The sequence below is a fragment of the Muscardinus avellanarius genome (genome assembly GCF_963383645.1).
Source record: "Muscardinus avellanarius genome assembly, chromosome: 9".
Taxonomy (NCBI): Eukaryota; Metazoa; Chordata; class Mammalia; order Rodentia; family Gliridae; genus Muscardinus; species Muscardinus avellanarius.
Genome location: NC_137795.1, coordinates 97,886,100 through 98,161,078, shown reverse-complemented (window position 1 = coordinate 98,161,078; position 274,979 = coordinate 97,886,100). Strand labels below are relative to the sequence as shown.

The 274,979-nt window shown below is 45.9% G+C and overlaps 3 protein-coding genes across 4 annotated transcripts; 2 read left to right on the top strand and 1 right to left on the bottom strand.

Annotated features, from left to right (window-relative positions):
* Positions 1-45,161: 45,161 nt before the first annotated feature.
* Positions 45,162-93,337, top strand: ATP6V0A4 (ATPase H+ transporting V0 subunit a4; the record flags this gene model as incomplete). Its single annotated transcript, XM_080701564.1, has 20 exons — positions 45,162-45,278; positions 46,974-47,052; positions 47,323-47,417; positions 51,706-51,831; positions 52,692-52,786; positions 54,665-54,791; positions 55,266-55,348; positions 56,009-56,102; positions 61,941-62,153; positions 65,522-65,672; positions 66,921-67,060; positions 69,765-69,922; positions 74,321-74,414; positions 77,706-77,824; positions 80,284-80,497; positions 85,028-85,129; positions 88,731-88,856; positions 90,342-90,459; positions 91,141-91,312; positions 93,244-93,337. 20 exons carry the CDS (start codon positions 45,162-45,164, stop codon positions 93,335-93,337), a joined length of 2,517 nt encoding a protein of 838 aa, XP_080557690.1.
* Positions 93,338-103,124: 9,787 nt separating this feature from the next.
* On the top strand, positions 103,125-158,953 carry SVOPL (SVOP like; the record flags this gene model as incomplete). Its single annotated transcript, XM_080701239.1, has 16 exons — positions 103,125-103,302; positions 103,436-103,527; positions 108,244-108,342; positions 112,183-112,254; positions 117,132-117,256; positions 119,561-119,624; positions 125,216-125,341; positions 126,648-126,776; positions 128,184-128,257; positions 132,958-133,169; positions 134,185-134,296; positions 136,188-136,269; positions 136,705-136,794; positions 147,054-147,167; positions 154,561-154,636; positions 158,880-158,953. The coding sequence occupies exons 1-16, from the start codon at positions 103,221-103,223 to the stop codon at positions 158,951-158,953; spliced, it is 1,623 nt and encodes a 540-aa protein (XP_080557365.1). The 5' UTR covers positions 103,125-103,220.
* A 12,061-nt stretch (positions 158,954-171,014) lies between these two features.
* Positions 171,015-260,597, bottom strand: TRIM24 (tripartite motif containing 24; the record flags this gene model as incomplete). 2 transcript variants are annotated; one of them, XM_080701919.1, is made up of 19 exons in its annotated part: positions 171,015-171,224; positions 171,926-172,075; positions 174,720-174,794; positions 176,309-176,441; positions 177,533-177,861; positions 180,000-180,168; positions 181,516-181,588; positions 184,143-184,278; positions 186,499-186,672; positions 187,003-187,176; positions 192,668-192,936; positions 197,299-197,416; positions 201,249-201,395; positions 204,059-204,173; positions 217,405-217,521; positions 223,588-223,720; positions 228,854-229,001; positions 232,818-232,936; positions 260,234-260,597. In XM_080701919.1, 19 exons carry the CDS (start codon positions 260,595-260,597, stop codon positions 171,015-171,017), a joined length of 3,153 nt encoding a protein of 1,050 aa, XP_080558045.1. The 2 variants fall into 2 exon arrangements, with proteins under 2 accessions (XP_080558045.1, XP_080558046.1); XM_080701920.1 differs by having other exon boundaries at positions 192,770-192,936.
* Positions 260,598-274,979: the final 14,382 nt, after the last annotated feature.

Here is a 274,979-nt window from a genome sequence, read left to right as displayed (position 1 = left end):
GCAGAGGGCCTAAGTAGTTGAGGCTGGCTGCAAACCTGCGATCCTCCTGTCTCAGCCTCCCGAGTACTGGGATTACAAGTGTGCACCGCCACATCCAGCGAAAGCTTTACATTTCATAAAAATAAATAACATTTTGTTGCTATTTTGGCGCTGTATTTTAACCTGTCGATCTCATCTTTCCACCCACCATAGTAACTAAAATCTTTAGGCATCTGAAATTCAGGAAGCCACTCTGAACTGACTGATGTGAAGAACAAACAAATATGTGCAACTTTGGGGGGTCACACCTGATGACCGCAACTTAGAGGAAGGAGAATTTATCTGCTCATCGTTCTGGAGATTTCAGAGAATTCGGTCCATGTTATTCTGGGTCACATAGGCAGTGCTCAAGGCATGGCAGCAGGAAGGAGAGAGAGAGAGAGGGACAGACAGACAGACAGACAGACAGACAGACAGACAGACAAGGGACATATATGGTCCTCGAGGCCACACTCCTAGTGGCCTAACTCCTTCAGCTACACCTCATCTGCCTATGTTATCACCCAATAAATCCCTTCAAATTATTAACCCATCATTTATCCACCGATGGCATTAGAACCCTTATGATTCAATTATTTCACCTCTGAACATTTTTGCGTTGCCAGTACATGGGCTTTGCCAGGGGACATTCTGTCTTCACACCTACATGGGGCAGAAGACAGACAAAGCTCCTGCTCCAACAGGAGGCTGTAAACTAAACATCGCTGGGCTCAGCAGTGCCCTCGACGAGGGCAGACCCCATGGAGTCCTTTAGAAGGAGCAGCATGGAGGGGGCGAGAAGGGCAAGATGAGGATGGAGAGAACAGCTGACTTGCGAAACTCAGAAGCCAGGCGCGGTGGCGCACGCTCGTAACCCCAGTACTTGGGAGGCTGAAACAGGAGGATCACAGGTTCGTGGCCAGCCTCAGCTACTTAGGCCCTTTACTACTTGGTGAGACCCTGTCTCAAAATAAAGAATAAAAAATAGGGCTGGGGGTATAGCTCGGACGTAAAATGTCCCTGAGTTCAATCCCCAGTGCTTCAAAAAATAAAAATAAAAATAAAAAACTCAGAAGTTTTCCTGAGAAGGGAACGAGAGAAAAGGGGCAGTGATCAGAAGGTAGGGTAAAAAGCCTAGCATGGCCATAGAAGATAGAGAACACCTCATTAAATCCGAATTTCAGATACACAAGAGATTTTGAGTATGTTCCAAATAGCGCATAGAACATATATAAAAATGTTTGTGTATCTGAAATTCATACTTGCCTAGGTGTCTGTACCTTTGTTTGCTCAATCTGGCAGCCTTAACATGGCAGCTGCTGGGGGTGATCCATGGGGCGGGGAGGGCATGGGCAATAGAGAAGACAGAACAGAAAGTGATAGGGGCTGGGATTCCGAGCATAATGGGGGACACTGGCCCTGTCAGGGCCAGGGATGTTTTCCCACTGTGCAAAGGAGGGAAAACAGAACGCCGCTAAGATTTGGATACGTCTGCACACGTTCAAAAACAGCCCTTTCTATCCTGGAAAAACAAGACATTCCTACTGAACATGTCACCATTGCTTTCGATTTGTGAACTCGGATTCTTAGACAGCAAAGGCACTGTCTCACAGTAAGGTGTCGCATCTTGTGCTGAGAAGATGAACTCCGCGTCACGTTCCATGGCTGCTGAGTTGTATTCCGGGTTAATGGTGTCTGTTATTTAGTGTGGCCTGGTGACTGACTACCTGGTAAGATTGGTTCTTTTAATTGCGTTCAGGTGTGTTTTGTGGCCCAGAAGGTGTCTGTTGTGAAATTTCTGTGTGAGCGTGAGGACGGGGATTCTGTTGCCGCTGGACCAGCCGTTCCGTGGCATTCCAGCCGGCTGACTGATGGTGCCCTTAGCGCCACCTGTCCTCAGTGACTTTCTGCCCACGGGCGCTCTTGTGGATTTGTCTGTTTCTCCTTCCAACTCTATGAGGATTCAACTCACGCATTTTGATGCTCTGTTGTGGGTACATGCACAGGACAGACTTTTAGATCTTGGAAAACCGACCTCTTTCTCATCAAATAATGCCCCTATATCCCTGATAAGTTTGTTTGCTCTAAAGTCGGCTTTATCTGAAATTACTATAGTCTGTCTTTCTTTCTTTCTTTCTTTCTTTCTTTCTTTCTTTCTTTCTTTCTTTCTTTCTTTCTTTCTTTCTTTCTTTCTTTCCTTGCTGGTACTGGGTTCTGGAAGCCCTTCTACCTCCGGGCGACACTCCCAGACCTATTTTATATTTTTGAAACAGGGTCTCTTACGCCAGCGCAGCTGGCTTCGAACCTGCGCGATCCTCCTGTCTCCGCCTCCCAAGCGAGGGGGTTACAAGCGTGCGCCACCACGCCCGGCTCAAGCTTTCTTTTGAGTAGTGTTATCATTGTATATTTCTCTCTGTGTTTTCTTTTAATTTATCTGTATCTTTTTTTTTTTTTTGGTACAGAGGATTGAATCCATAGGCATTCTACCTTCGAGTTACACTCCCAGTTTTATTTTATTTTTTATTTTGAAACAGGGTTTCGCTAGCTTGCTGAGGCTGGCCTCAAACCTGTGATCCTCCTGTCTCAGACTCCCAAGTACTAGGATTACAAGCATGTGCCACCATGCATGGCTGTATTTTCATATTTAAAGTGAATTTCCTGAAGACAGCATAGAGTTGGGTCTTGTTTTTATCCACTCTGATAGTCACTATCTTTTACTTTGTGTAATTAGACCATTTCATTTAAAGTGATTATTTTTTAGGAGTCTTTTACTTTTCTGCTTTCTTTGGTTTATGAGCATTTCATATCATTCCATCTTGCTCCCTCTTAGTATATTGATTATATTTCTTCTTTACTTGTTTTTTAGTAGTTACCTTAGAGTTTGCAATATATATATTTATGAGTAATCTAAGTCTACTTGCAGATATGACACTCTGATGCTTTACAAAGCCCTATATATTGTCAGGCTGAGATCCAGGAGACATGGTGATATTTAAGTCACAGCTACACACACTCATGCACATGTGCTCACCCACACACACACACTCACACCCACACACGTTTCCTTATTGAGCTGCCCAAGGTTGCTATGTCACTGACTCAAACTAATGGTTATATTCTCTAAGTATCTTTTAACTAAAAATATCCACTACCACCTTCTAGGGTCAAAGCTCGAGTCAATTAAAAATAAAAAACTTAAGAGTGTAATAAAATTGACTTGTGTGAGCTGGGCGTGGTGGTGCACGCCTATAATTCCAGTGTCTTGGGAGGCCGAGGCAGGAGGATTATAAACTCAAGGCCAGCCTAAGATTTAGTGAGAACTTGACTCAAAATGAAAATAAAAGGGACCGGGGATATAGCTCAGCGGTAAAGTGTTCCTGGACTCAATCCCCTGTATCAGGAAAAGAAAAAAAAAAGTCTGATTGCAGCAAGGTGGGTTGAAAGAGGTTAAGTAACTGTCAAGGCTGTGTGTATAAGAAGCAAAGGTTCCTTGAAGCTCGGGTTTTATTATGAGTTCATGATTTTTTAGGGACTTGGAAAGTAAACTCATCGTATAGAAAAACAGTTCCTAGACTGGACATTTTAAGCGTCCTGGTGAAATTCCTTCTGCATTTCATTTTCCCTCTTCGAAAGACATGTTATCATACAATTTTCTATCCTGCTTTCAGTTCTCTAGAATTGTTATACACGTTTTCTCACACCATGAAAGGCTGTTTGTATTCAACGTTTCATACCTACACGGACATAGACACGGGTACAGTTCTTTGTCTGCAAAACTTTCCTCTCTATGGATCTACCGTGTGTGTGTGTGTGTGTGTGTGTGTGTGTGTGTGTGGGAGAGAGAGAGAGAGAGAGAGAGAGAGAGAGAGAGAGAGAGAGAGAGAGAGAATTGAACCCAGGAGTGCCCTACCACTGAGCTTATATACCCCAAGACCTCCCCTTTTTGTGTGTGTGGTACTGGGGTTCCTGGAAGCCCTTCTACTTCCGGGCTACACTCCCAGACCTATTTTTATATTTTTTATTTGGAAACAGGGTCTCTTAAGCCAGCGAGGCTGGCTCTGAACCAGCGCGATCCTCCTGTCTCTACCTCCCAAGCCCGGGGATTACAAGCGTGCGCCACCACGCCCAGCAAGACCTCCCTTTTTTTGGTACTTGTAATTTTCAAGTACACTCCGGGAGTGTAGCCCGGAGGTAGAAGGCCCCTGGATTCCATCCCAAGTCCCCCTCAAAAAATAAATAAAATAAAATAAAATTCAGGGATTCCGATGCAGTTTGGACAACACATTTACAAGTAAAGCCTGTAATTAAACCAAGTGTTAGCTCCGATGTGTAGTTTAGCTTTGCCTTGGGTTTTATTTATTTATTTATTTATTTGGTGGTACTGAGGATGGAACCCTTCTCCGGGCTACACTCCCAGACCTATTTTATATTTTTATTTGGAAACAGGGTCTCTTAAGCCAGCGAGGGTGCTTCACATCGAACCTGCGCGATCCTCCTGTCTCCGCCTCCCAAGCGCGGGGATTACAAGCGTGCGCCACCACGTCCAGCACCATAATCTTTTTTGTTTGTTTGTTTGGTGGTACTGGGGTTCCTGGAAACCCTTCTCTGGGCTACACTCCCAGACCTATTTTTGAAAATATTTTTATTTGGAAACAGGGTCTCTTAAAGAAGCGAGGGGCTTTGAACCTGCGCGATCCTCCTGTCTCCGCCTCCCAAGCTCAGGGATTACAAGCGTGCGCCACCACACCCAGCAAATTTTAAGAGGTGCTCATCCCTCTAGACATTTTCTGAGCAAGTAGAACAACACAGGAGGCCATAGAAGGGCTCCCTGAGTCCCAGCAGGACGCCACACACCCTGTGTTTCCTCCTTCTCCTACCCTGGGCCCACCTGCCCAGCACTGTGGCCACCTGCTGACATCAGAGCCAGGCAGGGGGCTTGGCTGCTAAGCAGGATGGTCTCAGGCCAAAGGGGGAGGGCAGGGAGGAAAGTGAGCTCCGGCCCCCAAGACAGGGTTGGGATGAAACATCAAGGTGTGTGAGAGCTCAGGCTGTGTATGCAGTGTGGGCTTATTAGAGGCTTCATTAGAAGGGGACTTCCTGCTGCCCCAGGGCCTGGATGAGAGGCCTGAGCCCCCACCCCACCCCACCCGCCACTGTCCCCAGCTCTCCAATAGCTTGGATGCGTCTGGGTCATCCTAGGCATGTAGTCTTGAGCTGTTAGAAATGATGTTAGAGCCAGGAATGAGGGTACACGCCTGCGATCCCCGTAATTGAGAGGCTGATACAGGAGGATTGGAGGTTTGTTATCAGCCTCAGGAATTTAGTAAGACCGTCTCAAAAAATAAAATAAAATAAAATAATAAAATAGGGCTGGGGGTAGAGCTCAGAGGTAGAAAGCCTCTGGGTTCAGTCTTCAGTACTGTGCGTGCGCGTGTGAGCATGTGTGTGTTTGCACACTCGCACGCAGAAAGAAGAAGAAAGAAAAAAAACCATGTATTTCTTGAAGTGTTAAAGTCTTTTTTTTTTTTTTTTTTGGTATTAGAGGTTGAACCTAGAGGCATTCTACCACCAGGTTCAACCTCCAATATCAAACCCAGCCCTATTTTATTTTATTTGAAACAGTCTTGCTAAGTTGCCGTGGCTGGCTTTGAACCTGTGATCCTCCCGTCTCATCCTCCTAAGTACGGAGATTACAGGTGCATGCCACCATACCTGGCTTTTGTTGAAGCCTTGTGAGAGAGGAGGGGGTTTGCATAAAATCGACTGTTCTGAGACCCTGTAGTTTGTTTTTTTTTTTTTTTTTTGGTGTTACTGGGGTTCCTGGAAGCCCTTCTACCTCCGGGTTACACTCCCAGACCTATTTTACATTTTTATTTGCAAACAGGGTCTCCTAAGCCAGCGTGTGCGGCTGGCTTCGAACCTGTGCCATCCTCCTGTCTCTGCCTCCCAAGCGCGGGATTACAAGTGTGCACCACCGCGCCCGGCGACCCTGTAGTTTTTATAGGCCAAGGTGAAGGCCTCGTGGAGAAGATGTTCAGAGGAGGCTGGCTGGAGTTTGGGCAAGAGGGGAGCGTTGGGCACGGTACTGCCGAGGAGAAGCGCACAGGCCATCGGGACAGGCATGCGTGTGTGTCCATCCGCCCAGGGAGGGACAGCTGGGCCTGGTAGGCGTGCTGGGCTGAGGAGGAGAAGGAAGAGCCCTGCCATGTACAGTCTTCTGGGACCTCCAGTGTGGTCACTCAGAGGGCCCCCTTTAAACACACACACGTGTAAAATCAGGAATACATGATCAAGTCGAGGGCTTCGGAGACCAGTAAAGGGCGCAAAAGTTTGAACTTCTCTGGGTTCAGTGCAAATCTGCCTCTCAGGAGAGGAGCACTCCAGCGTGGGGTGGGAGGGCGAGGAGGCAGGCAGAGGGGCTGGAGAGGGCCTGGGGGTTCAGGCAGCTGAGATCAGAGCTGGGTTTGCTCTAAGGATATGTAGTGGTAAAGCTAGAGAAATGTCAGGGTCCAGGTCATCCAAAGGGAGAGGTTTCACACAAGGATTTGAGGCAGGGGATAACTTGATCGCAGACTTAAGTATTGGAAGGAGTGTTCTGGAAGAGGCGGGGGTGGAAGCTGTCCCTAATCTCTCGATGACAAAGACCCCTGGAGTCACATCACCTGGGTATGGATGGCTTCAGGACAGAGACCAGGGCTCAGAGAAAGAACATTTCTTACCCGGGCATGGTGGTGCACACTTGTAATCCCAGCATTTGGGAGGTGGAGACAGGAGGGTCGCAGTTGGCAGACAGGCTCAGCTACTTAGGGAGGCTCTTTGAAACTCAGTGAGACCCTGTTTGAAAATAAAGAATTTTAAAAAATAGGGCTGGGGGTGTAGTTCGGAGGTAAAATGCCCCTAGGTTCCATTCCCAGTACTGAAAAAAAAAAGAAAAAGAAAGAAAGAAAATCATTTCTTTACAAAAAAATATGGTCACATGTATTTTTGTGGAATGAGACTCACTAGAAACTAAAGTTGTATCCGCCCCAAATTCTTGTTAAACCCTGTTGCCCTGTGTGATATCTTAGAGGAGGCCTTTGGAAGGTGATTAGGTCATGAGGGTGCGGCCATCACGAGTGGGACTATGCCCTATAATTTTTTGTGTGTTGTGTGTGATACTGGAGGTTGTACCCAGAGGCAATTTTACCTCCGAGTTACACTCCCAGGTCTATTTTTTATTTTTATTTTGAAACAGGGTCTCAGTGAGTTGCAGAGGGAGGGCCTCACTATGTAGCTGAGGCTGGCCGAGATCCTCCTGTCTCAGCCTCTCAGTGCTGGGATTACAGGCGTGCACCACCACAGCTGGCTAGCTAACATTTAGTTTTTAATAGAAATTATATATGGTTTACTTGTCCTTGGGCATCATGTACACACAAAAAGGATTAATGATGATTTTTAAAAGTCAGATAATGCCGGGCGTGGTGGTGCATGCTTAGAATCCCAGTACTTGGGAGACTGAGGCAGGAGGATCGCAGGTTCCCAGACAGCCTCAGCAACTTGTGAGGTCCTCTGCAAGTTAGTGAGACCCTATTTCAAAATAAAGAATACAAAAGAGGGCTGGGGGTGTAGCTTGGAGGTAGAATGTCCCTGGGTTCAATTTCCAGTACTACAGAAAGAAAAAAAAGTCAGGTCATTGAGCCCCTCCTTAATGTCTTTTTTTTTTGTTTGTTTCTTTTTTCTTTTTTTGGTACTGGGGTTCCTAGAAACCCTTCTGCCTTTGGGCTACACTCCCAGACCTATTTTTTTTTTTTAAATTTGGAAACAGGGTCTCTTAAGCCAGCAAGGTTGGCTTCGAACCAGCGCGATCGCCCTGTCTCCGCCTCCCAAGCGCGGGGATGACAAGCGTGCGCCACCACGCTCGGCTATATTTTTTCTACATAGACTGTCACAGGGTCTGCTGCTGTGTGGCGGGCGGGGCTGACTACTGACGGCAGAGGTTTAAAATGAAACTCCATGCACCCCCAGGTGTGTCCTGTTGTTTTCTGCCTGGACACTTTCAGATCCCATCAAATTACAGAACCCTATTTCCAGCCTTGAATAAGGGGGCACCCTTCCTCTTCTGCAGATGCCAGGGAAGCAACTCACAAAGTGCCTGCATTCACAGAACAGGCTGTGCTTCGTCATCATCATTATTACTGGCGGGAGCGTTCATTATTTTGCCCAGGCTGGACTGAACTCCTGGCCTCAACCAATCCTCCTGCCTCAGCCTCCTGAGTAGCTGGGACTACAGGTGTGTACCGCCTGCCTGGCTCAAGGTAATATAAGGTGTGTGTGTGTGTGTGTGTGTGTGTGTGTGTGTGTGTGTGTGTGTGTGGTTTTTCTAATGGTTCTAGGATCAAATCCAGAGCCTTTTATATGCTAGGCAAGTGTTCTACTCTGAATTACATACTTTGTCCTTATTTATTTATTTATTTTGGTAGTACTAAGGATGGAACCCAGGGGCTTTCTACCTTCGGGCTATACCCCCAGACCTATTTTATACTTTATTTGGAAACAGGGTCTCACTGAGTTGCTGAGAGCCTCACTAAGTAGCTGAGGCTGGCTTTGAACCTGTGCGATCCTCCGGTCTCAGCCTCCCAAGCGCGGGGATTACAAGTGTGCGCCACCACGCCTGGCTTATTAATTGTACATATTTATGTGATATATGATATGATGATTCAGTGCATGTATATAATATATGATGATCAAATTAGTATAATTAGCATTTTATCACCTTGAATCTTTTTTTTTTGGTGGTGGTGGTACTGGGGATGGAACCCAGGGGCATACTACCTCCAATTTATTTTGACAGGATCTCACTAAGTTGTTGAGGTTACAGGCATGTACCACCACACCTGGCTCTGTGTGTGCTGATGTAGTGTTCATCCCATCTGAACGTTTTCTCCCAGAGAGCAGAACTTGTCCCTAAAGAGTCATTTTGTCTCTTCTTCCTTCTAACAAAGCTACCCTTCCAGCTACCAGGTGCAGTGACATGTTTGTAATCCTAGAACACGGGAGGCTGAGACAGAGGGATTGCATGAGGCCAGTCAGTGCTTAGTAACTTAGTGAGGCCCCATTTTTCTTTTTTTAATGTGGTACTGGGAATTGAGCCCAGAGGCATTCTACCTCTGACCTACACCTCCAGCCCCATTTTATTTTTATTTTGAAACAGGGTCTTGATAGGTTGATCAGTCTCACTACTTGCTGAGGCTGTCCTTGAACCTGTGATCCTCTTGTCTCAGCCTCCCAAGTACTGGGATTATAGTTATGTGCCACCATGTCTTGCTTCTGTGAGACCCCATTTCTTTCTTTCTCTTTTTTTGGTGGTACTGGGGTTCCTGGAAGCCCTTCTACCTCCGGGCTACACTCCCAGACCTATTTTATATTTTTATTTATTTGGAAACAGGGTCTCTTAAGCCAGCACGGCTGGCTTCAAACCTGCGCTATCCTCCTGTCTCTGCCTCCCAAGCGCGGGGATCGCAGGCGTGCGCCACCACGCCCGGCGTGAGACCCCATTTCTAAGTAAGAGGTAAAGCAGGAGCCAGGATGTTGGTGCCTCGTACTTGGGAGGCTGAGGCAGGAGGATCGCAGGTCGGAGCCTCAGCCATGTAGGAAGACCCTCAGCAGCCTGGGGAGACCCTTTTTCAAAACAAAAACAGAAAAAGGGGTAGAGATACAGCTCAAAGGTAGAGTGCCCCTGGGATCAATCCCCAGTAACACAAAAATAAATAAGTAAAAAATAAAATAGGACTTGGGTGTAGCTCAGGGGTAGAGCCTCCCTCCTTGGGTTCAATCCCGAGGACCACACACACACACAAGAAAACCCTCCTCCCCTCCCCTCCCCTCCCCTTCTCGCAACCTCCTCTGGGAGAGTCACAGTGACCTGCGATGTTTACGCTCCATGATACGTGTTGATGACGGTCATTTACTGAGTGACCGAACCATTGACTTCTTCAGAGATTGGCTATTTCAACTCTCTGGAGAAAAATGGAGGCTTGAATGCAGAGAGGTGATCATAAGCTATCCAAGGGAAGGGCCTGCCCATCCACCCATCCACCCATCCACCCACCCATCCACCCACCCATCTACCCATCCATCCACCCATCTACCCATCCATCCACCCACCCACCCATCCATCCATCCACCCATCCATCCACCCATCCACCCACCCATCTACCCATCCATCCATCCATCCACCCACCCACCCACCTATCCATCCACCCATCCACCCATTTATCCACCCATCCACCCACCTATCCATCCATCCATCCATCCATCCATCCATCCATCCATCCATCTGCCCATCCATCCATCCACCCACCCATCTACCCACCTATCCATCCACCCATCCACCCATCCATCCACCCATCCACCCACCCATCCATCCACCCATCCACCCACCCATCCATCCATCCACCCACCCATCTACCCATCCATCCACCCATCCACCCACCTACCCACCTATCCATCCATCCATCCATCCATCCGTCCATCCATCCATCCATCCGCCCATCCATCCATCCACCCACCCATCCATCCATCCATTCATCCATCCACCCACCCATCCACCCATCCACCCACCTACCCATCCATCCATCCATCCATCCATCCACCCACCCACCCATCCACCCACCTATCCACCCACCCATCCACCCATCCATCCATCCATCCATCCATCATACATCAGACAAACAGGAAGAGCTTGCTCTGCCCCAGGACTTCAAGGAAGTATAACCAGGTGGAGACGAAGCCCGAGCACAGCGGCTGCACCCAGGGCGGAGTGGACACCTCCCGGAGCCACAGCCTCAGGAAAGCCAAGGCTGACCGGGGCTCCAGGGAGGTCAGCCTAGGGACTGGACACTGAGGAGTGGCCTTCATTCTTGAGGTGGCATTGGAAGGCAGCCACCCCGGCAGGGGAAATGACCGCAGAACAACTGCAGGCCCCAGGATGAGGAGTGGACGGGGCAGAGCGTGCTGGGGACAGACCAGGCTGGAATGCCCCAGGTGGTGGGGAAGAACAAAGCATCCGGACAGAGACCCAGGACAAGGGTGCTAAAGGACTGGGAGCTGGAGAAGGACAAGGTGCAGGTGAGGGAGGAAGGCATGCAAGGGGCACCTCTCACAGCTGGCAATGAAGAGACAGGAGCCAACCACCTGTTTTCAAATGCGTTGACTGCAAGCCTAAGCCTTAGGTTTCTTGTGCACCCCCACGATGCCCAGAAGAAAGTCCTGGCTAAAAAGAGGAGAAATTTGCCAGGTGTGGTGGTGCGCACCTATGATCCTGGTACTTGGGAGGCTGAGACAGGAGGATTGCAGGTTTGAGGCCAGCCTCAGCAAATAGCAAGACTCTCGGCAACCTAGGGAGATCCTGTTTCAAAACAGAAAATAATAATAATAAAAGGGGCTGGGGATGAAAATCAGAGATAGAATGCCCCTGGGTTCAATCTTCAGTCACACACACACACACGCACACACAATCCCACAGGGGCTCTCTTGACAGTGGGTTCATGAGGGCGCAGAAGGCCCCCTTTCTTTCGTCCTTCCCTTTTAAAGGGGGCTGGAGGGGCTAGGCTATCGCTCACTGAGCCCGTGCCAGGCCCTGGGGTCCATCCGAGCACCGAATAAATAAAGAAGTAAGAGCAGCCGAGCTTGGGGTTGAAAGCGACTTTAGCATGACCGCAGCCCCCCTCCAGCAGCGCCATGACCGCAGCCCCCCTCCAGCACCACACCGCCGGGCTCACGCGCGCAGGTCCTTGGGCTCCTCGGGCGCGAGCTTCATGAGCCTGTCCACGCAGAGCAGGATGAGGGTGAGGAACCAGAGGCTCCAGCCCACGGCCGCCGCCACCCAGCCGTACTCGTCCACGCTGGCCCGGCAGCAGCGCGCGGCGTGCAGGCAGAGGTCGGCATCTGCAGGGGGAGGACGGTGAGCAGGGCAGCGCCGGCCGCCCGGCCCCCTCCCCGTCCACCGCATGGTGGCCGAGGTGCATCGCTCTGCTAAGCGAGAGGTGTGTGTGTGTGTGTGTGTACGTGTGTATATATGTATATACATGTATATATATAATATATGTGTGTGTATATATATATATCCTGATGTATTTCTCAAAAGATGACAGGTTGACTTACTATTTTTTCAGTGCTAGAGATTGAACCAAAGGCCTCCAGTGTGCCTGAGTGACCTCAGTCCTGTCATACGTACGGTTATTATTCCTATTATTATTATTATTATTATTTTTTTTTTTTCTGGTACTAGGGATGGAACCCAGTGGTATTCTACCTCTGAGCCATATGCCCAGACCCCTTTCTTTCTTTCTTTCTTTCTTTCTTTCTTTCTTTCTTTCTTTCTTTCTTTCTTTCTTTCTTTTCTTTTCTTTTCTTTTCTTTTCTTTTCTTTTTTTGGTGGTACTGGGAATGGAACCCAGGGGCCTTCTACCTCCGGGCTATAATCCCAGACCTATTCTATATTTTATTTGGAGACAGGGTCTCTTAAATCAGCTGAGGCTGGCTTCGAACCTGCGCGATCCTCCTGTCTCGGCCTCCCAAGCGCAGTGATTACAAGCGTGCACCGCCGCCCGGCGACCTTTTTCTTTTTGAAACAGGTTCTCGCTAAGTTGCTGGGAGTGTCACTCAGTTGCCGAGGCTGGCCTGCGACCCTCCCGAGTACTAGGATTACAGGCACGCACCACCGTGCCGGGATACTATTACCCTTCTTTGTAAGTGCCCAGAAGCAAATGTATTTGGTCATTCAGTGAGGGCCAGACTTAAAGAACATTTTCTCTTAATTAGACATGTGTCCCAGTGGTTGCTTTGTGAACTACTGAGCTCCTTGCTGCTGGAGATGTCCAGGTAGAGGACGAATAGATGTAGAAGGGAACCGAGGCCGAGCTCCTGACGTGGGCGCAGGGAGGGGTGCTGATGTTTCTGGGCTTCCCACCCCCCAACTTCCAGGAGCATGCGCACTCGGGGCATCCTTGGCTGCTGACCAGCAGAGAGCCACCTGCGGCTCAGATCAGGAGCCTGCATTAGGATCAGACCCAAGTCAGCCTTTAGACCTGCTCTGCAGACAGTACTGGGATCAACCACCCGTGTCCAGGAAGGCTGGGCAGGCGCTTTGCCACCGGACACCAGTCGGCCGAAAGCTAGGGGGCTCAGGTTTCCCTCCCAGCTCCCAGGCCAGCTAGGGGAGGGGGCTTGGCAGAAGCTTACTGGGACACTGCTCCCAGGACCCCGCCGCGTCTGGGTGGTGGGTGTTGGGGGTTGAGTTGCTGCTGCTGGCTTCTGCAAGAAAAGACAGGAGGAGATGGTCTCAGCCAAAAGGAAACACCATTCCCAGACACAAAGTTCTAAATCTTTTTGGTAAATCAGTAGTAAGTATTACGAAGGTGTCGGAATTTCCGGTGCGGGTGTCTCGCCGCTCTGTGCGACAAAGCTATCTTCCTCTTGTTGACTCAACTGTCTCCCTCAAGTTCCTGTGTCAAACGTCTAACCTCAGCGTGATGTATTTGTGTGTGTATGTGCTACTGAGGACGGAACACAGGGGCGTTCTACCTCTGAGCTACATCCCCAGCCCTATTTTACATTTATTTATTTATTTATTTATTTATTTATTTATTTATTTATTTATGTGGTACTGGGGGTGGAACCCAGGGGCTTTCTACCTCTGGGCTATACTCCCACACCTATTTTATACTTTATTTAGAAACAGGGTTTCACTAAGTTGCTGAGAGCCTCACTAAGTAGCTGAGGCTGGCTTCGAACCTGCGCGATCCTCCTGTCTCAGCCTCCCAAGTGCTGGGATTACAAGTGTGCACCATCACACCCAGCTTTACTTTTTATTTGGAAACAGGGTCTCGCTAAGTTACCACATGCTGGCCTTTAACCTGCAGTCCTCGAGTTTAGCCTCCCAGACTCTGGGATTGTTGGCACGAGCCACCACTCCCTGCTCATATTTGAAAATAGGGCCTTTAAAAAAGTAATTAAGGTTAAAGAGGTTGTATGGGCGGGTCCCAGTCCAAGGTGACCAGTGTCCCTATAAGAAGAGGAAGGGATGGCTGCGGTGCGTGGCACAGAAGGCCGTGTGAGGACACGGGAGGACACTGCAGTGTCCTCTGCAGTACACCGAGGAGCCCAGGAGAGAGCAGACCCGCTGACCTCGACCCCGGGGGTTTCTCTGTGTAAGTCCCCTTCCCCATGTGTTTGTCTCAGCAAGCTGAAAGAGGACTACACTCCCCTTCACTGACCTTCTGTGCCAAAGCCCTGCTATGTAAATAACTTTCTAAATGCTCTGTTAGCCATTTTCTTTTTTTGGTACTGGGGATTAAACCCAAGGGCGTTCTACCTCTGAGCTATGGCCCAACTCCTATTTATGTACCTACAGGGGATGGAGCCCAGGGAATTCTACCTCCGAGCTACACTCCCAACCCTATTTTTTAGTCTTTTATTTAATTAATTAATTTATTTTTGGTGGTACTGGGGGTGGAACCCAGAGGCCTTCTACCTCCGGGCTATACTCCCAGATATATTTTCTATTTTATTGGAAACAGGGTCTCACTAAGTTGCTGAGAGCCTCACCAAGTAGCTGAGGCTGGCTTCGAACCTGTGCGATCCTCCTGTCTCAGCCTCCCAAGCGCGGGGATCACAAGCGTGCGCCACCACGCCCGGCTTTCTGTTAGCCAGTTTCTATGCAGATAGATACAGCTATAAAATGGCCTTTCCAGTCTAGATTGAAGCAATCACTGAGAAACCTAGAATGTCTTCTCATAACTAGCTTTAATTCCTTTCCTAAACCTGAACTTGCCCGTAATCCTAGCAGTTGGGAGGCTCCCAGGACAGGAGGATCACAGGCTTGAGGCCAGCCTCAGCAACTCAGCAAGAGCCTGTTTCAAAATACAACATAAGAAGGGCTGGGAGCATAGCTTGGAGGTACAGTGCCCCTGGGTTCAGTCCCTAGTACCCAAACCAAAGAGCCGTGAACAAGTAAACATTGGAATCCGACCTTGGTTCATTTCTTGTGGTTTTGAAGTCGCTACTCAGGCACATGGTCATCAACAAACATTGAACACCATACAAGCGAGTCTAGGGGCTGCCAGAGTACACGGAGCTTAGACCTGTCCCTTAACTTATAATCAAGGAGCAGAAAGATACAAGGAACTTGAGGAGAAATTCTGGCAGGTCTATGGAAGATGGCGCACACAGGATTCAAGGCAGCCACGCCCTGTGTCTCCTCCGTAATCCAGAAAGAGAGGACCGATGGTCCGTACTGTGCAATAAAGCAGCTCCTCGCCGCTTAATTTGTTAAAAAACTTAACTTTTAAAAAAGCTAAATGTGTTAAAATTAACTCAGAGTTCATTTCTGGTCACATTAACCCTGTGTCAAGTACATAATCACCCCTGGTGAACACTGGCCTTCCTAGTGGAAGCCCGATGGGGAAATGGGACATGCCCACCAGCAAAGGACGTTCTCTTAGCACGCACCCTAATCTAGCTAGAGTAAACCCAAAAGATTGGCTTTGAAGACGCCTTCTGGAAACTCTGTTGCTGTTCGACTGGCTCCGTTGGGAATGTAAAACAAAAGTGTTTGAAAGCTCTCGACACCCGACTAAACGTGGGTCAGCCTGCCCCGCCAGCGCGCTTGCTGTCAGCAAGGAAGAGGGCTGTTGTTAGCCAACAGCATGAAATTGCCGCTCAGACTAATTTTATGCCACCCAACCCCCAGCCACGCCAGAGGCCGGCTTAAATACTGTGGTGATTACCTTGATGCAATCTAATTGTTACTGTAAATTATTTACAACCCAGGGCTCGGGCCTTGATTTAGTTTTGGAGAAACCGACTCCTCAACATTGAAGTTTTCTTTCTAAACCACATAACTCCCTTGACCCTGACTTTCACCTCCCCTCTACGTCTAGAGAAGCCATGTTCCTTGTCCAAAGCGAGTTAGAAAAAACAAACAAACAAAAAAAAAACTTGGTTGAGTGAGAATATGAGGTCAAACCGTATGAAATTACCATTTTTATAGGTTAATTTTTTTTCCAGAACAGTGGTTTTATATGATTCAAATAAATAGCCCAGGTGAAAATTCCTAAGCATTCAGACATCGCCCTCCTCTTCCTTTGTAAGCAGAGGCGGCCAGGGAACCCACGTTCCTGGCTCACAAAGATGGGCAGCCCAGTGCAGTCCCATTTATCAATTTCTGTGAGCCCCTACCACAAGCAAAGAATTGTAAGGACAGAAAAACAAACAAATAAACATAAACACCTTTATTTGGAGAGGGGCATAGTTGGAAAAAGGGGCAAACCTGCTAACCGTAATTGCGGACATTCCTTGTGTGTTTACCAGGTGCTGTTTTATTCTTTACAAGTGGTCACCTCATTTCCTCTTTACAAACAACTCCATAAATCAAGACAATATTGACCCTGGAGTTGTAAACAGGAAACCAGCCGGGGAGGGGGGCACAGAGACGTGAAGTCATCTGCTCAAGGTCACACAGCTGGCACCCTGCGGAAGGCTGGGTGCAGCTGAGGCTCTGTGGCGCGCTGAGCTGCCCCTCGGAGCCTCCTGGCTGGAGACTGTGACTGAGACAGGTGCTCAGACTTAAGGGCTGGCAGGGGAGGGGAGGTGGCTTTGAAACCCCGGGATCTATCAGGGACCTGGGGTTTGAGAGAGCTGAGGACCCAATCAGAGCCAGAACCCGGAGTAGGTAAGTCAGGTCCCCCTGCCATGAGGCGTGGTGGCAGCTGGGAAGACCAAGCCTCAGACAGTGGGACCACACTAACATCGGGTGCCAGGGGTCAGGAGGGACCAGAGCCTTCCCCAAGGGAAAGCGAGGCTCATACAGAGGGAGGCTTGCAGGTGGCACCAGCTCAGGGCTGCTGGGAGGAGCTCTGAGGGAACAGCCCGCCAAAATTTGTCCAGTTAGACCAACTTGGTCCCCTGACGGGCCACATTCTGGCAAATCCCCTTGTTCTGTGGCCCCGGGGAGGTGGCGGCTCCCGTCCCAGCTGAGGAGTTGGGTAGTTGATCTTGGACTTGGGCAAACCCAAGACACCCCGCCCCGCCTGCACGGTGCTGAATCCTCTCCAGGAGAAAGTCCCGGTTCCTCTTAGCTCCGTGCAGGACCCACCCCGGCCGGCCAGGGAATCCTGGCCCTCCCTGTTCCTCCCCTCGCATCCTCCCTCCCTCCTGCCCTCCCTCTTCCCGGTGTGACTAAGAATAAAGCTCACGATTCTACCTGCCCCGCAAGCCGGGTGGAAGGAGGCGCAGGCCAGGCCGAGGAGCAGGAGCAGGAGCCCGGGCCGGGCCGAGGTGAGGCGCTGCGGATGGCGGGCCGCACCTGTCGGGGCCATGGGCGCAGGTGTGCGGCTGCCGGCTGCAGGAGCTGCCGACTTGGGCTGTGTTGGGGGAACCAAGACGGGGTGGAGCCAAGGAAACTTCACCGGGCACACCTGCCCTCCGCTCTCTAGAAGGGAAACCGAACTACGTTGGCCGGGGGAGAAGGGGAGGGGCAGTGCATGTCCTTTTTCCATGGAACAAAATTTGTCCCATCAAGAAAAAAAAAAAAAATGGGAGGGCGGGAGAGGAGGCGAGGGTCCCGCGGGGACCTCTTCCACATGCAGGCAGCTCGGATGCCCTGTGTCATTCAGTCCAGGATTTGCTGAGCACCTACTGTGTGTTCTGCACTGTGCTGGACTGCAGACTCAGTCAGAGCGGTGCTTGAGGGGTGACTCGGGAAGGACAAGGTATTCAGGGGCCACACTCTCACACAGGATGTTTCTTGAAAATGGCATTTGAAGCCGGGCGTGGTGGCGCATGCTGGTAATACCCGTGCTTGGGAGGCAGAGATAGGAGGATCGAAGCCAGCTGTGCGTGCTGGTTTAGAAGACCCTGTTTCCAAATAAAAATGTAAAAATAGGTCTGGGAGTGTAGCCCGGAGGAAGAAGGGCTTCCAGGAACCCCAGTACCACCCGCCCCCACCCAAAAAAAGAAAATGGCATTTGAAAGTGGGGCATGGCGGCTCATGCCTGTAATCCCAGTTCTTAGGAGATTGAGACAGGAGGATGTCAGGTTCAAGATCAGTCGCAGCAACTCAGCAAGACCCTGTTTCAACAAAAAAGAAAAAAGGCTGGGGGTGTCATCTGGTGGTAGAAGATCCCTAGTACCCCTCCCCAAAATGGAAGTTGAATTGGGCTTTGAAGACTGGGTAGATTTGACAGGTGGAGAGTCGTAGAGAGGCAGGCACTGTAGGCACCGCCAGAGGTGAGGTGTGCACAGAGGTCCACTGGGGCCGCGAAACAGGTAAGTGTGTGAGCGCCCTGGAGAACAGGAGGCTGAGCCTCTGTGTGTGTCCGAGCAAAGTCAGGAAGCGAAAGGGAGGCTCTGTGGCAACCGAGTTACTTGAGGAGAGCTCTGCTTCTGTTGAAAACATTCACAGCAGTCTTCTCTATGGGGATACATCCCAAACCCACAGTGGATGTCCGAAAACCACAGGTGGCACTGAACCCTGTATGTATAATAAAGTTTCATTCATAAATTAGTTACAATAAACTATTAATCATATAGCTAATAATAAAGCAAAGCAATTATAATAATATACTGTAGTGAGGGCTACTTAAAATGTTTTTTGTCTTGGTTCTGGAGCCTGAATGCAGGGGCATTCTACCTCTGAACTACACTCCTCAGCCCTTTTTACTTTTTATTTCCTCAAACCTGTGATCCTGCTATCTCAGCCTCCCACATACAGGGATTATAGGTGTGCACCACCACACTGGGCTTATTTGAAACTTCTAAACTGTTTATTTCTGGGATTTTGCATTCAGTATTTTCAGACTACAGTTGATTGCAGGTAACAAACTGTGGATAAAGGGGGATCCCAGCAATAGATGGGATACTCACCACAAGTATGAGAGGCATCAGTCTAGGCTTGGGAGCTGCAGGATGAGATGTGGTCCCTGCCCTTGAGGAGAGCACAGTCCAGTGACACCAGACCAGGAAGAAGGACTTTTGATGCAATATGCCAAGACTCAGATATGGGTCTCTCCCACAGATACAGGAATATGAAAGAGGGAGATTGTGAGGAGCGCAGGAGGAGCCTCACCGAGGTGACATTTGGGCTGGGTATTAAAGTTGGCCCAGGTGGGAGGTAATGGGACTTGGGTAGAAGGAAAAGTGTAAAAGGTGAGAGAATTGTCCGTGTGCAGGTAGGCCTGCCATGTGTGGATGTGTGTTGTGTTCCTGCCCAAGATGGGCCCGGTAGGAGTGAGGGGTGAAATCCAGCTCCTTCAGAGCTCCAGGGAAGGACATGTGAGTCAGGTTTAAGCCTGGAGGAAGGAGGTCTCATTGTAGCACAGCTGCTTTGGAGGCACTTTACAGTTTCTCCAGAGGTACAAATTAATGTTGGCCCTCTGTGCCAACATTAATAACCCTCAATTAATTAATAATTAATAATAATTAATAACCCTTAATTAATTAATAATTAATAATAATTAATAACCCTCTGTGGGTTTGGAGCTTTCGGAAGGTTCGTCTGCAGGTAGTATGCAGCAGTCCAGTGTAGGCCTGTGACTGGTTGGGCACTCCCCAGTGACTGAGGAGCTGTTGCATGCCGGGCCCTTGGCGTGGGGACTCTGAGGGGAGGCAGATCACACACACAGTCCCCATCCCCAAGGTGCCTGTGATCCAGAAAGGAGAGAGGGATAAATACAGAGTGCAATGCAGTGTGTTGAGGGGGTCTCCACAAAGAACGGGGAGATCGTGGAAGAGGGTTGGGGACTAGAGGCTTCAGAGAGCACTTCACAATAGAGATGGTGTTTTTGAAATTTAATATGTATTTTTATTGGCGCATGGTAGTCTCACATCATATACAGTTCAGAGTGATAGGGATCGCCGTGCACACGGCCCTCGGTGCCCCCTCCCTCCCCGCTCCCTCCCTTTTCCCATACATGATATTGAGATCGGCACCGATGATTTCACATTTGTGAATAACGTCTGTGCAAGTATTTCCGTCATTACTCCCCTCCCCCACGCCGCCCTCCCTACACCTTCTCCATCATTCCGATGGGGTATATCCTTCATCCTCTAACTCCCTCTTATATCCCAGTTACCCCCTAGCTTCTGCATAGAGAATGGAGATAGTATTTTTGACCCCAAACTGAAAAGATGTGTCGTTTACCAGGCACAAGGGACAGCACGTGGAGGGTCTCTGAGGTCTGAGCATGTGCCCTGTCTGTGTCTGAGCAGTCTGCTGTCCTGGGTCACATTTGTCCTGTTCAGACTAAGAACAGGTTATAAATGGTTCTGAAAGTCAGACAAAGGAAGCTGCTTTATCTAGTGACGGGGGCCCCATCTGCAAAGAACTTACAGATGGGGCCACACTTGTGTTTCAGTAGCACAGGGACTGGGTCTGGGAAGGACTGGCCGGCATGCAGGGAGGCCATGGAGGGGCTGTCACCAGAGTCCTGCAGGGATCACAAGGGCCTGGAGGAGCCCTGGGCTGAAGAGCGGGAAGACAGAGCAGTCAAGAGGCATGTAGGGGCCCTAGAAGGGAGTCCAGGAAAGGCCATCCAGAAGGGAACAGGGTTTCTGGGGTTGTCATGGGACCATCTGGGGTCAGATTCCAGCCCAGGCCAAGATGGTGGTGCACACCTGTAACCCCAGTACTTGGAAGGCTGAGACAGGAGGATCACAGGTTCTAGGACAGCCTCAGCAACTTAGTGAGACTTTCAGCAATCTAGGAAGGCCTAGATTAAAAATTGGGCTGGAGTGTAGCTCAGAAGTAGAACGTTCCTGTGTTCAATCCCCAGTCAGTGTCTGTCTGTCTGTCTGTCTGTCTCTGTCTCTGTCTCTGTCTCTGTCTCTCTCTCTCTCTCTCACACACACACACACACACACACACACACACACACACACACACACTCCAGTCTGGCTTTTCATTGATCAGGTGGCCCCTAGAAAGTTACTCAATTCATCCAAGCCCAGTTTCCTTATCTGAAAAAGGATAGCACCTGTCTCAAGAAGTGGTGATGACTTAGTGAAGTAATCCTTGTGGTGATGACTTAATAAAGTAATCATCGTGGTGATGACTTAATGAAGTAATCCCTGGGAAGCACTTGGCTTGGGGCGAGAAGGCGGCGAGTAACCTGGAAACCTTAACCACCATCTTGGTGGAAGGGCCATCATAAATCTGAAGTACCAACCGGGCGTGGTGGGCACGCTTGTAATCCCAGGACTTGGGAGGCTGAGACAGGAGGATCGCAGGTTCACAGCCAGCCTCGGCTACTTCATGAGGCCCTCTGCAACTTAGACCCTGTTTCAAAATAAATAAGTAAATAGTTTAAAAAATAAAATAGGACTTGGGGTATAACTTGGAGGTAGAATGCCCCTGGGTTCAACCCCAGCATATCACACACACACACACACACACACACACACACACACACACACACACACACACCACAAATAAATAAATAAATAGAAGCTAGGCATGGTGTTGTACACTTGTGATCCCAGTACTTGTGAGGCTGAGACAGGAGGATCGTGGTTCGTGGCCAGCCTCAGCTTCTTAATGAGGCCCTCCGCAACTTAGAACCCATTTTAAAATAAATAATAAAAAATAGGGGTAGGGGTGTAGCTTGGAGGTAGAATACTCTTGGGTTACATCCCCAGTTCTTCTAAATTAATTAATTAATTAATTAAAATAAGTAAATAAAATAAATAAATAAATAAATAGAAAACACCAGAAAATGGGAGAAAGGTTTTAGGGAGTAGTAATGCAGTTTATGTATCGTTTTTTCTTTTCTTTTTTTTAGTACTGGGAATTGAACCCAGAGACATTCTACCTCTGAGCTACACCCCAACTCTATTTTTTATTCTTTATTTTGAAACAGGTATCACCGAGTGGCAGATGGCCTCACTAAGTAGCTGAGGCTGCTCACAAACCTGCAATCCTCCTGTCTCAGCCTCCCAAGTACTGGGATTACAAGCGTGCGCCACCATGCCCGGTGTATTGAGTTATATGTACTCTGGTTTGAGCCACCAGTGGTTTAAGGAAGCTTATCAACTGGGCATGGTGGCACACTCCTGTAATCCAGTACTTGGGAGGGAGAGACAGGAGGATCACAGGTTCAAGACCAACCTCATCATTGTCAACGTGATTTACATGTGAGACTATAATATACCAATGAAAGCACATTAAAAAAAAGACCTAGCCGGGCGTGGTGGCCGGCCTCGGACAGCCTCAGCTACTTAGTGAGGCCCTCTGCAACTCAGTGAGACCCAGTTTCAAAATAAAGAATAAAGAATAAAGAATAGGGCAGGGGTGTAGCTTGGAGGGTGAATGCCCCTGGGTTCCATCCCCAGACCCCCGCCCCCCAAAAAAGCCTGCCTTAGCAACATAGTGAGATCCTATTTTTTTTTTTATTTATTTATTTATTTATTTATTTATTTATTTATTTATTTATATTTTTTTGGTGGTACTGGGGTTCCTGGAAACCCTTATACCTCCAGGCAACACTCCCAGACCTATTTTTATATTTTTTTATTTGGAAACAGGGTCTCTTAAGCCAGCGAGGCTGGCTTTGAACCTGCACGATCCTCCTGTCTCTGTCTCCCAAGTGTGGGAATTACAAGCGTGCGCCACCATGCCCAACCTGTGAGATCCTATTTTAAAATAAATAATAAGCCGGGCGTGGTGGCACACGCTTATAATCCCTGCGCTTGGGAGGCGGAGACAGGAGGATCGCACAGGTTCGAAGCAAGCCTCGCTGGTTTGAGACCCTGTTTCCAAAAAAAAAGAAAAAGTATAAAAATAGGTCTGGTAGTGTAGCCTGGAGGTAGAAGGGCTTCCAGGAACCTCAGAACCACTAAAAAACAAAAAATAAAAATAAATAAATAAATAATAAAAAGACGCTGGGGGTGTAACTTGGAGATATAATGCTCCTGGGCTCAATCCTCAGTAACACAAAAAGAGTTTATCCGTAATTAATTGAACTACATAAAATATATTTAAAACAAATGAGAAGAAATGATGCAAAGAGAAATCTAGGAGAGGAACTAGAAGGTGGGTCTACGAGGCAGTTTAGAGCACAACACGCCAGGCCTGTGTCCTGAGAGCTCCAGCAGCCAGTGTGAAGAGACAAATGCGCCCATGCGATTTGTGGGCTCAGAGGATGGGAACAACAGCCCTTGATGCGGTCCAGAATGGGATATGACGGACGTGACGTGTGATTACAGGATCCTGACCTGAGTGAGGTAAGTCCTTCCATAATGATGAGAGCCAGGGTCACCCAGGGATTTTTCATGCCCCTGCGTTTAGGTGTTGTGCGGGCCATTTTCATAGCAGCCGTGACCTAGGCCGATGGTATCCACACATCCTAGCAGGGCGGCCGTCCGTGGTGCAGGATAGCCTTCCGTCTCCTCCCTTTGCTTTGTTGGATTGGAGAGTTGGAGATTCCTGCCGGTGGGACGGTGGATTTGCTGGCCCCTGATAAGTCCTCATCCCCAGAGGGGGAACTGTAAGGCAGCTACTTTGCGACTGTCACCAGGATGAGCTGTTGTTGGCAGGTCAGTCCCTGGCCCTCTCCTACATTCGGTGTTGGATTACTCCGGAGGGTGGACCAGGAAGTTGTATTGCTCAAAGCTAGACATTCTACGGGAACATTCTCAAATGTTCTTCTTTTTTTTGATGATTGAGATTGGTATTTGGTTACACATGCTTAAAAAAAAAAAAAAAAAGTCCAGGCAGCTGATGTTAGTGGCCAGGCTCCAGGCCGTGGTTGGATTGGGGTGGACAGGAGGATGGGGCCCTGAGGCCCTCACTATCTCCAGTTTCATCTGTGGTTCCTGATTAGATTTCACTTGAAAAATAAAAGGAATTCCTAGTGCCATGGTGGCGCACACCTGTGATCCCGGTGCTTAAAGGTGGAGACAGGAGGATCACAGGCTCAAGGCCAGCCTCAGCAACTTAGCAATGCCCTGATTCAGTGTAACTCAGAAGTAGAATGCCTCTGGGCATTAAATTTCCGGTACCGAATGCTAATAATGCTACTAACAAATAAAAATAAATTTAAAAGATGGCAGAGTGTTTCCTGCCCTAAAAGATCGAAAACCAGCATTCAGTGGCCCGGAATGGCCGGTGCCTAGGGGAAGGATCTTCTATGTTGAAGGCACTTCACGGAAATTCTGATAGCGCCTTTACCCCCTGACCATCTCTGTCCTTGAATTTGGGGCTTTCATCTTCCGTGTACCCCAAATCCATTCCGAGGATGACCACGGTCCTAGACATGACAGTGCTTGCCATCTCCTGATGGAGGGTTCTCCCCTCGCGTGGCTTTGTCAGGTCTGTTTTCACAAAATAATGTCAGGCCCTGCATGCCTGTGGGCTGAATCACTAGGCCTGGACCCGGGCAGCGCTTGGTATGAGCTTAACCTCAGCCGCTGCCGCTCTGTGACGTGGGCGCGACTTGGAGAGCATGAGGAACGCGTTTAGAAGAAAAACAGAGAACCGCAGAGTCCGGCCCTGTCATTAGGCCACCGAGCTGCTACAGGAAACACAGCCAGTGGGGCTGGGAGCCTACCACTTGGAACCGTTCCCAGGGTGACGGATCCAGCTTGTTTTCCATAATTGCAGCGGGAGGTGGTGGGACCACGGCCCAGACAGAGACAGGGATTAGCCAAAGAGATGGAGCCTCCTCCTGGCTGAGGTCATCTTCCACTGGGGTCCTGGATCTCCCTCCTGCCGATCTCTGAAGTATAGTTCTTAATTTCCACACACAGGGAGGTTTTCTGGTTTATCTTTTTGAGTGTGGTGTCTAGCTGAATTGCATTGCCGTCCGCAAACACACTCTGATGATTTTATTTTTTGTTATTTGTTAAGAACCATCATATGGCCGGTGTTTGTTTGTTTAGCGATGCTTGAAAGAAATGTGTCATACAGTTTTGGGGTTCAGTGTTCTGCGTAAGTCGATTAGATCAAGAGGGCAGTTGAATTGTGTGTGGTTTAGAATGCCTACATTTTTCTTGTTTTTAAAATATTTGATCTGCTATGCTGGGAATGTGGCCCAGTGGTAAGAGCATTTGCCTAGCATGTGCAAGGCCCTGGGTTCATTCGTTCCCTCTCTCTCTCTCTCTCTCTCTCTCTCGCACACGCACACGCACACGCACACGCACACGCACACACCCTCCTGGTTCAATCTCTAATCTCTCCCTCTCTCTCACACATGCACAAAAATAACACTTGTTTATTTAACTTTATGTTTGTGGTACACACCCAATGGCATTCTAATTCCAGCCTCTTATTTTTTGTTTTGAAATAGGGTCTCGCTCGGTTGTTGAGTCTCGCCATATTGCCGTGGTTATCCTCCAATCTGTAATCTTCCTGTCTCAGCTTCTCAAGTACTAGGATTACAAGTGTGTGTCACCATGCCCTGTTTATTTTATTAAAAACCAAAACACATAATTGCGACTTTCTTTCTTCCCTATGGTATTGTCAATTTTTGCATTAGATATATGTAGATATAGATATATATAGCTGTCATTAAGGTACATACCAATATAGAATTGTGACATCTTCCTGGTGAATAGAACCTTCCATAAAAATCATTTTGTAATACCCCTCTTTCCCTCTAGTGATGTTTCTTTTAATAAAGTTGAGTTTGTTATAGCTGCAGCTATGCCAGCTTTCTAAGTTGCTTTGTTTCGCATGTTAAAACATTCTCTGTCGCCGGGCGTGGTGGCGCATGCTTGTAATCCCCGCGCTTGGGAGGCAGAGACAGGAGGATCGCGCAGGTTCGAAGCCAGCCGCGCGCTGGCTTAGGAGACCCTGTTTCCAAATAAAAATGTAAAAATAGGTCTGGGAGTGTAGCCCGGAGGTAGAAGGGCTTCCAGGAACCCCAGTACCACCAAAAAACAACAAACAAACAAACAAACAAAAAAACAAACAAAACAACAAAAAAACATTTTCTGTCCAACTTTCCTAAATTCTTGTGTTTATACATGCATGTATATTTAAAAAATAGTAAAACAGTGTTGAATTTTTAAAAAACACAGTCTGAGGATTTTTGTCTTTAATTTAGACAATTTTTGTATCAAATGTATTTACTGAAATGTTTAGGTTTAAATCTTTTTATGGTGATGGGACTGGGGATTGAAACCAGGGGCCTTCTACCTCTAAGTTATACTCCCAACCCTTTTTATTGGAACAGGATTTTTTTTTTTTTTTTTTTTTTGGTGATACTGGGGTTCCTGGAAACCCTTCTACCTCCAAGTTACACTCCAAGACACCTATTTTTTATGTTTTTATTTGGAAACAGGGTCTCTTAAGCCAGCGAGGCTGGCTTCGAACCTGCACGATCCTCCTGTCTCCGCCTCCCAAGCGCGGGGATTACAGTGTGCACCACCATGCCTGGCACAGCATACATTCTTGACAGATCAAAGTCTAACTTTTTTTGTGTGTGGTACTAGGGATTGAACCCAGGGGGGCATTCTACCTCTGAGCTACATCCCTAGCCCTATTTTTAATTTTTTTTTAAATTTTGGAACAGGGTCTTGCTAAGTTGCAGGGGCAAAGTCTAATTTTAATTGATATTTTTACTCTCTTTGGGAGTTTAATTTTGTTTACTCACTCCTGATTCTTATACCATGATTACCATTATGTTAGTTATATGGCTGTTCCTCCAGAGGTACATCCTATTAAGAGATGTTTTCTGTTATAAGTAGAAAACATCATAATTTCACCGGGTGTGGTGGCGCACGCTTGTAAATCCCCGCGCTTGGGAGGCGGAGACAGGAGGATCGTGCTGGTTCGGAGCCAGCCTCGCTGGCTTAAGAAAGCCTATTTCCAAATAAAAAAAATATAAAATAGGTCTGGGAGTGTAGCCCAGAGGTAGAAGGGCTTCCAGGAACCCCAGTACCACCAAAAAAAAATCATAATTTGAAAATGTATTAATGTACCCAACCCATAGAACTCCATAGCTTAGCCATACTGTAGAGTATGAGTTGTTTCTCCTCAGGACCAGAGGCCTTGCTGCTGCCATCTGGCTCGCTGAGAAAGCACCTCACAGCTTATTAGTCCAGGAAGAGCTCCAGATCCTAATTTGAAGGACAGTTCCGACAGAATGTGCACTGCTTACCTACCATCATAAAGTACGAAAGAAAAAACAAACCGTGAGCCGCGCCATTGTGAGTCCGAGGCTGTTTATATACATATTGTTTGACTTAGTAAGTCACTGTTATTTTATAAAGAAATAGGGAGCGTTCCAGTTAATCCACCTATTTACCGATTTATTGTTCTCGATTTCTTTCTGCATGTGTGGTCTTCCAGCTGTGATCCTTTCCCTTCCCGGCAAAGCGTGTACTTTTATTGTTCCCTGGGTGAAATAATTAGTGCGCTTGGTCATTATCTGTATATGTTTTTATTCTTCATTCTTGAAAAATATTTTCATTGGGTAAAGAACTCAAGGTTGGCAGATATTTTCTTTTAGGGCTTTAGATATATATCATCCTCTTTCTTTTGACTTCCATTGTTTCTGCTGAGAACCGTCTGCCTAATTGGCGTTGGCTTGCAGGTAATGTGTTTCTGGTTTTCTTTGGTTGGCGTTAAGATTCCTTTTGCTTTGTCTTTGGTTTTCAGGAGTTTTGCTCAACTGTGCTCAAGTGTGGATTTCTTTTTTGTTGTGTTTGGGAGTGGATGGCAACTGAATATGAGGCTTGATTCCTTTCATGAGTTTTACAAAGATCTCGGCCATCAAACGCCACCCATTCTCTTCTCCTTTTGTGACTCTATGTATACATGAGTAGATCTTTTAGATACAGCCTCTAATTCTTTATTCTCCATCCTTTTGTCTTCCTGTGCTTTATTCTGGATATTTTTCTGCCTTTTATTAAATCTCTTGTCATCTGTATTTAGCCCACTTTTTTTTTTTTGTTTTGGTGGTTCTGGGGTTCCTGGAAGCCCTTCTACCTCCGGGCTACACTCCCAGACCTATTTTTACATTTTTATTTGGAAACAGGGTCTCCTAAGCCAGCGCGCGCGGCTGGCTTCGAACCTGCGCGATCCTCCTGTCTCCGCCTCCCGAGCGCAGGGATGACAAGCGTGCGCCACCACGCCCGGCTCAGCCCACTTTTGTAACTATTCATTGTATTCTTAATTTCAGTTAAGAACTAAATAATGGTATTCAGTTTTCAGTCTCAGTTCCAGAATCTCCACTTTGTTCTTCTAAGTACATTTTTTGACGGCCAAAATATTTAATCTCTATTTTTCATCTTCATGAACAGAATGAACATAATTATTTTAAATATTTGTGTCCAATAATTTCCATATTTGCCACCCTTTGGCTCATTGGTCTGCTCCCCTTGTCTCTTATTTGGGCTTTCATTCATGCGGTCATGTTTCCGTGTATACCTTGTTAATTTTAATTGTGTGTAAAATTATAACTATAAGCAAATTGTTTACAAAAAATAACTTGACACCCAAGATGCTATTTTCTTCCTGTAGACCTAATTTTTGTTTTTGTTTGTTTGTCTTTTGGCCCGCTAATTAAGTGCTGGGGGCAACACAAATCTGCCATCAGGTCAGGCCAGTCTCACTAACTGAGATGATTTATAGCTAAGCTATATACCTTTCATTCTATGATACAGCCCTTTGAAAATTTTCTTCCCAAATCACCAGAGATGAGCATAAAAATGCATACCCAAGGTTCTTCATTTCAACATTTTATTGTTTATAAAAGTGAAAGCTTGGAGCCTGGCATGGTGGTACATGCCTGTAATTCTACCTACTCAGGAGGCAAAGGCAGGAGGATCACAGATTTGAGGCCAGCCTAGGCAAGTTAATGAGACACTGTCTCAAAGTAAAAAGGGCTGAGGGTGTAGCTCCGGAGTAGAGTGCTGATGTAACATGTGTACGGCCCGAGTTTAATCCACAGTTAAAAAAAAAAAAAGACAGAAAGTAGGAAAGTTCAGGAGAAAGCAGCTTATGATAGAGTCAATAATAGCTATTAAAAACACTGTGTGAGTTAAGGTGTAGCTTAGTGGCAGAATGTATGCTTCTATGTGCAAGGCCCTTAGTTCAATCCCCAGCCAAAAATAAAGACAAAAGACGTTTTAAAATAACATTGAATTATTTGAGAAAACACTAGCTGTATTATACAAAGCAGAAAAATGGTATTAATCTACGTATTCAGTATAATTCCATTTTTGTAATACACACATAAAAGAAGAAAGTTTGGAAAGCCTCCTATCAAAATGTGATCAGGGGCCAATATAATTTGGTATTGTTTTAGAATTTCTTCTCTACACTTTTTTACCTCTTAAATTTTCTTTAATATCTAATATTCTTATAATGAAGAAATAAGAATTAAGTTAGCACACTTTTTTGTGGTCTTTGGGGATTGAATCCAGGGACATTCCACCTCTGAGCTATATTCTACCTCCCAGCTATATTTTTAATTTTTATTTTGAAACAGATATATCTTGCTATTTGTTGAGGCTGCCTTTGAATCTGGAATCCTCCTGTCTCGGCCTCCTAAGTACTGGGATTACAAGTGTGCGTCACTATGCCTGGCTTCAATTAGCACACTGTGTGTGTGTGTTTGGGGGGGGGGTCGTGCTGGGGATTGAACTAAGGGCCAATCTACTTCTGAGCTGCTTTTTATTTTTAGTTTTGAAAAAGGGTTTCCCTAGGTTGCTCAGGGTCTCCCTACATTGCTGAGGCTGGCCTTGAACCAGCAATCCTCTGTCTCAGCTTGGCAAGTAGCACACTTTTTATTTTTTATTTCTGCAGTACTGAGGATGGAGCCCAGGAACATTCTACCCCTGGGCTACACCCGCAGACCTATGTTTTATTCTTTATTTTGAAACAGGGTCTCACTGAGTTGCAAAGGGCCTCACTAAGAGGCCGAGTAGCGGGATCCTCCTGTTTCAGCCTCCCGAATGCTGGGATTACAAGCGTGCGACACCACGCCCAGCTCATGGTAGGGCACTTTTTAAAAGAGCATTACACAGGAATGCTATCTGACCATAATGGAGCAGATAGACTATATTTTTCAGTATTTGTTCAGTTGCCTGGAAAAGAATTTGTCAATGTCAGGGAATCTTCTTGATCATTTACAAAACAAAACAAAACACTGACGTTTCAAGTTGCATATGGTGCAGAAAATCCCTTAGCAACAGTCTCTGCTCTTGGTGCTCAGGGTCCTCAACAGAATGTACGGAGACCTGCAGGAATACTTGAGACGTGAAGACTGGAGACGGGGGATACAGCATGCGTTTTCAATCAGCATCTCACGCTGGGAAGCAACCTGAGAGGTCCTTTGGCTTAATCCTTAACCTGCTAAGAACGTCGCCCCTCCCCAAAGAGAGTTTGCAATAGCTGCATTGAACTGGTCCCGCCTCTTAGGCTGTTACCTGTGCTCTGATGCCTCAAGTGACTGGTTTTTTGCTCATTTTAAAGGCAGCCAGACAGTTCCTCTGTGGGATCATTCTATCTGTTGGAAAAGTCAGCGGGCTACAAGTTATTAAACCAGTAACGCATTTTAAGACGAACTTCATAGACAATTAGAGAGGAGGGTCTTTTCAGCTCCCCGACTCTCCGATTGGTAATTCGAGGCCACTAAAGCTCCCGGTTTAATCATCTGTGCAAACCATTTCTGTTGGCACAACGAAACTTGTGGTCAGATTTGGGGTTTTGTTTAATAAACAGAGGTGTGTGTTCTCAGAGAGTAACTTTAAGCTAAGGTTTTGGGGAAATAAGGAACATGTTTATGATAAACATTCAGCCAGGTTTTTCTTTCCAGTTTTGTCCACATGAAACTGCAAGGGCCTAGACAGCCAGACAGATATTCTTGGCCCTGTCTTCTCAACACCTGATACTCCATTCTACCGTGTCCTTCTGGCCTCTCGTCCATCTTTCCTTCACCCTCTGTGTCCCTTTCTGCCGTCTTGTCTTGTTTGGGGTGTCCACAGCCCCCAGGGGAGCACGGTCAAATCTGGGTGCTGGTTTTCATGTTGGCGCCGGGTGGCTCTGGAGAAGTCATGTAACCTTGGTGATACTTCAGCCCAAGCGGTATGGTGGGGTGGACATCCCCGGAGGGTCCCTGAACTCTTTGGAAAGACCTTTGTCTGGGTCCTCAGGACCCACTGGAGGTGATAAGTCACCCCGAGGGGCTCTGCTGTGTACGGTGCCTGGCACAGAGGGTGGGAAGTCGCAGGAGAAACCAGCTGGAAAGCCGCAGGGGGGGGAGTGAAAGACTGACAGGCAGGAGTTCTAGGTCCTGCTTCTATCTCTGCCATCAATTAGCCGTGTGGCGTTAGGCAAATTGCTGTACCTCTCTGGACTTCTGTTTCTCATCTCCACAGAAAGGGGATTGAATTAGATGGCCTCCGGCTTTTCTTCCAACAACATGCTTCTATGACTCTGCACCCAATATAGGATATTAAATAGAAAAAAAAATAAGCTAATAAACTTAATTTTTTGTGGTATTTGGGATTGAACCCAGAGGCATTATACTTTGAGCTATATCCCCAGCCTGATTTTATTTTTATTTTGAAACTGGATTTCACTAGATTGATGAGAGTCTCATGACTTGCGGATGCTGGCCTCGAACCTGTGATCCTCCTGTCTCAGCCTCCCAAATACTGAAATTACAGGTGTGTGCCACCATGTGTTAGTAAACTTAATAAAAAAAAAAAAAGAAAGAAAGCAGAAAGCTAGGTGTTCTGTCACACACCTGTCATCCCAGATACTTTGGAGCCTGAAGCAGAAGAATTGCAATTTTGAGGCTAGCCTATCTAAAAAAAAATAAAAATAAAAATAAAGGTGTTTTTTTTTTTTCCAGTACTGGGGCTGGAACCCAGGGGCATTCTACCTCCCAGCTACAGTCCCCAGAATAAAAAAATTAAGGATTTGGGGATATAGTTCAATGGTAACACACTCCTGGCTTCAATCCCTAGTACTCAGTAAATAAATAAAAATAGAGGCGGAACTCATGAGAAGCAACTCACTAGTGTAGTTTGCAGTGAATATTAAAATATAAAAGGCAAATCACCAGAAAGGTGTCCTCAAAAAAAGTTGAGAGAGGCGGAGGGTGGAAACCCATCCAGGACAAACTCCAGGGCGCCGCGTCTCTGTGGTGGGATGCTCTTCTCCCGCGTCTCATTTCCAGTTGGTCTGTGAGGAAGGAAGGGAAGGAGGTAAAGAAGAGAAACAGACACAGCCACGGACGCGGAGGTGGAGGGGAGCTGAAGGGCTTCTCGATGCAGGATCTTCTGGCTGTGGCTGAGGGGAGGGGGTGGCGACTGTGAGGGCCCCGGGACGCAGGACGCAGGACGCAGCTCGCAGGACGCAGGACGCAGGGATGCGGAGGTGGCTGGAGGGAGAGGGATTCTGCGGGTAGGGCTGATTCTGGCTCCAGCCTTCCTCAGCAGAGGTGCTGATACATGAACTCAGCGACAGCGTTACTGATGGTGACTGGCAGCGTGGTGTGTGTGTGTGTGTGTGTGTGTGTGTGTGTGTGTGTGTGTGTATGTGTATAGGGGGTCAGTTCCTGATCAGTGGTGCAGAAGTGTTAGGCTTAAGTGCGTGACAAAATTGATTTTGGGAGCTGGGGATGTGGCTCAATGGTAGGGCATTTGCCTGGCCCTGGGTTCCATCCCCAGTATACATATAAAAAAATCAGGGTTTTGTATGCAGAACTAGGCATGGAACCCAGGGGCATTCTAACTCTGCGCTCTATCCCTAGCCCTATTTTTTATTTTGAAACAGGATCTTGCTAAGTTACTGAGGCTAGCCTCAAACTGTGATCCACCTGTCTCAGCCTCCTGAGATTACAGGCGTGGGTCACCACGCCGGGCTAAAACATTTGCTTATATAAATGAAGGTGATCCGGCTGGAACTCTTCAGAAAATTTAGATGCTAAAGTTGGATTATTGCTTTTCCAGTTAGATTATTATTTTGAGATTAAATTCCTTGCATGCATGGCAGCTTGCACTCTTCTTACCCCTTTTCATTTCTAAGTGATGACGATCTCCTGTAAACTGATCTGTGCAGCTGAGCCTGTGGCAGGCCCGTCTTTCTAATCCTGGGTGCAGCCTGTGGGCACACTTGGGCCCTCTGTGGGAAGGAATGCCGACTTTTAAGGGGAGCAAATGGGGCACCCCTCCTTTAGTTCCTCAGCATCCATTTTACACAAAGTCCTCGGGTGCGAAAGGGCCTCCCCAGACCTTAGGGGACAAGTGTGAAGTGACTGGCCGTGACTGGCAGGGCGCCCAGGCTGCCCAGAGAAGGAGCGGCGCTATTAGCGCTAAATGTCAAAAACAGCTTCGGAGAACAGAGGATTGTTTCGGCTCTGTGGCGGTTGTTTCTTATAAGACCTGTTGACAAGTTCAACTGTTCTTTTCTCCAAGGTACTGATTGAGTTGGAGATTTTGAGAGTGTAACAAATATATATGTAATGACTAACAGGAGAATAATTTGCTTTGTTTTGTTTTGTTTTGGTATTGGGGTTTGAACCAAAGAGGTGTTCTGCCTCTGAATCATACCCCAAACCCTTTTAATTTTAACTCTCATCTATTTATCTATCATCTATCTTCTATCTACTATTTTCTTCTATCCAGTTTGGTACTGGAGATTGAACCTCAGGGCATTCTACCTCCAAGCTATAACCCAGGCCCTTTTATTTTGAAATAGAAGCCTCAAACTGGGCATGGTGACGCACGCTCGTAATCCTGGCATTTGGGAGGCTGAGATAGGAGGATCTAGGTTTGTGGCCAGCCTCAACTACTTAATGAGGCCCTTTGCAACTCAGTGAGACCCTGTTTCAAAACAAAGAATAAAAATAGGACTGGGGGTGTAGCTCGGAGGTAGAATGTTCTGGGTTCAATTCCTGTTAACACACACACACACACACACACACACACACACACACACACAGTCTCGCTAAGTTGCTGAGCGTCTGAGCCTCATCGTGTCCCACTTTTTTGCACTAGAGTGGCTGGGTTACACCTTTATTTTCCAGCAATCACAGGAAACACTTTTTTTTGTGTGTGTGGTACTGGGGATGGAATCCTTCTACCTTCTCTGGGCTACACTCCCAGACCTATTTTATATTTTTATTTCGAAACAGGGTCTCTTAAGCCAGCGAGGAGCTTCAAACCTGCGCGATCCTCCTGTCTCCGCCTCCTAAGCGCAGGGATGACAAGCGTGCCCACCACGCCCGGCAACACACGAAACGCTTTTGGAGGCAAAAGTCATTTTTCTTTCTCCCCCTTTTGTTTGTTCATGAGATGTACAGGGCAGGAGGGCCTAGGAAATACTGCACGGTGGTTGCTAACACTTCAGCTGTTCCAACTTTCTGGGTATCAGCAATACTAGGAAATCTTGCACATGCAAAATTGAACTCAGAGAGGTCCAGAGAAACGTAAGATCCCTCTGTATGATTCAGAGGGATGACCTAGATGTCCATAATGGGTAAGGAAAAGCAGGAGTTTTCTATTTTCTTTTCTTTTCTTCTTCTTCTTTCTTTTTTTTTTTCAGTACTGGGGATGGAACCCAGGGGTGTTCTACCTCGGAGCTATACCCTCAGGCCTATTTTTTATTCTTTATTTTGAAACAAGGTCTCACAAAGTTGCAGAGAATAAGTAGCTGAGGCTGGCTGTGAACTCACGATCCTCTTGTCTCAGCCTCCCAAGTACTGGGGTTACCAGTCTGAGCCACCACACCCGGCTTTCTTTTTTAAAATTTTGTTGTTGCATTACAATTATACGTAATAGTGGTTCCCATTCCTCCCCCTCCCCCTCCCCCTTCTTTTTCTCCTCCTCCTCCTCCTCCTCCTCCTCCTCCTCCTCCTCCTCCTCCTCCTCCTCCTTCCTGGTGCTGGGGATTGAACCCAGGGGCATTCATGCATTCATTCTACCTGTGAACTATATCCCAGCCCAATTTTTTTTGTTTTTTTCGGTACTGGGGATGGATCCCAGGGGCATTCTACCTCCAAGCAACACCCCCTGCCCTAATTTTGATTCTTTATTTTGAAATAGGGTCTCACTAAGTTGCAAAGGGCCTCACTAAGTAGTAGTTAAAACTGTCCGCGAACTGTGATCCTCTTGTCTCAGCCTCCCAAATGCTGGGATTACAAGCGTGCGCCATCACGCCCGGCCATTTTTTTTTTTTTTTTTTTTTTAATTTTGAAACAGGGTCTCACTAAATTGTGGAGGGCCTCACTGAGTAGCTGAGGCTGGCTGCGAACCCGGATCCTCCCGTCTCAGCCTCATTTTCTTCTTTTTAATTTTTGTTGGTGCATTAAATGGCACACAGCAGTGGGGTGCAGTGTGACCTCCTCGCGAGTGCGTCTAACATAACTTGGTTGATCCCCTTTCCCTTCCCAGAGTTCCCATTTTCTAGCTGTGCTGTGAACCTAGAATGCACAGAATCTTTGGGGATTGTCTCTTCCCTTGAAAAAGCAACATCAACCCCACCCAACCCCACCAAGATACACCCTTTGCTCTCCAGGGACAGTCCTATCCTGCCCTTCTTCTTCAGGGCTGGCTGTTTTGAAAGTGTCGTCTGCACTTGACTTCTGCATTGCTTTCCCTCTCCAGCCACTGACGCCTGACCCCTCTGACCTTGAGTTCTGCAGCCTTCACTCCACCGTGGGCCGGGGTCTCCGGTGACCTCCGGGTGCTGCTCAGCACCGCTGCTGACCTCCCCATGATTATTACTGTTACCATTTTCTGGCTCTGGGGATTGAACTCTGGGGCGCTCAATCTGCACCCTGAGCTATGCCCCAAGCCCTTTTTAAAAATTTTTTTACTTTGAAACAGGGTCTTGCTAAGTTGCTGAGGCTGGCTTTGAACCTGTGATCCTCCTGTCTCAGCCTCCCAAGTACTGGGATTACAGGTGCGTGCCACGAGACCTGGCTTTTGTTTGTTTGTGTAAGTTTTTGCAGTTTGGGAGTGGACTCCAGGACTTTGTGGATGCTAGACAAGGGTTGTACCCTGAGCTACACTCTAACCCCACGTGTGTTATCTAGAGTCTCTCCTATCCTCGAGTCTCATTTTTCTGACCATCCTCCTGCCTCTGCTTCTTGTCTCTCTTCTGGGTCCATCCCAGAACTTCTGGGTCCATCATTGAACTCCTCTCTGGTCACGCTGGACTTCCATTTCTTCCCCTTTTGTGGAATTCTGCTTCACCCCAAACCCAACGTGCTGAGTTCTTGCCTCAGCACCTCAGAATGCGACTTCATCTGGGAACAGGGTCTTTGCATAGGACACCCGGGAGGAGGAGTTCGTGCCGGAGTAGCGCGGGGCCCTCTTCCACCATGACTGCGTCCTGGCAGAGGGGAGATGTGGACACAAACTCTCCTGTGAACGCTGAGGCAGAGACTGGAGTGGTTTCCGCTGGCAAGGAGTGCCAGAGATTGCCGCAAACCACCAGGGGTCAGGCAGGGAACGGGCTCTGCCTCTTAGTCCTTCCGGGGAGCCGACACCCACCGACTCTTTGACTTCAGACTGCCTGCCCGGAACTACCTGTCCTCCGCGCTACAAACTACTGCACCTCTCCTCTCTCCTCGGGCTACGATTTCTCCAGTGGTTTTTGCTTTGTCTCAGGGTGTGTATGTGTGTGTGTGTGTGTGTGTGTGTGTGTGTGTTACTGGGGATTGAACCCAATTCTACCTGTGAACTACACCTTCAGCCTCTTTAATTTTTTTGTTTTGAAACCCGGTATTGCTAGATTGCCAAGACAGGAGGATTGTGGATCGTGGACAGCCTCAGCTACTTCGTGAGGCCCTTTGCAACTCAGGGAGACCCTGTTTCAAAATAAAGAATCAAAAATAGGGCTGGGGGTGTTGCTCAGAGATAGAAAGCCCCTGGTGTTCCACCCCCAGTACTGCAAAAAATTTTTAAAAAGGGTGGGGATGTGGCTCAGAGGTAGAATACCTCTGGGTCCAATCCCCAGTACCACAATAAAAAATAATAATAAAATATAAAATGTGAACTAGCTGGGCGTGGTGGTGTACACCTGTAATCCCAGTACTTAGGAGGCTGAGAGAGGAGGTTTGCAGGTTCAAGGACAGCCTCAGCTACACAGAAAGACTCAGCAACCTAGCAAGACCCTGTTTCCAAAAATAGGGGGGCAAGTTGGGAGTATAACTCAAAGATAGAATGCACCGGGGTTTTACACACACACACACACACACACACACACACACACACACACACACACACACACGGCATTATGGCCTTCAAAATGCCCAAGAGCTTCCTGATGCTTTTGGAATTAAACCCAATTTTCATTTCCTTCCTTCCTTCCTTTCTTTCTTCCTTCCTTCCTTCCTTCCTTCCTCCCTCCCTCCCTCCCTCCCTCCCTCCCTCCCTCCCTCTTTCTTTCTTTCTTTCTTTCTTTCTTTCTTTCTTTCTTTCTTTCTTTCTTTCTTTCTTTCTTTCTTTCTTGGTGGTACTGGGGTTCTTGGAAACCCTTTTACCTCTGGGCTACACTCCCAGACCCATTTTTTAAATATTTTTATTTGGAAACAGGGTCTCTTAAGCCATCGCGGCTGGCTTCAAACCTGCACAATCTCCTGTCTCTGCCTCCCAAGCGCGGGGATTACAAACGTGCGCCACCAAGCCTGGCTTTTTTTTTTTTTTGTAGTGGAGATTGCTAAATTACATCAGTTCAAATGTAATTTAGTAAAAAACTAAAAGGGGGGGAGGATGCTTCTCATATCTTCCTGGTAAGTCCTGCTTATCCACATGTTGTGAGCAGATCGGAACCTTTAAACTCTTTATACCTCATCTGTGAGAGACTAAGTCGTCCCATGATCCAATGGGCTTTCCCCATCCGGAACTATCCCTACCTCAGAGAGGAGGGACTGGTCATCCTTTGTGAGGTAGAAGGTGAAGACGCAGTGTCCATGAGTGAGGCGTGGCGCTGGCAGAGGACCTCAGCTGCTTTCTCCAGGGGCTGCGCCTCCATCAGGACACGACGCGCTGTTGCATCTCCTCCATTTTCTGCTTCGCGAGCAGATGATTTGTGCTCAAAGCATAGACTCCGCATGTTCCCTCAGCCATTCCCCCAGCGCACTTATCCAATACACGTGCTGTTTTTTACTTATTTATTTTATTTGATTCTGCCAAGTTGCCCAGGCTGGTCTTGAACCTGTGATCTTCCTGTCTCAGCCTTAAGTATGGGGATCGCAGGCATGCACCAGAGCGCCCAACTACAAACCCACATTTTTTTTATGGGCCCATCGGCCCCGCTCGGCTTGGCCTCTGCCCCCACTCTGGCGCACCTCGCCGGTAGCCCCCACTTCAGCCTCTCTGGCTCCTTCTGCTCCTGGAACACATGAAGCCTTTTCAGGCAACCAGACGATGCTGTACGATGGCGTCAAGACATATGCGTTGCTAGAAGTGGCCGGGGGACCTTGGGCGAGTCACGCAGCTTCTTTGTGCCTCTGTTTCCTCGTCTGTAACAGGAGAGTCAAAAACATTGTACCTGACCTTATGCAGGTGCTGAGAAGAGGACGTAGATTAACACCTGGAAGGTGGGTAAAAGTGTTCTAAGTTGCTGCGAGCAAAGCCCAGCGCCCTATAGACACACCAGCTATTGCAGTGGCTTCACCACACGCATGTGCACCCCCCCCTCCATTGCTGTTCCTGCTGCCTGGAGTATCCTGATCCCACCTTATTTTTGTTACTTTTAATTTTCCAAACCCCCACCTAAGTGCTACTTTCCAAAAAAGGCCTTCCCTGTGCGCTTATCCCAACTAGCCCGCCCCGTTTCTCTGAAGCCTGCCGTCACTCTTTTCATAATCTGCCATAGCCTGCTAATTTATTTACCTGTTCACTCTTTCTCCTCTACTTGGACATAAACATCATGAGAGTCAGGGCTGTGTCTCTTATTTACCGCTCTCGTCTCAGAGTCCAGGGCACAAAGTTAGGAGCTCAGGAATGGTTGAAGCCGAGCGCGGAGGTGCTCGCCGTAATCTCAGACCTTCAGAGGCTGAGATAGGAGGATCGCAGGTTCAAGACCAGCCTCAGCAATTTAGCCAGACTTGCAGCAACTAGCAAGACCCTGTTTCAAAACCGGAAATAACAAAACAATAAAAAGAACTGGGTGTGTAATTTAGAGGGAGAATGCCCCTGAGTTCAATCCCTAGTAACCTGCGTGCATGCACACACAAACACACACACACACACACACACACACACACACACACACACACACACCACTACCACCACTACAAACCCCAAAGAATAGCTCTGGAGCTGGACACGGGGGTCCACACCTGTAATACCACCTGTCCCGAAACAGCAACATCCCAGGTTCCAGCCTGAAGGTAGAAAACCTCTGAGTTCAATCCCTAGTTTAAAAAAAATAAAGAGTGGTTTAGAAGAATTTAGCTGCTTTTCCATCATGCGTGGATTACAAACGATGCTGCAGAAGACATTACTGTGGTTACGTTTATATCCTTAATTCTTTCTTGAGGGGAGACTCCCTACGTAAGATTATTGGGCCTTCTTCATCTAGACTTGGGGCTTCAGAAGTTTAAAAGAAAACTTAAAATATTCTCCCCTCCTAAACTTTCACTTTTTTTTTTTTTTTTTTTTTTTTTTGCGGTACTGGGATGGAACCCAGGGGCATTCTACCTCCAGGCTATATCCCCAGCCCTTCTTTTTATTCTTTATTTTGAAACAAGGTCTCACCGAGTTGTGGAGGGCCTCACTAAGTAGATCCGAGAACTGCGATCCTCCAGTCTCAGCCTCCCGAATGCTGAGATTACAATCGTGCACCATCACACCTGGATTTTTATTCTGTAATTTGAAACAGGGTCTCACTGAGTTGCAAAGGACCTCACTAAGTAGCTGAGGCTGTCCTCAAACTGCGATCCTCCTGTCAGCTGGTATTACAAGGTGCGCCACCACGCCTGGCTTTTGCTTTAGTTTTAATTTAATTTTATTGGGACTAGGGATTGAGCCCAGGGGCGTTCAACCTCTAAATTATACTCCCAGCCTTTTTTTATTCTGAAACAAGTTCTTGCTAAATTGCCGAGGCTGACCTCAAACCTTTGACCCTCCTTTCTCAGTCTCCCCAGTACTGGGATTACGGGTGTGCACCCCACACCCTGCTGCCTATTCTATTTTGTGGGTAAAGGCACGGAGGCCACGGGGTTAATTAGTGTCTCCAGGGCCACAGCAGGTAAACGGCAGTTTCATTCCAAACCTCTGCTTTTAGCCTTTAAGGTGTGCTCCTGTTGGTGATGCGGGTTCAAGGCCAGCGTGGTCAACTTAGTGAGACCCTATCTCAAAAAGGGAGGGCTCGCTAGGGGTGTAGTAGCCCAGTGGCAGGGTACCTCTGCATTCCATCCCTACACACACACACACTCACACACTCACACACTCACACACTCACACACACACACACTCACACACACACGCACACACACACCATCAGGAGGAGCTGACTGGTCCTTTTGCCTCTACTAGCTCCTCAGTGGCTCCGGAGCACGGGGACCTTTGGAAACTGCCCCACGCAGGCCAGGCCAGGAGGAGACAGGGGCAAAGGAGGCGGGGGAGGGAGAGGCACGAGGTGCGCAGGGCTCAGAGTTCACCAGGGAGGAGGGCCGGCTTCAGCCCTAGTGGTTCCTGCAGCCCTCGGCGCTCCCTGGCCCATCTCCTCTGCGGATCTTTAATTCAGACCGGGCCTTTGTCCAGTTAGGTGTGGACTCTTGGACGGATCTGCCCTGGTAGGACAGGTGAGTGTGGCCAGGCTCTGCCCCCGCCCCAAGCCCCCAAGCTGTTCCTTCCTTGGGTAGAAGGATAGAGCCCTCTCTCTCAGACACCAGCCTGCCCTGCACCGGGCTCCCCTTTCCACCCTCTCCTCCCTCCCACAACCACTCCACAGTTCAGATTTCCCAGGGCTCTCCAAAGCAGTAGTGTAGGTCTCATTAGAAATGCAAATCTCAGCCAGGCAAGGTGGCACACACCTGTAGTCCCAGCATTTGGGAGGCTGAGACTGGAGGATGGCAGGTTCGTGGCCAGCCTCAGCTACTTAGTGAGAGCCTGTTTCAAAATAAAGAATAAAAAATAGGGCCAGGGGTGGAGTTTGAGGTAGAATCCCCCTGGGTTCCACCCCCAGTACAGCCAAAATAAATAAATAAATAAAAATAAATGCAAATTTCAATCCTCATGGATATTGGATTTTATTTATGTATTTTTATTTTTTGCAATACTGGGGATGGAACTCAGGACCTCGAGCATGCTAGGCAAGTACTGTTAGATAAGATAGGGCTAAAAGAAAAAAAAAAAATAAAATAAACACAGTTCTACAGACCAGAACAGGCTTGTTTATTGGAGGGAAGCCTAGAAGGAGGAGCTGGCTGGGAAGAGCCCATGAGAGTTAAAAAAAAAAAAGCCCCTACCTTACAGACCGGGGGCTTGTTATGGGGCATTAGGGGAGGGGTATCTAGGCAGTCGCGGCTTTTCCCTATTGGTGGACTTGACAGGGGCCAGGGCAGGTAGATGCAGGAGTCTGGGGCGGGGGAGGGAGGTGGATTCCCGCCACTGCTGGAGTTCTGTTCCTCATCCCCCTCAGCTAGACCTCACAGGCCCACAGTGCTCTGCCCTGAGCCCCACCCAGCCCTCAGTCTTAGAATTTAAAGGAGCGTTTTGCTTGGCTCGGTAGATACACTAGAATGCCATCTATTGGGCTCTCCCAAGGCCCCTGGAAACCTGGTCCCCACTCCTCAGTTCACGGTGGGCAAGTTACCGGCATTAAGAAGCCAGGTTCTCCTTCCTGGAGGGGACTCAAGGTCACCCTGGAGGGCGCAGGTGGGGCGGGGGCTGAGCAGGGCTGCCTGTGGGACAGGTTCCTCCTCCTCCCCAGGCTGCGGTGTTGATACAACAGAGCCGGCCTGCCTCGGGGAGCCTCCCAGAGGGCTGCTGTGGGAGGCTGAGGCCTCCCTCCCACTGGGGCTCTGGGCCACTCACCAGCCACACCAACAGAGAGGCTGGCTGCTGCTCCCGGGCTCCCTGCGCCCTGCACTGCGCACACCCCACCCAGAAACTAGGGTAAGAAGGGTCTTTTTGTGGTGCTTTTTGGTCTGCAGGAAGCTAAGGTCTTATGTCTCTTTTCTGTGAACATGTTGTCTTATTTAGCAGAAAGAACAGTATAAGCACTTGTGTCTTGGTATCAAAAGGCAAAAATATGGGGCGGACTATGTTCTTCTAGAGGGAGGGATGGTGGTCATTGTGTGGTCAGCGAGCCAGGAGGCCGTCAGGAGCACCTGCTCTGATCCGGGCCGAGCTAGACCCGTGCTGGAGCCCAACACTCCGTAGTCCCGACCTCGTGGCTTTTCTGGTGAGCGGGGTATTCAGAAGGGCACTCGCAGGCAACTGCAAATGGCCAGCGGCATCCAGGAGGCGGCTCAGGTCCCCGGGGCCAGGTGGCCCTCAGGGAAGCCCTGTGGGAGGGAGGAAGAGGGTCCTGGCATTAAACTGCAAGAATGGCAGGGCTGAGTGGGATGTGGGGATGGAGGTGAAGAGGAAGAGCTAGAGGGTCCAACTCCAGGGGAAAGCATGAGCAAAGGCCCCGGGGTAGGCGAGGGCCCAGGGGAAATAACAGCAGGTGTCCGGACACCCAGGTGCGGACAGGCACAGCTGGAGAGGCCAGAGGCCGGGTCCACAGCTCCAGTGGGCCAGTGCAAGGGCCCTAGACTTCACCCTGCCAGACAGCTAGTGTCTGCACGGGGGTCGATCTGTGATATGTTCTAAAGTGAAATCTGCTTTGGAGGCTCCATGGTTCTTCCAGAAAGACGACTTGGAGGAAGACGCCGCCGCTGGCAGCTGTAGGGCCCCCTGGAAGGTCCTCCACGGGAAGGCGACTGTGCCCGCTGCCTCGCTCTCCGTGGACCTCACTTAGTCCCTTTCTGCTGTCTTCCCCCTAAGGGGAGCCCTGCCCTCCCTTCTGGTTTTAGCCAAGGGGGGCAGGCAGTCTCTCTGGCGCTGAGGCTTGGCGGGTCTGTTGGGGATGGGGATGCACTCCGTCACTGCCAGCCACGCCCAGCGTTGGGACCCATTTTGTCTGAGTGGCCAGGAGCCTCAGATCGCAGCGGGGCTCGGATGCCTTCCGGTGTGTACGCCCAGTGCTGTGCTGACGCAGGGCTGCTCCCCGTTTCCCGTGAGACTTTGCTGTTCAAGGTCTCCTTATATGGGCGTAGCACTCCTCATCCAAGAGCCTGGAGTGCAGTCTGTAGTATTTGCACCTATGTAATGAGCTGTCTTGGGGCCGGGGCCCCGGTCCACATACAGAATTCACCTGTGTTTCATTTACACCTTACATATAGGGCCCCAAGGAAATCACGTAAGATGTTCTCGGAGCGCCTGGGGTTGTGGCTGGCTCATGGCGGAGGTCGGTGTGACTTTTCTGCTGGTGGCCTTATGTGGATGCTCCCAAAGTTTCAGGCTTCAGAGCTGTTTGGCGTTGGACTCGTGGGTGAGGGGTGCTCCTCGTGGGTGAGGGGCGCTCCTCGTGAGCGAGGGGTGCTCCTTGTGGGCGAGGGGTGCTCCTTGTGGGTGAGGGCAAGGGGTGCTCCTCGTGGGCGAGGGGCGCTCCTCGTGGGCGAGGGATGCTCCTTGTGGGCGAGGGGTGCTCCTTGTGGGTGAGGGCAAGGGGCGCTCCTCGTGGGCGAGGGGTGCTCCTTGTGGGTGAGGGGTGCTCCTCGTGGGTGAGGGGCGCTCCATCTGCGTTCAGGTCGCCGTGACTGTGGTCCCTCCCACGAGCGTGCGCCTCAGTCCGTGTTTAAGTCAGTGGTGTCTCCGCACTTACTTGTGACTGATGGTAGAGCTGTAACTTACAGGCAGGCTGAGTGAACTACGTTCTTATTTTTAATTTTTGTAATACTGGGGATGAAACCCAGGGCATTCTAGCTCTGAGCTATACCCCCCAGCCCTATTTTATTTATTTATTTTTTTGGTTTGAAACAGGGTCCTATTAAGTTGTGAAGGGACTCACTAAGGGTTTTATTAAGCTGAGGCTGGCCTCAAACCTGCGGCCTCCTGTCTCAGCCTCCCAAGTCCTGGATTACAGGTATGTGACGCCCGGCCTGGCTCGGTGTGAACTGTCTTCCACCTGCAGGACAGGACGCCGTTCCTGCTCACGGCACAGGCCTCAGCTCTTCTCAGTCTATTTTCTCCTTTCCTGTGATGCGTATCTAGGCGACGGCTGTGGATTAGGGTTGTTATTTATAATTTCATATTTTGCATACATATCCAGGGTTGTCTGGCTAAATAGCAGTGGAACTCTGGGGTCGTGGGTATGAATAATACCAAATTCAATACATACAATACATACAAATGACTCTCTGAAAAAGCTGTAAGGAATTTACACTTCAACTACTAATGTCTGGAAGGGTCTGTTTCCTCACACACTTAGAACTTGAGTCTTTAATCATACGTATGATTAATGTATGTGTGCGCGTGCACGCGCGCGCGCGCGCGCGTGTGTGTGTGTGTGTGTGTGTGTGTGTGGTGCTGGGGGTCAAACCTAGGGTGTGCACATACTAGGCAAGTCCTTTACCACTGAGCGACACCCTTAGCTCTTTGTTTTGTAGTGCTGGGGATTGAACTCGGGACCTTGTGCATGCTGGGTAAATGGTCTACCAGTTGAGCTAATCTCTAGCCACACCCTCCATCCTTCTATCAGATTTTAAAATCTTTGACCAATCCGATACAGAGGGTGAAAAGTGTTAACTTGCTCTTGTTTATATTCTTTAGATCAGGAGTGATTCTCTCTCTTGTTGGATTTTAATTTATTTTATATATTTTGGTGCTGGAAATTGAACTCAGGGGTATTCTACTTCTGAGCTACACCCCAGCCCTTTTATTTTATTTTGAAACAGGATCTCGGTAAATTGCTGAGGGTGTTGTTACTTTGCTGAGGCTGGCCTTGAATCTGCGACCCTCCTAGCTCAGCCTCCTAAGGACCGGGATTATAGGCATGTGGCACTGTTTCTAACTGGATTTTAATATTTAACAACAAAAACAACACTAAGACTTCACTTGTTTATAATCCAGGATTACAGGCTGCACCACCACGCCCACCATTCCCTTCAACATCTCTCCCTTCTTCCTGAAGGCTGAGGCCGGCCGAGATGGCGTCTGTGTTCCGCAGTGAGGAGATGTGTCTGTCGCAGGTGTTTCTCCAGGTGGAGGCTGCGTACTGCTGTGTGGCGGAGCTGGGAGAGCTGGGATTGGTTCAGTTCAAAGATGTAGGTACTGCATTCTTTGGCGATAAGAGGCAGGTGGGGTGGGAGTAGATAAGTCTTTCACAATGATCTAGCAGAGCACAGGCAGGAGCCGGGGCTGGAGCGGATGGAATTCCGTGGCTCGCTCCTTCCTCAGCAAGGTCCTCCCTCCAAGCCTGGCTCCTCCGGAGGAGTGTTTCCAACTCTAATCACAATTCCTGCTCACGTGTGTCACGGCGTAGCATCTTCAAACGCTGGATATAGATCATGGGCACGTAGATTACCAAACCTTTTTTTTTTTTTTTTTGGTACTGGGAATTGAATTCAGGGGTATTCTACCCTGTAAGCTTTACCCCAGCCCTAGATTTTATTTTTTGCTTTGAAACAGGGTCTCATTAGGTTGCTGAGAGTCTCAATAAATTGCTGTGGGTGGTTTTAAACCTGTGATTCCCCTGTCTCAGCCTCCCAAGTATTGGGATTAGAGGTGTGTGCCATCACACCTGGATTACCAAACCTTTTTTTTTTTTTTTTTGGTACTGGGGATGAAACCCAGGAACACTCTACCTCCGAGCTATACCCTCAGCTCTACTTTTTATTGTTTTATTATTATTATTATTATTATTATTATTATTACTATCATTATCATTATCATTATTTTGGTGGTACTGGGGTTCCTGGAAGCCCTTCTACATCCTGGCTACACTCCCTGACATATTTTTACATTTTTATTTTGAAACAGGGTCTCCTAAGCCAGCGCGTGCGGCTGGCTTCGAACCTGCGCGATCCTCCTGTCTCTGCCTCCCAAGCGCGGGGATTAAAAGCGTGCGCCACCACGCCCGGCTTATTGTTTATTTTGAAACCGGGTCTCACTGAGTTGCAAAGGGCCTCACTAAGTAGCTGAGGCTGTCTGTGAACCGTGATCCTCCTGTCTCAGCCTCCCAAATGCTGGGATTACAAGCGTGCGCCACCACACTACGCCAGGCTTCTAGGGATCGTAAGTGTCTGGGATGTCCTACCCCACAAACAATTTATACCCTTATCAAGCTCCTATTGAGCTCAGTTTCAAAAATTAGCCCTTCTTTATTTCCTTGCCAATGTCAAAGCTAAGGATCATACCTGCAGCCGGGGTCATATCTTGTTCTTTGTCCCCCTGCTTGGCGGCACAGGACCAGACGTGAGGCAGGTCCGCAGAAACATTTATCGGGCAAAGGCTGAGGTTTGCCAACACGAGGGTTGGATTTTAGTTGAGGACCACTATGCTGACATAAAGCCGTGTGCTTTCCCAGGCCATTGGTATTCCTGGCTCCACTGAGGAGTTCCAGCGCATCTGGATAGCAAGCATATTTAGAAAACCTCAGCAACGTAGTGAGATCCGGTTTCCAAAAAAAAAAAAAAAAAAAAAGGCTGGGGATGTAGCTTGGGAATAAAATTCTCCTGGGTTCAATACCCAGTACCGATAAAAACTAAATAAGAAAAACTTAGATGTGGGAGGACCTTGTTTCTCTTGGAAACAGGAGGGCCAGCATGAGTCATGTCAGGGGCAGAGTGTAAGAACGCCATGGCCTGTGTTACCTGTTACTCACCTGCCTTTTACATGGAAATATCAATTCCTAAGACAACTCTGGCTACATCCTCCAGCCTTAAAAAGCTGCTGCAGTATCAAAGGACACATGTCATCAGCGTTCACGGCCTCACACATGCCTGTGGTTCCCCTCCTAGTTAAACGCAAACGTGAACAGCTTCCAAAGAAAATTCGTGAATGAAGTCCGCCGGTGCGAGTCCCTAGAAAGAATCCTCCGTAAGCCGCTTTTCCCTTACTGTCTAAATATAAACCGCAAGGGGGTAAATATTTGCCTGGCTTAATTAACACATGTGCCCCGTGTGTAATACTTTCCCAGGTGGTCGGGGAGGCGGGGGGTGGAGAGGTCGGAGGAGGTTCCCAGGCGCCGTGGCAGGTCCCGGGCAGTTCAGGCCGCCGAGCTGGCCCCATGGCACCTGTCGCGGGAGCCCACTGCTGACTCGTGAGAGCCCTGGTCACCGTGTCCTCTCTGGTGGTGTTGTCCGTCAGGTTTTCTAGAAGATGAGATGCAGAATGAGATTACGATCCAGTTGCCCGAGAAGTACCCAGAGTCTCCTCTCCCGAGGGAAATGATTACCCTGGAGGTAAGTTCTCCGCTTTCCAGTGGTCCCCAAGGAAGGACCCACGGAGCCTGTGCCCTCAGAGCCCTGAGGTGCTCGGGAGGCCTTTCCTTGGTGGTGGGAGGTGAGAGAGCAGATGGACCTGGCTGTCACTTTCAGGATTATTGGACTAGAAAGATCCCAGTGTGCAATTATTGGGGTCACTCCAGCTGCTCCAGAGAGGGCCGCTTTCCTTTCTCAAAGCAGCCACGGGAGTGATTCATTCATCCTCATTCTCTCTCCCTTTCTCTCTCTCTCTCTTTCCTCTTGAATTTCCCTAGATTATTGTTCTACCTCTGAGCTACACCTCCAGCCCTATTTTATTTTTTGAAACAGGGTCTTGTTACGTTGCATGGGTCTTGAACCTATGATCCTCCTGTTTTAGTCTCCCAAGCACTGGGATCACAGTGCATACCATCGCGCCCGGGTCTTTTGTAAGATTCTTACAGGCAGGGAAGTCCTGTCTACATGGTGCCACTGAACAGGCCAAAACATGGGCATTCCACATATGTTTTACTTACCTGCCTGTCATAAAGCAGATGACAAATTGACTCTTTCGATTAGTAATTTCTCTTTTGTCCCACCTGGCGGAACCCCGGGCCTCAGGCATGCTGGGTAATTGCTCTACCACGGTGCCACACCCAACCCAGGAGGAAGCTTTCAAGCAAGGAAAGGACTCCCCTGCTCCCCCATCCCCTCCCGGTTCAGCTTTATGCCCAGTCTCCTAATTCCAGTTTCAATAATGCAGCAGTCCCAGCCGGGCGTGGTGGCGCACGCTTGTAATCCCTGCGCTTGGGAGGCGGAGACAGGAGGATCGCGCAGGTTCAAAGCCAGCCCCACTGGCTTAAGAGACCCTGTTTCCAAAAATAAAAATAGGTCTGGGAGTGTAGCCCGGAGGTAGAAGGGCTTCCAGGAACCCCAGTACCACCACCACTAATAATAATAATAATAATAATAATAATAATAATAATGCAGTCTCTCCCTTCCCCCGCCAGCTCTCGCCTGTCACCCTCGACCTTACCCACCCGTCCTCCTTGCCTTACTTTCCGTCTTTCTCCTCTTGTTGCTGCACCGTAGTTACACTTCATAGTGGGGGTAAATGTCATCCAAACACAGCCCTCCCACACGCCAAGCGAGCTCGGTGGTGATGCCTGCGCTCAGGGCCGCGCTCCGTTCCAGCTGTTTCTTTCCTTGCTTCTGCCCTTTCCCCTTCCCACCTACCTCCCCACCGCCGCCCACAATTCTGCTGGGCTCTGTCCTCAACTGTCTAAAGCCCCTTTGGTTTTCCATTTTCTCTCTACCCATGAGAGAAAACATTTGGCCCTTGACTTTCTGAGCCCAGCTGATCTCATATAATCTCTAATTCTACCCATTTTCCTGCAAATAAGAAAAAAGTACAAGGTTCTTTATGGATGAGTAAAATTCCATTGCGTGTAGATACCACATTCACGTTATCCATTCGTCTGTTGATGGACATCTAGGTTGGTTTTATAATTTGACTCTAGGTTTTATGATTTGGCGATTGTGAATTGTGCTGCTCTAGACATGGACGCACGTGTATCACTAGAGGATTCTGACTTTGATTCTTTTGGAAAGATACCCAGGAGTGGCATGGCTGGTTCCATCCCTAGTCCTCGGAGGAACCTCCGTGCTGGCCTCTGTAGTGATTGCACTCATTTACAATCCCACCAACGTGAGCAGGAGTTCAATTCCCCACATCCTTGCCAGCCTCGACTACTGTTTTCATTCTCCATGATTATCACCAGCCTAACTGAAGTTGGATGACATCTCAGTGTAGCTGTGTGTGTGTGTGTGTGTGTGTGTGTGTGTGTGTGTGTGTGTGGTGTTGGGGATTGAACCCAGGGACGTTCTACCTCTGAGCTACACCCCTAGCCCTTTTTTATTTTATTTTATCTTTGGAAACTCGGTCTCCCTAGGTTTCTGCGAGTTTTACTACATTGCCGAGGCTGGTCTTGAACCTGTGATCCTCTCGTCTCAGCCTCCCAAGTCCTGGGATTCTAGGTGTGCACCGTCACACCCGCCTCAGTGTAGCTGTGATTTGCACGTCCCCGATTGCTAATGATGTTGACCATTCTTTTCACCTCTTTACCCTTATTTCTGAGTAATAGCAGGAGTCTTCTAGGTTTTCCAGTTTTCTTATCCGCTCCAATCTCTTCTGCCTGCGCCACCAGGCTAACTCCTGGCCTGGAACTGCTTCCTCTCCTCACAGGTCCCTTCTCCTGGGGGCCATGTGTGCTTCCCTGACCGTCCAAGCCGCCGTCCTGGCCCGTCCTGACCTCGCCACCCCCACCCCGGGAGCTTGTCCCTGGCTGGTCTCTGCCTTCCCAGTCACCCCCCATTCTAGAAGCCTTCCATACTCTGTGTAACCCCCTATTCTAGAAGCCCCCTCTGGCTTTGCGAAAGCATGAAAATTCCTCCTGCTTAGAGCTTCTGCTGGGCTTCCGATCAACATTACGTTTTCATATTCAATCCTCTAGCTCAGCAGCTCAAACTTCTTGACCTAAGCCATCTTTACATTCTTCCCTATTATCAAGGGTTCCAGAGAGCCCGATTTATGTGGATTATAGCTACCGATATTGATGTGTTAGGACCCAAAATGGAAAACAGTATAGGAGAGGCATTAATTCATCTGAAAACAATATCTCGTCATACGTTAATATGTTTAAGTTGAAAAATAACTATTTCCCAACACAAAAAATCTTTAGTGAGAAGAGTGGTGGTGTTTGCAAACTCCTCAAGGGCTCAGACTGATGGAAGACAGCTGGGTTCTTCCGCTTGGACTCTGTCCTGATAAGCTGTTTTCATTGATGTACATAGAGATAATCTCACCTCACTTAGATACATAGTGCCGAAAGCAGGGAGATCTTAAAGTCTGGGTGTTCTTCTGTGATATGTTGGAACTTGACAGGCAAGGAGACATTTTTTTGGCAAACAAATAACAGATATTTCCACTTCTATCTTGAAATGATTTGGCCGCTTTAAAAAAGTTCGTCCCATTGAAGTTAGTGTGAGATGATTGGTTTTATTCTCTTTTCTAAAGCCTATTATGCCCAAGCATACAAGTTCCAAGTTTCACCATTTTAAGCTTAGAATATTCAGTTTTGTTTGATATAAATAAGCTTTATTTGGGAAGGAGAGAAGCTAACATGGATTATTTATTTATTTTTTTCCATAGATTATACAGATAACTTTTTCTCTTGCTTATTTTTAATCTCTTTGGAGAGGGTGTCCCTTAAATAGACTTGAAAAAAAATCTGAGCCGGGCGTGGGGGCGCACGCTTGTAATCCCAGTACCTGGGAGGCTGAGACAGAAAGATGGCAGGTTCGCAGCCAGCCTCAGCTACGTACTGAGGTCCTCCATAACTCAGTGAGACCGGTTCAAAATAAAGAATAAAAAAATAGGGCTGGGGGTGCAGCTCAGAGATAGAATGCCCCTGGGTTCCATCCCCAGTACCGCCAGAAAAAAAGAAAAAGGAAAAAAGAAAGAAAAAGAAAAAGAGAGAAGAAGTCCTCATGCCATGTGAGTTTGCTCTCGGATTGCTGGCGGTTTTTCTTATCATTAGACCTCCTCACGGACCCATTCTTTAAACGTTTCTGTCTTCTTGTCTTTGGTGTCCGTCTTCTCTGTGTAGCCTCTTTCTGTCACCTGTCCTGGCTCTCCAGGTCCCCACATGGAACAGTGGAGGTTTGGAGGTGAAAAGAAATTTCTCTTTTTATATTTTCCTGATCATTACATTACAATTTTCCTGGTCATGACATCCCTTTCTAATGTTTTATTTTTTTGTGGTACTGGGCTTGAACCCAGGGACATTCTACCCCCAAGAGCTACACCCTCAGCCCTTTTTATTTATTTTTTATTTGAAACATGATCTTGCTAGGTTGCTAAGAGTTTCACTAAATTGCTGAGGCTGGCCTCGAACCTGCGACCCTCCTGACTCAGCCTCTTGAGTACTGAGATCACAGGTATGCACCACCACGTCCAGCTATTTTCTAGTAGTTTAATTGGGAGGAAAGATTCTGTGGCTTCCTCCACGAAGCTGCCTCCCTCCCCCCAGTGTCTCCCCATTTGATGATGGGGCTCTGCAGAGCGGGCAGCGGCCCTGGCTCGCTGTGGCTGGGCGGCCACTCCACCTGTGGCTATGTTCTGAGGCACTGACTGTCTCTTAGATGTGTGGGCACCGGGGTGGGTGATGCATGGTACAGATGTCGGTGCTTTCTGCCTGGCTTACCGTCTTTTTTCCCTCCTGCATAGACTATTCTAGAAAAATTGGAAGGAGAGTTACAGGAAGCCAACCAGAACCAACAGGCTCTGAAGAAAAGCTTCCTGGAACTGACAGAACTCAAATACCTCCTGAGGAAAACCGAGGACTTCTTTGAGGTTTTTGGGGTTTTGGGGGGCAGGGTGCTGTTTATTAAAAGCCCCTCTCCCCAGAGCCTCAGATTTTCATTTTGCACACTGTCTGGTTTAGAATATAAATGAAACACTCAGTGTCCCTTGGCCAGGACCTTGGGGGAAGGGGAGAGGATTTCAGATGGAATCGGAGGCAAAATATGGTGTGCATTAAAAAATACATGCTCAAAATGCTTCCATTACAGAAGCCGGATATGGTGGTGCACGCCTGCAATCCTAGTACTCTGAAGGCTGAGATAGGAGGATCCTAGGTTTGAGGCTAGCCTCATCAACGTAAGGGGACTCTCAGCAATCTAGTGAGACCCTGTTTCAAAACAAAAAATTAAAAGGGCCAGGGTAGAACTCAGAGGTAGAATACCCCTGGGTCCAATTAAAAAAAAAAAAAATTAACAGAAGGGAAAGTCAGAAGCAAGAAGGACGATGAGTTTGAGCAGGTTTAGGGTTCTAATAGAAGAGACCAGGGAAGCCCTTCAGTCTGGCAAGGAGCGCTCTGCCTGTTCAGTTAGAGCTTCATTAAAGACAGGCAAAGTGCCGGGCGTGGTGGCGCACGCTTGTCATCCCCGCGCTTGGGAGGCTGAGACAGGAGGATCGCGCAGGTTCGAGCCAGCCTCAGCTGGCTTAGGAGACCCTGTTACCAAATAGAATATAAGAGAGGTCTGGGAGTGTAGCCCTGTAGAAGGCCCCTGGCTTCCACCCCCAGTACCACCCAAAAAAAAAAAAAAAAAAAGATAGCAAGACCCGGGGTGCGGGTGATTCTAGGGTGCCCGTGTGGGTGATTCTAGGGTGCCCGTGCGTTTAAGTGACGGTAGTAGTGCTTTGGCTTTCAGACGGAAACCAATATAGCTGAAGATTTCCTCACTGAAGACACATCTGGTCTCCTGGAGTTGAGAGCCGTACCTGCGTTCATGGCCGGGAAGTTGGGGTTAGTGTGACCTGTGTCTTGAGGGCTACTTATGTATAGAGGGGCCTTTGGTTCTTAGCTCAATGCCCAGCTCAGTGCCCGGGCTTCCCTGAGGGTTTGAATGAATGAACGAACTCATAGCCCCGGGACGGGAGCTTTGGCCTAGGAGCAGCAGTCTCCCACGCAGTAGCGACCCGAGGCGGTCTGGGTAGGCTGGCGGGTGGAGGCGGTGCGTACCCCGTCCTGTCAGTGGCGACGCACCTGTTCTTCAGCCCAGAGAGTGCCATGTGTGTATTGCTTCTACAGAGAAAATGTGGGGACCGTTATTTCATTTTCTCAACTGTCCTCTAGCTTTGGAAGACAGCTAAAGATATATGTTTTTTTTTTCCCCTTACCTTTAAAATACCACCATGATAGAATGCATTTGGAGTTTGGGTTTTAAATATAATTAGAAGTAATATAGTTCTTCAATCAGGGCATCCTAAGTAGCCATAATATGATGTGTAATGCTCACAAAAATATGGCCGTTCAAATGATGGGGTTTAATTCAGCATTCAATGAAATTGGTAAATTTTAAAGCATTTCTGAGCACTGTAGACTTGGAATTTCTAATTTTTTATTCAATACATACTTGAGGACCTAGGCATTGGATTTTAAATGGAAGAAGAATATTTATTGAAAGTATATAAGCCAGGTTTGGTGCCGCACACCTCAAATCTCAGAACATGGAAAGCTGAGACAGGAGGATTGCAGGTTTGAGACCAGCCTCAGCAATTTAGTGAAACTCTTGGTAACCCAGTAAGGTGGCGCACGCTTGTAATCCCAGCCTTTGGGAATCTGAGACCGGAGAATAGTGGTTCACGGACAGCCTCTGCTACTTAGTGAGGCTCTTTGCAACTCAGTGAGACCCTGTTTCAAAATAAAGTATAAAAATTGGGGCTGGGGATATAACTCGGAGGTAGAATGCCCCTGGGTTCCATCCCCAGTACCAGAAAAAAACAAAAGGCTCTGGGAGTATAGCTCAGTAGACTGCCCCTGAGTTCAATTTCCAGTGCCTCGCATATGCACACAAAAGAAAATATTTGTGTCTATAGATGTAGCTCAGTGGTAGAGGGCTTGGGTTTGATCCCCAATCCCCCCCCAAAAAAAGGGGGAAAAAGAAAAAGAAAAAGAAAAAAATTTTGATCCAAAGGAAATATAAAGTCAAGGTACATTTGAAGTAATAATAATAATGAAGGCAATGAAAGTTACCACTTCAAAGATCATATGGGAAGTTTAGATCAACAATTATCTAAGTACCTGGATAATGGGGGGAATCAATATGTGTTTCCTTCTTAATATATTAAAATGTTTTATAGAAGAGACCCTTGTTGAACATGTGTTTCCATGAGCTACAATGATATAATAAGTGGTTTATCATATCTTTAATGACAATAAGTAAATATTGTCATATATTGGGATGATAAAGAAACCTCAAAGTATCAAAGAAAACAAGCCGGGCACGGTGGTGCGCCTTGTAATCCTAGTGCTTGGGAGGCTGGGTCAGGAGGACTGCAGGTTGGTGGCCGGCCTCAGCAACTTGTGAGGCTCTCTGTAACCTAGTAAGACTCTGTTTCAAAATGAAGAACAGAAGATAGGGCTGGGAGTGGAGCTCAGAGGTAGAATGCCCCTGGGCTCTATTCCTCTTACCACAAACAAACAAACAAACAAAATCAAAGAAAATAGAAGGTCCAAAGAGGCTTGGAGTTGGGCTGGGATGTAAAGTGGCCTTGGACCCCCATCCCAGCCCTGTGGGAAGACGCCTCTGGCTCAGAGCAGAGGTCCCTCCTCCCACGGCTGCCCATCTCCCGGCCCCACGGGCCCTGTGCCTCGGCCATGTGTCCTCTTCCGACTGCACAGGTTCACGACAGGCGTGATCAGCAGGGAGAGGATGGCCTCCTTCGAGAGACTGCTGTGGCGAGTTTGCCGGGGAAACATCTACCTGAAGTTCAGTGAGATGGACACGGTCCTGGAGGATCCTGTCACGGTAGGGGACTCAGGCCGCGGGGCGTATTCTCAGAAATTCCCGGAGCCCATCCCACGAGAGTCTCCCTTTCTCAAAACATGGAGTCTCAAGTTCTAGAAAGCTATTATCTTTTTCCTTTTTCTCTTTCTCCCTCTCTGTTTTTTTTTTCTTCTACCTCCGGGCTACACTCCCAGACCTATTTTTTTTTTATATACTTTTTATTTGGAAACAGGGGCTCTTAAGCCAGCGCGGCTGGCATCGAACTGCGCGATCCTCCTGTCTCCGCCTCCCAAGCGCGGGGATTACAAGCGTGCGCCACCATGCCCGGCTCCCTCTCCCTTTTAAAAGTAGATTTGAAAAGCCAATTCAAGGACTCTTTTTTAATTTTAATTCTCCTAGGCAGAGAGGTAACGTCAAAGCCCAGATGTGGTCCCCTTGGTGTAACAGACAGGCTATTACTTTAAGGCTTTAAAAAAAATTGTTCTAATTTTCCAGAAAGAAGAAATTAAGAAGAATGTATTCATCATATTTTACCAAGGAGAGCAGCTCAGACAGAAAGTCAAGAAGATCTGTGAAGGGTAAGGGAGAGGGTTAGTGGCTCTGCGATCGGTGACCGGCGTCAGAATTAGGGTAAGAGATACCCGGTGCAAAAAAATACGTGGCTGGGGATTCTTCCAGGTCATCAGGGTTTTAGAATAACCCTCATCTTTGACGAGGTGGTGCTAAAAATACAACTGGCTTTTAGAGTTGTGGGAATATGAACAGATAGAACTTGGAAAACCCAAACTGAAAGGTGACTAGAAGTAGACATGTTCATTCCCGTTTCTTTCTTGGAATTCTCCATATTCTCTGGAAAGGGACGGGCAAACTGTAGGCTCAGATTTTGCAGAATCATCTTCTGCGCAGTCCCTTGGGGCAGGAATTAGTGCGAAAGGGCATTGGCACAGGGGAAATCTGGGAGGGAGAAGACCGCGGAGCCTGCAGTCTTGTTTCCAAAACACCTTGCAGGCCCTGTGGTTTGAATGAGGCTCATTCATGGGACCTCAATGCAGTTTCAGTGTCTGGTGCGAGGGACGTGTCGTGGATCCCCGGGGCGTAACTCGTTTTCTGACTGCCGAAGGGGAAACTGTCTTAGGGAAGGCTGGACATCTGAGCCAAGCAGCTAATGGTGGCCTGGCGGAGAAAGGACTGCAGAACCCTTTTCAGCAGTGACCCAGTGTGTCCTTTGGAATGTACAGGTTTCGAGCGACCATCTACCCCTGCCCAGAGCACGCGGCGGAGCGCAGAGAGATGCTGGAAGGTGTCAACGTGAGGCTGGAGGATCTGATCACCGTGAGTGAGGGGTCCCCAGGTCTGGTGGGACCGCCTGGGCCTTCTCCACCTGAGCCCTGGCCCCCTGGCTGGGATGTTTGCGCTAGTCTCTGCCTGTGGCTGCAAAGTATTGCACAATTAGAAAGCTGTTCCTCGGGGCTGATGACTCTGCCTGTTCGTAATGCTCCGCCCAGGCTAGGATCGCAGCAGCCCTGTCCGCCTTCAGGAGGACACCCTGGTCGGATCAAAGGGGCCCTTTATTGCCGGCCTCAGCCTGGAGGGAACCCAGGATCCTGCTAACCAGCCACTAAGTTGATCAACCAGTTTGACCAGTACTGAATGAAGCCGACCAACTAATTCTGAAAAATAGAGAGTCCAGTTTCACTGTGTGAACTCTTGCACGTCTCCAACCCATTTCCTTGGTAAAGCCTGTCATCCAGGGTGACACCGGGCGCTTCGGTGATTAGAACCCGCACCGGTCACAGCAGCTTTGAGGGTGACCACTGAAGTCAGCTGGGCTGACCTCGGATGGTGTCTCCTGGACCAATGCGGTCCAGAGAACTTCCTGAATGGTGGAAATGTTCTGCAGGCTACAACGTCTAACCCTGGAGCCACAAGCCATGCATAGCTATTGAACACTTGAAATATGTTTAGTGCCACAAAGGAACTAAATTTTAAGTTAAATTAAAAAAATTGTTTTGGGGGTGCTGAGTTTTGGTCCTAGGGGTGTTCCACCTCTGAGCTATACCCCCAGCCATTTCTTCTTCTTGTTATTTGAAACAAGGTCTCACTAAGTTGCTGAGGCTGGTCTTGAACCTGTGATCCTTCTGTCTCAGCCTCCCGAGTACTGGGATTACATGTGTGCGCCACTACACCTGGCTTATTTTAATTTAGTTTAAACTTTGGTAGTTGTATGTGGATACTGTATAAACCAGCACAATTTTAGATCCTCAGTGAGGAGGTTTAGAAATTAGGGGTGTGTGTGCTGGGGTGTAGTGGCTCACACTTGTAATCTCAGCACTTGGGAGGCTGAGACAGAAGAATTTTGGTTTGAGGACAGCCTCAGCAATTTAGTGAAACCCTAAGCAACCTAGTGAGATTTTGTTTCAAAATAAAAAAAGGGCTGAGGGTATAGCTCAGAGGTAGAACTCCCCTGAGCTCAATACCCAGTAAAACACACACACACACACACACACACACACACACACACACACACACGGAAGAAAGAAAAGAAGAAAGATATTAGGGTGTGTATGTTTTAAAACCTTTAAAACCCTTAGGCTAGGCTAAGACAGGAGAATTGTAGGTTTGAAGCCAGCCTTAGCAATTTAGTGAGGCTGTCAGAAACGTAGCAAGACACTGCTTCCAAATAAAAAATAAAAAAAGAAGGCTGGGGGTGTAGCTTGGAATTAGAATGTACTTGGGTTCTATCCCCAGCACCACACAAAAAGTAAAAGCCTTAGGCTAGCCAAGTGTGGTGGTCCATACCTATAATCCCAGCCACGTGGTAGGCTGAGGCGAGAGGATTAGACATTCAAGACCAGCCTCAGCAATTTCACGAGCCCCTGTCTCAAAACAAAATAGAAAGGTTTGGGATATGGCTCAGTGGTGCGGTGCTTTCCTAGGATATACACATACTCAGCTTCAACCCCCAGGTTCAAGCCCTCCGGCTCGCAGGCGCCTTTCTACTCCTAGAAAATCTATGCTCAGTCTCGTTCCTCCCTCTATGTCTTCGACACTGTCTTCACGGTTGTGCCTCCTCAAGTGGTCCCTTGAAGTTCTCCGTGATGGCCTCTGGAAGACTTCCCGAGGGGCAGGGCGGGGAAAGGACGCTCGTCGTGCTCACATTTGCAGTAACGCGGCAGCTGTCCTGCTTATGATTTTGAGCGGTCCTGAGTGACCAACTTCCCCATCGTCGGCTTCTCTCCCGAGTGCCGGGCATGAGGGTGCACACCTGTAATCCCAGCACTTGGAAGGCTGACACAGGAGGATCACAGGTTTGAGGCCAGCCTTAGCGACTTACCAAGACTATCAGCAACCTAGTGAGACTGATTCTTTTTTTCTTTTTTTTTCTTTTTTTTTTTTTTTACTTTCTCTTTTATCTTTATTTTATTTTTTATTTTTTATTTTTTTATTGGTACACTGTATTCATACATCATAGTGGGATACATACTTTTGTAGACATACATGCACACATCGCCCAGTCAGCCCCCACCCGATCCCCACCCCATTCTCTCCCCATCCCTCCCTCCCATGCTTGGCTTAGTGGTTGACATCTAGTATTATAGCAATTTATCCAAAATTAACAATGATAATCTCACATAACAGTTTTATTTGTCTGATACCAACCTTTTGATGACTTAAAGATAACATTTCAATATTTCTTTTTACTTTCTTTCTTACCAGAGAATATTTTTTTTCTATTTTTTTAGGTGAAACTATCATATATTTATATATTTATTTTTCAGAAAAAAAATCTATCCTAATATGGAATATGGACTCTAGATACCCAAAATGATCTCGAAAAAGAACAAAGCTAGAAGATATATATTTTCTGATTTCAAACCATATAAAGCTACAATAATTGAAACAGTGTAGTACTATTCTAAAGGCAGATATATAAACCATTGGAGTTAAATAAAAGCCTAGAGCTAAATTCTTCCCTATATTGTCAAGTTATTTTTGACAAGGTTTCCACGAACATTTGGTGGTAGAAATAATAATCTTTTATCTAAATGTTGTTGAAAAATAATAATTACATGGAAAAGAATAAAATTGGACCCTTACCTAATCCCATATACAAGTATTAACTCAAAATAGATAAAAGACCTAAATATAAATCTTAAGACTATAAACTTTTAGGAGAAAATCTGGGTCATAAAACCTCACAACATTGAAATTGGCAGTGATTTCTTGGTTATGATTTCAATGGCACAGGCAACAGAAGAGTATACAAACTCCCTAAAAAATAAAAAAAAAAATTGTATATCCAAAGACAATGTAAACAGATTAACAGTTACTAATAGAATGGGATAAAATATTTCCAAATGCTATATCTGAAGGTATATTAATATTCCAACTAGAAATCCTAAAAATTAACAACAATAAAGGCAAACAATACCCTTTAGAGATAGGTAAAAGACAACATAAATAATGAATCTCCACAGATAACCAATCTTAGTTGTCTGTTGGATGGAAACTCTTGTTTTTCTGGTTCTGGTGTGTGTTACCTATTTCTTCTTTATAGTTAATCTCTTTGAGTATTTTCTCTAGCGCTGGTTTTGAAGACATAAATTCCTTCAGTTTCTGTTTGTCATGGAAGCTTCTTATTTCTCCATCTAATTTGATAGAAAGTTTTGCTGGGTAGGAAATTTTTGGCTGGAAGTTGTTTTCTTTCAAAATTGGGAATATGTTACTCCAAGCCCTTCTGGCTCTCATGACTTGGTTTGAGAAGTCTGGAGTGATTCTAATTGGTTTGCCTCTGAATATCACTTGGCCCTTTGCTTTTGTTGCCTTTAAGATTCTCTGCTTGGCTTCCACATTGGTCATTTTGACAATTATGTGGCGTGGGGATCCTCTTCTCCGATCCTGTCTAAAGGGAGTTCTGTAAGTTTCCAGGACCTGTGTATCAACCTCTTGTTCTATGTTTGGAAAATTTTCTGCTATTACTTCCTTGAAGAGATTGTTGATCCCTTTGGTTTCACTTTCTTTTCCCTCCTCTATTCCAATTATTCTTAGGTTAGCTCTTTTAAAATGGGCCCATATTTCTTCAATATCAGATTCCTGCTGTCGGATATTTTTTCCTAGATTAGAAACTATGCGTTCATTTTTGGAATGATCATCTTCTAAGAGCGAGATTCTGTTCTCCATGTGTTCTAATCAGTTGTTTGTGCTTTGAATTGAGGCCTTTACTTCATTAATTGCATCCTTTATCTCTTTTTGGCTCTCTCTGAGTTCTTTTCGAAGCACCTCTATTATTTCTACAGTTATTTTCCTGATTTGATCTTCTAGAAATCTCTGATTTTCTGTTTTATCAGGTTCTGATGTTGTGGGGTTGTGGGTATTCATTGCTCCAGTATTATTCCTCTTTCCCATGATTTCAGAAGTTTGTGCCTTCTCTGGGTTCTTCCCTTGGGTCACTATGACTTCACTTAAGGTGTTCTGGATCTCGAGTCAGTAGTATCTCAGACCCCACTACTCCTTTACTGGGTTGTATCACAGAGTCTCCGACCCAGAGAGTTGATAGAGGCTGCTTTAGACTGTGGGGGGTGCCAGGTTGCACGTTCTCCTATGGTGTGATATCTCTGCCACCGCCCCTCCCCACTGGGTTGAGTCCCAGGGAGTACAGTACTGGGATTTCTCCTCTGTTGCCCGCAATTTGACTTACTGTTCTTGAGTACGCAGATGTAGCTGTACTGAACTTGGTGAATATGCTGCTGCTGCCGCCGGTGGCAATATGGCGCCGCTGCTACGCCCTCGGATGTGGGGCTGGCGTTTTTCTTCTTGGTTTTGATTTCTACTCTGAATCCCTGCAGCATGTGCTGAGCTCGGCCACTGGGAGCTTTAGATGCTCTCTGCACCGAGAAATCCCGCCTGGCTGTGCTGCAGTGGCTCACCTCGGCTTGCTGTGGCCGTCCCGTGAATTCGCCGGTGCCGCTGGCAGTATGGCACTGCTGCCGCGTCCTCGGGCTTGAGGCCGCGTCCTCGGGCGTGAGGATCTCCTCTGTGGCTCTGTTCTCAGTCCGCTTTCTCTCTGGAGCCTGGTGATTTTTTTGTTTCTCTGGTGATGGTGTTTTCTGGCTATGAAAGGCGCTGATTTTGTGGTAATGGAGATTTGTTGTTAGTGTGGCTCTTAAGCCCCGCTTTTCTCGGTCGCCATCTTCCCGGAAGTCTCTTTTTTTTTTTTTTTTTTCTTCTTCTTCTTCTTCTTCTTCTTCTTCTTCTTCTTCTTCTTCTTCTTCTTCTTCTTCTTCTCCTTCTCCTCCTTCTCCTCCTTCTCCTTCTCCTTCTTCTTCTCCTCCTTCTCCTTCTTCTTCTTCTTCTTTTCCACCACCACCATCACCAACACCACCACCATCATCATCATCATCATAGAGCTGGGGAAGAAGCTGGGAGGTAGAATGCCCCTGGGTTCAACCCCCAGTAACACACACACACACACACACACACACACACACACACACGCATACACACACACACGCACACACGCATGCACACACACACATGCACACACGTGCACACACGCATGCACACACTCACACGCACACACTCACACACAGTGAGTTTTACAGTTTGGGAGGTTAGAAGTCCAAAAATCAAGGTGTCCCAGTACTGCATCCTGGGGCAGACCCAAGGAGGGAGGCTTCCTCGTCTCTTCCAGCTGCTGGCGGCGGCGGCTGTCCTTGGCTTGCAGACACGTCACTCTGGTCTCTGTCTCCAGAGTCATGTAGGTTCTTCCCGATTGGCCTAGGTCTCTGGAAGTCCTAGATTTCTCGTAAGGACACGAGTCATCGGCTTAGGGTCCACCCTCATCTGCTGTGACCTCGTCTTCTCTTGATCACATGGGTACAGACCCTCTTTCCAAGTCACAAGTGCCAGAGCTTAGGACTTCAACAGAATCTTTTTATTGGGGAGGGGGCACCATTCAGCCTATAACGAGAGACGTGTGAGGAGTTGAGAAGGAGAGGCGTTCTTCGCCGAAGGCTCTGATCCTCCAGTGGAGGGTAAGCTGGCGGCGGCAGGTGAGGTCCAGGTGGGCTCTTTCCAATCAGGGGAAGGAGCCCGGGCAGGAGAAACCTCCATGGCCGATGAGCCTCCGTGTCTGTCCCCACGTTGACGTGCCTTGTTTCCCTTCTCTAGGTCATCACACAGACGGAGTCGCACCGCCAGCGCCTGCTGCAGGAGGCGGCTGCCAACTGGCACGCCTGGTTCACCAAGGTGCAGAAGATGAAGGCCGTCTACCACGTGCTGAACATGTGCAACATCGACGTCACCCAGCAGTGCGTCATCGCCGAGCTCTGGTTCCCCGTGGCGGACGCCGGGCGCATCAAGAGGGCCTTGGAGCAAGGCATGGTGAGTGGCGGGCGGCGCCGGCCAGGGAGGGGCGAGCCCCCAGCCTCGGCAGCCCCTCCCGGGGCTCTCGGAGCCCGCCAGCCTTCTGAGCTTCTCGGGCGACTCGGTGGTTGGTATGTCTCCTGCATCTTTGTACTTCAGTTCTTGGCCGCATCCTGTAATCCTGAAGGTCAAACAAAAGGCTGCCATGACCAGTTGTGGTCTGTAACCCCCGTACTTGGGAGGCTGAGACAGGAGGATCAAAGGTTGGAGGCCGGCCTCAGCAACTTAGGCTCTCAGCAACTTAGCAAGACCTTGTTTCCGAATAAAAAATAAAATAGGACTGGAGATGTAGCTTGGAGGTAGAATGCCCCTGGATATAATTCTCAGTGTCACAAAAAACAAACACACAAAACCCCACTGCCATTGGGCAGATCCTGAAGAATGTTACAGCAGCGTTAGAGACCCGATTTTATTCCCATGCTGGAGGGACATGTATTTACTTATTTATTATTTTTTGGTAACAGGGACTGCACGCAGGGGCCTTCTACCTCTGAGCTGCTCCCGAGCCCTATTTGATCTTTTATTTTGAACTAGGGTCTTGTTAAGTTGCTGAGGGCCTCACTAAGTTGCTGAGGCTGGCCTCTAACCTTTGATCCTCCTGTCTCAGCCTCCCAAGTACTTGGATTACAGGCATGCGGGCTCACCTTGTACCTTAGAAACGCTTCACTGCGGTGTGAGACACCTGGGTCACTGGGAGGTCGTGTCCTAATGCTAGAATCTGAGTTGAACACAAAGACATCCTCTAATTACGAAAGGGTCAAACTTTCCACCAAGCTACTTGGGCCTGGTTTGGGGGTGTTTTGTGCGAGGTGGGGTCTTGTCATAGTGCCCAGACTGGTCTTGGTTTCCTGAGCTTGCACGATCCTCCTGCCTCAGGCTCTCTGGGTCCTGGGACTACAGGTGTGCGCCACCACGCCCAGCCTCGGGCTGGATTCGCGGTTTCTTCAGCCCTCTGAAATAACAAAAGTATTTCTCCAGACAGGAGGAGAAGGCCCGTGTGGGTAGGGGGTGGGAAGGACGGCACAGGGAGAGCCTGAGGCCGGCGCTGTCGCCATCATCACCTCCGCCAGGTGTTGTGGCAGCTGCCAGAGGGCGTGTGCAGGAGAGAAAAGAGAAAGAGAAAGCCGCAGCTCAGACCGCCAAGGAGGCCTTGGCCAGGCCGTGCCGGGATCGTGGCCGTGCGGCAGGAATCTCCCCCTTGCTCTGTGACCCGGGGCAGTCACGGCACCTCTGCGCCTTGGCAGCTTCGTCTGTAGAGGAGATCTGTCCCGCAGCCTGCCTCAGAGCACTGCTGGGAGACTGAGGCCGAGCGCAGCGAGCACTCACGGGGCTGCTGTCAGGCGCACTGGGTTCTCATGGCGCAGGTGCTTCGGGATTTGGAGTGGCTAGACGGCTCCCCGGGCGGGGAAGATGGTGCCGACTTGGCTAGGTGGACAAGAGCAGGGAAGAGGAGCAGAGAGGAGAAAGGCATAGATTTACTTCTTTGTAAGTCAGTCTTGCAAAAAAGTCTTGTTTCTAAGGACTAAAGAGTTAAAGGTTCCCCAAAATTTAAAACAATAAAGTATGGAGAATAAAGTAGTGCTTTTGTGTAATTAATGAAATGACTAAGCCAGGTGTGGTGGTATGCTGCCTGTGATCCTAGTACTTGGGAGGCTGAGATAAGAGGATCACGGGTTTGAGGCCAGCCTCAGTAACTGAGCAAGGCCCTCTGCAACCTAACCAGACCCTGGTTCAAAGTAAAAAATAAAATAGGGTTGGGGTGGGGCTCAGAGGTAGAACACCCCTGGTTTCAATCCCTGTTGAGGCCCACACACACACACACATATGATGAATGGAATGCCTGTGTGATCTGTGGTGTTTGACAACGGGAAGGGTGCGGGCTGGAGAAGGTGATGGGGCTGAGCTCCTGGCCATGGGGACGGGAGGAAGAGGGACGTGGGTAGGAGAACTAGCGAGCTGTGATGGCGGGCCGGCTGATGGCAGCAGAAGGGACGGGTGGGATGACTCCAGAGTTTCTGGACCCTGGGAGAGTGGAGGCGCTGCAGATGGGGCAGCGGGCAGGGAGGCCGTGGCTGGGGCAAGTTGAAAGATTTGGTTTTAGGCTCTTGGATTTTATGGGGTTGGTGAACCATCCCATTTGCAAGCCTGGCCAGGAGGTTAGAAAAGAAGTGAGATTTGGGAGAGGATTAGGGCCATTTGGGCCATTTGAAAACAGGGACCACCAGGCGTGGTGGTGCATACTTATAATCTCAGCACTTGGGAGGCTGAGACAGGAGGATTGCTCGAGTTCGAAGCCAGCCTCAGCTACTTAGTGAGGCCCTGCTTCCAAATAAAACAGAAACAGGGATGTGAGTATAGCCTGGAGGTAGAAAGCACCTGGCTGGTTTCCAACCCTAGTACTACAAAAAAAAAAAAAAAAAAAAAAGAAAGAAAGAAAGAAAGGAAGAAAGAAAGAAAGAAAGAAAGAAAGAAGAAAGAAAGATTAGGAAAGTGGGTAAGCTCTTGAGGGAGGAAAGAGTATAGATTCTAGAACTGGGGCCTCAGCTGGACAGTTGCAGCAGCAAGAGAACGGATTCCGCCGAGCACGAGGGGCCCTGTTCTCTCCGCTGCAGTCCTGGAGAACGAATCCAGTGTCGGAAGTGGTGCGCATCCTGTGATCCCAGTACTTGGGAGGCTGAGGCAGGGGGATCGCATGTTCCAAGCCAGCCTCAGCAATGTAGAGAGGCTCTTAGCAACTTAATGACACCCTGTCTCCAAATAAAAAATAAAATTGGGCTGGGGTTGTAGCTCAGAGGTAGAATGTTCCTGGGTTCAGTTCCTAGTACCACCAACCAACCAACCAGCCAACCAACAAAAAGAAAAAACAAAACAAAACAAAACCCCCAAGCGAATCAGGTAAGTATTTGGAAGATACTAACTTCTTACAGATGAGCTAATGATTCTCAGAGAGGTCAAGAGAAGTTCTAGCTGGGCGTGGTGCACACTTGTAATCCCAGCACTTGGGAGACTGAGACAGGAGGATCGTAGGTTCACAGCCAGCCTCAGTTACTTAGTGAGGCCTTGTTTCAAAATAAAAAATAAAAAAGTAGGGCTGAGGGTGTAACTTGGGGGTAGAATGTCCCTGGGTTCTCCCAGTACCACACACACACACACACACACATGTGCACACACACACACACATGTACACACACATACAATACACACACACACACACACACACACACACACACATAAAAAGAGACGTCCTGAGTTCATGCAGAGGTCGGTGCGCTGACCCCAGCCCAAGGCTCTCTTGTTTACATCCCTGTCTCCTGTTCTTTTTGCAGGAACTAAGCGGTTCCTCTATGGCCCCCATCATGACAGAAGTACAATCTAAAACAGCCCCTCCCACCTTCAACAGGACCAATAAATTCACAGCTGGCTTCCAGAACATTGTGGATGCCTATGGCGTAGGCAATTACCGGGAGATGAACCCAGGTAAAGATCTGATGTGTTGTACAGCAGAACAGATCGAAGAGAAAACTGGGTAAGCTGCGCCTCCCAGGGGGCCTGGGAGGTGGCCCTGTTAAACATTCCTGAGTGCTCATTTGGTTGGTGGAAGATTTGCTCTTGGCCTTCACCTGTCTCCTTTAGACTGCAGCCTCTGCGGGCAGCTAATCCACTTCTTGTTTCCATCCCCCCTTCAGACAGTGTCATCTCTAGGCATCCACAGTCAGTCCTGTAGTTATCTAGTGGGAAAGACAAGAACATTCAGTGGGTTGGATTCTTAGTGCTCTGTGCTGGCAGAGCTGGGTAGACCAGATGTCCTTTAGCCAAGCGGGACACGCTACTGCTCTTCTGTAGCCAAAACCCCAGTCTAACTTGAGACCCATAACACAGGGTCTCAGGGACTGAGAGTTCCTATGTTAACTGCTGGTGATGTGCTGTGAGTGTCCATGGTAGAGAAACAGACAAAAGATGGTGGTGGAGAGAATGTAGAAGCGAGAGATAAAGCTTGGTATGGCGGCACAAATCTGTAATCTGGGTACCTGGGAGGCTGAGATGGGAGAACTGTATGCAGGTTCAAGGCCAGCCTCAGCAATTTAACAACTTAATGAAACTTTCTTTCAAAATAAAAAATAAGAGCCGGGCGTGGTGGTGCACGATTGTAATCCCCGTGCTTGGGAGGCGGAGACAGGAGGATCGCGCAGGTTCGAAGCCAGCCGCGCGTGCTGGCTTAAGAGACCCTGTTTCCAAAATAAAAAAGTATAAAATAGGTCTGGGAGTGTAGCCCCGAGGTAGAAGGGCTTCCAGGAACCTTAGTACCACCAATAAATAAATAAATAAATACATACATACATACATACATACATACATACATATAAGAAGGGGTAGACTCTAGTGTGGAGGTAGAAGGCCCCTGGGTGCAATCCCAGCATCAAAATTTAAAAAAAAGACAGAGATAAAAACAGGGATAAATCTCACCAAACTTGTGGTCTCGGATCGGTCGCAGAGTCTCTCTAAAACAGTGCACCTTAAAATTGGGGAATTTTTAGCAACCTCTACTCCTGGATGAGCCAGTGCATATGGGAGCCAAGCAAGGTCTGGGGTATGGATGGAGCGGGAAGGCCAGAAAGACAAGCAGCCCGGGACGCAGAGTGTGGGGCTGTGGCAGGAGGACGCTTGCTGGGGTTGCGGTCAGAAGACGGCTGGAGGCCTCAGGTGTCGCGGGTCTCCCCTCTGCAGCCCCCTACACCATCATCACGTTCCCCTTCCTGTTCGCCGTGATGTTCGGAGACTGTGGTCATGGGACCGTGATGCTGCTGGCCGCCCTCTGGATGGTCCTGAACGAGCAGCGCCTGCTCTCCCAGAAGAACAGCAACGAGGTGGGTGGCTCTCAGCTGTTCAAGCGCGGGCATGGTTCTCGGCTTAGGAAGACCACAGACATGTTTATAAAAAAAATAAGGGAGCGATGCGAGGTTAAACGGAACCAAAATGCGACCCAGATCTCCCGAACCAAGGGGACCTGCATCTGGGAGGCTGAGACGGGAGGATCTCCGTTCGAGGACAGCCTCAGCTACTACTTAGTGAGGCCCTTTGCAACTCACTGAAACCCTGGTTCAAAATAAAGAATAAAAAATAGGGCCAGTTGGCCGGGCGTGGTGGCGCACGCTTGTAATCCCCACACTTGGGAGGCTGAGACAGGAGGATCGCACAGGTTTGAAGCCAGGCTCAGCTACTTAGTGAGGCTCTCGGCAACCTAGTGAGACCCTGTTTCCAAATAAAATATAAAAAAGGTCTGGGAGTATAGCCCGGAGGTAGAAAGCCTCTGGGTTCCACTCCCAGTACCACCAAAAAAAAAAAAAAAAAAAAAAAAAAAAAAAAAAAAAAAAAAAAAATTAGGGCCGAGGGCGGGGGTGTAGCTAAGATGGTTTTGTGCAACTCTTTCAGTAGTTTGGTGTTTGTCCAGGGATTGACAGGACATTAGGTTGTTTGTTTCTTTTTCCTTCCTCTTTCTCCTCCTCTTCCTCTTTTATTTGCTCCTGAGTTTTGAGCCCAGGGTGTTGGCATGCTAATCAAGTGCTCTACCACTGATCTACAGACCCGCACCCTTAATTTTTAAGACTCTCAGTAACCTAGCGAAGCCCTGTTTCAAAATAAAAAATAAAAAGGGATTGAGATGTATCTCAGAGGTAGATTCAATCCCCTGGATTCAATCCCCAGTACCAGAAAGAAGAAAGCAAAAAGAAAAAAAGTAGCATCAAGAGGTACACATAATTTGTAGCTTCCTTTTTTTTTTAACATAAAATATCATGCATATTTGTTGATGGAAAAGCCCTAAAAGCTTGTGACCAGCGTTCTGAGAAACCCTGAGGAATCTTGAAAAAAAAAAATGTTTTCATTCACAATGAGAGTTTTTCTGACTCCCACAGTGTTTGTTTTTGTTTTGTGATTTGTTTTTAGTTTTGGTAATGGGAATTGAATCCAGGGATGCTCCCTCTGAGCTATACCCTGGCCTTTTTTATCTTTTTTTTTTTTTATTATTTTGAAACAGGGTCTTACTAAGTTGCCGAGAGTCTCGCCACATTGCCTAGGCTGGCCTCAAACCCCTGATCCTCCCGTTTCAGCTTCCCAAGTACTGGACTCCAGGCGGACATGCGGTACCACCCCACCTGGCTCCTTCGCAATGTTTTGAAGGTTGAATCAACTCAGGAGTCTGCTTTGGTTAAAAGTTTATCAATTAATCAGAGTTAAGCACTCTATGTTCATGGTAATCCATTTGACAAAGCGGAAACATGCCTTCAGCTGCGTCCTGGATTGTAAGAACAGCCACAATCTTTAATCACAGGCGCAGTTAATTAGCGCGAGCTCGGTGATGCCCTTGCCGGTTAATCATGAGCAAGGTCCGTGGGCAAAACCCACCTGCGCGCCACAGTTTTCCATGACAACCTTAATAGATGTCATTTCTATGGTAATCAAGTCAAGTTGCAAATTTGCATGGCAGGAGTTCTTGGAATGGACCACACACATCATCTGGTATTACGGGAAAGCGCATTCCTCCTCTTAGCAAATGGAGTTAGACAGACACACACCTTTACAACAAGACCCAGGATGAGTGTAGCTCTGACTCAGCTGGGCGTGGTGGCACACACCTGTAATCCCCGTATGCGGGAGGCTGAGACAGGAGGATCGCAGGCTTCTAGCCTCAGCAATTTAGCAAGATGTCACCCATCTAGTGAGACTATGGATCAAAATAAAACACAGAGAGGGCTGAGGTGTAGTTTGGAGGTAGGATGCCCCTGGGTTCAACTCCTAGGACTGAACAGAACAATTGATTTGCCATGAATGTGTAGCCAGCCACACGAGCCTAGTTCAGTGTTGTCTTCTGACATCCTGTTTCTAGCCCCTCCCTTAGCAGGCAAGGCCTCGGCCTGTGCTTTCATTCATTTTTTAACTACTGGGGGCTGAAATAAAGAATACGAGGCAATCCAGGTGTGATGGTGTCCACCTGTAATCCCAGTCCTTGGGAGGCTGAGACAGGAGGATTGCAGGTTCGAGGACAGCCTCAGCTACTTAGCAAGTCCTTCCACAGCTGTGTGAGACCCTCTTTCAAAAAAGAAAGAAAAAAGAAAGAAAAAAGAAAGGAAAGAAGGAAAGAAAGAAAGAAAGTAAAAGTCTGAGGGTGTAGCTCAGAAGTAGAATGTCCCTGGGTTCAATCCCTAGTACCACAGGAAAAAAATAAGTATGAAGCTTATATATTTTGTTTCTATAAAACAAGCACTTGTCTAGGATGAGGCAGCCTCCCTTCCACCCTCCCTCGCTCCCTTCCTCCCCTCCCCCGCCCCGTTTCATGCCGGGGACCAAATCCAGGGTTGGCGAGCACTCTACCGCGAGCTACACCCCAGCCCTGGGACTCCCTGGCCTGCCGAGGCCCTGGGAGATCACGGCGTGTGTCTTTCCGCCTTGGGTTGCGGGGTCCGCGTGGTCATGCGGTCCCTCCACAGAGGCCCACATCAGCAGAGCGGGGCTCCGTGACCCGCTCCCCGCCTGGCCTCCGAGCCCGTGACGCCGGTCCTCTGTCTCCCGCAGATCTGGAACACGTTCTTCAGCGGACGCTACCTGATCCTGCTCATGGGCATCTTCTCCATCTACACCGGCTTGATCTACAACGACTGCTTCTCCAAGTCCCTCAATATCTTCGGCTCCTCCTGGAGCGTCCGGCCCATGTTCACTAATGACACGTGGAAGTAAGTTGCGGACTCGGCCTCCCTCCCGGGCCGGCCGTGTGGCCCTAGCGACGTCTTCATGGTCCAGAGTCCACACCTGGCCCCGCTCAGGGGTACACCCGCAAATCCACCCAAGAATTCAGTTTTACCTACTAGGTACAAGCCCCGCATCGTTTCTAAATCACTGTGCTGAGAACTAATGCATGGAAGTAGCTTTTAAGATTTTAGCTTAGCCGGGTGCGGTGGCGCATGCTTGTAAACCCGGCATTCGGGAGGCTGAGACAGGAGGATCGCAGTTCGCGGACAGCCTCAGCTACTTAGTGAGACCCTTTGCAACTCAGTGAGACCCGGTTTCACAATAAAGAATAAAATATATGGCTAAGGGTATATCTTGGAGGTAGAATGCCCCTGGGTTCCATCCCTAGTACTGAAAAAAAAAATCAGCTTGCAAGGTATGATCATGTATCCTGTAATCCTAGTATTCGGGAGGCTGAGACAGGAGGATCGCGGTTCGCGGACAGCCTCGGCTACTTAGTGAGACCCTTTGCAACTCAGTGAGACCCTGTTTCAAAATAAAGAATAAAAAATAGGGCAAGGGGTGTAGTTCAGAGATAGAATGTCCCTGGGTTCAATCCGTAATACAATAAAGAACGAAAGAAAGAAAGAGAGAGAGAGAGAGAGAGAGAGAGAGAGAGAGAGAGAGAAAGAGAAAAGTTCAGCAGTTCAGCTCAGGGGAGCATCTCCAAGCATGTCCTGGGGATTGCCCTATTTATTTATTTTAATTTTTTTGTATTGGAGATTGAATCCAGGGGCATTCTATCTCTGAACTACATCCCCAGCCCCCCCCCCCTTTTAAATTTGAAACAAGGTCTCACTAAGTTAACCACACATTAGCCTTCAACCTGGAATCCTCCTGTCTCAGCCTCCCAAGTACTGGGATTACAGGTGCACACCACCATGCCTGGCTTTTTGCAGGCAGTTTAAGGGCTTGATGTCAGTGGGAGTACCAGGTAGGCTCTGAGGGTTGGTAACAGTTATTTAGTGTGGATTGTGGAGGTTCTAATGCACCCCTTTGAGTTTCTCTGGTGGGCCTAACGTCCTGTAGTAGAGAATGGGAATAAAGGGAAATGGAGGATAAAGTTGAGTATAGATGGTTATATATCAGTCTGGTTCTTTGGGGCTGGCTTATTTCTTTCTTCTTTCTTTCTTTCTTTCTTCCTTCCTTCCTTCCTTCCTTCCTTTCCTTCTCTTTCTTTCTTTCCTCTCTTTCTTTCCTTTCTTTCTTTCTTCCTTCCTTCCTTCCTTTCCTTCTCTTTCCTTTCTTCCTTTCTTTCCTTCTCTTTTCTTTCTTTCTTTCTTTTTCTTTCTTTCTTTCTTTCCCTTTCTTTCTTTCCTTCTCTTTCTTTCTTTTTTCTTTCTTTTCTTCCTTCCTTCCTTTCTTTCCTTCTTCTTTCTTTCCCTCCCTCCCTTCCTTCCTTCCTTCCTTCCTTCCTTCCTTCCTTCCTTCCTTTCTTTCTTTCTTTCTCACATTCTGAAGAGATGGCCTAGAAGAACCCATGAGCATCAGTGAACTCTGAAACATTTCAGACCATGTCACTTCTCCAACTACCCACGGGAAATACTTGTCTCCCCAGAGTGCTTGTGAAGGCCCCGTTTAGCTGTCTCGCTGCCCTCTGCAGGGGTGGGTAGGAATGTGCCTCCCTTGGGCCTGTGAAATCGACCCCTCTCCTGCTCAGGACCCACACGCCCCCACGTGGCCCGCTGTGTACACAAAGCCTAGTCACCCGAGAGGCAGAACCAGCCAGCGCCAGAGCTCGCGTGCACAGCCGGCCGATCTTGGTCCCCAGCCCCAGCCTGGGCCGTGGGCTGCTGTGCCTGGCACTTACCAGCGTTGCCTGTGGTCACCCAAGTTGGGTGTATTGACTCAACGAGGGAGGGGGTGCTCCACCAGGAGCCGGGGGCTTCTCAGTAAGAGGGGGTTAGAAAGGAACTGGGAAGATCCAGGCGTGGTGGCGCGCGCTTGTAACCCCAGCGCTTGGGAGGTGGAGACAGGAGAATCGCACAGGTTCGAAGCCAGCCTCAGCTACTTAGTGAGGCTCTCAGCAACTTAGTGAGACCCTGTTTCCAAATAAAAATAAAGTATAAAATAGGTCTGAGAGTATAGCCCAGAGGTAGAAAAGCCCCTGGGTTCCACCCCCAGTACCACCAAAAAGAGAGAGAGAGAGAGAGAGAGAGAGAGAGAGAAGAAGAGAAGAGGAGAGGAGAGGAGAGGAGAGGAGAGGAGAGGAGAGGAGAGGAGAGGAGAAGAGAAGAAAGGGACTGGGAAGATCCGAGTGTGGTGGCGCATGCCTGTAAGCCAGTACTTGGGAGGCTGAAACAGGAGAATTACAGGTTTGAGACTCGCTTCAACAAATTAACAAGACCCTATTTCCAAATAAGAAATAATAAAAGTGCTAAGAGTGTAGCTGGGAGGTAGAATGCCTCTGGGTTCAATCCCAGACCCCTCCCCCCCAAACACACACAGGAGGGGGAACTTGGAGGATTTGGCCTGGGATAGGATAATAGGAAGGGGAAATGTTCACCATTTGGGGCTGTGGACAGTGTTCTTTTTGCCTGTGCGGGGTCTGGCTGTGGGGTGGTCTTGTTTTTGCCCTACTCCATCATGGTCACCAGATGGCCTGGTATGACGTTGGTGTGAAGTGTTTTGTTTATGTTCTGGAGGAGACTGTGGCTTAGCTGCGGATGCCAGGCCAGCGTCCTCCTGCCAGGGAAGGCTGTACCCTTTGTAGGCGCACACACACGCCTCTGCTAGCGAAGTTCGGCATGCTGGGGCGGAGAGGGCCCAGGGCGGTCCAGTGGGGCCGGCTCTCTCCACTGTCCCTGGAAAAAGAAGACTGTTGGCCATGGTGGCACACCATGGAGTCTCAGTACTTGGGAGTCTGAGACAGACAGGAGAATCAAAACCAAGCTTAGCTACTTAGGAAGCCCTTTTCCACTTAGTGACACCCTGTTTCAAAATAAAAATTAAGCTGGCATGGTGGCTCATGCTTGTAATCCCAGCATTTAGGAGGCTGAGACTGGAGGATCACGGTTTGTGGACAGCCTCAGGTAATTAGTGAGGCCTTCCATAACTTAGTGAGACCCTGTTTCAAAATAAAAAATAGGGCAGGAGGTATAGCTCAAAGGTTGAATGCTCCTGGGTTCCATCCCCAGACCTGAAAAAAAAAAATTAAAACAGGAACTGGGCATGGTGGTACAGACTCAAAATCCCAGTACTTGGGAGGCTGGGAGGATGGCAGGTTCATGGCCAGCCTCAGCAACTTTTAGGAGGCCCTCTGCCACTTAGTGAGACCCTGTTTTAAGATAAAAAAATCAAGTAGGAGCCAAGTGTGGTGGTACACGCTCATAATCCCAATACTTGGGAGGCTGAGACAGGAGGATTGCAGGTTTGAGGACATCTTTAGCAAGTAGTGAGACACTCATCAACCTAATGAGACCCTGTTTCCAAATAAAAATAAAAAGTAGGGCTGGGGGTATAGCTCAGAGATAGAATGCCTCTAGGCTCAATCCGCAGTAACGCGTGCACACACACACACACACACACACACACACACACACACTATAGGGCCGAGGGTATTGCTTAGAGGTAGAACACCCCTGGGTTCAATTTCCAGTTCCAAAAATAAATAAATAAATAAATAAATAAATAAATAAATAAATAAATAGAGAGAAAGCTGGGCATGGTGGCACACACTTGTAATCCCAGCATTCGGGAGGCTGAGACAGGAGAATCGTCATTCGCAGCCAGCCTCAGCTACTTAGTGAGGCCCTTTGCAACTCAGTGTGAGAACCTGTTTCAAAATAAAGAATAAAAAATAGGGCTGAGGGTGTAGCTCGGAGGAAGAATGCCCCTGAGTTCCATCCCCAGTACTGCAAAAACAACAACAACAACAACAAAAAACCTTTCTAATCCGTAACAGTCAGGAGCAATTCGCTCCCATTGGCATCTGTGCGCTGGGTGGAAATGGCCGTGGACTTAGAGATGTTGAGCAGCTATAATCATCGAAGCTTCCCAGAGAGGAGAGAGGGAGGTGTGTGCAAAAGGCCACCAGCCTTCCGCCCGCCCGCCCTCCAGCTGCTCCGGAGCCCGGGCTCGCTCTTTTCTTATCCCCTGCCGCCCTTCGCTGCGCCTCCACTCCTGATTCCTTACTCCACCCCGGTCAGGCCGACAGCTCTTTGCAAAGTTGGCATGTGACCTCGCATGCGGCCGATACCCAGCACCGGTGCCGGGGAACAGGCGGTGCGGGGAACAGCAGCCCGACGTGGGTCCCCGGGGCTCCCGACCGATGGGGCTGCGGTGTTTCTCGGTGTTTTTCTGCCTCTGGTTGATGGTTCTTGTTTGCTTTTCTCTCTCCCTAGTGATCAAGTGATGGAGACCACTTCAACTTTACAGCTGAATCCAGCCGTGCTAGGAGTGTATTCTGGAAACCCGTACCCATTTGGGATTGATCCGGTAAGAGTGTTGCCTTAGGTATAATATTTATTCTATAAAACGTGTTGGTGGGGAGATCTCTAAAGGGAGAGGAGGAAAGTACCAGAACCCATCAAATCAACAAGCTCAGGTATAGATAGGCTGGCTTGCACTGGAGCTTGCTGTTTTATTTTACTTTTTATCCTGGGGATTGAACCCAGAGACATTCAGCCTCTCAGCTACCCTTCCCCCAGCCCTATTTTATTTTTTATTTGGAAACAGGGCCTCGCTGAGTTGCTGAGGCTAGCCTCAAATCTGCGATCCCCCTGTCTCAGAGTCCCGAGTACTGGGATTGCAGGTGTGCATCGCCAAGCCCAGCTTTACTGTTTTGTTTTTGCGGGGGGTGTGTGTGTGTGGGGGTATCAGACTCAGGGTCTTACACATTCTAGGTAAGTGCTGTAGCCGTGAGCCGCTCTCAGCCTGCATTCTGGGGGGTTCCGTGACCAAGAGAGCTGAATTCAAGTAACCGTGGTAGCTGGACCCTCTGCTCAGCCCCTGCCATTTCCCATATAGTCACCCAGTATCTTCTTTCTCCATCAGTTACTCCACCGGGGGTTGCCTGGAAAGTCTGCTTGTCGGAGAAGCTATTTAGCATCCTAATCCAGTTCTCCCTACTTCCTAGAAAAATTTTGATATGTTTTCTTTAACTGCACTGAATTGATACAAGTTTTTTTTTTTTTAAAAAAGGCATGTGCTTCCTTTTATTTATTTGTTTGCCATGTCTATCTCACTCAACTAGATGTGAGCCACACAAAATAAAGGCGCTCCTTTGCACAGCGTTGAGCTCGAGTCCTGAGCAGCCGGTTCATAAAGCCAAGTACGTGGTGGCCCAACATCTCGCCACCAGGGGGCAGCCTTGTGCCCCAGATGAATAAGAGCCTTCTAGTTCCCGCGCTGGCGAAGGCTGCACATAAGTACATTTTCTCAGCTCTCTCTGGGTGGGAGAGAACCCGAGGTCAGGGTGTGGGTTTGCCGGTGTTGAGAGTAAACACACTGGCCCTAAAAGTGGTCCTCGGACTGACCCTTTCACTGTGGTCGTCTCGTCTTCAGTGTTCTTCCACTAACTTAACATCTTTCTGCCCCTGGAGAAACAGAAAACATTATATTTCCCACTCAGGCCAGGTATAGTGGCACACATCTGTAATCCCAGTACTTGGGAGGTCAAGACAGGAGGACCTCAGGTTTGAGGACAGCCTCAGTAAGTGTGAGACTGTCATCAACCTAGCAAGACCCTGTTTCAAAATAAAGAAAAAAAAATAGGGCTAGGGGTGTAGCTTGGGGGTACAATACCTCTGGGTTCCACCCCCAGCACCACATAAATAAATAAATAAATAAATAAATAAATAAATAAAAATAGGGCTTGGAGGTTGAGTGCCCCTGGGTTCAATTTCCAGTACCACCAAATAAATAAATAAACAAACAAACAAACAAACAAACCCACTTAAGAGCATTTGCATTATACGTTTTATCAAAAGGGGTAAAATCTTTGAAAACTACTTGTTGTTGTCGTGTGTGTGGTACTAGGACTGAACCCCTAGCCCTAAAGTATTTTTTATTTGGAAACAGGGCCTCCCTGAGTTGCCGAGCCCCTCGGGAGGTTGCTGAGGCTGGCTGTGAGCCCGAGATCTTCCTGTCTCAGCCTCTCAAGTACTGAGATTACAAGCGTCATGCCTGGCTTTTTTTTTTTTTTAACGACAAAGTATTAAAAACAAATGTGGGTTATTATTTTCATAGATCAGAAGGCTTTATCCCTGGTCAGAGGAATGCCTGATCAGTGGGCGGGCTGCGCAGGAGCACAGAGGACGATGACATTGGGGTCTGATCCATCGCCTTGGCGGGGAAGTGTGTCATTCCTACCATCCTGTCTTCCTTCACAGCCCACGCCTAACATTTAGAATTTTGAAAATTTAGGGTGTCAGGCTGAGACTGTGGGGGGTCCTGAGTTTTATTTCCAGCATCACAAAAAGAAAGAAAGAAAGAAAGAAAGATAGATCAGAGAAAAGAAAGTGCCTGGCATTTTTAACCATAAAATAATACATACATATGAGAGCTGGGCATGGTGGCACACACCTGTAATCCCAATACTTGGGAGGCTGAGACAGGAGAATCACAGTTTTGAAGCCAGCCTCAGCTATTTAGTGAGGCCCTCCTCAACTTAGCAAAACCCTGCTTCAAAATTAAAAATAAAATAAATAGAGCCGGGCATGGTGGTACACACCTGTAATTCCAGTACTGCGGAGGCTGAGACAAAGGCTTGCAGGTTCGCAGACAGCCTCAGCTACTTAGTGAGGCCCTCTGCAACTTACTGAGACCCTGTTTTAAATGAAAAATAAAAAATAGGACTGGGGGTATAGTTCAGAAGTAGAATGCCCCTGGGTTCAAACCTCAGTACTTCCCCCTAAATAGGACTGACGGTGTCACTCAGAGGTAGAAGGCCCCTGGGTTTTATCCCTAGTAACGCAACACACACACACACACACACACACACACACACACACACACACAATCTGTATATAGACATATGATAAAACATGCATAGTACAAATTATCATCAGGAAAAGCAGGAGTTGCTTCCTTGTCCCCTGTTCCCATGACCGTTTCTCAGAGGTGGTTACAAGTTAGTCCTTGTGTCATAGGTATTAATGAAGGGTTTTGCTTTTGCATGAAGTAAATTTCCTCAGTGTATTTACTGTGTTCAGCATCTCTTTGCGAATCAAATCACAAAATGTTTGTCCTTCATTCCAGCTGAGAGGCCTTCCGACATTTGTAAGTCGTGGGTCGTCCGTGGACACACTGTGGTTATGAGCCATGTCCTGGGATGCCCAGACCGCCTGGGCTTCAGTGTGGACTTCTCTATTTACTTGCTCTGTGATTTCCAGCGAGTTCCCGTCTTGGCGTCTGCTTCCTTCCCTGTAGAGTAGAGGTACTAATGGCCCTAGCGCTCAGAGCCCTCAGCAGATGGAAGCCTCTGTGGGTGAACTGCCCCTGCATTATTTCTTTAAGGTATATAAATGACTTCATCTTCCTGAGACCATGAGAAATTCACCATCTCTAAAACAGGAGGTTTTACAGCTACCCCGGAGAGTGCTTGTTCGGACCAAATGAGATAAAGGAGCTTGGTGGACGCCTGGTTCTTAACTGGAAACATTTTTCGTGTTGGCTGGGCCTTCGGGATGCTAGATTCCCAGAGTGCATGCCTCGCAGACTGTGGGGCCCGGCCCCAGAAGAACGCCTGGGCTCCCTCATGTGATTCGCGTCCTGTTTCTTACCCAGATTTGGAACCTGGCCTCAAACAAACTCACGTTCCTGAACTCGTATAAAATGAAGATGTCCGTGATCCTGGGGATCGTCCAGATGGTTTTCGGTGTGGTCCTCAGCCTCTTCAATCACATGTGAGTTTCCCGTGAGACCCCATTTCAAAATAAAGGAAAAAAATAGGGCTGGAGTTGTAGCTCAGAAGTAGAACACCCTAGGATTCAGTCTCCAGTATCACAGAAAGGGAAGGAAAGGGAGGGGAATTGGAGCTGGGTGGGATGGTGCATGTCTAGAATTCCAGCTACTCAGGAGTCTGAGGCAGGAGGATGACAAGACAGGGAAAAGTCAGGCAGGAGGACCCTCCCTCCATTTCTTCTGGCAACTTGATATTTGACCAGGCAGTGCTTCCTGTGCACCTTGGCTTGAGCCGGGACAAGCTGGTTGGCTGGGCACAGGCACCCGCCCCTGTTCTGCTGAGTAGAATCTGTCAAAAGGAAGTGTGCACTGAGACAGGAGGAGCTCAGGTTCAAGGCCAGCCTCAGCAACTTAGTGAGACTATTTCAAAATAAAAAGTAGAAAGGGCTGGGGTGGGGCGAGGTGGTGCATGCGTGTAATCCCAGTACTTGAGAGGCTAATACAGGAGGATCGCAGGTTCAGAGCTAGCCTCAGCAACTTAGTGGGGCCCTCTGCAATTTGATGAGATCCTGATTCCAAATAAAATAGGGCTGGGGGCATAGCTCAGAGGTAGAATGCTCCTGGGCTTGGTCTCCAGAAACACACACACACACACACACACACACACACACACACACACACATACACACACACACACACACACACACACACACACACACACACACACGAAGTGGGACGATGCTTATTGGGAACAGACAACTTTCAAGTCTCAGTGGTTTAAGACCACAACACGTGTCCATCTTGGGCACGCCAGGTCTCCACTCCTATTTTCCTAGTACTAGGGGCTGGGCCGATGGGCAGCTGCCACCTGGGGCCTGCCAGTTGCCGGGCAGGAGAGTGGCTGGCCACTCATTGATTGAAAGCTCCTGCCCAGCTGGGTGTAGTGGTGCACACTTGTAATCCCAGTACTTGGGAGGCTAAGACAGGAGGATCTAGGTTCACAGCCCACCTGAGCTACTTAGTGAGGCCCTCTGCAACTTAGTGAGACCCTGTTTTAAAATAAAGAATAAAAAATAGGGCTGGGGGTGTAGCTCGGATGTAGAATGCCCCTGGGTTCAATTCCTAGTACTGCAAAAAAAAAAAAGAAAAAGAAAAAATGAATTTTAAAAACTTGGGTTGGGGATGTAGATCAGAGATAGAATCCCCAGGACAAAAAAATAAATAAATAAATAAATAAATAAAAGAATAAAAGGAAAGAAAGAAAGAAATCCTTCCCACAAGTGACAAATGCCGTGTCTGTCCCATTTTGTCGGCAAGAGCCAGTCTCGTGGCGACCTCGACTGGAGAGGCCAGAGAGGTTCCCTAGGAGCACCAGAGTATTGAGTGACAGGCTAGAAGCACCTGCTTCTGTTGCCTCCTTGAAAGAGCCACGTGCTTGGCATGAAGGAAGGTGCTGGGCCAGCCATCCCGGCTGAGCGGCCGTCTCACACTCTCCCGGGAGCCTCCTCCTGGCCCTGTCACGCTCTGCATCTGAGAGCAGGAACGCACACCCCTTCTTGGAAACAGGTCAGAGAGTGAACATCCCAGCCTGCCCTTTCCAGCGTCACGGTTAAGAGAGCAGCCGTGGACAGTACGGAAAGGGACAACATGCCTGTGTTCTAAACTCACGTGCGCGGAGGTCTCAGTTTCATGTAATTATTGTCATCATGAAGAAGAGTTAGTCTTTTGTCTTCCCTTACCACCTTTAAAAAATGTTAACATTATTCTTAACTTTCAGGCAGTCTAAAAACGAGTGATAAAGCTCACAATGTACTTAAACATATCGAAGTCAATCACTAAGCCAAGCAAGGGAGGGAGGGACGGGGAGGGAATGGGGTGGGATTTGGGTAGGGGTTAAATCAGCGATGAGTACATGTTTGTACACACAAGTTTTTTACCCCAATAAGTTGTGTGAATATAATGCACCAAAAAAAAAAAAAAAAAAAAAAAAAAAACGAGTGATAGGCTTGAATTGGCCTGTGGTCCAGTAATTGCTGAGCCCCCGTCGTGCCCTTGGACTTTGCCTGTGCGCACGGAGGCACGGCCTGCAGCGCACAGCTGGGCCACATCGCCCCCTCTCTTCATGACTGGGACGTTTGATTTAACTATTACCTTCTGGAACCAGGTTCTCTCTGAAGTTTCGTGCAAAACACTTTCCAGTATCTCCTTTTTCTACTTTATTTAATTTTTTGATACTGGGGGTTGAACTTAGGAGGCATTCTACCCCTGAGCTCCATCCCCAGCCCCTTTTATTTTTTAAATTTTGAAACAGGGTCTCCCTAAGTTGCTGCAAATCTCACTCAGTTGCTGAGACCGGTCCCTTCTCTTCTGTCCCATCCCTCTGTGTGTCAGGAAAAAAAAGTGTCGTGCTTTGGGGAGAACACTGAAGCCTGAAGGTTCCTTTGGTGTTTTCCACTCTCAGATACTTCAGGAGAACTCTCAACATTGTCCTGCAGTTCATTCCGGAGATGATCTTTATCCTGTGCCTGTTCGGGTACCTGGTTTTCATGATCATTTTCAAGTGGTGCAAGTACGATGCCAGCTCGTCCCAGGAGGCCCCGAGCATCCTCATCCACTTCATCAACATGTTCCTGTTCTCCAGCGACTCTTCCAACGCCCCCCTGTACGATCACCAGGTATTCCTGCTTCAGAAAATTCTTTCATCCACTCGATCGTGCCAAATCTCTCTCTCTTCTATCCTGTTGCAGGGAATGGTTATTTATAAGACGGAGTCATCTCAGTACCCAGGGAAGGGTGTTAAGTTCTTCAGCTTTAAAAGGTTCTTATTAAGCTGGGCGTGGTGGTGCATACCTGTAATCCTAGTACTTGGGAGGCTGAGATGGGAGGATCGCGGGTTTGAGGTCAGCCTTAGCAGCTTGGTAAAATCCTTCTTCAAAAATAAAATAGGGCAGCCGGGTGTGGTGGCGCATGCTTGTAATGCCAGTACTTGGGAGGCTGAGACAGGAGGATCGCAGGTTCATGGCTAGCCTCGGGTACTTAGTGAGACCCTGGTTCAAACTAAAAAATAAAAATTAGGCCTGGGGTATAGCTTGGAGGTAGAATGCCCTTGGGTTCCATCCCCAGTTTCACACACACAAAAAATAAAGAAGGCTGAGGGTGTAGCTTGGAGGTAAAACGCCTCTGGGTTAACACACACACACACACACACACACACACACACACACACACACACGGTGGCAGAGAGAGAGAGAGAGAGAGAGAGAGAGAGAGAGAGAGAGAGAGAGAGATGAACAATCTTTTGTTCGCAAAGCCAACTCTAGCTAAGGTCCACAAGAAAGAAAACTGAAATGGCGCCCGGAGGCACGGCTCTGCTCACACGGGGAGTGGGCTTCTGGAAAGGATCTCCGGGCTTGTGCTGTCCTGGGAGTCCCAGGGCCGGCCTGAGATTTCCCCCTTCACTTTCTCCCCTTCTTTCGTGGACAGGATGTCCCAATGGTAGAGCTTTTTTTGCCACTCTGATCTCTCCCACTTCTTTCAGCTTAACGCAGTGTCCTTCTGTATCCATGGGGGTGAGTACCAGGCCCCCTGATGCCCGAACCATGCCTGGTGCCAGAACCATGGATGCTCAAGTCCCTTCCGCAGAATGCTGTGAAATCTGCTTGTAACCTACGCACATCCTCCTGTGTGCTTTAAGTCATCTCTAGTTACTTACCATACTGAAAATATAAATGCTACATAAGCAGTCTTATCTTCTTTCTTCAATTTTTTATTATTTTATTATTTTCTTTTTTTTGTGGTGCTGGGGATGAAACCCAGAGGCTTTCTGCCTCTGGGCTACACTCCCAGACCTATTTTATATTTTTTATTTGGAAACAGGGTCTCACTAAGTTGCTGAGAGCCTCACTAAGTAGCTGAGGCTGGCTTCGAACCTGTGCGATCCTCCTGTCTCAGCCTTCCAAGTCCTGGGGTTAGAAGCATGCGCCACCATGCCTGGCTTTTCTTCAAATTTTTTTTTTAAACTGAGGATTGAGCCCAGGGGCATTCTTCCTCTGAACCACACTCCCAGCCCTATTTTACTTTTCATTTGGAAGCAAGATCTCACTAAGTTGCTGAGGCTGGCCTTGAACTTGTGATCCTCTTTCTCAGCTTCCCAAGTCCCAGGTTGTAGGTGTGTACCACCATGCCTGGTTTCTTTTTTCAAATATTTTTGATCTGTGGTTGGTTGAATCCACAGGTGTAGAACTTGGCAAATGCAGAGGGCGGAATGTATTTTATTTTGAAAAAACACAAATGCCCCATCAGAATTGGATATAAGAAAAAAGGACGCAGTGAGGAATCCTTTGGTTACACACATCACTCTATTCCTCTGGCCCCTCCCAACAATAATCAGGTTGAAGGGCAGGTCTACCTGAGGAGGACCCGCTGCTCTTCCAAGTTCCCGGAGGCGGCTCCATCTGAGTTTCACGGTGCCAGGCGGCCCTGCAGTGTGCCCGCCCTCTGCCAGCAACCGCTCAGGCTGGCGGGCCCAGCTCACAGGACGCTCCTCCTCGGGTCACGGGCTCGTTCCTGACAGCCTTGCTTGGTGTCCTGCCTGACTGTGCTAAACATAGACACGACCCCGAGTCACCCCCAGAACGCTGGCCCGACGGGAATGTATTTCGAGGTTCATTTATGAAAGCCTATTTGCGTTTCCCAAACAAGCCTATTCTTTCAGGCGGGGGACTCAGGCCCACCAAATATTTCATGTGTTAAACCACTTTGTAAAGACCGAATTCTCCCTTAATCTGAAAAATGCACTGAGATTTACTTTTCCAACCTTTTATTTCTTAATTCAAAAATGCTACTGGTTGCTGGCTGTTTCCCCCACACCCTCGTATGAAGATTAATTATCTGGACAGTTAGAAGTTTCCATAACCTCATCGCGGGGTCATGCAGCTGGAGGAGGCGATGTGAGTTGCTAAGGTCCCTGCCCAGCTCTGCCCGGCTTTGAATATTAAGCAAGGCCAGCAACTCGTGTGCACGCATGCGCACACCCTTCTGGCGCTTTGTACATCATCAGAGGAAAAGCCTTGTTATAAAAACAGACCGATGGCAGGCAGGTCACCGGGTGGGCAGAGGCGAGGACGGCCGGTTCGGCACAGGTCACGGGACCCTCCTTCCCTCTCTGGAGCAAGATGGAACAGATAAAGCGTTCCCGCTGCTATCGGGGTAAATCTTGTTTCCACTATGGTAATAAATTGTCCGAGTGGTTTCAGAAGTACACGGCTGAAGAGATGCAAAGCTCGAGGACCGCTTTTTCTCTTCCTCTGAGCACCTTTCCAGGCCAGGACCCGGCGTGGGAGGTGGCCTGGTTCTTCTGACCATGGCGGCGACACAGCTGTCCTCAGAATTGGGGGCCGGGGCGGGGGAGGTGGGGCCTGAGGGCAGCAGAGGAAGCACAGAGCGGGTGGTGGACGGACCTCGCCAGGCCTCAGCAGAGGCCGGAGGACCACGCTGCCTGGCTGCGGAGGGGACCTTCAGAACCATGGCAGCTGCAGCGGACGCCGCATGTGAAGTCAGTGCGGGTGCTGGGAACTCTAGTTCTCTTCTCTCCCTCCCTCCCTCCCTCCCTCCCTCCCTCTCTCTCTTGTGTCTGGGTATGTTTCTAGGGATTGACCCCAAGGGCATTCTACCTCCAGGCTACACTCCTAGCCCTTTTTAGATTTTTTATTGTGTAGCAGGGTCTCACTGAGTTGCTGGGGCTTGCCGGGAACCTGCATCCCTCTTGTCCCAGGCGCCATGTTCTGGGGTTACAAGGTGCTGTAGAGCACCATGCCCGGCCTCGCTTGCTCCCTTTCTTGCTTTTTTTGCATTTATTTTTTTATCTTTCATTTTGTGGCGCTAGGGATTGAACCCAGGGGTGTTCTACCTCCACGCTACATCCATTCCCAGCCCTTTTTATTTTTGTTTTGAAATGAGGTCTCACTAGGCTCTTGAGGGTCTCGCTAGGTTGCTGAGGCTGGCCTCGAACCTGTGAGCCTCCTGTCTCAGCCTCACAAGTACTGGGATTTCAGGAGTGCATCATCACACCTAGCTTGCTTGCTTTTCTCTTTCTTTTTCTTTCTTTCTGGTACTGGAGATTTAACCCAGAGACATTCTACCTCCGAGCCACACCCCCAGCCTTATTTTATTTTTATTTGGAAACAGGGCCTTGCTAGGTTGATGAGCGTCTCACTACTTGCTGAGGCTGTCTTCAAACCTGCAATCCTCCTGTCTCAGCTTGGAAGCCCAGCATGTACTTGGGAGGCTGAGACTGGAGAATAGCAGGCTTGAGGCCAGCCTTACGAATTTAGTGAGACACTGTTTCAAAAAAAAAAAAATTAAAAATTCTGGGGGTGTAGCTCAGTGGTAAAGCATCCCTGGGTTCAGTCCCCAGTACCACATAGGAAAGAAAAGAAAAGAAAAAGCTCAGATACTTTCTAGCACTGGAAATAAGAAATCACTGATGGAACCATGTGACTTCAAGTGACCCAGGACTTTTGCTGACCACCAAGTGGCTCTGGTAGTGAGATGTTCGTCCGGAGCCAGGGTGACTGCCGGTGGAGCAGGGTTAAGGCGGTGAGGGAGAAGGACACCGCCTCTTCGGCGTCTCCCTCCAGGGCTTCTGGTTGTAAGGGATGCTCGCATGCAGTATGAGTGTATCAAAGGGCTGGAAAATAAGAAGGAAAGAGATAGAATTCCCCCTGTACTGGGCAGTGGGTACCTCGGGGCTGACCTTTCTCTATCAGTGGTAGCAGTCTTCCAGCCGTGAAGGTGGACAGGCCCCGAATACCTTAGATCTTCATAGAAGACGTTCAGTGGATCTTAGATCTACTAAAACAACCCATGCACCATTTTGGTCATGGACGAATGACTCGTGGCTCCTTCATCCTGACGGCTTTCATCCTTTTTGTTGGGGAAAACGGGGGCAAAGGAAACACGGCCCGACAGCAGGGAGCAAATTTTGTTTGGGAATAAAACCTGGAAGGAGGCGTCTGACCGGGGAGAGCGTCCACGAGAGTCAAGAGCTGGTCTCCTTCAGGCCAGGGGCTTTTTATGGGGCGAGGAGCTGGGGGTGTGGGAGCCGTCGTGTAAGTGCTGCTTGGTGTGTGAGTGGCCAGGTCACCCCGGGGCGGGGCAAGGGTCAGGGGTCAGAACTCACAGTGCCCACACTTTTGCTCTTGCAGGAAGAAGTCCAGATGTTCCTCGTTATTCTGGCTTTGATTTCTGTGCCGTGGATGCTTCTGATCAAGCCGTTCATTCTTAGAGCCCAGCATCGGAGGTCCCAGGTAAGGCCGAGTTTCGGCTCACTCGCTTTCCTGGGAAGGGGAGTCTGGGGTTCAGAGGGAACCTGAAGAGCGTGGGGGCGTTGGGAACTGACCTGTCTTAAGTGTTTCCTTCCTTTCACACCTGGGCCTTCCTTTTTCCAGTATAAAAATCCTCTTATTTCCAAACACATTAAACCTTAGCTGCCCCCCAAAAAATAACTACTCAGGGAGCGTGTGTGCTGTCTAGTTCTAGTTGATGGTTTATAAGAGACTGAACACGTGTGTTTCCTTAGTTGAGTATAGGGGTATATTACTATCGTTTTTAATTTTTAAATGAATATTAAGTGTCCCTAGGGGGTACCGTGGTACCTGCCTATAATCCCAGCAATTTGGGAGGCTGAGGCAGGAGGATCCTAAGTTTGAGGACAACCCTGGCAATTTAGAGACCATCTCTGTAATAACAACAATATATTTTTTAAAATGTTGGTTTGATCAGTGTTCCAAACTTGTAAGAAAGACTACTACATTCTGTTGCAGATCGCGTCAGGGAACTAGACGGTAAACAAATTAAAATAAGTCTGTTCTTATTCGTTGGTGATTTCCTCCTGTTGCCAAATGCCTTTTAAGCCCAGGTCCCCCTTTTGTCTAACCCGCTCTTTTGAGCCTCCCATTTCCCCAGGGAGTGAAAAAGAGTCCAACATCTCAGCCTGAAGCGAATGGGGATTTCGGCAGGTTAACCCCTCGCCGGGGGCGTGGGGGGCTAGCTGTGGCTCCCAGACGGTGGGAGATTACCCTCTGCTTTCGCCATTAGTGAGAAGGATTAAGTGTCATGCCCTGCGATCACGTATGTTCAAGTGGTTTTAGGTATTTTCAGATTAAATTCTCCGCTTCTCACGTCTGTGTTGGATACTGACCTCCAAGAGAATTCATGTGGGATCTGAACGAGAAAGACAAAGCAAAGACAAGTTGCTTAATCGATGGGGACAGACTGGGCTGGTGAACGGGGGTTGTGGCCACCTCATAAGAACACGAAGGCAAGACTCAGATCCACAGCGCCGCACAGGCCCTCCAAGTTCTTGTGAGGTGTTTTGTTTTTATTTTTTTTTTATCAAACCAGGAGGATGGAACATATTTTATTTAAGAGTTAGTTGATTTAATTTTTACGTTTTAAATATTTAAACACATGGCGTGCGGACTTCCAATTCTACCCTTGCTCAGAGCTCTGTGAGTATTAGTTGTAGATCTGCTGAGGAAAGAAAGGTAAAGATATTTTAATGCCTATGAAATCATGCTAGGAAAAGTCGGGCTGTGAAACACTAAGCGGTTTCATAGTGACTTGCAAGAAAGACAGGTTGAGCATCCCTACTCTGAAAATCCCAAATCAGAAACGCTCCAGGACTTATCCCGCTCCAACGTGAACCACAGGTGGAGGAAGCCACGCCCGACCTCACGGGGTCACGGGGTCACGGGGTACACGCAAAGCAAAGACACGGTAAAAATCTCATGAAATTACCATCCAGCTACAAGAATCAGGTGTATATTGGTGAATATATTGGTGAAACAGATGAATTTTGTCTTTGGACTTGGGTCTCATCCCTGAGACATTTCCTTGTGTTCATGCAAATATCTCAAAATAAAAAAAAAGAAGAAGAAATAAAAAAAGAAAGAAATCTGAACTATTTCCAGTGGCAAGCATTTTAGATAAGGCACACTCAATGCATGTTGCATCCAAACTTCAGGCTGAAACCAGACCGACCTGCACAGTGACAGAACCGAGAGTTTATTTTCCCTTGAATTTTTCGAAGCTATTTTTCTAAAGTGATTTTTTTTTTTTTAAAAAAAACCGGGTCTCACTGAGTTGCAAAGGGCCTCACTCAGTAGCTGAGGCTGTCCGCGAACCGCGATCCTCCTGTCTCAGCCTCCCGAATGCTGGGATGACAAGCGTGCGCCACCACGCCCGGCCTAAAGTGATGTTTTTAATGCTACACACAGTGTTTGTGCTGGAAAACTTACTAATCCCTCATTGTTAACGTTGCCCATACAAGTCTGGCTGTTCAAATCACAGGCTTTTCAAAGTGACCACTGATGACCTCTGGCGGCATGTGTTCCTTTCAACAGTAGGAAGGCCCTTGGCACGTGTGTAGCTCTCTGTGAAGGCCGTTCTGGAGCCTCAGGAGAACATGACCTGATCTGGGATCAGATGACCTGGGTTTAAATCCTGACTCCATCCCTTACTAGCCCTACTAGCTGTGTGATCATGGATACAGTTCACTTTCTTTTCTTTTCCTTTCTTTCTTTTCTTTTTTAAAATGATATTGCTGATTAAACCCAGGACCTTCTATCTCCAAGCTATAGCCCCGGTCCTATTTATTTGTTTATTTGTTTGTTTGTTTGATTGTTTGTTTATTGGTGGTACTGGGGGTGGAACCCAGGGGCTTTCTACCTCCGGGCTATACTCCCATCCCTATTTTATATTTTATTTGGAAACAGAGTCTCACTAAGTTGCTGAGAGCCTCACTAAGTAGCTGAGGCTGGCTTCGAACCTGCGCGATCCTCCTGTCTCAGCCTTCCAAGTGCGGGGATCACAAGCGTGCGCCACCACGCCTGGTTATTTTTTTGTTCTGAAACGGGATCTTGCTAGGTTGACGAGAGTTTCACTCCTTGCTGAGGTTATTCTCGAACTCTTGTCTCAGCTCCCAAGTACTGGAATTGCAGGCCTGTGTCACCACACCCAGCCGGACATATCTCCCAGTGCTAGTTTGCTTCTCTGTAAAATAATGCTTATATAAGTTGTCATTTTGGTTTTTGCAGTACTAGGGATTGAACTCAGGGGTGTTCTACCTCCGAGCTATACTCCTAGCCCTATTTTTTATTCTTGATTTTGAAACAAGGTCTCACTAAATGGAGGAGGACCTCACTAAGTAGCTGAGACTGACCATGAACCTGCGATCCTCTTACCTCAGCCTCCCAAGTGCTGGAATTACAAGCACAGCGGGTGCCATTACACTCAGCTGAGATGGCCATTTTTTTTTCTTTCTTTCTTTTTTTTTTTTTTTTGGTGGTACTGGGGGTGGAACCCAGAGGCTTTCTACCTCCGGGCTACACTCCCACACCTATTTTATATTTTATTTGGAAACAGGGTCTCACTGAGTTGCTGAGAGCCTCACTAAGTAGCTGAGGCTGGCTTCGAACCTGTGCGATCCTGCTGTCTCAGCCTCCCGAACACTGGGATTACAAGCGCGCGCCACCACGCCCGGCTTGAGATGGCCATTTTGAAAGCTGAGATAGAATTTAAATGAATAGCTGGAGCCGGGCGTGGTGGCGCGCGCTTGTAATCCCAGTGTTCGGGAGGCAGAGACCGGAGGTTCGCGGACAGCCTCGGCTTCTGAGTGAGGCCCTCTGCGACTCAGTGAGACCCTGTTTCAAAATCTAAAACAAACAGAAATGGTCCTTCGGAGGTAGAATGCACCTGGGTTCCATCCCCAGTACCGCAAAAATAAATAAATAAATAAATAAATAAAAATTAGTAGCTGGCGTTTGTTGAGTGCCTTTATTTTAAAAAGTATTGTTGCACTTCCAAGGGTGGCTTTAGTCCTCTCTTTGTTTCCTTATTTTCTGACAGCTGCAGTCACACAGGATCCAAGAAAATGCCACAGGGGACATCGAAGATGGTGGCCACAGCCCTTCTGGCCAGAGGAGTCCTGCAGGTGGCCACGGTGCTCAGGGTGACCATGACGAGGAGGAGGAGGTATCTTGGAAACCTTTCCCAGTTTGTATAGATTCTGCGAGGGGTGTGGTCTCAACAGTCACTGAGCGTGGGTGCCCGATCTGAGTGGACGTAGCCAGTGGACGTAGCCGTGGAGCTGGGAGGGTCTCGGAGCCCTGCTGGCCTCCGCCTGTGGCTCCCGAGTCCCAAGAGGCTGGGAAGTCCCACGCACAGAGTATCCGAGAGGATGAGGGCAGCTATTTGCCAGCCAGGCTGGGGGTGTTTCAGCCAAGTCCCACTGCACTCGTAAGAGCGGGTGGGTAGCATCCCCAGTCTGGAGGATCCTACGCTGCTGAGGCCCCCGGCTCAGACCACAGCCCTCAGAGTCGGCCGCATTTACTGCCCTTTGTCCCAGCAGTGCCCCTCAAGGACGGCGGGCGGAGCCGTATTTACCTGAGATAACTAAAGTAAACGTGAATTCTTGACTGCCAGTCCTCTTCCCCGACTTTAATACCAATGACTGCCGAAGCCTCCTTCTTCTGCCTGCACCGCCCCGTCTGGACTTGGGGCCCCTGTCTTTGGCCCTTCCCGGACTCCCGTGTGAACCCGTGCACGGTTCTCTTCCTGTCCCGCCCCACGTGGCCGCCTCAGGACCGTGGCCGCCTGTCTGGGGTGATGAAAGTCAGCCGTGGTCCTGGCTGGTGCCTGTTCTGGATTGGGGCACAGGCCCACAGGGGCCGGGGAGGCTGCAAATGGCTCCATTTGTGCTATTAATTTAGTCTCTACTTAAGAGAATGGATAGCCACTTGGACTTAATGAAGAATGTGACTCATAGCAAATTCCCCCCACAAGACTCGAGGAACCGAGAGTGACCCATGATAGAGAGTGGCTACCGCATTAGCGCCTCTGTGGAACCTGATGGAATTTTCTAGATGCCTAGCCAACCCATCCAACTTTTTCTGCGGGGGTGGGGGGATTGAACCCAGAGATATTCTACTTCTGAGACAGATATACCTCCAGCCCTTTTTTATTTTTATTTTTGAAATAGAGTCTTGCTAAGTTGAAGCCTGCAATCCAACCTGGCTTCTTCTCTTAGCTTTTTCCCCAGCTATTGTTGGGAAATGTCACCACACACACACCACATCCTACTGTGTGCTGTGAATTATTTTTCCTCAAGCATATTCATATTTCTTTCCCTGGGTTTCTCTGGAAGTTTCTTAACAGCAAAGCCATATCTTATTCGCCTGCGTATCATTCGTAACACCTTTCACGTGGACGGGTGATAGAGAGGGGCTTAAAGGCTCCAAAGAAGGAAATTGTAAGGAGATGGAAGACCTGATTACCCTGACTTGATCAGTACCTATCGTATGCACCTGCTGACGTATCATACTCACCCATACATGTGGACAATGATTCCATCAGGCAAAACATCTAAAAAGTGAAAAAAGGATTTTTAATGTCCCAAATAGAAAAAATAAAAAAGAAGAAAGTACGTAGTGAAATAAGATTTTAAAAATTCCCTTTCAGTTCAACTTCGGAGACGTCTTCGTCCACCAGGCCATCCACACCATCGAGTATTGCCTGGGCTGCATTTCCAACACGGCCTCGTACCTCCGGCTCTGGGCCCTCAGCCTGGCCCACGCACGTGAGTGAGCAGCCCGTCCCGGGCACAGCCCCGTCTCCCTGGGGAACAGATGCTATGTCCTTGTCGACAGAAGCACCGCCTCTGGGTTATTTGTGGTGCCTTTGCTGGAAAAATGGCTGTTTTGATATATCTGACCGTGTTCTTATGATTCCTGAAGCGATTTAGCGTAGTTTTCTATGTGTTTGAGTTTATGTGAATAGAATCACGTCTTAGCTTCACTGCCATAACACAGTGTCGTAGACTAGAGGCTCGAGCCGCTGAGATGTGTTTTCTTCTAGTTCTGGAGCTCGAAGTACAAGATGAGTGTGGTCGGGCTTCAGGGAGGGCCCTCTTCCTACCTCACATCTGGCCACTTAATCGATACGGCTGCACAAGGCAGGGAGAGAGAGACCGCAAGCTCGCGGGTGCCTCTTCTCAGGAGGCCACTGAGCCCATCATGGGGGCTTCTCATGAGCTCGTCTAACTCTAATCACCTCCAAAGGCCCGATGTCCAAATACGATCACACTGGGTGTGAGGGTTTCCGCATCTGAACATGGGGGGCGCACATATTCAGTCCGCCACACACCACGCCGACGCCTCCATCTTGGGGAGGAGTTGGCGGACTTCAGACGATGGTATAAAATAGCCTGCGCTCGCAAGGTAGACGGCGGGGTTGAGACGGTTTCTCCTGCGTCTCGCAGAACTGTCCGAGGTGCTCTGGAGCATGGTGATGAACATGGGCCTCAGCCAGCAGGGCTGGGTCGGAATCGCCGGGGTCTTCATCATTTTCGCCGCGTTCGCTGTCCTGACGGTGGCCATCCTCCTGATCATGGAGGGCCTCTCTGCTTTCCTGCACGCCCTGCGGCTGCACTGGTAAGAGCTCGTCCAGCACCAGCCGGGGCGAGAGGGCAGGCTGTGGGCTAGCTGACGGGGCTCACTGCTTTGCAGTGTCAGCAGCTTATGTTACCTTTTTCTAACCTGGATTGAACCCAGAGGCATTCTACCTCGGACCTACACCCCCAACCACATTTTATTTTTCATTTTCAAATAGGATCTCACTAAGTTGTTTGGGGCCTTGTTAAATTGCTGAGGCCAGCCTCCAGCCTATGATCCTTCTGTCTCAGCCTCCCAGGTAGTGGGAATGCAGGCCTGTGCCACCACACCCAGCTCGGTGGTATAATATTAAATGATATATGTTTACATATATACATATACATTGGATACATAAATACATACATGAAGTGGAAACAGAAAGAGGGCCCCCCCCAAGGCAGGTGCCCACAGGAAGCCCTTGACATTCGCAGATACAGCCAGAGACTACTGGCTGGCCTGCGGAGGGTGCTGGGCATGCCCTCAGGCCACTCAGATCCTCAGCTTAGACATGAGGGCCCGCCCTCCCGCCCTTCCTTCATGGTTGCTGCCCTGAGTCTCTAGACGTACACCTTGAGTGGGGATCTTTTCTGTACCTTCTGCCTGCATGACAGAATCATCTCCCTCCAGGCCACTAAGGGTGTGAGTCCTGCAACATTATACAACATAAGTGACCTCACGCGATATTTAGAATGTAAGTTATAAGCCGGGCGTGGCGCACGCTTGTAATCCCCGCATTCGGGAGGCTGAGACAGGAGGATCGCAGTTTGCGGACAGCCTCAGCTACTTAGTGAGGCCCTTTGCAACTCAGTGAGATGCTGTTTCAAAATAAAGAATAAAAAATAGAGCTGGGGGGGATGTAGCTTGGAGGTAGAATGCTCCTGGGTTCCATCCCCAGGACCGCAAAAAAAGAAAAAAGAATATAAGTCATAAAAATAGAGATCCAAGCCGGGCATGGTGCACGCTTGTAATCCCGGCATTTGGGAGGCTGAGACAGGAGGATCGCGGTTCACGGACAGCCTCAGCTACTTAGGCCCTCTGCAACTCAGTGAGACCCTGTTTTAAAATAAAGAATAAAAAAATAGGGCAGGGGGTGTAGCTTGGAGGCCGAGTGCCCCTGGGTTCCATCCCCAGACCCACACACACACAAAAATAGAGATCCAGCTGGGCATGGTGGTGCACACCTGTAATCCCAGTACTTAGGAGGCTGAGGCAGGAGGATGGCAGGTTTCAGGACAGCCTCAACACAGGGAAACTCTTGCTAGTTTTCTGAGAAAGTCTCCCTACTTATTGAGGCTCTCCTGAAACCTACCATCCTCCTGCCTCAGCCTCCCAAGTATTGGAATAAAATAAAATAAAGTAAGGCTGGGAGTGTAGCTTAGAGGTATAATGGCTCTGGGTTCAATCCCCAGTACCACAAAAATAAATAAATAAATAAATAAATATTTAAATATTTAAATATTTAAAATATTTAAAATATTTAAACATTTAAAAAATAGAAAGGCTGAGATGTAGCTCAGGGTAGAATGCCTTCAGTTCCCAGCACCCACCGCCACCATCACAACAAAAAGAGATCAAGGCTACTTATTCCGTAGTAGCGTGGCCCCACCGTTGAGGGGCAGGTGGGGCTGGCACAGTGTGTGTGACCCTGAGCATCTTTGCTTGTGATGGAGACCGGGGCAGTTCATGATCAGGGCAGAGTTGCTGTGCTGTGTCCGTGAGGCCTGGAGGAGGTGCGGAGGGCAGGGGAGGGTGGTAAGGAGGCTGGAGAAGGGCCTGATCAGCCGTCAGGGTTCCCCTGGTGGCTCTCAGGGGCCTGCGCTCTCCCTGGCAGGCCTTTCTGACCTCACGCTTGATTCTCGACACGTTCTACCTGCCGGCCACCAGCCTGTGGCTCTGATCCCCTGTCTTCTTTCCCTTCCTCCCAATGACAGGGTGGAGTTCCAGAACAAGTTCTACGTCGGGGCCGGGTACAAGTTTTCTCCCTTCTCCTTTAAGCACATCCTGGATGGGACGGCGGAGGAGTAGCCACAGCCTCGCCTCTGGGAGCAGCATCTGTGCCGAGATACCGGCCCCCGCAGGGCGGTCAACGGACGACTGTTCTTGGCTAGCCAGAAGCATGAGGCTATGTCTAGTTTGGATATAAGCCTTGGGATTTGATATTACTTAACCACATCAGAGAGGAACTACTGTGGTGAATTATTTCAACTTCATGTGGGGCCTGAACTGTCAAATAATAAAATGAATGGGAAATGAGTGGGAACGCTAAAACCGTATCTTCTTTTTTTTTCTGGGCCTGGGGGTGGAACCCAGGGGATTTTCTGCCTCCGGGCTATACTCCCAGACCTATTTTATATTTTATTTGGAAACAGGGTCTCACTAAGTTGCTAAGAGCCTAAGTAGCTGAGGCTGGCTTTGAACCTGTGTGATCCTCCTGTGTCAGCCTCCCAAGCGCAGGGATTACAAACGTGTGCCACCACGTGGGCTAAAACTGTATCTTCTTGTAACATTTTAAATATATTCAAGAAAACAAACATCCAGGCCATTCACCTTTGCTTTTCTTTTCCTTTTCTCTTTTCTTTTCTGTTCTTCTCTCTCTCCTCTCCCTCTCCCTCTCCCCCTCCCTCCCTCTCTCTCTCTCTCTCTCTCTCTCTCTCTCTCTCTCTCTCTCTCTCTCTCTCTTCCCTCCCTCCTTCCCTCCTCTTATTGTGGTACTGGAGATTGAACCTACACCAGCAGCCCTATTTTTAGTTTTGAAACAGGGTCTCATTAAGTTGCTGAGGGCCTTGTTAAATTACAGAGACTGACTGCGAACCTCTGATCCTTCTGTCTCCACCTCCCAAGTACTGGGATTACAGCTGTGCGCCATCACATCTGGCTTAATTTTTAAAGTTTTTGAAAGGAGATCTCAATGAGTTACCCCTCACTGGCCTCAAACCTGTGGTCCTCCTGTCTCAGCCTCCCGAGTCCTGGGGTTACAGGTGTGCGCCACCACGCCCGGCTTCGCTTTTCCCTTAAGATGTCTTTATTCAAAATCATTCCATAACATTTAGCACCGGCCATTCGCAGCCAGCGCTGAGCGATGGGGTTACACCACTAAGCCCAGAGAAGCATCATGTTTATTTTGTTCTCTCATTTTCTTTTCCTCAAACATCTCTCCCCTTGTCTAAGGCTTAGCATTACAGGCTTAGGGGCTTTCTCATGCAGTCTCGCTCCTGATGCGGAAGAACTGATATGTTTCTGTGGGGAGGGAGGGCCACCTCGAGGTGTGATTTTCTGCATTGCTGAATCCTGTGAAATGAGGGACAACATAAAATCATTGTTCGCGATCAATGCGCCGTGCAGTGGAGTAACTGGAGAAGGTGGTGAGGCGGCTCCGGAAAGTTCTGGAGAGTGCTGCACCCGGAAGGAGAGCTTTGGGTAGTCCTACCCATGAACCCCCAGATTCTTGGGCCCAGAAGGGATTTCTCTGAGCACCTGGACTGGCAAAAGCCCAAGAGCCTGTTAAGATTCATTCTACTGACAGCATTGTTTGAATGACCTTAATGCAGGTGAATTATAATCTCCATGGTAACTATACTGGTAGAATTAGGTGTAAATAACATTTTTGGAATGCTATACAATTTATAAAGTACTTTCCCACAGGATATTTTTATTTTTATTTTATTTTTGTAGTACTGGGGATTGAACCCTGGGGTATTTTACCACCAATGTATAGCCCCGGCCTTTTTTTTAAAATCTTTGAAACAGGGTCTCGTTAAGTTGCTAAGAGTCTCCCTAAATCTCTGGTGCTGGCCTCGAACCTGTGATCCTCTCTTCTCAGCCTCCCAAGTACACACTTATTTTGTTCTAAATTTTCATTATCAGAAAATAAAAGTCCTGGAAGAGCTGACTAAATTCAAAAGCAGCTCTCAGGCAGGATGCTGTGTGTCAGCTCTCACTGGGATTGACAGGGGCTCAGGGAAGTGGCCATGCTCCCACCACGAGGAAGCTTCTGGGCCCCTTCTATCTCAGTGTTGTGACTTGTGCAGCCCAGCTTAAGGCACACAGTAGGTGTTTAATAAATATTCGTTTGGCCCCGGCACCGGCCTAACCCCTCAGCAGGCTCTGATTCCGGCCTCGCTGGCCCCGGCACCAGCCTCACCCCTCAGCAGGCTCCGATCCCAGCCTTGGAGGCCCCAGCACCGGCCTTGCCTCATGGCAGGCTCCAATCCCAGCCTCAGTGGCCATGACACCAGCCTAACCCCTTGGCAGGTTCCAATCCTGGCCTAGGAGGCCCCAGCACTGGCCTTGCCTCACGGCAGGCTCTGATCCCGGCCTCACTGGCCCCAGCACCGGCCTCACCCCTTGGCAGGCTCCAATCCCAGTCTCGGAGACCCCAGCTGGGATTGGAGCCTGCTGTGAGGCAAGGCCAGTGCTGGGGCCTCTGAGGCCAGGATCAGAGCCTGCTGAGGGGTGAGGCCGGTGCCAGGGCCAGTGAGGCCGGGATCGGGGCCTGCCATGAGGCAAGGCCAGTGCTGGAGCCAGCGAGGCCGGGATCAGAGTCTGCCAGGTGGCCATGCCAGTACCGGGGCCGTCAAGAGTGGGATCAGAACTTGCAATGCGGCATACACAGAGAAATATCACAGAAAATAAAAAACCTGATGTTTCCCTAATATGCAAAAACTAGGAAGAAATAGGTAATAGGAGGAGATCTAGTTGAAATAAGGACCCTATAGAGGAGCAATTAAGGTGACCAAAGAGGGGATGGGATGGGGGAGGATGAAATCTCTTTAAAACTCATGATGTATATAAACAAATGTATGAACGTTAATCACCAATCAAGCATGCGATCGAGGGAGGGGGAGGGAATGGGATGAGAATAGGATAAAGGCTAATTGGATGATGTGTGCTTGTATATCCTCACAAGTCTTGTATTCCATTGTGATGTTTGACTACAATGCACCAATAAAAAACATATATATATTAAAAAAAATAAATATTTTTTGATGAGGTTGAGCAAAAGAATGGGAGCTGGAGATTACATTTGAGTTCCAGCTCTGACAGTTTATCCTCTGTATTGTTAGGCGAGACAAGAAGTTGTTCCCCTCATTGCCAAAGGGGGGATGATGCTCTCCTCTCTGGGTGGGAGAAAGGGAGGTGCACAGCCGGGCAAGGAGGAGATGCGCAGCCAATGGCTGGCTGGAAGGAGCAGTCAGCACGTATGTGGCTGTGTGTGCCGCCATGGGAAGACCATGACCTCTGCCGCCATGCTTAGATGGTCTCTAACCGCTCGCCTGTCAATCCTAAACAGTGATGGCCAGGGTAAAGGCTGGCAAGGGCCGAGCTCCCCTCTGTCCCTTGCCTGGATCTTTTTCTCTCTCTCTCTTTCTTTCTTTCTTTCTTTCTTTCTTTCTTTCTTTCTTTCTTTCTTTCTTTCTTTCTTTTCTTTCTTTCTTCTTTCCTTTCCTTCCCTCCCCTTTCCTTCCTTCCTTCTTTCTTTCATTCTTTTTTTTTTTAAGGTCTGGGGATGGAACCCAGGGGCATTCTACCTCCCAGCTACACCCCTTGCCCTATTTTTTATTCTTTATTTTGAAACAGGGTCTCACTGAGTTGCAAAGGGCCTCACTAAGTAGCTGAGGCTGGCTGCGAGCCGCAATCCTCCTGTCTCAGCCTCCTGAATGCTGGGTTTACACGCCTGGCCTGGATCTCTTTCAGAAATCCCCCAGTGACCCTGAGAACAGCATGTTAATTCTCTCCAGTGCGCAGGCTTGTGATCCCAGTACTTGGGAGACTGAGACAGGAGGATCAAAGGTTCGAGGCCAGCGCCAGCAACTTAACATGACCCTCAGCTACTTACACCCTGTTTTAAAAAAAGAGAGTTAGGGTGTATCTCCCAGGTAGAATGCCCCTGGGTTCAATCCCCAGCACACCCTTCCAAAAAGAAAGAAAAAAGAAAGAAAGAAGAAAGAAAGAAAGAAAGAAAGAAAGAAAGAAAGAAAGAAAGAAAATTCCCTCCAGTGTTCGGCAGCTTGGTTCTGCTCCAGAAGCAAGGTAATGTCTCCTTTAAAAAGGGCCCAGGTGAGGCTGCTGAGAAGAGGGTGTGCCCGGGGTGTCACTCACTTGCCTGGGATGCCTCCCAATGGGCTCCTTGGGAAGGCAGGTCTGTAAGCCCTGGGGCCTCCGTGGTCTACCTCCCCTGGAAGACGCTACAGTGAGGTGGAGCCAGAGGCCCCAGAATCCGAGAGCTTTCCAAGGACACTGAGGTAAGAAATTCGGGCACACAGATGGGCAGGCATTTATTTCTCTGCGCCTTTGGGGCAGGGGCGGGGAGTTGACTGTTAACAACCTTCAACACACGCTGCTTCTTCATTAGGGAGGCTGAAGGCAGATGGAGCAGGACGCTTCGTTCTGTTTGTGTGTGTATGTGTGGGAGGGTGTTACTGGGGATGGAACCCAGTGGCATTCGACCTCTCAGCTTTTTTTTTTTTTTAATTTTGAAACAGGTTCTCACAAAGTTTGGAGAGCCTCACTAAGTTGCTGAGGCTAGCCTTGAACCTTCATTCCTCCTATCTCAGCCTCCCAAGTACTGGGATTACAGGTATACACCACCACAACTGGCTCATTTCACCCGTTTTAATTGATGATATTGTAAAGCAAATTGAAACACACACACACACACACACACACACACACACACACACACCAGTTAAAAAAGTCGACAGAGACCCAATTTTTTTCTGGCTAAAAAATTCAGCACATCAAATAGTCAACTTTAGAATTTATATTAATAATGCTTGAATTTCATCTGCGCCTTTGAGTTTCAGAGTAAATTCCTAATCTATCATACATTACTTTCCTGTTGTTGGTTTTTGTTTGCGGTGCTGGGAATGAAACCCAGAGCTTTGTGCATGCTAGGCAAGAGCCCTATCTCAGCTACACTCCCAGCTCCACATGTGGTGCCGTTTTTTTAATATGCTTTTATTGGTGCATCTAGTTTCACATCATAATGTAAATCACGTTGACAGTGACATAGGTGCACACAGCACTTGCCCCCCCCACCGCGTCCCTCTCTCCCCCTCCCCAGACAGAGCGCTGAGTGATGTTGGTGTATTCACATATATATACACAGTTGATGGTAGTATTTTCATGAATGAAATGCTCTTCACCTCCCCTTCCCTTAGGCCTCCTCCCTGGCTCCTCTGAGGTTTCTCCTCCATTATCTGGAGTTGCTCTGGTCCCCTTTACTCCCTAGCTGTGCTTATCAGAGAAGACACGAACCTTCGCACAGTGTAGTTTTTTAGAAAATGATGGTAACGTATAGGAAGCATTTCCCCCCTAACCCTTCCTTCCTTCCTTCCTTCCTTCCTTCCTTCCTTCCTTCCTTCCTTCCTTCCTCCCTTTCTTCCTTCCTTCCTTTGGATTTAGAGTGACTTGTGAAACTAAAGAACAGACGTCACCTCAGCCTTTGCAGTGTTTCAGGGTTAAGATCGCATGGTCTGTCTCTTGATCATGTTTCTTCTCTCCATCTCTGAGATATTTTGTGTTCTTCTTTATGAAACTTTTGGCTGAAGACTCAAGAAGATACTAAGAAAATACTTCCTAGCAGGCCTACCAACTTTGGGCTCGTGTTGGAGTGTCCTCTCCATCCCTTGGCCTGCAGGTGTGACGCGCAAGTCCTGACCGTCAGGCAGCACCCAGCCCTCCAGGCGCCCCACTGAAGGCTCTCCTTGGAGACCCCGTAGAACCTAACAGGCAGGAACAGGCCGTTCCCTGCTGTGGGGATTTGTACATCGGCCTCTTCCACTTCCATCCCATGGCACTTCCCTGGACGCCGGGCCTTGACCATCTTTAAGGATGGTACGGGGGCCAGCGCTGAACCAAGCGGGGCTGGCAGGGCTCACGCTTGCTGCTTGAGCTGGAGCGAGTCGCCCGGTACTATCTCCACACCAGCAAGGCCTTTGGAAGAACTGAAGTTTGGAAGCTCATTTCTTCCTCTGAGTTAGAGTGATTTTGAGGTGTAAAGGAACGTCGAGGAGCAGGGGCGTTTCTAGTGAAAAGCCTCCGTTTGCTGGACCCCTCCTGAGCAGAGAAGAGACCGGTTTGGGTAACTCTGTGTGAGACCCCTGGATGGTGAGGGCTTGTGGTCTTATTCCCGATAGCAACGGAGCACGCAGAAGGTTTCCAACACCACTTAAGGCGACCCTTAAAATAAAATTGGCCTTAGCAGGGGGTGGTGGCGCACGCTTGTAATCCCCGCGCTTGGGAGGCGGAGACAGGAGGATCGCGCAGGTCCGAAGCCAGCCGCGCGCGCTGGCTTAGGAGACCCTGTTTCCAAATAAAAATATAAAATAGATCTGGGAGTGTAGCCTGGAGGTAGAAGGGCTTCCAGGAACCCCAGTACCACCAAAATAAATAAATAAATAAATAAATAAATAAACAAATAAATAATAAAATAAAATGAAATCGGCCTCTTTTAGAAAATAAGTAACATTCACCACCCCCCTTTGGGGTAGTTGTATCAGTTGAGCCCAGTATGTTCTAATGTTAGTGGGATATTAGCAGGAAAGGCCTTGAGGAGACACAGACTTTGGTGGGGATGGGGGGGTGCTGGGCAAGCCCTCCCCTGAGCTGCATCCCACCCCCTTTTTCTCTTCCTTCAGGATGTAGGTATTTGTTAATTCTGTGGATGCTTAATGCTTACCTCGAGTAAGTGGTGGGTCGTTATGGTGAAATTGTAGCCATTTATTTTTCTTTCCTTTTCTTTTTTTTTTTTTTTAATTGGGGATTGAACCCAGGGGCATTCTACCTCTGAGCTACACCCTCGGTCCTTTTTATTTTTTGTTTTGAAGTAGAGTCTCGCTAGTTTTGCGGAGGGTCTCACTACGTTGCTGAGGCTAGCCTCAGACCGTGATGCTCCCATCTCAGCCTCCCAGGTCCTGGGATCACAGGCATGAACCACCACGACCAGACTGACATCACATTTTGCAGAGATAACAACACTACGCGTGTTTGCGGTGCAGTGGCATGGTGCCACGTTACACAAACTTCATCTCATTTCATCTTCAAGACATATGTAAGAGGAAGTTTATCAGCTCAGAACTGCGTAAAACTGTCAAGGATCAGAGACCAGGAATAACAGCGGCTTCAAACAGAGAGACCTTTGCTTTATTTTAGTTCCTCTTGTGCGAAAGAAGCCGAGAGGTGAGTCATCCAGCGCTGAAGGCGACCACCAGTCGTGATGCAAAGCCACCCACTCTCTGATCTAGGGAGGAGGTAGGAGGAAAAGAAAAACATAAATAAATAAGAGCTTTCTCAGAAGCCTTCCTACAACCCGCCTGCATCTCTGTGGCCCCCACCATCAGCAAGGTACACAGAAAGCCTGTAGTTTCTCCCACAGGGAGCTGGGAATATTTTTTATTTCCAGAAAAGAAAACAGAATGGTTAAAATTAGTTCAATCTTTCTTTTTCTTTTTTTTGTGGCACTGGGGATGGAACCCAGGGGCATTCCTTTTTCATCTATTTACCCATCTTCTTCCTATACACACTGTTCCTACCCTACCATTTAGTTATTTTATTTATTTATTTGGTACTGGGAATTGAACCCACTGGTATTCTACCTACGAACTATACTCCCAGCTCTATTTTACTTAATTTTGGAACAGGATCTCCCTAAGTTGCTGAGGCTGGCCTTGAACCTGTGATCCTCCTGTCTCTACCTCCCCAATACAGGAATTATAGGTATGCATCCCCAGGCCCAGCTTCCATCAGCCTTTCACCTAACAGTCTATCAGCCATTGGTGACTATTGCCTAGATCCATGACTTTGTTAGGAATCACCAAGTCATAATTTAGTTTTAGCCTTCTTTCTGCAAGTGTTAGCTGAAATTCAAGAATAATTTTCTTCCATCAACTGTTAGGTTGCCCTGATGTATATAGAATGTAGTCAAGAAATTCAGATATTTGCTAGTTTTCAGAATAATGCATTTCTTTATTAGCATTCTCCTTGGGTAACTAATGAGGTCTTCCTTTTAGAGTTACTGTGAACACATGCATTTTAATATCTTGGTGAGTTTCAATTCCTTGCAGTCATTATTATTGTTGTTGTTATTATTTTATGGTATTGGGGATTGAATCCAAAAGCGTTCTACCTCTGAGCTACACCCCGAGCCCTATTTTACTTTTTATTTGGAAACAGGGTCTCCCTAAGTTGCTGAGAGCCTCGCTAGGTAACTGAGGCTGGCTTCGAACCTGAGATCCTGCTGCCTCAGCCTCCCACTACTGCGAGTATTGGTGTGCGCCACATCACCTGGCTTCGTTATCTTTTTGATGGACACCTAGTAAACAGCAATAATAATGGTAATCAAGGGAATCACTGGCTCGCATTTATTGAGCACTCCAGCATATACCTAGATCCAGGATTTTGTCCGGAGTTGCAAAGTAATAATTTAGTTTCATCTTTAGGCTCAGGTTCAGTTTATTTCCAGGAGAATTCTTCACAGGTGATGTATACTTTCCATTGCATAATGTCAGAAGGCAACACAGTCACCCGCCGTCTGTCATGGACGTGAGCCCTGGGGGTTGTGCCAGGTTAGCCCTTTCTGTGAACAAGCTCGTTTAGTCCTGGCAACAACCGAAAAGTCAGGTGCAATTATTGTATCATCCCCATTTTAGAGAGAGGTGTACCACAGACACATTCCTCAAACTACATGCCTAGAGCTGGGCGTGGTGGCACACACTTGTAGTCCCCGCGCTTGGGAGGCTGAGACAGGAGGATCGCACAGGTTCAAAGCCAGCCTCAGCTACTTAGTGAGGCTCTCAGCAATTTAGCAAGACCTTGTTTCCAAATAAAATAGAAAATAGGTCTGGGACAGTGCTGGGGCCTCTGAGGCTGGGACTGGAGCCTGCCCAGGGGTTAGGCTGGTGCCAGGGATAGCAGGACCAGGATCGGAGCCTACCGTGTGGCAAGGCCGGTTCTGGGGCCTCCAAGGCAAGGATGGGAGCCTGCTGAGGGGTGAGGCCGGCGCCGGGGCCAGCGAGACTGGGATCGGAGCCTGCCATGAGGCAAGGCCAACGCAGGGGCCTCCGAGGCCGGGATCAGAGCCTGCCGAGGGGTTAGGCCGGAGCCGGGATGAGTGAGGCCAGGATAGGGGCCTGCCACGAGGCAAGGCTGGTGCTTGAACCAGCGAGGCCGGATCAGAGTCGGCCCGGGCGCCAGGCCGGCGCAGGGGCGTTCAGGAGCGGGATCGAAACTTGCAATGTGGCATACATAGAGAAACATAGAAAACAGAAATTCAGGTGCTTTCCCTAATATGCAAAAACTAGGAAGAAATGGGTAATGGGAGGAGATCTAGTTGAAGAAAGGGCCCCATGGAAGAGCAATTAAGGTGACCAATCAGAGGGGATGGGATGGGGGAAGATGGAATCTCTTCAAAACGCAGGATACACGTATACAAATGAATCAGTGTTAATCACCAAACCAAGCATGGGATGGAGGGAGGGGAGGGAATGGGACAGGGAGGGGATGGGGGCTAATTGGATGACGCGTGCTTGCATACCCTCACAAGTCATGCATCTATTGTGATGTTTGGCTACAATGCACCAATAAAAATATATAAAAATAAGAAAAGAAAATAGGTCTGGGAGTGTAGCCCGGAGGTAGAGAGCCTCTAGCTTCCATACCCAGAACCAAAAAAACCAAAACCAACCAAACAAACAAAAAAACAAATTGCATGCCTAGTAAGTTGTAGGAAAATAATTAAAACAGCTGCCCAGTTCCAGAAGGAATGAAGGAACGAAGATAAAAATACTTCATAAGATTTTTGTGAGGGCCATGGTGTGCCTGGCCGGAATCACATGCTCAGCGAACATTGTATCTCTTTTTCCCTCCCTGGCTGCCATCAGGGAGCTGTGGGGGAATCCACACGGCGGAGATGGCGGCCAAGCCGGCCGAGCCCGTCACCATCATCAGCCTGCGGAAGCTGAGCCCGGAGCCCCCGGAGCCGCAGCAGAAAGGTGAGACCCGCAGGGACTCCCGGCTCTCAAGCTGCACCCAAGGCACCCTTAATGAATCTGCTTCCCACACCCTAAGCCGAGGACTGGTCCCTGCGCCGGTCCCGCAGCTCCCCGCTCTCCCCTCTCCCCGCAGAGGCCAAGACGTTCACGGTGGAGGATGCGGTGGAGACCATCGGCTTCGGCCGTTTCCACATCGCCCTGTTCCTCATCATGGGCAGCACCGGGGTGAGTGTTTCCTGGAGGCTCCGAGGCTCCGGCTGCCCTGGCCTGGGCTGTGCGTGCCAGGGGCGGGAGGTGTGAACGGGAGCAGGCCCCGTGAAGCGGTTAACCCACAACTCACGTGACCCACAAATGTGCGGCAGGTATTTGGTTGGGAGCAAATGGATACTGGTGTCTCTGTGTTCAGGAAATTCAAAATTCACTTAAAATGTGTGTGTGTGTGTGTGTGTGTGTGTGTGTGTGTGTGTGTGTGTGTGCGCGTGTGTGTTTCTAGAGACTGAGTTCAAGCACAGTTTACCTCTGAGCTGAAGCCCCAGCACTATTTTAGTTTTTATTTTGAAACAGGGTCTTGCTGAATTGCCGAGGAGCTTGTTAAGTTGCCGAGGCTGGCCTCAAGCCTGCAATTCTTCTGTCTCAGCCTCCCAAGTACTAGGATTACAGGAATGTGTCACCAGGCCTGGTCTCAAAACTGTTTTTGTTTTTTTTCTTTTGGGTACTGGGGATTAAACCCAGGGGTCTTGCACCTTCAAGCTATACCCTCAGTTCTATTTTATTTTGAAGCAGGGTCTCACTGAGTTGCTGAGGCTAGCCTTGAGCCGGCAGCTCTCCTGTCTCAGCTGGGGTTACAGGAGTATACCACTACACCCGGCTTCAAAACATTTTTTGTGTGTGGTACTGGGGACTGAACACAGAGAGGTATTCTACCCCCGAGCTACGCACCCAGCTCTACTTACTTTTTATTGTGAATCAGGGTCTAAGTTGCTGAGGCTAACCCGTGTTTCAGCCTCCTAAGTACTCAGATTATAGGTATGTACCACCACGCCCAGCTCAAAGCTTTTTTTTTTTTTTTTTTTTTTTTTTTTTTTTTTCCGGTACTGGGGATTGAATTCAGGGGTGTTCTACCTCTGAGCTACACTCCCAGTCCTATTTTTATTTTTTTTTTTTGAAACAGTCTCCCTAAGATGCTGTGAGCCTCACTAAGTTGCTGAGGCTGGCTGAAAACCTGCAATCCTCCCGTCTCAGCCTCCCAAGTACTAGGATTACAAGTGTGCTCCACCACGCCCATCTTAAACTCAATTTAAAAAGGACTGCAGCAGCGGAAAGAAGGTAGAGCCGTGGTATTGTTTTATGTAGAATTAGATCTCAAACACTTTTGTATCAGCATAACCTGGGACACAACTCATTACAGATTCCAGAATCTTCAAGAGGCACGCATGGAGGCTCGTCGTTTGTGATATTTATTGCTATGAGTTGAAGTGTTCCTCCAAAACTCAGGTCCCCCCATGTGACATGTTAGGAGGTGAGGCCTCAGAGTCGACTAGGCCTGGAGCGAGCGCAGTGGCTTCGCTGTGCGCCCTGTGAGTGCGAGGTGCCCTTACCCCCACCCCCAGGGGATAAACCTCTGCAAGCAGCAGGACCTGCCGGTGTCTTGTTCTCAGACTTCTCAGGCTCAGACCTGTGAAAACCACAATTCCCGATCCCTTTCTCTTTGTTTTGAAATGGGAGTCTCTCTCATGATGCTGCGCAGGCTGGACTCACACTCCTGGGCTCCGTGATCCTTCCGCCTCAGCCTCCCACGTAGCTGGGATGACAGGCGTGTGAATTTCCGTTCTTTGGAGATCACCCAGTCTTGGGTATTTTGTTATCGCAGCACAAAGGGACTGAGACATTCACCGCGTGCTGTTTTGAAGAAGGAAGAAGGACAGTTCGACCCCGGGGCTTTAACAAGAGAGGTGATGCTTGTGATAGCACAAAACAGCAGCTGCTTCCTTCTCTGGCAGGAGAATGTGTTAAGAACCCCAGGCTGGGAGCCTGCCTTCAAGGAAGGGCCCTCTGCCAGCCACCCCGTCCTGCCTCATACAGGAAAAGGAGAGGTGTCCATTTGACTGCAGCAACAGGACCCTCTCATCAGAATGGACGCGTTGACAGCGCTGAGCTGTGGCCCTACACACCCTTCTTATGCTCTTGCTTGGAGGTCGTTGGAGAGGAGCTGGGGTCGGGCCTCCTGTGCTGGGGTATCTGGGGTCACATCCACAGCTGCTGAGCAGCCTCGGCCGGTCACCTGGACTCCCAGGCCCCGCTTTTCTCTGTGCTCTTCTGTGAATTTTCCCACAACTTTCTATACAGAGGAGCTCATCTGCGAGCTCCAGCCCGGTTCCTGGTGGGTGCCGCTCCCCGAGGGTGTCAGGGACAGCGCCTTTCCCTTATGGGTTTATTTCCTTCTAGGACCTGTTGGAGGCATAAAGTCCCAAGTAACATTGACCCAGCTGCTCTGTATTAACGAGGGAGCTAACTTTGGTAAATCAGAAATTTCCTGAAATAGTCATGCTTTTGATTATTATTGTTATTTTTGCTTTGTTTTTGTTTTGTTTTATGATGGTGCTAGGGATGGAACCCAGGGCCTGGCACATACGGGGGAAGTGCTCTACCACTGAGGTATAGCCCCAGCCCTTTGGGAGAAGCAAATTTTTTTTTTTCATTTTGAGACAAGGTTCTCCTCTATTTCCCATTATAAATAGATTAGGCTGACTTCAAACTTGTGATCCTCTTGCCTCAGGCTTCCAAGTATCTAGGATTGCAAGCATGCACCAACACACCTGGCTTTTTGATACTTTCTGAGCTAAAACATGCCAGCCATCTAAGCTCTGAGCATGACCATCATCCTTTATGGGAGATGAGCCACTGGGTACGCTTGATTGACAGCCCCGCACGTTGGCGAGGACCACGCCACCTTTTCACCCCAAACCTCCAACCTACACAAATACAAGTGAAACTGGAATAAATAACTCATCAGCATCCTAGCAAGGTTATCAAGAGGACACGCCCCAAATAACTCCACCATTTCTTCCTTCTATTCCCCTCCTGAGACCCCGGGCCCCGTTGTCCTTGTGAGTGTTCACCTCGGCTCCGGCACAAGACTTCAGGATAAGCGGGGTGTGGTGGTGTGTGACTGTGGTCCCCGCGGCTTGGGAGGCTGAGGCAGGACGCTCCCTGGCAGCTGGAGTCGAGCTGGGTAGCAGACAAACCCTGGCTCAAAAACAAGCGTCGGAGTCAACTTTGACTTGTCCTTCCTCATTATCCGGCCCCTAATTTCCACATTTCTATTTATTCTTTTAAATCATTTCTTGTATCTACTTCCTTTTATCAGGAGAGAAACCTACCATGTATGGATTGAGGGATGTGAATAGCGGGTAGACTCAATCTTTTTTTTTTTTTTTTTTTGGCGGTAGTGGGGATTGAACCCAGGGCGTTCTATATCCCTAGCCCTACTTTTTTATCCCTTCTTCCTCCTCCTCCTCCTCCTCCTCCTCCTCCTCCTCCTCCTCCTCCTCTTCTTCTTCTTCTTCTTCTTCTTCTTCTTCTTCTTCTTATTATTATTATTATTATTATTATTTTACAGTACTGATGATGGAGCCCAGGGGCATTCTACCTCCGAGCTACATCCCCAGCCCTAATTTTTTTTATTATTTATTTTGAAACAGGATCTCACTGAGTTGCAAAAAGCCTAAGTAGCTGAGGCTAGCCAAGAACCAGTCCTCCTGTCTTAGCCTCCCAAATGCTGAGATTACAAGCGTGCACCACCACATCTGGCTAGTATTTATTTATTTATTTATTTTGGTGGTGGTACTGGGGTTCCTGGAAACCCTTCTACCTCCGGGCTACCTATTTTTGTACTTTTTTATTTGGAAACAGGGTCTCTTAAACCAGCATGGCCGGCTTCGAACCTGCGCGATCCTCCTGTCTCCGCCTTCCAAGCGCGGGATTGCAAGCGTGCGCCACCGCGCCCGGCTTTAGTCTTTATTTTTGAAACAGGGTCTCACCAAATTGTGGAGGACCTCACTAAGTAGCTGAGGCTGGCCGCAAACCTGCGATCCTCCTGTCTCAGCCTCCCAAGTACTGAGATTACAAGTGTGTGCCACCACGCCTGGCCAACATTCAACCTTTGTTGAACAAAATACTCAAGCCGGGCATGGTGGCGCACGCTTGTCATCCCCGCGCTTGGGAGGCGGAGACAGGGCCGCGCTGGCTTAAGAGACCCTGTTTCCAAATAAAAAAGTATAAAATAGGTCTGGGAGTGTAGCCCGGAAGTAGAAGGGTTTCCAGGAACCCCAGTACCAAAAAAAAAAAAAAAAAAAAAAAAAAAAATTCAGTAGCACATCCTGCACTCCGTTTGCTAAGCAGATAATCTTTCCTGTTGATGAACTCGTGTTATTTTTTTTTACTAGTTGCTCTGTGGCTCTCCAGCTTTTATGAATCTTTTACCCATCTAGCTTTTACCCATCCCAGCTTCTTGAGATCAGAGACTCTTCCAAAAACCCCTCTGCAAGGGGTCCACCCTGCGGGGCTCACAGTGACGAGGGCACTCGATACGGTGGTTGACGCAGCTGCTGGGGGTTGGCTAGATTCACCCTCTGCTGAGTCCTGACCCCATGTGGCACCATCATGGCGTCACCATGTGCATGCAGAGGTCAGCAAAGCCGCGGGGAGACGTGTCACAGAACACTGGGGACCCTCCCAAGTTGGTCAAACCAGACCTGTTACATCCTTGAGAGCCAAAGTCCAGTGGTTTTTTGTTTGACTGGCTTTGCCGAGGCCGTCCACAGAAGCTCCGGCGATGGGGCAGGAGGGAGAAGCGTCGAGGACCAGGGAGGGCCACGGAAGGCGGCCTGGGAGGCGGCGAGGACACGCAGCGCTTGGACGTGGGTCTCTTCCTTCTTTAAGGTCGCCGAGGCCATGGAGATCATGTTAATAGCCGTCGTGTCTCCTGTCATCCGCTGTGAGTGGCAGCTGGAGAACTGGCAGGTGGCATTTGTGACCACGGTGAGTATGAGCCGCCTGCGGGCCGGGGTCCCTTCCTGCCTCCCTCGGGGCTGAGAGCCCAGGGGCGCCTCAGCGCGAGAGCGTTGGCTTCCAGCGCACGTGGGGTTTTAGGCCAAAGCCAGCTTCAGCGCCTCTCTCCCCTCCCTCCACTGCACAGGGGTGTGCGACCTTGAACGGCTCACTTTCCAGCTGAGCGCCAGAGCCCAAAGGACAGGAGTGCAGGTCACAGACCGTGACCCTCATGCCATGGGCTAGTCAGCCGACCAAGGAGCTGATCAGCTGAGCAGGGGGACTGGCCTGGCCCCACGCTGAAATGCACTGCGGCTCATTCAACAACTCCTCCTCCTCCTCCTCCTCCTCCTCCTCCTCCTCCTCCTCCTCCTCCTCCTCCTCCTCCTCCTCCTCCTTGTTCTTCTTTTTCTTAGTACTGGGGATGGAACCCAGGGTCATTGTGCCTCCAAGCTATACCCCCAGCCCTATATTTTAGTCTTTCTTATTTTTGAAACAGGGTCTCACTGAGTAGCGAAGGGCCTCGCTATGTAGCTGAGGCTGTCCGCAAACCGCCATCCTCCATTCTCCGCCTCCCGAATGCTGGGATTACAAGTGCGCGTCACCACACTCGGCTCATTCAACTCCTCTGAAAGACCATTATGAATAGCTTATCAATCGCACAACCAATTTTGGCTATGAAATGGAATGAAATGTATTAACGACCATCATTTCAAAAAACATTTTTTTGGTCCTCGGGACTGAACCCAGGGGCATTCTACCTCTGAACTAAACTCCTGGCCCTTTCTATTTTTATTTTATTTTTTATTTCTATTGAAATGAAGTCTCACTAAGTTGCTGAAGCTAGCCTTGAATCTGCAATCCTCCTGTCTCCGCCTCCCAAGTTCTGGGATTTTATAGGTGTGCACCACTCACAAATCTTGTTATTTGCCAGTGGACGGTGTGTGCACAACGTACACGTATGCCTGTTGGGAAGGGGACACAAACTTCCAAGTTGCTTAAGGAGAAAGTGAAAGGGGAGGGACGGGAGCCGAGGTTTCTGCGCGCCAGGTGCTCTGAGCGCCTTCCGTCTCTGCACAGACTCCATTCTCTCCGCGGCTGCTCCCCGACACTGGGCCAAAGTACTGAGGCCTTCCCGGCAAAGACTATGGGACACAGGTGGGCAGAGCAGATTTCATATTACCATTTCGTAAAACAAAAATCAATTGCATGTAAAAGCATTATTGACCTCATAGTTATGCTTCTCATTAAAGGGATATTAAAGTGTCCTTTATGTCACAGAGCTCAGCTGAATCTTTTTTTTTAATCTCAAAAGAGGCTCCTGGAGCCGGGCGTGGTGGCGCACGCTTGTCATCCCAGCATTTGGGAGGCTGGGACAGGAGGATCATGGTTCAAGGACAGGCTCAGCTACTTAGGGAGGCCCTTTGCAACCCAGTGAGACCCTGTTTCAAAATAAAGAATAGAAAATAGGGCTGGGGGTGTAGCACCTGGGTTCCATTCTCCAGTAACACACACACACACACACACACACACACACACACACACACACACACACACACTAAAAGAGGCTCCTGAGACATGAAAATGTTGGAAGCTGTGCTAGAGATGGTGAGTTTTAAAGAAAGACATGGTCATGGGCCTGGAAGCACACATCTGTAATCACAATACTTTGGAGACCACGACAGTAGGATCACAGGTTTGAGGACAACTTCAGCAGTTTAGGGGTGGTGTAGCTCAGTGGTAAAATCTTACTGGGTTCAATTCTCAATACAAAAGAAGGAGGAGGAGGAGCAGAAGGAGGAGCAGGAGGAGAGGAAGGAGGAGGAAAAGGGCACGGTCAGTTTTCTAGAACTCTGAAGAGTTAAGGCTGGACAGAATGCAAGGGAGGTGAGACTGTGTTCTGAAATTATTTAGGAGTTAACATCAGCCAGAGAGGTCCAATAGCCACGAAATGAGGAGAGACAGATTGATTGACATGGGTATCAAAGCTTGTTTTCACAAAGCCAGACTTAATAGAAAGAAACAGGGCTAGGTGCACTGGTATACGCCTGTCATCCCAGAACTTGGGAGGCTGAGACAGGAGGATCACAGGTTTGAGGCCAGCCTCAGCAATTTATCAAGAACCTCAGTAACGGAGTGAGAGCCTGTTCAAAATATAACGTCAAAAGGGCTGGGGTTGTGCTCAGGGGTAGAATACCCCTGGATTAAGTCCCTAGTACCAAAAGAAAAAAAATCCTCTGTTATTCACTGTTACTCATTCTGTTACACTGGCGCCTCTTTTTTTTTTAATTTTATTTTAAGCTCTCTTTAATCCTTTTAGAAAAAGTATTAGAAGATGAGTGTGGTGGTGCATGCTTGTAATTCCAGTACTTGGGAGGCTAAAACAGGAAGTTTGCGGGTTCAGGGCCGGCCTCGGCAACTTAGAGGGCGCTTAGCTTAGAGTCTTGAAGTCACAGAAGCTCCTCAAACCTGCCTCTCAAGTACTGGGGTGGCAGGCGTGTGCCACCACTCTCGGAGAGATTTCTTTTTAATTACAGTGGAAATTCACAATTACAGTCTGCGTCCAGTTGAGACCATCACCCTCCGAGATCCCAGGGAAAATAGTTCCCTGCTCTGTGGCCATGTTTCCCCCTGGACTGTCTCCCCAGGATGCGAGATTGTTACCATGACCCTCATCAGAGAGAAGCCTCGCGGTGGGTCATCCCCTTATACCAGGTCTGCCATTTGCCCCAAATATCAGATGGGAAAGTAATGGTGAAATAGAAAAGGAATTTAATATCCAGGAGCACTGTACTGGGAAGTCAGGGGACCAGTACCCTCAGCCCTGGCTTCTGGGGATTGACAGGAGCCCACGGTTTGAAGAGAGAAAGGAAACGAGTTGGGGGTGAGAAGCCAGCATGGCCTTGGTCGTCTGTCTCAAGGTGCGCACTGGGGAGGAAGTCCTTGTCTCCTACGGCGCAGTCTCCAGTCTTGCCACAGAATGTTTATCCATCACACTTTTTTCCTGGAATCCGAGGTGGACTGCAGGAAAAAATAAATCAGAGAAGGCACAAGTTAGAAAGGCAAGCCAGTCGCTGGGCATGGTGGCGCACGCCTGTAATCCCAGTACTTGGGAGGCTGAGACAGAAGGATCGCAGGGTCGAGGACAGCCTCAGCAAGTAGTGAGACTCTCATCAACCTAGCAAGACCCTGTTTGAAAATAAAAATAAAATAGGGCTGGGGGTGTAGTTCGAAGGTCGACTTCCCCTGGGCCAAATAACTAAATAGATAAAATAAAAAGAGTAAGACAGTATTAATCCCTTCACGCTCAGGGCAATGACCGGGGCCTTCTAGGCGCTGCCCCTCCGGGGGTCTGGGACGGGACAGTGTACCAGCGGGCGTTTGACGCTCCATTGGTTGAGATGCTCCTGAAAACCTTGAAAAGACCATACTGACTCTTACCCGGGCACCTTCAGCTCTGCAAGGGGAGGATTAGCAGCTTCAACCAAGCCTTAAAGGAGCAAAGAAAACAGATGCCACAGGAAGGCAGAGATGTCTGACGTTTGTCCCGCCTCTAGTTACTCTGAGTTGAAGAGTCAGTGCTTTCAGCCCAAGAGCCCGTGAGTCTTGTCACAGGATCCGCCAACACGAAGCACGAGCGTTGCCTCTGAGGCTCCGGGTGTCGCACCTGGAGGCAGGAGAGAGCGCTGGGAAACCCCATTCCTCGTGAGCTCAAACCTCTCGTGTTTTCCGTCTACCTGTGGTTAGAATGGGTGAGTGCTTATAATGCAGTAAACGGGAATCTTATAAAAACTCCACTGAGAGCATCGTTCTTCCTCCTCCCGCCCCCAGATGGTGTTTTTTGGCTACATGGTGTCCAGCATTCTCTTTGGGCTCTTGGCTGACAGATATGGTCGCTGGAAGGTAGGTCGGGCTTTTCAGGATTTGAAGTTTCCTTGGGGGAATTCTTTGTGGCAGTATCACTACGCTTTCTCTTTGGTGGACATTTTTCCCAGCAACACCCAAGATAGTAAAATGAAGACATTTCTCTCTTTGATAGCACATCCTGGAACCACTGCCTTGTCTTCTTGGTTCCTCTTCTTTTTCTGAGGTGACTGGCCCCACTCTTGGTGTCCTGTGGTCCAGGTGTGGAGTGAGGGATGTTCATAGTTAAAACATTAGCATGTGGGGAGTTAAAAGATTAAACATTGGCAGTCTTGTGTTAGTTAGCATTGCAGCTTTGAAATTAAGCTGAAGATCACATACCGATGCAGATTGAACACCAAGAAATAAGCCATATCTTCTGATTCCAAGCCCAGGTCTCGTTGTTTGGCTTCTGATAGAGAAGGTCACGCTAAGCACAAACGCAAAGGGAGAAAGCTTAGAGGAAAACATGAATAGAATTGGCTATAGGTCTTGAAGTAGCTAAACTCTCAAAGACTTATAAACTAATGTAAAATCACAAGTATCTCAAAAAAAGAGAAAAGTCACAAAAAGGTGTTTTAGGAAAAAAGAAATACAACTTGTCAAAAAACCTTTAAAACTGCTCAATCCCGGGAGTAACTAAAGGCAAAATGGGCACAGCAAGGTATCATTTTTTTCTTATCAAATTGATATTAAAGTCAAGTCCAACTGGGCATGGTGGTACACGCCTATAATCCTGTACTCGGGAGACTGAGATAAGAGGACCGCAGGTTCGAGGCCGGCCTCAGCAACGTAATGAGACTCTCAGTAACCTAACGGGACTCTGTTTTGAAAGAAAACATAATAAGAACAGAATATGTAGTCAGAAGAAGAGTGAATGCCTTTGGGTCTAATCCCCTGAAACACACACACATACTCAAGTTCATAAGTAATTTTTCTTAAGGAATCTTGCTAAGTATATAGGCACTCTTATTGGTTTTGAAGGAGACTTGTAGATTTGTACATGTCATCCTGAAATATGCCTCTTTGACATAAAAAATGTTTTTGAGGTAGAGGCAGTTAAGAAACAGCCAGCGAAGGAAAAACTTTCTGCGTTCACTTTTCTGCCGAGAAACAAGATTTCAGTTCTCCTTTAACTCTAGACAACTCTAGACTCCTATCAGCCCATAGATGGCGCCAGAGCAATTTCAAACCTACTCCATTAATTTCCTCACACCTTGTCTTTTTTTTTTTTTTTTTAATCACTGTCACCCAAATACCTAACAATAACAACTTATAGGGAGAAAGGGGTTCTTTTGGCTGATGGTTTCTGGGGTTCAGTCCATGGATGTCCAGCTCCAAGGAAGAGGCATCCTGGCGCCAGGGCATGACAGAAGACAGCAGCCAGCTCATGGCAGGGCATGGGGTGAAGAGGGCCCGTGACAGTATAGTCCTGAAGGCCATGTCCCCAGGTCCTGACCCGCCTCACCTGCCTAAGTTACGACCCAGTAAATACACCCCTATCATCAACCCCTCAGCGGACTCATCCACGGATGAGGTGAGAGCCCATGCTCAGTTACTGACCTCTGAACGTCTCCGCATGGGCAAAACCTGAGCTTTTCTGGGGAATGCTCCGCATCCGGGTCACTGCACCTGTTTTCCCTCCCACCTCTGGAAGCCTGGAATGTCTTTCCCTTGTCTTGTCACCTCTCAAAGCTGGAATGTTCTTCCCTGAAGATGCTGCATGGGCCAGGACGCTGGGCCTCGCTCCGAGAGGCTCCTCACCGGGGTTTCTTCATTGCGCGCTCTCCAGGAGAAACAACTTGTCCTCCCCCACCTTGTTAATTGATCTTTTGGTGCAGGGATACATCACAACTAAGAACTCATAGAGACTGAGGGGGAAAAATGGTTTCCTCCCTGACAGTATCACTTTTCTGACCATCACTTGACAGTGTGAGTCAAGAATCTTAAAAAAAATCCGTTCTCCTAGCCTGATAATTGGCCTTCTAGTAATCTAGCTTACTGAGATTATTAGAACACAAAGATGTATGCACAGACATCGACCCAACTTATCTTAATAGTAAGAAAATCTGAACTGACCTCAGCACTTAGCACTTAACAATAGGGTTTATGTACTATGTTGTGTATTATACATTTTGGAATTTTAAAAGCCATTAAAGAGCCGGGCGTGGCAGCGTACGCTTGTAATCCTTGCACTTGGGAGGCTGAGACAGGAGGATCACGCAGGTTCGAAGCCAGCCTCAGCTGGTTTAAGAGACCCTGTTTCCAAATAAAATATAAAATAGGTCTGGGAGTGTAGCCTAGAGGTAGAAGGCCCCTGGGTTCCATCCCCAGTACCATCAAATAAATAAATAAATAAATAAATAAATAAATAAATGCCATTAAAATTTGTTTTCCTTTACATACAAGGAAAATAAGCTAAACATTATTAACAGTGTTTTCTCTGGATGGGAGAATCAAGGATAATTTTAATTTAATTTTATTTATTTACTTTTGTGTGTGGTACTATGTATTAATATGTAAATCCAGGGGCATTTTACCTCTAAACTACACTACCAGTCCCTTTTGATTTTTGAATAAGGGTCTCACTAAGTTGAAGGGGGCCTTGCTAAGTTGCTGAGACTGGTCTTGAACCTATGATCCTCCTGTCTCAGCCTCTCAAGTACTGGGATTGCTGGAGCATGCCACCAGGCCCGGCAACTTCAAACTTTTGATTCACCTTTTCTTCCTTATTCTCTTCTAGAACTTGATTATTATTATTATTATTATTATTATTATTATTATCATCATCATCATCATCATTATCATTATTGAAAAGCAAATACTTTAAATTTATAGTCATTCCAACATTTTTTTATTATGCTTTTAATAGCCCTATTAGTAGGAAAGACCTAATTTACTTACTGAGATTTGAGCCTGGGGGTATTCTACCTCTGAGCTACACCCCGAGCCCCCCCCCCCTCTTTAATTTTGAAAAGAATCTTTCTAGGTTGCTGAGAATATCACTAAGTTACTGGGAATGGCAGAAACCTGCGATCCTTCTGTTTCAGCCCCCTGAGTACTGGGACTACAGGCCTGCATCACCACACCCAGCTTGCCTTATTTGTTTTCTGATGTACAAATTAGATTCCTGCCCCCTTGAGAGTGGATACATTAGGATACGTGAAGAAGAGTCTGGGCTTTCTGACAAACGAGGGGCTTGGATTCTATGTCAGTGACTGGGAGAAACCCGGGAGCTGCTGGAGATCAGCTTCTCAGAGAAGCAAACATCTGGGTGGGTGGGAAAAAACACCTTCAGAATATAGATGCCCTTAGCCGGGCGTGTGGATCACGCTTGTAATCCCAGTACTTGGGAGGCTGAATCAGGAAGAATCGCAGGATCGTGGCCAGACTCAGCTACTTAGTGAGGCCCTCCACAACTTAGTAAGACCCTGCTTCAAAATAAAAGAATAAAAAATAGAAAGCCGGGCATGGTGGCACACACTTGTAATCCCAGCATTTGGGAGACTGAGTCAGGAGGATTGTGGTTCGCGGACAGCCTCAGCTACGTAGGCCCTTTGCAACTCAGTGAGACCCAGTTTCCAAATAAAGAATAAAAAATAGGGCTGGACAAGGCTGGGATCGGAGCCTGTCGAGGGGTTAGGCCGGTGCTGGGGCCAGTGAGGCCTGGATCGGAGCCTGCCGTGAGGCAAGGCCAGTGCTGGGGCCTCCGAGGCCGGGATCAGAGTCTGCCGAGGGGTCAGGCCGGTGCCAGGGCCAGCGTGGCCGGGATCGGAGCCTGCCGTGAGGCAAGGCCGGTGCTGGGGCCTCCGAGGCCGGGATCAGAGCCTGCTGAGGGGTTAGGCCGGTGCGGGGGCCAGCGGCTGGCATCGGAGCCTTCCGTGAGGTAAGGCCGCTATTGAGGCCTCTGAGGCCGGGATTGGAACCTGCCAAGGGGTTAGGCCGGTGCTGGGGCCAGCGAGGCTGGGATCGGCGCCAGCCGCAAGGCAAGGCCGGTGCCGGGGTCTCGGAGGCTGGGATTGGAGCCTGCTGAGGGGTTAGGCCAGTGCCGGGGCCAGCGGCCAGCATCGGAGCCTTCCATGAAGCAAGGCCAGTACTGAGGCCTCCGAGGCCTGGATTGGAGCCTGCCGAGGGGTTAGGCTGGTGCCGGGGCCAATGGCCGGCATCAGAGCCTGCCATGAGGCAAGGCCACTATTGCGGCATCCGAGGCCGGGATCGGAGCCAGCTGAGGGGTTAGTCCAGTGTCGGGGCCAGCAAGACCAGAACCGGGGCCTCCCATGAGGCAAGGCCGCTGCTTGAGCCAGGGAGTTCTGGATCAGTCCACCAGGTAGCCAGGCCACAACTGGGGCTGTCAAGAGTGGGATCGGTACTTGCAACGCAGCATGCATAGAGAAATATCGCAGAAAATTAAAACCAGATGCTTCCCCTAATCAGCAATAACTAGGAGGAAAGGGGCAACAGGAAGAGGTCGAGCTATAGAAAGGGCCCCATAGTGAAGCAACTAAGGTGACTAATCAGAGGGTATGGAATAGGGGAGGATGGAGCCTCTTTAAAAAGCAGGACATATATAAACAAATGTGTCAAAGTTAATCACCAAACAAGCATGGGATCGAGGGAGGGGGAGGGAATGGGATGGGGACTGGATGAGGGCTAATTGGATGATGTGTGCTTGTATATCCTCTCAAGTCTTGTACTCCAATGTGATGTATGATTACAATGCACCAATAAAAATAAATTAAAAATAAATAAATAAAAAAACATAGGGCTGGGGGTGCAGCTCGGAGGTAGAATGCCCCTGGGTTCCATCGTCAGTACCACAAAAAGAAAAGAAAAAGTTAGATGTCCCCTCCATTAACCAGTTCTTTTTTTTTGTTCAGATCTTGTTCATCTCGTTCCTGTGGGGCGCCTATTTCTCCTTGCTGACTTCCTTCTCTCCCTCGTACATCTGGTTTGTGTTTCTGCGGACCATGGTGGGCTGCGGCGTGTCGGGCCACGCACAAGGGTAAAGACTCCTCCCAGAGGATCCCTGAGAGAGAAATGTGTGCGCCCACGGGCATTCACGCACGCGTGCGCACAGAGACACGCGCATGTGTGCACCGTGCTCAGCGGCCCAACAGCGCGGGCAACCCGCAAATAGATGGCTTCGCTTGTGCTCATTAGTTCTGAGGCTGTACGCGATGGCTGCTTATTCCAGGAGCGGCAGTTTGCGTATCCGAATGATACTCAGTAGCGACGTCAGCACAGCGCTAGATTGAGCATCGCTAGCTTTTTTTTGTTGTTGTTGTTCCAAAGGCTAATCACTATTTTTCAGACTGGGACTGAATACTGACAAAAAGTACCATATTAGGTACATTAATCCAGAGCTCGGGATGTTGTTCAGTGGTAGAGTGCTTGCCTAGCGTGCGTGAGGCCCTGGGTTCCATCCTCAGTACCAGGGGCATTCGAACTCCGAGCTACACCCCCTGCCCAATTTTTTATTCTTTATTTTGAAACCGGGTCTCACTGAGTTGCAGAGGGCCTCACTAAGTAGCTGAGGCTGTCTGCGAACCGCGATCCTCCAGGTCTCAGCCTCCCCAGTGCTGGGATTACAAGCGTGCACCACCACACTCGGCTCCATTTTTTTTTTAACGTGTGTGTGTGTGTGTGTGTGTGTGTGTGTGTGTGTGTGTGTGTGTTACCGGGGTTAAACCCAGAGGCAGTCTACTTGTGAGCTACACTTCCAGCCCTATTTTTAATTCTATTTTTTTATTTATTTTTATTTTTTATTTTTTGCAGCAATGAGGGTGGAATCCAGGGGGCATTTCACCTCTGGGCTACACCCCTCTCCAGCCCTATTTTTATTCTTTATTTTAAAATAGGGTCTCACTAAGTTGCAGAAGGCCTCACTAAATAGCTGAGGCTGGCTGGGAACCTGCAATCCTCCTGTCTCAGCCTCCCAGGCACTGGGGTTACAAGCGTGCGCCACCACGCCTGGCTTTTTATTCTTTATTTTGAAACAGGGTCTCACTAAGTAGCTGAGGCTGGCTGCGGGCCTACTAACCTCCTGTCCCAGCCTCCCAAATACTGGGATTACAAGAATCTGCCACTATGCCTGACTGGAATAATCATTTTAAAGAGCCATTGCCTGCGACCTGAGACTGTGCCAGGATGCGTTTGCAATGCTGGCTGAGACATATTGAAACTGCTGTAATGTCTCTGGTCTGTTCTCTGCCCTTATAAGTATACAGGGTCTTATGTGCGCAGGCATGCAAGTTGTTAGCGCTAAGTACAGTGGTTTGGGGCGCCTCCGTGGAATTTACGGGACCCCTCAGGGTATTTTGTTCTGGGATCCTTGGAGCAAATTATCCTTAAAATATATTAGCAGATGTCAAAGTGCCTTATTATTGCCTTAATGAGTTGGGGGGGAATTGTTCTTCCCTGGGGCATAAGTTAAGGTCTCTGAGCTTTGGAGCCCTGAAGGAATAGAAGCTAAGTCGAATTTTAAAACATCCCTGTGGAAACAGCCTAATAAACACGTTGGAAAACCCAACCCTGGCTACAAGTGGCAAAGAAGAGCAATTAGAAAACGGATGGGATATGATTCTATGTCTTCTGTTCAGAAAATGAATACGTGATTAATTAGAAACCTGTGCTCTGACACTCATTAGTTGGGACATTATTGGCCTGCTCTTGGGTCTATTTTAATCGCCCGGGTATGTTTAGAAAAGGGAATCAGAAGTCGGGCGTGGTGGCACGGTACTTGGGAGGCTGACGCAGGAGGATTGTGAGTTCAAAGCCAGCCTCCGTGACCTAGCGAGGCTCTCGACAACCTGGTGAGACCCTGACCGGGCTGGGGCAGCAGTCTGTCAGTGCTCTTCTTGGCAAAGCGGTGCCGCTAATATCTCTCAGGTGGTAGGGATTAAAATATCTTTCAGAGTAAGAATGGCAACGGAGAAGCGGGTGTAAATTCACTTCTTGCTGTTGTCTTATGTGGATACAGACAGAAAGACAGATACCCACATACACAGACACACACTCACACACACACAAACACATGCACACAGACACAGACACATACATGTATATATAAAACGTATTATTTTTGTGGTGCTGGGGCTTGAACCCAGGGCCTGGCATGTACTTGGCACGCCAACGCTCCACCACTGAGTTGCACCCGTGGTCCTGTAACAAATATATTTTGGTGTGCGGTGAATTTGTTGTGCTCTTCAATTCTTTATCTCTGAGACTAGAAAATGGATGATTTTTTAAAGAAGAACAATTTGGTTTTATAAAAACAAAATAACTCTGTTTCTCTTTTCTTGTTTAGGTTAATCATAAAGACTGAATTTTTGCCCACAAAATATCGAGGTTACATGCTACCCTTGTCTCAGGTGAGGCCAAAGCGGAATTCTACTCAGTCTCCTGCATCCAAAAGGATATGATGACCTTTCCTTTCCTCCCCCCTTCCTTCCTTCCTTCCTTCCTTCCTTCCTTCCTTCCTTCCTTCCTTCCTTTTCCTTTGCTCCTTTTCTTGAGCTACATTCCAGTTCTTCAATTGATTATTTATTTTTTGAGTCAGGGTCTCACTAAGTTACCCATCACCCTCCTGTCTCAGCCTCCCAAGTGCTGGGATTTTAGGTGTGTTTCACCACACCTGGTTTTAGTTTTTGAGTCAGGGTCTTACTAAATTGCCCAGACCGCCTTGAATTGGCAATCCTCCTGCCTCAGCCTCCCAAGTATCTAGGATTACAGGCATGGTGCCTGGCTTCTTCTAGCTGCCTGAGCTTTGGTTAGCACACTGGCTTTTATCTGGCACAGACTAAAAAGCTTCAAGAAGCCGGGCCTGTTGGTGCACGCTTGTAATCCCAGCATTCGGGAGGCGGAGACCAGAGGATGGCAATTCGCAGACAGCCTCAGCTATTTAGTGAGGCCCTTTGCAACTCAGTGAGACCCTGTTTCAAAATAAAGAATAAAAAAAAATAGGGCTGGGGGTTTATCTCAGAGTTAGAATGCCCCCCCTGGGTTCCATCCCCAGTACCGCAAAACAAACAAACAAACAAACAAACAAATAAATAAAATGCTTCATGAATGCCTGAAACAGCATCTAATTCCACAGTTTTCTGAGCCCTGGACTTGTATTGTCAAACATGTTTAGAACAGAGTACCATCTTTCTCAATAACCAGAAAGGGTCCAATGGCTGCTTTCACAGCAATGGCAGACTCCAGGGAGAAGCTGGGACGACCTGTCTCCCTCACCAAGTCTTCAGAGAAGGAAGTAGCCGCCATCCCTTTGGGGTGTCCCACCTCCCTTCCAGGAGTCGCAGGTCTATCACTGGCCCAGCCAGAGGGAGCACCCAGCGGCTGAGTATTTCTGGGGCTGGGGGCGGCAGAATGTTCCTGATCCTTCCTCACATCCCGACTGGCCATCGACAAGAGGCTGAGCATCCCGGGAGCCGTCAGTCTAGCTGCACTCTACCACTGTTTATGACCTCGGTATCCCAAAGCTGTCACCGTTTGGAGGATCTCAGAGAGAGACGCCCCTCCCCACTGAGCATGATATATTTGGCGATGAGCAAAGCCGTAGGAAAATGCTTTAGAAAAGTTTTTGACACAGGCCGGGTGTGATGGCGCATGCTTGTAATCCCAGAATTTGGGAGGCTAAGCCAGGAGGCTCACAGTTCGCGGACAGCCTCAGCTACTACTTAGTGAGGCCCTTTGCAACTCAGTGAGACCCTGTTTCAAAAGAAAAGAATAAAAAATAGGGCCGAGGGTGTAGCTTGGAGGTAGAATGCCCCTGGGTTCCATCCCCAGTCTGAAAAAAGAAAAAAGAGAAAAAATTGACACTGAATTTATAACAACAAAACAACTAAAAGGAACTCAAAAGTCGGGCATGGTATCACACACCTGTAATCCCAGTACTTGGGAGGCTGAGACAGGAGGATCACAGGTTCAAGGCCAGCCTTAGCAACTTAGTGAGGCCCTCAGCAATTTAGTGAGATCCTGTTTCAAAATATATAAAAAAGGAGGGTTGGTGGGTGTAGCTCAGAAGTAGAATGCGTCTGGGTCCTACCTCTAGTACCTAAAGACAAAAAAAAAAAAAAAAAAAAAAAAAGAAAAGAAAAGAAAAAGAAAAGAATAAAAACACCAAATAGTAATGGCACATTTCTCTCTGCTTTCTCCTCCTCCTCCTCCTCCTCCTCCTCCTCCTCCTCCTCCTCCTCCTCCTCCTCCTCCTCCTCCTTTTTTTGTTAAGATAGTTGCACACAAGCAATCCCAGTACTGAAAGGCTGAGACAGGAGCATCACAAGTTCGAGGCCAGCCTCAGCAAATAATGAGACTCTCATCAACCTAGTGAGACCCTGTTTCCAAATAAAGATAAAATAGAGCTCGGGGGTATAGCTCGGAGAGAGAACACCCCTGGGCTCAATCTCCAGTACCCCTCCCACAAGGACGGTTGCATGCAGTTTGAATACCTGAGGTCTGATTTTGCAGTTAGTACTACATCGTGAGCAAACCTTATCTACGGATGGTTTCTCTCCCCTCTGCCTGATACCTTGGCCTGCTTCCTGGCTCTGTCCCCTCCCCACTAGTCTTAGGGCACACGTCTTCTTGGGCCGTCCAACCTACCCCGTGGATTTAGGGAGCTGTACGCAGTCTTCCTGTGTTAGCCACGGGAGGCTAGTGCCAGGACCCAGAGGACACCCAAATCTATGGCTGCTCTGGATCTTTATAAAGAAGGGGGCAGTATATCCAAACAGCCTATGCAAACCATCTCTAAATAACTTTAAATACCTAACACATGCTACGCAAATGGTCGTTCGCTGCATTGCTTAGGGAACAATAAGAAAAAGTCCGTACAGACAATTTTTTCTAAATGTTTCCCGTGTGGGTGGTTGAAGCAGGGGTGCAGGTCTCACGAATCTGGAGCCCGTGGCTGGCGGCTGCTCTGCTGCTGGCTTCTCTTCATCTCTGACGGTCTGTACCAGCAACCGAGAACGCTTTCTTTTTCTTTCTTCTTTCTTTTTTCCTTTCTTTCCTTCTTCCTTTCTCCTTTCTCCTTTTTTCTTCTTTCTTTCTTTTTTTGTGGCACTAGGGATAGAACCCAGGGGCTTTCTACCTTCAGGCTACACTCCCAGACCTATTTTATACTTTTTTTGGAAACAGGGTCTCACTAAGTTGCTGAGAGCCTCACTAAGTAGCTGAGGCTGGCTTCGAACCTGCGCGATCCTCCTGTCTCAGCCTCCCAAGCGCGGGGATTACAAGCGTGCGCCACCACGCCCGGCAAGAACCCTTTCTTGAACATCAGATCAAGGTGGCCAACAACCTGAGTCACTGGAATGTCTTATTGGTTCCTCAAATACAAACCGTTCTCAACCGGTCTCTCTGACTTCCCTGAAACCTGTTATTTCTGTGTTTCTGTTTTCCAGGTAAGAGCCAACAGGCCTCCTGACATCTGCGTCACAAACGTGGGATCCATCGTGGGCCCGCCCTCTCTCTCGCTCCCACTCAATCACTGAACCCTGCTAATTTGTCCTCTGTTGATGGACTCGTGACCCAAGTGTCCATCAACAAACCTGCTCACCTCTACCTCAAATAATATGTGCCAGTGCTAGGCAGGATGGTGCATGCTTATAATCCCAGTACTTGGGAGGCTGAGACAGGGGGATCGCAGGTTTGGGGACAGCCTCAGCTACTTAGTGAGGCGCTCTGCAATTTAGTGATACCCTGTTTCAAAGTAATGAATAAAAAATCAGGCTGGGGTTGTAGCTTGGAGGTAGAATATCCCTGGATCCAATCCCCAAAACCACACACACACACACACACACACACACACACACACACACACACAATGGTGGCGGCGCATGCTGATAATCCCAGTACTTGGAAGACTGAGATAGGAGGAGCGCAGATTCAGGACCAGCCTCAGCAATTTAGCAAGACGCTTAGCAACTTATTGAGAACTTGTTTGAAAATAAAAAATAAAAAGGGTTGGAGTTTTAGCTCAGAGGTAGAATGCTCCTGGGTTCAATCTCCAGTACCCACCTGCCAAAATCACCAGTTAAAAAATGTTTTGCCAAGCCCGGGCGTGGTGACACATGCTTGTAATCCCCGCATTTGGGAGGCCGAGACGGGAGGATTGTGGTTTGAGGACAGCCTCAGCTATTACATAGTGAGGCCCTTTGCAATTCAGTGAGAGCCTGTTTCAAAATAAAGAATAAAAAATAGGGCTGATGATGTAGGTCGGAAGTAGAATGCCCCTGGGTTCCATCCCCAGACCCGCAAAAAAAAAAAAAAAAAAAAAAAAAGTTTGGCCATGCGCTACTGAAATCCTATCCAGTGCCATTACTTGCTCTATTGCAATGGCTTTATTTGTTACTTCTTCGGAAAACTTGTCCCTTGTCATCCAAGTCTCTCTCTCTCTCTCTCTCTCTCTCTCTCTCTCTCTCTCTCTCTCTGTCTCTCCCTCTTTCTCTCTCTGGTGTTGGGGATTGAACACAGGTGTGGTCCCCTGCTGACCTACATCCCCAGCCATTTGTATTTTGTGAAACAGATTCTCAATAAGTTCCCCCGGCCGGTCTCCAATGTGCGGTCCTCCTGCCTCAGCCTCCTGAGTATTTAGGATTCAGAGCCATCCCGCCTGGCCCAAGCCACTCTCTCTCACAGTATTCTACTTTCTTTATAACTTTAATCACCTTATATTTTGGTAGTAGAATTTTTTAAATGAAATAGCCAGCCCTTAAGTGGTTCCCTAAGGAACCTTCTAATGTGGCACCTGTTCCCCATCTCTGACACAGTGACCTTTCACTCCTCATCCTCAGATGGGGACAGATGCCCAGGCCAGTGCTGGGAGCTGTTCTGATTCCCGGCAGCAGGGCCCAGCCATACTGGGCTCTGTGTTGTTTCTTCATATAAGAGTATCTCCAAGACACACTTGTCAGTACGAAAGCAAAGTGTGGAGTGATATGTATGCTATGGTAACATGACTGAAAAAAAGAACTAAATTCATCCTTATTAACTTCTTTATGTCTAGAACAGCTTTGCAAGGGGATGGCAGAGACTGGTAATATGGGCTCCTTCTGGGAAGAGACGAGATGGCAGAGAACTAGAGGCAGAAAGCATTCTCACAAGAGTGTGGGGGTACTGGGGATTGAACCCAGGGACATTCTACCTCAGACCTTACACCCTCAGCCCTATTTTATATATTTTTTATTTTTATAGTTGGCGGTACTGGAGCAGACAACCCAGAAACATTTTACATCTGAGCTATGTCCCAAGACTTGTTTTATATTTTATTAATTTTTATTTTTGGTGGTGCTGGGGCATTGAATCCTGAGCATTCTACCTCTGAGCTAAACCCCAGCTCTATTTTATTTTTATGTATTTATTTTATTTATTTATTTATTTGTTTGTTTGTTTGTTTATTGGTGGTACTGGGGTTCCTGGAAGCCTGTCTACTTCCGGGCTACACTCCCAGACCTATTTTATAGGTTTTATTTGAAAACAGGGTCTCTTAAGCCAGCGCGGCTGGCTTCGAGCCTGCGCGATCCTCCTGTCTCCGCCTCCCAAGCGCGGGGATTAAAAGCGTGCGCCACCACGCCCGGCTATTTTATTTTTATTTTGAAACAGGGTCTTGCTAAATTGCAGAAGGCCTTGATAAATTGCTGAGGCTGGCCTTGAACCTGCAATCCTCCTATTTCAGCCTCACAAGTACTGGGATTACAGGTACACACCACCATGTGGTACCCGATTTTAAAACTTCATTGATATCACTGACTCTCTCTCTAGCTAAGGCTCCAGGTTACAGAAAAATAAGAGCCCAGGAGGAGTGGAGCGAGTTGTCCATTTCCTCCGGTCAGTGGAGCAAGTGCGGGGAACACAACCAGAAAGATGCCGTCTCACCTGGATGCAGAACGCTGGCCGCAGCAGCAGGTGGAGTGGAGTGGCCGCCGGCGGGAGCCTCAGGCCCTGTGTGTCTCCGCAGGTGTTCTGGCTGGCTGGCTCCCTGCTCATCATCGGCCTGGCCTCTGTCCTGGTCCCCACCATCGGGTGGCGCTGGCTCATCCGGATAGCCTCCATCCCTGGCATCATCCTCATCATGGCCTTCAAGGTGAGGAAGCGCGGCTGCTGCGGGGCTGCCCGCCCGGCGACCCACTGGCCGTGGTGACCCGCACGCTGCGCTCCCCGCTTCTTTTTCTTTTGTCAGAGACTGTCTCAACCGACCGGCCTCCCTCCCTGCCTCTACAGCTGTAATGGTGCTGTGGTCCTTTTCCTCGATTCAAATAAAATCTGTTGAATCGGGAGATTAAAACTAATAGGCAGCTCGGTTGCAGCTTCAACAAATCTCTATTACAAAGTCAGGGGGACAGAAAGGGAAGAGAAGAAAAGCAGCCCCAGACTGGAACTCTGCCCCCTCTCTGACCCCGGTCCTTAAAACAGTTTTTTTTCCCCTTTATTGGTATGTTCTTGTCAGTGTTACCAAGACAACGGGCTAGCAATTTATCTCTTAGGCAGGTGGTGCCTTCTTGTCTCTGGATAGGACAGTGCACTGACTAAGTGCAGGGGTTCACGATCTGCTTTTTTCTACCTCTGCTGTATCAATTGTCCGTCAACTATGGGTGCTTTGAAGTAACACCTGAAGGTTGCATTGCTCATACCCAGGCTGGGTCACAGAGAAGAGGAGGGAAACAGGTGCTGATTGCCTCTACATTATACATACACATATACATATACATACACATACACATACACACACATACACATATACATACACATATACACATATATGTGTGTGTGTATATATATATGTATATGTATATATACATATATATATATATATATTTTTTTTTTTTTGGTACTGGGGTTCCTGGAAGCCCTTCTACTTCCGGGCTGCACTCCCAGACCTATTTTATATTTTTATTTGGAAACAGGGTCTCTTAAGCCAGCGCGGCTGACTTCGAACCTGCGCCATCCTCCTGTCTCAGCCTCCCGAATGCTCCACCACTCCCGGCTTGCTTCCTTGCTTATTTATTTATTTATTTTGCAGTCCTGGGGATGGAACCCTGGTGCATTCTACCTGCAACCTACACCCCCAGCCCTATTTTTTATTCTTTATTTTGAAACTGAGTCTCACTGAGTCGCAGAGGGCCTCACTAAGCAGCTGAGCAGGGCCCGAACCCGGATCCTCCCGAATCCGGGATTACAAGCCGTGCGCCCTTCCCGGCTGTGCTCTGGTTCTGATCCAGCCTCACCTCCGCCCTGCGCTCCCCTCCCTGGAGGCAGATGGCCGTGCCTGAGCGCAGGATTTCCAGCTTGCCAGCTTCTTCCCTGCGGAGGGGGACAGGCGCGGAGCCAGGGCGGCAGCACCTGGGGGTCTGCAGGGCGCCCCCGCGATGTTCTCCGTGATCTGTGCGCAGTTCATCCCCGAGTCCGCCCGGTTCAACGTCTCCACCGGGAACACGCAGGCCGCGCTGGCCACGCTGGAGCGCATCGCCAGGACCAACCGCGCCGTCATGCCCGAGGGCAGGCTGGTGGAGCCCATCCTGGTGAGCGAGGCCCGTCCCTGCCCGGCCTCGGCCTCGGTGTCCCAGCCTGTTAGCTCTCAACCCGGCCCTGGTGAAAGGGGAGGGTGGGGCGCTGCTGGCGACCCTGGGAAGTTCCCAGCCTCTACCCGGGGCCTGCTGCGAGTGCCTGGAGTCCCAGTACTGGGAGGCTGAGGCGGGAGGATGGCAGGTTAGAAGCCAGCCTCAGCCATGTAGCAAGACCCTGTTTTGCAATAAAAAATAAAAAGGATTGGGGTGTAGTTCAGATGTAGAATGCTCCTGGATTCAATCCCCATACTACCCAAAATAATAATAAAATTTAAACAAAGGCTGGGTTGTAGTTTGGAGACAGAATGCCCCTGGGGTCATTCACCAGTGTAAGTACGTAAGTAAATGGCTGCGGGCGTCGGGTGTAGTTCAATGGTAGAGTGCTCCTAGGTTCCATTCCCAGCACCACAAAAGTAAAAAAAAATAATAATAAATAAAAGAAGGCAGCTTGGCCTGATATCTACTTGGGGTGTGTGTAGGGGAAAGAGGTGGTAGGAGAATAGAGGTTCTTCCTTGAGCCAGGAGTTGTTTAATTTTTATTTTTAATTTTAATTTTTTTTTTTTTACCATCTTAACTATTTAAGTTACAGTTTAGTTAAGTAGATCCACACTGTTGTGCAGCCATCAGCACTAGGCATCCCCAGAAATCTTCATTCCCTAAGCCTGGAATTAGGTACCCAGTAAACCGTATCCCTCCATTGCTCCCCCCCGACCAGATTCAACTTTTTTGACTCTATGAAAGTGGAACTGTACAGCGACTGGCTTATTTCACTTAACACGAGGCCATCAAGCCTCATCCCTGTGGCATGTCAGATAGTTTTACCCTTCTTATTCTTTTTTTTTTTTTTTTTGCGGTACTGGGGATGGATCCCAGGGTCATTCTACCTCCGAGCTGCACCCCCAGCCCTATTTTTTATTTTTTATTTGGAAGCAGGGTCTCACTGGGTTGCAAAGGGCCTCACTAAGTAGCTGAAGCTGGCCTTGAACCTGTGCAATCCTCCTGTCTCAGCCTCCCAAATGCTGAGATTATGAGCTTGCGCCATCATGCGCCACCATTCCTGCCTTTTTTTTTTTTTTTTTCGATACTGGGGATGGAAGCCAGGGGCACTGTAACTCCAAGCTACATCCCCAGCCCTAGTTTTTAATCTTTTTATTTTTGAAACAGGGTCTCGCTGAGTTGCGAAGGGCAGTAGCTGAGGCTGTCTATGAACCTCGATCCTCAGTCTCCGCCTCCCCAGTGCTGGGATGACAAACACGCGCCACCACGCTTGGCCATCCTTTTCTGTTATCTGGAATACCGAAGAAATATTTGTTCATCCTTAACCTGACGAATGTATTGTCTCCCCCCTTTTCTTACCCTAGGAAAAAAGAGGAAGATTTGCAGACCTACTGGATGCTAAGTACTTACGGACCACGCTGCAGATCTGGGTCATATGGTGAGCGCTCTGTGATTTCAAAACAAGTAGAAAACAAATGGGCATTTGGAGGAAACGCACTCACATGCAGCCGTCCTTTCTTATGTGGGGCTTCGCTGCCAGGATTTCAGCTGCCCAGGTCAACTATGGTCTGAAAACAGTAATAGTTGTCTTCTTTCAAGAGAGAGAGAGAGAGCACAGTCAAGTGCTTCTTATCATAATACAGTGTTAAAATTGTCCTTTCTATTTATTTATTTATTTATTTATTTATTTATTTATTTATTTTGCGGCTCTGGGGATGGAACCCAGGGGTATTCGACTTCCGAGCTACACCCCCTGCCCTATTTTTTATTCTTTATTTTGCAACAGGGTCTCACTGAGTTGCAGAGGGCCTCACTAAGTAGTAGCTGAGGCTGTCCGCGAACCACGATCCTCCCGTCTCAGCCTCCCGGATGTTGGGATTACAAGCGTGCGCCACCACGCCCGGCTTAAAACTGTTCTTTTTTTTTTTTTTTTTAATCTTTGGTTGTTAATCTCTTCCTGTGCCTAATTTTTAAATTAAACTTTGCCATATGTAATCCCAGTCCTTGGGAGGCTGAGACAGGAGGATTGCAGGTTTGAGGACAGACTCAGCAAACAGTGAGACTCTCATCAACCTAACAAGACCCTGTTTCAAAGTAGAAATAAAATAGGGTTGGGGGTGTAACTTGGAGGTAGACTACCCCTGGTTCAATTCCTAGTACCTCAAAACAAAAACAAAACAAAAGGACAACAACCTAAACCCCAACTTTTTCATAGGTAAGTGTTAGGTCCATACACGTGTGGTGTCAGGCGTCCTCCGCGGGTAAGGGTGCTACTCTATGTCCACTGTCAGTGCTCTGCGGAGAAAAACACTAGACAGAATCCAGGTATTTCCCTTATCAACATCTTATCTTTCTACTCATACCACATCACCACTACCAACAACAACAGAAATAGATTAAAAAAAATTGTATACCTTCATTGGTGTATCCTAGTCACATATCATAATAAAAATTTTAAAACAGAAAGGAACCCCTAAAGGTGTGCAACCAGTTCTTAAGTGTTTCTTATGAGCACACAGGCTCGTTCCCTGCCTTTCGTGGCCCGGTCTCCTTCGTCCCTCCAAGGCGCCAATGACAGATGCGGGGGACGGCCTCCTGCGGGGCTCCCTCTGCTCACTCCCCGGCAGCCCTGGCCTTGGTAAAGAGGACACACAGCATGCCAAGTAGAAGGGAAAGAACTGAGCTGGGCGTGGTGGTGCCCGCTGCTGAGTCCAGTACTTGGGAGTCTGAGACAGTAGGATCGCAGATTCAAAGTCAGCCTCAGCAATTTAGTGAGGCCCTGTTTTATAATAAAAAAATAAAAATGAAAATAGGGCTGGGGTATAGCCTGGATATAGAAGGATGCTGGGTTCCACCCCAGTACCCCCCCACACACACACGCACACACGCACACACACGCACACACACAGAAAAATACTGATCACTTGCTACATTAAATTAGTAACTTTGGCTGGGCACAGTGGCATGTACCTGTAATGCAGTATTTGGGAGGCGGAGACAGGAGGATGGAAGGTTCAAGGCCAGCCTCAGCAACTCAGTGAGGCCCTCTGCAATTTAGACCCTGAGAATCCTCAGAAGAATGGGAACACACCTACCATTTGATCCAGCAATACCACTACTGGGTATCTACCCAAAAGAAAAGAAAACAAACTACCAAACTAATGCATGTGTATCTATGTTCATAGCTGCACAATTCACCATAGCCAAACTATGGGACCAGCCAAGATGTCCATCAGTAGATGAATGGATTACAAAACTGTGGGATATGTACACAATGGAATTTTACTCAGCCATTTTAAAAAAAAACTCAATTACATCATTTTCAGGGAAATGGATGGAACTGGAGGACATTATGGTAAGTGAGATTAGCCAGCCACAAAAAATAAGAAATCAGATGCTTTCCCCTAATATGTGAGAGCTAGGGAGAAATGGGTCATAGGAGGAACTCTAGATGAAAAAGGAAATCCTACAGAGGAGCAAATGCAACCTACATGAGGAGAAAGGAGGGGGGAAGAGGAAAATCTCTGAAACACACAATGTACTTAAACATATCGAAGTCAACCACTAAGCCAAGCAAGGGAAGGAGGGACGGGGAGGGAATGGGGTGGGAATTAGGCAGGGGTTAAATCAGTGATGTGTACATGTCTGTACACACAAGTTTTATTACCCCAATATGATGTTTGAATATAATGCACCAATAAAAAAAATGGGTTCAGCAAAAAATAAATAAATAAATAATAAAAAATTTAAAAGTAGGGCTGAGGGTGTAGCTCACAGGTAGAATGCCTCTGGGTTCAATCCCCAGTGCCAAAAAAAAAAAAAAAGAAAAATTAGTGACTCTGTGTCATGAGACTCCTAAAAGGCAAGTTACCAACTGGGAGAAGAAATTTACAGTATATATTGAGGGGTCCAAGAGTCGCCCCCTTACCCAAATAACAAAGGACACACCAAGCTTGCAAATCGCAAGCGGAGTTTATGGTCTGCGGCTCTTACTGGCACGCCAGTGGTCAAAACGCCTTCACTAGCTTGAATGTCAGTAGAGGGATTGCCCAGCAGCTACCAGAGGAAGCCTCTGGCCGAGCTAGCGTTCAGCCTCAGTAGACAGCAAGGAAAGCGGTCGGAGCTCGACCCAGAGCCCACTTCAGGGTCCATATTTATAGCCTCAGAAGGGAGTGGTCACACATGTCATGGCCCGCCAAAATTAGGATACGACCAATCAAATAAGAAGGTAAACAAGTACAACCAATAATTTCAAAGGAAGCACACTACACACTTGAATCACAGCAAATAGCTTTAAAAGACAGCCTGTCCACGTCACCGCCCGCCAAGGAGTGACTATCTCCCTCACGCAGGGTGTGTGCTTGGTTACCATGGTAACCTCCAGCCCGGGCTATGGACCGCCAGATGTTTGCTTGCAGATAAGACTGTGGCAGGCTCAGAACTCATTTCCAAGAAAAGTAGCTTTACGTTCTAAAACATGTTTAAAATACTTCAGAAATATTTCAAACTTTAAAGAAACGGCTCCTTAGCAGCAAGACAAGAATCTTAAAAGACAGGTTTAACCCTAAAACAATTCTTAACAGCAAACCAGGCTCTTAGATTAAAACAACTTTTAACATTAAGGTAAATGGGGCATAAGCAAGCAGTTTTACAGAAGCCAGAACTTGAGCAGGCAGTTATCAGAAGCAGGAACTTGCAAGTTTATACTAACTAAATTCTAAATCCAAACATCTTAATTCTCAAAAACAACTTTTAACATCACTAACATTACTCCAACTTAATTCTATATCTTAACTCTATATCCTAATATCTTAATTCTATAAGGGGAGAGGGATTTCCCTAACTTAATTCTATAGAGGGAGGGGGACGTCTTTCACAGCACTCTTACAATATATGCAAAAAATATTTTGGAGACATATACATCACAAAGATATATATACACAAAGCACATATATATGTTATACATTTAATATTTTTCAACAGTATAAAGATAGACAATCAAGTGTGAAAACAGGCAAAAGAAGGCCAGGCGTGGTGGCGCAAGCTTGTAATCCCAGCACTTGGGAGGCTGAGACGGGAAGATCACGCAGGTTCAAAGCCAGCCTCAGCTACTTAGCGAGGTCCTTTGCAACTCAGTGTGACTGTTTCAAAATAAGGAATAAAAAATAGGGCAGGAGGTGTTGCTCGAAGGTCGAATGCCCCTGGGTTCCATCCCCAGTACCGAAGGGGGAAAAAAAAAAGAAAATAGGCACAAATGATTTGGACAAGTATGTCACCAAAAATATTAATACGTTTGAGCCTGGTGTGGTGGCAGATTCCTGTAATCTCAGTACTCGGGGACTGACATAATAGGATCATAGGTTCATGGGAGGGCGGCAGATTCAGTAGTTTAGTGAGGCTCTCAGCAACTTAGTGAGATCCTGTTTCAAAATAAAAAATAAAGTAAGGCTGGGGTGTAGCTCAGAGGTAGAATAACCCTGAGTTCAGTCCTATTTTATTTTTACTTTGAAACAGGGTCTCCCTAGGTTGACAGGTGTCTTAATGCTTGCTGAGGCTGTCCTTGAACCCGTGATCCTCTTGTCTCAGCCTCCCAAATACTGGGATTACAGGCGTGTGCCACTATGCTCGGCTTAAGCAATTCAATTTAGTATAAATACCTCGGAAAAGTGTTTGGAGGTCTCAGTTACAGTTGAAAATGTGTATATCTTTTGACCCAGTAATTTCACTCCAAAATTTGTTTTGTGGTACTGGGGATTGAACCTCAGAGCTATATCCCCAGCCCTATTTTATTATTTGGAAACAGGGTCTCACTAAGTTGCAGAGGGCCTCACTATTAATGCTGAGTCTGGCCACTAACTTGTGATCTTCCTGCCTCAGCTTCCCAAGTCCTAGAATTACCAGTGTGCACTGTCACACCCAAATACTCCTAAATTTATACTTAACAGAAATATTTGCATATAATCTCCAAAAGGCAATTGCACGGACATTGTATGCGCCGGGCTTTCTGTCCCTGCCTTTCCTGTCCTGGGCCTCGGCCTGGGCTGCCCTCCCCTCTCCTCCTGCCTCTGCCTCTGTGGTTCTTCCTGTCCTTTGGGTCCAGCGTGAGCTTTGCTAAGGACTGTCTTTTCTCACTCGCAGGCTGGGAATCTCCTTTGCCTACTACGGGGTGATCCTGGCCAGCGCCGAGCTGCTGGAGCGGGACCTGGTCTGCGGCTCCAAGTCAGAGTCGGCGTCGGAGGTGGTGGTGTCCGGGGGCCACTCGGAGGAGAGTCAGAGCCCCTGCCACTGCCACCTGTTCGCGCCCTCTGACTACAGGACCATGATCATCAGCACCGTCGGGGAAATTGCTCGTAAGGGGCCTCTCTGTTTGGGGACGCGTGACTCAGGCTCAGGAAACAAAGGCCACCCCGTGATGTGCTCCTGCCCAGCGCGTCCCCCTACGGCGGCAAGTGCACATCTCGGGTTGGTGTGGGGGAGGAAAGTTTGGAATGACTGTATTAGTCAATTCCAGGGGCCAGTATTTTCCACATGTTGACATTACTGACATCAGGGCGTGTCTTACAATGACTTGTTAGATTTCGGATGGCAGCATTATTTCTGACTTGGTTGATATAAAAGGACAGAACTTAAATCGAAGGAGGGAATAAATCAAAGGACGGAGGCTGAGACAGAAGGATCGCAGTTCGCGGCCAGCCTCAGCTGCTTAGTGAGGTCCTTTGCAACTCAGTAAGACCCTGTTTCAAAAATAAAGAATAAAAAAGCCTGAGGGTATAGCTCAGAGGTAGAATGCCCCCGGGTTCCATCTCCAGCACCACACACACACACACAAATAAATAAATAAATTAAAGGAATCAAACAGGCGCATGCCTGTAAAACCAGTACTTGGGAGGCTGAGACAGGAGGATTGCAGGTTGGAGAGCAGCCTCAGCAATTTAGTGAGACACTCAGCAACTTAATGAGACCCTGTTTCAAAGTTAAAAAAAAAATGCTGAGGGTGCAGCTTGGAGGTCTAATGTCCCTGAGCTCAATCCTCAGTGGAAAAAAAAAAAATCAGCGATACCTTGAATTCGATGAAAAATAGTATGAAACCCTTAAAATATAGGTCTCACAAACTGGCGGTTTGTAGTCGCGGATAAAGTAAGTATCATGTGCATAAAACATTCTTTATGCGCAGCAGTGCCTGTCATCCTCGGATCCACGTGGGAAGGCATATGGGGCGTCATGATCTGAGTTTGAATTTGAGGGCAACGTGACAGGGTTTACTCAAGGGCTGGGGTGAAATGACACGATGCGTCTGCGCCAGGGTTGACTGATGCCATTTTTGTCGCAAGCCCCCAGTAACTGCCGTTTCCGTTTGCCTTCTAGTGAACCCCTTGAATATCCTGGGCATCAATCTCCTGGGGCGACGGCTGAGCCTGTCCATCACCATGGGGTGCACGGCTCTGTTTTTCCTTCTCCTCAATATTTGTACTTCAAGGTACTTTCTCTTGGGCTGTTTCAAAACAAACAAGTTGCCGGGCACTATGGTACATGCCTGTAATTCCAGTATTTGGAAGGCTGAAACAGGAGGATCACAGGTTGGAGGCCAGCCTCAGCACCTTAGCGAGGGCTTGTTTTGAAATAAAAAATAGCCGGGCGTGGTGGCGCACGCTTGTGATCCCAGCATTTGGGAGGCTGAGACAGGAGGACCGCGGTTCACGGCCAGCCTCAGCTATGTAGTGAGGCCCTCTGCAACTCGGTGAGACCCTGTTTCAAAATAAAAAATAAAAATAGGGCCAGGGGTGTAGCTCAGAGGTAGAATGCCCCTGGGTTCTGTCTTCGGTACTGCAAAATAAAAATAAATAAATAAATAAATAAATAAATAAATAAATAAATAGGGCTGGGGTATAGCTCAGAGGTAGAATGCCCTTGAGTTCAATCCCCAGTACCCAAAACAAAACAACAAAAACAAAAACAGAGACTGCGCGGTGGCTTTCAGAGGCGGTCTCCTGGCCCCTGATGTTCCATGGGCCTGGGCTGCGTCCCTTCCCGAGTTGAGAATCGGCTGCTTGTTTGACTAGAAGCTCACGCCTGGTACCCACCACGCCCACTTCTCTCTGTTGCCTTCTCCAACTATCAGGGGGCATGGGGCAGTGTTGGGTACTCATCTTTTCCACCAAAATATTTAGATTGGTGTGAGGAAGAGAAGGTGTGCTGTCTACAGACATTAAAAAATACGTTCTCTATGTTTCTGCAAAGCTCCCTGGATCACAACGATCATACTTGTTTACGAAATCATCTGGATCCGTGCCAGGGCAGTTTAACAATACAGCAAAACTGTGGTGCAAAATTCTTTTCACTCTTCATTTTCAGTTCTAGAATGGCTTGAGCTGTAATGTACACTTTCTCCTCTATACCTGTGGGTCCTACACCCACACATGCAGCCACAGCTCGAAAATATTCTTTACAATTTCGGACTGAGCCGGTGGTAGTGGCAGCGGCACACACTTGTAATCCTAGTACTTGGGAGGCTGAGACAAGAGAATTGCAGGTTTGTGGCCAGCCTCAGCTACGCAGTGAGGCCCTCCACTACTTAGTGAGACCGGGTTTCAAACTGAAGAATGAAAAATAGGGCTGGGGGTGTAGCTCAGAAGTCGATGCCCCGGGGACGCTGGGCATGGTGGCGACACTTGTAATCCCCGCGCTTGGGAGGCTGAGACAGGAGGATCGCGCAGGTTCGAAGCCAGCCTCAGCTACCTAGTGAGGCTCTCAGCAACTTAGTGAGACCCTGTTTCCAAATAAAGTATAAAATAGGTCTGGGAGTATAGCCCGGAGGTAGAAAAGTCCCTGGTTTCCATCCCCAGTACCACACACACACACACACACACACACCTGGGTTCCATCCCCAGTACTGCAAAAAACAAACAAAACACGCATCTGTACCGAGCATGTTTAGACGTCCCCCTCGCCCCCTTGTCAGTATTCCTTAATACTGCATAAGCTTTTACATCGTATAGATACTGTAAGTCATCTAGAGATGATCTGAAGTCTACGGAAGGACGTGCGGGCTCCATGCACGCACTGCCTCTGGGAGCAGGGACTTGGGCATCCTTGGGCTTGGGCGCCCTTGGGTGCTGAGCATCCTGGATCCAGTCTCTCATGAACACCGAGGATGAACGTGTGTCGCATTCTGCAAGCCGTACCATTTTTCAGGGCAGGTGCTCGGCTGGAATGGTCCACCTGGGGGGAGGTTTGGGTGGAAGCTGACTTTGGGACCCCACAATTAAGCCAGCGAGAGGTTCTGAGTCCCGCGCGGCCCCATCTCAGGGGCCTCTCTAGGCCCGGGAGCGCTCCGTGATCCACAGCTCCCTCTGTGTCCTCCTCTCCAGCGCTGGCCTCATCGGCTTCCTCTTCATGCTCAGGGCCCTGGTGGCGGCAAACTTTAACACCATCTATATTTACACTGCGGAGGTGAGTTTCTGGGAAGAGATGGATTTTTTTCTGGGCGTGTGAGGTGAGATACTTAGTGTCCTAAGATTACAGTGCTTGAGACAGCTGAAAGATTACCTCCTAAGCCCCAACCAGACATGCCTGTAATCCCAGCGGCTTGGGAGGCTGATGCAGGAAGGTCCCAGGATGGAGGCCAGCCCCGGCAACTTAGTACGACCCTTTTCGAAAAAAGGGGCCGGAGGTGTAGCTTACTGGTAAAATGCTTGCCTCGCATGTTCAAGCCCCAGAAGCATTTTAAAAAAAAAAAATCAAAGGCTTGTCCCAGAGAAAACCGGCATTGCTCTGTTCGGAATTGATTTGATGTCCTATGTGTCCTAAAGCCGGGGCTGAGGAGAGACGGGCAGAAGACTCAGGAGAAGACATCACTGAGCGGCGCCTCCGCATCTCTTCCTGCAGGTCTACCCCACCACCATGCGCGCTCTGGGGATGGGCACCAGCGGCTCCCTGTGCCGCATCGGTGCGATGGTGGCACCCTTCATCTCCCAGGTACGGCCGTGGAGTGAGCTTGAGGAAGTGGTGGGGGGGGACCCCTGGATTTCCTGACCTCACAGGGCCCCGCTATTTGGAAAGAGGCTACAGTAATGCCACCAGGCTCCGGGTCAGTTCATGGCAGGTGTTGTATCACATCAGGGATTTTCTCAGCTGAACGGGGATGCTCTGAGTTAGAGCTGTTGCTGGATCTGTGGTCTGATGGGCCGTCCAGGCGGGCAGTGCAGGACAGCGGCGCCGGGCAGGAGCTCAGCGTGCAGGCAGAGCTGGCGCAGGCGGGAATAAAATCCAGGGAACGCGGAACTATGGGTGAAACCTTGCTCTGAGAGAAGACAGGTAGATCCGGTGGGCTGCGTGTCAGGACCCTGGGGTGCACCGCTGGTCCTCTGCACAGTCATTCTCCTCTAGCCACAAGAAGCAAAAATCCAGGTGGCTGGAGCAAAAAACTGAGTGCGGGGCGTGGCGGCGCACCTCGTAATCCCCGCACGTGGGAGGCCGAGACTGGAGGACCGTGGTTCGCGGCCGGCCTCAGCTACCTGGCCGGCCTTCGCCACTCAGTGGGCCTGGCCCATCCCCTCCAGCGCCCCGGCTCCTGTGGGCACCCGGTCACATCTGGGCCACAGGCTTCCCTCTCTCCCTGAAGACCAGGTGCTGCGCGCGCCTGGGGACGTGGCATCGCTGTAGCTCCCAGACGCTCTCCACTCTGGCCGCCAGAGCACAAGGATCTGTTCTGAATCCCTCGGAGGCGCCTAGGTCTGGTGGCTTGTCCCTGTTTAAGCCACATTGTGGCGGCCCAGAGCCAGAGCTGTGCATGACTGTGGCTATTAACAGAGAAAGTCGGTTTTCTGAGTGAGGTGATGCCAATGTACATACTATTTTCTCCTCTTCCTCCTCTTCTTCCTCCTCTCTTCTCCTCTTCCTCCTCCTCTTCCTCATCCTCTTCCTCCTCCTCCTTTCTTCTTCCTCCTCCTCGTCCTCCTCCCCCTCGTCCTCCTCTTCCTCTTCTTCCTCTGCCTCCTCTTCCTCCTCCTCCTCTTCCTCCTTCTCGTTCTCCTCTTCTTCCTCCTCTTCCTCCTCCCTCTCTTCCTCCTCTTCCGCCATTACCTTTTTAATTGAGAATTGATCCCAGGGGCTTTATTTATTTTCATGGCACTGGGGACTAGACCTAGGGATATTCTACCTGTGAGCTATACTCCCAGCCCTTTTTAATTTTCACTTTGAAACAGGGTCTTGCTAAGCTGTGGAGGGCCTCACTGCTTGTGGAGGCTGATCACAGTCCTCTGATCCTCCTGTCACAGTCTCCCAAGTACTGGGCTGGCAGGCATGTGCCACCACGCCCAGCCCTTTCCTATAATTTAATAGAGAAATTTGTGACTGCAAAGTTTTTTCACTCCTTGGAGAATGTCTTCAACTCTTTGGGGAATGTTTTCCCATCTGTTTTAAGAAAAAATGGTGGCTGCCTTTGTCTTGTGCTTTTGTTTTCCGAAATTCTTTTGTGTTTTTGTTATTTTTGTCATCTTCGGAGAGCCTACTTGTGAAAGAAAAGCGTGAAATACTCTCTCTGGATGAGATGGTTCAATTCCCGGCTCTCGTGAGGAATTGAGCCTCTGGGTTCTCAGCTGCCCGGAGGATTCTCCTTGGGGACTTGGGGTATTTAAGCCAGGGGACGCTCTGCTTTGGGGTGGGTTTGTGGAGTAGGAACTGGGGCCAGGCGGCCAGGGCCGTGGGGCTCTGCTCTGCCGCGCACTCCAGGCTGGGTGGGCTCTCGGCGCTTTGTGCTTGACTCTCCCCTTTTGGGACAAACTCCTTTGTAAAATGAAGATGAATAACAGCATACTACATAGGTCTGTTCTGAGCATTAAATGCCATTAAGAAACTGGGCCCACACCGTAATCCCAGTATTTGGAGGCTGAGACAGGAGCATCGAAAGTTCTCGGCTAGCGTCAGAAATTTAGCGAGGCCCTCAACAACTTAGTGAGAGCCTGCTTAAAATTAAGAAATAAAATAGGGCTGGGGGTATAGCTCAGAGGTAGAATACCTCTGGGTTCAATCCCTAGCAAAGAAGGAGGAGGAAGAGGAAATAGGAGGAGGAGGAGGAGGAATATTCATTAAGCTGAACATGGTTGTACATGCCTGTAATTCCAGTAATGGAGAGGCTGAGACAGGAAGATTGCAGGTTCTAGGCCAGCCTCAGCAACTTAATGAGGCCCTGTGCAACTTAGCAAGATCATGTTTTTAAACAAAAAATAAAATGGGGCTAGGGTGTAGCTCAGTGATAGAAAGCCCCTGGGTACAATCTACACACATATATACACAGAATTTTTTTTGGGGGGGAGGGGGGGTTGCTGAGGCAGGAGGATTGTAAGTCCCAGGCCAGCCTGGATAACTTAGCAAGACCCTGTCTCAAAATAAAGTAAGAAGAAGATGAAGCTCAGAGGTAGAAGATCCCTGAATCTGATCCCCAGCACCATCAACACATACCAGAAGAGAATGTTTTGAGAAATCTCGTCGAAACCAATAGTAATAGAAATAAAAAGCGTATATAGTCTTAGAAAACAAAACAAAAAAAGCAGAATTTTGTTACAAAAGTATTAAAGACTCACTTAAATACAGAAGTGATCAGCACAAGGCCTCTGATGACAGGTCCGAGACTGTGCCTCCATCCCTTATTCTAGGAAACTTCCAGAAGTCAGGCACCTTAACCCCAGCCAGGTCTTAGTTCAGTCTACCATAACTAAATACCACAGAGTGACTTTTATTTTTTATTTTTTTATTTTTTGGTGGTACTGGGGTTCGTGGAAGCCCTTCTACCTCCGGGCTCCACTCCCAGACCTATTTTATATTTTTATTTGGAAACAGGGTCTCGTAAGCCAGCTCGGCTGGCTTCAAACCTGCGCGATCCTCCTGTCTCCACCTCCCAAGTGTGGGGATTACAAGCGTGCGCCACCACGCCCGGCCACAGAGTGACTTTTAAATAACAGAAAATGCTTTCTCACGGCACTGGAGGCTGAAAGTCCAAGAGAAGGTGCCCACATGGTGGGGTCTGGTGAGGGCCCTCTTCTTGACTTGCAAATGGCTGCCTTCACGTTTGGAAAAAGGGGGCGAGTGCTCCTGTGGCCTCCTTTGTAAGGGCATAGATCCCCTTCACGAGGGCTCCACCCTTAGGGCCTAATTATTTCCAAGGCCCCACTTTTATGTATGATGTCATCACACTGGGGGTTAGGATTTCACTGGACTTTGGAGAGGCATAGACATCTGGTCTGCGACTCCAGCGCTCCCTCGGTTCAGGGATGAGCAGATCGCCGGTACCTGCATGGATGATCAAGTCCTAGCACAGGTGCATCTTTGGGCTTCACCAAGCTGGCAGTGCAGGTCCTTACAGGGCGGGGCGCTGGGGAGAGTGGGGGTGTGCCAGTGCAAGACTGCCCCCTTTGGAAGTGAGGCGGTCTAGCATGTGATGGGCGCATTGAAGCGTATCCTGTCTTTACAAAAGCTTTGTAGAGGGCTGTCAGTGGAGTCCATTCATTAGGAAAACAAACTATCATGCAAACATCTTTTTTAAAGAAAAACTAGGGGTTGAACCCAAGGGCATTCTACCTCTGAGCTACACCCTCAGCCTTATTTTGTCTTTTATTTGGAAGCAGGGCCCCACTAAGTTGCTGAGGCTGGCCTTGAACCTGTGATTCTCCTGTCTCAGCCTCTGAAGTGCTGGGATTGCAGGTGTGAGCCACCATGCCTGGCTCAATTTGGTCTTTAAGGCATTGATTTGCGATAATTCTTTGTTATATGTATGGAATTTTAACCATTTTTCTGGCATTCTAAATAATCTGTAAACAATTCCCCCAATTTCCCATTTGTCTTTCATTCATGTTTATACTCTCCTTTTTCTGCCTAAGAACATTCAGTTTATAGACTCAACTTTACCAGTGTCTCTTTCCTGTGTTTGCCCACGTCCTATTAAGACTTTGTTAATTCATTAAATGCACCAGTTAGTTTAGGAAAATTAACTCTTCCTCAGACTGTGGTCTACCTGCCTCAGGCTCATCTCATCTCTTCCATTTCCTTCCTATCCCCCTTGCTGGGATTGTATTGTTTTCTTCAAATAGATCCTGTATGTCTTAAGCTTATTCTTAGGCATTTTATGACTTTTTGTTGTTATTTTGAGTAAATTATTTGCTTTCATTATAACTTTTTTGGGGGTCTGTTTCCTAAATAGTTACCTTACTGTTCTGGGTTTTCAGGTTCCAAATTGTATCCTTTCTGTGATTTATTTCTCCTCCTCCTCCTCCTCCTCCTTCTCCTCCTCCTCCTCCTCCTCCTCCTCCTCCTCCTCCTCCTCCTCCTCCTCCTCCTCCTCCTCTTATTAGCTGTTGAAGCCAGGGATGTTCTACTTCCAAGCTACACCTTCAGCCCCTTTTTGAATTAATTAATTAATTAATTAATTCACTTATTTATTGGAGCTGGGGATTGAACTAAGAGGGATTCTACCTCAGAGTTTTGCCGCAAACCCCTGTGATTCTCCTGTCTCATCCTCCCAAGCACAGGGATTACAAGCGTGTGCCACCACGCCTGGCTTTTATTCTTTATTTTGAAATAGGGTTTCACTAAGTTGTGGAGGGCTTCATTACGTAGCTGAGTCTGGCTGCGAACCTGCAATCCTCCTGTCTCAGCCTCCCAAGCACTGGGATTACCGGTGTGTACCCCCATGCTGGCTTCTTGTGCCTTTGTGATAATGGCCAACCAAGGAGATGCTTCTTCTTGTGGTTTTGATTTGCACTTACCTAATGATTCATTAGATTGAGTACCTTTATGTGTACCTCTTGGTCATTGGTATGCCTTCTTGAAAAAATATCTATTCATGTCAATAAACAACATGTTTTTTTTTTTCATCAACAAAGAGATGGTAAGATTTTAAGCTTTTATTCAAATTAGTGGACAAAAATTACATATTACCTTAATTTGTATACTGTTCAGTAGTAATAAGGTTACATATTTTTCATTTATGATCTGCTTGTATTTCTTTTTTTAAAAACGTGCTCACTTAGCCAAGCATGGTAGCATACTCTTGTAATCCCGGTACTGAAGAGGCTGAAACAGGAGGATTACCGATGCAAAGCCAGCCTCAAACACTTAGCACGGCTCTCAGCATCTTAGTGAAACTCTGTTTCCAGTAAGAAATAGAACTTGGCTAGGGGTGTAGCTCAGAGGTAGAATGCCGCTGTGTTCAATCCTCAGTACCAAAAAAAAAAAAAAAAAGAAGAAGTATAAGAAATTGCTCACTTACGTGATTAGCGTTCTTTCTACAGGCCATTAGCCATTTTGCAATCGCGCTATATTTTTGTGCTGTTTGCCTTTTTACTACCAAGTGCTTGGCCTAGAAAGTTTTACGTTTTTGTAGTCAGAACAAACATACCAAGAACTGGGTAAGTTCTTTAGAATCACTCTTTTCTCCAAATTGATTTCCAAAATCCTAATGAGGTTCCATGAGAATTGTAGATGTTTTGGAGAATTGTATTTTTTATATATTTTATTTTACTTTATTTTATTTTATTTGGTGGTACTGCAGTTCCTGGAAGCCCTTCTACCTCCGGGCTACACTCCCAAACCTGTTTTATACTTTTTTTTTTTTTTTAATTTGGAAACAGGGTCTCCTAAGCCAGCGCGGCTGGCTTCCAACCTGCGCGATCCTCCTGTCTCCGCCTCCCAAGCGCGGGGATTACAAGCGTGCGCCACCACGCCCGGTGAGAATTGTATTTTTTAAAGACTGCCTCTTTATAAGAACCAAACAACATCTAATTTTATATACTTATAACTTTCATGTTTCTTCCCAGTTCTTAGTATGTTTGGCTGTGTTTGCTGCTGGTGACTGTGTCCTGTGTCAGGCTTCAAGGGTCTTCATTGTTTGTTCTTCCATGTTTCTGAAATTATTTATGAAACCCTGAAAGTTCAAAAGCTTTCAGGGTTTCCTATGAAACATTAAATTCTTTAACGTGTTCACAACTTATGTATTCATAAGGCCCGAATAAAGATCTAGCTCTCAAAAACCATTAGTCATTCTTTCTTGGCCTCCCCTCGACTGATTTAATATGCTTGTTATAATAAAACCAAGTTTCCATAGATACTTGGATGTATTTTGTAGCCCATCGCCTTACTGATCTGTTCTGGCACCAGCACTCTACTGCTAATGACTGCAATTTCATGTTTAATGCCTCGTAGGCTAATAACTGCCCTCAGGCTCCCCCATCCCCATGTTTTCAGTTTCTCTGGTTTTTGTTACATATTTATTCTTTCAAATTGACTCTGGACCCACTATTTTCTCCAAATTGATTTCCAAGAACCTAATGAGATTTTAATTTTCATTAAAATTACAGATATTTATAAGAATTATATTTTTATCAGGCTGCATCTTTATAAGAACTAAAGTACATTTAATTTTATATACCTGTACTTTTCATGTTTCTTACCCAGTTCTTGTTATGTTTATTTTGAAGTGTTTTTATTTCTGTTCCTGTAGCCCATAAATTTAATGTATTTCTCATCCATTCAATGTATTTATTTTTTCAAAGTATATTTCTTTATATGAGTATCTATCTGTATCAGTGCATTTAAAAAATATATTCTTAAACTGGGCGTGGTGGCCCATGTGTGTAATCCCAGCATTTGGGAGGCTGAGACAGGAGGGTCACGGTTCAAGGACAGCCTCAGCTACTTAGTGAAGCCCTCTGCAACTCAGTGAGACCCTGTTTCAAAATAAAGAATAAAAAATAGGGATGGGGGTGTAGCTCAGAGGTCGAATAACCCGGGTTCCATCCCCAGTACCAAGAAAAAAAATTATATCTATGTCTATATCTATCTATATCTATATATCTATATCTATATCTATAGATATTCATTCTGGACTTTGACTAATGGATTATTTAGAAATGTCTGGAGATTTTGCTGTTATTTCTAGTTTGATACCACTTTTTGGAAAGTGGGAATTGGACCCAGGGTCATTTCACCTCTGAGCCACACTCCCAGCCCTATTTTATTTTTTTAATTTAATTTAATTTATTTTATTTATTTTTTGTGGTACTGGGGGTTCTTGGAAATCAATTTGGAGAAAATAGTGGTTCCAAAGTCAATTTGTTTTATTTGGAAAAAGGGTCTCACTGAGTTGCTGGGAGCCTCACTAAGTAGCTGAGGCTGGCTTCGAACCCGTGCGATCCTGTCTCAGCCTCCCAAGCGCTAGGATCACAAGCGTGTGCCACCAGGCCCGACTTTACTTTTTATTTTGAAACAGGGTCTCACTACATTGCCGAGGCTGTTCTCAAACGTGCGATCCTCCTGGCTCAGCCTCCCAAGTATTGGGATTAGACATGTGCGCCACCGTGCCCAGCTTGTTTAACACCATTTGAGTCAGAGAACACATTATGATTTCAGTTATTTTTAATCTGCTGAGGTCCACTCTGTGGTCTAGTTTCTGCATTATCTTGGCGAAAGTTCCATGAGCACCTGTGGACCTCAGATGAGCTCCCACAGTCATCAATTAAATCCTGTTGGCAGATGGCATCACAAAGTTATTCTGCATCCCTGATGTGCTACCTAGTAGCTCCATTAGTTGAGAAGGGATAGTAAAGTCTCCAACTAAGCTGGGCGTGCTGGTGCACGCTTGTAATCCCAGCACTTGGGAGGCTGAGCCAGGAGGATCCGGGTTTGTGGCCAGCCTCAGCTACTTAGTGAGGTCCTCCACAACTTAGTGAGAACTTGTTTCCAAACAAAGAATAAAAAATTGGGCTGGGGATATAGCTCATAGGTAGAATGTCCCTGGGTTCCATCCTCAGTTACACACACACACACACACACACACACACACACACAAGCCTTCAACTATATGTGGATTTTCGCTTTCTTTCTGTTCCACTGGTTTGTGCTGAATTTATTTTGGAGCTCTGTGTGTGTGTGTGTGTGTGTGTGTGTGTGTGTGTGTGTGTGTGTACACATGTGTGTGCTACTATGGATTGAATCCAGTGTATTCTACCTGTGAGATATCCCCCCCCAGTCCTATTTGTTTTTTTATTTTGAAACAAGGTCTCAATAGGTTGATGAGAATCTCACTACTTGCTGAGGCTGTCCTGGAACCTGTGATCCTCCTGTCTCAGCCTCCCAAGTACTGGGATGACAGGGTTGTACCACTGCGCCCAGCCTTGGAGCTCTCTTGCTGGGTGCAGAGGTTCCAGGATTGGTGGACTGATTCTTCTGTTATTATGTAATCTTCCTTTTTGCCCCAGCCTCATCTCTTTCTTTTTGATACAGTAAATTTAGAGTGGTCTCTAGAAATATGCATTTTAACAAAGCTCCCAGATTCTTTTTTTTTTTTTTTTTTTTTTTGTGGTGCTAGGGGTTGAACGCAGGGCATTCTAAAGCATTTGTGCATGCTTTAGAATGGGCTCTACCACTTATACCCCCAGCCTTCTAGATGATTTTTCGCCTTGTATGGGTGCTCAGTGCTACACCCCCAGCTCCTTTTAAAAATTTAAAACAGGGTCTTGCTAAGTCACTGAGGCTGGCCTCCAACCCACAATCCTCCCATCTCAGCCTTCCGCATACTGAGATCACAGTTGTGCACCACCATGTGAGTTTCCTAGAGTATTTTTATAATCAGGTATTACTCAAAGTTCTTGCTTGCAAATAATAGAAGTTAACTTTGGTAAGTTTAGGCAGAATCTATTGGAAGAATATCCAGTAACAAGTCGATACCGGATTGCTAAAGCCTTGCTCTGAATTCCAATCTATACCTCTAGGGAAGCCAGGAAGTGCAGGCAGTTGCTCTGACGGCTGGCAGAGCCGCGGCACGACCTAGACTCAGCCCATCCGGGTCTCGTGCTGCCCAGGACTAGTACAAAGGATGCCAAGTGGGGATGGTCTGGAACTCATTCTGGTAGGATTTTGGTTTCTATAACACAAATGACAGCGATGAGATCGCCAGTTCTTTCCTAAGCCTGGTTTTCTAGCCGTGTGGCAACATACAACACAAACTCCTTTGGTAAAAACTATAATTTATTTTGGGAAACAAACTCAGAGAATAGCACCTTTCACTTGCTAGGTCAACTCCAGATAATTAGTGAGGTTAATATCATGGCCTTTGTTTGAGTAAGTGGAATTACTTAGCATTCTGGAAGGTCGCAGGCCTGACTTACAGGAGATGGGCTTCCCACGTGGGCGTCTGACGGGAGCTTACCCAATGGTACTGACACTCGCTGGCTGTCAGGCCTGTGACTTGGGGCAGAAGTTACCAGCACTCGTCACTTAGTGAAGACTCATCTGAGAAGTTAGCAGGTTGGACTAGGTCTTTGCAAACTGCAGTATTCTGACTCTTGAAAGCCTCGCAGTTCCTCAATCCCTTGCCAGTCAATTATCTTTGTTAAGATTAGTTGAGCTATGCAGTGCTCAGCTGTTTGCCAATAATTGAACACAGTCCCAGAGAAATTGCAGTGTGAGTTGTGGCCTCTGACCCGGCCAGGACCAGAGTGGAAAGGTCTAGTTTAAAAGATGTATACAGGTGGGCAGAGGTCCATTCTTACTGTGGGAACATGGACGTGAATAGAAATTGGGTCTTTGCTGGGCGTGGTGGCGCACACTTGTAATCCCAGCATTCGTGAGGCTGAGACTGGAGGATCGCAGTTTGTGGACAGCCTCAGCTACTTAATGAGGCCCTCTGCAACTCAGTGAGACCCTGTTTCAAAATAAAAAATAAAAAATAGGAAGGGGGGGTGTAGCTCACAGGTTGAATGTCCCTGGGTTCCACCCTTAGGCCCGCTCCCCCCACAAAATAGTGGGGTCGTCACATGAGGTGTTTTGAACAGAGTGGAGGCACAGTAGTAATTTTTCAAAGACCCTGCGAGTCCTTCTGAAAAACTTTCTGTGGTCTTGTCAGATCAGAAGTCAAGGAGGGGAAAAGGACCTTCGGCAGAGGGGTATGCTATGGAGTGAGAAGGTTGGAAGTTCCACAACCTGAATTGGTACCAGAGAGGTGGGAGTGTGGGCAGCTGTTCTATCTTCTCGGGGGTACGGCTCTAGCGATGCCCGACAGGGAGAAGCCCAGGCTGCCAGTGCGTGTGAATGCCAGGCACACAAAACGCCCACACCAGGCTGGCCCCAGTAAATCAGTGTCGGGAACGCACATTAGAGTTGGCTGCTAATGACCGTCTGTGTGTGGGCCACGGGGATCCTGGTTTTACCTTTGACACAAAGGACCACTCTCTTGTGACCTGCAGGTTCTCATGAGCGCATCCTTCCTGGGAGCCTTGTGTCTCTTCTCGTCTGTCTGCGTCGTGTGCGCCATCTCCGCGTTCACTCTCCCCATTGAGACCAAAGGGCGAGCCCTGCAGGTGCGTGGTGCAGGGAGCTCCTACGTCTCAACTGCCACTTCTGCGTCAAAGCAAGTAAACCGGGTAGCGGGCATCCTTCGTTAAGCAGGGGTGATGTGTTATAACTCAGCGTTTGGGCCTCTGATCTTTCCCATATATGGCTTTGAGTAGAAGTGACGTCAGCATAAGAATTCACTTCAGAACTCCGCCTGAAAAGTTGTAGTTTGACTAGTACATTCTACCCTCCCCCTTTTTTGTCTGGACTAAAGTGTTGCGGCAGAGCTGAAGGTGGCCAGGGAAGCAGAGGCGGTCCTTATACATTGGTTGGTCCAGCTTCTTCTCCCCTAGTGCCTGTGGTAAGCGTGGAGCCAAAGCTTCCGCAGGGCACCAGTCGCCATCCACTAACAACCACAGACACTGCTCACGTAAGACAGGTTGCCCCAAGAGCATAGGGTGTGGCGAGCTGTGGAGGAGAGGATCTTCCCAGCCCTCTGCACGGCGGCTGCACCGAGTGAAGATGGTTACAGCAGAGCACAGGGGGTGGTTCTGCCATTTTCCTGCCTGAGAGCTTGTTGCTGGTACGGATGGGCACGGATGTATATGGGGAGTGGGGGGATCGTTAGGATGCTGGTTGGCTAAGTGGCCAGGGCTAGTCTTGAACTTGTGATCCTCCTGTCTCTGGCTCCCGAGCATTAGGATCACAGGGATGTGCTAGCAGGAGGCCGTCCTGAGGCTCCAGTGGCTCAAAGTGCTTTGCACTCTTCCTCTGTCCTCCTCATGGCAAGCTGGAGACAGATGTGTTTTGTTGTGGGTCGATGCAAGGTTTGCTTATTTGGTACTGGGGATTAAATGGAGGGGTTTCTACCATTGAGCAAAATCTCCAGGCTTTTATTTGACACAGAGTCTCACTAAATTGCCAGATTGGTCTTGAACTTTTAACCTCCCTGCCTCTTGAGCTGCTGGGATTATAGGCGTGCACCACCACATCTGGAAGGCACTACCAAATAAATAAAAAAGGCCTAAACCAGGCGTGGCGGTGCACGCTTGTAACCCCAGCATTTAGGAGGCTGAGACTGGAGGATCGTGGTTCATGTAGTGAGGCCCTTTGGGGTTTTTTTGTTGTTGTTTTTGTTGTTGTTTTTGTTGTTGTTTTTGTTTGTGGTACCGGGGTTCCTGGAAGCCCTTCTACCTCCGGGCTATACTCCCAGACCTATTTTATATTTTTAAATTTAGAAACAGGGTCTCTTAAGCCAGCAAGGCTGGCTCCGAACCAGTGTGATCCTCCTGTCTCCGCCTCCCAAGGGGGGAGATTACAAGTGTGCGCCACCACACCCAGCTAGTGAGGCCCTTTGTAACTCAGTGAGACCCTGTTTCAAAATAAAAAACAAAAAATAGGGCTGGGGGTGTAGCTTGGAGATAGAATGCCCCTGGTTTCCATTCCCAGTACCGGGGCGGGGGGTGGGGGGTGGGGGAGAAAAGGAAAAAGAAAGAAAAGAAAAAGAAAAAAGGTCTATATCAGTATTTGTGTGTGTGTGTGTGTGTGTGTGTGTGTGTGTGTGTGTGTGTGTGTGTGTAACTGAGGGTTGAACTCAGGGACATTCTACCTTGAAGTTATGCCCCCAGCCCTTTTTAAAATCTTTTGCTTTGAATCAGGGCCTTGCTGGGTTGCGGAGAGTGTTGCTAAGTTGTCGACTCAGGCCTTGTACACGTGATTCTCCTGTCTCAGCCTCCAAAGTACTGGGATTACAGGTATGGATCACCACACTCAGCTGTAATTTACATTTTAATCATAGGTGAGGTGACCTATCATACAATTATGAAATTAAGGGTTTGTTTGGGTTCCTTCATTGAAAAGTGGATTTTCTAAGTGAATTAGAGGACTTGTATGCTCCTTCGAGTCTTTAAAAATGAAGGACCAGCCGGGCGTGGTGGCGCACACTTGTAATCCCCGTGCTTGGGAGGCGGAGACAGGAGGATCGCACAGGTTCGAAGCCAGCCTCAGCTACTTAGTGAGGCTTTCAGCAACTTAGTGAGACCCTGTTTCCAAATAAAAAAATGTAAAAATAGGTCTGCGAGTATAGCCCAGAGGTAGAAAGCCTCTGGATTCCACTCCCAGTACCACCAAAAAATAAAAAATAAATAAAAATGAAGGACCGTAATATCATATCCCTTATATAAACGAGTAAACTAGGGCACACGGAATACAAGTGCCTTGTGTAAAGGAACATTCTAGTATTTCTAAAAGGCTGGAATATTAAGATGCTAAATCTTATGCTGATATTTCATTCCCTTCCAATTTTTCATAGTGACACAAATGTATATATGAGCCTAGTTTACCACTTAATGTGCTCAAGAGATTTTCCATTCAAGTCACGTCCGCCGTCCAAGGACTGGGACTTGGTTTTAGCATAGTAGTGAAATTATTTTTGCCTGTTCACAGCCTTTTAAGTGTTGTCTTCTTAGAACTTTAATATGTAGGTTCAATACATTCATATGAGCAGAGCCCATGATAACTCCGCCACTAAAATGGCCACATGTTTTAGGGCAGATCCTAGTATGCACACACACACACACACACACACACACACACGCACACACACTCACACACACACACTCACTCACACGTGCACACACACACTCTCTCTCTCTCTCTCTCACACACACACACACACACACACACACTCACTTCTCACTGTTGCAAGTGCTCACCACGCACAGCTCCTAGAAATGTTTATCCAAAGATGCCCAAAATTTTAACTTCCTCTCAACACAGACACAGACAGCATTCTAGTAATTCACTGGATGAATTAAACTAGCTTAAAAGTGGTACTGATTATACTTTATTTCTTGTGGTACTGGGTATTGAACCCAAGAGCATTCTACCTCTGAGCTATAACTCCAGCGCTTTTAAATTTTTTATTTGGAAATAGGGTCTTACTATGTTACTGATCTTGTCTCAGCCTCCCAAACTGGGATTAGAGGCATGTGCCACCACGTCTGGCTTTGATTATACTTTAGAATTACTCTCATTAAAAAAACAAAACAAGCTGGGCGTGGTGGCGCACGCTTGTAATCCCCGCGCTTGGGAGGCGGAGACAGGAGGATCGCGCAGGTTCGAAGCCAGCCGCGCGCGCTGGTTTAGGAGACCCTGTTTCCAATATGAAAATGTAAAAATAGGTCTGGGAGTGTAGCCCCGAGGTAGAAGGGCTTCCAGGAACCCCAGTACCACCAAAAAACAAAAAAAGAACCCTGGGTGTAGGGGTGTGGCCTGTGCCTTAGCTAAGAGGGAAGCTGAGGCAGGATGACGGCAAGCTTCAGGCCAGCCTGGGCAAATTGAGATATTCTATCTCGAAAGTAGAAAAAATTGTTAAAAACTAATACACTAAGCTGGGCATGGTGGTGCATGCTTGTAATCCCAGGACTTGGGGCACTGCTACAGAGGATCACGGCTTTGTGACCAGCCTGCAATTCTTGTGAGACTCTCCACAACTCAGTGAGACCTTGTTTCAAAATAAAGAATAAAATAGGGATGGGGGTATAGCTTAGAGTTAGAATGCCCTGGGTTCAATCCCCAGTACTGTAGAAACAAAACAAAAAATCCAATACACTAAAAACTCCCCAAAAACATGAATTTTTCTGAATGACAGTAGTATACTAAAATAACAAACTTATAAAGGTAGCATTGGGTTATTATTGATCTAGTAAATCATTTCCTATTTCCCCCCAGCAAATTAAATGAAGACCTGCAAAGCTATGCCTACCAGAGGAGAAAAATGCATTTTATCTTCAGAGCTGTGGCACATTTTTTCTTAAAACCTCATTTCTCTATGCTCGTCAGTAATAAACAAACTCAGTATGTATCTAAAACACGAGGTACACACGGGAATAAAGCTGGGTAGCTGCATGTTGGTCTCCCGAGGAGACCTTGTATAAAACAGAACCAAGCTTGTAAAGGCACGTCAACAGGAGCCGGTGAAGGAAGATGACTTTTTCTTGACATCGATGAATTAAATGTCTATTAAATCTTAGAACACATTCCTGAATATTCTCCCGTGAGGTCTGTAGCTTAAGCTGGACAGAAACCATGTAGCTAGAGCAAGAACTGGACCGCTGTAACTAAACCTTTCAAAACCACTAGACAGTCATCAATTTCAAATTAAAATTAGTAGATTTGTTTAAATTACAGTCTCTGTCGTTTATTCATAAAATATGCTGATATTAGTTTGGCCTCTATATAATTACCAAAAAGCTGGGAATGAAGTCATTTTCCCCCATTTCTACATTCATGCCACTATTTTAGACGGGCAGAATCTCAATTCTGCGATGTGACAAGGATTAAAGTGTGCAGCTTTCCGATATCATGTAATGACTTCGCTTCTGCTGCAGGGAAACTGCTGTGTGCACAGCAACACCTAAAACTACATTTATATTTTACCTTTTATTGCTATTTTGGCTTGTTATTGAGGCCCACTGAATCTGGGGACCCCTGAGGCTGGCTCACTCCCATTTTTAAAGTGGAAAGAGTCCAGCTATGTACCTGTGTAAAAACAAAAGTAACTCATTTTTTTAACTAACAGCTGGGTCATTTTATACCCATTCTCTCTCTGCAATTTTGTAACCAAGTTGAAACATTAGGCTAACCCCAAGTTCTTGCTTCTGTAACATTGGTGCTGGGCTACCTGTTTGTGGGTTTTCCCTTTTTAAACCCCTAACCATGTCTGGTAGGTGTGCCCCTCCAGCCAGACTTCTGGACTGAGGGTACCACGCTGGGCAGCTAATAAAGGCTTCTATTGGCACAGACACCTGGACTCCTGAGTCTCTCATTTCTTGCTTAACCTGCGTAGAACATTTGGAGGCCCCAGCTAGACATTTGAGAGATAATTGGAAATCCCAGTGGGGACCAAATTTCTGCCTCCCTTTGTGGTCCTTCAGGCTGGCAGAGAGGGTGGAGGGGAGCTCCTGAGAAGACGTTCCTCAGCCTCACTCTCTGCCACTGCCCTGAGTCCACAATTGGACACCCTCTGGTTTAGCCGCCTGGATTTCTGGTAGGCTGACCATCTGGGGAGTTCAGACAGGCTGGACGCAGCCACTCACTCTGACTCCAGTGATTGGACAAAATGTCGTCCCGGCCCCCTGTCACATCTTCTGTTTTTCCCAAATATTTCCTTGATCATTTTCAAGATTTCCAGAAATGAAACCTCAGTTGGTCCTTTTGTTTTCTGCAGACTGTGTGAGATTGACAGCCGACTTGTTATGTCGGCTGGCCAACAGAGGGCACCACCGACATTCCCACCACCCTCCGCGTCCAACGGGTCATTTTTGGTAGACCTGGGCACCCAGACCAGGCCGCCTGTATTCAAATCTGGATAGACACCCACTTTGATAAACCCGAATGGCTTGAAGTTTGTCTTTCAGGTTGCCCGCGTGACCCCCGCCTTCACATTTTTATGGCCGCAGAGAAAGAAATCTATTCTTGTCACCTGTCCCCAAATTCCCAATTCCTCTTCTTCCTCCTCCCCGACCCCTTGTCCTCCAGAGATTCCTCAGACTCCCAACGATTCCTCGGACCCCCTCCAACATTCACTTTGCCCTCTGCTTCCTCCTCGGCATCCCCCATCTGCCCCACCAACTCTCAGACACCCTTCCCCTCTCCTCACCTTCGCATACTCGGGCTGGCTCTGCCTATGGGTCAGAAGGAGAACCCATTCCTCCCCTGCACCGTGCCCCATTGGCCTCTGGCCCTTTCGTGGCCTGTGTCCCATTCACTACTAGTGATCTCTACAAGTGGAGAAATCAAAATCCCTCCTTCCCTGAGGTCCCCCGGGGCCTCATCTCTCTCCTCGAGTCAGTCCTTTTTACCCACCAGTCCACTTGGGATGACTGCCAGTAGCTCCTTCAGACCCTTTTTACTTCTGAAGAGAGGGAGTGTGTTCATCACGGGGTGTGGCGGGCTGGGCCCTGATGGGCACCCCACCTCAGATCCTGCCCACCTCCCGACTGTCTTCCCGAGTACATGCCCAAATTGGGACCCCAGTGAAGACAGAGGTAAGGAGTTTCTAAACTTCTACAGGGGGAACGAGCAGCTGCTTTCGCAAGCCCACGGATGTGCCTAAGGTGAGTGAGACTGCGCAGGGCCCCGCGGAGGCACCAAGAGCCTTCTTGGATCATCTTCTAGAAGCCTACTGTTTTATACTTCCATAGACCCTGAGGCCCCTGAAAATAGGCAGGCCATAAATTTGGCCTTTGTCTCCAATCGGCCACCCCCAGATGTTAGGAAGAAATTGTAATAATTAGAAGGTTTTGAAGGAAAAGTACAGTCTGAACTAGTAGAAATAGCCCATTGGGTCTTCGATAATCGAGACCTCGTAGAGGATAGACTAGCCAAACGCCTGGCTAAGATCCTCCTGGCCGCCCTCTTGTTTTTCTCTAAGCAGAAAAGGCCTCCATTAAGGGGGACATGACGACATCAGGACCAACCCCCATTAGGAAAAATCAGTGTATATTGTAAGGAAGAAGGCCATTGGAAAAATGAGTGCCTCAATAGAAAAAAAGCCAGGTGCGGTGGCACACGCTTGTGATCCCAGCATTTGGGAGGCTGAGACTGGAGGATCGCGGTTCGCGGACAGCCTCAGCTACTTAGTGAGGCCCTTTGCAACTCAGTGAGACCCGGTTTCAAACTAAAGAATAAAAAATAGGGCAGGGGGTGTAGATCGGCGATCTAATGCCCCTGGGTTCTATTCCCAGACCCGGAAAAATAAATAAATAAATAAATAAATAAAATAGAAAAGGCATTTTTCTATTGAAAAACTCATTTACCCTTGGACAAAGGCCAGGATTATTAATTTGGAAAAAGGAATTATTATTCATTTCTAGTCATGCCAGAATGCCCCTATCCCCTCCTGGGGCATGACCTACCACAATAACTTCAGGTAACTATCTCTTTTCATGGTGATAGTGCCTCCTTGAGCTGGCAAGCCCCCTCTTGCATCTTTGCAACCTGTCCACTGGGGGAAGAGTACTTGTTAACCAACAGGACAGATGATGACCAGGATGTAGAAGAACAGACTGAATTATTAGCCCAGTTGCAAGCTCAGGTCCCCAGAGTTTGGGCAGAAGTCAACCACTGGGGTAGCAGAACACCGAGCTCCAGTCCTGGTACAGCTAGCCAGCAATGCTTCCCCAGTGAGGGTCAAGCAGTCCCCAATTAACCTGAAGGCACGATGGGGAATAACAAACATATTAAGAGACATGAGTTTGGTATCCTGACCCTATACAAATCCCCTGGAACACCCCCTTTGCTACCTGTCCAGAAGCCAGGCACCGATGACTTCTGGCCAGTCCTGGACCTGAGAGAGGTAAACAAGAGAGTTGAAACTCTCCACCCTACCAAGCTAAATCCTTACACTCTCCTTAGCCTTCTGCCGCCCAGCCAGCCTGTCTGCTCTGTCTTGGATTTAAAGGATGTATTTTTCAGCCTACCTTTGGCCAAGGTGAGTTAACCTCTATTTGCTTTTGAATGGACAGACCTAGAAGGGGGTTCTCAGGCCAACTCACCTGGACCAGGTTGCCCCAAGAGTTCAAAAACTCGCCAAGACTTACAGGCATTTTGGCACGCCCACCCAGAGACTGTGTTGTTATAATAGGTAGATGCTTTAGTTTTAGTGGCTCGAACCGTGTCTGAATGCTATAAAGCCAGCTTCAGCCTGTTAAGGACCTTACAAGAACTGAGTTATAGAGTATCAGCAAAAAAGCCACAGATATACCACCCCCAAGTTATATACTTGGGTTACTGCTTGGAAAAAGGGAGCAGGAGCCTCTCAGTTGACCATGTGCAGATTCTACAGCCCACTACCAACCTATAAGTCCAAGAGTTCTTGGGGGCAGCAGGATACTGCTGTCTCTGGGTTCCTGGGTTTGCAGAAATAGCCAAGCCACTGTATGAGGACACACGGGGAAATGGGGAGGAAGTAAAATAGTCAGAGGAAGAGGACTTTAACACTCTTAAGAGAGCCATGACCCAGGTGCCGGCTCTAATTCTCCCCAACCTCGACAAGCCCTTCCAACTCCATGTCGATAGAAAGGGGGGAGTCGCCAAAGGGGTTTGCACACAGAGCCTAGGGCCTTGGAAGAGACCAGTTGCTTATCTCTCTGAACAACTGGACTATGAGGCTTCTGGATGGCCATATTGCCTAAGGGCTGTGGCAGCTACAGCCCTATTGGCCAAAGAAGCCTCTAAGCTGGTTATGGGTCAAGAATTCCAAATAGTGGCCCCGCATGCAGTAGAGACTGTCATCACATCTCACCTGGACCAGTGGATTTCCAATGCTCGGCCCACTCACTACCAGACTCTGCTCATTGATACCCAAACGGTAAAATTCCTTTCCACATCAGCCTTAAACCCAGCCACTCTGCTGCCAGATGGTAAGACTGCTGCACCAGAGCATAACTGCTAAGAGATTCTGAATGAGTTCCAGGGGACAAGACCTGACCCGAAGGACTCACCTTGGAAGCCACCAGATGAGGGAGGTCCTCTTCACGGATGGTAGCAGCTTCATCTTGAACAGTGTTCAGTATGCTGGGGCAGCTGTGTGATGGTCGACAAGGTAACATGGGGCAGCTGTGTGATGGTCGACACGGTAACATGGGGCAGCTGTGTGATGGTTGACACGGTAACATGGGGCAGCTGTGTGATGGTAGACAAGGTAACATGGGCATAAGCCCTGGCACATGGGACCTTGGCACAAAAAGTGGAGCTGGTTGCTTGGATGCAGGCCCTTTGGTATGGAAAGGGAAAGGTCATTAATATCTATGCGGACATTCATTATGCTTTTGCCATTGCCCGTGGACAAGGAGCTATATATAAAGAGAGGGGCCTCCTGACTTCAGGAGGATGGGAAATCAAGAATATCCCTGAAATCCTAGCCCTCCTGGGAGCTATCTGGCTCCCCCAAGAGGTGGCCATTATCCACTGTTGAGCCCACCAAAAGGGAGACTCCACTGAGACCCGAGGAAACAACTTGGCCAAACAGACAGCAAAAGAAGGGGTCCTAGAACCAGCGGGGCCTCTACACATTTTGCCCACTATTCCTGACTGGTTCCTCCCCCTCAGCCAAATTACTCAGACCAACATGTCAGAAAATTAAGGGGAGCTGTGACAAAAATAGACTCTAGCGGCTGTGCCATATGCCCTTGCAGGGAAATTCTCATTCCTGAGGGGATAGAAAAAAACCATTGTTAACCAGGTGCATAGTTCCAACCACCTGGGAGAAACCAAGCTGTATGAGCTCCTTAAACAGGACTACTGCATTAAGGGGCTACATAAAGTAATCCAGGACAAAGTAACCAAATGTTTGGCATGTGCACGAGTCAACCCCTGGCGACACACACCAACCTCAGAGCCTCACTGGCTGAGAGGAACCTCACCTGGAGAACACTGGGAAGTGGACTTCACAGAGGTAAAATCTAGCAGGTATCGCTACAGGTATCTCCTCATCTTCATGGACAATCAGGCTGGGTGGAGGTATGTCCTACCCAGAGACCGCACAGGTTAAGAAAATACTGTTAGAAACCATTCCTCAGGTTAGCTTACCCTTAACTATGGGGTTCAGTAATGGCCCAGCTTTTGCAGCCAAAGTCACTCAAAAATTTTCAAAGCTGTTAAGAGATCAATTGGAAATTACATTGTGCTTACAGACCACAGAGTTCAGGGCAGGTAGAAAGAATGAACAGGATGCTAAAAGAAGTCCTAACTAAACTAACTTTAGAGACTCCGAATGCTGGACAGAACTCCGTGCTTTTGCCCTTTTCTGTGTGAGATGTGCACCGTATGTGCGGGAGAATCACCCCGTTGGAGATCCTCTTTGGGAGGCCCCTCCTATCCTCCCTAAACTTTGGCAAAACATTATTTATGGTATTAATCATGATCTAATTCCTTACAGGCCCTGCAGGAGATCCGGTTTGAAATAAAGACATCAGTCGCCACTAGCTGAGCTCCTACCGGGGTCCAAACAACTTTATACCTGTTCCAACTGGGAGACCAGATGTACATCTAGAAGCTGCCCTCATCCCCCCTGGAGCCTAAGTGGACTGGTCCATGGATCGTGGTACTGACTATGCCAACCTCAGTAAAGGTAGCAGGAAAGTCAACCTGGATCCACTGGAGCATTAAGCCCACTCCAGGCCAAGACTCAAAGGATAAGCAGACAGTTCAGCAGACCGCTCGACCAACTAAGATGAGACTTGTAAAAAACCCCCTGTACCCTGATGTGACATGTCTCTCCTATTTTTTCTAATACTTGTTTCTTCTCTATTGAAACTGTCTGGGACCAAATCTCCACCTTCCTTGCAAAACCACAGGAGGCAGTTGAGACAGACTGGGGTGGAAGAATAATCCAAACTGTCTTTATAATGGGACAGCTTATCTTTAATGTAGATCTGTGTGACATTTTTCAGGGATTCTCAACTACAGAAGGAGGTCTTTGTAAGGGCTGTGGGGATCGCTACCCAGGCCAGAAGTAAAACCCCCAGTCTGTATAATATTTTGCCCGCCCTGCAGTTGGAAACCCTGGCTGTGAGGGACAATCCCAATATCACTGTCTGGAATGGGGCTGTGAGACCACAGCATCCTGGGCCAGGAGGATTCATATCTGGAGATAATCCACGGAGCAACTCCTACCTGTCAGATGTAATCCCCGCATAATCAAGGTAAAACAGTGGAACTGGCAATACACCATATGGGAGTCAGGAAAAACCTGGGGATTTCTCCTCTACCTATTAGAACTGGATTCTGGCACTGAAATTACTACCCAGCACCACAAGCCTGAGCCACCGAAGAATCCTACAGGCCCAAACCAGCAATTACGGCCTCACTTACCTCCCATCACAAGAGGCTCCAGCCCTGGTCCCCAGTACTAGACCACTCTCCCCAACTTGGGCCCTGGCTCCTGCAGGCAAAATCCTTCCTAATCTTGTCCTCGCCCATCCAGAACAGAGGCCCTTTAAATACCTTAGACGCTATTTTCAGGTTCTTAAACTCCACCAAGCCAAATAATATCAAGGACTGTTGGCTATGTCTAAATCTGGAACCTCTGTACTATACTGGATGGGGGCAAATCCTTCAAAGGCTAACATAAGAAATACCACAACAAGGGGAGGCTTTCCATAGTAGCCAGTGTCACTGGGGATCAGACTCTAAATGAACGCTCGGGGATCGCCAAGGACAAAGGGTTTGTTATAAGACAAAAACTTGCAGGACTCCCCTTATAGCCAGTCCTACCATAGATATCTCACCCAATAGGCCCAGATGAAAGTTTTCTCGTGGCTCCCGATGGAGTATGGTTTGCTGGTCAGGTGTAACTCCCTGCATCTCACTCCAAATGTTCAAGGTAGAGGCTCATGAGGAATTCTGTATAACTGTTCATGTTACTCCCCAGGTGTATTATCCCAGCGGGGAGGCAAGGAGAGTATTTGGGACTTCTTAAACGTAGGTGGAAAAATACTCCAAACATAAGAGAGGGCTTGACCTTTTGTTCCTAACACAAGGGGGTCTCTGCATGGCTTGAGGACAAACCACTCTGGGGTCATAAAAGACAGCTTAGCCATGGTCAGAAAGAGGCTTAAAGAGGGAGAAAAGGCTTGGAAAAACAATGGAAGTTGGTATGAGAGGATGTTTGCGTGGTCCCCTTGGATCACACGTTAGCCAGCGCCATAACCCGCCATTCCTGCTGTTTTTAGCCCTGCTCATTGCCCCCAGCCTGATCAACTGTATTAGCAAATTGTACAACAGCGCATACAGGATGTCAAGTTAACGATGTTACAGACCCAATGTACAAATCTGACTGCTTCAGAAGATAAAGAAGATGAAGATACCATATAAAGATTTATTTATAAGTAACTCAAACCAGTGAGGAATGTAAAAACTAAAGTGCCTCATTTTGTCATTAACAGCCATGCTGTTCTATATCATTCTCCAGCAGGTGTGTAACTAAGTTGAAAGTTAGGCTAACCACAAGTTCTTGCTTCTGTAACATTGTGGCTGGGCCACCTGTTTGTGGGTTTTCCCTTTATAAACCCCTCCCCATGGCTGATAGGTGCACCTCTCCAGCCAGACTTCTGGACTGAGGGCACTGCACTGGCCAGCTAATAAAGGCTTCTATTGGCACATACCAAACTCCTCGGAGCTCAAGTCGCTTATATAGGATGGCAGTTTATGACATAACACATGTATGTCTTTCCATATACTTTAAGCTAGACCATTTGTAATACCTAATACAATATGAATGCTATGTAGCAAATAATGACAAGGAAGTTGGTATGGGTCTAGGACAGACTTTTTCTTCAAGTATTTTTTTTTTTAATCTGGAATTGGTTGAATCCACAGATGCAGAAGTCATGGATATAGTGAGCCAATTGTATTTTAGGCTTTGTGAGCTACAGGTGGGGCTATCACACATCTAAAACACTCTTAGATTTCAGTGTAAACAAAAGCAGGCCATGTGTTGAATTTGGTCAATAGGCAAACAACAAACTTAAAGTCCAGTTAGAATTAAGAGCCAGGTGTGATGGTACACATCTGTAATCCCAGTAGTTGGAAGGCTGAGACCAGAGGATCACAGATTTGAGGCCAGCCAAGACTATTTCAAAATTAAAAAGTTCTGAGGTATTTCTTGGAGGCAGAATGCCTCTAGGTTCAATTTCCAGCACCAAAAAACAGTAACAACCCCAAACAAAAGACAACTGATAGGTCAGGTCCCTCCCCCTCCCATCACAGGATCCTACAGCTGAGACAGGAGGCAGAACCCCGGAAGCCAGCAGCAGAGATGGGGCAGACTCCAGATGTTGCCAGAGGACCAGATGTCGCCGGGCAGACTCCAGATGTCATGAGAGGATCGGCGTTCTCCCACCGGGCTAGCCCCACCCAAGAGCCCAGATAAACAAATACCCTCACTTCCTCTCTGCAGTGTGACTCTGCTGACCAATTCCCCCTCCCCCATATCGGTCTACAGACCTCACCTGGGGATGACAGACAATTTAATACAAAAGAGCCTGGTATCACACTACTTTGCTGGATTTTGCCTCCTTTGCGACCCCTGACTCCAGTTCAATGTTACATCTGGTGCCAAAATCCAGGAGGGTTTATTATTTTTTAACCCCTCCCTGGGACCCTGTGACTCCTCAGTGGTTCCACCGGGCCTCTGAGGGAAGTTCCTCTCTAGTCCCAGGAACCTGGTCTCTCCAACCCTTAATTTGACAACTACTCTTGGACAGGGTGAGCTCCCTTCCCTTCCTCTGGTCAGCAGGCCATCACCTCCAGCTTCTCGCCTCTGGCTTCTGTTTGTCTAAATGTATGGCCACATCAGAGTTGCTTCTGGACAACCAGGATGTCCTCTGGCCTTGAGAAGGCAGTGGAGAAATCCCTACCATCCTCTTGGTTCCTACGGCCCTGAGAAGGGAGAGTAAACATCCCTCCCATCCTCTTGGCCCCGTTCCTGGACGTTATCAGGATAACGGGGACAGCTGTCTCCTGTTCTTTGTTCTCGCCCACGGACCAGACATGGGAAGCCAAAATTCCAGAACAGATTCCCAGTCCCCACTGTGTTGTTTCCTCGCTAGTCTCCAGACTCTGGGCTATTGGAAGGTTTATGCCTTGGGTGCCTTTGTTTCTATTACAATACAGCAAGGCCTCAGTACGAATTGGATAATGGTTCTCAGTGGCCCCCAAAACAGAACTCTGGATTTTAACATCCTGACTGATCTCAGCCACCCGTGTAAGTGGTCTAGTGAACGGCCAGAAGTCCTTGATGTCCAGGCCTTCTTTTTCCTGCTCTCCTGTCCCCCTCTTTGTTCCCACTGTTCCACTGCTCAAGTCCTACTGGCTCGGGACACCTCCCAAACTCCAACCCCTCACCCCCGTCAGCCGCCATTTTCTAATTCTGCTGAGTAACAGTTGCCATCTTGTGACTTTGCCAAGTTACAGGAGCTATCTTCTGATTCCATTACTGACTCCAGGATCTCTTACCGCCCTGACCACCTCCCACCCTGAGCTGGCCTCTCACCCTAAGCCACTCCTCCCCCACCAACCTCCCCTAAGGGACCAACCTTACCTCCCCATTGCCTTCCCCTTTGTCACCATACCCGCTCCAAGGACCCCCCCTTCTCTCTTGGCCCTGCTCTGCGAGGTGACCAGTGTGGAGGGCGTAGACCATGGCCCTGTCTCCCTCCTGGACCTTGCTCAAATTGAAAGAAAACTGGGTTCTTTTCCTGCCAATCCATCCAGTTTTATTAAGAAATTTAAATATATTATTCAAGGATGCGATCTCACATGGTAAGATCTTCCATGTTGTTTTCATCTCTGCTTCAACTCCTGATGCATGGGATCGTATCTTCAAGGCCGCCTAAGAATGGGCGACCAGGCCCATTTGACTAACCCTGCCCTCCCTCCCTTCTGAAGATCCCCACTGGGATAACCAGCGAGCCCCAAATGGTGGGGGTGAGGGATTAAAAAATAGACCATATGCCTCCTTGATGATATGTGGGCTGCTTCCAATATTGGCAGTTAACTACGATAAACATAAGGAAATCACCCAAGGCTGAGATGAAAACCCAGCCGTTTTTTAAATTGGCTTCTGAGGCTTTCACCCTCTATACTCACTTAATCTACTGAGGTGGGTTCTGCGGTGTTGGCAACCCATTTTATTGGGCAATTGGCCCTTGACATTTGGAAAAAATTAAAAGAGGACAGCCCTCAGACCCCTATTCAAGATTTGGTGACATGACATTTAAAGTTTTTAATTCCCAAGAGGAACAGGCTTGAAATGGAGCATGCAATCCAGCTTTGCCAAAAGGCAGATCTGCAAGCCCAAGCCTTGGTAGCAGTCCTGTGGCCAGTGGTGGAAGCTCAGCCCTCTGGACAAGCGCCACCAAGGGGTGGAGGACAGAAACAACAACTACCTCCAGGAGCCTGCCTCAAATGCGGCAAGGAAGGACACTGGGCTAAGCACTAACCTCAACCACACACACCATGCAGCCAGGAGGCCCACTGGAACAGTGATTGCCCTTGGAAAAGTGGTGAGCCCCAGGTGCCTCAACACAGGGGACCACCCTTCCAGACCAGACCCCACCGCTGGCCCTACTTGGCCTGGCCTAAGACTGATGGCTCCCAGACTCATCAATCCCGATCATCCTTGCAGAGCCCAGGGTCACTCTAAGGTAGTGGGTAAGCCAATATCTTTTTTGGTTGATACGAAAGCTACCTATTAAGTCCTTCCATCCTTTTTCGGTAACAGTTTTCCTTCTCTAGTACAGGGGATCAATGGTAAGCCCTCCTGCCCATGGCTTATGACAAAATTGCCCTGGCCGAGGCTCAGGCTGAACCGGTCATTAACCTAAAACATAATTCCCTACACATTGGGCCTACGGCACTTAAACATTTCCTAAACTGTTCTATTCTCCCCTCTTGCAACAGCTAATTTAGTAAAGTCAGTGCCTCCTGTTCTACTTGTGATGCCGTTTTTCTCTAAGGAGGCCTTCGTCCCTTTTTTTTTCTACCCACCAAATGAGAGGACATTTGCCAGGGCAGGACTGGCAAACTGATTTCACTCATATGCCCCCTCACAAAAAACTAAAATATCTTCTTACCATGGTTGACACGACACCCTAACAGGTTGGGTAGAGGCTTTCCCCTCAAAGGACAAGACAGCCAGCACAGTGGCCAATGCTCTATGCTCAGACATCATCCCTCGGTTTGGACTCCATAATTCCTTACAGTCTGATAGTGGACCAGCTTTTATTTCTAAGATTACTCAACAGGTGGCACAGGCCCTTAGCATTTCTTGGAAGCTCCACATCCCATATTGACCGCAGTTGTCAGGAAAGGCACCTCCTTCGGGAACACGCTGACTGGTATCTTTCCCAGTGTGGGACTGAAGAAGTGGCTTCACACCCAGCAGCCGAGGCCCTTAAGCCGGGAGACCAAGTCCTCCTCAAGTTGCTTCAACCAAGACATCACCCAACATGGTGGACTGGGCCTTTACAGTGGTCCTCACAACATCGAATGCAGCCAAACTCCTGGGGGACCCTAAAGGGCATCACTTTACTTGGCTAAGAAGGGCTTCATTACAACAGCCTCATGACAAATTCTGTACAGTGTTGGGGCCCACTAATCTGTTTTTCTCAGCATAATTCTCTTTAATATTTTTATTTTATCAGGCCCACCTGTTTATGTCTGGAAATTCATGGCACAGGGGACCTATTTACTGCCCTCCACAAAACACTGGACTGACCATAAGGTGTGATCAGCGCAGTTCGTTCTTCTCTCTCTTCTCTCCCCTCTCCCTCTCCCTCTCTCTGGATGTCAGATACGGATGTTCCTGACCCAATAGCATGTTTTCCATTTGACCAGACTGACCCATACTGCCTAACACAAGTAGAAGCGACTTAAAGTGGCTCTCATATCTACAACCTCCTCTTTGGCCTCCCTTCAGCGACAAATTACCTCCCTTGGTAGGGTAGACCTCCCAAATACATGGGCTTTGGATTTACTCACTGCTGAAAAAGGGTGGTGTTTGTCTCTTCCTCAGGGAAAAATGCTATTACATTAATAAAACTGGCCTAGCAGAGGCCCAAACTCTGACCAGTTAAATGAGGATCTAAGAACCCAGTATGGACAGTCTACCTCATATCTAGAATGGTCCTAGGGCCGGGAGCTGCTGGGCTACTTCCCCTCCTGGGACCAATTATCATGATTTGCCTTTCCTTTTCTTTTTTTTTTTTTTTTTTAAGTGGTGCTGGGGTTCCTGGAAGCCCTTCTACCTCCGGGCTACACTCCCAGACCTATTTTATATTTTTTTATTTGGAAACAGGGTCTCTTAAGCCAGCGAGGCTGGCTCTGAACCAGCATGATCCTGTCTCCGCCTCCCAAGCACACGGATTACAAGCGTGTGCCACCATGCCCGGCTGCCTTTTCTTTTTGATAGCCTCTTCTGCTAAAGTTCATTCAAATGTGCATTATCAAACTGTCCAGGGTAACCTTTAATCAACTCCTGCTTCAGCCATACTCCCACCTGCCCACTTTCGAACGACCCGACCTCTCCTGGACAAGGGGCCCCATCACAACATCCCCTCTGACAGCAGGAACTCGTTATTGACTCGGTCATCGACAAGTATCACCAAAAGTTAGGGATGATAGGTTGGGTGGGTCCCTCTGTGCGTCCCTCCCCCTCCCATCATGGGATCCTGCAGTTGAGACAGGAGGCAGAACCCTGGAAGCCAGAAACAGAGATGGGGCAGACTCCAGATGTCACAAGAGGACCAGATACCGTGGAGCAGACTCCAGAAGTCACGAGAGGACTGGCGTTCTCCCACCGTGCAAGCCCCACCTCGAGACCCAGGCTACGTAAATAACCTCACTTTCTTTGTGGGGTGACTCAGCTGACCGATAGACCCCAGGCCATGCCCCTCAATATCTGTCTGCAGACTTCGACCGGTAGTGACAGACAATAAAAGGGGGCCTGGGATCACACTCCTTTGCTGGATTTTGCCTGCTTTGCGACCCCTGACTGAATTTCAATGTTACAAGCCCCCAAAACAAAAACAAAAAGGCCAAAATATATTGATGCAAAGGAGTCTTGGTTGTATTTTTGAGTTAGCTAGATGACACATTATAAATTATAACTGAAAATCCCAAAGCTGAAGACAGCACCAATCTCTACTTAAATCACAGGCTATCAGGAACTGAACACTTCAACCAACACAAAACGGATACAAATCTCCCAAGGATTTGAGATCACAGCAAACTCTATTAACATAGATTTTGACTGAATACCCAATCTGAAAATCCTTGGTAACTCATGTAGGCTGCTTAGCATACATACTTACCAGAATTAGCCTAGTAGAAATGAGAGCCAACACATTTCAAGTCATTCACCTGTAAAAACTTTTCTGTATTAGTTTCACAGGCTCCCGAAAAGACCGACAGTACTGATTGGGTACTAAAATTAGCTGGGTGTGGTGGTAGTTCATGTCTGTAAGTCCTTCTCCCATGAGAGGTTGAGACAGGAGAAACACAGGCCAGCCTCAGCAATTTAGCAAAACTTGCAACAACCTAGCAAGTCCCTGTTTAGAAACAAAAAGATAAAGAGGCTGGAGTGTAGCTAGGAGGTATAGGTGTGGTAGGGTCAGTCACTACTACCACACACACACACACCAATATTAGAATCTCTTTAGTCATGTTGCTGTATATACTAGGATATAGAGATTAATTTTGTTTTATATATAGAAGACAATTTGACTTCTTTAAATAACAGTTTACAATGGCAAAAACCCCTTCAGTAGGGCAAACCTTTTACTTTGAACTTTTTTCATGACGGGCTTTTTAAACACTCTCATTAATAAATTTTTTTGAGGTAATTCTACCTCTGAGCTACACCCTCAGCCCTATTTTTTATTCTTTATTTTGAAACAGGGTCTCACTGAGTTGCAAAGGGCCTAAGTAGCTGAGGCTGGCCTTGAACTTTGATCCTGTCTCAGCCTCCCAAATGCTAGGATTAGAGGCATGTGCTACCATGCCCAGCTCTGATTTTTTTTTTTTTTTTTTTTTTTTTTTTTTTTTTGGTGGTACTGGCAATGGAACCCTTCTACCTCCGGGCTACACTCCCAGACCTATTTTATATTTTATTTGGAAATAGGATCTCTTAAGCCAGCAAGGCTGGCTTTGAACCTGTGTGATCCTCCTGTGTCTGCCTCCCAAGCGCAGGGAGGGATTACAAGCGTGTGCCACCACGCCCGGTTGAAAGTGACTTTTTAAAAATTGGTTATAAACTGGGCGTGGTGGCACATGCTTGAAATCCCAGAGCTTGGGAGGCTGGGACAGGAGGATGACAGTTTCGAAGCCAGCCTCAGCTACTGAGTGAGGCTCTCAGCAACTTAGTAAAACCCTGTTTCCAAATAAAGTATAAAATAAACTGGGCGTATGGGAGTATAGCCCAGAGGTAGAAAAGCCCTTGGGTTCCACCACTAGTAAAACACACACACACACACACACACACACACACACACACACACACACACACACACTGGTTATAATCCTTAAGTACTAAAGCTTCTCAAGCTTTATGGGTGAAATTAATTTAGATAAATGTTCAAAGTGGCTCATGAAAGTATCCACTCCACCTCCTCCCCCAACCTGTCCCCGGCATGTTTCAGATGAGTGGAATTATTGGTAGCACAGTGGGTTCTCCTACTTTCAGGGAGGATAACACTGACCAAAGGTATTAATCACTCACTCTACTTCTTATGTTCCAAATAAAAATATAAAATAGGTCTGGAAGTGTAGCCTGGAGAAGGGTTCCATCCCCAGCACCACAAAAAAAAAAAAAAAAAAAGAGCGACCATATGACCATATGATACTCTGCCTTCTTGATGGCATGTGGGCTGTTTCCCATTAAGTGGCTAATTATGATAAACTTAGGAAAATCACCCAAGGTCAAGATGTAAACCCAGCCATTTTTCTTTTTCTTTTTTTTTTTTTTTGTGGTACTAGGGATGGAACCCAGGGGGTTTTTACCTTTGGGCTACACTCCCAGACCCATTATATATATTATTTGGAAACAGGGTCTCACTAAGTTGCTGAGAGCCTCACTAAGTAGCTGAGGTCGACTTTGAACCTGTGTGATCCTCCTGTCTCAGCCTCCCAAGCGCGGGGATTACAAGCGTGCGCCACCATGCCCAACTCTTGCTTATCTTTTAAGGCTGATAAAATGCATGTGTTAGAATTAAAAACCTGTTCTCTCATTATTTCTGGACGAGAAGATCATACCCTCTACGTGTTAATGGTGGAACTGGAGCAGCACAAAAGGCGGCAATTCATCAACTGTTCCATTGAGGCTTTTCTGTGGTGGTGAAATATTCACAGCAAAAATCCATCAAAGTTAATTTTTATTAAAATCAAAGCACCAGTCTGCCCCCAAAATAATAATAATAAAAAATCTGAGGACTATCGCCTCAGATACCCTTCATGGAGAAGTCTGTGATCTGACTGGCTGGATCCCAGAAGCATGAATCACCTGCATGTAAATTCCCACCCAAGAGGAAGGCGCAGTAAGTGTTGGTAAGCCATCAACTATTAATTTACATGAGTATATGAAATACTTTGAAAAATATGTACATGGTTACGTGGGAGGAGGCGCTCCACAGGAAATTAGAAGGCAGAATTCAGGCTCATGTATACCGCTTCTGTGGCCCATCAGATCACTTGATTTCTCTCCTTCATAACAAATACAAACAGAAAACGAGTGTATCTTCAAACCTTAAAATCTTTCTTTCACATGCAGAATTACTTCCTTTTGGGATTCACAGTAATTTGGAATATGCTTCCGGAAAAGGAGGCGCTCCCCCTTTCCTTTCATGGTCTCTTCAAGGAAGTCAGATTTAAAAGTTTAAGCACTGCACAGCAGAGAGCACTGAAATGCGGATTCATAAATGGAGCAATTAGCTATATACTCACCCTCTGACTGTGGAGTTAACCGTGTGTGTGTGTGTGTGTGTGTGTGTGTGTGTGTGTGTGTGTTACTAGGGATTGAACCCAGGAGCCTTCTACCACTGAGCTACACCTCCAGCCCTATTTTTATTTCTTACTAAGTGGCCAAGGGCCTAAGTTGCTGATGCTGGCCGTGAATCTGCAATCCTCCCATCTCAGCCTCCCAAATGTTGAGACCACAGGTGTGAACCACCACACCTGGTTTAGTTAACTTTTTTTTTTTTTTGCCATATGAGGATTGAACCCAAGGACATTTTACCTCTGAACTACACACCCCAGCCCTATTTTTTATTCTTTATTCCTGAAACAGGGTCTCACTAAGTTGTAAAGGGCCTCACAAGTTGCCAAGTCTGGCCACAAACCTGCAATCCTCGTGTCTCAGCCTCCTGAGTACTGAAATGACAAGCATGTACCACCATGCCTGGCTTAGTTAACCTTCTGAAAGCATCACTAAACTACATCTATACTGTTGTGTGGCAGTAACAAGGCTTAGAAAAGCACAGCTACCATAAGGGGAAGACAGTTTCCTTTTCTTCTAGCACATTCCACTCTCCTACACTGCCGTTTGGAAAAGATGCATCAAGCCTGTTAATTCATTTGACAAGAGCCTGGTGTAAAGAGACACTCCGCATTTCTTACGGCATACTGCAGTCCGTTTATGCTCATACCATGGCCATATAAGCCATCGGGTCCTTCGGTTTCCTCACTGCCAGAAAGACAAGGCCTGGATGAGGAAGCCATTGTTGAGTTAAAATTTAATAAATCCTGGCTTTTATATGGACTGCCCATTCATCGGCCATGCCAAAGGTACGATCACACTCAGCCAGGTGGGTTCTGCTACTATAGTCCAGGGTCAGGTGCAAATCCAGAGGGATGTCTCCCAGTTCTTAGTCAGATACCCACGTGTGTAAATTTAGGCTGTTGCCTGGCATCACACTGCCCTTCCGTAGGGGGCGGGGAGTGCTTTCACAATGAGTATGGGACACAATGAGGCTGGTTTCCTAGCTTCTATTAAAATAGAATTTCAGGACTATTTAGTTGGGATCCAGCTGGGCACACAGGCACTTGTTAATAAGGTCACAGGACTTAGAGACCGTTACAAAAGGGCTCTGGGAAGAGAGAAACTAAAGCCGTTTGCCTTTAATATGATAACTTATATCAGGACACAAAATTACAGGATGGTGGCTCTCAAGTGCCTTTCACTCCGCAAAAGACGGCAAGAGAAACACCATTCTAAAGGGTAAAGTGGCAGCTGAGTGTGACGCCGCCGCCGTGGGTTCATTAACAGAAATTCTGGCTCAGATACATTTAGGAAATCGTATTTCTCTCTCTTAAGCCCTACCTCGCTTACTGATGATTCTCAAAATAATTTACCTGTGTCGTTATGTTTTAGCTAAGGAGACAAGTATGGGAGAACAAACCATGAGAAAAGCAGTATTCTAAGATGCCAACAATACGCTTATTAACAAACGCTCCAGAGCTGCTGGGCAAAAGATGCTGGAGCAAAAACAGACATAAAGGCATTTATATTGGTATCAAAATTTGTTCAAATAGTCTTTGGAGAACAAATGTCAAATGTATATTCAAACCAACACAACAACAAACATCACCATGTATCACATACTTAGAAAAGTGATTTTTAACAATACATAATTGACATATTATGGACAAGACCTAAGTCTACAGAGGAAATGGGAAGCTATTGCTAATAAGTCATTTTCTCCTTCCATCTTTAGCAATACCCCAAAATCCAGCGAATTTTCCACAGAATATTTTCAAATTGTCCATATTAGGAAGTAATGCCACACAGAGTTAACCAAGTCCTCTACATTTAATTCATGGACAGCAATACAACCAAGGAATTCTTCAACTTAGCTGTATTTTTTATTCTATCATCCTAAAAAGAAAAACTCCCTCCAGTCAAACATTAATTTTAGTGTTTTATTAATAGAGGTTTACTTTGGCAAACTAAAGATATTCCTGTGTATTTTGTCAAATGTTGGGTTGGTATATGGCACAACAATTTTCTGCTCTACCTGAACACTGCTGCCTTCTTTGACAGTTCACCCAATGCTAAAACACTGAGCATGTAAGAATAAATGGATCTAAATTAGCTGAGATTGGCCCATTAAGAATACGCCTGTCCTCAGAAGAAAGATCTTTTGTATCTCTGTCAGAATGAAAATAAGATTCTGAATTAAGACATATTAAGACATATCAAGAATGAAATCTGAGGCTCTGATTCTTAAAGAACAAAAAACAGTAGATACATGTTTCAGGTAAAAAAAAATCATTATAATTTCCTTCAACTGCCTGCTCCAAGTCTCCTAACACATTTTCATTCTAAATTACAAAGACAGATGAAAGCCACAGAAACAAGCCCCTTCTAGGGGAACTTATACCTAGTGCCCAATAGGGGACACACATGTTGGAGAAAGCTCACATCAAATATGGTATATCTGCTGTATTTTGTATAGTTCCACTAAAAGCCATACTGCAAACAATGAGGCTTATTATTGAAGGATCACCTGCACAGTTACAAAAAAACAAACAAACAACAAGCCACACAGACACACAGCAAAACCAAACATGTGCACGCTGACTTCCCTCAGGAGCAGCTGGAGAAAATCTAGGTCTAGAAATGGAGGAAACAAGGCCTCAAACACCTACCACACCAAACACTTCTACAGACATGAGAAAAACAAAATCCAAACCAAACATTTGTTTTCCTGGTTTTTCTTTAATAGTCACCACCTTACAATGAGCCCTGGGTGCCTCTGTAACATCATCTAATCTACTTCTGTTGCACAGTGGGCTCCTGACAGGGGCTCCTGCCATTCAAGTTTGGGGTGGACTGCGTTAAGTTCAGTAAACCACCTTCTACTGTTGGACGAGATGAGACGTAACGGGAAGTGGCATTAATTTCTAAAATGGATTCACACACACATTCAAACCACATTAAAATTTTAACTTAGAGTTCGTACAAGGTCTATTTCCTTTTTAGAGTAGCTATCTATCACTCCAAATTGTGGTTTTGAACCCAGGAAGTGGGAGGAACATTTGCTGATTTCACTGTGAAACTGCCTCCTTCCTTTTCTTCTGCCATCTTTTCTTCCTCCCCTGCTTCCTTTCATTTTCTCTCTTCCTTTTCCTTCCTTCCTCTTTTTCACTCTTCTTCATAGGAAGTTAAAAGAAATGGGTTATTAAAGAAATCAAATTCTAGTAAACATCAAGAACAGATCCGAGAGTTCACAATCTCTTCTTTGTATTGATGGTAAGTTACAAGTGTTTTTGAAAACGGAAAGTCAGAACGAGCGCCAGGCCCACCAGCCGGCCTATTTGAGCAGCTGCCGCTCCTCACCGCTCTTGAGGCGTTTCTTGCGGGGCTGAACAAAGTCATCGTCTGAATCATCGCTAAATTTATTATCTTCTGATTCATCCCTGAATTCTAGTTTAGGAAACCTTTTTTCTGGATAAAGGTTCTTTAGAAGTTCTTCAAAATAGTTTTCAAGTTTTATACCAGCATTGGCTACTTCTGAATCAGGCTGTTGGAGAGAAATAAAAATACAAATTGAAAGTAAAGACTTAACATTTTAGCAGCACATTTTGGTTCACTTTGACTCTCTGAGATTGTGAATATCAAAACTATCTGGACAGTGCTTACGCAGAGTCATTAATATAAAAGTCTGGGCTAGACAGTCTAGAGAAGGCTTGCTAAGCACTGAGGAAGACTTCGACTCATTTGGATTGTTCGAAAAGGAAGCAGGACTGGATTACTACAGACAGAGCTATGAGAGGCGATCACCTCAGGACCATGAAACAAGTACTTCTAGAACAATTTTGTTATAAAAATGTGAGACTCTAGAACGAGCACCACGTGGGACAAAGTACCCAGAGCCAGAGTGTCTGATGGGTGTTAAGATGAGCTGAGGATGAAAACATCCTAAGTGAGAACTCTCTGAACACATCCTTAATATTTCCAGATAAACATTAAAAAGACCAGCGGAGTTTGGAAGTGCCATATCAAAAAACACAGGTGGGAATCAAACAATACTCTGGATTGGACCCTGAATATTTTCTAAATCCGCCTTCAAATTATTGCTCTAATTTTCATCTGTGCTAAATGTGAACAGGTGTTCCAGGGGCCTGGTTCACACCCGCTGCGGCATGCTGCAGGCTGCTCTGGCCCAGGTCCACAGGGAGGGCTCAGCCCTCCCCACACCACTCTCGCCTCTGGGCACCTCACCTCGTTGAACTCAGCACAGTTCTGAAAGATCAATCTGAAATCAGCTACAAAATCTTCAGGCTTTGTGTACACAGGCCAATCTTCTTGTAGCCTTTTCTTGATGGTTGACAAGTCCATTGGGTTTTTAATTATTTTGTAATAATCAGGCACCTTTTAAAATAAATAAAATGTGATACAGTAATTACCTGGTTCTAAGTCAGTTCTCTAAGAACCCATATAAAACTTGGACTAATCTCACCACTTTTTCTCTATACTATTTTGTTCGTGGTAATAAAGGCTATTCAGCCGGGCATGGTGGCACACGCTTGTAATCCCAGCATTTGGGAGGCTGAAACCAGAGGATCACAGTTCGCGAACAGCCTCAGCAACTTAGTGAGACCCTGTTTCAAAATACAGAATAAAAAGCTGGGTGTGGTGGCGCATGCTTGTAATCCCAGCATTTGGGAGGCTGAGACTGGAGGATCCCGGGTCACGGACAGCTTCAGCTCCTTAGTGAGGCCCTCCACAACACAGTGAGACCCGGTTTCAAAATAACGAATAAAAAATAGGGCAGGGGGTGTGGCTCAGAGGTCAAACACCTCTGGGTTCCATCCTCAGGCGCGCGCGCGCGCACACACACACACACACAAATAAAAATTTAAAAAAAGAATAAAAAAAGAGGGCAGAGGATGTAGCTCGGAGGTCAAGTGCCCCTGGGTTCCATCCCCAGACACACACACACACACAGTATTCAACAATATTTCTAAGTGTCAGCTGCCTTCCACACATTGGTAATTTTCAAAATAAATAATAAATAATAAATGTTTCAAAATAAAATTTTTTAGGTTATTGGGGATTAAACCCATGGGTATTCTCCCTCTGAGCTATACCCCCCTACCCTTTTTACTTTGTAATAGGGTATTGCTAAATTACTGACACTGTCCTCAAATCTGTGATTTTTTTCAGCCGCTCAAGTACTGAGATTACAGGCATGCATCACTGTAGCCATCTCATTTTTTTTTTTTTTTTTTGGTGGTACTGGGGTGGAACCCAGAGGTTTTCTACCTCCGGGCTATACTCCCAGACCTTTTTTACTTTTTATTTGGAAACAGGGTCTCACTAAGTTGCTGAGAGCCTCACTAAGTAGCTGAGGCTGACTTCAAACCCATGCTATCCTCCTGTCTCAGCCTTCCAAGCGCAGGGATTATAAGTGTGCGCCACCACGCTCAGCTTAGCCATCTCATTTTTAATGAAAAAACTATCTTCACATATTCCTTATTGTCTCTCTTCATTGTTTAAAAAAAATGCTAGGAAAAAGATTATTACTTCTAGTAGGATCTGACATATTTTTGTTGTATGCAATATAGCTAGTGGTAAGGAAGGGCTAACCCCCAGCTCTGCTGCTCAACAGCACATTGCTGGGCAAGTTATGTAAATTTAATTAATTATTTTCTTCATATTCCAAATAGGAATAATCCTGGCAGACTCACAGGACTGACATGGTATATATGTGATGATACGTATCAAAAAAAGGGGCTGCTTTATTGTTGCTATATTAACAATGTGCAAAAAAAAATGTAGCTAACACCAAGACATTTTAAAAAGCACTGGTGTAGGGTTAAATGTTTCAGTCTGTACTGGCATGGCAAGTCATGCTTACTTGACTTCTTTACTTTGCATCTTTCCTTTTCCCTGAAAGTATTCATTTCCTTTTTCTTTTTTCTATTTCCTTTTTCTATCTCAAGTTAAGGCTTGTTTTAGTTGGGCGTGGTGGCGCATGCTTGTAATCCCAGCATTCGCAGCCTCAGCTACGTAGTGAGGCCCTCTGCAACTCAGTGAGACCCTGGTTCAAAATAAAAATAAAGAATAAAAAATAGGGCAGGGGTGTAGTTTCGAGGTAGAATGCCCCTGGGTTCCATCCCAGACCAGCCAAAAAAAAAAAAAAAAAAAAAAAAAAAAAGAAAAGAAAACAAAAGACTTGTTTTTAAGAAGTTGATTGTTGTCAGCTGAATGTATTCACTGAACTAATTTTCTTTTTCAAGTAATGCATTAACTTTTAAAATTTGTCAAACAATAAATTTATTACATTTTTAAAGGAATTTCAGACATCACAGGATAAAAGACATTTGTGCAGTAGACCCTTCTAGTAGTCTAAAATCACACATCAAAGTCACGTCAGACTTTCATGTGAATCTGTCTGAAGCCAACAACTAACATCCTTCCCCAGCCTTTCTGTGCTGGCTGAAGTCCACTTGTTAATTCCTAGGCCTGTACATCGAAATAAATACAGAGAATTTGTGGGGGCTTTAAAATGGGAAGGTTTTCCCCAAGAGTTTAGGACATATGTCTACACACAAAAAAATCACTTGAAAGTAGTTGATAAACTAGATGAAATGAGATCTTAGCCCACTAGTTAATGTTAAAATATACATATTTAGGATTAAAGCATTCTGTATGTATTTATAGCTTTAAGATGTGTGTGTGTGTGTGTGTGTGTGTGTGTGTGTGTGTTGTGTGTTGCGTGTTGCTAAGGGTTGAGCTCAGGGACATTTTACCTCTGAGCTACAGCCCCAGCCCTACGCTGTGGAGGGGCTCGCTCTGCTGCTGAGGCTGCGAACAAACCTAGGATCCTCCTGTCTCAGCCTTCCAAGTACTGGAATTACAAGCAGGCACCACAGTGCCTGGCTCTAAGCTTTAAGATTTGGCTTAGATATAAGAATGTATTGCAAAATGGTAAAGATACTAGATTCTCATAGATAAAATTTCAAAGAAAATCATCCCACTCTGTAGACATGTAGATGACACCGATACTTACAGTTAGAGGAACGGGATCTTGAAAAGCCAGGCTCATTTCATGGCAGTAAAGAAATAAAAGGAGGCGTTCACATTTCTAAGCAAAATAAGAAAACAGCAAAGTCCCAGCTTATTTTCATTAAAAAAATTCACAGGTCTCAAAATATCGGACTAATAAAACTAGATGAATATGTGGAAGAATATTAAAACTTCGAGTTTTACTTTCCTTCTGAATCATTAATTCTAGTGCTTGACAATTTAATATGTATGTGATATTTGAGGAAGTCCCTGAAATTAAGTGAACAAAAGCAGTTTCACTGAAATCCCTTACACGGAATTTCTGCGTATCATTCTACTTTGTGTACTAGGGAGTAAGTTAATGAAGGAAGACCACATGTCTCCTAGGAGGTCCAGAGGTCGAGCCTTTCCTGTGTGTCCACTCCCTGGGCCGCCCTCAGCCTGCAGACTCTCCCCATCACTCGCTGTGCCCCTTCCCTGTGGGTTTATCCTAGTCAGTGCTGTGCAGAACCGGCAAAGAGTCTGTCTCTATCTGTCCATTTTCATACTGTTTTCTACTTCACAATTTAGCAATGGAAGTTCTGTAGCAATTAAGTGTTAACCTAGTAGCTTTAAATATTAATTACAGCTAAATATAAAAGCTGGCTTTGATAAATAAACCTAGCACCACTTGGAAAAAAAGAATAGTCTCTAGGAGGATGAATAAAGACCATCTAATTGGTGCCAGTTTTCATCAAAATCTGCAGAAGAAATTTATCTGTGACAAAAGAAAAAAAAATAAAAACCCAGGGTCCATAAAGATTATGCTGAGCGAGATTAGCCAAGTCAAAAAAAAGCGAAAGGATGGATGTTCTCCTCTTTATGTGGAAGCTAGGGAGAAACTGGGACACAGGAGGGACCAGACAGAGGAGAAGCCTTAGTGGAGGGAAGGAGGGAAACACCTCCATGGAGGTGACGCACACGCACAAACTTAGCACAGCCAATCACTGTGCTGAGCAGGGGAAGCAGGGGAGGGAGAGGGGTTGAACAGGAACTGGGGGAGGGCCCAAGGATGCTGTGCGCATGTGTGCCTCTAGCACCCTGACCTGCACCGAGATGTGTGACCACAGGGCATCAATAAAAGGATATATATTCCATCCTGTTCAGGTACTGTATTTTAAGCGTCCAATAAATATGTAGTTCGTGTGTGTGTGTGTGTGTGTGTGTGTGTGTGTGTGTGTGTGTGTGACTGGGGATTGAACCCAGGGGCATTCCACCTCTGAGCTGCACTCCCAGCCCTTTCTTTGTTGTTTTGAAACAGGATCTTGCTAGGCTGCTCAGAGTCCTGCTACATTGCTGAGGCTGTCCTCAAACCTGTGATCCTCCTGTCCCAGCTGCCCAAGTACTGGGATTTCAAGTGTGAGCCACCATGACTGAATGATATAGTACTTTTTAAATTAAAAAAATTAGCCTGCCTTTAATTATTTACACTCTCTATTCCTTTGTAAATTAAAAAAAGAATACTCCTACAAGAAAAAGACATCTGTATAAAATTTAATGCAGTTAGTTGGAAATTTACCTAGCACTCTAAGGTAGAAATGCTCAAAGACTTACCCTTTTATCTATTGGTGTTAACTTAACAAGGCCTTCACTTTTCCTTTTCTCTGAGTTGTGACTGGGAGTGTCGCAATCATATTCAACTTCTGGTTTAGACAAGTCTCGGCAGAAAGTACAGATCCACTCCCCACTGCAGGGATAATGGCAGCGGGTGAGTCTCCGCGACCTTCCCTTCCCACATCCTATCTACACAAACATCAGGCAGCAGTCATTTTCTTTTTGTGGTACTGGGGCTTGAACCCAAGGACATTCTACCTCTTAGCTACACCCTTAACACTCTTTTTTAAAATTCTGCAACAAGGTCTCACTAAGTTGTTAAGGCTGGCCATGAATCTGAGATCCTCCAGTCTCAGCCTCCCAGGTCCTAGGATTACAGACATGCTCTACCAAGCCCAGCTTTTGGCATGACTTATCACGCATTAATTATTATATTCCTACTAGGTACAGAGCACAATGTAGAGAGGGGATACAGCAGAAGTGTACTGCAAGGATCTAAGTGGTAAATAATAAAGTCTAGTTAACGAAGCACAGACTGCATACATGAAAGGGACACCTTAAGTAAAAACCCACACACATTAATCTAGGGCTGCTATGAGGCATAATTAGCATTTCCCCCCACAGGATTTGAAACTAAATTTGTGTTATTCTTGAAATGTGAAATTTGAAACTAAATTTAATCTTTATTTTTAAATTTTGGTACTAGAGATTGTACCTCTGAGCTACATCCCAAGCCTTATTTTATTTTTTATTTGGAAACAAAGTTTTGCTCATTTGCTGAAAGCCTAACTTGATGAAACAAGGTTAGAGCTCCTCTTGTTGCAGTATCCCAAGTACTGGGTTTACAGGCGTACACCACCGCACCCAGCTTATTGTTTTGTTTGCCTTAAAAAATTATCATAACAAAGGAGATTTTATTTTATTTATTTATTTATTTTTTTGAGAGAGAAGCACAAGAATAGGAAACTGGTATGGAAATCCTAGATTACCTTTAGAAATTTTGGAGTATGCATTTGGAACAGGTGAAATTTCTTTTAAGTTTTTATACAGGTTTTATGTTAGGATCAAAAGCTTGTTGTTCTTAGTATGACTATTTGTTCTTTTGCAGTACTGGGGATCAATCCAGGGCCTTGAGCATGCTAGCCAAGCACTCTACCACTGAGCCACACCTAGTCCTGCTGTGATTTATAGTGAAGGAATGTGGGAATGGAGTCACTATCTTACCTTGGAAAATTTGTCAACGTGGGCACATGGCAAGAGAGATGGAATACTTTGGGACACTTCTCACAACATAGGAGTTCCCCTCCATTTTGACAAACTGCACACCAGTCCTCATTGGGGTCCTCTTCCTTTCTTGTCTCTCCACCATGAAGAGGGGACTTCTGGGAGGCATCCAGCCACTCAGACTTTCCATTGGAGGAACTGTCCTGGTGAAGTCCAGGTTGATCGCCTGTGCTGTCCGGGGCATCGGATCTAGGCACAGCCTCCTCAGAAGCAGAGCTTTGAGTGCTATTCAAGAGCAGAGAGGTGAGTATGCTTCTTGGATAGCTGGTCTGCAATAAAAAAGAATAGTGTGTGTGTATATGTGTATATATACTGGTATTTTTTGCTCTGCAAGGGTGTGGGCTTATAATCTAAGTGACTCAGAAAGCTGAGGCAGGAGGATTGCAAGTTTGAGGCCAGCCTCTACAATTTAGGGTGACTCTGTCATAAAATATAAAAATAAAAAGGCCTAGGGATGGGGGTTGGTAGAGGAGTGCAAATGGGCTTAAGCCCCAGCGCACCCCAAACTGTCTTTTTTTTTTATTAGCACTGTTGCAATTTTAGACTATGAATCCTCTCTCCTTAAAGTTACCTGGTTACTTTAGAGGAGCCTGTGAGTATGTGTTGAGAACAGGTTCATTTTGTTTGCCACTAATTATATTAGTGTGTCTAATACTACAGAAGACACAGACCTCTACTGAAATATATCAAAACAGGTGACGGCTACACTCCCAGACCTATTTTATATTTTTATTTGGAAACAGGGTCTCTTAAGCCAGTGCGGCTGACTTCGAACCTGCGCGATCCTCCTGTCTCCGCCTCCCAAGCGCGGGGATTACAAGTGTGCGCCACCACGCCTGGCAACAGTGAAAATTTTTAATCAATGTTCTCTCCTTTAGACACTTTCTTCAATTTCAAAGTAATACAGATATCGTTAAAAGCAATCGTTTCTTGAATGTTACAATTTTCACATTCAGCTTTTATTTCTGCTGTTTACATCTATTATTTATTTGCTGCTTTTAGAGTTGTGTCTTACTATGTTGCCCAGGCTGGCCCTGACCTCATAATCCTCCTGTATCAGCCTCCCACGAAGCTGGGATTATAGGTGCCGCCACTGGGCCAAGCTTACCACATTTCTAAATGAAATGCTTATACTGGAGTATTCTGGACTTTCATGTTTTCCCCCTGTAGTGCTGGGGGTTGAAGCCAGCACAGGGCACTCTACCCCTGCACTAAAGTCAAGCCCAATCTATTTTATCCTATCTGTGGTGCTGGGGATTGAACCAGGCGCTCTACCACTAAGCTATCTATCCACCAGCCTTTTTGAGACAGGGTTTCATTAAGTTGCTGAGCCTGGACTCAAACAGGACTTGGTCACCACACCCTGCTAAATTTTTCTTCATGAAGTATCTAAAAGTAAGTTTTTGCAATCTGACTCTCCACCTCCTCCTTCACCTTACACACTCCTACCACCGCCACCATCCTGTCCCGTCCTCTTAACACAGTTTATACTAAACACTGAGTTTTAGCCGGGCGTGGTGGCGCACGCTTCTAATCCCAGAGCTTGGGAGGCTGAGACAGGAGGATCGCACGGGTTCGAAGCCAGCCTCAGCTACTTAGTGAGGCTCTCAGCAACTTAGTGAGACCCTGTTTCCAAATAAAGTATAAAATAGGTCTGGGAGCATTGCCTGGAGGTGGAAAGCCTCTGGGTGCCAGCCCCAGTACCACAAAACAAAAACAAAAAAACACTGATTTTTTAAGTTGGTAGGAGTCAGTGTGACTGTGTGTGGCATCTACTCCAACTGATTATTATCTGTCAGCATTGTCAAGAATTATAAAATTCACAATATTTGGTTACATGCATATTCAGGTTATACCCTGATTATATCATAGGTTTTTGTTACATCTACATTTGGGTGTTTATTGTTTACTGTAGAATCACAAAATGTACTATGACTACATTTCCTTTCTTGTTCAACATACTGTTTTTACTAAGAGTTGTTCATTTATTAATCTTGTTTTTCAGGGTTTCCATCATTATGCCAGTGTCCACAGGGTTATTAGATGCTTCTCGATCATCTCTGAACAGCTTTCTCCCCTTTCCAGCTCCGTGTGGCCTTCTGTCCCTCTGCTATAGATTGTTCTGCAAGAGCTGTTGTACTGGGGAAACCCTTTTGGTACTCCCTAAGTAGGAATACTATTGCAAGTGCTTTTTTTTGGGGGGGGGGGTCTGGAGATGGAACCCAGGGGCATCTGACCTCTGATCTACACCCCCTGCTCTATTTTGTATTTTTATTTTGAAACAGGGTCTCACTGAGTTGCAGAGGTTGTCTGTGAACCGCGACCCTCCAGTATCATCCTCCTGAATGCTGGGATTACAAGCGTGTGCCACCACGCATGGCTTTATTGCAAGCACTTATATAATTACATTTTGAGGCCTAGTTTCTTCATCTGATTCTTGTTTCACTATAACAACAGGAAAATCATAATTTTCGGGTGGTCCACTATTTTCTTGTTTTATTCGAATTGGCTCTAACATGACCACTGGGACTTTGTGTGTAGAATCCGCTCCTGCTGGTTTGCTGGAAGAGCCAGAGCTATATGTGGAAAAAGGAAGAATAAGAGAAAGAGATAAACAAAAGATAACTTAAAAATGCTACACTAAAATCTCACAGCAAAGTATACTAAGAGCACTCAGAATGATGAAATGACAGCATATCTTCACAATAATAACTATGTTATGTCAACAATAAAAAATGCAAAACAAATATAATTGTTACATGCACAAGCTTCATTTAAAATAAAAATGTTTTACATATTACCTATCAAAATAAATTTATCGTATATTTGGAAGGGTGACTAAAACATGAATTAAAATAAAACTGACTTCAACTGGGGCAACTTGACTTCACACTGTACAAGTAGCATCTTCGTAGGCGTTCCTATTACCTCTATGGTCTTGACAATGAGAATGCTTAGGCACTCGTTAACAATTTGTTGTCAGAGTGTGAAGCAGATTAGGTCATTTATTGGTATTTTGCTATTTAAAGAAAGTACTGGAACAACTATAATCACTATGTTCTTATGAAATTACAAGCAAAGTTTTCCCATCAGAGAATGTGTCTTTAAGGAAGTAAGAACTAGGTCCACTATCTAGGAGCAATTTCCAGGCTTAATGAGGAAAAGAGCAGAAACTAAAAATAGAACCTGAGTAACTGGTCATTTCTTTTAAAGTAGAATATTTGATCACTAAAAGTCAGAGAAAACAGGAATCAGTGTTATGTTATTGTTTCTTTCATAAATGTGTTTCTACATAGTGCTGTTTTACACATATTTATTTTGTCTTTGTTATTATGCTAATATCACTTTATTATAAGCACTTTTCCATTACAAAGATTTTTATATATTTAAAGACATATTTCTACCTAACCATTTTACTAATTTATTAAGATTAAAATATAATGACCAAAAGTTCAATTAGAAACCTGAAGATAAAGGAAGATTTTCGCAGTTTATTGAGTATTGCAACATGTTGAGCACTGGTAAGAGAAATCTGACAGGGGAGTTTAGATACAGTTACTCTCTGTGTCTGTGGGTTCCACATCTGTGGATTCAACCAACTGTGCATGGAAAATATTTAGGGAAAAAACCCTGCATCTATGCCAAACATGTACAGACTTCCTGCGTGTTATTCCCTAAACAAACACAAGGCGATAGCAATTTACATTAGGCAACAGCATTTACATCTTATTAGGGATTATCAGTAATCTAGAGAAGATTTAAAATACATGGGAGGATAGGTGTAGTACATATATTACAACATTTTATATAAGCGACTTAACACGTGCAGATTTTAGTATACTGAAGAGGGTTCTGAAGCCAGCTACTGAGGTAATGGGTTCTGAGGAATAATTGTACTAGAAATCGTAGTCAAGGTCATTTACCTTCCTCGGCTTCCAACGCTGGAGGCACTAGGTGAACGTATTGGGGGGTGGACGCTAGTCATAGTAACTGGTCCTGAGGGAGGAGGGGAAACCATACACAATTGTAAATAAATCAACAGTCATGTGTTAATGCACTACTAAAGGTGCTCACTTAGCACTGCGATGAAACTGGGAACACACAATAAACTTCTACGAAACAGTATGTAGTTGCCTCTGACCAAGCACAGCTGTTATGTCGTGGTAGACTAGCAGGGGTTCCAACTGTGACACTCCTCACTTGGGATTAAAGAATGCCTTGCTGTGGGGGAGTGTTTGTGCATGACTGGGTATTTTGAAGTATACCTGGCCTATACTTGTTATAAATTGCCAGTAGCATGCATGGCAACAAAAAATATACTCAAGGTCAATGGAACAATACGCTCCAGAAATCTCAACACTCAAGAAGCTGCGGCAGAAAGATCCCAAGTTCCAGAGCAGCCCTGGCAACTTAGCAAAACTCTGTCTCAAAATGTAAGACACAGGCCGGGCGTGGTGGCACACACTTGTAATCCCCGTGCTTGGGAGGCGGAGACAGGAGTTTCGAAGCCAGCCGCGCGTGCTGGCTTAGGAGACCCTGTTTCCAAATAAAAATGTAAAAATAGGTCTGGGAGTGTAGCTCGGAGATAGAAGGGCTTCCAGGAACCCCAGTACCACCAAAAAAAAAAAAAAAAAAAAAGTAAGACACAGAAAGTGTGGTGGTACAAGCCATAATCTGAATCCTTGGGAGGCTGAGATAACAGAATCACAGGTTCAGAATGAACAATTTAGCAAGACCCTGTCTCAAAATTAAAAAAATAAAAAAGAGCTGAAGGTATTGTTTCTGACTTTAAACCCCAGTACCAAAGTAAATAAATGAATAAAATAAATAAGCAAGAAAGCTTAAAGAACATTAGAAACTTCAGGTGTATAGCCCAGAGGTGGAGCACTTTCTTAGCATTCACAAAACCCTGGGCTTAATCCCCAGTATTGGGAAAAAAAATCTTCAAGTCCTTCCTGTGTTGGCGTAAGCAAGGTAGGATCTTGGTGAGGACCCCAGTACCATGGTAAGCTACAGAAAACAATAAAATATGGTAGGAATTATATAAAAAGAACAAAACAGCACCATCAAAAGAAACCAAAAAAGACCAATGAACTGAAGACAATGCACATCTGACTGAGAGGTTCTGACTTGGGGCAATAAACAAAAGGTTCTGAAGTCCTGCCATAAAAATGGTGATTCAGAATCTATGCTCTCTGTCTGCGATGGTAGATGATTAAGTACTTTCTCCAGAACCTGGCACTCAGAGGAAATAAATGTTAGCTTTAGGAATATTGCTAAAATGGCTTCCAGAAATATTTTGCCAAATTACACTCCCACAAGCTATGTATGAGAGAAGAGTACCTCTCTCATCAATGAAGATTAATCATTATTTAAAAATCTTGGCTAATGAAATAATTTACAAGTTTTATCTTGTTTTTTTCATATGGCTGATAAACTTTTTTGTTTAGTGTTTTGTTAGATGTATTTCCTCTTTAGGGAATTATCTACTGTGTGTGTGTGTGTGCGTGTGGATGTGTGTGTGTGTTAGTTACTAGAAATTGATCTTGGGGCATTCTACCTATGAGCTACACCCCAGCCCTATTTTATTTTTTGTATTGAAAAAGACTCTTCCTAGGTTGCTGAGGTTGTCCTTGAACCTGCAATCCTCCTGTCTCAGCCTCTCAAGTACTAGGATTACAAGTGTGCGCCCCACGGCCAGCTTTTTACGTCCTTTGGCAATATCAAGTGCCTTCTTCATTCATTTGTACAAAGTTGTAATGTCATAAACAGTTATCTGCCCCCGTTTTCTTACAGGATTATGCTTACAGTAGGTGTCTCCATTAAATTCTGTGACTGCCTGATGTTGTGCTCATGTGGCTGGTGAAGACCACACAAGCTCTCTTCTTCCCTCACTTCAGCTCCAGACACATATTATGCCAAGGGCTCCAGGAATTATATTAAAGTATTTTTCTTCAGAGGAAATGAGCATATTAAAAATTCTTCAATACAATTAATCATAAACTACCAAAAGACTGGTATCTCCGTGTATTAGTAATAATACATTTTTACTCTAAGAAAATTGCATCCTAAGAGACCATACCACAGGCAACTTAATTTATTAGTAGAAGTTTAAGGCTAATTTTCTCCTAGGAGTTCTGTAATACATATAAATTCTATTGCACTTGAGAAGAAAAGCTGGGTAAGGTGTTGCACACCTGTGATCCCAGTACTTGAGAGGCTGAGAGAGAATTGCAGGTTCGAGGACTGTTTCAGCAAATAGTGAGATTCTCATCAACCTACAAGACCATTTCCAAATAAATATAAAATAAGGTCAGGGGTGTGGCTCAGAGGAAAAATGCCCCTGGGTTCCATCCCAAGTGCCACCAAAAAAAAAAAAAAAATGTATTGAGAAGGAAGTTTTTCTTTGTATGTATACTTATTTCACACAGTACAAGAATCTCAGGTACACCTTAATCATCCAACAGAAACAGGGTGAGGGGAGAGGCATTTTCAACCATTAGAGTAAAAACTATAAAAATGTATATAAAACCAAAAGTAGACAATGTACCTGCCAGGCCTGGAGACGGCACTGATGAGTTTGGTGACTGCACCGTTCTGTTTGAGGGTGGTCTCGGCTGGCCATGATCTGTGCTAGCATCTTTCCTTACAATATTGTCCAGCATAATAGTACTTGAACAATCAATCTTAGGAAAAAAGAAACTACTTCAGGACAAACTGTTCTTGTAAGTCAAAAACAACCACTATAAATAGTAAGTCATACAGATATAAAACTGGAGAAGTTCTGACAGATTTACCCCATAAACAATACTGAAAAAAAGGTTTCACTCTTATTAGTAATATTCCACTTTGGTTAATATACTGAGGACATACTATTATAGAAGTCAGTTATCAGCAAGAAAAAGTACCAAGTATCATTCATACTCTTAAAAAAAATTGGGGGGGGTATTGGGGATGTAACCCAGGGACATTCTACCTCCTAGCAACACCCCCAGCCCTATTTTTTATTCTTTATTTTTTTGAAATAGGGTCTCACTAAGTAGCTGAGGCTGGCTATGAACCTGCACGATCCTCCTGTCGCAGCCTCCCAAATGCTGGGATTACAAGCGTGCACCACCACGCCCGGCTTCCATACTCTTAAAAAATTTAAACAAAAAATTTAAAATTTTTAAAAAATTAACTTAAATTTAACGATGGTTAAATAAGATGATGTTTATCCTGTCTCCAACTCCTATACTGGGGACTGAACCCAGGGGAATTCTACCACTGAGCTACACCCCCAATGCTTTTTATTTTAAAATAGGGCCAGCCAGGCATAGAGGCACACACCTATAATCCAAGTATTTGAGAGGCTGAGGCAGGAGGATGGCAGATATCCAGCCAGCCTCAGCAACTTAGGGAGAACCTACTTCAAAATAAAAAATAAGAGCCGGGTGTGGTGGCACACGCTTGTAATCCCAGCATTCAGGAGGCTGAGACAGGAGGATTACGGTTAGTGGACAACCTCAGCTACTTAGTGAGGTCCTTTACAACTCAGTGAGTTTCAAAATAAAGAATAGAAAATAGAGCTGGAGGGTGTAGCTAGGAGGCAGAATGCCCCTGGGTTCCATCCCCAGTACTGCTAAAAAATAAATAAAATAAAATAAAATAGGGATCAGGGTGTAGCCCAGAGGTAGAACTCCCCTGGGTTCAATCCCCAGGACCCTAAAAAAAAAAAAAATTGGTCTAGCTTAAAGACAGAACTCCCCTGGGTTCAATCCCCAGCACCACCCCACCATATATGAGGCATACTGACCATGTTAAGAGCTTGGAGAATGAATATATTATCTTAGTGTACATCCGACTGGCAGTATGATCTGACAGAACACGTTCTGATGTCTATTACTGGATTTGTCTTTGTCTCTTCTGTCTTACTTAGCATCCCTCCATCACCTGTTCCTAATATACTGCACAAGAGCCATTCAACTTCCCAGCTACCTTCTCTTGTATTTATTTTATTTTTTTAATTTTTTTGTGGTGCTGAGGACGGGACCCAGGGGGCATTCTAACACTGAGCTACATTCCAACCCCATTTTTAAAATTCTTTATTTGGAAACAGGGTCTTAGTGAGTTGCAGAGGGCCTCACTAAGTAGCTGAGGCTGTCCGTGAACCGCGACCTTCTGGTCTCAGCCTCCCAAATGCTGGGATTCCAAGCGCGCGCCACCCCGCCCGGCTTATTTTGTCTTTATTTCCCTCCCTTCTCAGCTTTGATTTCACAATCAGTCATTTACAAACATCTTTCACTCTACTACTATGGAAGATGCTCTGTTGTATGTCCAGGTGTTTATAATGTATGTATTTACTGCTGTTCTATCTAATATATCAAAATAACTTTTTTGTGTGTGGTACTGGGGCTGGACCACAGGGACATTCTACCTCTGGGCCACACAACCAGCCCTAGTTTTATTCTTTATTTTGAAACAGGGTCCAAGTTGCGGAGGGCCTCACTAAATAGCTGAGGCTGTCCACGAACATGATCCTCCTGTCTCAGCCTCCCAAATGCTGGGATTACAAGCGTGTGCCACCCTGCCTGGCTATCAAAATAATTTATAAAGCCGGGCGTGGTGACACACGCTTGTAATCCCAGCATTTGGGAGGCTGAGACTGGAGGATCGCGGTTTATGGACAGCCTCAGCTATTTAGTGAGGCCCTCCGCAACTCACTGAGACCCTGTTTCAAAATAAAAAATAAAAAAATAAATTGGGCAGGGGGTGGAGCTTGGAGGTCAAATGCCTCTGGTTCCATCCCAGACCCACAAAAAAACACTTATAAACCTCTAACCTGATAAACTTATGCCTTGGACTAGATCCAATTTTACTGACAATTTCCAAAAGAAGTTGTAAGCATAAATTCCGTGTACACTTACATCAGGAAGAGAAGGAAGATTGTAAGAACCTGCCACTGATGAATTCAAATCGATCATGGGCGAGCTGAAAGCCTTCCCGTCGTACCCGGCCGCACTGGTGATGGTGGGGCTGGAGGGAGTGGAGGACGTGCTGCTGGCAGTTGGCGCGACAGCCTGTCCACTGCTGATCTGCCACTGCAGGAGCAGGGAAAGAGAAGGCATCGGTCAACAGGCTCAGACCCAGCACCTACCTAATCGCCCTGGCAGAGAAGATGAAAAAAGACATTCTGTGTGACTTCAATGCTAACTGGAGTAAAATGAAGATGAAAAGGCACATAATTTTCAATAATCTTGTCCAAAAAAATTATTACTATTTTTTTTTTTAACTGGAAGGTAACAGTACCTCCATGCATCTGTCTTCAACGCCTTTCATAATTTAAATGCATCAGGGGAAACAAACCGAGGCTGCTTTTGCTCGTCCCAGCTGCCGCGGGAATGTGCACCCGAGGAGAGGGGCTGCGGTACCTGCTTTATGGCTTGCTGGGCCAGGAATGCCATCTGCAGGGGGTTGGGCTTCATCGCTTGTCGTGGGATATTCTGGTTGGCTGGGTATCTCAGCTGTTGAGGATGAGGAGGAAGAACGGGTCCATTGGTTTTAGGGCTGTGATTCTGAAAGTTTATCAAACGTGGAGGGGGTTGCTAGAAAAAAAAAGAAATCACTTCAGTAACGTTTACCTCCATAAAGACAAGGTAGAGAGAAGCTTATCTCATAAAACTCTAAAGTATGACAGAAACCCTGCCACAGATGAACCACGTATTAAAATTACAAACAGAGGGTAGGGGTCAGCAGACTTCCAAATTCGTACAAGCCATTTTAAGAAAGAGTTTTATTAGAAAAAACCTTAGGACAGGGGTTTCCAACTAGGATTTGCAAGTAGATTGTACCTAGATTGGGTCTAGGCCATGTTGGGAAGTAGATAAAAGCTTTTTGTGTGTGTGTGTGTGGGGGGGAGAAGACGGGGATTGAACCCACCCAGGGGCTACACCCCCATCCCAAATTTTATTTTTATTTTGAAACAGGATCTCATTAAGTTGATCTTACTTTCTGAGGCTGACCTCAAACCTGTGATCCTCCTGTCTCAGCCTCCCAAGTTCTGAGATTACAGGCTTGTCCCACCACGCCTGGCTCTTGGTACTCTATTTTTTATTCTTTTTTTTTTTTTTTTTTTTTTTTGTGTGTGTGTGTGTGTGTGTGTGTGTTTGTGGCACTGGGGTTCCTGGAAACCCTTCTACCTCTGGGCTCACTTCCAGACCTATTTTATATATATGTTTTTGGAAACAGGGTCTCTCTTTAAGTTTCTGATTATCTTTTTTAAGGAACTACCCTCTTCCAACTTCCTAGAATAGTAACTGTTAGCATTTTACTTAACAGTTACTAAATGTCAGGTATTGCTTTAAGTGCGCCACACACACTCATTTCCTCTTAACAACCCTATAAGGTGGGCATTATCTTTATTCTACTATACATTAAGGTAACTTGCCAATAAGTAACAAGAAAGTAGGGACAGGGCTAGGATTTGGCTCCAAGGTCTGAACTGTTAACCAACAAATCATTAATGATGAAAAAGTTGGTACTGATAACATTTAAAACTTTACAAGTTTTTAGCCAGACATGTTGATGCACTCGTGTAATCCCAGTACTTGGGAGTTAGGACAGGAGGATCACTGGTTCGAGGCCAGACATGACAACTCGGTGAGACCCTAGCCAGCCTAGCATGACCCTGCTTAAAAACACCGTAAATGCTGTCCCTTCGCTGGATGCTGAGACAACAGACCTAAGAAAGAGTAACTTTATATGCCAGTCTCGTGGACCATCTGATTCTGCAGTTGAGAATTTACTGCAAAGTGAATACTTCTTTTCAAGATATCTTAAGTATGTCCGGACAAACTTCTTAGAGAGGAGACTTTCCACATTCAAAGGACAAATAAACCAGGAGCCTTTAAGGTGAAAGCACAGCACCCCAAACCTTGGCCCTTTAAAGGCATACAGCTATAAAATACAGCCAGGCCTCAACTTCTTTTTCTTCCATTTTTGAATTTACTCTCCTATCTGGGGTTGTCTCCTTCTTCCCTCTTATAAATTAGCGGGTGCTGGGTTGACCCTATTTCATGAGCAGTCAGTAACTACAAACCCAGTGAGAAATAGACTTAGATACAATTTCTGGACCAAGTCAAACTCTACAGGTGAAGACTAGAAAAACAGCATTCAAAAAAAGAGAATTTCATCGCTGGGCGTGGCGGCGCACACTTGTAATCCCGCGCTTGGGAGGCGGAGACAGGAGGATCGCACAGGTCCGAAGCCAGCTGCGCTGGCTTAAGAGACCCTGTTTCCAAATTAAAAAGTATAAAATAGGTCTGGGAGTGTAGCCCGGAGGTAGAAGGGCTTCCAGGAACTCCAGTACCACCAAAAAATAAATAAATAAATAAATAAGTAAATAAATAGAAAGAAAAAAGAGAATTTCAAAACCTTCCAGAAGCGTAAGCCTGAGACCACAGCAACACTTTGTAATTTTTCTATAAAAGTTTTCTGACTTGAAGGATTTTATACCAATAGAAACACAGAAAGGGAGCAGTTAGAAAATCCTTGTGACGAGAGTAAAAAAACTTCTATATTTACTCAAAGAACCTTTTTTCTTTCTTTCTTTCTTTCTTTCTTTCTTTCTTTCTCCTTCCTTCTTTCTTTCTTTCTTTTTCTTTTTTTCTTTCTTTTTTGCAGGTCTGGGGATGGAACCCAGGGGCATTCGACCTCCGAGCTACACCCCCTGCCCTATTTTTATTCTTTATTTTGAAGAAGGGTCTCACTGAGTTGCAAAGGACCTCACTAAGTAGCTGAGGCTGTCCACGAACCGCGATCCTCTGGTCTCAGCCTCCCAAATGCTGGGATTACAAGCATGTGCCACCATGCCCAGCTAGAACTTTTCTTTTAAGTAGAAAAGCACCCAAAATAACCTTTAACAGAGAATAAGGGCAGATAACAAAAGTTTTCCCATTCAGTCTCAGCCTCTCCCCAACTGATGTTTGCATCACGATGGGCAATGACAGGATGCCAGAGTGGTATGCTACAGGTTCAAGGCCTGCCTCCGCAGCCTGGAGGGACCCTGTGTTCAAGTCAAAAATTTAAAAGGGCCAGGGGTCCACCCAGAATAGAGGGCCCCTGGTTTCAACCAAGAGAGAGGGAGCAGGAGAGGGAAAGGGAATCAGTAGAATTAGATGTTGATCCTGTCGCCCAAAAGTTTACAGGTATATAACTTTAAGGGGATATTTTGTATGTGTGTGTGTGGTACTCGGGATGCAACCCAGGAGGCTTTTATCTCCAAGTTAGAGCCCCATCCCTATTTTACTCTTTAGTTGGAAACAGAGTCTCGTAAAGTTGTTGAAAGCCTCACCAAGTTGCTGAGGCTGGCTCTGAAACTTTGATCCTCCTGTCTCAGCCTCCCAAATACTGGGATTACAAACATGCACTGTCAGACCTGGCTCTATAAGGCAATATTTTGTAATATTTTTCTCCCTCTCCTAAGTTGTTAATAGCTGGTTAGGCTAATATACCTGTGATGGAGGAAGCAATTTAAAAGAACACTAGCAACAAGTTGTGATCTTAAAATAATGATCCCAGGGCATTTCTGGTCAAATGGAATAATAAAATTTTCAAGATACAGAAGGAAAATAATTGATAATAATAATAAAAAATAGAGAAATAACTGAGAGCTTAACCAGACAGACATAATCACAAAGGAAACTGTTGCTGTGAATTATGTACAAAATGTTGTGTTCTGTAACAGGCAGACCTGTCCTTTGGGGCTTAATGGATTATACTGTATAGTGCTAGATGAATGCAGTTTATCAAGTTTGCACCACTTGGGCCATTGAACTATTGTACTTCTGTTACCATCCAACTCGTGAAGCATGCAAACGACATGACTAAGGGGAAGAGGAACTAGGGAACTAGTGATTGTGAGATGCAATCCTTTCAATTCACCGGCACGAGTGGGCAAATACCTAGCTGGATCTGCACATCATGGAGACAGGAACACAGACACACCTGCTACAGACAGGGACTGCCAAAATACATACATGATAGAAACTACGAATGTCGAGAGCCACTGGAATACACAAGTTTATAGGAGTGAGCAAACTACTAAGTGAAAGACGTAGGAGTGGATATTTTGCAGAGGGTAGATAAGAAAAGATGAGAGTGGAGAAAGGTCTACAAGTCATAGAGAACAAATAGAAAAAGACCACAAGGTACGGTAAGGACAATAGGCGAAAAGTATTCCTAAGTGGAAAAATTAGACAGTATGAGAGACTGCACTTTACATAATTAGTAGCACTGAATTCCAGAGACTGAAAACAAAATCAAAAGCAAATTTCTCAGGAAAGAAGGCTTGCTTCTGTTTTCTTACTGGTGATAGGAGCACCTCTTTTCAAATGCTATCTAATAACTGCTGCATTCCTTACTTCTTAGTGAAAAGACAATTAATTGAAATGATAAATTCATCCCTTTTCTGGTTAATAAGCTATTAAATGAAAATCATACCATTTCTCAGAAACTTAAATATTAATACATATAAATGCTTAGCACAGACACTCAATAAATATTATTTTCTCTCTCCACAGTTCACCTCAGAAAAATTGTAGTACTCTTTGTAGTCTACTTTTAACATGTCACTCTGTTCTCCATTTGTTAAATAAAATTTCAATGCTGCCAGGTACATTCCTAGGATTTAAAGAATTCAATTCTCCTCCCATGGAACACTCATCAGAGATCTTTTAAATTGCATGACATTTACTTTGTATAAAAACTTGGGTTAAAATAAAATCTAAAACGGGCATGCTACCATTCCCCTAGATTTGACCCCTTTTAGAAACAAGGTCTCGCCAAGCTGCCATACCATGAACGCCATGCCCAGCCTCACATGCCTTCTTAATCAAATGACAAAGTCAGAAACTCCTGGCGCAGTACTCTATTCCTTCATAGGAAGGACAGTAAGTCAGCGCCGAGCTGTTCAACGAGCTCAGCAGCAGGGCCTGTGCGAGGTCCCGGGTCCCACCCGAGGCGGCTTGCATGCATCTAGCAGGAGTTACAAAGGCCATGGCGTTTTGTAAGGGCTTGAGTCCTACAGAAACCGTTTCAATGTTTTCTAAGATTGCTACCAAAAAAAAGGCCTCTAAGTTGCTTTTTTCTTAAAAGAATCATACTATAGTAAAAATGTTAGTATAAAAATTTCTCCCCTAGTAAACTGGCATGTTTCCTTTTTATTAAATAGCCAATACTCACGTTATTCCCATTTCCTTTTTGCTTTGGGTGTCAAAAGGACAACCACTTTTTGTTCTGAACATAATGAAAATTCTTAGCCTAGGTCTGTATACTCTGACTCTTTGATTAAACTCCACTCTATTTAACATGTATCATTTACCAAAATCACTTCAAATTCTCTTCTGAATCAGAAAGAATATATACATCAATTTTAATAAGTATCTGAAAAGAACAACTTATACGAATTAGACTTTAACTCTAGTAAGCCTTTACAATCTATGTATGCCCACATCTAGACTGAACAGAACTTTTTAAACTACCTAACAAAAATATTTCAACCTTTTATATTCAAAAAATTGGGTTCAAAATTAACAGAATACTTCATACCTAGTGAAGATAAGAGTGGTGGATAGAGTATTTGCTCATGGAAAAGTATGAAAAAGGTTCATATTTTGATGAACTGCAGCTCTGCTCTTTTCTATTTCATAATGCCCTAGTTTTTAAGATACAATGTGAATTTCTAAACACTGCATTCCTGTACAGAACAGACTCTTTAAAAAGCACTCATCACTCTGAAGCACTAATACAGGAATTTAGGTACCCAGCTTTTTCCATCAGTCACAGGCATGGGTTATTTATCCCTTACTATAATTTGAAGACAACAAACAGATGATAAAAGAGATGTACTAAACAAATAAATCATATTTTTTAAGTAGAGCTAAAAGCTAGGTGTTCAATCAGGGATCTTTAAGATGATATATTTTTTAGTTCAAATATTTGAATCAAGGACAAGGGATGTCTTGGTTATTTTAAGAGCTGCTGAACACAGTTATACTACAATTGTCTTAGTTAGGATAAGCCTGCTTCCAAATTTACCTGATGAGAGATGGAAGGCTGCTGGATGGGCCCCTGCATTCTAGGGCTTGGTAAACCCACAGGTGCTGGCCTCCGTTGCACCTGTTGCCTCTGAGCCATTACCTGTTGCTGCATATGCTGGAGCCGTAACTGAGCTAGGCTGATCTGTGTTGGAAACTTGGATAACTGGTTTGAAGATAAACCACCTGGTGACTGTGAATTCTGTTCCACGACAGGATTCTGCTTAGGCGTTTGTTGTTGGCTCTCTTTATCTTCGATTACTAAAGAACCTAATGAAAGAAAAAGAGTAAGACATAAAGTTGTGTTAACTGGTGAGTCCTACTCATATTCTGAATGGCTATTTTTGCTGAACTTCAATTGCTAAGAAATCTTTTGGTCTCAGAATCCCTTTACATTTTTTTTTTTTTTTTTTTTTGGTGGGGGAGATACTGGGGATTGAATCCAGAGGCATCATTCCACTTATAAGCTACATTCTTGGCCCTTTAAGAAAAAAGGTTTTTTTTTTTTTTTTTAAATTGAAATAGGGTCTTGCGAAGTTGCTGAGGCTGTCCTCAAACCCATAATTCCACTGTCTTAAGTCTTCCAAGTACTGAGATTATTAGGTGTGTGCCATCACACTCAGCTCTATTTCACTCTTAAAAACAGAGGACTCCAGCCAAGAATGGTGGCCCACTATAATCCCAGCACTTGGGAGGATGAGACAGGAGGATTACAGGTTTGAAGACAGCCTCAGCAGTGAAAGATTCATCAACCTAGGAATATCCTATTTCAAGGTAAAAATAAAATAAGATTGGGAGTACAGCTCAGAAGTAGAATGATCCTGGGCTCAATCCTCAATACCACAATAAATAAATAATATATGCCTTCAAGCCAGATGGGGTGGTACACGGTTTTAATCCCAGTACATGGGAGGCTGAGACAGGAAGACTGCGGTTTGTGGCCAGCCTCAGCTAAGTGAGGCCTTCTACAATTTAGTGAGACCCTGTTTCAAAATAAAGAATAAAAAACAGGGCTGGGGGTGTAGCTCAGAGGTAGAATGCCCCAGATTCAATCTCCAGTACTGAAAAAAAAAAAAAAAAAGTTCAGTGTGTATGTATGCCTCTATCACCTTGTGCTCCATTAGATGTATGACACTACAATGCACCAGTAACAATGCCTTCAAAAATGCCTTCAAAGAACTTTTATGTTGATTTTCTCTATCAAAATTTATCAGCCAGGCATGGTGAGGCACGTTTGTAATCCCACTACTTAAGAGGCTGAAACAGGAGGATTACAGATTCGTAGCCAGCCTCAGCTACTTAGAGAGGGCCTCTGCAACAGTAAAGAATAAAATAGGGCTGGGGGTGTAGCTCAGAGGCAGACTGCCCCTGGCTCTGGGTTCAATCCCCAGTACTGCAAAGAAAGAAAGAAAGAAAGAAAGATTACCCCCCCCATCCGCCTTAATAGCCAGGTGTTGTAACACATGCCTATAATCCTAGTACTTAGGAGGCTGAGGCAGGAGATTCACAGGTTTTAGGACAGCCTCAGCAAGTAGTGAGATTCTTATCAACAAGTGAGAACTTGTTTTTAAATATGAAATAAAATCAGGCTGAGCAGTGTAGCTCGAAGGTAGAGTGTCTGAGTTCAATCCCCAGCACCCCAAAAATACCCCACAAAAGAAAAAAAGTAACATGGGAGCTGGGAGTGGTGGTATACACTTGTGATCCCAGTACTTGGGAGGCTGAAACAGGAGTGTTTGTGGACAGTCTCGGCAAGTACTAAGATTCTCATTAATCTAGTGAGACCTCATTTGTTGTGTGAGATACTGGGGGTTCAACCAGGGGCATTCTACCTTGGAGCGACACCCTCAGCCATATTTTTTACTTTTTTTTTTTTTATTGCGTATGTGTGTGTGTGTAGGGGGGTACTGGGGGTGGAACCCAGGGGCTTTTCTACCTCGGGGCTATACTCCCAGACCTATTTTTTTATACTTTAATTGGAAACAGGGTCTCACTAAGTTGCAGAGTGCCTTACTAAGTAGCTGAGGCTGGCGGCAAACCCAAATCCTCCTGTCTTGGCTACCCAAGTACTGGAATTACAAGTGTGAGCCACCACACTGAGATTGTTAGACTCTATTTCAACATTTAAAATAAAATAAAATATGTCTGAGGTAGAATGTCCCTGGATTCAATCCCCAGCGCACACATACACATGTTGGTTAGCAAAGCATAAGATTGTTTTACATTGTAAGAAAACTAAATCCCCTAATTAATAGCTAAATTCATATGTGTTTCTGCACTGTCTGTAATAATAGTCTTTTCTCACACTGTTTCAAAACAAAAACAGAAAGGGCAGGAGGTGTAACTAATAAAGTAAATGCCCCTGGGACCTATCCCAGTATAACACCAAAACAAAACCCTAGGACTCTTCTCTAAAATGTTTCACAGAAGACATGGATAAACAGGTTTGGAACACTTGTCTCTTTCTTGGCAGATTTACAATGTAAATATCACTGTAGATTTATCTACCAAGCTAAAAATGATAGCTCTGATAATATCTAAGTTAAAGGATACTGTTTAACTTTATTCATAAACTTTATTCTATCAGAGTTTCACAAACTCATTTAACTAGGAGATCTTATTTTTGCTCTTGCTATGCAGATTTATCTAAAACTACCCATTTGTGTGGTCAATTTTAAACATAATTCTTAAATACACTTATATTTACATGTGAGTGTATTTGCATATTGTAAGTTGTGTATGTGAGTGTGTGTGTGTGTGTGTGTGTGTGTGTGTGTGTGTGTTGCACTGGGGACTGAATCTAGAACCTAGGAGCATTCTACCTATGAGCCATACCCCAGACTGATTTTATTTTATTTTATTTATTTATTTTTGGTGGTGGTACTGGGGTTTCTGGAAGCCCTTCTACCTCTGGGCTACACTCCCAGACCTATTTTATATTTTTATTTGGAAACAGGGCCTCTTAAGCCAGCGCGGCTGGCTTCAAACCTGCGCGATCCTCCTGTCTCCACCTCCCAAGCTCAGGGATTACAAGCGTGCGCCACCACGCCCGGCTGATTTTATTTTTTACTTGGAAAGAGGGTCTTACTAAGTTGCAGAGGCTGGCTTCAAACCCGCAATCCTCCTGTTTCAGCCTCCCAAGTACCGGGATTACAGGCATGTACCAATACACTCAGGTCAAGTTATATGTTTTAAGTATATGTATGTATGTGTGCTTTTATATATCTACCTTTGTGGATTTTTAACTTATGATTAATTTTTACTATATGGAGATGTGTGATAGTAGAGCAGGATGTGTTAAGGAAGAGAGCTACTTATATGCACTCTTTGTCTTTCCAAAGCTGCTTCTTTTTAGTAGTGCAGGAGAAAAATACGTATGATTCCAGTTGCCTCTGAACTGGCCTGCAGTGGTCTCTTTCAACCTCGGCTTCGAGGATTCCCTTTGTTCTTCACTTGTCTGGATGAGACCTGTGTAGGCCTGTTTTTCTTGCCTGTGTGTTCTAAGAGCACTGGCTCTTTCTTCTGTTATTCTCCTTTCCTACCAGAATCTAACCTTGGGGATAAGAAGAGCAACTGTTTTTGATGATTCAGAAATAAAGTCAATGAAACAGAAAACAACAACAACAACAAAAAATCAAAGGGAATACTGATTGTTGATGAACAATGTATCTAGAATTATTAAATTTTTGTCTAGTCTCCCTATGAGAAATTAATGTGACAAGACTTTACTCAGCAAAAGAGCTGCTGAGCTGCTTGCAAGGATCGTCTAGCTCCTAATGTTACCCAATGATGGTCTTTCTGTGATAATTCAGTTGGCTCTAATACATACGATCTGGGTACTTTGCTGTCTATGTGTTATAGTTCAGTTAGTAAATAAGCATCCGTGTAAAATTATAACCTGACCAGGCAGAAGAATAACAACAACAGAAATCTTCCAAAAAAGATAAAGCATCTGAACTACGGGGACTTGATGAAGGGTCTCAAGGACAGTAAGCTGGTAACAATATGATAAGAGGTATGCTGCCAGGATGGTAGGGCATGCTTGGGAGGCTGAGACAGGAGGATCACAGATTGGAGGATAGCCTCAATGATTTAGTGAAACTCTCGGCAACCCCCATTTCAAAACCAGAAAATAAAAAAGGCCGGGAGAATAGTTTAGAGGTAGAATGCCTCTGGATTCAATACTCAGAGCCATATTATAAACATCAAATTTTGGGAGGGCTGGGGACATAGCTGAGGTAGAGTGCTTGCCTCGCATGCACTAGACCCTGGGACCAATCCCGTATGAACAGTGAGAGGCAACACATTCTGATAATTCTAGCACTAACCACGCAAACAAAACTCTTTGGGGAATAAAAACCTCCAAATCCCTACATACCTAGATAGCCTACAACTCAACATAAAGATTATTTTTTTCTCATGCAAACAGAAACATACATGTTTATATTCATACATAGGTGTTACCATAAACATACATTATTAATAAGATCAGGAAAAAGAACTTGCCTGTAAAACAAGATATGGGAAAAACGCTTAGGGAGTAGACAGGAATTATGTTCCATAACATGTTCTGATCACAGAGTTCCACAAACAAATGGCACTTAGACAAAGTGGATCTACATAATGGCTTACCTAAGTTGATAATATTTTGGGCCCAGAAGCTAGGATCACAGTGAAACTGGATGGTGTTGTTGGTCACTGGGGAAGCATCGCACCTTGCGCGAAGAAGGTACCGTAACCGGTATGTAATCTGGAAAGCAGAGAAAGAACTAAACACCGATATCTATCTGAGCAAAGAATTTATTACAGGCCCATTGAATAACTGGTCTCTAGTATGATTGCTAACACACAATAATCTTACATATGGATTATCAAAGTAGTCATGCACAGTAAATTTTCTTTTTAAAAATGTTACAGTCTGTGAGGTATAACTCAGCTGTACAGCTACACAGAATTAAAGGGCATCTTAAAGTGATGACTTAAAGTCAGCTTTTTAAATTAGGAATAGGCCGGGCGTGGTGGTGCACGCTTGTAATCCCATCAATCCGGAGGCTGAGACCAGAAGATCGTGGTTCCCAGACAGCCTCAGCTACTTAGTGAGGCCCTTTGCAACTTAGTGAGACCCTGTTTCAAAATAAAGACTAAAAAATAGGGTCGGGGGTGTAGCTCAGAGGTTGAATTCCCCTGGGTTCCACCCTAGACCCGAAAAAAAAAAAAAAAAAAAAAAAAAAAAAAAAAAAAAAGGAATAAAGCTGGGCACAGTGGAGAACTTGTAATCCTAGTACTCGGGAGGCTGAGACAGGAGAATGACCGGTTCATGGCTCTCCTCAGCAACTTAGGCCTTCTGCGACTTAATGAGACCCTCTTTCAAAATGAAAAATAAAAGAGGGCTGGGAGTATAGGTCAGAGGTAGAATACTCTCAGGGTTCAATTCCTAGCTCCACCAAAATAGATAACAAAATAAATTAAAGTGGTGATAAAACTTCACAGAAATATCTCCATTTGTAAAATGAAAATTTTTAATGTACCTTGCTCATTTATTTTAAGCCACCCCACCCGAGACTAACGATTGATTCCCAGAACTACTGAACTGTAGTTTTATTTTTTGATAGGTCTTGCCGAGTTGCTAAAAACTTACTTTTTAAAAGAAAGTTTCAGAATGTAGACATAAGGGGCTAATGCGATATAGACAATACAAATTGATCTGCACTTTGGAAATGGAGCAAGGTCTGCTAGTGAGGAAAAACTAGATGACAAGATCCAAGAACCTGTCACACAGCCAGGCGTAGAGGCACACGCTGCGGTCGCTGCCATCCCAGGACGTGGGAGGCGAGAGAGAAGGACTGAAGGTTTAAAGACAGGCTCAGCAACTCAGAGGCAATATGGTGAGACCCTATTTCCAAATAAAAATTAAAATAGGTCTGGGGGTATAGCCCGGAGGTAGAATGACCCAGGGTTCTATCCCTAATACCACCCCCCGCAAAAACACTTGTTATATGTTATTCTGTGGGATGCTGATAATCATTTAAAAGTAAAGGCATTGCCACACATTTTCAAAGAAATAAAACTAAAGGAGAAGCCAGACATAATGGCACATGCTTATAATCCCAGTACTTGGGAGGCTGAGATAGGAGGATTTGCAGGTTCGAGGACAGCCTCAGCAACTTAGTGAGGCCATCAGCAACCTAGCGAGACCCTGTTTCCAAATAAAAAATAAAATCCATCTGGAAGTGTAGCTCAGAAATAGAATGCCTCTGGGTCCAATTCCCAGTACCACAAAGACAAAAAAACCAACTAAAGGAGGATTTTATTTTTTATTTTATTTTTTGGTGGTATTAGATTGAACTAGTGGCATCTATCTCTGAGCTATAACAGCAGACTTATTTTTTAAATTTTCAAACAGGGTTTCACTAAGTTGTAGAGGCCTTCGCTAAGTTGCTGAGGCTGGATGTGAATTGCAATCATCCTGTCTCAGTCTCCCAAGTACTGGGATTAGGTGTGTGCCAGCACGCCTGGCTAATGGGGGAATTTTTAAGAACATTCGTATGACTTGACATCTAGTGGTAAATGTTTTCCAGATTCTTGCTATTCAAAACATGGTCCGCAGACCAGTAGCATCAGCAACCTCTATTTCACAGAGTAGCAGCACTGTCAGAAATGCACCGTCTGTCTGTCCAGATCTACAGGCATCTTCTAACAGGTTTTTGACCCTTTTTAAAATAGTTCATCAAGGTCCTTGGGTTTGATCTCCAGAACTTTTTTTTTTTTTTTTTTAAAGTTCACCAGCCAGGTGTAGTGGCGCACGCTTGCAATCCCGGCATTTGGGAGGCTGAGACCAGAAGATCGTGGTTCGCGGGCAGCCTCAGCAACTTAGTGAGGCCCTCTGCAACTTACTGCCCTCTGCAACTTACTGAGACCCTGTTTCAAAATTAAAATACAAGGCCAGGCATGGTTGCCCACGCTTGTCATCCCCGCGCTTGGGAGGCGGAGACAGGAGGATCGCGCAGGTTCAAAGCCAGCCGTACTGGCTTAAGAGATCCTGTTTCCAAATTTAAAAAATATAAAAAATAGGTCTGGGAGTGTAGCCCGGAGGTAGAAGGGCATCCAGGAATCCCAGTACCACCAAAAAAAAAAAAGAAAGAAAGAAAGAAAGAAAATTAAAATACAAAATAGGGCATGGGGTATAGCTCAAAGGTCAAATGCCCCTGGGTTCCATTCCCAGACCCACAAAAACAGGAAAAAAAAAGTTCACCAAACCAGTACCCACACATGGGGTTGAACTATCCAGCATTCTATTTCACAGAGTGGTAAGGGTAAGAACACTAACTCTAGGGTCAGGTCTGAGACAATAGTTTGAATCTTAATTATACCTGATGTTCACTGAATGATATGAGACATATCACTTAACATTCTGTCCTGGTTCCATCATTTGTTAAACGGGAATGGATAGGTATAATCTACCTCCTAAGAGTTATTTAAGCTTAACTATTACATGAAACATGGTTAAAAGGTCCTAGCAGGCCACAGTTGATCAGTAAATGTTGGCTATAATTATTTATCAACAATATTGTTTGAATTAAGTTCAAATGCTACGAAGACCATGAAATTTTTGGGAAAAACAAAACAGGAATGACAATAGTAGATTAAAACTGAAGTTAGGCTGGGCATGGTGGTGCACCCCTATAATTCCAGTGCTTGGGAGGCTGAGACAGGAGGACTGTGGTGCACAGCCAACCTCAGCTACTTAGTGAGACCATGTTTCAAAATAAAGAATTAAAAATAGGGCTGCCTGTGTAGCTCAGAGATAAAATGTCCCTGGGTTCGATCCCCAGTAAAATACACACACACACACACACACACACACACACACACACACACAATAACTAAAGTTATGTGTGAATTGTGCCAGTTTAAGTATAAGCCGGGCATGGTGGTACACGCTTGTAACCCCCCACCCCGCCTTGGGAGGCGGAGACAGGAGGATTGCACAGGTTCTAAGCCAGCCTTGCTGGCTTAAGAGACCCTGTTTCCAAATAAAAAATATAAAAAAATAGGTCTGGGAGTGTAGCCCGGAGGTAGAATAGAAGGGTTCAATCCCTAGTACCACCAAAAAAAAAAAAAGTATTTTTAAAACCCAAATATTATGGTCAATTAAAATTAGAAGCCAGGTGTGGTGGTACAAGTTTGTAATGCCAGTACTCGAGAGGCTAAAACAGAAGGATCACAGGTTCAAAGCCAGCCTCAGCAATTGAATGAAGCCTTCCTTTCCAAATAAGAAATAAAAATGGGTTGGGGGCATGACTCGGAAGTACAATGCCTCTTGAGTTTAATACTCAGTATCCCCCTCCCAAAATCTCATTTTGGGTTTTCTTTACTTTCTTTTAAATCCGAGACAGCGTCTTGCTAAGTTGCTTGGGCTGGTGTCAAACTCCTGAGCTCAAGTGCTCCTCCGGCTGGAGCTGCCCAAACAGCGTGGACTACAGTTGAACCCCACGCCTAGCACATCTGTACATCTCGAGCTTCTCACAGTTTAGTCTGTCGCTGTAGTTTTAAGGAATGTTAAATACCACACGTTATCTTACCAGCCGCTTGCTATAGAGTAAGGCTGTACTGCTGCCACTGGAAACTGCCCATTTAGAGAAATGCATGACATGTTCCAACTGCTTGGAAAGTCCAGCCACTTCCTGCTGCTGTTGCATAAGTTTTGTGCGATGATCCTTTGCAAGGCTCTGAAAAGAAAATGATTTTGTAATTATTTTCTGCACTTAACATTTATTTCAATGGTCATTTTCAGATAACCTTCTCTATAAATTCAGTTAGCAGAATTAAAAACATTCTTGGGCCAGGGATAGTGGCACAGGCCTATCATCCCAGGAGGCAGCAACTTAATGTGACCCTGGCTCAAAAATAATAAATAAATAAATAAGTAACACACACAGAGTAATCAAAAGTGGACAGTACTGAAATTTGGGTTATTTTAAGGTCCCATCCAAACACTTCATCCTTGACATGATAAAGGGAAAGAAAATAGGGATTTCTACTGTCTCACGGAAAACTGTTATACTCCTACATGAACCTATATTTGCAATAAAGACTGAACCTAGGTACCTGCCCTAATCAGTTTAAATTTGGAAAATACACATGAACAGTCAAGGCCTTGTCATCCCTAATCTAAGCTCAGAGAGAAGCAACCGCTGATTTCTGTAAGATGTTTCCTTAGAAACATTCTAGTCGGAACAGAAATGCTGACTTTTGAGGAGGTTCCAAACTGAGGAGTAGAAAGAAGCTCAGGTGTGTCTTCTATGGTGACAACTATTGGGCGTGAGCATGTAAAACTGTTACGTTTGTCTTAAAGGAGAGCTCTAGAATAGGACAATGGGTATGAGAAATAAAGGTGGAAAACTATAAGTGAAAGTTACTTAAAACTGCTATTGAAGCCGGGCGTGGTGGCGCACGCTTGTCATCCCAGCATTTGGGAGGCTGAGAGAGGAGGATCGTGGTTCGCGAACAGCCTCAGCTACTTAGTGAGGCTCTTTGCAACTCAGTGAGACCCTGTTTCAAAATAAAGAATAAAAAGTAGGACAGAGGGTGTAGCTTGGAGGTCGAATGCCCCTGGGTTCCATCCCCAGACCCGCAAAAAAAAAAAAAAAAAAAACAACAACAACAACAACAAAAACCTACTAATGATGACCATGTTCATTTTTATAGATTCAAAGGTCTGGTTATTTTTATTTTTTGAAGCTCAACTGATTTTGAGGTACGTTATGGTTCTCTTGGAAAGCAAGTCATGATGTTTGTTAAGCAGAATTTTGAAATTTTCAGTTAAAAAAAATATTTTTGTGGTACTAGGGTGGGGTGGAGCCCAGGGGCTTTCTACCTCTGGGCTACACCCCCAACCCTATTTTAATATTTTATTTGGAAACGGGATCTAAGCTGCCGAGAGCCTTACTCAGTAGCTGGGGCTGGCTCAAACCTGTGATCCTCCTGTCTCAGCCTCCCAAGTGCTGGGATTACAAGCGTGCGCCACCATGCCCGGCTGAACTAAATTATTTCTAGGAATCGTATTCTCCTTAACTGTGCAAAATATTTGGATTCTTATTCTCTTCTCAATCTAAATTGCTATCTATGCCTCCATAAAGTAAAGAGAATTCATTCTGCATCAACATATTAAAAGAATACCTAAATATCCTGCAACTCATGTTATCTACTAATCTACCATGTACAAGCTGTAACCTCATATGGCTTGAGGTCGTACCCTCACTTTGGGTATTGATCTTTATGAGTTAAGAAAGTTTGTGCGGGCAGTAATCTTTTTCTGACCTGAAGTATCCTAGTTAGGTGCCTTGGACATCACTCACTACATGTTGGTTTCACAGTTGAGACTGAATGCTGAGGCAGACACGCCTGCTTAACAAGGGGGCACGTTGTAAGAAACACCACACAGGCATCTCCTTGCTGTGCCAGGTCAGCGTGTTTCTGGCTCTAGCATCGCCACCACCTCGCAGGGCCACGGCGAGGCGCGCTGGCCCTCTGCTTTAGTCTGGATCTGGAATGACCCCGCGGAGCACGTGAGGCGCAAGTGGGAAGTGGAAGCCGTCTTCCTCAGCACAGCCCTACCTCAGCCCAGGCCCGCAGAACAGGCCAGGCAACCGGAGTGCCTCTGAGAGCAGGCTACAGCAGACTTCCCTGCCTTACGCTGCTAACCTCGGCTGCATAGGAACACGGAAGGCTCTTCTTTTACTTCTTACTTTAAAGTTCTTTTTACATGGAGGATGGAAAGCTGATTGGCACATCCTTGTTGACGGCAGCATCACTCTGTGCAGCATGAGTGTACACTGTGAGGGCTAAATATAACTAACTGTATTTTTCTGTAACATTTTGCTAAACTCCATCTCTTTGGTGATGCAACATTATCACTTTAATGAATCTGCAAAATGGCTCATCTTGTCATCATTCACAAAGCCTTGTGCCTTGTACAATGAAAGAACAAGGAGGAGTTAACTTTTTAGTGTATTATAAAACTATAAGCAGTTGGCTACAATGTAGAGCCTAGCAAAGGGAAACAGATTGGAAAGAAACATCATTAAATTATAAGGAGAAAGAATGTGAAATAGAACATGATTTCAAATTCATAAGCACATTAGAAATACTGCAGGAGCTGGGTGTGGTGGCAAACACCAATAATCCCAGTACTTTGAGGCTGAGGGGGGAGGATAGCAGGTTCGAGGACAGCCTCAGAAAGTAGTGAGACTCTCATCAGTCTACTGAGACCTTGTTTCAAAATAAAAATAAAATAGGACTAGAGGTGTAGTTCAGAGGTAGAACACTTCAATCCACAGTACTTAAAAAAAATACTATTATGAATCACACACTGGCCTTGCCAGGAACTTACCTCTAGCTGATGGAGCAGAGCTTTTCCTTTTTTATTTATTTCCACCATCAATGTAAAGATAGCAACTTTAATATCCTGTTCCACCTGCTTTTGATTTTGATTTACTTCAATTATTCTGAAAATCAAAGAAGAAAAAATCCAGAATTTAAAGTAGATTTTATTTATTTATTTTTATTTTATTTTTGGTGGTACTGGGGTTACTGGAAACCCTTCTACCTCCGGGCTACACTCCCAGACCTGTTTTATATTTTTATTTGGAAACAGGGTCTCTTAAGCCAGTGAGGCTGGCTTCAAACCAGCGCAATCCTCCTGTCTCCGCCTCCCAAGTGTGGGGATTACAAGCGTGCGCCACCACACCCGGTGTTAAAGTAAATTTTAAAAATAATTCTCTAAACTGATATTTTAAAGCCTATATTAAATCAATGCGTTTTCAGCCACTTAAAGCTCCATTTCTGATTCCTTCCACTTAAAACTGTCTTTAAGATGAAACAATAGAAATGACTCTTCTCAAAGATACAGTCATTCCACTCAATCTTGAAAGCAAAATATATCACATTAGAAAAAAATTAACACATTTTAAGAAACTATATGACTTGGAAAAATTTTGATACCCAGGAAAATCAATTCTCTACCTAAAAGGATGAGGTTGGGGGCTAGGCATGGTAGTGCATGCTTGTAATCCCAGGGCTTGAGAGGCTAAGACAGGAAGATCGTGCAGGTTCGAAGCCAGCCTCAGCTACTTAGTGAGGTTCTTGGCAACTTAGACCTTGTTTCCAAATAAAGTATAAAATAGGTCTGGGAGTATAGCCCGGAGGTAGAAAAGCCCCTGGGTTCCATCCCCAGTACCACACACACACAAAAAAAAAACCAAAAACCCAGGATGAAGTTGGGAGGTTGGGGACTAAAACTGGGATTCATCAGCAAGATAAACTATGAAAATTGCTGTTGTATTTATTCACTGCAAAAAAGAGGCAAAAAAAGGTAATTCTCTAATATTACACACCTGAATTTATTATACCTGATTGGGTTCAAAAAGAAAATTCACTGTACTTTGCTACTTTTAATAACATATATGTTGCTGGGTGTGGTAATCCTAGCATTTGGGAGGCTGAGACAGGTGGATCACGGTTCACAGACAGTCTCAGCTACTTAGTGAGGCCCTTTGCAGCTCAGTGAGACCCTATTTCAAAATAAAAGAATAAAAAATAGGGCTGAGGGTGTAGTTTGGAGGTAGAATGCCCCCGGTTCCATCCCTAGTACCACAAAAAAATAAATTAAAAAAAAAAGAAAGAAGGAAAGAAAGAAAAGCAGGGCTGAAGGTGTAACTCAGACGTAGAATGCACAGTTAAAAAAAAAATTATGTCAAAATAGATAGCCAAATAACTATACTGTCTCCATGACCAAATACTTTTCTTCCTTTGATTAGAAGAACTGGGAATGCTATGACTAAGAGAATGTAACTGGGTGTGGTAGTACAGACCTGTCATCCCACTTGGGAGGTCGAGGCAGGAGGATCACAGGCTTGAGACCAATCTCAACAACCTAGAGATCCTGTTTAAAAATAAAAATGAAAAGGGCTGAGATGGCCAGGTGTGGTAGCACATGATTGTATCCCAGTATCTGGAAGGTTTGAAGCCCAGCCTAGGCTACTTAGCAAGGCCCTTTACAACTTAGTGAGACCCTGTTTCAGAATAAAAAATAAATAGATCTGAGAGTATAGCACAGTGGTAGAAGCTTCTGGGTTCAATCCCCAGTAAACACACACACACACACACACACACACACACACACACACACACACACGGCTGGGATGTAGTTCAGAAGTAGAATGTCCCTCAGTTCAATCCTAGTACCACCTCCACACAAATTACTTTTATAATTGCTACTTTTTGCTACTAGATGGAAGAAATTCTAATAATTATCTCTGATTTATTCAGTACTCATTACAAATTTCGAATTACTTAAAACTGACAATATTAAAATCCAACAATATTCTATTTAGCAAAATATACTATTCTGATTAATATTTGCAAAGGAAATAGTATTTAGTTAACTTGAGATGTTATATGAAACAGAAATGTTTTATAAAAAAGTTGATCTTATACCCTTTTCTACGAGTTTCAAAGTTTCTGGTCCAATTTTTAGGTCTTTGAAACCTATAGCCCCAGCCTGATTTTTAATCTTTTTACTTTGAAACTGAATCTCACTAAGTAGTAGTGAGTAGTGAAGTAGTGAGTAGTGAAGTAGGCCTCACTAAGTAACCGAGGCTGGCCATGAACCTGTGATTCTCCTGTCTTAGCCTCCCAAGTACTGGGATTACAAGGGTGCACAACGCTCAGCTTGAACCATCTAGAATTGACTTCTGTGCAGGGCGAGAGGTTAGGTTTAGTTCCATTTTTCTACATATGGACAGCCAGTTCTCCCAACCCCATTTGTTGAAATGGCTGTCCTTCCTCCAGTGTATGTCTTTGGAACCTTTTTCAAAAATCAACTGGCTAGCCGGGCGTGGTGGCGCACGCTTGTAATCCCCGCGCTTGGGAGGTAAGAGACAGGAGGATCGCGCAGGTTCGAAGCCAGCCACGCTGGCTTAAGAGACTCTGTTTCCAAAAAATAAAAAAAGCATAAAATAGGTCTGGGAGTGTAGCCCGGAGGTAGAAGGGCTTCCAGGAACCCTAGTACCACCCCAAAAAATCAACTGGCTATAAATATAGGTTTTGTTTCTGAATCTTCTATTCTGTTCCACTAGTCTATATTATATTGAGTATAGCCAGTATCAAAACAAAACAAAACATGAATAGAAAGCCAGGTGTGGTGGCGCACACTTGTAATCCCAGTACTTGGGAGATGAGACAGGAGAATCCAGGTTCGTGGTCAGCCTCAGCTACTTAGTGAGACCCTGTTTCAAAATAAGGAATGAAAAATAGGGCTGGGGGTGTAGCTCAGAGGAAGAATGCCCCTGGGTTCCATCCCAAGTACCGTGAACAACAACAAAGCGCATGGATGTATGTTCTCCCTTCTGTGTGGAAGTTAGAGTGCGTGATACCTGGTAATAAGGGCAACATCAGGTAGATGAGCAGAGGTACCAGCAGAGGGACTGGGGGGTGAGGGAAGAGAGATGGGGGACGAGGCCACAAAGAAGGCAGTAATCACATAATGCTACGAATCTATAAACAATCTTCAATTCTAATCTCAGAGAAATGGTCGGGGGATCCAGAGGGAAGGACACCAAGAGTTCTGTGCACATATTTTTCTAACACTTAATATCCTAATATGACATAAGATTATAACACATAAAAAAAAAGCCAGCAGAAGGCAGGAAATAATTAAAATCAGAGTAAAAACGAATGAAGTAGAGAATACAAAAATAATACAAAGTATCAACAAATAAAAATGCTGGTTCTTTGAAAAGATTAAGAAAATTGACATGACCCTAGTTAAACTAACCAAAAGAAAGAAACTGGAAAAGATGGAAGAAAGTGACATTTCTAAAGACTACCTATGTAAGTTGAGCCAAGATAAAAATAAAAACCTAAACCATCCAGTAGCAAGCAAAGAAATAGAAACAGCAATTAAAAAAAAAAAATTCTGCCATCAAAGACAAGCCAAGGTCCAGATGGGTTTCCAGTTGAATTTTACAAAACTTTTAGAAAAGAGCTCAACAAAATATTTTACAGTTATTCCGTGAAATATACAGTTACGAAATTCTTCCAAACTCCATGACGCCATGACTACATTAATACCAAAACCAAATAAAAGATACCTTAAGAAAATTACCAATATCACTAATGAACATAGTTGGCAAAATTCTAAACAAAAAGTTAGCCACGCACATTCAAAATCATATCAAGAAAATTGTACACTATGACCTAGTTGGTCTCCTCCCAGGAAAGCACGACCAGTTCAACAAATACACAAATCAATACAGGTTATTCACCACATAAACAGAACTGACAACAAAAATTACAAGATCATATCAATAGATGCTAAAAAAGCATGACAAAAATCCAACACCCATTCATATTAAGAACACTGCAGTGCCGGGTGTGGTGGTGGTGCACGTTTGTAATCCCTGAGCTTGGGAGGCAGAGACAGGAGGATCACGCAGGTTCGAAGCCAGCGGCACTGGCTTAAGAGACCCTGTTTCCAAATTAAAAAAATATATAAAATAGATCTGGGAGTGTAGCCCGGGAGTAGAAAGGCTTCCAGGAACCCCAGTGCCACAAAAAAAAAAAAAAAAAGAAAGAAAGAAAAAAGAAAAAGAAAAAGATAAAAAAAATTCTCAACATCATTAAGGCAATATACAATGAACTCAAAGCCAAAATCACATTGAATGGGGAAAAACTGCAGAAATTCCCTCTAAAATCCAAAAACAAGACAAGGATGTCCTCTATGACCACTCCTTTTCATAGAGTACTTGAGATTCTAGCTAGAGCAGTAAGACAAGATAGAGCTATCGATCAAGGAATCCGAATAGGAAAAGAAAAATTAAAGTTATCTTTGTTTGTAGATATCATCCTATCACCCAAAAGACAACCAGAGCTGATTAACCAATTCAGCAGAGTATCAGGATACAAAATCAATTTTTTAAAATTTATTTTTATTGGTGCATTGTAATCATACATCACATTGGAATATAAGACTTGAGAGGATATACAAGCACACATCATCCAATTAGCCCTCATCCAGTCCCCATCCCATTCCCTTCCCCTCCCTTGATCCCATGCTTGTTTGGTGATTAACTTTGATACATATGTTTATATACCTCCTGCTTTTTTTTTTTTTTTTTTGGTGGTACTGGGGTTTCTGGAAGCCCTTCTACCTCCGGGATACACTCCCACGGGCTACACTCCCAGACCTATTTTTTAACATTTTTATGTGGAAACAGAGTCTCTTAAGCCAGCGAGGCTTGCTTCGAACCAGCGCGATCCTCCTGTCTCCGCCTCCCAAGCGCGGGAATTACAAGCGTGCGCCACCACGCCCGGCTACCTCCTGCTTTTTAAAGAGGCTCCATCCTCCCCTATTCCATACCCTCTGATTGGTCACCTTAGTTGCTTCACTATAAGGCCCTTTCTATAGCTCGACCACTTCCTGTTGCCCCTTTCCTCCTAGTTATTGCTGATTAGGGGAAGCATCTGGCTTTAATTTTCTGCGATATTTCTCTGTGCATGCCGTGTTGCAAATACCAATCCCATTCTTGACGGCCCCAGTTGTGGCCTGGCTACCTGGTGGACTGATCCAGACCTCGCTGGCTCAAGCAGTGGCCTTGCCTAATGGGAGGCCCCGATTCTGGCCTTGCTGGCCCCGACACTGGCCTAACCCCTCAGCTGGCTCCGATCCCGGCCTCAGAGGCCCTAGCACCGGCCTTCCTCATGCAGGCTCCGATGTTAGCCAATGGCCCCGGCATTGGCCTAACCCCTCGGCAGGCTCCGATCCAGGCCTCGGAGGCCTCAATAGCGGCCTTGCCTCACGGAAGGCTCCAATACCGGCCAGTGGCCCCAGCACCGGCCTAACCCCTTAGCAGGCTCTGACCCCGGCCTCGGAGGCCCCAGCATTGGCCTTGCCTCGCGGCAGGCTCCGATCCCGGCCTCGCTGGCCCCAGCACCGGCCTAACCCCTTGGCAGGCTCTGATCCCAGCCTCGGAGGCCTCAATAATGGCCTTGCCTCATGGAAGGCTCCGGTGCCGGCCATTGGCCCCACACCGGCCTAACCCCTCCGCAGGCTCTGATCCCGGCCTCGGAGGCCCCAGCACCGGCCTTGCCTCGCGGCAGGCTCCGATCCCGGCCACGCTGGCCCTGGCACCGGCCTAACCCCTCGGCAGGCTCCGATCCTGGCCTCGGAGGCCCCAGCACCTGCCTTGCCTCATGGCAGACTCCGATGCCGGCCTCGCTGGCCCCAGCACCAGCTTAACCCCTCGGCAGGCTCCGATCTGGCCTCGGAGGCCTCAATAGCGGCCTTGCCTCATGGAGGGCTCCGATGCCGGCTAGTGGCTCCAGCACCAGCCTAACCCCTCAGCAGGCTCTGATCCCGGCCTCGGAGGCCTCAGCACCGGCCTTGCCTCGCGGCAGGCTCCGATCCTGGCCTCGCTGGCCCCAGCACCGGCCTGACCCCTCGGCAGGCTCCGATCCCAGCCTCAGAGGCCTCAATAGCGGCCTTGCCTCACGGAAGGCTCCGATGCCGGCCTGTGGCCCCAGCACCGGCCTAACCCCTCAGCAGGTTCTGATGCCGGCCTCGGAGGCTCCAGCACCGGCCTTGCCTCGCAGTAAGCTTCGATCCCGGCCTCGCTGGCCCCAGCACCGGCCTAACCCCTCGGCAGGCTATGATCCCGGCCTCGGAGGCCTCAATAACGGCCTTGCCTCACGGCAGGCTCCGATCCCGGCCTCGTTGGCCCCGGCCCCAGCCCAACCCCTTGGCAGGCTCTGATCCCAGCCTCAGAGGCGCCAGCACCGGCCTTGCCTCACGGCAGGCTCCGATCCCAGCTTTGCTGCGTCCGTCACCGGCCTCACCCCTCGGCAGGCTCTAATCCGAGAACCCTCTTCGCCCAACTATTTGTCCCACATTCTCGAGGGTGCGTGGTGGTGGTAGCATTCTGCCTCTGAGGTCATTACTTCAAAGGTTGCAGGTGTAATGTATCAGATCTCTGCCTCCCCTGAGTACTGGCCACTGCCATTGCCTCCACCATTTCAAATCTTTCCCAAGCTCTTTTTCCACTCTGAATGTTGTCCAATCTTCCTAAGAATGCGCGACGGTAGCATTCAACCTTTGGTGTAGTTTCTCCAAAAAAAAAAAAAAAATAAGGTTGGTAGGCTCCGGTTTCTGCTTCTCCTGAATACAATTCTCCACCGCCAACGCGGAGACCGCTTTCAGCACTGCCTTTCTCCTTGGTCTCCGCTAAAGTCTCTCTCCTTACAGATGATGTCCAAGATTCTTAACAATGTAGAGAAGAAGCAGTCCTCCTTAATGGGAAATTTTTCCAATAATTTCAGTTCATTTGGATAAGTTTTGTCTGCATCTCCAGTATCCTGGCATCCGCCACCTCCTTGATCCCTCTCCGATATTTTCCTGCTTTCTTTTTCTTTTCCTTTTTTACAGGGTCCTTCTGGGTGGAGAGGGGTTCGCCTAGGGGTGCCCCGCCAGTGCCTGCCCACCCGCCCAGGGTCGGGGCCAGGGGCCCGGACCACGGGGTCCTTCCGGGTGGAGAGGGGGGTTGCCTAGGGGCACCCCGCCAGTGCCTGCCCACCCGCCCAGGGTCGGGGGCCCAGAGGCCCGGACCATGGGGTCCTTCCAGGTGGAGAGGGGGGCCACCCAGAGGCACCACGCCAGTGCCTGCCCACCCGCCCAGGGTCGGGGGCCCAGGGGCCTGGACCACGGTGTCCTTCCGGGTAGAGAGGGGGGTCGCCCGGGGGCACCCCGCCAGCGCCTGCCCACCCGCCCAGGGTTGGGGGCCCAGGGGCCCCCAAAATCAATTTAAGAAATCAGTAGCTTTTTTGTGTCCCAACCATGAATCTAAAGAGAAAGAAATACAGAAAATAATTCCATTCACAATAACCTCAAAACCAATAAAATACCTAGGAATAAACCTAAGCAAAAGGGTAAAAGACCTCTACAATGAAAATTATTAATTTATTTTTTGTGGTACTGGGGGTGGAACCCAGGGGCATTTTCTACCTCCAGAATATACTCACAGACCTTTTTTTTTTTTTTTGCGGTTCTAGGGATGGAACTCAGGGGCATTCTTACCACCGAGCGACACCACCAACGCTATTTTTTATTCTTTATTTTGAAACAGAGCCTCACTGAATTGCAAAGGGCCTCACTAAGTAGCTGAGGCTGGCTTCTAACATATGCAATCCTCCTGTCTCAGCCTCCCAAATGCTGGGATTACAAGTGTGCTATCACTACGTCTGGTTCTCTCCCAGACCTATTTTATAATTTATTTGGAAACAGGGTCTCACTAAGTTGCTGAGAGCCTTACTAAGTAGCTGAGGCTGACTTCGAACCTGCGCGATCCTCCTGTCTCAGCCTCCCAAGCACTGGAATTACATACATGTGCCACCAAGCCCAGCTCTACAGTGAAAATTATAAAACACTAAATAAAGAAATTGAGGAAGACCTTGGAAGATGGAAAGATCTCCCTTGCTCTTGGGTAGGCAGAATAAATATCATCAAAATGGCCATTCTATCAAAAGTGACCTACAGTTGGACGTGGTGGCGTACGCTTGTAATCCCAGTACTTGAGAGGCTGAGACAGGAGGATTGCACAGATTTGAAGCCAGCCTCAGCTACTTAGTGAGGCTCTCAGCAACTTTGTGAGACCCTGTTTCCAAATAAAACATAAAATAGGTCTGGGGGTATAGCCTGAAGGTAGAGGGCCCTGGGTTCCATCCCCAGGAACGAACACACACACACACACACACACACACACACACACACACACACACACAGTGATCTACAGAATCAGTGCAGTCCCTATCAAAATACCAATCTCATTTTTCATAGACCTAGAAAAATCAATCATAAACTTCATATGGAGAAACAAAAGACCCAGAATAGCCAAAGCAAGTCTCAGCAATAAGAACCATATGGAAGCATTGTAATTCCTGACTTCAAATTATACTACAGAACTAAAGTAATAAAAACAACATGGTATTGTCACAAAAACAGGCACACAGACCAATGGAATAGAAAGATACAGAAGCTAACCCATACACTTATAGTCTTCGACAAAGGGGCCAAGTACATACTCTGGAGAAGATAGCCTATTCAATAAATGGTGCTGGAAAAACTGGCTATCCACTTGTAGATAAATGGAACTAAATCCTTACCTATCACAGTGCACAGAGATGGATCAAAGACCTGGAAGTTAGATCAGAGTCTATGAAGCTGTTAGAGAAGGGCATAGGTTTAATACTCCAACATATATGGACAGGTAGAAACTTCCTCAACAAGATCCCCAAAGTTCAGAAAATTAAAACAAGAATTCATAAGTGGAATGGTATCAAAACTAAAAAGTTTCTGATCAAAGAAAATCAGCAAAAGTCTAAAGAGAAAGCCTATAAACTGGGAGAAGATGCTCTGACAGAGGCCTGATATCTAGAATATACAAAGAACTTAAAAAACTAAGCTGGGCGTGGTAGCATACGCTTGTAATCCCAGCATTCCTGAGGCTGAGACAGGAGGACTGCGGTTCACAGACAGCCTCATCTACTTAGCAAGGCCCTTTGCAACTCAGTGAGACCCTGTTTCAAAAGAAGGAATAAAAAATAGAGCAGGGGGCATACCTTGGAGGTCGAATGCCCCTGGGGTCCATCCCCAGACCCACACACACAAAAAAAATAAATAAAAAATAGGGCTGGAGGTGTAGCTTGTTGGTAGAATACCCTGGGTTCTATCCCCAGTACCGCAAACAACAACAAAAAAACCCCTTATATTAGAAAGACAAATAACCTAACCAAGAAATGGGCAACTGAATTGAATAGACATTTCACAAAAGAGAAGATACCAATGGCCAATAAATACAGGAAAAAATGTTCAACATCACTAGCAATCAGGGAGCTGCAAGTCAAAACTACACTGAGATTCCATTTAACCCAATCAGAGTTCATAAGGAAGTCAAACAACAATAAATGTCTGCGGGCTGTGGGGAACTAAGCACTCTTCTACATTGTTGTTGAGGTTGCAAACTAGTCCAGCCGCTATGGAGATCAGTGTGGAAATTCCTTAGAAAACTGGGAATGGATCCACCATATACGATCCAGCCATACCACCACTACGTAACTTTAAGGGCTTGAAACCAGAGAACTACAGTAACATATGCATACCCATTTTCACAGCAGCACAATTCTCAATAACCAAAATATGGAACCAACCTAGGTGCCCATCAACAGATGAATAGATTACAAAATTATGGGAAATAAACACAATGAAATTCTACTCAGCAATAAAGATAAAATTACATCATTTGCAAGAAAATGGAAGGTCCTTAAAAACATTATGTTAAGTGCGATTAGCCAATCAGAGTGAAGGGTCATAAGTTTTTGTAAGTGAAGGGTCTTTAATATGCGCAGGATAGGGAGTAATTGGGATAAAAGAGAGACTCCACATGAGGAGCTATAATCGCAGGAGTGAAGGAAGTCTTAGGTTCATTAATAGAAATACTACCATAGACTATGTGTATACATGTGAATATAAACCAACGTCATTCTGGGTACTCGGTATTGGAAGTTGGGGAGCACGAGCGTGTGCATGCATGTCATTGTCAATATGATTTACATTATGATGTGAGACTATAATGCACCAATAAAAGCACAAAAATATAGAGTAAAAACCCAAAGGACTAAGATATGCAATATATCATAACAACTATTATATAATGTATCATAATAATTATGTAATAGAACTGGGACATTAGGAAAATTGTTAAAACATATATGTAAAAAAGGTGGATAAAAGATAAAGTAATACAGATAATCACCTAGGAAAGTTCCCAAATGCTCCGTCTTTGGCTATGTTTCAAAATGTAAGAGTAACAAATTATGAAGATGGGCCTTAAGCAAGATGAACCTCAAAGGCCAACACATTTTCCCAATGAACAACACTCAAAGCCCTCTGGGCTTCTTCTGCCAGGTTCTTTCCCTTCCGCACTCCCTGACCCATTTAGGAGGTGGCAAGTCACTATTTTATGCAAAACCCACTTAGGCGTGGCAGGTCACTATTCTATGCAAAACAACAAAAGAGGACAGAGGATTTCATAGGTATGGTTAACTAAATGTCAGGATGTGCCCAAAATGGGACTGAAAAAGGGAGTTAGACAACAGACTCTCCTCCAAGGACATAGTGGCTTGCTCCCCAGTCATTCAATTCTGAGATTTGAGTCTTCAGACAGTTAATTTCTTCTCAGTGGAACAAAGGAATAACAAGTAATATCTAGCCAGGTGTGGTAGCACACACATGTAATAGCGGTATATGAGAGGCTGAGACAGGACCACAGGTTGAAGATCAGCCTCAGCAAGTAGTGAGACTCTCAACCTAGAGAGACCCTGTTTCAAAATAAAAATAAAATACAGCTGGGAGTGTAGCTCAGAGGTAGAATGCCCCTGGTTTCAATCCCCACCACAAAAGAGTAATATCTAGAAAATGCACATTATATCAGATAAGGAATAGAAGGGATGTGAAGCAGTTTAACAATCACTGGTTCCTCGCATCCTAAAATGACTCTTTTGAGAGAGCACAGCACAGGTAGTGAAGTGCAGGTTCGTGACCCCACCAATGACCACTAGGGAGCTGATTCCAATGCAAAGCACACAAGGGTTTTTATTCAAGCTCAAGCTTGGGCACCTGATGTGCACCAACACAGTGGACACAGACAGAAGCCTTGTGCTCCCCGAGAACAAAGCTTTTATCTTTTAGAGAGACAGCCCAACCCAACTTTACACTGATTGGTTAATTAGAAACAAAAGCCTGTTGTCATCATCACCCCCCCCCCCCCCCCCCGCACCCTTTGGTTTAAATTTCACGCCTCAGGTAAGGATCATCACCAGGGAAGTACTGGCCATATAAGGTGACCTTTAAGATGATTGGCCTGACCCCAATGCTTATCTCAAGAATGTTTTGAAGGAGTGGGGGTCCTTGTAAGTGACCTCATAAGTGACCTTGCCCTGATATCTCTCCCCCCCCCCCATATCTGTGAATTCCAGACCCAAATGTACTCAACACCAATTGGCTGTTGCTAGGGGGAGATCAGTTTAGCAGTTAATGGTTCTTCCAGGAAATGGGGCAATGGGTTACTGGGCAAAAGAAACTTAACTTTTAAGGAACCAGAAACTTAGTCCTATTCTACTTAAAGCTTTAACTGGAGCCTGTCATGGCGTCAGTTTGGTCCTTCAATAAGGACATCTCAAATTTTAGCAAAACATAAAAACTGTAATTAGGTATAAAATCAAGTATTAAAGTATTTTGGCATTTTTTCCCTTTTTTCTTTTTTTCCTTTTTTTTTTTTTTTGTGGTGCTGGGGATTGAACCCAGGGCATTCTACCTCAGAGCCACACTGCTAGCCCTATTTTTTATTCTTTATTTGGAAAGAAGTCTCACTAAATTCTGGAGGGCCTCACTAAGTAGCTGAGGCTGGCTATGAACCTGAATCCTCCTAGCTCAGCTTCCCAACTACTAGAATTACAAGCATGTGCCACCATGCCCATTTTCTTTAAAATTGGAAAATAATAGAAATGAGCTATTACTTTCTATTATTGAGGAGATAGAAAGGAAATAGGCAGATAGGGAAAAGGCCTTGGTAGAAAAAAGTTAATTTCCTGAGTTTCCTGAGGGGCAACAAATGCCTGAAATTCCAAAGGCTCAGGAGATGAGAAGGCCAGAGCTTCACAAAGCCATCCTGAGTTTCCTAATCAACAAACCCACCCAGCAAGTCTGGCATTCCTGAAAGGAGACCCTTCAAAGAACTTGCAAATGTCCTATGCAAATTCTCCTTGGAGTCACCCTAACCACAAATGGACTTGCAAGCGGTCAGGCATTGGCCAGTCAGATGGCAAAAGTGGGGACTTCCCGCTCAGGACCCCCTCCCCTTCTGGGGAGCTGTTCTCTCTCTCTTGCAGGTCCTGTTGGCCCTGAGAGAAGGCAGAGTGCATCTGAGGGCACGTGGCTCGGGCGACTCTCGAGTAGTGACCTGAAGGCCTCTGCTGGACATCATGGCTGACCAGGCCCCTAGGGGTGACCTGTACCTCTTTTCTGGCAGATCGCGTGGACTCTGGGAGAAAGTAGTTTGCAACTGATGGGCACTTGGCTCGGGCGACACTCGGGTAGTGACCCTGAAGGCAGCTACTGGACCCCGGAGTTCCGACCGCCCCTATGGGGTGTTCGGCCACTTTTCTCTATTCCCTTCTGGTAGATCGCGTGGACTCTGGAAGAAAGCAGCCTGCACCTGAAGGCAATTGGCTTGGGCTACTCTCAAGTATTGTCCTGAAGGCAGCTGCTGGACCCAGAGTTCCAGCCCCTTTGGGGGTGTTCAGCCACCCTTGCCCTATTCCATGCTGCTTCCAATAAACCTTTTACTCCCCTTCCTGAGGTCTGCGGGTGTCATTCTTCGCTCTCCGTAGACAAGAACTCGCCGGGGTTTTCTCGCAAGAAACCCCCGTTTCATTATCACATTAGTTTTGAAATTTCATGGCTGAAAAAAGTTTTCTAATTCAAGGTTCATGGAAAAGTCTTATCAACCATATATGACTAGAGTATTACTTCACCACATATTAAGAAAAATGTCCTTTTCTAAGCATGCATACACTTAACATATTATATAAAAAAATTTAAAATTTATAATAACAAAACTGAAAATTTACCTGTTTTGGATTTGATTTCCTGTATATTTTATATATTTTGTTTTTTCCATCAGTTTGGTGATTAGTGTATCTATGATCACTTTCTGATTCTGAAAAGCTTCTTCTATAAATTGATACCTGGAAGAAAAAAAAGATACCTGAAGAAACAGGTAAATAAGCAAATTATTTCAAACAAATATCTGTATAAAATGAAGCAAAGTCCTAAAGTGAAAACAAGAAGATAAGATGGGCATTGTGGTACACGCTTGTAATCCCAGCTCTTGGGAGGCTGAGACAGGAGGATCGCACAGGTTCAAAGCCAGCCTCAGCTATTTAGTGAGGCTCTCAGCAACTTAGTGAGACCCTATTTCCAAATAAAGTATAAAATAGGTCTGAGAGTATAGCCTGGAGGTAGAAAAGCTCCTGGGTTCCACCCCCAGCACCACACACACACACACACACACACACACACACACACACACGCGCGCGCGCGCACGCACACACACACATAGTGAGATTGTAAAGGGAATAAATAATAATCTTTTTTAAATACTAGATATAAAGCCGGGCGTGGCGGTGCACGCGTGTAATCCCTGCGCTTGGGAGGCGGAGACAGGAGGATCGCACAGGTTCAAAGCCAGCCACGCAGGAGTAAGAAACCCTGTTTCAAAAATATAAAATAGGTCTGGGAGTATAGCCTGGAGGTAGAAAGGCTTCCAGGAACCCCAGTACCACCAAAATAAATAAATAAATAATAAATAAATAAATAAAATACCAGATATAAGATTGGCATGGTGGCACATGCTTGTAATCCTAGCGCTTGGGAGGCCGAGACAGGAGGGTCGCACAGGTTCACGCCAGCCTCAGCTACTTAGTGAGGCTCTTAGCAACTTAGTGAGACCCTGTTTATAAATTATAAAAAATAAGGCTAACAGTGTAGCTCAGAGGTAGAATGCCCCTGGGTTCCATCCCCAGTGCTGAAAAAAATAAGATAAAATACCAGATATACCCCTATACAGAATTTCCCCTTCCTTACAAATTATTCAAGAAAATAATCTGTAGGTATTATTTATGAACACTTTTGGGGGAAAAAAATTTTGTGTGTGTGGTACTGGGGGTGGAACCCAGGAACTTTTCTACCTCGGGCTATACTCTCAGACCTATTTTATACTTTAATTGGAAACAAGGTGACACTGAGTTGCTGAGAGCCTCACTAAGTACCTGAGGCTGGCTGTGAACCTGTGTGATCCTCCTGTCTCAGCCTCTCAAGTGCTGGGATTACAAGTGTGCCCACCACACCTGGCTGAAATTATTTCTTAAGTTTGAGATACATCCCATTACTTAACTCTTATCTGGCAGATTTGGCAAAAAGTAATCAGAAGTTATAACTATTCTGTAATGTTCTAATTGTGAAATTTCCCTCTAGTCACAGCTTTAGCAATAAGTCTTAAAACTTGATTAATGTGTAGTATTTTCACTATTATTCAGATAAAATTATTTTCTAGTATCCATTAGAATTTGATTATTTGAATTTTAGGCTGCTTATTTTGAAATGATTTCAAAGTGAAATTGCAAAAGTACACGGGTCTCAAATATATCTTTACAGAGATGAATGAGTTTTTCACCTTTTGCCTCATCACAGCCTGTATTCACTTAGTTGAAAGAACATTTCCTAAAACCAAGGATGGCCCCACAAGTTAGTCAAGAAAATTGATGTTGACACATGATCTAACCTATAGACTATACTCCCATTAGGTCATTTATCTCAATAATGTATACAATGTCTTCTATACCGTTTCCCCCGTAATCCAGTATTCCGTCCAGGATCATTTCTCAGTGCATTTAGTTTTCATATGGCTTTCATTTTTTTGTTTCCAAATACATAATTTTTCCCTTTTATTATTGTTTTCTAGATTAACTGTAGTAGAGTTATACAAGATTTTTTGGCAGGATTTCAATCCTTTGAAATTTAATATTTGCTCAGTAATATGACCATATGTCAATTTAATATTTTTCTTTGTATGTTTAAAAAGAATGTGGATTACTGAGTATAGTGTTTCACAAGGCCAATAGTATCAATTGCTATTCTATTTGAATCTTCCTGATTTTTAGTCTGTTTATTTTGTAGATTACTGTATATATTAAAATTTCCCACGCTATGGGCTTTTTAGTTTGAAGTTCTGTCATTTTTATATAAGTTTATGATGCACATAAATTTAGAACTGTTCTATTTTGTAAATTAAATTGAGCCCTTTATCCTTATAAAGACTCTCTTTTTATCTTAAATATTATATTCTGTCTACTAAACCAGCTTGCCTTTGGTTAGTATTTATATGACATATCTCCATTAATCTTTTTATATACTTGGGACTGAGCTATTTCTCATAAAAAACAAATAGCAGGGGCTGGGGATATAGCTCTGTGGAGAACACTTGGTTACCATGTGAGGCCCTGGGTTCCATTTCCAGTCACCCACCAAACACCCAAAAAAGTAGATAGCAGATTTTCCTGTTTCTCAGCAAGCCTAAAACACTGTCTTGTAATTTGGAGTATTTTGTTCATTTACACTTAGTTTAATTATGTGTGTGTGTCTACCAATTACTAAACCCTTATTTTAACTTATCCTTTTTCTGGCCTAGTTTAGACTGACTGACTGCTCCATAGCCACCTACCCCTTTATCTTGCTAAGTAGATACATTCTGGCTGTTCTTCTGGTGAGTATTCTATACATTACAAAACAAAGATCTTAATTACCAGTCTAATAGTGATTTGTAATTCTTACCTTCCTAGACAATGCATGTCTTGGAGCCCAGAATCCATGTCTCCTACCATGACTATTACTGTGTGGTATACCTTTATACACACATACACCCACAAAGACAAACTTCCTATGCCAATATTCATTTAGCTTTATTCATGTGTTATTTTAAATTTTTAATTGTTTTTTATTCCTTCATGAATCTCCTACCATTTCCCATCCATCTAAAGGATACGTTTTAGTGAGGGTTTACTAAAAATATTGTACAAGTTTATTTTATCCAAAACTATCTTTCATTTTACTTTTTTCTTTTTCTTTTTTTTTTTTTTTGCAGTACTGGGGATGGAACCCAGGGGCATTCTACCTCTGAGCGACACCCCCAGCTCTAATTTTTTATTATTTGTTTTTGAAACAGGGTCTCACTAGTTGTAAAGGGCCTAAGTAGCTGAGGCTGTCCACAAACCGCGATCCTTTGGTCTCTGCCACCAAATGCTGAGATTACAAGCATGCGCCACCACGCCTGGCCTTACCTTCGTTTTTTTTTTTTAATTTAATTTAATTTTTTATTGGTGCAATGTATTCATACATCATAATGGTATAAAGAAAATATTTTTGTAGACATACATGCACACATCGCCCATTTAGCCCCTACCCGATCCCCACCCCATTCCCTCCCCATCCCTCCTTCCCATGCTTGGCTTAGTGGTTGACATCTAGTTTTATAGCAATTTATCCAATATTAACGATGATAGTCTCACAAAACAGTTTCATTTGTCTGCTACCAAGCTTTTGATGACTAAAAGATAACAGTTCAATATTTCTTTTTGCTTTCTTTCTTACCAGAGAATATTTTTTTCTTTTCTTTTTTTTTTAGGTGAAGCTATCATACATTTATTTATTTATTTTTCAGAAAAAAATCTATCCTGATATGGAATATGGACTCTAGATACCCAAAACAATCTTGAAGAAGAACAAAGCTAGAAGATGTATATTTTCTGATTTCAAACCATATAAAGCTACAATAATTGAAACAGTGTAGTACTGTTCTAAAGGCAGATATATAAACCATTGGATTACCTTCATTTTTGAAGAATACAATCATGAAGTAGAAATTTACAGATTTATATTTATTCTTTTTGCATTTAAAAATACTACATTCTCAATAGTTCTGCTGGGGGTTTATAGGGCTTCTTGAACAGAAAAGTTCTCAGCCGTTACAGTATTTCCTCAAATATTGCTTCTTTCCTACTCTTTTCTTTTAGGCTGCCAAATAATTGTTTTGTTTTTTTAAAATCATTTATGTCCGTGTCTTATTTTCCATTCTTTTGTTTACTGAGCTTCATTCTGGATGTTTAATTTTCTTTCAGTTCATTAATTGTCATTTCTTGCTATGTCAAATCTACTGTTCAACACTTTTATAAAATTAAGTTTAGTCATAGTAATTTTCAGTTCTAAACTTTTATATACTTTCCATTTCATGTGTGTGTGGGGGACTGTACTGGAGCTCGGACTCGGGATTATTCTACCTCTGAGCTACACCTCCGGCGCTATTTTATTTTTTATTTTGAAATAGGGTCCCACACTAAGTTGCAGGGGGCCTCCCTAAGTAGCAGGGGCTGGCTGCATATGTGAAATCTTCCCATCTCAGCCTCCCAAGTACTGGAATTACAGGTGTGCACCACCATGCCTGGCTCTTCATTCTTCTTTATCGTTTTGTGCCCCCAGTTCTCCAACTATACTTTCTTTTTTAAATAGAACTGGGGATTGGGTTAAGGGATGTCCTATCTCCAAGCTACACCCCTAGCCCTATTTGTTTTTTACTGGGAAACAGGGTCTTGCTAAGTTGCTGAGGCTGGCCTTGAAGTTGCAATCCTCCTTGTCACCCCCACCCCAAAGTACTGGGACTATTATTTACACATGTCCAGTCTTCTAGCATACCTGGTTATTTCTAACTATGTATTGGATACCATTCTGCAAAAATCTCTACTGAATAAATTTGAGACCTCGAATGTTTTTCTTAAGGGAAGACTTACATTTTATTCTATCAGGTACTTTGGGCACAAGGAATGTGATGTCACTGACCTTTGGTCCCTGTGAAGAGTTTTGGTTTTGTGAGAAACTACTTGCTAGCTAATTTATCTTTACTACAGTAGAGTTTCAGGGCCCCAACTCAAGGCAAGAGACCTTTACTCCTCATGAATACCTTATGAACCCTGAACTTAAACCCCTGACGTCTCAGCCCTGCCAGCCTCTTTAAGCAGGAGTTGTGGTACAGGATTGCAGGTGCGAGGACAACCGCAGCAATTTATTGAGGCCCCCATACAACTTAGTGAGATGCTATTTCAAAATTTAAATAAAAAATAGTTCAGAGGTCTGGGTTCAATCCCCAGTACTCCCCCCCACACACACACACACACCTTGTTAGCCAGGTATTTTGGGAGGCTAAAAAGGAAAATTGCAGGGTCAAGGCCAGCCTCAGCAATTTAAGGAGATTTGCAGCAACCTAGCAAGACCTGTATCAAAACAAACTCTAAAAAAGGCTAGAGGTGTAGTTTCGAGGTAGAATGCCCGTGAGTTCAATCCCTAGTACCACACACACACATAAACAAACAAAAAAGTTAACTTCTGGGTCCATATTTCAAGAGGAAAAACAAAACAAAAAAACCCCAAACAACAAAAACCTACCATTCTCTATCTCCCTCTAACCTAATCATGATCCAATAATGTGTTATTAATTTATTAGCTGTGAAATTTTTTATAGATGATTCCAGATTTCAACCAGGCTTTCTACTGGTTTGCCATCACTGGGAGTCTATGTCATTATAAGCAATTACATATGTCCCAATTAATCTGAATCTTGGGATTACCAACTCAAATGCCTGTGGAGGTCAGGTGTAAGTGTAAGTCTGGTACAGGCTATAATAAACTAGAAAAGGCATGTCTCTAATGTCAATTCCAGCCAAATGCTGACATTTGAATATATAGTTTAGGATTACAAAAGCAATTTTCTCATATTAAAAAACGACAGAAATCTTTTTAAAACATAAATTGTCATTCTGTAACAACAGCAACTAATTTCACATGCTTTAAAACAGAGTATAACCAGTTTCTCAACTCAGGGGGATTTTGCTCCATAGGATACTTGGTGATGCCTAGACATTTTTTAATTGTCCCAACTAGAGAGAGATGTGGAGGTGCTACTGGCATTTAGTTGGCAGAGGTCAAGGATACTGCTAACTGCCATACAGTGCATAGTGGTCCCTCCAAACAAAGAATTACCTAGCCCACAATGTCAGAGTGCCAAAGCTAATAAGCCCCGGTACAGGCCAGCATGCTACTGGCAAACACTGTCTTTGCAGGCAGCCGCTCGAGGCAGGGCGTAGGGTCTCTGTTCACATCAGGCTGCATTCTACATCTGTGTGTGTAATCAAAGAAAGATGCTGTACCTATGCTCCTTGTGTTCCAGCAGCTGGCAGTCCCGGCACGTCAGCTTGTCACATGTCTCGCAGTAAAGCTTCAACTGCTCCTTTTTATGAAAAGGACAGAACACAGGCCGCTGACTGGTCACACCAACTGCCTCTGCAGAAACCATGGGAGGCAAAGAGAAGAAAGTGAACGTAAGTGAAGAGTAAGTCATCATCAGAACTCAACCACTTGGACTCAAACCACTGATCGAAAATAAGTGTCATCTACATTTTTACAACCACTGGGTATAAGTGATGCTAAAATATCAAGTATTTTATAAGCCGGGCGTGGCGGCACACTCTTGTAATCCCAGAATCCGGGAGGCCAAGACCGGAGGATCGTGGTTCGTGGACAGCCTCAGCTGTTTAGTGAGGCCCTCTGCAACTCAGTGAGACCCGGTTTCAAAATAAAGAATAAAAAATAGGGCTGGGGGTGTGGCTCAGAGGTCGAATGCCCCTGGGTTCCATCCCTAGACCCGGAGGAAAAAAAAAAAAAAAAAATCAAATCTTTTTAGAATTTCATAAAGATAAATGAATTCTTCACTTTCTACAAAAGAAAATTCATATTAATTCAGAAGAAAAAAAAGGACTGTGTACTTTAAAAAGATACGTTATTAAGAACCCATAAGCTGGGCATAGTGGCATGTGCCTTGTAATGCCATTACTTTGTAGGCTGAGACAGGAGGAGTGCGGGTTTAAAGCCAACTTCAGCAATTTGGTGAGACCCTGTTTCAAAATGAAAAGGCCTGGAGGTTTCATTCAGAGGTAAAAAGCCCCCCGGGTTCAATCCCTAGCACTGCAGGATAAAAAAAATAAACAAAATTCAAAGGGAAAATAACTAGAAAAACCTATCAATATTTTATAAAAATACTAAAAGCACAACATTATTGAGACTAAATGGAATGAAACTCAACAATGCAAAGATGGTTTGATATTAATCATTTGAATGTCCTTTTTTATATTTTATTTTATTTTTAATTTATTTTTATTGGTGCATTGTAATCATATATCACATTGGAATATAAGACTTGAGAGGATATACAAGCACACATCATCCAATTAGCCCTCATCCACTCCCCATCCCATTCCCTACCCTTCCTCAATCCCATGTTGTTTGGTGATTAACTTTTGATACATTTGTTTATGTACCTCCTGAGTTTTAAAGAGGCTCCATCCTCCCCTATTTCATACCCTCTGATTGGTCACATTAATTGCTTCACTATAGGGCCCTTTCTATAACTCGACCTCTTCCTGTTGCCCCTTTCCTCCGAGTTATTGCTGATTAGGGGAAGCATCTGGTTTTTATTTTCTGAGATATTTCTCTGTACATGCCAAATTGCAAGTACCGATCCCACTCTTGACGGCCCCAGTAGTAGCCTGGCTACCCGGTGGACTGATCCAGACCTCTCTGGCTCAAGCAGCGGCCTTGCCTCATGGGAGGCCCCGCTTCTGACCTCGATGGCCCCCACACCGGCCTAACACCTCGGCTGGCACCGAACCCGGTCTCGGTGGCCCCAGCACTGGCCTAGCCTCAAGGCGGGCTCCGTCCCAGCCTCACTGACCCTGGCACCGGCCTAACCCCTCAACAGACTCCTATCCTGGCCTCGGAGGCCCCAGCACTGGCCTTGCCTCACGGCAAGTTTCGATCCCAGCCTCGCTGGCCCCTGTACCAGCCTAACCCCTCAGCTGGCTCCGAACCCAGCCTCGGAGGCCCCAGTAGCAGCCTTATGAATGTCCTTTAGCTCCCTGTTCCTGGCTCCTTGACACTCATGCATCTGGGCTTTTAAGTGTAGATAGAATAAACATGCACCTTTGATTTCTTTGGAATAACACAGTTTATGCTTGCTGTCCAGAAATAATATTTGTAGTGCCCTTTTCTTACTTAGTTGAAAAATGTCACCCATTCATAGACTCCTCAATTACCTGAAGATTTTGGATCCTGGCTCACAGTAATCCTCCTAGTCTTCAGTCTCATCACCATCCTGGCTAATTCAGAAGTTTAAATGAATACCATAAAAGAAAAGCCAAAGGCCTATGCTTCATTTTAGCTACATACTCCATGGCCATAACTTAGAACTTTTATTGTACTAAACTTGTTCCTGTCCTTTTCTTTTCAGTAGGGAATGACATGAGGGGCATTCTACCTCTAAGCTACACACCCAGCCCTGTTTTTATTCTTTTTTTTTTTTTTTTTTTTTTTTTTGGTGGTACTGGGGGTAGAACCCAGGGGCTTTCTACCACTGGGCTATACTCCCAGACCTATTTTATACTTTATTTGGAAACAGGCTCTCACTAAGTTGCTGAGAGTATTCTTTATTTTGAAAAAGGGTCTTACTGTGTTGCAATGTACCTCACTTAGTAGTAGCTGAGGCTGTCTGCAAATTGTGATCCTCCTGTCTCTGCCTCCCAAATGCTGGGATTACAAGCGTGTACCACCACACCCAGTTCAACTTCTTCCTACTGGAGGTGGACCCCAGAGGCTTTCTACCTCCGGGCTATACTCCCAGACCTTTTTTATATTTTATTTGGAAACAGGGTCTCACTAAGTTGCTGAAAGCCTCACTAAGTAGCTGAGGCTGGTTTCAAACCTGTGTGATCCTCCTGTCTCAGCCTCCCAACTGCAGGGATTACAAGTGTGAGCCACCATGCCTGGCTCAACTTTTTCCTTTTCTATAGTCATAACTTTAAACACCCCACTCAAATAATTTCTACTATCTAGCCTTCCAATTCTTAAGTTCCAATTCACACTGTTATCTCATTGGTACCTCCCATCTCTAAACAACTTATATTCTCAACGAATACTCTCTATTACCTTCTACACAGTTAAAATATTTCAACATGCATCATTATATATATATATCTCTTATGCGTTGAATTTCTGTTTTAACACCTGTCCACCCCAAGCTTACATATATCCAATTCTTTCCTATATCCAGGAACAAACTGCTAACAGCTGATGGTGTTTTATGGCTCACACTTCAAAAGCAACTTCCTTAATGCTACCAAGAAAAATCTTGTTTTCATAGCTTAAGCCTTAATGTAAGTTTTTCAATTTAAGTTATTTGGTCTCAAACCTAAATTCTCAAATCTGAGGTTAATAGTCCTTTTCATGTACTCCAACAGCCCTTATTAGGCCAAACTATAATTATTTATTGCTTATAGTCATTATTATAATATATCTCCTAGAATATAGGAAGAATCTGTTATTTAATTTTAATGCCTAGTACTTAACCAAGTTCCTAGAATACATACAGTAGGTTAATTCAAAGATTGAAACACAGCAAAATATTTTTAAAATAAAAATATAGTATTGAGTCACAAAAAGGAATTAAGTTCCAAGTCATGCAAGGACATGTATGAACCCTTAAGATATACTAGCTGGAGCCTGGTGTGGTGGTGCACCCTTCTAATCCCAGCATTTAGGAGGCTGAGACAGGAGGACTGCGGTTTGCAGACATCCTCAGCTATTTAGTGAGGCCTTTTGCAACTCAGTGATATCCTGTTTCAAAATAAATAAATAAATAAATAATTAATTAATTAAAAATAGGGTTGGGGGTGTAGCGCAGATGTAGAATGCCCTTGGGTTCCACCCCCAGTACTGGGGGGGGGGAGATATACTAGCTGGGCATTATAATGCATGCCTATAATCCTAGTACTTGGGAGACTGAGACAGGAGGATCGCAGGTCAGAGGGCAGCCTCAATAACTTAGTGAGACACTGTTTTCAAACAAAAAATAAAAAGGTAGGAGGAGTAGCTCAGAGGCTAAGTGACCTGGGCTCAATCCTTAGTACCACACCCACACCCACACCCACACCAAAAGATATTACACTAGCTAGATGTGGTGGCCTGTTACTATAATCCCCAGACTTGGGAGGCTGAGACGGGGGTTCAGAGGTTCAAAAACAGCCTTAAAATGTAATGAGACTCTCAGGAACCCAGAGACCCTGTTTCAAAACAAGAAATAAAAAGGATTAAGGGGTGTAGCTCAGAGAGAGAATGCCTCTGGGTTCAATCCCCAGTATATTCCCCCCTCCGAAAAAAAAGAATATACTGAGTGAAATAAGTCGGACACCAAATGTAATGCAGTGGGTTAAAGCTGCATAACATTGTGGATATAATTAATGCCACTGAAAAATAGTTATAAAGCTGAATTTTATGTTACAACTATTTTATTTTAAAAAATCAGTGAATTTTACATTGAAAGTCAGTAACACAATAAAATCCTAGAAACTGTTCATTACATTTATATAAGAAACAAAGCTTTAGCTGGGTGTGGTAACACATGTCTGTAATCCTAGTAATTGGGAGAGAGACACAGGAGGATGGCAGATACAGCAGGCTTAGCCATTTAGTAAGGCTCTGTTTTAAAAAAGATAATATAGGGCTGGGAGTGTAGCTCAGAGATAGAATATCCCTGGTTCTATTCACAGTACCAAAAAAAAAAATTCTTTGGTTATCTATGTATCAAACATCACAGAGCAAAATATACAAGCAAAGGCAACAAAACAGAGTTATAAAATGTTTAGGCCCATTCCATGTCACTTCAGGAGTAAAAGAAAAAAATAAGAAACTCCAACTTTTAAAATTTACTCTATATTCACACCAAAATAAGATATTTACAATAAGTAGCAGGGGAGATGGAAGAGTGGATATAAGGCAGAAGGATTTTGCATATAATTCATGCTTATCAACATTTACAAATATTCAACTTTCAATTATAATGCTAATGTCTTTGTATTAAAAAATAAGAGTACAGCCAGGCGTGGTGATGCACGCTTGTAATCCCAGCATTTGGACAGCCTCAGCTACTTAGTGAGGCCCTTCACAACTCAGTGAGACCCTGTTTCAAGAAATAAAAAGACTAAAAAATAGGACGGGGGGGGGGGTGCGGGGGGGCTTGGAGGTAGAATGCCCCTGAGTTCCATCCCTAGTACTGCAAAAATAAAGAAATAAATAAGAGTATACCCAGTTGTCATGGTGATTCACACTTATAATCCCAGACCTTGGGAGGCTGAGACAGGAGGTTCATTGCAGGTTAGTGGCCAGCCTCAGCTACTTAGTGAGACCCTGTTTCAAAATAAATAAAAGGCTGGGGTGGAGCTCAGAGGTAGAATGTCCCTGGTTCAATCCTTGGTACCGCAAAACAAAACAAAACAAAAAACAAGTACATCCTTACAAGTGTATCAAATATAAGTCAACATAGGAAATTATGTAGGTGACAAAAAGTGGGAACAAAACCCAGATTACCTGGAGACACTTCCTCTTTCTGCCTGACAGTGTGGTCTTTTGTGAACTTCACCCTCTGGTGAGCTCTAATGCAGGTCTTGCAGAGCCACTCAACACACTCCACACAAAATCCATTAGCTTCTGCGTTGTCCTCACAGCTTGTACACACCTAAGAATAGAAGAAACAGGTCACATACATTTTTAAGAAAAAAGAAAAGCTGCTCATGCTATTAGTTACACAAAAATACCAATCATACTGGTCTCTATCAGTTTTTGTAACAGTGTTTTTTGTTTTTTGTTTGTTTTGGTGGTACTGGGGTTCCTGGAAACCCTTCTACCTCCGGGCTACACTCCCAAACCAATTTTATATTTTTATTTGGAAACAGGGTCTCTTAAACCAGCACGGCTGGCTTCGAACCTGTGAGATCCTCCTGTCTCCGCCTCCCAAGCGCGGGGATTACAAGCGTGAGCCACCACGCCTGGCCAGTGTTTGTAATTTAAACTGACATTATGAGTTAAATTATATATGTCAGGTGTGGTGGTGCTCACTTGTAATTTCCATACTTGGGAGGCTGAGGCAGGAGGATTGCAGGTTTGTGGCTAGCCTCAGCTACTTAGTGAGGCCCTCTGCAACTTAGCAAGACCTTGTTTCAAAACAAAAATAAAAAACAGGGCTGGGGGTGTAGGTTGGAGGTAGAATGCCCCTGGGTTCCATCTTCAGTACCACACATGAAAAAAAAAGATTTAAATTTTATGTGTATAAAACAGAAATATTATGCCACAGGTAAGAATTATTGTTGTAAGTACATTTTCCTCCTTAGTTCAATATACTAAATAGTTCAGGCATTATGCCAGGTGCTGGGTGTAGAAAAACCAGGAAAATCAAGCACAGACCCTGCCCTCAAGAAACAGTTTCAGAGGCAACCAGTTCAAATTCCACTTTCCCTACTTTTTGCTAAGAGCTCTTGGGCCAGTTAGAGTACCCATTTCTAAAATGAAGGTGGTAACACAGCGTTTACGGAGTAGCTGTGGACATTTTCAGAGGGAAGCAGACACAGGTATTGGAACATTCGCCCTAACTAATATATAATACTGAGCAGTCCCATACGGGGAATGTACGAGAAGTCGCAAGGGTGGGTCACGGAGAAGCGGATCTCAGTGTATGGAGTTGGAAGGCTGGGGAAGGAGACAGGAAGAAACGCCCAGAGAATGACATTTAGAAAAGAATACTTTTTGCTGGGCGTGGTGGCGCACGCTTGTAATCCTCGCGCTTGGGAGGCTGAGACAGGAGGATCGTACAGGTTCGAAGCCAGCCTCAGCTACTTCGTGAGGCCCTCAGCAACTTAGTGAGACCTGTTTCCAAATAAAGTACAAAATAGGTCTGGAAGTATAGCCTGGAGGTAGAAAAGCCCCTGGATTCCACCCCTAGTACCACAAAAAAAAAAAAAAAAAAAAAAAAGAGAGAAAGAAAAGAAAAAAATAGAAAAAAAAATACTTTCCTAAAAAGTAGAAACTTTACTAGGCAAAGATAGAATGTTATTTTATATATATCATCATAGTTAATCATTATAATAGAAAAGTAAAAAAAGATGGAACTAAAAATTATCATTACAAGCCAGGCGTGGTGGCACACGCTTGTAATCCCAGTGCTTGGAAGGCTGAAAGTGGAGGATGGTACAGGTTCGAAGCCAGCTTTCAGCTGCTTAGTGAGGCTCACAGCAATTTAGTGAGACCCTGGTTCCAAATAAAGTATAAAATAGGTCTGGGAGTATAGCCCAGAGGTAGAAAAGCCCCTGGGTTCCACCCCAGTACCACAGAAAAATAAAAAATAAAGAAACAAAATAAAAATTACCATTACATAGCAACTAAGTCCAAAGAAATGTAATAATGTCAAATGTAGAATGTTTTTCACTGGAGAGGATAGGGAATATGGGATGCAACCAGGGGTTTCTATAGTGACACTGTTTTATTTCTTAAGCTGAACTACTCATTATTGGTTATATGTATTTTTTTTTTCTTGGTGGTACTGGAGACGAAGCCCAGAGCATTCTACCTCTGAGCTACACCCCCAGTCCTATTTTTTATTCTTTATTTTGAAACAGGGTCTCACTGAGTTGCAAAGGGCCTCACTAAATAGCTGGGGCTGTCTGCGAATCACAATCCTCCTTTCTCAGCCTCCCGAATGCTGGGATTACAAGAAGCGCCACCACGTCCGGCTGGTTATATACTTTTAAAAACATTACATACCTTTGTAGACAAATGGTCTAATATCAGGCCTTAATTTGTAGAGTATACTAGTATTTTAGGCTGCCCCATCTGATGGGGATTGAGTTGGTGTTGATTGCTAGTAAAAGCAGTATTAATTGCTAATAAGAAAAGCTATACTTAGACAAAACAATAAAATTCTTTTTCTCTTTCTCTGGGCTGTCAGCCAAAGCTGTAGCCAAGGCTGACCTTGCCTGCTAAAAGCTGCTTGCTCACTAACTGGCTGGTTGTCATAGCAACTAAGATAAGATGCAGAACACTGAATGCTAAAATTATGGACACCTGAACTTAGAATTATACAGACCCTCACAAAAGTTTAGACCAAGTTAAAAGATGAAAAAGCATGCTACATTAACCAATATCAATTACTAATAACAGAAAAGTAGTTAAAGCCCTACAGCCTTTATACTTTAAAAAAGGCTACATTCCTGTCTCTTTATTTTCCTTATTACAAAACAGGCTTTCTTTTGTGTGTGTGTGTGTGTGTGTGTGTGTGTGTGTGTGTGTGTGTGTGGTGCTGGGGATGGAACCCAGGAACATTCTACTCCCAGGCTACACTTTCAGACCTATTTTATATTATATTATGAAACAAGGTCTCACTAAGTTGCTGAGAGCCTCACTAAGTAGCTGAGGCTGGCTTCGAACCTGTGCGATCCTGTCTCAGCCTCCCAAGCACGGGGCTTACAAGTGCGCCCGGCCAAAACAGGCTTTCAACATAAGAAAGTAACTACTAGCAGATAATGATAAGGGATGCTGAGACTTAACTGAAGGACACAGATGGCCAGTACAGGCTTTGAAATTTAGAAATAACACCAAAGAACAAAGCAGGCTTTAAACTTTTACCATGCAGGTCCCTGATCTTGCTAACTAAGTGACACATTTGATCAGTGATGTCAAACCTGTTTGTCCTTGAGAAAATAAACAAAGAAGGCTAACAAAAAAATTTGCATGGCGGCCGGGCGTGGTGGCGCATGCTTGTAATCCCAGCATTTGGGAGGCTGAGACCAGAGGATCACGGTTCGCAGACAGCCTCAGCTACTTATAGTGAGGCCCTCTGCAACTCAGTGAGACCCTGTTTCAAAATAAAAAAAAGTATAAAAATAGGGCAGGGGGTGTAGCTCGGAGGCCAAATGCCTCTGAGTTCCATTCCCAGACACGCCCCCCTAAAAAAAAACATTACATGGCAGAGATAACTGGTAGGCCAGCACCTGCTTTTGGTGGGAAAAGAAGACTTTTGCTAGCCAGGATAAGAGAGAAAAGATAGCCAGGCGTGGTGGCGCACGCTTGTAACCCCAGTGCTTGGGGAGGCTGAGACAGGAGAGTTGCACAGGTTCAAAGCCAGCCTCAGCTACTTAGCGAGGTTCACAGCAACTTAGTGAAACCCTGTTTCCAAATAAAGTATAAAATAGGTCTGAGAGTATAGCCTGGAGGTAGAAAAGCTCCTGGGTTCCACCCCCAGTACCACAGAAAAAAAAAAGACAAGAAAATAAATCCCTACATAAAGGCCAATTGCAAAAGCAATAGCATCTCACTTCTACTGCATCTCATTCTAATGTGGTGCTTTTTAGCCCCCCACCCCCGCCACTGCCTATAATAATAAAACCTTGCACCAGTTCTGGCTTTTATTTCTATAAAAGACGAGAACAAAAACCCACAGCAATATCATCCCAAACTGTACCATCATCGACAGGGGCAAAAGACCTAAGGTTTATACACTTACCTGATTGGACTTTTCTACTGTACTGCTAGGAACCTCAGTAGTGTCCTTCACAAAAAAGTTATCTATGATGTGTCTCTCTGCACATTCTTGGCTGCAAACTGGGCATCTGATAACTCCCACTAGGAAAGACAAAATTGTATTCAAAGTTTTAATGTAAATATGCTGTGTACTAAACCAATACATCTCATTTAAACTGTAACTGGCTCTTTTACAATGCCCACTCTTCTCAAATTTGTATCTACTTTTTTCAATCATAAGCAATTCAGTTTGTATACTTACTAATACTCCTTACATAGCTCGGTCAACATGTTAAGTGGTACATAAATATTTGTGTTTTTAAATGGCATGCCCATTCCCATAAAAAAAAAAAAAACCACCCTACTGGCTGCTGTTTAGCAATGTTAATAGCAGAGAGTTGTTTTTTGTTGTTTTGTTTTGGGGTTTTTTTTTTGGCACTGGGGCCTGAACCCAGGGCATTCTACCTCTGAGCTACATTCACAGCCCCATTTTATTATTTATTTTGAAACAGAGTCTAAGTTGTGGAAGGCCTCACAAGTGGCTGAGGCTAGACAAGAACCTGCGATCCTCCTGTTTCAGCCACCCAAGTACGGAATTACAAGTGTGCACCACCTTGCCTGGCATATTTTTTAAATTAATTTGAAACAGGGTCTCACTGAATTGCAGAGTGCCTCACTAAGTAGCTGAGGCTGGCTACAAACCTGTGGCGCCCCTCCTCGGTCTCCCAAGTACTGGGATTACAAGTGTGTGTCACCGTACGAGGCTAGCGGTAGTTTTTAAACAGGGATGTACAGAACCACAAGTGTGGGGGAGGGGAGACTAAATCCAGGGACATTGAACCTTTGAGCTATACCCCTAGCTGTATTTTTCTCTGGAGATAAAGCCTCACTAGGTTGTTGAGAACCTCCCTAAGTTGGTGAGGCTGGCTTAGATCCAGCGATTATCCTGTTTCAGCCTCCCAAGTACTGGGATTTCAGATGTGTACCACCAAACCCAGCTCCATATAGATTTTGCCAATGAACAGGAACTCTGGTTCTCTCTAGACCTACAGAATCAGGACTTTTGGAAGTGGCATACGCACATCTTGGTTTGAAATCTCCACGGGATATTAACAAACACTACTCTATGGTTCCCTTTAACAAATGTAAATGGTATTTCTGGGGAATGGGGCAATAATCTTCTTATAGAATGCTTGGCAAGACAACAAATAATCATTAAAACCCTAGGATAAGCCAGGCATGGTGGGGCACACTTATAATCAGAGTACCTGGGAGACTAAGACAGGAGGATTGTAGGCTCCTGGCCAGTCTCAGCAACTTTGACCCTATTTAAAAAAGACTGGGGGTGTAGCTCAGGGGTAGAACACACCCGAGTTAAATCCCCAGTACTACAAAAAGAAGGGGTTGTGGGTGTAGATGAGGAGAATGAAACTACTGGGGATTACCACAAAAGGACACCAGGCAAACAAACTTCTAGGCCCTTCGCCGGTTGCTCCTTAAAAGAATGGTATGGCTCTCCCACCTCGACACCTATGTTCTCAGTAGCTCCAAGAGCCGAACCTATCTCCACGGCAAAACGTGTGTGCAGAATGGAGGTACCAATAAAAGAAATGCAGTAAATACAGCAGTTTCTGGGATACACTAACCACCTACTCCTAAAGGTCAAGATAACAGACATACTTTTAAAAACCATGCCCCGGGCCATGAAAAAAATGTGAAACTTTAGCAAACCCCAGAAAAATCAATAGAAGCTTACATTTCTTTCTTGGGGAGTAGCCCAGCCCCCTTTTCTTCTTTTTTTTTTGCTTTTATTCTTTATTTTGAAGTAAGGTCTCAGTAGGTTGTGGCTGGCCATGAACCTGGACCTGCGATCCTCCTGTCTGACCTCCTAGTACTCGGATTACAAGCATGTGCCACCACGCCCAGCTTCCCGCCCCTTCTTGACCAGTGATGTCTCCTTTCAGCTAAAGTCCAAGTCAAGGCCCTGACTATTTTCACTCATCTGGCTTATGTACTTCCGCTATCACCTAGTCAGAGGCTCCCATCCCTAGTCGCAATGGACAGGGGCTGGGGAAGGTGCTATCTTGTAAGTCGCTGTAGGCCCTTGCTGGGCTCCATCCTCCTGTCTCATCCTTCCAAGTGCTAGGATTTCAGGTGTGCGCCACCATGCCAGCCAGGAGGGTGGTATCTGACGACAAATGGGTAACATGAGGAAAAGCTTTCTGTGGCAGCAGAATTTTGTTCTGTATCTTGGCTGTTTGGTGGTGTGAAGCTGAAGCTGTATCTGTATTCAAGATATTGTAGAAGTGATCTGGGCTGAGAAGACCATTACAGCGAGATGGGGTGTGTGGCATGCCTACTGCTGAAAGCATCTTGGGTTACCTTATGCCCTTAAGAAAAAGCCATTTCCTTTTCTTTTCTTTTTTTTTTTTTTTTGCTGGTGGTGGTACTGGGGGTGGAACCCAGAGGCTTTCTACCTCCGGGTATACTCCCAGACCTATTTTACATTTTATTTGTAAACAGGGTCTCAGTAAATTGCTGAGATTCTCACTAAGTAGCTGAGGCTGAGGCTGTCTGCGAACTGTGATCTTCCTGTCTCAGCCTCCCAAGCGCAGGGATCACAAGCAAGCGTGTGTCACCACGCCCGGCAAGCCATTTCCTTTTATCCTCTGTACCTGACTAACATTCTAGTTACTATTGGGTTATCTGTCTGAACATATTAAGCTTAATGTTTGCTATAATGAAGTAGCTTTTCAGTCTAATGAAAAGCTGATGACTAGCCTCTACAAATCCTAAAGTTATGACTGTTTAACATCTAAAACTTATAGAAAGGACTTCCCACTTTGCAATACCCTCCTACCAGTCTCCCATCCATTTTATCTGGTGAATACACTGATTTCTGACTTCCTTTGGTCTTTGGCCATAAAAGTTCATGTAACCTCTTCTACATCAGAGTAAGTCATTCAGGATAAACTTGAATCTGTATGACCAGGTCTTGGTCACTCAGAATAAACTATTTCCTTCAAAGCAGTGCTATTATTTTTGTGTTGACAGAAGTTATATAAATCGACACATGTAAAGTGGCAGTAAACTATACATACTATGGTAACAATGTCAATTTCCTGGTTTTGATATAATATTATAGTTATAAGATGCAATGATTGGGTAAACTGGATACATGTGACCTTTCTGCGATTTCCTGTCAATCTTTGCTGATATCAAAATTAAAAGATTTTAAAGGCTGGGCGTGGTGGCACACGCTTGTAATCCCAGCATTCAGGAAGCAGAGAGGGGAGGATCACAGTTCATGGACAGCCTCAGCTACTTAGTAAGGCCCTTTGCAACTCAGTGAGGCTGTGTTTCAAAATAAAGAAAAGCCAGGCATGGTGGCACAAGCTTGTAATGTCAGCATTCGGGAGGCTGAGACCAGAAGATCACAGTTCACAGCCTCAGCAACTTAGTGATGCCCTCTGCAACTCAGTGAGACCCAGTTTCAAAATAAAGAATAAAAACTAGGGCAGGGGATGTAGCGTGGAGGTCAAATGCCCCTGGGCTCCATCCCCAGACCCGCAAAATAAATAAATAAGGAAGGAAGGGAAGGGAAGGAAAGGGAAGGAAAGAGAAAGAGAAAGAAAGAAAGAAAGAAAGAAAGAAAGAAAGAAAGAAAGAAAGAAAGAAAGGAAGGAAGGAAGGAAGGAAGAAAATAGGGCTCGGGTACGTGTAGCTCGGAGGTACAATGCCCCTGGGTTCCATCCCTGGTACCATCAAAAAATTAAAAAATAGTTTTTAAAAACCCTAAAAATAACTTTTATTCCATGTTCTCTTTGTGTGTACCAGTTCATCATTATGATACAGATAAGGGAGCTGAGATCAGAAAACGTGGTTGGGTTAATTAAGGCCACACATTAGTGAAGCTGATCCCTACAGTCCACTGATTAAAAAAGAATCCCATTGGTGTGTGGTTATGAGTTTGAGTTAACTTAAGCTCCAATAAATGCTTACCTAACAATACCTTCTTACCCATAAAGTTAGTGGGAAAGTGTAATTTCTGTGCCTCCAAGTTTGAGCACATTTGTAGCTTCTTTATACAAATCAGTAGAGAACAGCACCTATAATAAATCCTTTACGGAAATTAGAGCCAGGCGTGGTGGTGCATGCTTGTAATCCCAGCATTCGGGAGGCTGAGACTGGAGGATCATGCTTTGTGGACAGCCTCAGCTACTTAGTGAGGCTCTTTGCCTCAGTGAGACTCTGTTTCAAAATAAATAATAAAAATAGGGCTGAGGGTATAGCTTGGAGGTAGAATGCCCCTGGGTTCCATCCCTAATACTGCAATAAATAAATAAATAAATAAATAGGACTGGGGGTGCAGCACCCCCAGGTTCAATTCCCAATACAAAAACATAATAATGGAATAATGGAATACTATACAAAAACAATTCACATGACTGAATTCCTTAAACTATGTTAAGTAAAATATTTAAGTTCAGCCGGGTGTGGTGGTGCACGCTTATAATCCCAGCGCTTGGGAGGCTGAGACAGGAGGATCACACAGGTTCAAAGCCAGCCTCAGCTACTTAGTGAGGCTCTCAGCAACTTAGTGAGACCCTGTTTCCAAATAAAATATATAGCCTGGAGGTAGAAAAGCCCCTGGTTCCCACCCCCAGTACCATACACACACAGAATAAGTTAAAAAATACAGATTGGTTGCAGCTTAGTGTATGGTATTTTCCCAAAATGCACAAAAAATGTAACATAAGATCCTAATCATGGCTATACCTAGAATGGAAGAAAGATGCCCCGTCCAATATTAAGATCAACCGATCTTAACTTTCCTGAACCAAACAGCTTCAGGACCCAAGAATAGGTAGAGAAAGGAATGGGGAGGGGGTGCACAACTGAGGCCGCTGCCAAGTCAAAGACTTGCCAGACGGTCTGCTCTCCCTCCTGGGCTAGAAGATAGACAGCCCCAGGACCAGTTACTCTCACAGCAACCAAACTCTAGTGCAGTTAGTGTCCCATGACTTGTCCATGGCCACACAACTACTAAGTGGCCTCTATGGGGCCTGAATCCTGCCTGATGTGTCACAGCCTGGACACGTTCTACCCGGGACGTGAGGCTGCAGCATGGCCGGTGCAGCTCAGTGGTAGACACTAAGCAGCTCCAGGAGGCCCGGGCTTCACACCCAGCACACAGAGACAGAGCATGCGCCTGAGAGCCACACACACCTCGATGAGTCCTCCTTACTGACTGCAAATCCCCAAACTATCCTTCTGAGGGTGTTTACTCTTCTGTAAACAGCGATACATGATAATCATGGCGATGGTCACCACCATACTGAGAACCTGCTGTGTTCTGGTTGCTGTGCTAAACAGCCCCTGTTCATCACAGTAATTGTGAGACAAGATTGTTGTAAGGACTGACAGTGTATAAAGGACCTAAACTGGTCTGGTACCTGGTAAACCTGTGTATTAAGTCCTATACCCTCCAATTTTAATCAGATGACAATAGATGACTTGACCAAAAATAGCCACCATGACTTCATCTACTGGGGTGCTCAAACGAGGATCCACTAAGGCTATGAATGAACTGAGTCATAAACATGCCACTTCCTGACAAGCACTGACTGGGAATAAATGCTGGTGAATCCTACATTTATACCTACCCCAAAATTATTCCGATACCAAACATGTACCATTTTAGTTCAAGAAAAAAAAAAAAAGCATTGTGTATTCTGTAGTAAATACCTGAATGCCTGGCTGAGGTGATTCTTTTGGAACACTATACAAAGAATAGGAATACTGTGCAAACAGCTCCCACCCCCTTTTATTGGCAACAGGGACTGCACTCAGGGGCACTCTACCCCTGATCTACAACCACAGCCTGTTTCAAAAATGTTTTGTTTTGCATCAGGGTCTCTCTAGGCTGCGGAGAGTCTCACTACGTTGCTGTGGCTGGTCTCTAACTGTGATCACTCTGTCTCCGTCTCCCAAAGACTCGGATATGGGCATGCTCCACTAGGCCTGGCTTAAACTCACCGTTCTGAAAAGGGAAAATCTGAAATCAGACAGGCACGGTGGGGATCGACTTAAGAAGTGAACTAGTAAGGCTGTAAACCGTTGATAGGAAGTGCTACAGACTGCTTCTCTTTGCCATTACCAAACTATAAGGCGATGTGCTAAAACAAGCTAAACCAGGAAATCACGAGTTTAGTAAATCGGAACTACTAACATTACCAAGTATGTATTTTTCAATATTTTAAAGGAAAAGAGCTGCTCACGTAAATCTCAGTTTCTGTGTTTGCTGGAAGCAAGAAGCATGCTTAGATAATTAGAAGGTCATAAACATGACTGCTGTGTGAAACTAATGGTGGGTCACTAATCATACCCTTACGGAAGTAACTTACTAACATCTGTTTTTTATTCTTTTTCTATAAACTAAATGTCTTGAGCTCCTGGGTGGGGTTTTGAGATTTGGAGAATGATTTATTATCTTTCTGTGAAGTTTTAGTGTCTAAGCCTATGAATAATGCAGGGCTTATCATTTGACATCATATGTTAGAAATGGTTGACTCCTCTTTGCTCATCTCAACAAGAGAGGTAGATTTAAGGTCCCTTAATCTTGGGTCAGACACAAGTGAGATTAATAACTGGACCATGGAATGGATGGCCCCCAGTCAGGTAATTATATTTCAGCATCCATGGGAGGAAGAGGAAAGAATCTACAGAATGCAAACCAGAGCTCTGTCCATGGTCCTAGCATACCGTCAATGGCCTGCTGCTCATGAATAGATATATATATAGTCATGCATTACGAAATGATTAGACTGTCTGGGAACTGTGCTGTTCACAGCTCTGTCACTGTGCGAACATCATCGATGTTACACAAACTAGATGGCTAGATGGGACTACTATTGTATATGTGGTCCACTAGTGACAGAAATGGTGGTGTATAGTTCATAACAGCCTTACAAAAGACTCAAGCAACCTACTTTATTTATTTTACAGTGCTCATGATTGAACTCAGGACCTTGCACATGTCAGGCAAATGATCTAATAGCAGGCTACATGCCTAGCCCAAAACCTTTTTTTTTTTTTTTTTTTTGGTGGGTCTGGGGATGGAACCCAGGGCATTCTACCTCCCAGCTACACCCTCAGCCCTATTTTTTATTCTTTATTTTGAAACAGGGTCTTACTGAGTTGCAAAGGGCCTCACTAAGCAGCTGAGGCTGCCTGCAAATCACGATCCTCCTGTCTCAGCCTCCCAAATGCTGGGACTACAAGTGTGCACCCACCACACACATTTCCAAAATCTATTTTAAATATGCAAAGAGAAGTTTTAAGCCAGAAGTGGTGGCACATGCTTATAATCCCAGTGCTTAGGAGGCTGAGAGAGGAGGATCGCACAGGTTCGAAGCCAGCCTCAGCTACTTAGGCTCTCAGCAACTTAGTGAGACCCTGTTTCCAAATAAAATATAAAATAGGTCTGGGAGTATACCCCGGAGGTAAAGTCCCTGGGTTTCACCCCTAGAACCACAAAAAAAAAAACCAAAAAACAAAAAAAAAAAAAAAACTGTAAGATGGTAGTGCACAGATCCGCAGCAACTTAGAGATCCGGTTTCCAGATATAAAATAGGACTGGGGGGGTAGCTTAGAGGTAAAATGCCTCTGGGTTCAACCTCCAGTTGGGGGTAGGGGTGGGGAAGAGACTAACTAGAATGTGCTAGGAACACAAACATCTTGAGACTAGGAAGAAATGGCTGGAATCGCCCCGTGCGTGTCCTTGTCCCACTGAGGAACAGGACACCCTTCAGTACTGTCATCCAGCGCGTCCCATCAGCCCGGGGGGCCGAGACCCAGGGCAGGCTGCTTTCTGTGGTCCTTCACGGGCACTAAACCGACAATATTTCACCCACCCAAGCTGCTTTCCTAAACACCTGGGGGACTGGTCTGCAATGAACCCTAAGGTCCTACTGCCCCTGATTCCTGTGTGAGCCTTCTGCCTCACTGGCTTAGGCATGTAGTTAAAAACAGAACCAGGGCTAAAATGGTAACCAGTGCAGAGTGAAACTGTTTCACAATACAAAACCTGGAGGACTTAAATAATGTTTAAGTAAACTTCAATGAGGAACAATTACCAGAAAAAACTGCACGCTAAAGGAGTCAATTCTGCAAGACATAATCCTACTTCACATGGACCTCATTAACAGCAAATACCAAAAAAAAAATTTAATACAACTAAAAGAAAAAATCAGATCCACATTATAATTGGAGATTTCAACTCTTCTCACTCAATTATCAGTAGAGCACCTCACAGAAAATCACTAAGGCTAGGCGTGGTGGCACACGCTTGTAATCCCAGCATTTGGGAGGCAGAAACTGGAGGATCGATCACGGTTCAGTTCACAGCCTCAGCTACTTAGAAAAGGCCCTTCGCAACTCAGTGAGACCGTTTCAGAATAAAGAATAAAAAAATAGGGCTGGGGTTGTAGCTCGGAGTTACAGTGCCCCTGGGTTTCATGTCAGTACTGGGGGAAAAAATCACTAAAGGATATAGAAGACTCAAGAGAAAAGTTAAAAAGCTTAATCGACTGACATTTGAAGAATACTCAAAGTGAGAATGGAAAAGTCACCAAGATATAACATATACTGAGCAATAAAACATGTTTTAGAAGAATTAAAAACACAGAAATGTGTTCCATGACCAAACTGAGATTAGCTTAAAAGTCAGCAACACACAGAACCAGGAAATCCCAATATTTGAAAATTAAACAACTTACGTCCAAACACCTCATGTGTCAACAAATGGTTTACTAATTAAAGGTCTACGAAGCTGGATAAAAAGCAATTAACAGCTGTGTGTCCTGGCACATGTGTGTGATCCCAGTACTTGGGAGACAAATGCAGGAGGCTCACAGGTGTGAGGTCAGCCGCAGCAGCTTAGTGAGACCCACAGCCAGGTAAAGCCAGGCGTGGGGGCGCACACTTGTGATCCCAATACATGGGAGGCTGAGACAGGAGGGTCCCAGGTTCAAAGCCAGCCCTGGCAATTTAGCGACACCCTCAGAACCTAGCGAGACCATTTCCCAATTAGAAAATTAGGAGAAAGCCTCTGGGTTCCACCCCCAGTACCACTGGAAAAAAAATTTATATATACATAAGAACTGGGCATAGTGGTGCACATTTGTAATCCCAGTACTTGGGAGGCTGAGACAGGAAGATCCAGGTTCTCAGCCAGCCTCAGCTACTTAGTGAGGTCCTCTGCAACTTAGTGAGACCTTGTTTCCAAATAAAGAATAAAAATATAGGACTGGGAGGTGTAAGTTGGAGGTAAAATGCCCCTGGTTTCCATCCCCAGTACTACACACACACACACACACACACACACACACACACACACATAACAACAACAACAATAATAATAATAATAATAATAATAATAATAAATAATCAGGCAGTACTGGGGGTTGAAGTCAGGGGCATTCTACCTCCAAGCTATGCCCCCATCCCTATTGTTCATTCTTTAGTTTGATCCACTTGTTAAAATAGAAAACATTTCTTCAATTCCTACGGACCTTATAAAAACAGTGAGGAAATATTATGAACAACTTGATTAAATGCTATGACCCTTTGAAAGCCAAGCATAATTAAGAAACTTTCTCTTAAAAAAGAATTGTCAATTAAATATATGAATGTGTAATTAAAAACCTTTCTATCGAGAAAAATCTAGACCCAAAGGGCTCCACTGGTGAACTCTACTAAACATTTGAAGACAATAATAGCATTTATAAACAAACTCTTAAAACATAGAGAAGGAACACTTTTCACCTTATAAGCTCAGTATCATCCTAAGACTAACATTAGATTATAAGGAAAGAAAATTAAGAGACAAATGTTTCTCATAAGCCAGGGGCAGTGGTGCATGCCTGTAACCCCAGTACTGTGAGACAGGAGGATCACACAGGGTTGTGGCCAGCCTTAGCACCCTTGTGAGGCCCTCTGCAACTTTGTGAGATCCTGTTTCAAAATAAAAAATAAAATAGGGCTGGGGGTGTAGCTCGGAGGTAGAATGCCGCTGGGTTCTATCTCCAGTACCGAAAATAAATAAATAGGGTTAGGAACGTAGCTCTCTGGACTAAGTGGCGGAATGCCCCTAGATGCAATCCCCAGTACCACACACACAAATAGACAAAAAGACATCGTTTGCAACAATAAAAGTGAGAAGGCAGAGGGCAAGTGGTATACACCTGTAATCCCGGTACTTTAGAGACTGGAATATTCTGGACAACCAAAGGTTATATGAGCTAAGATTCTGTAAAAGTCTGCTCAATCAAAGGTTAATGAGCTAAACTGGTTGAAATTCTGGGAGACTCTGGGCAACCAAACATTTTATGAACTACAAGGGCTGCTAGCTTTTTTGTTGTTGCTTTTTTTGGTACCGGGGATTGAACCCAGAGGCATTATTCTACTTTTATATCTCTGAGCTATACTTCCAACCCTTTTTATTTTGAAATAAGGTCTTACTAAGTTACTGCGAGCCTCCCTAAATTGCTGTGGCTGGCCTTGAACCTGCGAGCCTACTGGCTCAGCCACTCCTGTACTGAAATTATAGGCGTGTGCCACCAGCACCTGGCTTGACCACCTGCTTGACAGAAAAGATTTTACACTTTACAACTTCTCTAAAGGTCGCCATTTGATTTTTTTTTTTTTTTTTTTTTGGTGGTACTGGGGTTCCTGGAAGCCCTTCTACCTCCGGGCTACACTCCCAGACCTATTTTTACACTTTATATTTGGAAACAGGGTCTCCTAAGCCAGCGTGCGGCTGGCTTCGAACCTGCGCGATCCTCCTGTCTCTACCTCCCAAGCGCGGGGATTACAAGCGTGTGCCACCACGCCCGGCAATTCGCCATTTGATTTAAACTATGTATGTTCTCTAGTTTATCCTTCTAATACTCTTTTTTTTTTTTTTTTTTTTTTTTGCGGGTCTGGGAATAGAACCCAGAGGCACCTGACCTCTGAGCTACACCCCCTGCCCAATTTTTTGCTCTTTATTTTGAAACACGGTCGTGCTGAGTTGCAGAGGGCCTCACTAAGTAGCTGAGGCTGTCCGCGAACCACGATCCTCTGGTCTCAGCCTCCCGAATGCTGGGATCACAAGCGTGCGCCACTACGCTCTAATACTCTTCTGTTCTCTCTCTAAAGTTCATTTAAAAATTTTTTTTCTTACACACATAAAAAGTAACTACTGTACACTCTATGCAGATTGCTGCTATTGACTTAATATTCTGGTGATCACTCCATATCAATAAATGTGTCCAACATCTTTCTTTTCTTCCTCTGATGGCTTATTTCCAATCTTTTGCTATACAAATAATGACACAATGAATAACTACCTACTTAGCACTTTATACTCACAGCAGATATACCCTTAAAATAGATCCCTAGAAGTGGGTTTTGAGGTCAAAAGATAAAAGGATATGCAACTTTATTAGAAACTGCCAAATGCATCTTTACTGGAAATGCATGCCATCCACTTTCTTTTTTTTTTTTTTTTCCTTTTTTTCTTTTTCTTTTTTGCATTGGGGATAGAACGCAGAGGAGTTTGTTCTACCTGTGAGCTACACCCTAGCCCTATTTTTATTTTGAAACAAGGCCTTACTAGGCTGATGGAGTCTCACTACTTGTTGAGTCTATTCCCAAACCTGCGATTCTCCTGTCTCAGCCTCCCGAGTACTGGGATTACAAGTGTGTGCCACCATGCCCAGCTGTACCAAACAGTTTCTCAAAGCCTCAAATACATGTGTGTTGACAAACTGGGAAGTATTGCCCAGAAGGTGAAAAATAGTATCCTGAGCTGAGCATGGTAGCACGTGCTTGTAACTCCAGTACTTGGGAGGCTGACACAGGAGGATTGCAGGTCTGAAACTAGCCTCAGCAACTTAGTGAGGCTGGCAAATTCTTAGCAAGACCCTACTCCCAAACAAAAGTAAGATAGGGCTGGGGTTTAACTCAGAGGTGGAATGCCCCTGGGTTCAACCCCCAGCACCACACACACACAAAGTTATCCCGACCTAGTTTGAATTGGTATACATCAAACTGAGAGTTTAAAAATCAAAAGAAATATAAAACAAAAAGGGCCAGGCATCATGGCACATGCTTGTAATCCCAGTGCTTGGGAGGCCGGCCTTTTTTGTTTTATATTTCTTTTGATTTTTAAACTCTCAGTTTGATGTATACCAATTCAAACTAGGTCGGGATAACTTTGTGTGTGTGTGGTGCTGGGGGTTGAACCCAGGGGCATTCCACCTCTGAGTTAAACCCCAGCCCTATCTTATTTTTATTTGGGAGTAGTGTCTTGCTAAGAATTTGCCAGCCTCACTAAGTTGCTGAGGCTAGTTTCAGACCTGCAATCCTCCTGTGTCAGCCTCCCAAGTACTGGAAGCCAGCCCCAGCTACTTAGTGAGGCTGATCTCAGCAACTTAGTGAGACCCTGTTTCCAAATAAAGTATAAAATGGGTCTGGGAATACAGCCCAGAGGTAGAAAAGCCCCTGGGATCCATCCCCAGTACCACACACACACACACACAAAAAGAATAAAAGTAGAGATGGGGTGTAGCTCAGAATGCCCCTGGGTTTCATCCTCAGTACCATAAAAAAAAAAAAAAGCCAGAACTTGACTCAATATAAAAGTTTAACCAATCAAAACCTGCCAATTAACTTTTTGGGGTTTTTTTTGCAGTATTGGGGATGGAACCCAGGGGCATTCTACCTCTAAGCTACACCCCCAGCCCTATTTTCTATTCTTTATTTTGAAACAGGGTCTCACAGAGCTGCAAATGGTGTAAGTAGTAGCTGAGGCTGTCCTCGAACTGCAATTCTTCAGTCTCAGCCTCCCAAAAGCTGGGATTACAAGCCTGTGCCACCACGCCCGGCTCAACGTCTTTTCTTTTTTGGAGGGAGGGTATTGAGAATCAAACTCAGTGGCATTCTATCTTTGAGCTACATTCCTTGCTCAAATTTTTTATTTTTGCACTGGATGGAATCCAAGGGCTTTCCACCTCCGGGGTACACTCTCAGACCTATTTTATATTTTATTTGGAATCAGGGTCTCACTAAGCTGCTGAGAGCTTCACTAAGTATCTGAGGCTGGCTTTGAACCTGTGCAATCCTCCTGTCTCAGCCTCCCAAGTGCTGAAATTACAATTTTTTTCTGTGTGTGTGGGTCTGACGATGAAACCCAGAGACATTCTACCTCCGAATTATACTCCCTATTTTTTTTTTATTCTTTATTTGAAACAGGGTCTCACTAAGTTGCAGAGGGCCTCACTAAATTGCTGAGGCTGTCTGCAAACCATGATCCTCCTGTCTCAGTCTCCCGAATGCTGGGATTACAAGCGTCCGCCACCATTCCCAGCTTGGAATTACAATTTTAAAACAGGGTCTCACTAAATTGCAGAGGGCCTCACTAAGTTGATTAAGCTGTCTGTGAACCTGCAATCCTCCTGTCTCAGCCTCCCAAGTACTGGGATTACAAGTGTGCACCACAATGCCTGGCCCAACTAACTTCTAACTAGAACTTTCCACTTTATTTATTTATTTATTCATGTATTTATTTATTCATTCATTCATTTATTTTTGGTATTGAGGGTTGAACGCAGGAGCATTCTTCCTCTGAGCTATATCTCCAGCCCTTTTTTTGTTTGGAAATAGGGTTTTGCTAAGTTGCTGAAGCTGTCCTCGAACCCAAGAGCCTCCGGGTCTCAGCCTTAGCCAAATATTTTCTTTGTCTTATATCCAAGGCCTTATATAAGTTTCTCCTTCTTGCCCACATACTAGAGCACTGAACTGCTTGCTGCCTAGTGCTGCCCAATTCATAAATAATTTTTTAAGTGCTATAATAAACTTGTTAAAATGTTAATATGGCTAAGTTTATTTTAGCAACCCATATCGAGTATACAGGAAAAGAAACATATAAGTAATAAGCTTTCCAACAAATTAAATATTATTTAAATATATTATGAATGTAATATTCACAACTTAGCCCCAGAGAATTTTACATTATATTTTCTTTCTCGAACAACTTTGTTCTTGGAATTAATAGCTGCCTGCATGTTTTTTTTTCCAATTTGCTCGGTTTGGGGGTATTCACTAAACCAGCATCAAATATTCCAGCAAAATTATAAAATCTCTTTCAATATATTCAAATATCAGATATCTGTGCATTTATATTTGTTCCCTTAGACATATCATCAAATATCTTAAGTGCTGCCAGGCGTGGTGGTGCATGCTTGTAATCCCAGTACTTGGGACGCCGAGACAGGAGGATCGCACGGGTTCGAAGCCAGCCTCAGCTACTTAGTAAGGCTCTCAGCAACTCAGTGAGACCCTGTTTCCAAATAAAATATAAAATAGGCCAGGCATGGTGGCGCACGCTTGTAATCCCAACATTAGGGAGGCTGAGACCAGAGGATCGCGGTTTGTGGACAGCCTCAGCTACTTCGTGTGGCCCTCTGCAACTCAGTGAGACCCTGTTTCAAAGTAAAGAATAAAAGATTGGGCAGGGGGCATAGCTTGGAGGTTGATTGCTTCTGGGTTCCATCCCCAGACCCGAATATATATATATATATATATATATATATATATATATAATAAAATATAAAATAGGTCTGGAACTATAGCCTGGAGGTAGAAAGCCCTGGGTCCCATCCTTAGTAACACACACACACACACACACACACACACACACACACACACACACACACATCTTAAGTGCTTCTTATAGCTCCAGTATTTCTCAAGCCTGCTTCAGATTGACAAACTAGGACTTCCCTTCATAATTATCCTGGCAATTCCTGTGCCTAATGATATTAGCATAACTATTTATATGCTTTATGACACATGAAATCTAAATAGTTTCAAACCGTTACTGGGTGTGGCTATGCACACTGGGAGGCTGAGACAAGATTGCATGTTCAAAGCTAGCCTCAACAACTTAATAAGACTGTCAGCAATTTAGAGAAATCGTGTTCCTAAATTAAGAAAAAAAAATAGGGCTGGGTTGTAGGTCTCAGGCTGAATGTTCTTGGTTCAATCCTAAGTGAAACAAAATAAACAGATAAATTAATAGTGTCAAAATTACCACAGCTGGCCCAGCATGGTGGCACAGGCTTGTAATCCCAGTACTTGGGAGGCTGAGACAGGAGGATCACATAGGTTTGAAGCCAGCCTCAGCTACTTAGTGAGGCTCTCAGCAACTTAGTGAGACCCTGTTTCCAAATAAAAGTATAAAATAGGTCTGGGAGTATAGTCTGGAGGTAGAAAAGCCCCTTGGGTTCCACCCCCAGTACCACCAATAAAAACAAAAACAAAAAAACAAAACATAGCAATATAAAGTGTTACTGGTTATATTAAATAACCACAGAGTGTTATATATAGTTTAGCCAGGCCCTAATCCTAGAGACCCCAAAGACTGAGACAAGAGGACAGTGGTTCAAGGCCAGCCTCAGCAATTTAGCAAGACCCTATTTTAAAATAAAAAAGGACTGAGTCTGTACCTCAAGGGCAGACTGCTCCTGGTAGCTGCACTAGTACCACAAAAATAAAGAAAAACAAAAGGGCTAGGGCTGTAGCTCAATTGGTACAGCACTCATAGGTTCACTCCCCAGGACCTCCACGCACGCGTGCGCGCGCGCACACACACACACACACACACACACGTGCGTGCACACACACACACGTCACTACAGCCACACACCTACTAACATCATCTTCATTATGAATTGCAGCTTAGCGCATCACAGTATGTCCTACATCTTTAATGATGCCTGGCCTAAGTCCCACCTTAGGCACTATCAAAATTGTGAACTTTGTTTTCTTTCTGTCTAGTATATCCTTGCTTAACTCTTTACTCTTACCTTTCTGAGTCATGGTTTTGTGGTTATATTTTTTTGCTTTAGCACTTATTTGGGTCTTGCATAGTTAACCTGAAAACATTTATCATAATAGGCCAGATAAGCCCATTCACTGACAGGCCTAATGTGGCCTAGGTATGTGACAGGGAATGTAAAGTGCTTCACTGCGCTTTCTTTCGCCCTAGCCCCTTCCAAGTATTTCCTTTGGGATCTAGAAGAGCTTGGGATTTTGTTCTCATCTCTACAGCCTTAGTGCTCTGTGTTATTCGGCTATTGATTCCCTACAATGAGCAATACAGAAATATGCTCCCTTCTTCCTCACAAGCCACTCCTGTACCATATCCCCTGGCAACCATTAAAGCACTAGTATCTTTTGATGTCTTAGATAATTTCTATAAGGCAATCAATGAACCTATTAAACCATTTCTTGGTTGTATGAAATTTACCTGTTAAAAGTTTCCTCAGGAAGGATTTATGAACTATATCCCCTATGCTCTTCAGTAACTGCATTATATCATCAGAGTATAAGTACTTGCCAGTGTGTCACTCCATCCCTCTCACTAAATTCAGTTCTACAAGTAGAAAAAAAAAAATTCTCTGCAGCGCATCATTCCTGCTGCTTTCCTGGGCATAAGATCTCTCTCTCTCTCTTTTTTTTTTTTTTTTTTGCGGGTGTGAGGATAGAACCCAGGGGTATTCTACCTCCGAGCTACACCCCCTGCCCTGTTTTTTATTCCTTATTTTGAAACTGGGTCTCACTGAGTTGCAGAGGGCCTCACTAAGTAGCTGAGGCTGTCCGCGAACTGCAATCCTCTAGTCTCAGCCTCCCAAATGCTGGGATTACAAGCGTGCGCCACCACGCCCGGCACTAATCTCTTAGCTTTAATATGCTATGCCAGTCTTGGAGAAAAGATCAGTAAAACACCTTGTCCCACATCCCTGAAATGCCCATCCTCCATTCACAAGAACCTAGCTAAGTTAACCCCTTATGCCCCTGTCCTATGCGCAGGACAGCTATGTGATGGGAATTGTAAGAGCGAGTGAGCTGAAACGCCCAGCTAAGTATTTACCTTGAAGGATACTGGCTCTTTCCTAGATGCTGGCAAGTGTTACCTTGCGTGCATGTCAAGTTCCTTTGGGTGCTTGCTGGTCATACAAGGAGACAAGCAAGTTCAGCTAATGAAGTCACTGCCTCTGTACGTGACCTGTACCCTCTTGCTGTGGTGACTGTACAGAAAATAGTACTGTGGAAAAGGGCAAGTGATCATCTAACCGGCCACCACTGGACAGGCTGCAGCCACCACTTCACTAGGAAAAAAGGCACTACTTTCTGGAGAAGTGCCACAGGACCCTAGGTGTGTCTACAGCCATGCCACTTGAAGAGCAGAGGTGCCTGTCTGACCCGGGGCCACTGGACCATCTCAGTAGCATTTTTCAATGTCTCACATCCCAGCTCCAAGTGCCTTCCTTTGTCTCTTGACAACCTATCCCACGCTCCAGCACAAGTGGGCTGTGGACAGCACATATACAAGCGCAAAAGCCACGGTGCAGATGGGAAGATAAACAGCACAGAGCATCCAAAATTAATCCCACACATCTACATCTAGGAAATGATGGGGGGGGGTTGCCTCTTAGCTGCATCCCCAGCCCTTTGTTTTTCTTGGAAACACCGTCTTGTTACGTTGCTGAGCGTCTAAGTTGCTATGGCTGGCTGGCTGCAAACCTGCAATCCTGTCTCAGCCTCCCAAGTACTTGGGACTACAGGCATGTGCAGCTTACATCTCAGTTTTGATGAAGATAAAGGAGGGAAGAAAACACAGCCTTTTCAACAACAGTACTGACAAAAGTGTATATACTCATGTAGCTGGGAGTGGTAGAGCAAGCCTGGAAGCCCAGGACTCGGGAGGCTGAGACAGGAGGACTGCAGGTTCAAGGTCAGCCTCAGCAACTTACAGAGACCCTATTATCAAATTAAAAGCCGGGGGGGGGGGTGTTGCAAGGACTAGCCCAGATGTACAGCTAGTGATCAATCCACAGTGTCAAAAATAAAAAACAACTTAGCCGGGCATGGTGGCACATGCTTATAATCCCCGCGCTTGGGAGGCTGAGACAGGAGGATCGCACAGGTTTGAAGCCAGCCTCGGCTACTTAGTGAGGCTCTCAGCAACTTAGTGAGACCCTGTTTCCAAATAAAATATAAAATAGGTCTGGGAGTATAGCCCGGAGGTAGAAAGCCCTGGGTTCCACCCCCAGTACCACCAAAAAAATAAATAAATAAATAAAAATAAAAATAAAAATAAATAAATAACTTAGGACTGAGGGTGTAGTTCAGAGGTAGTCTCCCATGTTTGATCCCCAGTTCCACAGAATAATAACAATAATAATGCCCGCTTTGTCATGCCAGTGCTATTGTGCTAGAGTATTACCTTGACCATAGATAAAAATGAGACTTCAAAGATCCAAAGAATTCAAGGCTGGTGGAAAATTACAACTCTATCAACTCCATACAGATGATAAAATGAAACAAAACGAGACAGCACTGGTTATAGCCTTCTACAGAACAAGATTCCTTGTCAGCTAGTTATGTATTCAGGTCACAGGAATGACAGGCACCCACCCATCCACACGACACTGGGAAGGCACCGAGTAGCAGTGGCACTGATTTCTTTGGGCTCAGCCTTCTGTAATACCCCAAGGTGTCAGAGAACCAAAGCTACCAGCACCCCATCCTATTACACATGAATGGAAATCCAATTTCTGTGTCGCTAACTGGAATTCAGGAGCACTCTTTTTCCCCTTTGGTACTGGGGATTGAACGCAGGGGCAGTCTACCTCCTAGCTAACACCCCAAGCCCTATTTTTTTTTATTTTGAAACAGGGTGTCGTTCAGTGGCCGAGAGCCTCTCCAATTTGTGGGAGGATGTCCTTGAATCTGCATCTTCCAGGATCGGCCTCCCTAGTACCGAGATTACAGGAAGGGACTAGCACATCCAGCTCAAGATAATATTTGTCCTCAATACTGTATGGGAGACCCACATCCTGCATTTAGGGGCTTTCCGGGCTGCTGAAATCGAGGAGGCTTTTGTGAGCAGCTTCAAATAGGGCTTTCCCAGGAATTGAGACTAGGGGATTTATGCCAGAGGCCTGGTAATAGCCTATTATACTCTTGAATTTGTTGACAGTCATTTTAGTTAACAAATATTAAAATCAATAAACTAAGTATGGCGGCACATGCCTGTAATCTAAATTACTCCAGAGGTTGAGGCAGAAGGATCGCAAGTCTGAGGCCAGATGGCAATTTAAGAAGATCTCTATCAAAATTAAATTTAAAAAAAATTTTTTAAAGGGCTAGGGTTAGCTGGGTGCAGTGGTGCAGGCTTGTAATCCTAGCACTTAGGAGGCTGAGAAAGGAGGATCACATAGGTTCGAAGCCAGCCTCAGATACTTACCAGTCTCAGCAACTTAGTGAGACCCTGTTTCCAAATAAAGTATAAAATAGGTCTGGGAATGTAGCCCGGAGGTAGAAAAGTTCCTGGGTTTCACCCCAGTACCACAAAAAAAAAAAAAATAATAATAATGATAATTCAAGGAACCTAAGCTACTTAGTGAGGCCCTTTGCAACTCAGTGAGACCCTGTTTCAAAATCAAGAATAAAAAATAGGGCTGGGGGTATAGCTCAGAGGTAAAATGCTCCTGGGTTCCACCTCCATACTGCAAAAAAATAAAATAAAATTAAATTAAATTAAAAAATAAAGGGCTAGGGTATAAGTCCTCAATGGTAGGGTGCTTGCTCAGCATGATCAAAGCTCTGGGTAAGTTTGTGGTGATACTAAAACACCACCAACAAGGGTGAGGGGCAAGCTGGACATGTGGTGCACACCTATAATCCCAGTACTAGTGAGACAGGAGGAAGCCAGCCCCAGCAATGTGGTGAGACCCTCAACAACTTAGTGAAACTTTCAAAAAAATAAAATAGGCTTGGCGTGGTGGTGCACACTTGTAATCCCAGCGCTTGGAAGGCTAAAACAGGAGGATCACACAGGTTCGAAGCCAGCCTCAGCTACTTAGTGAGGCTCTCAGCAACTTAGTGAGACCCTGTTCCCCAATAAAGTATAAAATAGGTTTGGGAGTATAGCCCAGAGGTAGAAAAGCCCCTGTGTTCCACCCCTGTACCACCATTAATTAATTAAGAAGCTGGAGCCAGGCGTGGTGGTGCACGCTTGTAATCCCTGCACTTGGGAGGCGGAGACAGGAGGATCACGCTGGTTCGAAACCAGCTGTGCTGGTGTAAGAGACCCTGTTTCCAAATAAAGTATAAAAATAGGTCTGGGAGTGTAGCCCGGAGGTAGAAGGGTTTCCAGAAACCCTGGTACCACCAAAAAAAAAAAAAAAAAGAAGCTGGCTGTGGTAGTGCATGCCTGTAATCCCAGCATTTGGGAGGCGGAGACAGGAGGATCGCACAGGTTCAAAGCCAGCCACGCTGGCTTAAGAGACCCTGTTTTCAAATAAAAATAGGTCTGGGACTGTAGCCCGGAAGTAGAAGGGTTTCCAGGAACCCCAGTACCACCAAAAACAAAAACACAATAAATAATAAAGCCGGGTGTGGTGGCCATGCTTGTAATCCCAGGATTTGGGAGGCTGAGACAGGAGAATCGCGTTTGGCAGACAGCCTCAGCTACTTAGCAAGCTCCTTTGCAACTCAGTGAGACCCTGTTTCAAAATAAAGAATAGAAAATAGGGCTGAGGGTGTAGAGTGGAGGTAGAATGCCCCTGGGTTCCATCCCCAGTACTGCAATATATATAATAAAAAATAGGGCTGGGGGTGCAGTTTGGAGCTACAATGCCCTGGATTCCATCACCAATACAGAAAAAAAAAGGGGGGCTGTAGATATTGCTTAGAGGTAGAATAAAAAAAAAATAGTTAATTAGGGAGTATTATGAGCAGATTTGTCAATAAATGTGACAACTAGATGAAATAGATAATTTTCCTCTTATAGTTTTTGCAAAATAGATCCAAAATTAGAAAATTTAAAGAGCCTTGTATCTGCTGAAGACACCAATTTTTTTCTTTTTTTCTTTTTTTGTGGTACTGGGGGTGGAACCCAGAGGCTTTCTACCTCTGGGCTATACTCTCAGACTTATTTTATATTTTATTTGGAAAGAGGGTCTAAGTGGCTGAGAGCCTCACTCGGCAGCTGAGGCTGGCTTTGAGCATGCACAATCCTCCTGTCTCAGCCTCCCAAGTGCTGGGTGCGTCACCACGCCCGGCCCAAATTTTTAAAGTCTTCACATAAACCAGGCATAGTGGTATATGCCTTTAATTCCAGTACTTTGGAGGATGAAACAGGTGGATAGTAGGTTTGAGGTCAGCCTCAGCAACTTAGTGAGACTGTCAGGAATTTAGGGAGACCCTGTTTAAAAAATAAAAAATGTAGCTGGGCATAGTGACGCACACTTGTAATCCCAGCGCTTGGGAGGCTGAGACAGGAGGATCGCGCAGGTTCAAAGCCAGCCTCGGCTACTTAATGAGGCTCTCAGCAACTTAGTGAGACCCTGTTTCCAAAGAAAAGTATAAAATAGATCTGGGAGTATATCCCAGAGGTAGAAAAAGCCCCTGGGTTCCACCCCTAGTACAACAAAAAAATAAAAAATGTGCTGGGTGTGGTGGTGCAGGCTTGTAATCTTAGTACTTGGGAAGCTGAGACAGGAGGACTGCAATTCTGTTTGCCGACAGCCTCAACTACTTTGTGAAGGCCCTCGGCAATTTAGGGAAACCCTGTTTCAAAATAAAAAGAGTTGAGCATGGTGGTGCACACTTGTAATCTCAGTGCTTGGGAGGCTGAGACAGGAGGATTGCACAGTTCAAAGCCAGCCTCAGCTACTTAGTGAGGCTCTCAGCAACTTAGTGAGACCCTGTTTGCAAATAAAGTATAAAATAGTGCTGAGGGAATAGCCCAGAGGTAGAAAAGCCCCTGGGTTCCACCCCCAGTACCACAAAAAAATAAATAAATGAAAAAAAATAGACAATAAAAAATAGGGCTGCGGTGGAGCTCAGGGTAGAATGACCCTGGGTTCTATCCCTAGCACTGCAAAAAATAAAAAAAAAAGATAAATTAAAAAATAAAATAAAAAGACGTGGAGGCATATCTCAGAGATATAATACCCTGGAATCACATTACCAAGTACTAAGCAAGCTGAGACGGGAGGATCAAAGGTGCATTGCCGGCCTCAGCTACTTAGTGAGGCCCTATGCAACTTAGTAAAAACCTTTTTCAAAATAAAAAATAAAAAGTAGGGTTGGGGTATATCCTGAAGGTAGAATGCCTCTGGGTTCAATCCCCAGAAACACACACACACACACACACACACACACACACACACATACACACACACTAATTTTACAAAACCTCTTTTAGAACGTGGAGACAACATGAACACAATGGTATATACTTTAATCTCAGTACTTGGAAACCTGAGACAGGAGGACTTCAGAGTGGACAACTCAGGAAGATCCTGTTTCAAATTTGAAAAAATAAAGTGGGTGTGGCGACACACACCTGTAATCCCAGTACTTGGGAGGCTGAGACAGGAGGATCTCAGGGTCTCAGCCAGCCTCAGCTACTTAGTGATTCCCTCTGAGACCATGTTTCAAAATAAAGAAAAACTAGGACAAGGGGTGTAGCTCGGAAATCGAATGCCCCTAGGTTCCATCCCCAGAACCCCGCAAAAATTAAAAAACTGAAAAATAAATTTAAAGCCGGGCATGGTGGCACAAGCTTGTAATCCCGGCATTTGGGAGGCCGGAACCAGAAAACCAGAGGATTGTGGTTCGCAGACAGCCTCAGTTACTTAGTGAGGCCCTTCACAACTGAGTGAGACCCTGTTTCAAAATTAAGAATAAAAAATAGGGCAAAAGTGGGTGTAGCTCGGAGGTCGAATGCTCCTGGGTTCCATCCCAGACCCACAAAATAATTTTTTTTTTTTTTTTTTTTTTTTTTTGCGGGTCTGGGGATGATGGAACACACGAACTGTGATCCTCCGGTCTCAGCCTCCCAAATGCGGGGATTACAAGCATGCGCCACCACACCCAGCTAAATTAATTAATTATAAAGTTAAAAATATGCTTGTAATCCCCGCATTTGGGAGGCTGAGACCGGAGGATCACAGTTCGTGGACAGCCTCAGCTACTTAGTGAGGCCCTCGGCAACTCAGTGAGACCCGGTTTCAAAATAAAGAATAAAAAATAGGGCAGGGGGTGTAGCTCGGAGGTTGAATGTCCCTGGGTTCAACCCCCAGACCCACAAAAAATAAAAAATATAAATCGCTGAGGCTGGCTTCGAATCTGAGATGTTTCTGTCTCAGCCTTCCAAGTACTGGAATTATAGAACCCTAACTTTTTTTTTTCTTTTGCAGTCCTGGAGATTGAACCCTCTGAGCTACATCATCAGCTGTTTTTTATTTTTATTTTTTTTGCGAGTCTTGGAATGGAACCCAGAGGCATATGACCTCTGAACTCTACCCCCTGTCCTACCTTTTATTCTTTATTTTGAAATAGGGTCTCACTAAGTTGTGGAGGGCCTCACTAAGTAGCTGAGCCTGTAAGTAGCTAAGCCTGTCTGTGAAGGGCGATCCTCTAGTCTCAGCCTCCCTAATGCTGGGATTACTTACACCTGTGCACCACCTCGCCCGGCTTTATTCTTTTTTTCTTTTCTTTTTCTTTTTTTTCTTTTTTTTTTTTTTTTGTGGTACTGGGGGTGGAACCCAGGGGCTTTCTACCTCTGGACTATACTCCCAGACCTATTTTATACTTTTATTTGGAAACAGGGTCTCACTAAGTTGTTGAGAGCCTCACTCAGTAGCTGAGGCTGGCTTTGAACCTGTGCATTCTCCTGTCTCAGCCTCCCAAGCGCGGGGATTACAACCGTGCAGGCCTGGCCTTTTATTCTGTATTTTGAAACAGAGACTCACTAAGTTGTGGAGGGTCTAAGTTGCTGAGGCTGGCCATGAACCTGTGATCCTCCAGTTTGAGCCTCTCAAGTACTGGGATTATAAGAGTGTGCCACCATGCCTGACTTTAACCTTTTTTAAAGGTATATTAAGTTTTTGTAACGCTACTGGGGATGAAACCCAGGGGCATTCTACCTTCATGCTGTACCCCCACAGCCCTATTTTTTATTCTTCAGTTTTGAAACCAGGTCTCACTGAGTTTCAAAGGGCCTCATTATGTAGCTGAGGCTGTCAACCACCATGCCCGGCTTGATATATTAATTATCTGTTAAGACCTTTTTTTAATTTATTTTTTGTGGTCCTGGAGATGGAACCCGGAGGCCTCTATCTCCAGGCTACATACACCTCTGACCTATCTTTTTATATTTTATTTTGAAACAGGGTCTAATTGCTGAAAGCCTCACTAAGTAGCTGAGGCTGGCTTTGAACCTGTCTCAGTCTCCTGTCTCAGCCTCCCAAGTACTGGGATTACAAACATGCACCACCAGGCCTGGCTCAAGGCCTTTTTATTTCTTAGTATATAAACATTACCTTCCAATTTAATGCTTCCCTTGAACTCTTTTTTATAGTATAGCACAAAAATGAAAGCTTAGAGACTGAATTATATGTAAGTCTGGAACTTCAAACTTGTTCAAGTCTAAATGTCACGACTAGGAACATAACAAAGCTTATTTCTATAATTATGCAAAATTCAGAACTTAGTTGGCCACTATTGTTTAGCTAGTTACTCCTCCCTGCCCCCTTTTTTCTGTCTAGCCATTTAAAATTAATTAATTTATTTATTGGTGGTACTGGGGTTCCTGGAAACCCTTCTACCTCCGGGCTACACTCCCATACCTATTTTACACTTTTTTATTTGGAAACAGGGTCTCTTAAACCAGCGTGGCTGGCTTCGAACCTGCGGGATCTCTGCCTCCCAAGGGATCCTCTGATCTCTGCCTCCCAAGCGCAGGGATTACAAGGGTGCGGCCACCAAGAGGGCCCAGCCATTTAAAATTTAAATAGAACTCCAATCCCTGTCTAGGAGGCCTCAGCACAGGCCTTGCCTCTGCCAAGGGGTTAGGCACTGAGGGGTTAGGCCAGTGCCGTTAGGCCAATGCCAGGGCCAATGGCCAGCATCAGAGCCTGCCGTGAGGCAAGGCCGCTACTGGGGCCTCCGAGGCCGGGATCGGAGCCAGCTGAGGGGTTAGGCTGGTGTCGGGGCCAGCGAGACCAGAATCCGGGCCTCCCATGAGGCAAGGCCACTGCTTGAGCCAGCGAGGTCTGGATCAGTCCACCGGGTAGCCAGGCCACTACTGGGGCCGTCAAGAGTGGGATCGGTACTTGCAAAGCGGCATGCACTGAGAAATATCGCAGAAAATATAAATCAGATGCTTCCCCTAATCAGCAATCACCAAACAAGCATGGGATCGTGGGAGGGGGAGGGAATTGGTTGGGGGCTGGATGAGGGCTAATTGGATGATGTGTGCTTGTATATCCTCTCAAGTCTTGTACTCCAATGTGATTGATATATAACGACAATGCACCAATTTAAAAAATAAATTAATTAAATTAAATTTTAAAAATTTAAATAGAACTCTAGGTGTGGTGGTGCAACCTGTAACCTCAGTACTTGGGAGGCTGAGGTGGAATTACAGACTAGGGACCAGCCTCAGAAATGTAGAAAGATCCTGTTTCAAAATAAAATAAAATAAAATAAAAGGGCTGGGGGTGTAGCTTGGAGGTAGAACATCCCTGGGTTCAATCCCTACTGTCCCTCTCCCCAAAAAGAACCAAGTTGTTCTTTGTGTATGTGTGTGTAACTGGGAATGGAACACAGAGGCCTTCTACCTCTGAGCTACATCCCCGGCCCTATTTTATTTGGAAATAGGGTCTCAATAAGTTGCTGAAAGCATCACTAAGGTGCTGAGTCTGCCTTTGAACCTGGGATCCTCCATCTCAGCTTCCCAAGTACCGGGATTACACGTGTGCACCACCAGGCCTGGCTAAGAACTAAGATTTAAGTTTCACCTGTACTAACTTTCCAACAGGTGGGCCACTTCTGGGCAAACGAACGTGAAGGTTCTTAGATTCTGCCCTACTTGCGAGCTAACAAAGCGGACTACCAGTTTCACAGGTGGTAATAGGCGGCAAGATAATAAAAGGTCAGAGATAGCAAAAGCATAAGCCAAAGAATCAACACTTTGCACTTGTTCCCAGAACTCTGATTCCCACAGGGCAATGATGTGAACGTGTCAAGCTGACACCTGCAGAAGACACAGTGGGTTCTGGTCCTGGACAGGAGGCCTAAGCTTAGGGAACCCTCATCTTTTAAGATGGGCAATAGGCACGCCTAGCCTTTGGCTCCAGAAAGAGACCTTCTCATCTATTCAACTGGACAGGATACAGCCCTGCCCTTCGCTGCCGTGGAAGGCACTATTTCTTTCTTCTAAGAACGTTCCTTTTATAAAATCCTTGACGACACAGAAACAAAGAGCAGCCAAAACCTCACTGGAAAGAGTGCAGAAATGGAGCGCCCCGTGGAAAATTGTCTCCCACAACTAGAGACTGTTCCTAAGATATAAATAAATGGATCTAAGACCACAATCTATTTAAAGCATCAATTGCATACCCCCTTTGACTCGGTGTAACTAATTAGCATGCTACCTCAAATTAAGTCAACTATTCCCTCTAAAACGTGTAAGATAAAAATTACTTCTTTTCCAGTTACTTCGTGATTTTTTTAAAAAAATGATGTACTCAAATATTTGCAATATTAAATTTTAAAACACTCCAGAGCTCTACTAGAAACAATTACCGCGCTTCCTTTAACTTCAAATGCTTCAAACCTGTTAACGTTAGCGACGGGAACTACCTGTCAAAAAGTCTCATTATCCAGTAACAAACCACAAAAAGAACAGTTAACTTCCAGCCGTTCCCACAAAATGCAAGACAACACCGCACCTCCAAATCACTTGCTTCTATTTCTCTTTACCCTTCCACGGCCTCGAAAGGCACCCTTCGAAAGAGGCAGACAACAAACCACCGTCTCCGGGTTCCTTTGTCCCCAGCAGAAGGGGGGGAGCGAGCAGCGGATCTCGGAACTCTCATCAAGGTAGAGAACCCCCAACGCGCGGAGAGGAAACGGACGGCATCCGACGTGCAGAGGCTCATCAAAGAGAGTCGCCATCCATCCCTTCACCTCGGCCCCTCCCATCCCCCTCCAGCTCCCAGAGCGCGTCTGATTAGGATCAGATGGACCTGGACAAAGCTTCGCCGAGGCGGCGGGCAGCGGCTCACCGCGCGCCGCGGCGCCGAGCCCCGCGACCCCGACCCCGGGCGATCCCGCCCGCGCTCTGCCCAGTGCGGGGCGCCGGGGCGGGGGGGACCGGGCAGGGCGCGCGGGCCGCCGAGTGCCGGAGCCGGGCAAGTGGCCGCCCCCCGCCCCTCCCCCGCGCGGCGGCGACATGACAGCGGGACGCCGCCGCCGCCGCCGCCTCACCTTGGGTGGCGAACGGCGAGGAGCCGCTGACCGGCGAGCCGGGCGCGGGCGCGGGCGCGGGCGGCGGGGTCTCGGCCGAGCCCAGCATGGGCGCCGGCAGCATGAGGTAGCGCTGGGGCGCGGGCAGGCAGCGCTGGCAGAAGGAGTGCAGGCAGGGCAGCAGCTTGGGCGCGCGGCTCTGGATGTTCTGGTGGCACACGGCGCAAGTGTCCAACAGGTTGAGCCGGGCCGCCTCGCCGCCGCGCTCCGAGTCGGGGCCCTGCCGGCTCTCGGCCTCGTTCTCCCCGCTCGGCGCCGCCGCGGGCCCCCCGGCGGCCGCAGCCGGAGCGGCCGCCGCCGCCGCCTTCTCCACCGCCACCTCCATTGTCCTGCCCCGCCGCCGGGGAAGGGGGAGCGCGGTCTCCGCCCGGCGACCTCCCCCTCCTCCTCCTCCTCCTCCTCCTCCTCCGGGGCGGCTCGGCGGGCGGGCGGGCGGGCGGGCGGGAGGATGCCGGGCGGAGGAAGCCTCCGCGGGCCCCGGGATCCGCCTCCCGGGTGGCGAGGCCGGAAGAAGGGGATCTGTCAGCGGGGACCGTTCCCCGCACCGCGGAGGCTGCGCCCCGGCCGCTCCGCCAACCGCCGCGGCGCTCGTCGAATCCGCCCAGCGCGCCCTCCGCGCTCCCCGCCTTTCTCTCGGGCCCCCAGGCCCACCGCAGGCCCCGCCCCCGCCCGCCCTCTCCCAGCAACCGAGGTGACGGGCAGGAGCGCGCCGTCCAATCGCCGTCGCGCCTGGCGAAGGGCGGGGCTGGCCGAAGCCCGCGAGGCTCGGCGACCGCGGCGGCGGGCGGGGCGGCGGGCGGGGCCGTCCTGGCCACGCCCCCCTCCGCCCGCCGAGAACCCAGGCCTCGGATTGGGCCTGGCTGTGTGTTCCGCTCCTCTGAAAAGATTAAGGCTCATTTGTTAACCACCAGGGAGCTAATTCGGCCCTGCGTTGTTAGCTCCTCCTACGGGGCGGGGCTCCGCCTTGTCTACTTAAGGCTGTTAATTAAGTAACTGGTTCAGAAACACGTTTTACTACTGGGGACAGGGTCTTGTAAGAGGAGTAAATATGATGGGAGGGCCAGAGGAGGACCGAGTGGAGATAGTAAAGCGCAGGTAGAATTTAAAGAGAGCGTAATGTGCGAAAGAGATGTTGTTAGAGGCAGCATAAATTTTGAAGCCTGAATTTATTCATCTCCATGAATGAATGAATATAAAGAATGAGAAGGGAAGGTGCTCTTGCAAGTCGGAAAAATTTAAAGGATTTCTCCAGTGAAGAAAGGTCTGTGGGGAAGCCGGGCATCGTGGCTCACGCTTAGAATCAAAGTACTTGGGAGGCTGAGACAGGAGGATCACAGATTTTCGGACACCCTCTGCAACAAGGACCTATCAAGCTTGAGGCTGTAGGTTCCATCTCTACTAAGGAAAAAAAAAAAAAATCAACATTTTGCTTTTTAAAAGACAATCAAGAGCTGTGCGTAGTGGCGCACGCTTGTAATCCCAGTCCTTGGAAGGCTGAGACAGGAGGATCACGCAAGTTAGAAGCCAGTCTCAGCAGCTTAGTGAGACCCTGTGTCCAATAAAATATAAAATTGGTCTGGGTGTGTAGCCCAGAAATAGCCCCTGGGTTCCATCCCCAGTACCACAAAAATAAATAAATAAAAGACAATCAAAATTTGATAGTGCCCACTAGGTTAACGCACACCTATAATCCCAGTACTTGGGATGCTAAATTGGAAGCACAAGTTTAAGATCCTTGGCCTCAGCAAGTAGTGAGACTTTCATCAACCTAGTGAGACCTGTTTTAAAATAAAAATAAAAAGCCATGCTTGTAATCCCAGCGCTTAGGAGGCTGAGACAGGAGGACTGCAAAAGTTCAAAGCCAGCCTCAGCTAATTAGGCTCTCAGGAACTTAATAAGACCCTGTTTCCAACTAAAGTATTAAAAAAAGCTCTGGGAGTATATCCTGGAGGTAGAATGCCCCTGAGTTCTATCCCCAGTACTACAATAAACAAAAATAAAACAGCTGGAGGTATAGCTCAGAGGTAGAATGCCCTGGGTTCAATCCAATACCACAAGAAAAAAACAACAAAAGACTTCCAGAAAGATGGCGACCGAGAAAAACAGCGTTTACGAGTCCTGCTAAAATTTAATCTCTATTGCCACAAAATCAGTGCTTTTCATAGCCAGAAAACACTATCAGCAGAGAAATAAAAAATTTAAACGCAAGGGACAGAGAAAAAAAAGACTAGAAGAAAAACTAGAGACCAGAAATCAAGCCCGCAATGCAGCAGCGGAGCCGCGCTGGAACTATCTTCCCTCACAGCACCAGGCTCCAGAGAGGAAAGGTAAACAAGCAGCTGAAGTGATCAGGTGCAGATCATTCGGGTGTAATTCAGCAGTTCTTTCAGTGCAAAGAACGTCTAAAACTCCCGGTGGCCAACCTCATCACGCCTTCCAGGGACTCAGAACGGAGCTCAAAACCAGAAAAGAAATATGCCAGCCTCACGGCCAAGGGCGTGGCAGTGGCGCCATATTGCCAGCAGTGATGGCGAGTTCACCGTGCCCTGTGACAGCTCCTGATCAGCGCAATCAACAACTGTGAGTGAAATTGCGGCCCCTAAAGGAGAAATCCCTATATTGCACTCCCAGGGACTTGTGCAGCTTTGATAATCTCCTTGGGTCTGAGATTTTGCAGTCCAACCCAGTGAAGGAGTAGCAGTGGCAGAGATACCACAACCTAGTCGCAGCTCCCTGTGGGAAAACACCCAGCCCGGAACCCCCACGGTCTCGTGCAGCCTCGATTAACTTCCTGGGTATGAGACTTTGCAATACAACCCAGTAAAGGAGTAGTGGTGGCTGAGATTACCACAGACTCAAGATACAGAGCACCCTAAGTGAAGTTGTAGTGACCCAGGGAAGAACCCAGAGAAGGCACAAACTTCTGATATTATGGGAAAGAGGAATAACGATGGAGCAATGAATGCCCACAACCCCACAACATCAGAACCTGATAACACAGAAATTCAGAGGTCTCCAGAAGATCAGGAACATAACTGTAGAAATAATACTGGACCTTTGAAAAGAATTTAGAGAGAGTCTAAAAGAAATAAAGGATACAATCATTGAGGTAAAGGCATCAATTCAAACTATAAACAATCTATTAAGCCACATGGAGAATAGAATCTCGCGGCTAGAAAATGATCACTCCAAAAAAGAACGCATAGTTTATAACTTAGAAAAAAAATCAGACAGCAGGAATCTGACATTGAAGAAATATGGGCCCATTTTAAGAGAGCTCACCTAAGAATAATTGGAATAGAGGAGGGAAAAGAGGGTGAAACCAAAGGGATCAATAATCTCTTCAAAGAAATAATAGCAGAAAATTTTCCAAACATAGAGCAAGAGGTCGATACATGGGTCCAGGAAACTTATAGAACTCCCTTTAGACAGTATCAGAGAAGAAGTTCCCCACGTCACATAATTGTCAAAATGACCAATGTAGAAGCCAAGCAGAGAATCTTAAAGGCAACAAAAACAAAGGGCCAAGTGACATTCAGAGGCAAACTAATTAGAATCACTCCAGACTTCCCAAACCAAGTCATGAGAGCCAGAAGGGCTTGGAGTAACATATTCCAAATCTGAAAGAAAAAACTTCCAGCCAAAAATTTCCTACCCAGCAAAACTATCTATCAAATTAGATGAGGAAATAAGAAGCTTCCATGACAAACAGAAACTGAAGGAATTTATGTCTTCAAAACCAGTGCTAGAGAAAATACTCAGAGATTAACTACAAAGTAGAAATAGTTAATACTCAGCAGAACCAGAGAAACAAGATTTTCCATCCAGCAGACAACTAAGCAAAGAAGAATAAACAGTATTTCAAACAGAAATAAAATCTTAACTTGTTAGGAATTAAAAGTTATCTCTCAATAATCACACTGAATGTAAATGGCCTCAATTGCCAAATAAAAAGACATAAAGTGGGAAAATGGATTAAAAAACCAGAATCCATTCATCTGCTGTTTACAAGAAACACACTTTACAAAAGAGTAACAAACTCAAGGTAAAGGGCTGGAGCAAAGTAATTCATGTTAAGCAGCCATCCTAACAAATGTGAAGTAGTATTTCTCACTATAGTTTCTTTTGTTTTGTTTTGTTTTGTTTTGTTTTGTTTTTTGCGGGTCTGGGGATGGAACCCAGGGGCATTTGACCTCCGAGCTACACCCCCTGCCCAATTTTTATTCTTTATTTTGAAACCGGGTCTCACTGAGTTGCGGAGGGCCTCACTAAGTAGCTGAGGCTGTCCATGAACCGCGATCCTCCGGTCTCAGCCTCCCAAATGCTGGGATTACAAGCATGCACCACCACGCCCGGCCCTTTTTTTTTTTTTTTTTTTTGTGGTACTGGGGGTGGAACCCAGAGGCTTCCTACCTCTGGGCTATACTCCCAGACCTATTTTATACTTTATTTGGAAACAGGGTCTCACTAAGTTGCTGAGAGCCTCACCAAGTAGCTGACGCTGGCTTCAAACCTGTGCAATCCTCCTGTCTCAGCCTCAGAAGTGCGGGGATTACAAGTGTGCGCCATCATGCCCGGCTCACTATAGTTTTTATTTGTATTTCCTAAATGATTAGTTATATTATGATAATGATGAGTGATATTCATGTGTTTATTGGTCACATAAAAATCTTTGGAGACTCATTATTTAGTCTTTTACCTATTTCTAAATTGTATTATTTGCTTTTATTGTTGCTAATTTTTAGGATTTATATTTGGAATATTAATATACCTTCAGATATAGCATTTGGAAATATTTTATCCCATTCTATCAGTAACTTTTAACTCTGTTTACATTGTCTTTGGATATACAATATTTTTTTATTTTTTAGGACATTTGTTTATTCTTTTGTTGCCTGTGCCTTTGAAATCATATCCAAGAAATCACTGCCAATTTCAATGTTGTAAAGTTTTATGACCCAGGTTTTCTTCTAAAAGTTTATAGTCTTAAGATTTACATTTAGGTCTTTTGTGTATTTTGAGTTAATATTTGTATATGGTGTTAGGTAAGGGTCCAATTTTATTCTTTTTCATGTAATTATTATTTTTCAACAATATTTAGTGAAATATTATTATTTCCTTCACCAGATGTTCTTGGAAACTTTGTCAAAAATAACTTGACCATATATGAAAGAATTTATTTCTAGGCTTCTTATTTTACTCCACTGGTTTATATATCTGCCTTTATAGCCATACTACACTGTTTCAATTATTGTAGCCTTATAAGGTTTGAAATCAGAAAATGTGCAGCTTCTAGCTTTGATCTTTGAGATTGTTTTGGGTATTTAGAGTTCATATTTCATGTCAGGATAGATTTTTTTCTGGAAAAAAAAATGTATGATAGTTTCACCTTAAAAACAAAACAAAACAAAAAAACATATCCTCTGGTAAGAAAGAAAGCAAAAAGAAATATTGAAATGTTATCTCTCTAAGTGATCAAAAGTTGGATATAAGACAAATGAATCTGTCATGTGAGATTATCATTGTTAATTTTGGATAAATTACTTTAATATTACATGTCAACCACTAAGCCAAGCATGGGAAGGAGGGATGGGGAGGGAATGGTGTGGGGATTGGGTAGGGGCTAACTGGGTGATGTGTGCATGTATGTCTACACAAGTTTTTATCCCATTATGATGTATGAATACACTGTACCAATAAAAAATTTAAAAAAATTAAAAAAAAACAACAAATATGTTTTACTTTGTTCAAATATATATGGCTTCTGTCCAAAAGATTATTAATAGGTTTTTCTCCTTCATCCTGTGATTTTATTTGTATATTGTTGTCCTTCAAAGTGTGTTACAAATGTATTTCACAGAGATCCGCAGTACCCATAGAGTATTATTGCTTAATGACAGCTCTCAGTACATCCCCTATTCTGTTCTATAATGCTCTATGACTTCACACTGCACCCAAAGCTCTAGCTTCCTCCCTATGTATCTTCCCAGCTGAAGTCACCACCTTCTCACACTCATCTTTGCTCAGCAAAATTGGAAGGCCATCTTCCTTCCTTCCTTTCTTCCTTCCTTCCATTGTTTTGTTTTTATTTGTACCCAGGGTCATTCTAGCGCTGAGCTATGCCCGCCGCCCTTTTTATTTTTTATTTTTATTTTTTGTGGTACTGGGGTTGGAACCCAGGGACTTTTCTACCTCCGGGCTATACTCCCAGACCTATTTTATATTTATTTAGAAACAGGGTCTCACTAAATTGCAGAAGGCCTGACTAAATTGCTAAGGCTAGCCACAAACCTGTGATCCTCCTGTCAGTCTTGCAAGTACTGGGATTACAACATGGGCCACCACACCTGGCAACATTTGTCATGTCTATGTGTTGGGAATATTCAGCATCTTCTTCTCTAGTTATACTTATTTGTTTGTTTATTTATTTATTTATTTATTTATTTATTTATTGGTACTAGGGATTGAACCCAGGAGCATTCTACCTCCAAAGTACACCTCCAGCCCTTTTTATTTTTTTTTATTTTTGAAATGGAGCCTGGCTAGGTTGCTGAAGTTGGCCTTGAACCTTCAATCCTCCTGTATCATCCTCCCAAGTATTGACTTCACAGGTGTCTGCCACCACGCCAAGTTACCAGTTATTTTTAAATATACCATAAATTGTTGTAATTATATTTAGCCTACTGTGCTATGGAACGCCACAATGAATAACAACTTCCTATCTAACTGTACAACTGGATTTTGGTAACTGTTAATCACTCTCTATCTCCCCTCCCCGAGGAAAAATCTTTTTTTCTGGCTTTCTTGCTTGCTATATCAGAAGAAGGAGTTGGCTGGGGATCAAACCCAGGACCCCATGCATGCCAAGCACGTTCTCTACCACTGAGTTCCACTGCAAGCCGGGGAAAGTAAGAACTTTCACAGGTCGCAAGTCATGTCCAGCAAAGAAAATCTAAGGTAAGCCCTTTTACCCAGTTACCTCTAGATTTACAGGAAGAGGGACAAGATTCCCATCCCTTCAGAAGTAGCTGAGAGGCCTAGCCTACTCAGGACTCTATCCTTATAACGCGGAGAATGTAATGAGTAGGGATCCCGGGAGTGCTAGCAGGTCTCCACAGTCAGAAAAAAACAATGCAAGCCGGGCGTGGTGGCCCACACTTGTAATCCTAGCATTTGGGAGGCTGAGACAATCGGGGTTCGCAGATAGCCTCAGCTACTCAGTGAGGTCCTTTGCAACTTAATGAGACCCTGTTTCAAAATAAAGAATAAAAAATAGGGCTGGGGGTGTAGCTTGGAGATAGAAGTTCCAGCCAGATCATTAGAGGTGATCTTCCTCTTCTCATTGCCTCTTTTTCCTTTTTTTTCTTTTTTGTGCCCTTCTTCCTAGGTTGAGAGTTTTCAGAACTTTAGGTATGGAGGAAAAGTCACTCAATCAAATGGCCAGAGTGGCAGGAGATGAGGCATGGGAGAGAGGACAAATCTCTTCCCTTCTCAGACTGATGTACACAAAAAATATAAGAAACAAGCTGGGCGTGGTGGCACACACTTGTAATCCCAGCATTTGGGAGGCTGAGACAGGAGGATAACAGTTCGCAGACAGCCTCAGCTACTTAGTGAAGTCCTTTGCAACTCAGCGAGACCCTGTTTCAAAAATAAAGAATAAAAACTAGGGCTGGGAGTGTCGCTTGGAGGTAGAATGCCCCTGGGTTCCATCCCCAGGACCAAATTTAAAAAAGAAGAAGCAGGTAGAAAGGAGACATAAAGGGGGAACAAGGAAAATGTAATTTTAATAAGGAAGCCTGTGGCAAAATCCCCCAAAGCTCTTACTCCTCAAACTAAGCCTGTTTGCTGAGTGTGGTGGTACAAATTTGTAATCCCAGTACTCAGGAGCCTGAAACGTGAGGATTATCATAGGTTTGCGGCCAGCCTCGGCTACTTAGTAAGGCCCTCCACAACTTAGTGAGAACCTGTTCCAAAAATAGTAAAATATGGGGCTGGGTCTGTGACTTGGAGGCAGAAAGCCTTGGGTTCAATCCCTAGTACTGCTAAATAAATAAACTAACAAACTATTACTCTCCCTGCCACCTCCCCAGACCTATTAGTCCCACATGTCTGAAAATGGTCACCATCATGCCTGTAGTCCCAGTACTGGAGAGGCTGAAACAGAAGTCTTGCAGGTCTGAAGTCAGCCTTAGCAACTTTAGCAAGACCCAGTTTCCAAATAAAACATAAAATGGGGCTTGGTGTAACTCAAAGGCGGACTGCCCCTAGATTCAATCCTAAGCACCACACACAGAGAAAATAAGAAGGGATAGGGATATCGATCTGAGGTAGAATGATAACAGTAACAGCAGCAACCCTGAGCACTATTGAGTCTCTTCAAAGAGGTGTCCATTGCTTTCCTTTTTTTCTTTTCTTCCCTTTTTGTACTGTCGATTGAATCCAGGGCCATTCTGCCTCTGAGCTACACTCTCAGCCCTTTTTTGCTTTTCATTTGGAAATAGCTAAGTTGCTGAAGTTGGTCTCGAACCTATTATCTTCCTATCTCAGCCTCCCGGGTACTTGGATTACGGATGTGCACCACTATGGCCAGAGGTATCTTTTTTTTTTTTTTTTTTTTTGTGGTACTGGGGTAGAACCCAGAGGCTTTCTACCTCCAGGCTATACTCCCAGACCTATTTTATATTTTATTTGGAAACAGGGTCTCACTAAGTTGCTGAGAGCCTCACTAAGTAGCTGAGGCTGGCTTTGAACCTGTGTGATCCTCCTGTCTCAGCCTCCCAAGCGCGGGGATTACAAGCGTGCGCCACCACGCCTGGCCAGAGGTATTATTTATTTATTTATTTATTTATTTATTTATTTATTTATTTATTTTTGTGGTACAGGGGATGGAACCCAAGGGCATTGGACCTCCAAGCTACACCCCCAGTCCTATTTTTGTTTTTTATTTTAGTCTTTTTATTTTATTTATTTATTATTTTATTATTTTTTATGTTTGGTGGTACTGGGGTTCCTGGAAGCCCTTCTACCTCTGGTCTACACTTCCAGACCTATTTTTTAATATATTTTTATTTGGAAGCAGAGTCTCTTAAGCCAGCACAGCTGGCTTCAAACCTGCGTGATGTTCCTGTCTCTGCCTCCCAAGCTCAGGGATTACAAGCATGCACCACCACGCCCGGCTGTAGTCTTTTTATTTTTTGAAACAGGATGTCACTGAGTTGCAAAGGGTCTAAGTCTAAGTAGCATAGGCTATCTGTGAACCACTATCCTCCAGTTACAGCCTCCCAAATGCTGGGATTTACAAACATGCACCACCACGCCCAGGTTCCAAGCCCATTTTTTTTCTTCCTTTTTTTTTTTGCGGGTCTGGAGATGGAACCCAGGGACATTCAACCTCCGAGCTACACCCCCTGCCCTATTTTGTATTCTTTATTTTGAAACCAGGTCTCACTAAGTTGCAGAGGGCATCACTAAGTAGCTGAGACTGTCTGCTAACCGCGATCCTCCCGTTTCAGCCTCCCAAATGCTGGGATTACAAGCATGCGCCACCATGCCTGGCTCTTGTTTTTCTTTTGAAGCAGGGTCTCACTAGGTTGATGAAAGTCTCACTATTTGCTGATGCTGTCATTGAACCTGTGATCCTCCTGTCTCAGCTCACAGGTATCTATTGATCAGACAACAGAGATCCTGAAAAGAGACCAAACACAAAAACACCTTGACTTGTTAATCATCCAACCAATACCTGTTGGCCAGAGGACAGAGGTCACACAAAAGAGCGATCTCCTTGGGGACTATTCACCATCCCACTTGTGAATAGTTTAAACCAAAGAGATACAAACAGGTAAGCCAGTAAAGGCCCTACAGGACCCTATAGATGACCAAATCTTCTTGAGACTACTGGACTGATGTCATCCTCACAACCCCCACCACCACTGACAATAGTCTTTTATCCAAGAACAGCAATAACCCCCAAAATGTGGGCCTCATGTCACAGATGGTCCTCATTCTCTGATGAATGCTTGTATATTTCTTGCTATCCCAAATAAATCTCTGTCTCGGATTGGCTTGTGCTGAAAATCTTTTTAGTCCCGTAAGCCAACTTCTTCAGAGCCTTCACAGAATCAAGCTCTCTCCCATAACAAGGGAACAGCAGTCATGGAGTGGGCTGTATCTGGATAATGACTCATGAGGTCTGGTCAAATATATAGCTTCTAGCTGGGCGTGGTGGCACACATTTGTAATCCCAGCATTTGGAAGGCTGAGACAGGGGAATGCAGGTTCACAGACAGCTACTTAGTGAGGCCCTTTGCAACTCAGTGAGACCCTGTTTCAAAATAAAGACTAAAATATAGGTCTGGGGGTATAGCCTGGAGGTCGAATACCCCTGGGCTCCATCCCCAGACCTGCAAAAAAAAAAAAAAAAAAAAAGAATAAAAAATTGGGTTGGGGTGTAGCTCAGAGATAGAATGAACCTTGGTTCAACCCCCAGCACTACAAAAACACGAAAAGAGATAACTTCCATGAATGGACAGCCACCATAACATCTAGAACAAGACCATGCAGGACTGGTTCTGGAATACAGGGGCAGAGAGAATCCTTAAAATTTCAATGTTCTATCTGCTCTGTGTAAGTACATTTTATTAAATCGGTATAATGAAGTTAGAAATTACAGACAAGGCTAAAACGAAAAAAGCAAAGAAAACTCAATAGATCAAAAGTAACCTAATGATTCGAGCATGGTGGTGCACACCTGTAATCCCAGTAACTTGGAGGCTGAGATGGGAGGATCCAGGTTCAATGCTAGCTTCAGAAATTTAGGGAGGCCATGTTTCAAATATTTAAAAAAGCCAGAGCCAAGCCAGGCATGATAGCACATGCCTGTAATCCCAGTACTTGGGAGACTAAGGCATGAGGATCATAGGTTCCAGGACAGCCTCAGCAAGTAGTGAGAATCTCATCAGCCTAGTGAGACCCTGTTTCAAAAAAAAAATAGAGCTGGGGTGTAGTTCGGGGGTAGAATACTCCTGATTCAATTTCCCAATACTTGCTGGGCGTGGTGGCGCACGCTTGTAATCCCAGCACTTGGGAGGCTGAGACAGGAGGATCACACAGGTTCGAAGCCAGGCTCAGCTACTTAGTGAGGCTCTCAGCTACTTAGTGAGGCTCTCAGCAACTTAGTGAGACCCTGTTTCCAAATAAAAAAATATAAAATAGGTCTGGGTAAAAAGCCCCTGGGTTCCACCCCCAGTACCACCAAAAAAACAAAAACAAAAACAAAAAACAAAGAAACAACAACAAAAAAACAAATTCCCAGTACCAAAGACACACACACACACACACACACACACACACACACACACACACACACACACACACCCAGGCTAAGATAGTAGGATCGCAGATTTGAGGACAGCCTCATTAATGAGTTGAGACTAAGGGGTGAGACTTTGATCAACCTAGTGAGACCCTGTTGCAAATATAAATAAAATAAGGCTGGTGGTTGTAGCTTGGAGGAAGGATGCCCCTCAGTTTAATCCCCAGTACCAGTATACACACACAATAGTGTGTGTGTGGTGGTGCATGCCTATACTACAATTACATTGGAGGCTGTGATAAGGGAAACTCAGGCTCAAGGCCAGTCTCAGCAATTTAGTAAGGCTGTCAGCAACTTCAGTGAGACACTGTTTCAAAATAAAAAAAATAAGCCAGGCATGGAGGCGCATGCTTGTAATCTCAGTGCTTGGGAGGCCCTTGGGAGGCTGAGACAGGAGGATCGCACAGGTTCGAAGCCAGCCTCAGCTACTTAGTGAGGCTCTCAGCAACTTAGTGAGACTCTGTTAACAAATAAATTATAAAATAGGTCTGGGGGTATAGCCAGGAGGTAGAAAAACCCCTGGGTTCCACCTCTAGTACCATACAAAAATAAAATAAAATAAATAAAATAGGATTGGAGGTGTAACTTGAAGGTAGACCACCCCTGGGCTCCATCCTCTCAGTACCATTAAAAAAAAAAAAAAAGCCTCTGTAGCGATGCATACCTGTAATCCTAGTACTTGGGAGTCTGAGACTGGTGGGTCCTAGGTTCTGTCACAGGGTAGCAAGTTCCCTTGGTTTTTGTCATCCCAGAAGAAAGATCTCACTTAGGGGATGCAGATGGCGGTAGCCTAAAAGGGTTTTAGTGAGTGAGTTCACCAGGGTAGTCACAGAGCTGGCTGGTCCAGGAGAGGGAGGTCCTTCCACAGGAGCAGTTCTTAGAGTGTCTAGAAATCCCGCCCCTCCATGTGCATAGTAATCTGGAGCGATCACTTCTGGCTTCCTACCACATTCAGGGCCACAGTGCTGCATTCGCCATGTTGGAATGTTTCACTGGTGTCTGTCAAAAGTAAATTTTTATGGCATCGCCAAAAAAAAAAAAAAAAAAAAAAGACACATATTTGAAAGCCACTTGGCAAGGCAAATTTTACTCTTTGCGAAAAGGGCCACCAGTGAGCCGGGCACACAGGAGCAGCACGGCAGAAAACTCCTGGGCATTTTATTTGCAGTGTGGAGCTTCTGTGCGGGGCTCCTACCGCGGGAACACAGCCTCACAGTCTTCATGCCGTTGGCTGAAGGGGAAGCCGGAGGAATAGTCGGCACTCATAATTTCCAGGAAATGCTATGCTTAACAAAAATAACAGCACACACAAGGTTCCACAATGACAGTTTTACAAAACGGAGCCCAAGTCTAGCCTTTTTTTTTTTTTTTCTTCAGTACTGGGGATGGAACCCAGGGACATTTTCCCTCCAAGCTACACCCCCAGCCCTATTTTTTATTCTTTATTTTGAAACAAGGTCTCACTGAGTTGCAAAGGTCCTCACTAAGCGGAGGCTGTGTGAACCATGATCCTCCTGTCTCAGCTTCCCAAATACTGGGATTACAAGCCTGTGCTACCACACCCCGGCTCTTTTTTTTTTTTTTTTTTTTTTTTTTACTACTTGGGGTGGAACCCAGGGGCTTTTCTACCTCCAGGCTATACTCTCAGACCTATTTTATACTTTATTTGGAAATGGGGTCTCACTAAGTTGCTGAGAGCCTCACTAAGTAGCTGAGGCTGGCTTCGAATCTGTGCAACCCTCCTGTCTCAGCCTCCCAAGCGCTGGGATCACAAGTGTGCGCCACTCTGCCTGGCCTCTTATTTCTTATTCTCTCTCTCTCTTTTTTTTTTTTTTTTTGCAGTACTGAGGATGGAACCTGGGGGCATTCGACCTCTGAGCTTGCCTTATATTTTATCCTGAAACAAGGTCTCACTGAGTTGCAGAGGGCCTCACTAAGTAGCTGAGGCTGTCCATGAACCGCAATCCTCTGGTCTCAGCCTCCCAAATGCTGGAATTACAGGTGTGTGCCACCAAGCCTGGCTCTATTTTGTATTCTGTATTTTGAAACAGGGTCTCACTGAGTTGCAAAGGGCCTCACTAAGTAGTAGCTGAGGCTGTTTACAAACCACAATCCTCCTGTCTCAGCCTCCCAAATGCTGGGATTACAAGCATGCGCCACTACACCCAGCTTCTAGACATTCTTTTGACAGAAAAGATCTAATTATATCTTCCCGTGTCCAAAGCAGCAAAGTAAAGGATGCAAGTTTCTGACCACAGCTGGCAGATCAGGATGGTGGGCTATATCCTCCAGTCCCATATCATTCTGGGGTAGGAGAGAAAAAATAAAATATTAGGTAGTAAAGAGATGAATTGGGAAGGAGAAAATATATAGTTTTTGTTACGGTGAAATATGTTGCGGTGCCGGGAATGTTATGGTTTTGGAGAAACTGTTCCTGGGGACCCCTGTTAGGGTCCCCCACACAATTTCCCTCAAACCACAACAAAACCCAGCACAACCAAAAACAGAAAAACAGAAAAACTGTGGGTTCTTGTCCTGAGCTAAGGATAAGTATACATAGCTCAGACACTTGCTGAAGATTTAAAGAAGTTTATTAAAAAGATAGAAATACAGAAGATAGTTACAGCCCCATGCCAGAATGGCAAGGGGGAGGGGGGTTCGGGCCAATTCACCACCCAAAAATACAGCACATGGACCAGACTTTTTATACCCATGACTTCCATCTTGTTTATGTAATTCTGACCTAGTAAATGTCCCTGTAAGTTTCCTCCCCCAGGAAGGTGTGGTTAGGTATCTCCTTTCAGGAAGGTCAACCCCTCCTCCCATCCTAGCTAGCTTATCTAATCATGTAGATCTGTTTTTAGACAGAGAAAGGCCTAGTTCCCCTCTCCTGACCAAAGCCAAGCCCACCACTACCAAGTTTGGGGAAATTTACATATCTTTACATATCTTTTTTCATTCTCTTATGATAAATACCCCAGGCAAGCTCACTTAACAGCAGGAACTATCTATGGATCAGATAACAGACCACACAAAAGATCTGCAAAAGTGACTACAAACCAAAACAGGAAACACATTCACTTCTGATAATGACATTAGCACTGTTTTAGGACTCACTTGACAAGGTTTAAACAAAGAAAAAGAGATAACTTTTTTTTTTTTTTTTTTTTTTTTACAAAGGTACCTCTTAGCTACACACCTATCCCCCTTTTTATTGTGTCCTGATGGGGATTGAGGCCAGGGGTATTCTACCTTCGAACTACACCTCCAACCAACCTAATTTTATTTATATTTTGAAACAGGATCTTGCTAGGTTGATGAGAGTCTCACTAC